General features: G+C 46.6%; 1 protein-coding gene and 1 pseudogene across 1 annotated transcript; both read left to right on the forward strand.

Moving 5' to 3' along the window:
- The window catches only part of LOC143767876 (uncharacterized), a 6,967-nt pseudogene extending 1,125 nt beyond the window's left edge, over window positions 1–5,842 (forward strand).
- Window positions 5,843–92,987: 87,145 nt separating this feature from the next.
- On the forward strand, window positions 92,988–221,480 carry LOC143764754 (serine/threonine-protein kinase SBK2-like). The gene is made up of 3 exons (XM_077250685.1): window positions 92,988–93,158; window positions 133,364–133,566; window positions 220,854–221,480. Exons 1-3 carry the CDS (start codon window positions 92,993–92,995, stop codon window positions 221,397–221,399), a joined length of 915 nt encoding a protein of 304 aa, XP_077106800.1. The 5' UTR covers window positions 92,988–92,992; the 3' UTR covers window positions 221,400–221,480.
- Window positions 221,481–288,358: the final 66,878 nt, after the last annotated feature.

The following is a 288,358-nucleotide window of genomic DNA, read 5'->3' on the forward strand; positions in this document are numbered from 1 at the left end:
AAGGGTAACGTTAACCCTGATGATGATGATGATGATGATGATGGGAAATTGCATGTGTTACCTGACCATGCTTTATCTTGTAATGATGCATCTGATAACCATTTTTTCCCTAGGATTGATGGTGAAAATGTTGTACCTGTGCCAACGGAACCTGATAATGATTTTTCTGTGAAAGTTGATGTGTCCCTAGGTACAGGAGTGCTCAGCCACATCGCTCTGCGGAGTGAGATGGCTGAGGAACCCCTAGCAGGGGCAAGTGTCGGTGCTACAGGAAATGGGGAGATACATGGGAACCGTGAGGAAGGTGATGCCATGCAATTGACCAGTGCCACCGAGGAAGGTAACTGGCCCATAAGTAGCAATGCTCCTGAGGTAATGGGGGTGGATGGGGAGGTAGAACCCATAGCAGCGTCGGCTGATGGGTCTGTAGAAATCCCCGGGGATAAAGCCTACGTAGCTGCTGTCACCCACAGTCAGAGTGCCCGGAACGCAGATAACTGTCTGCCTCCCGGACCCTCCTCAGTCATCAGTGTGACTGAACCAGAGGTGGACCCAGAGCAGGTCCCAGAGGGCTCCCGTGGGGAAGGGACCCTGACATCGCTTCTGGCTTCCCCTAGCCAGGAGTTTCAGGCCGCTCTGCACACAGATGCATGCCTAGAGAGTTTGAGACAACTCGCCGGGACGCCCTTCTCCGAGACTGATAAGGAGAAGGTGTTCTGGGAACGAGGAAGGTTGTACTGGGAGACAGTATCCAGAAAATCGCAAAAGGAGTGGTTGAGGGAAAGACAGCTGGTCGTCCCGCAGCAATTCCGGGGTGAGTTGTTACTGATTGCCCATGAGATCCCGCTAGCTGGACACTTGGGGATCAGCAAAACAAAGGCCCGGCTGTCTCAACACTTCTATTGGCCTAAGATGGGGACAGATGTGTCAAACTACTGCCGCTCCTGTGTCACCTGTCAAAGAGTGGGGAAGGCGGGGCCTGCCCTTAAGGCTCCCCTGATCCCTTTGCCAGTGATAGAGGAGCCTTTCCAGAGGATCGCGGTGGACATTGTGGGCCCGCTGGCCGTCCCCAGCAGCTCTGGAAAGCGATATATCCTTACTGTGGTAGACTACGCTACCCGGTACCCAGAGGCAGTAGCTCTGTCGTCAACTAGGACAGATAAGGTGGCGGATGCCCTGTTGGCTATCTTTTCACGTGTAGGATTTCCCAGGGAGATGCTTACTAATCAAGGGACCCAATTCATGTCTCGCCTAATGGAGGCTCTCTGTAAGAGAATGCAGGTGAAGCACCTGGTATCGAGTGCATATCACCCACAGACCAATGGCTTGTGTGAATGCTTCAATGGTACCCTCAAACAGATGCTACGCATGCTGGTTGAGACACAAGGGCGCGACTGGGAGCGGTACCTCCCACACCTGCTATTCGCTTACCGAGAGGTTCCGCAGGCCTCGACGGGGTTCTCCCCCTTCGAGCTTCTGTATGGCAGGCGAGTCCGGGGACCCCTTGGGTTGGTAAGAGAATCCTGGGAAGAGGAGCCGAACCCTTCTGAAGTGTCCATAGTGGAGTATGTCATGCGCTTCCGTGACAAGATGCAGACCTTGACGCAGTTGGTGCATGACAACATGACGCAGGCTCAGGCTGATCAGAAGCACTGACACGACAAGAACGCCCGGGAGCGGACCTACCACGTGGGTCAAAAGGTGTGGGTGCTGGTCCCCGTACCAACGGATAAGCTTCAGGCAGCTTGGGAGGGCCCGTACGTCGTCCACCAACAGCTCAACCCGGTCACCTACGTGGTCACGCTTGACCACGCTCGGGGTAGGCGAAAGGCCTTTCACGTCAACATGATGAAGGCTCATCACGAACGTGAACCTTTCGTCCTACCGGTCTGCAGCTTACCCAAAGACGGGGAGAAAGACACCCTCCCGGACATGCTGGCCCAAGCCAAGGCCCGTGGGTCCATCGAGGACATGGAGGTAAGCGCCTCGCTAACTGAACCACAGCGGGTGCAGTTGCAAACCACCCTGGAACCCTTCCGGGTCGTGTTTCCCAACCAAGTCAAGTAAAAAAGGCAGCACACTGCAGCGCTAAGACATGCAAACATGAAACATGAAAACTGAACTGCAATACTGCACTAGAAATATGAAAAATGCGAGCATTTAGCGCATAAAAATGGCCAATTGTATGTGTACCTGATAGCCCCTTTACGGCATCTCTTGTATATCAGGTCCTACGCTTGCCTACCTCGCTGAGAATAAACGTCTCCATGTGAATGGGTACCTGTGAAAACCTCTTCCTAGACTCATATTCTCTCTCTCTGTGGAGGGGTACTGGACCTGCTGCGATTAAAACACCTGGGCTAGGAGGCGGAGTGCTCAGTCAGAAGGCTAAATAATATATTTGAAAAAACTGACCGTCACATCCATACATAGACTAAGTGTGAACAGGTGCTGAACCTAGAGTAACCAACTCATATATAGTCAAGTAAAAGAGGCAGCACACTGCAGCGCTAAGACATGCAAACATGAAACATGAAAACTGAACTGCAATACTGCACTAGAAATATGAAAAATGAGAGCGTTTAGCGCATAAAAATGGCCAATTTTATGTGTACCTGATAGCCCCTTTACGGCATCTCTCGTATATCAGGTCCTACGCTTGCCTACCTCTCTGAGAATAAACGTCTCCATGTGAATGGGTACCTGTGAAAACCTCTTCCTAGACTCATATTCTCTCTCTCTGTGGAGGGGTACTGGACCTGCTGCGATTAAAACACCTGGGCTAGGAGGCGGAGTGCTCAGTCAGAAGGCTAAATAATATATTTGAAAAAACTGACCGTCACATCCATACATAGACTAAGTGTGAACAGGTGCTGAACCTAGAGTAACCAACTCATATATAGTCAAGTAAAAGAGGCAGCACACTGCAGCGCTAAGACATGCAAACATGAAACATGAAAACTGAACTGCAATACTGCACTAGAAATATGAAAAATGAGAGCGTTTAGCGCATAAAAATGGCCAATTTTATGTGTACCTGATAGCCCCTTTACGGCATCTCTCGCATATCAGGTCCTACGCTTGCCTACCTCGCTGAGAATAAACGTCTCCAAAAATGTGTTTTCCAACCGACCTGGAAGGACTAAGTTAGCAGTCCATGAGGTGGACACCGGGAATCATGCCCCACTACGGCGAACACCCTATCGAATCTCCGACCAGGTGCAGCAGGTTATGCGCCAGGAGATCGATGAGATGTTACAGCTGGGGGTGATTCGACGGTCAAAGAGCGCGTGGGCCTCACCTGTAGTTCTTGTGCCAAAGAAGGACCGGACCACCCAGTTCTGCGTGGACTAAAGGAGGCTCAACGCCATTACAGCCTCTGACGCGCACCCAATGCCGCGCATCGATGAGCTGCTTGAGAAGTTAGCTGGCGCAAAATACCTGACCATAATGGATCTGAGTCGAGGATACTTGTAGATTCCCCCAAGCCCCGAGGCGCAGGAGAAGTCCGCCTTTATCACACCCTTTGGACTGTACGAGTCCACGGTCATGCCCTTTGGCATGAAGAATGCCCCTGCCACTTTCCAGCGGATGGTCAACCTCCTGCTTCAGGGACTGGAGAAGTACACAGTGGCGTACTTCGATGACATTGCCATCTTCAGTCCCTCCTGGGAGGAACACCTGCAGCATCTCGAGGAGGTGCTCAGGCGAATTCACCAAGCAGGACTGACTATCAAGCCCGGAAAGTGGCAGAAGGGCATGAGGGAGGTCCACTACCTGGGGCACCGGGTAGGCGGAGACACCCTAAAGCCAGAGCCTGAGAAAGTGGGCGCGATTGTGAACTGGCCCACTCCCAGGACAAAGAAACAGGTGATCTCCTTCCTGGGCACTGCAGGGTACTATAGGCGCTTCGTACAGCACTACAGTAGCCTGGCAAAACCTTTGACGGTTCTCACCAGGAAGAAGCTACCCCACATCGTCAACTGGACAGATGGCTGTGAGGGGGCCTTCCAGGCTATGAAAACCGCACTGTGCAACGCCCTTGTGTTGAAAGCAGTCGACAGCAGTCGACCGTTCTTGGTACAGACTAACGCCAGCAAGTTTGGCCTCAGTGCTGTGCTCAGCCAGGTTGACTCGGAGGACCAAAAGCACCCCGTGTTGTACCTGAGTCGGAAACTTTTGCCGAGGGAAGTAGCCTACTCCACCATCGAGAAGGAGTGCCTGGCCATAGTCTGGGCCCTGCAGCGCTTGCAGCCCTACTTGTACGGTCGCACCTTCACTGTGGTGACCGACCACAACCCTCTGCGCTGGCTAAACGCCATGTGTGGAACCAACGGCAGGTTGCTACGCTGGAGCCTTGCCCTTCAGCAATTTGACTTCACCATTGAACACAAAATGGGCAGGGAGCATGGGAATGCAGATGGACTGTCCCGCCAGGGTGAACCTACTGAGGTGCGCATGGAGGCATACCTAAATGTTATGCCTCCGAAGCACACGCCAAAAAAGGGAGGTGTCACGATATTGTATTAAATATCATATAAGTTTAGTTTCTCCTGTTAGCCCAGGCTGTGGGCTAAAACACCCCCCCTTCCCTGTGTTTCTAACTGTCTGTGTAGAAGAGCTTGCCTTGTCAATGTATGGGGGGGAGTTTTATTGAAGAAAGGTATTTACGACCGCTAAACTTAGCTGCATAGACAGTTGTACCAGCTTGAACTGGTAGAGAAGCTTCCAGAATCCATGAAAGTCCTTTGTTCTGTTTTTGTAAGATATTATGCAAACCAATTAAGATAGGAACAGGAAAATGCATATTCTTAATCTCCCTCGGTGGATCTATCTGCCACGGTAAGCACGGGCTTCTAACTCCATCTGGTAAAGAAGTAGGCATTTCTCTGTAATTATGCATCCCAAATAGGACATATTTGATCTCATTAGAATGCCAACACTAATACGAGATGAATGCTGGGTTTGTTATGACTATGACATGTTCTGTAGCAAAGTTATAAGCATTAGACCAATTGAGGTAGAATGTCCTAAGACTGAAGAGATAGGACGGACTGTGGAAGCCAACCCTGGTGGTGATGTCATGGGCTGCGGGTTATAAGTTTCTGGCAGGCTTCCAGCAAGGGGTTGTTAGTTTTTTACCTGAAGAGCCCTGAGCAAGTCCTAATGCACTGGGACGTATGGGAACTCCACTAGCCTGGTTGCCTGCAATGCTCTGAACACATGTAAGTGTTATTTCTCAGTTATTCCCTGTTTTTTTATAATTACCTTGTACATATTTGCAATTGTCTCTTTTGTAACATCCTTGTAAAATAACTTTTTATAAACGCTGCCTAAAAATCATTTATGGAGTATAATATTTAATATACTAGATTCGTTCTCCCTGTTCTAAAACGTACCTTGTCCCCTGAAGGGAATTACACTACTGTGTTGGGTTAGCTTCGGACCCGTTTAATCGAAGCTGGTGGCAGCTTACCGTGTGCAGGCCTTTGGGTGTTGCAGCAACTGCGGCGTTGATAATTATTGTTCCTGTCTGAGCGGTAGTAGTTTATCGCGTTGCTGCAGCGTGCCCAATAGCCAGTACATAGCAGTCAGCCTTTCTGGCGACTAATTACCCTAGGTGCAGTACCTAATCTGACCTGACAGAAAGGGGGCGCCAGAGAGCTGCAAGGTTTAAGTGGAACTGTAAGGGGGATATTCATAGATCCCTGCAGTTCATGGTATATTGAAGAGCAGTGAGATACCTAAAAAAAGCCCCTGCTGTAAACTAAGAGGTCAATAGCTGTTGTGATTCGGTTATTTGGCTCCCCCAGTGGTCGCTTATGGTACTGATGTCTTGTGAGCTTTTCACCTGTTTCTATCAGGATGTGGGAGTTTTCTATTTAGCCTTGCTCCTCAGTCATTCCTATGCCGGCCATCAATGTAACCAAAGTCTTTCTGTTGCATGTACCTGCTCCCAGTCTGCTGACCAGCTAAGTTGGACATTTCTGTCCTTAGTCTATTTTTGTATGTTTTGTCCAGTTTGCAGTTATGTGATTCTCTGCAGCTGGAAGCTCTCGTGGGCTGAAATTACCACTCCGGTGCCATGAGTTGGCACATGAGTTTAAGGTAATTTCAGGATGGTATTTGATAGGGTTTTGTAGCTGACTGCGAAGTCCACTATTGTATCCTCCTGCTATCTAGTTAGTGGGCCTCGCTGTGCTAAATCTGCTTTCATACTACGTTTGTCTTTTCATCTGAACTCACCGTTATTATATGTGGGGGGCTACTATCTCCTGTGGGGGATTTTCCTCTGGAGGCAAGCCAGGACTGTGTTTCATCTACTAGGGGTAGTTAGCTCTCCGGCTGGTGCGAGACGTCTAGCAAAAATGTAGGCACGTTCCCTGGCTACTATTAGTTGTGTGTATAGGTTTAGCATCGCGGTCAGCTCTTGTTTCCATCACCCGAGAGCTTGTCCGTTTTTTCTATGCTTCTGATGTTCCCTTGCCATTGGGAACCATAACAGTATGGCCGGCCCGCATGTTTAATCTATGGGCTGAAGCAGGAGAGAAAAGGAACTGTGTGGAATTTTTTTTTTTTTCTCTGAAGTTGCACTCCAGCTCTAATTGCAGTCTCCTGCTTTCCTCTCCTCTTAACCCCTGAATGGCTCAGATTTTATCTGTTGAAATATGGATCTCCAGAGTCTGGCTACAAATTTGAATAATCTTGCTGCTAAAGTTCAGAATATACAAGATTTTGTTATACATGCTCCTCGGTCTGAACCTAAAATTCCTATACCAGAGTTTTTCTCCGGAGATCGATCTTTTTTTCTGAATTTTAAATACAATTGTAAATTGTTTCTTTCTCTGAGATCTCACTCTGCTGGAGATCCTGCACAGCAGGTTAAAATTGTGATTTCATTATTGCGGGGTGACCCTCAAAATTGGGCATTTTCATTGGCACCAGGGGATCCTGCGTTGCTCAATGTGGATGCGTTTTTTCTGGCCTTAGGGTTACTTTATGAGGAACCTAATTTAGAGATTCAGGCTGAAAAGGCCTTGATAGCCCTCTCTCAGGGGCAAGATGAAGCCGAAATATATTGCCAAAAATTTTGAAAATGGTCTGTGCTTACTCAGTGGAATGAGTGCGCTCTGGCGGCAAATTTCAGAGAAGGGCTCTCTGATGCCGTAAAAGACGTCATGGTGGGTTTTCCTACGCCTACGGGTCTGAATGAGTCCATGACAATGGCTATTCAGATTGATCGGCGTTTACGGGAACGCAAACCTGTGCACCATTTGGCGGTGTCTTCTGAAAAAGCACCAGAGAGTATGCAATGTGATAGTTTTCTGTCCAGAAGCGAACAACAGAATTATAGGCGCAAAAATGGGTTGTGCTTCTATTGTGGGAATTCAACTCATGTTATATCAGCATGCTCTAAACGAACAAACAAAGTTGCTAAATCCTCTGCTATTGGCACTTTGCAGTCCAAGTTTATTTTGTCTGTGACTTTAATTTGTTCGTTATCTTCTATTGTCGCGGACGCTTATGTGGATTCTGGTGCCGCTTTGAGTCTTATGGATTGGTCCTTTGCCAGGCGCTGTGGGTTTGATCTAGAGCCTCTGGAAGTCCCTATACCTTTAAAGGGTATTGATTCTACACCATTGGCTAGTAATAAACCACAATACTGGACACAAGTGTGTCATGGTTCGTTCTCAATGGCAAGAGAACGTAACCAAGCAAAGATAAGAACTAGCTCTTGGAAGATGGGATCTAGAACTGACCATGAGCTAAACCTGCCGCACAACTAAAAGTGACCGGGTAGCGTGCCTACATTTTATCCCTAGACGCCCAGCGCCAGCCGGAGGTCTAACTAATCCTAGCAGAGGAAAATACAGACCTGGCTTACCTCTAGAGAATTTCCCCGAAAGGCAGACAGAAGACCCCCACATATATTGTCGGTGATTTCAGAGGAAATAGACATACGTAGTATGAAGATAGGTTTAGCAAAATCGAGGTCCGCTTACTAGATAGCAGAAAGACAGAAAAGGGAACTTCACGGTCAGCTGAAAACCCTTTCAAAATACCATCCTGAAATTACTTTAAGACTCTATATAATCAACTCATGACACCAGAGTGGCAATTTCAGATCACAAGAGCTTCCAGGCACAGAAATAAACAATAACTGTGAACTGGAACAAAAATGCAAAAACAAACTAAGGACAAGAGTCCAACTTAGCTGGTAGTTGTCTAGTAGCAGGAACATGCAACAGAAAGGCTTCTGATTACATAGATGGCCGGCATAGAAAAGACTGAGGAGCAAGGCTAAATAGGAAAACTCCCACATCCTGATGGAAACAGGTGAACATAGGAGATGATGCATACAAGTTCAGTTCCACCAGTGACCACCGGGGGAGCCCGGAATCCAATTTCACAACAGTACCCCCCCCTCAAGGAGGGGGCACCGAACCCTCACAAGAACCACCAGGGCGATCAGGATGAGCCCTATGAAAGGCACGGACCAAATCGGAGGCATGAACATCAGAGGCAGTCACCCAAGAATTATCCTCCTGACCGTATCCCTTCCACTTGACCAGATACTGAAGTTTCCGTCTGGAAACACGGGAGTCCAAGATCTTTTCCACAACGTACTCCAACTCACCCTCAACCAACACCGGAGCAGGAGGCTCAACGGAAGGCACAACCGGAACCTCATACCTGCGCAATAATGACCGATGGAAAACATTATGAATAGAAAAAGATGCAGGGAGGTCCAAACGGAAGGACATAGGGTTAAGAATCTCCAATATCTTGTATGGACCGATGAACCGAGGCTTAAACTTAGGAGAAGAAACCCTCATAGGGACAAAACGAGAAGACAACCACACCAAGTCCCCAACACAAAGCCGAGGACCAACACGACGACGGCGGTTGGCAAAATGTTGAGTCTTCTCCTGGGACAACTTCAAATTGTCCACCACCTGCCCCCAAATCTGATGCAACCTCTCCACCACAGCATCCACTCCAGGACAATCCGAAGACTCCACCTGACCGGAAGAAAAGCGAGGATGAAACCCCGAATTACAGAAGAACGGAGAAACCAAGGTGGCAGAACTAGCCCGATTATTGAGGGCAAACTCCGCCAACGGCAAAAAGGCAACCCAGTCATCCTGATCCGCAGACACAAAACACCTCAAATAAGTCTCCAGGGTCTGATTAGTCCGCTCGGTCTGGCCATTAGTCTGAGGATGGAAAGCAGACGAAAAAGACAAATCTATGCCCATCCTGGCACAGAATGCCCGCCAAAATCTAGACACGAATTGGGTTCCCCTGTCAGAAACGATATTCTCTGGAATACCATGCAAGCGAACCACATTTTGAAAAAACAGAGGAACCAACTCAGAAGAGGAAGGCAATTTAGGCAAGGGAACCAAATGGACCATCTTAGAGAAACGGTCACACACCACCCAGATGACAGACATCTTCTGAGAAACAGGAAGATCAGAAATAAAATCCATCGAGATGTGAGTCCAAGGCCTATTCGGGATAGGCAAGGGCAACAACAATCCACTAGCCCGAGAACAACAAGGCTTGGCCCGAGCACAAACATCACAAGACTGCACAAAACCTTGCACATCTCGTGACAGGGAAGGCCACCAGAAGGACCTTGCCACCAAATCCCTGGTACCAAAGATTCCAGGATGACCTGCCAACGCAGAAGAATGAACCTCAGAGATGACTTTACTGGTCCAGTCATCAGGAACAAACAGTCTACCAGGCGGGCAACGATCAGGTCTATCCGCCTGAAATTCCTGCAAGGCCCGTCGCGGGTCTGGAGAAACGGCAGATAATATAACTCCATCCTTAAGAATACCTGTAGGTTCAGAATTACCAGGGGAATCAGGCTCAAAACTCCTAGAAAGGGCATCCGCCTTCACATTTTTAGAACCCGGCAGATATGAAACCACAAAATTAAACCGAGAGAAAAATAACGACCAGCGCGCCTGTCTAGGATTCAGGCGCCTGGCAGACTCAAGATAAATCAAGTTCTTGTGGTCGGTCAATACTACCACCTGATGTCTAGCCCCCTCAAGCCAATGACGCCACTCCTCAAAAGCCCACTTCATGGCTAAAAGCTCCCAATTACCAATATCATAATTTCGCTCGGCGGGCGAAAATTTATGAGAAAAGAAGGCACAAGGTCTCATCACGGAACAGTCGGAACTTTTCTGCGACAACACAGCCCCAGCTCCGATTTCAGAAGCGTCGACCTCAACCTGAAAAGGAAGAGCAACATCAGGCTGACGCAACACAGGGGCGGAAGAAAAGCGGCGCTTAAGCTCCCGAAAGGCCTCCACAGCAGCAGGGGACCAATCAGCAACATCAGCACCCTTCTTAGTCAAATCAGTCAATGGTCTAGCAACATCAGAAAAACCAGCAATAAATCGACGATAAAAATTAGCAAAGCCCAAAAATTTCTGAAGACTCTTAAGAGAAGAGGGCTGCGTCCAATCACAAATAGCCTGAACCTTGACAGGATCCATCTCAATGGAAGAGGGGGAAAAAATGTACCCCAAAAAGGAAATCTTTTGAACCCCAAAAACGCACTTAGAACCCTTCACACATAAGGAATTAGACCGCAAAACCTGAAAAACCCTCCTGACCTGTTGGACATGAGAGTCCCAGTCGTCCGAAAAAATCAAAATATCATCTAGATACACAATCATAAATTTATCCAAATAATCACGGAAAATGTCATGCATAAAGGACTGAAAGACTGAAGGGGCATTTGAAAGACCAAAAGGCATTACTAAATACTCAAAGTGGCCCTCGGGCGTATTAAATGCGGTTTTCCACTCATCCCCCTGCTTAATACGCACTAAATTATACGCCCCACGTAGATCAATCTTAGAGAACCACTTGGCCCCCTTTATACGAGCAAACAAATCAGTCAGCAGTGGCAACGGATACTGATATTTAACCGTGATCTTATTCAAAAGCCGATAATCAATACACGGCCTCAAAGAGCCATCTTTTTTTGATACAAAGAAAAAACCGGCTCCTAAGGGAGATGACGAAGGACGAATATGTCCCTTTTCCAAGGACTCCTTAATATATTCGCGCATAGCAGCATGTTCAGGCACAGACAGATTAAATAAACGACCCTTAGGGAATCTACTACCCGGAATCAAATCTATGGTACAATCGCAATCTCGGTGCGGAGGTAGTGAACCAAGCTTAGGCTCTTCAAAAACGTCACGATAATTAGACAAGAATTCAGGAATCTCAGAGGGAATAGATGACGAAATGGAAACCATAGGTACGTCCCCATGAATCCCCCGACATCCCCAGCTCAACACAGACATTGCTTTCCAGTCGAGGACTGGGTTATGAGACTGCAGCCATGGCAATCCCAGCACCAAAACATCATGTAGATTATACAGCACCAGGAAGCGAATATTCTCCTGGTGATCCGGATTAATACGCATAGTTACTTGTGTCCAGTATTGTGGTTTATTACTAGCCAATGGGGTGGAGTCAATACCCTTCAGAGGTATAGGAACTTCCAGAGGCTCTAAATCATACCCACAGCGCTTGGCAAAGGACCAATCCATAAGACTCAAGGCGGCGCCAGAGTCGACATAGGCGTCCGTGGTAATCGACGATAAAGAACAAATCAGGGTCACAGATAGAATAAATTTAGACTGTAAAGTGCCAATTGAAACAGATTTATCAAGCTTCTTTGTACGCTTAGAGCATGCTGATATAACATGAGTTGAATCACCACAACAGAAGCACAACCCATTCTTTCGTCTAAAATTCTGCCGTTCGCTTCTGGACAGAATTCTATCACATTGCATATTCTCTGGCACCTTCTCAGTAGACACCGCCAAATGGTGCACAGGTTTGCGCTCCCGCAGATGCCGATCAATCTAAATAGCCATTGTCATGGACTCATTCAGACCTGCAGGCACAGGGAACCCCACCATAACATCTTTAATGGCATCAGAGAGACCCTCTCTGAAATTCGCCGCCAGGGCGCACTCATTCCACTGAGTAAGTACAGACCATTTACGAAATTTTTGGCAGTATATTTCAGCTTCATCTTGCCCCTGAGATAGAGCCATCAAGGCTTTTTCAGCCTGAATCTCTAACTGAGGTTCCTCATAAAGCAACCCCAAGGCCAGAAAAAACGCATCCACATTGAGCAACGCAGGATCCCCTGGTGCCAATGCAAATGCCCAATCCTGAGGGTCGCCCCGGAGCAAGGAAATTACAATCCTGACCTGCTGTGCAGGATCTCCAGCAGAGCGAGATCTCAGAGACAAAAACAATTTACAATTATGTCTGAAATTCTGAAAGCGAGATCTATCCCCAGAAAAATATTCAGGCAAAGGATTTCTAGGTTCAGATATAGGAGCATGAATAACAAAATCCTGTAAACTTTGAACCTTCGTGGCGAGATTATTCAAACCTGTAGCTAAACTTTGAGGATCCATTTCAATCAGGTGAACTCAGAGCCATTCAAGGATTAGAAGGAGAGAGAGAGAGGAAGGCTGCAATATAGGCAGAGCTGCAAGTGATTCAACTGAGAGCACACTCAAAACAGAGGGGAAAAAAAAAAAAAAAAAAAAAATTCTGCAGGCTTCTTTTTCTCTCCTTTCTTTTGCCCATTATTTTAATCCTTGGCCGGCCATTCTGTCATGGTTCGTTCTCAATGGCAAGAGAACGTAACCAAGCAAAGATAAGAACTAGCTCTTGGAAGATGGGATCTAGAACTGACCATGAGCTAAACCTGCCGCACAACTAAAAGTGGCCGGGTAGCGTGCCTACGTTTTATCCCTAGACGCCCAGCGCCAGCCAGAGGTCTAACTAATCCTAGCAGAGGAAAATACAGACCTGGCTTACCTCTAGAGAATTTCCCCGAAAGGCAGACAGAAGACCCCCACATATATTGTCGGTGATTTCAGAGGAAATAGACATACGTAGTATGAAGATAGGTTTAGCAAAATCGAGGTCCGCTTACTAGATAGCAGAAAGACAGAAAAGGGAACTTCACGGTCAGCTGAAAACCCTTTCAAAATACCATCCTGAAATTACTTTAAGACTCTATAATCAACTCATGACACCAGAGTGGCAATTTCAGATCACAAGAGCTTCCAGGCACAGAAATAAACAATAACTGTGAACTGGAACAAAAATGCAAAAACAAACTAAGGACAAGAGTCCAACTTAGCTGGTAGTTGTCTAGTAGCAGGAACATGCAACAGAAAGGCTTCTGATTACATAGATGGCCGGCATAGAAAAGACTGAGGAGCAAGGCTAAATAGGAAAACTCCCACATCCTGATGGAAACAGGTGAACATAGGAGATGATGCATACAAGTTCAGTTCCACCAGTGACCACCGGGGGAGCCCGGAATCCAATTTCACAACACAAGTGACTATGCGTATGACTCCAGACCATCAGGAGGTGATTCGCTTCCTTGTGTTGTTTAATCTACATGATGTATTAGTGCTGGGATTGCCATGGTTGCAAACCCATAATCCAGTCCTTGACTGGAAAACAATGTCTGTACTAAGCTGGGGATGTCAGGGAAATCATGGGGGCGCACCTTTGGTTTCCATTGCCTCATCTATTCCCTCTGAGATCCCGGCTTTTTTGTCTGATTATTGTGATGTTTTTGAGGAGTCTACTCTTAATTCTCTTCCCCCTCACAGAGATTGTGATTGCGCCATAGATTTGATTCCTGGCAGTAAATTTCCTAAGGGTCGTTTATTCAATCTGTCTGTACCTGAACATGCTGCTATGCGAGAGTATATTAGGGAGTCCTTGGAAAAAGGACATATTCGTCCTTCTTCGTCTCCTTTAGGAGCAGGGTTCTTTTTTGTAGCCAAAAGAGATGGTTCTTTGAGACCTTGTATTGATTATAGACTCTTAAATAAGATCACAGTCAAATATCAGTATCCTTTGCCATTGCTGACAGATTTATTTGCTCACATTAAGGGAGCTAAGTGGTTCTCTAAGATTGATCTTCGTGGTGCGTATAATTTGGTGCGAATTAAGCAGGGGGATGAGTGGAAAACTGCATTTAATACGCCCGAGGGCCATTTTGAGTATTTGGTAATGCCTTTTGGTTTGTCAAATGCCCCTTCGGTCTTTCAGTCCTTTATGCACAATATTTTCCGTGAATATCTGGATAAATTCATGGTTGTGTATCTGGATGACGTTTTGATTTTTTCGGATGACTGGGAGTCTCATGTTCAACAGGTTAGGAAGGTTTTTCAGGTTTTGCGGACCAATTCTCTGTTTGTAAAGGGTTCAAAGTGTGTATTTGGGGTTCAGAAGATTTCTTTTCTGGGGTACATTTTTTCCCCTTCTTCTATTGAGATGGATCCTGTTAAGGTTCGGGCAATTTGTGACTGGACGCAGCCGACTTCTCTTAAGAGCCTTCAGAAATTTTTGGGCTTTGCTAATTTTTATCGTCGAATCATAACTGGTTTTTCTAGCGTGGTCAAGCCTTTGACTGATTTGACTAAAAAAGGTGCTGATGTTGCCGATTGGTCTCCTGCTGCTCTGGAGGCCTTTCGAGAGCTTAAGCGCCGCTTTTCTTCTGCCCCTGTGTTGCGCCAGCCTGATGTTTCACTTCCTTTTCAGGTGGAAGTTGATGCTTCCGAGATTGGAGCGGGGGCAGTTTTGTCACAGAAAAGTTCAGATGGTTCAGTGATGAGACCTTGTGCGTTCTTTTCTCGAAAATTTTCGCCCGCCGAGCGAAACTATGATGTTGGTAATCGGGAGCTTTTGGCGATGAAATGGGCATTCGAGGAGTGGCGTCATTGGCTTGAGGGTGCTAGACATCAGGTGGTGGTCTTGACTGATCACAAGAATTTGATTTATCTTGAGTCGGCCAGACGTCTGAATCCTAGACAGGCGCGCTGGTCGTTGTTTTTCTCTCGGTTTAATTTTGTGGTCTCGTATCTGCCAGGTTCTAAAAATGTGAAGGCAGATGCCCTTTCTAGGAGTTTTGAACCTGATTTCCCTGGTGATTCTGAACCTACGGGTATCCTTAGGGATGGGGTGATATTGTCTGCTGTCTCCCCTGACCTGCGACGTGCTTTACAAGAGTTTCAGGCGGATCGGCCTGATCGTTGTCCGCCTGGTAGATTGTTTGTGCCGGATGAGTGGACCAGTAGAGTCATCTCGGAAGTTCATTCTTCTGCGTTGGCAGGTCATCCGGGAATTTTTGGTACCAGGGATTTGGTGGCTAGGTCCTTCTGGTGGCCTTCCCTGTCTCGGGACGTGCGTACTTTTGTGCAGTCTTGTGATGTTTGTGCTCGGGCCAAGCCTTGTTGTTCTCAGGCTAGTGGATTGTTGTTGTCCTTGCCTATTCCTAAGAGGCCTTGGACACACATCTCTATGGATTTTATTTCTGATCTCCCTGTTTCTCAGAAAATGTCTGTCATCTGGGTGGTGTGTGACCGTTTTTCTAAGATGGTTCATTTGGTACCTTTGCCCAAGTTGCCTTCCTCATCTGAGTTGGTGCCTCTGTTTTTTCAGAATGTGGTTCGGTTGCATGGTATCCCGGAGAATATAGTTTCTGACAGGGGATCTCTGTTTGTGTCCAGATTTTGGCGGGCGTTTTGTGCCAGGATGGGCATTGATTTGTCTTTTTCGTCTGCATTTCATCCTCAGACGAATGGCCAGACGGAGCGTACTAATCAGACCTTGGAGACTTATTTGAGGTGTTTTGTGTCTGCTGATCAGGATGACTGGGTCACCTTTTTGCCGTTGGCAGAGTTTGCCCTTAATAATCGGGCCAGTTCTGCCACTTTGGTTTCCCCTTTCTTTTGCAATTCGGGGTTCCATCCTCGTTTTTCATCTGGTCAGGTGGAATCTTCGGATTGTCCTGGAGTGGATACTATGGTGGACAGGTTGCATCGTATTTGGGGTCAGGTGGTGGACAATTTAAAGTTTCCCAGGAGAGGACTCAGCATTTTGCTAATCACCATCGTCGTGTTGGTCCTCGTCTTCGTGTTGGGGACTTGGTGTCTTCCCATTTTGTCCCTATGAGGGTCTCTTCTCCTAAGTTTAAACCTCAGTTCATCGGTCCTTATAGGATTTTGGAAATTCTTAACCCTGTGTCTTTTCGTTTGGACCTCCGAGCATCCTTTGCTATCCATAATGTTTTCCATCAGTCGTTATTGCGGAGGTATGAGGTACCAGTTGTGCCTTCTGTTGAGCCTCCTGCTCCTGTGCTGGTTGAGGGTGAATTGGAGTACGTGGTGGAGAAAATCTTGGACTCCCGTGTTTCCAGACGGAGACTTCAATATCTGGTTAAGTGGAAGAGCTACGGTCAGGAGGATAATTCTTGGGTTTCAGCTTCAGATGTTCATGCCTCTGATTTGGTCCGTGCCTTTCATAGGGCTCATCCAGATCGCCCTGGTGGTTCTTGTGAGGGTTTGGTGCCCCCTCCTTAAGGGGGGGTACTGTTGTGATTCGGTTATTTGGCTCCCCCAGTGGTCGCTTATGGTACTGATGTCTTGTGAGCTTTTCACCTGTTTCTATCAGGATGTGGGAGTTTTCTATTTAGCCTTGCTCCTCAGTCATTCCTATGCCGGCCATGAATGTAACCAGAGTCTTTCTGTTGCATGTACCTGCTCCCAGTCTGCTGACCAGCTAAGTTGGACATTTCTGTCCTTAGTCTATTTTTGTATGTTTTGTCCAGTTTGCAGTTATGTGATTCTCTGCAGCTGGAAGCTCTCGTGGGCTGAAATTACCACTCCGGTGCCATGAGTTGGCACATGAGTTTAAGGTAATTTCAGGATGGTATTTGATAGGGTTTTGTAGCTGACTGCGAAGTCCACTATTGTATCCTCCTGCTATCTAGTTAGTGGGCCTCGCTGTGCTAAATCTGCTTTCATACTACGTTTGTCTTTTCATCTGAACTCACCGTTATTATATGTGGGGGGCTACTATCTCCTGTGGGGGATTTTCCTCTGGAGGCAAGCCAGGACTGTGTTTCATCTACTAGGGGTAGTTAGCTCTCCGGCTGGTGCGAGACGTCTAGCAAAAATGTAGGCACGTTCCCTGGCTACTATTAGTTGTGTGTATAGGTTTAGCATCGCGGTCAGCTCTAGTTTCCATCACCCGAGAGCTTGTCCGTTTTTTCTATGCTTCTGATGTTCCCTTGCCATTGGGAACCATAACAAATAGCCTTGTGTGTGTTTTTTTATCACATTGCTAACAGTGGAGGGATAACTAAGATAAGCCCCCTGTGCACGTACGGGAGACGGTCATGGTGTGAATCGTGACAAATTTGTGTCAGCGGTCAGGAATCCTGACACCTTCGTATTGTCGAAGTCGGATGGCAGGATGGTATACGGTTCCGCTTCCCAGTGGTCATCAAGCTTGTGTAGTCTCCTCTTCCGTTTGAGGACTTGCTCACTGGGTGACAAGGGAATCGCAGGAGCATGCTGGTTGCAGTCTCTTTCTTGTTTCTGTCTGGCTTGAGCGAGACTCCTTTCCACACACTCCTGTACTTTGCGGTACTTTTGTTGCCTCTCTGTATCCCAATCCGCATCTGGCGAGATATCTTCGGGGGTCAGGACCCCATGTCCAGATCAACCGGTAACTTGCTAGACCTTTCTCGCATCAGGTACGCTGGAGTGCAGTTGGTGGAATTCACCGGGATGTGGTTGTACATATCTACCAGGTCCGGCAACTTTGTGGGCCACAAGTTCCGTTCCTCCACAGGTAAGGTCTTCAGTAGTGTTGAGCATTCCGATACCGCAAGTATCGGGTATCGGCCGATACTTGCGGGTATCGGAATTCCGATACCGAGATCCGATACTTTTGTGGTATCGGGTATCGGTATCGAAACAACATAAATGTGTAAAAGAAAGAATTAAAATAAAAAATATTGCTATACTCACCTCTCCGACGCAGCCTGGACCTTACCGAGGGAACCAGCAGCGTTCTTTGCTTAAAATGTGCGCATTTACTGCCTTCCGTGATGTCACGGCTTGTGATTGGTCGCGTGCCGCCCATGTGGCTGCTACGCGACCAATCACAGCAAGCCGTGATGTAATTTTCAGGTCCTGAATGCCTAATTCTAGGCATTCAGGATTTGAAAATTGCGTTACGGCTTGTGATTGGTCGCGTCGCGGTCACATGGGCGACGCGACCAATCACAAGCCGTGACGTCACTGGAGGCAGGAAACGCGCGCATTTTAAAATTACGTCACGGCTTGTGATTGGTTGCGTGCCGCCCATGTGACCGCGACGCGACCAATCACAAGCCGTAACGTAATTTTCAAATCCTGAATGCAGAATTAGGCATTCAGGACCTGAAATTACGTCACGGCTTGCTGTGATTGGTCGCGTCGCGGTCACATGGGCGGCACGCAACCAATCACAAGCCGTGACGTAATTTTAAAATGCGCGCGTTTCCTGCCTCCTGTGACGTCATGGCTTGTGATTGGTCGCGTCGCCCATGTGACCGCGACGCGACCAATCACAAGCCGTAACGTAATTTTCAAATCCTGAATGCCTAGAATTAGGCATTCAGGACCTGAAAATTACGTCACGGCTTGCTGTGATTGGTCGCGTCGCGGCCACATGGGCGGCACGCGACCAATCACAAGCCGTGACGTCACGGAAGGCAGTAAACGCGTGCATTTTAAGCAAAGAACGCTGCCGGTTCCCTCAGTAAGGTCCAGGCTGCGTCGGAGAGGTGAGTATAGCAATATTTTTTATTTTAATTCTTTCTTTTACACATTAATATGGATCCCAGGGCCTGAAGGAGAGTTTCCTCTCCTTCAGACCCTGGGAACCATCAGGGATACCGTCCGATACTTGAGTCCCATTGACTTGTATTGGTATCGGGTATCGGTATCGGATTAGATCCGATACTTTGCCGGTATCGGCCGATACTTTCTGATACCGATACTTTCAAGTATCGGACGGTATCGCTCAACACTAGTCTTCAGTAAGTCGATCACCACCTGGTTCATCTTCTCACACATCCCGTTGGTTTGTGGATGGTACGGTGTGGTTCTGATCTTACATACATAGTTACATACATAGTTATTAAGGTTGAAGGAAGACTGTAAGTCCATCTAGTTCAACCCATAGCCTAACCTAACATGCCCTAACATGTTGATCCAGAGGAAGGCAAAAAAAACCCATGTGGCAAAGAGTAACTCCACCATGGGGAAAAAAAATTCCTTCCCAACTCCACATACGGCAATCAGACTAGTTCCCTGGATCAACGCCTTATCAAGGAATCTAGTGTATATACCCTGTAACATTATACTTTTCCAGAAAGGCATCCAGTCCCCTCTTAAATATAATTAATGAATCACTCATTACAACATCATACGGCAGAGAGTTCCATAGTCTCACTGCTCTTACAGTAAAGAATCCGCGTCTGTTATTATGCTTAAACCTTCTTTCCTCCAGACGTAGAGGATGCCCCCTTGTCCCTGTCTCATGTCTATGATTAAAAAGATCATCAGAAAGGTCTTTGTACTGTCCCCTCGTATATTTATACATTAAAATAAGATCACCCCTTAGTCTTCGTTTTTCCAAACTAAATAGCCCCAAGTGTAATAACCTATCTTGGTATTGCAGACCCCCCAGTCCTCTAATAACCTTGGTCGCTCTTCTCTGCACCCTGTTGTGAATCCGCTTTTTGGGCTCCCCTGGTGGTTGCTGGTGGTACTGGTGACTTGTGTGTGCTTTGCTTTCTCAGTTCACCTGCTCCCATCAGTGTTTGGGAGTTTCCTATTTAGCCTTGCTCTCCAGTCATTTCCTTGCCGGTCATCATTGTAACCAGAGCCTTTGGGTTGCATGTTCCTGCTTCTAGTCTGCTGATCAGCTAAGTGGACTCTTAGTCCTTTTTGTTTTGTATTTTTGTCCAGTTTACAGTTTTGTCATTTTCTGTTGCTGGAAGCTCTTGCGGGCTGAAATTGCCACTCCTGTGTCATGAGTTGACACAGGAGTCTTAAAGTAATTTCAGGATGGTTTGTTGAAAGGGTTTTCAGTTGACCGTGAAGTCCTCTTTTGTATCCTTCTGCTATCTAGTAAGTGGACCTCTCTTTGCTAAATCTACTTTCATCCTGTGTACGTCTTTTTCCTCGGAACTCACCGTTAATATATGTGGGGGGCTGCTATCATCTTTGGGGAATTTCACTAGAGGTAAGCCAGGTCTGTTCCCTCCTCTACCAGGCGTAGTTAGTTCTCCGGCTGGCGCGTGGCATCTAGGAATTCGTAGGTATGCTCCCTGGCTACTATTAGTTGTGTGGTAGATTTAGCTCATGGTCAGCTCTAGTTTCCATCACCCGAGAGCTCGTTTGTTATTTTTATGTTTCTGACGTTCCCTTGCCATTGGGAACCATGACAGTATGACCGGCCTATGTTAAAGTTATTGGCAGAAGAAAGGAGAGAAAAAGGAAGCCTGTAGATTTTTTTTTTTTTTCCTCCACTATGTTTGCTCCATAGTTGGATCAGTAGTATTCCGCTCTAATCACAGCCTTGCCTTTCTCTCCTTCTAATCCTTGAATGGCTCTGATTTCACCTGTTTAAAGATGGACCCTCAGAGTTTGGCTGCAGGTTTAAATAATCTTGCTACGAAGGTTCAAAATTTACAAGATTTTGTTATACATACTCCTATTTCTGAACCTAAAATTCCCACACCAGAGGTGTTTTCCGGAGATAGGTCTCGGTTTCTGAATTTCAAATATAATTGTAAATTATTCCTTTCTCTCAGACCTCACTCCTCTGGAGATCCTGTCCAGCAGGTTAGGATTGTAATTTCTTTGCTGCGAGGTGACCCTCAAAATTGGGCATTTTCATTGACACCAGGGGATCCTGCGTTGCTCAATGTGGATGCGTTTTTTCTGGCTTTAGGGTTGCTTTATGAGGAACCTAATTTGGAGATTCAAGCTGAAAAAGCTTTGATAGCCCTATCTCAAGGGCAAGATGAAGCTGAGATATACTGCCAAAAATTTCGTAAATGGTCTGTGCTTACTCAGTGGAATGAGTGCGCCCTAGCGGCTAATTTCAGAGAGGGCCTTTCTGATGCCGTTAAGGATGTTATGGTCGGGTTCCCTGCGCCTACAGGTCTGAATGAGTCCATGACAATGGCTATTCAGATTGATCGGCGTTTGCGGGAGCGCAAATCCGTGCACCATTTGGCGGTATCTTCTGAAGAGACGCCAGAGAAAATGCAATGTGACAGAATTCTGTCCAGAAGCGAGCGGCAGAATTATAGGCGTAAAAATGGGTTGTGCTTCTATTGTGGTGATTCTGCTCATGTTATATCAGCATGCTCTAAACGTACTAGGAAGGTTGACAAGTCTATTTCAATTGGCACTTTACAGTCCAAATTTATTTTGTCTGTAACCTTGATTTGTTCATTATCAGTTATTACCGTGGATGCCTATGTGGACTCTGGCGCCGCTCTGAGTCTTATGGATTGGTCCTTTGCCAGGCGCTGTGGGTTTGATTTAGAGCCTCTGGAAGTCCCTATGCCTCTGAAGGGTATTGATTCTACACCTTTGGCTTGTAACAAACCACAATTCTGGACGCAAGTGACTATGCGTATGACTCCTGACCATCAGGAGGTGATTCGCTTCCTTGTGTTGTACAATTTGCATGATGTTTTGGTGCTTGGATTACCATGGTTACAATCTCATAACCTAGTCCTTGACTGGAAAACAATGTCCGTGTTAAGCTGGGGATGTTGGGGGGCTCATGGGGATTTACCTTTGGTTTCTATTTCGTCATCTTTTCCCTCTGAGATTCCGGCATTTTTGTCTGATTATCGTGATTTTTTCGAAGAGCCTAAAATTGGTGCACTCCCTCCCCACAGAGATTGTGATTGCGCCATAGATCTGATTCCTGGCAGTAAATTTCCAAAGGGTCGTTTGTTTAACCTATCTGTACCTGAACATGCTGCAATGCGAGAGTATATTAAGGAGTCCCTGGAAAAGGGACATATTCGTCCTTCGTCATCACCTTTAGGAGCCGGTTTTTTCTTTGTCTCTAAAAAGGATGGCTCTCTGAGGCCTTGTATTGATTATCGACTCCTGAATAAAATTACAGTCAAATATCAGTATCCGTTGCCTTTGCTGACTGATTTGTTTGCTCGCATAAGGGGGGCTAAGTGGTTCTCTAAGATTGATCTTCGTGGGGCGTATAATTTGGTGCGAATTAAGCAGGGGGATGAGTGGAAAACCGCATTTAATATGCCTGAGGGCCATTTTGAGTATTTAGTGATGCCTTTCGGCCTTTCTAATGCACCTTCAGTCTTTCAGTCCTTAATGCATGATATTTTCCGTGAATATTTGGATAAATTTATGATTGTGTATTTGGACGATATTTTGATTTTTTCTGATGACTGGGAGTCTCATGTTCAACAGGTCAGGAGGGTTTTTCAGGTTTTGCGGGAGAATTCTTTGTGTGTAAAGGGTTCAAAGTGTGTTTTTGGGGTTCAAAAGATTTCCTTTTTGGGGTACATTTTTTCCCCTTCTTCTATTGAGATGGACCCTGTCAAGGTTCGGGCCATTTGTGATTGGACGCAGCCTACTTCTCTGAAGAGTCTTCAGAAATTCTTGGGCTTTGCTAATTTTTATCGTCGATTTATAACTGGTTTTTCTGGCGTTGCTAAACCTCTGACGGATTTGACTAAAAAGGGTGCTGATGTTGCCAATTGGTCCCCTGCTGCTGTGGAGGCCTTTCGGGAGCTTAAGCGCCGCTTTTTGTCCGCCCCTGTGTTGCGCCAGCCTGATGTTTCTCTTCCCTTTCAGGTTGAGGTCGATGCTTCCGAGATCGGAGCGGGGGCGGTTTTGTCGCAGAAAAGTTCCGACTGCTCAGTGATGAGACCTTGTGCGTTCTTTTCTCGAAAATTTTCGGCCGCCGAGCGAAACTATGATGTTGGTAATCGGGAGCTTTTGGCCATGAAGTGGGCATTTGAGGAGTGGCGTCATTGGCTTGAGGGTGCCAGACATCAGGTGGTAGTTTTGACTGATCACAAGAATCTGATCTATTTAGAGTCTGCCAGGCGCCTGAATCCTAGACAGGCACGATGGTCGTTGTTTTTTTCTCGGTTTAATTTTGTGGTCTCGTACTTACCGGGTTCTAGGAATGTGAAGGCAGATGCTCTTTCTAGGAGTTTTGAGCCTGACTCTCCTGGGGATTCTGAACCTGCTGGTGTCCTTAAGGATGGGGTTGCTTTGTCTGCTGTCTCCCCAGATCTGCGACGTACTTTGCAAGAATTTCAGGAGGATAGACCTGATCGTTGTCCGCCTGGTAGACTGTTTGTTCCTGATGATTGGACCAGTAGAGTCATCTCGGAAGTTCATTCTTCTTCGCTGGCAGGTCATCCGGGTATTTTTGGTACCAGAGATTTGGTGGCTAGATCCTTCTGGTGGCCTTCCCTGTCTCGAGATGTGCGTGTTTTTGTGCAGTCTTGTGATGTGTGTGCTCGGGCCAAGCCTTGTTGTTCTAGGGCTAGTGGGTTATTGTTGCCCTTGCCTATTCCGAAGAGGCCTTGGAAACACATCTCTATGGACTTTATTTCTGATCTCCCTGTTTCTCAGAAAATGTCTGTCATCTGGGTGGTGTGTGACCGTTTTTCTAAAATGGTCCATTTGGTACCATTGCCTAAGTTGCCTTCCTCATCTGAGTTGGTCCCTCTATTTTTTCAAAATGTGGTTCGCTTGCATGGTATTCCGGAAAACATCGTTTCTGACAGGGGAACCCAGTTCGTGTCTAGATTTTGGCGGGCATTCTGTGCCAGGTTGGGCATTGATTTGTCTTTTTCGTCTGCATTCCATCCTCAGACTAATGGCCAGACGGAGCGAACTAATCAAACTTTGGAGACTTATTTGAGGTGTTTTGTGTCTGCGGATCAGGGTGACTGGGTTGCCTTTTTGCCGTTGGCAGAGTTTGCTCTTAATAATTGGACTAGTTCTGCCACTTTGGTTTCCCCTTTCTTTTGCAATTCAGGGTTTCATCCGCGTTTTTCATCTGGTCAGGTGGAATCTTCGGATTGTCCTGGAGTGGATGCGGTGGTGGATCGGTTGCATCGGATTTGGGGACAAGTGGTGGACAATTTGAAGTTGTCCCAGGAGAGGACTCAGCAATTTGCTAACCGCCGTCGTCGTGTTGGGCCTTGCCTTCGTGTTGGGGACTTGGTGTGGTTGTCTTCCCGTTTTGTCCCTATGAGGGTTTCTTCTCCTAAATTTAAGCCTCGGTTCATCGGTCCTTATAGGATTTTGGAGATTCTTAACCCTGTGTCCTTTCGTTTGGACCTCCCGGCATCTTTCGCTATCCATAATGTATTCCATCGGTCGTTGTTGCGGAGATATGAGGTACCGGTGGTTCCTTTTACTGAACCTCCTGCTCCTGTGCTGGTGGAGGGTGAATTGGAGTACGTTGTTGAGAAGATCTTGGACTCCCGTATTTTCAGACGGAGACTTCAATATCTGGTTAAATGGAAGGGCTATGGTCAGGAAGATAATTCTTGGGTAACTGCCTCTGATGTTCATGCCTCAGATTTGGTTCGTGCCTTTCATAGGGCTCATCCAGATCACCCTGGCGGTTCTCGTGAGGGTTCAGTGCCCCCTCCTTAAGGGGGGGGTACTGTTGTGCATCCGCTTTTTGGGCTCCCCTGGTGGTTGCTGGTGGTACTGGTGACTTGTGTGTGCTTTGCTTTCTCAGTTCACCTGCTCCCATCAGTGTTTGGGAGTTTCCTATTTAGCCTTGCTCTCCAGTCATTTCCTTGCCGGTCATCATTGTAACCAGAGCCTTTGGGTTGCATGTTCCTGCTTCTAGTCTGCTGATCAGCTAAGTGGACTCTTAGTCCTTTTTGTTTTGTATTTTTGTCCAGTTTACAGTTTTGTCATTTTCTGTTGCTGGAAGCTCTTGCGGGCTGAAATTGCCACTCCTGTGTCATGAGTTGACACAGGAGTCTTAAAGTAATTTCAGGATGGTTTGTTGAAAGGGTTTTCAGTTGACCGTGAAGTCCTCTTTTGTATCCTTCTGCTATCTAGTAAGTGGACCTCTCTTTGCTAAATCTACTTTCATCCTGTGTATGTCTTTTTCCTCTGAACTCACCGTTAATATATGTGGGGGGCTGCTATCATCTTTGGGGAATTTCACTAGAGGTAAGCCAGGTCTGTTCCCTCCTCTACCAGGCGTAGTTAGTTCTCCGGCTGGCGCATGGCATCTAGGAATTCGTAGGTATGCTCCCTGGCTACTATTAGTTGTGTGGTAGATTTAGCTCACGGTCAGCTCTAGTTTCCATCACCCGAGAGCTCGTTTGTTATTTTTATGTTTCTGACATTCCCTTGCCATTGGAAACCATGACAGCACCCGCTCCAGTTCAGCTATGTCTTTCTTATACACCGGAGACCAGAACTGTGCACAGTATTCTAAGTGTGGTCGAACTAGTGACTTGTATAGAGGTAAAATTATGTTCTCCTCATGAGCATCTATGCCTCTTTTAATACATCCCATTATTTTATTTGCCTTTGTAGCAGCTGCCTGACACTGGCCACTGAATATGAGTTTGTCATCCACCCATACACCCAGGTCTTTTTCATTGACGGTTTTGCCCAGAGTTTTAGAATTAAGCACATAGTTATACATCTTATTACTTCTACCCAAGTGCATGACCTTACATTTATCCCCATTAAAGCTCATTTGCCATTTATCAGCCCAAGCTTCTAGTTTACATAAATCATCCTGTAATATAAAATTGTCCTCCCCTGTATTGATTACCCTGCAGAGTTTAGTGTCATCTGCAAATATTGAAATTCTACTCTGAATGCCCCCTACAAGGTCATTAATAAATATGTTAAAAAGAAGAGGACCCAATACTGACCCCTGTGGTACCCCACTGCTAACCGCGACCCAGTCCGAGTGTGCTCCATTAATAACCACCCTTTGTTTCCTATCCCTGAGCCAGCTCTCAACCCACTTACACATATTTTCCCCTATCCCCATTACTCTCATTTTATGTAACAACCTTTTGTGTGGCACCGTATCAAAAGCTTTGGAAAAGTCCATATACACTACGTCCACTGGGTTCCCTTGGTCCAGTCCGGAACTTACCTCTTCATAGAAGCTGATCAAATTAGTCTGACATGAACGGTCCCTAGTAAACCCGTGCTGATACTGGGTCATGAGGTTATTCCTCTTCAGATACTCCAGCATAGCATCCCTTAGAATGCCCTCCAGGATTTTACCCACAGTAGAGGTTAAGCTTACTGGCCTATAATTACCGAGTTCAGTTTTTGCCCCTTTTTTGAATATTGGCACCACATTTGCTATACGCCAGTCCTGTGGTACAGACCCTGTTATTATGGAGTCTTTAATGATTAAAAATAATGGTCTATCAATGACTGTACTTAGTTCCTGCAGTACTCGGGGGTGTATCCCATCCGGGCCCGGAGATTTGTCAATTTTAGTGATTTTTAGACGCCGCCGTACTTCCTGCTGGGTTAAGCAGGTGACATTTAATGGGGAATTTTTATCACCAGTCATTTTGTCTGCCATGGGATTTTCTTTTGTAAATACTGATGAAAAAAAGTCATTTAGCATATTGGCTTTTTCCTCATCCTCATCCACCATTTCACCCAGACTATTTTTAAGGGGGCCAACACTGTCATTTTTTAGTTTCTTACTATTTATATAGTTAAAGAATATTTTGGGATTATTTTTACTCTCTCTGGCAATGAGTCTCTCTGTCTCAATCTTTGCTGCCTTGATTTGCTTTTTACAGAATTTATTTAATTTTCTGTATTTATTTAATGCCTCCTCACTACCTACTTCCTTTAATTCTCTAAATGCTTTCTTTTTGTCCATTATTGCGCCCCTTACAGCTCTATTTAGCCATATTGGTTTCCTCCTATTTCTAGTATGTTTATTCCCATACGGTATATACTGTGCACAGGTCCTATCCAGGATGCTAATAAACGTCTCCCATTTTCTTTGTGTATTTTTGTGTCTCAGGATATCGTCCCAGTTAATTGCACCAAGATCCTCTCTCATCCGTTGGAAATTTGCCCTCCTGAAGTTTAGTGTCCTTGTCACCCCCCTACTACCCATCTTATTAAAGGTTACATGAAAACTTATTATTTTGTGATCACTATTCCCCAAGTGACCCCCAACCCTTATATTTGATATGCGGTCTGGCCTGTTGGTTAATATTAGGTCTAGCAGTGCCCCCCTCCTTGTTGGGTCCTGAACCAGTTGTGAAAGGTAATTGTCTCTCATAGTTGTCAAAAAACGATTACCTTTGCTGGAACTGCAGGTTTCTGTCCCCCAATCTATTTCAGGGTAGTTGAAGTCCCCCATAATAATGACTTCTCCTTGAGTCGCAGCTTCATCTATTTGCTTTACGAGGATATTCTCCATTGCTTCCATTATTTTTGGAGATTTATAACAAACCCCTATCAGTAATTTATTTTTTTTTCTATCTCTGCTTATCTCCACCCACAGGGACTCTACATTTTCATTAAATTCACCTATATTATCACGCAGGATGGGTTTTAAGGAAGATTTTACATATAGACACACCCCTCCCCCTCGCTTATCTGTACGGTCATTTCTGAACAAGCTATAGCCCTGCAAGTTAACAGCCCAGTCATGGTTCTCATTCAGCCACGTCTCAGATATCCCCACCATGTCATAATTATGCTCCAACAACATTAGTTCTAATTCGTCCATTTTGTTGGCGAGGCTTCTGGCATTAGTATACATGCACTTGATGTTACTCTCTGTACCTCTATTCTTTCTTAAATTACTAACTGTTCTAACCCCACCCCCCATGCCACCGCCACCCCCAACTTCCTTATTTGTGCCCAGGTCTCTATCTGCACCATCTTCCCCTCCTATAAAATGAATACCCTCCCCCCCAATCCCTAGTTTAAACACTCCTCCAACCTTCTAACCAATCTTCTTACACTTGTACAAATTGCAGAACTCCTGGAACACGTCCGTTTCAAATGCTGGCCCCTGATCGTTTAGTACCTTCTCTGGGTACCCGTGGGGTATACAGAAGTACTGCTGGAAGGTTTTGGCAGCTGTCCTAGCCGTTAGATCTTTGACCTGCACGACTACCAGGAATCTGGAGTAGTGGTCCACGATTGTGAGAGCGTAGATATAACCTGACCGGCTAGGTGTTAGTTTCACGTGATCTAGCGTGACCAGCTCGAGTGGCCGTTTGGTGAGGATGGGCTGCAAGGGAGCCCGTTGGCTGTCACGATCCTTTCTGCGCAGGCTACATGGGCCACACTCTCGACACCACTTCTCGATGGCTTTCTTCATGCCAATCCAGTAGAACCTCCCACAGAGTAGCCTCTCTAGCTTCCTCCATCTGAAGTGTCCTGCCCCATTGTGGTACGCTCCCAGGACCATTGGCACATCTTGTCTTGGGACCACAATCTGCCATGCCAATTCATGAGTGCTTGGGTCGATGCTTCTCTGGCACAGTTTACCATCGTCAATAAACAGTTTGCCCCTCTCCTTCCACAGCTGTAATGACTCTTGTGGATCATCCGGGCCGGGATGCAAACCTGCCTGCGTCAGGAGCTCTTTCACCCGACGGACCGCAGGGTCACCATCCTGGTTCTCTGCCCACCCGTGATGGGGCAGGGGATTCAACGGGGCACCCTGCTTATTCTTGCGCCTGTTCTCCACCTGATGGGAGCACTGGGTGGCCTTGGGGCGATGGAAAGCGGGCAGCTCTACCTCTTCAAATGCTTCTGGATCTTCCTCCATTTCGGGCAAGTGGAGCATTCGGGAGAATGCATCGGCATTCGCATTCTTGTGCCCTGCCCGGTACTTGATGGTGAAGTCGTAATTGGACAACCGGGCCATCCACCGCTGCTCCAAGGCACCGAGTTTCGCTGTGTCCAAATGCGTTAGCGGATTATTATCCATGAAGATGGTGAATTTTGCTGAGGCCAGGTAGTGCTTGAACCTCTCCGTCATGGCCCAGACGACGGCAAGGAACTCCAGCTTAAAGGAACTGTAGTTGTCAGGGTTCCTTTCAGTGGGGCGAAGCTTCCTACTGGCGTAAGCGATTACTCTTTCCTTGCCTTTCTGGACCTGGGACAGCACGGCTCCCAGCCCCACGTTGCTGGCGTCCGTATACAATACAAATGGTTGGTCATATTCAGGGTAGGCCAGTACCTCTTCTCCCGTCAGCGCCGACTTTAAGCAGGTGAACGATTCTTCCAGTCCATCGTTCCAATCAAATGGGGTATTCTTACCCTTGGGTTTCTTGGATTGGCCCACCAACAGGTCTTGCAATGGCGCGGCCTTCTTGGTGAAGTCCTTGATAAACCAACCTAAGGAACTGCCGGACTTCATGAAGGTTACCGGGCGTCGGCCAGTCCTTGATTACCGGGACCTTGTCGGGGTCGGGGGCCACTCCTTCAGCACTCACCACATGGCCCAGGTACTGCACTTTTGGTTTTAGCAGATGGCATTTGGACGGTTTCACCTTTAAGCCAAAGTTGGACAGAGCTTCAAACACCTCGGCCAGGTGCTTCAAATGGTCTTCATAGGTCTTAGAGAAGACAAAGACGTCGTCCAGATATAGCAGCACGGTTTCAAAGTTCTTGTGTCCCAGACAGCACTCCATCATCCTCTGGAACGTTCCCGGGGCATTACACAATCCGAACGGCATGTAGTTGAATTCACAGAGACCCATCGGTGTCATGAAGGCCGTCTTTTCCTTGTCCGCCTCTGCCACGGGAACCTGCCAGTACCCACTAGTGAGATCCAAGGTAGAGAAGTAGTTAGCAGATTTTAAAGCAGCCAAGGACTCCTCTATCCTGGGCAGGGGGTATGCATCCTTATGTGTAATACGGTTTAGTTGCCTATAGTCCACACACATCCTCATGGTGCCATCTTTCTTCCTAACGAGGACTAAGGGAGCTGCCCAGGGGCTACAACTGTCTCTCACTACCCCAGCCTCCTTCATCTCTCGCAACATGTCCTGGGCACACTGATAATGAGCTGGGGGTACAGGACGGTATCTTTCTTTTATGGGGGGGTGATCTCCTGTGGGGATATGATGTTGAATCCCTTTTACCTGCCCGAAATCTAGGGAGTGCTTGCTGAATACCCGCTCATACTCATGAACCACCCTGTAGGCTCCCTGTGTCTGGTGAGATGGTATAGAATCAGTGCCCACATCTAGTTCCCGACACCAGTCTTTCAATTGCCCCTCAGGGCCGTTGTCCTCCGCCGGATTGGATGGGACCAAGGGCCCGGGTGCCTGTATTACACTATTATTAACAGTAAACAGCTTGGCAAGGGTGACATATTTGGTTAGGTGGACCTCTTCCTCCCCGCAGTTAAGAACACGCACTGGCACCCTTCCCTTGTGGACGTCAACCACCCCTCTGGCTGTCAGGAGAGTAGGCCTATTATCTGAATACACAGGTTCTACCAGGGCCTGATAGTCTTTACCCCTGAGAAATATGGCTGCCCGACACCATATTAACATTTCACTCCTGGGGGGGTATTGCAATGGGGTTTGAATCACTCACTGTGACCCGGCCAATCTCACCACCAGTCAACTCCACCTGCTGTCTCTGCATCAGAGCTCTGATTTCTTTCTGCAAGGCACGTTGTTCACTGTAGCCAGCTGTTTCTGCTACCTGCTGCAACAAGACAATAACTTCTGCAAGACAATTTTCTATGACATTAGTACCAATGGTCATCATGGGGTTACATTCACGTCGGTCAATATCAACAATGACAATTCCTTGGGCCTCCAATTCTACCTGCTCCACCTTGATGGTGACCTCTTTATACCCCACTTGTGGCAATGACTGACCATTACTAGCTATTATGGTGAAATCATCATCGGGGCCACGGGTAATGTCGGTGTCCTCCCAATAACGTCTATAAAGTATTTAAGGCATAGTCGTCACCTGGGAACCGGTATCCAGCAAAGCGTTCATGGGGATACCGTCGATCACGATGGGAAGAACTGGCTGCCCTCCGATGTATTTCGCTCTCCAACTTTGCGGGCCTGACCGTCCTACTCCTGGGGGTTGGCCCTCTGCCCTAGGGGTTGCTCGTTTAAATGACAGTACCTTGCAAGGTGGCCCACCTGGTGGCAGCGGTGGCAGATAGGTCGTCCGTCCCGATGAAAATGATCGTCATCTCTGCGTCTGGTCGACGGAACGCTCCTCTGCCGCTGCCAGGGGACATCCTTCGGTCTGGAAGCCAGCTGGATCTTCTCCTTGGGGGCCTCCTGCAGGGATTGGATGGTCCGGGCTAGGGCAGCAACGCTCTTGGTCAGCTCCTGCATATGGAGGCGCAGTCCTGCAGGGGAGTCATCCTCCAGGATCTGGGCATCGGCCTCAGCGGACACGGGCGTGTCTGGTGCCACCTCCTGGAGGTACGTGAGGGCTTGACGCCTGGGAAGTACGGCACGACTGGGCTGTCGCTATAGTAGCGCCTGGATGGCTTTATCTTTGATCTGCGCAAAAGTCAGGTCTGGATTCTGCATGGCCAGGAAGTGCAGTTGGGCCCTTTGGTGACTGCACAGGAGCCCCTCGATGAACTGCTCTTTCAGGAGTTTATCTTCATTTTGCATGCTGTTTGGGTCACTCTGCTTGATGGCCCACAGTGCCTCCTGGAGATTAAGGGCATAGTCCTGTAAGCTATCCTGCAGCCTCTGCTTGAACCCATAGAACGTTAATTTAATTTCCGTAGCGGTGCGGGTGTCAAAGGTGGCTTTAAGCTTTGCAAAGACCTGCGGCGCAGTTCTCTTATCTGCGGCGGGCCAGGACTTCACTTCCCTCAGAGCAGCTCCAAAGAGTTGGCCGGTTATCATATGAACTTTCTGAGGCTCTGTCAAGGGATAAAACTCGAGCAGGCTACAAATCCCTTCTTTAAAGTCAGTTAATGTATGGGATTCTCCAGAGTAACGCGGGAGCTAGGCTGCTCCTGGTAGGTATGACATGGAGAAGGGCATTATGGCTGCCGTAGTCGCGGCGGTATCCGGCGAGCTGATGAGGGCGGCAAGCTCTGCGGCATCCGGCGGTGATACAAGGCATGCGGCTGCGTCTACTGCGGGGCCTGGAAGTACTCCCGAGTCTGCGGCTGCGGCCGACGCCTCCGCTCCTCCTGGATCAGACATGGCCGTTCCTCCCCCCTGCTAACCTGCCGGAGGTCAGGGTTCCTCTTCCGGAGTTGGCACCTCACTGCGTCTCCTCGCTCCACGCTCTTTTCGGCCGACTCCGCCCACGAAGCTATGGCTGATTTTGGCGGGCACTTTTGGCGGCAAGCGACAATACACAGTCTTTGCAATAAGTCACAGTTCAAGCACAATTCAGACACAGTTCCAAGGCACACATGACCTGATTCTTCAGTCTTAAGTAGATCCTGTTCGTGACGCCAAGTTGGAGCGCCCCCAGATGCAGGGCCGGGGGGTACTCGGTACCGGGCCTCTCTGTCTCGGTCCTGGGGTTGTCACAGTGGCAAGACCCGGTCCGTGACCCTGCTAAGGGGCGTCCAATAAAAGGGGTGATGATGGTGCATGGTGCAAGGCGCGAAGAATAACGAGGACACAGGGTTGCAGTCTCTTTACCTCTTTACTGAAGGCTTCGAAATCCGCAATCCAGACCACTGCTAACAGGGCTGGCTGTGACCGGCCGGTCCGAAGGCACATCCAGAGTTCCCTTTGCAGGTGGAAATCAGTGCCTACCTACTAGCACCTGTGTGTTGTAGTACTTCCCTGCTGAGCACCACGGGATAGTCCTCACAACTGTTGTGTCTGTTTCTGATGTTCTTTCTCTCTCTGTCCCCCAGATGATATGGCTAGGACGCACCCGTATGACGGGGTAGGCCTGGAGTTATTTTATGGGGACTCTAGAGACACCCCTCTCCCACAATTGCCTCTGGTGTCTTCGTTGGGTGTAAAAGGGTGAGACAACCAACCTGAAGTTAACTGTCCTGCCGTAGTTCGAAGTAATGCGTAGAGTCTGTTACTTCCTCGGTGCTCCGGCCACCGGCTATGCGCCTCAGTAGGATGTTGCCACGATCTTAAGGCACGACTCCTACTGGTTCTATTCTTCTTTGTGCTGTGATCTCGCTTCTCACTTCTCCACAATAAACCTCGCTTCGTGTCCTTTCTAAGAAGCCTGCCGCTATATCATTCAAGCACGGCTCCGTAATGATCTGTCCTTTTCGCTAGGCCACGGTCAGGATCCCACCCCTGACAGGTCATCTCCCGAACTCTCCCGGGCTGCTTTCTCCCTAACTTCCTGTCCAACCCCCAGTTTTACCAGAGCGTGAGGAGTGGCCTACTAGACAGAACCACTCCCCCTGGTGGCCGGAGTGTGAAGTGTAGTGTGTGTGTGATACCTCGTCAGGTGAACTCCTTTAGTTCAATCAGACGTAACATCACCCCCCCTAGCGGCAGAGCGACATTACTGCAACGACCAGGACTCTGGGGCGCTGCACCTCCATAGACACTTGCCCCATATAATGCTCCACAAACGTTGATTATGGCCCCATAAGATACTCCATACAGACATTTGCCCCATATAATGGTCCACAAACGTTGATTATGGCCCCATAAGATGCTCCATACAGACATTTGCCCCATATAATGCTGCAGAAACATTGATTATGGCCCCATAAGATGCTCCATAAATATATTTGCCCCATATAGTGCTGCAGAAACGTTGATTATGCCCCATAAGATGCTCCATAAAGATATTTGCGCCATAAAGTACTACACAAATGTTGATTATGCCCCATAAGATGCTCCATAAATATATTTGAATCATATAATGCTGCAGAAATGTTGATTATGCCCTATGAGATGCTCCATACAGACACTTGCCCAATTTGCTGTTGCGATAAAAAAAAAAAAAAAATCACATACTCACCTCTCCGTCGCTCGGGCCCCCGGCACTTTCAATATTCACCTGACTTCGTTCCGGCGCTGCTCCATTTTCAGCGTCTTCTGCACTGACGTTCAGGCAGAGGGCGCACACTAACCACGTCACCGTGCCCTCTGACCTGAGCGTCACATGTTGTGAATTCTGCTTTTGGGCTCCCTCCGGTGGTTGTAGGTGGTAATGCAGTTGTCCCTGAGTTGCAGTCGTGGTCAGGTGTATCTGCTGATTGCAGTTCTGACTGGGGTATTTAGGCGTGCAGGATTCATTAGTCCTTGCCAGTTGTCCATGGTTGTTGGGAGGTTTTGTGTTATGACCTGGTGGTTAAGAAGCAACATGGGACAAGCTCTGAGGAGGTGGTATCTGTACTGACCGCAGTTCCTAATCCTAACACCAACACTAGAAGTAGCCGTGGGATGTTCCTGTCACTCCCTAGACACCTCGTCACAGCCTGAGAACTAACTACCCCTAAAGATGGAAATAGAAAGCTATCTTGCCTCAGAGAAAACCCCCAAAGGAAAGATAGCCCCCCACAAATATTGACTGTGAGTGGAGAGGGAAATGACATACACAGAATGAAAACAGGATTTAGCAAAGGAGGCCAAAACTACCTAGAAAGACAGAACAGAAAAGGATACTGTGCGGTCAGTATTAAAAGCTAAAAAATCCACGCAGAGTTTACAAAAATAATCTCCACACCGACTCACGGTGTGGAGGGCAAATCTGCTTCCTCAGAGCTTCCAGCTAGATTGAATATATCATACTGAAAAGCTGGACAAGAAAAAACATAACATGAGCTGAGCGATTAAGCCCACAGCAAGTGGACAACAAAAGAAAAAGCAAGGACTTATCTTTGCTGAAATGGACAGGCAATCAGGGAAATCCAAGGAGAGATCTGAATCCAACCAAGAATCATTGACAGCTGGCACTGGCTGAAGACCAGAGCCAGGTTAAATAGCAGAGCCAGGAGAGACGATCAGTGGAAGCAGCTGCTAATGCTAAACCCAAGGAGCAGCAGTTCCACTCAAAACCACCAGAGGGAGCCCAAGGGCAGGATACTCAAAAGTGCCATTTACAACCACCGGAGGGAGCCCAAGAACGGAATTCACAACAGTTTTGGTCCTGGATTGGTTCCTTCTGCCTTCTGCCAAATCAGCAAAGATAAGTGTCTGGTTTTGTTTCTGTGGCACACATGCTGTGTGCTTAATAATTCTGTTCTATTCAGTGTTTTTTTGTCCAGCTTAGATTGTGTCAGTATTTTCTCAGTCTTGTTGGATTCTCTGGAGTGGCAGATATACATTCCATGTCTTTAGTTAGATTGTGGAACTTTTTTTATTATCTGCTGTGGATATTTTTGGAAGGGTTTTAATACTGACCGCTTACTATTCTGTCCTATCTTTCCCTATTTAGCTAGAGTGGCCTTTTTTGCTGAATCCTGTTTTCTGCCTGCATGTGTCTTTCCTCTCCTACTCACAGTCAATATTCGTGGGGGGCTGCCTATCCTTTGGGGTTCTGCTCTGAGGCAAGGTAGTATTCCTATTTCCATCTATAGGGGTATTTAGTCCTCCGGCTGTGTCGAGGTGTCTAGGGTTTGTTAGGCACACCCCACGGCTACTTCTAGTTGCGGTGTTAGTTCAGGTTTTGCGGTCAGTACAGTTTCCACCTACTCTAGAGAAAGTTCATGCGGCTCCAAAGTCACCGGATCATAACAGTACAACTGGCCTACTATGAGTTAAATGCATCTCAGAAGAAGGGAAGAAAGGTGTTGAGTTATTTTTTTTTCTGCAGTTTGCTTTGCCTTTTCTTCCCTCTTTTTCTCTGGGTGGCTAAGGAGTCTTGTGTTAGCATGGATGTTCAGGAATTAGCTTCTCGTGTAGACCAGCTTGCTGCTAGGGTACAGGGAATTTCTGATTATATTGTTCAGACTCCTGTTTTAGAGCCCAAGATTCCTACTCCTGATTTGTTTTTTGGTGACAGGTCCAAATTTTTGAGTTTTAAAAACAACTGTAAACTGTTTTTTGCTTTGAGACCTCGATCCTCTGGGGATTCTATTCAGCAGGTTAAAATCGTCATTTCCCTGCTGCGTGGTGATCCACAGGATTGGGCATTTTCCCTGGAATCTGGGAATCCGGCTTTGCTTAATGTAGATTCCTTTTTTCAGGCTTTAGGACTATTATATGATGAATAGTGTTGAGCGATACCTTCCGATATCGGAAAGTATCGGTATCGGAAAGTATCGGCAGATACCGTCAAAGTATCGGATCTAATCCGATACCGATACCCGATCCCAATGCAAGTCAATGGGACGAAAATATCGGAATTAAAATAAACCCTTTCTTAACTTGTTGGTTCATTCTACATGAAGGAAAACAACTATGAATAATGTAGGATGTATTGGGGGACGTGGCGGAGACATTAAAGGCACAGAGGTTTAGCCCAATCTAATAGAATAGTAGGATTTTGTTTTGTTTTTTATGACGTTCGGCGTTAGAAAGATTTTGACTATGTTAATTTTTTTTTATTTTGTCAGATATTGATGTTTCACTACTTCCACGCCCTTCACCTTCTTTTTTACTTCTCCCACACCTTCTTCTTCATTATCCTCATCATCAGCTTCTTTGACATCAACTTCTTCACCCTATTCATCTTCTTCTTCATCTTCTACCGATTATTTTTTTTGTTACATTGTTCATATTCTTTTTATTTTACTATTATCTTCTTCATATTCAACTTCATCATATTCTTATTTGTGACAGGCATTCCCGTAGTTGTTATCTATAAAAGTTTGAAGATTACACCTTCCGTTCTGCCTGTCACAAAACAGTTACATTTGTCCGCGTTCAGTTTGGCCTGCATCATCAGGCTTTATCCAGGGGCACCACGAGGAGGAACAGACTCACCCCCATACACTGCTTAGTCTTCTTCTGCTTATAATTTAGATAATATCTTTTGCTCTGATATTTAGTCTTATGCTTAATGTTCTTCTGCTCTTTGTTCTGCAGCCTCTTGTTCTTCTGCTTCCAGGTCGTCGTCGTCTCCAGGGTCGTTGTCTCCGGGGTTGTCGTCATCGGGGTGGTCTTCAGGGTCATCGTCTCCAGGGTCGTCGTCATCTCAGCGGTTGTCGTCTCTGGTGTCGTCGTCATCTTAGGGGTGGTGTTCCGGGTCGTCGTCTTTAGGGTCTTGAACTTGGAAATGTAGCAGAAGGTACAAGTAGGCTGAGAAAATGCCGAGAAACAGCTGATGGAACTGGAACTCGGATGGCTACCCGAAGGTCCAAGAGCCAATGGAACTACCGAGGACCAGCTGACGTTACTGGAACCCGGGTACTAAGCAGGAGGTACCCGTGCTGAAAGCACTACCAAGGACCACCTGACGTTGGTGGAACTCAGATACCCAGAGGGAGGCACCTAAGCCAAAGGCTCTGCCCGGAACCAGATGACGGTGCTGGAACCAGGATGGGGAGCAGAAGGTACAAGAGCAAAAGACACTGCCGAGAACCAGCTGACGGTACTGGAACCCGGATGGGTAGCCGAAGGTCCAAGAGCCAATGGAACTACCGAGGACCAGCTGACGTTACTGGAACCCGGTTACTAAGCAGGAGGTACCCGTGCTGAAAGCACTACCAAGGACCACCTGACGTTGGTGGAACTCAGATACCCAGAGGGAGGCACCTAAGCCAAAGGCTCTGCCCGGAACCAGCTGACGGTGCTGGAACCAGGATGGGGAGCAGAAGGTACAAGAGCAAAAGACACTGCCGAGAACCAGCTGACGGTACTGGAACCCGGATGGGTAGCCGAAGGTCCAAGAGCCAATGGAACTACCGAGGACAAGCTGACGTTACTGGAACCCGGTTACTAAGCAGGAGGTACCCGTGCTGAAAGCACTACCAAGGACCACCTGACGTTGGTGGAACTCAGATACCCAGAGGGAGGCACCTAAGCCAAAGGCTCTGCCCGGAACCAGCTGACGGTGCTGGAACCAGGATGGGGACCTATTCAGGCTTGTCTTCCTGGAGCCCCAACTAGCGGTGTTGGAGCAAAGGGTCAGCAGGGGGAGCAGAGTGTAGGCCGAAGCCTGCACTGGCGGCAGCTTTGGGTCTGTTGTGTCTGCGTGGCTGTTGCAGGACACGTTGCCGGCTACACAGCAGGGGAACAGCTGGCGGTGCGGAACCCCACTGACACATTGGCTGGTGTTTTTCTCTGTGCAGCTAGCAGTACCGGGCCCCAACTGGCGGTGTTAGAGCCCAGGCTCTGCAGGGGGAGCAGAGTGTAGGCCGAAGCCTAATTGAACCAATTTTAAAGGTAACCTTTAACCCCCCCTCAGGTGTTACAAAGTAGAAGAGCCACAGCTAATGCAGCAGTAGTGCTGCACAAGTCAAAGGTTGCTCTTTTAATTTTTCTCCTTGCACACACTGAATGAAACACGTATAACATTTAGCCCTTTATACAGTCAAACTGTGTTGGAGGCGAGAGTTCCCTTCGTAATGAGATGCAGCACAGATGTCAAGAATCCCACCTTGGTGCTGGGCGCAGCCTCCTGAGCGTTGTTATTTGCTGTACAGGAGTCTGCGCTGTCGTTTTATCCCTTGGCCTTGCGCTGTTAGCGCTGCCCATCTTCTGGCATCATTTAATGTCGGCCGTTGCGGTTTGCGATGACCATGAATCCCAGCCCCGCAGTGTCTTGACATAGTTAAAACACTGCGGGGCTGGGATTCATGGCCTGGCGCAGTACATATGTTGGCCTCTCACACTCGGGTCCTTACACCCGCTTCAGACTGTGCGGCGTCAGCTGATCCCTTATCGCATGCCACGGCCATGAAGCCGCACAGTCTGAGGAAGGCGGAAGGAGATGAGGGACAGGCGAACATATGCACTGCTCATGCCCATCAATCACACCCTCGCAGTCAAAATAAATAAGACACCGAGGGGCGTTGTGTCGGGCAGGGCGGCTGCAGAGGCGCAGGCAGCCAAACAATGATGCCAGAAGACGGGCAGCGCTACCAAGGGGGTTGCAGCGTGTCATTACAAAGGAAAGTCACACCTCCTGGACGGTTAAATGGTCACAGAGGACACATTTTAGACGTGTTCAGTTCCACATGTGCGAGGAGAATAAGTTTATGAGCCACCTTGCACACATGCAGCATTACTGCTGTACAAGGTGGCTGTAAAACATACAAACACCTGGGGGAGGGGGGACAGGTTCCCTTCAATTTCAGTTCTTGTGTCTTCGTGGCTGTTGCAGGACACGTTGCCGGCTACACAGCAGGGGAACAGCTGGCGGTGCTGAACCCCACTGACACATTGGCGGGTGTTTTTCTCTGTGCAGCTAGCAGTACCGGGCCCCAACTGGCGGTGTTAGAGCCCAGGGTCAGCAGGAGGAGAGGGAGCAGAGTGTAGGCCGAAGCCTGCACTGGCGGCAGCTTTGTGTCTGCGTGGCTGTTGCAGGACACGTTGCCGGCTACACAGCAGGGGAACAGCTGGCGGTGCTGAACCCCACTGACACATTGGCGGGTGTTTTTCTCTGTGCAGCCAGCACTTCCGGACAGCAACTAGCGTTGTTGGAGCCCGGGCTCTGCAGGTGGAGCAGAGTGTAGGCCGCAGCCTGCACTGGAGCAAGTTGAAAGGGAACCTTTAACCCCCCCCCCCCAGGCGTTTGTAGCTGAAAGAGCCATCTTGTACAGCACTAATGCTGGAAAAGTTAAACTTAGCTCTTTTAATTATGGTCCTTGCACATGCTGAACGTAACACTTTTGAAATGTGTCCCCTCACACGGTTAAACCGTCCGGTCGGTGGAACTTTCCTTTGTCATGTGACGCAGCACAGCCGTCATTCTTACCCCCTTGGCGCCGTGCGCCTCCTCCTCAGCGTTGTTTGAATCTGTCCCGGACTCTGCGCTGTTATGTTATCCCTTGGCCAGGCACACTTAGCGCTGCCCGTCTTCTGACATCATTTGGTGTCAGGCTGGCTGCGCCTGTGTGGCCGCGCTGGCCGAGAGCCCTCCTCGCAGTGTCATCTAATGTAATCCCACGGCGGCCTGGGATCCGTGGCCATGCGCAGTGCATATCCTCGCCTCTCACTCCCCTCCCTACGGCTTCTTCAGACTGTGCGGCGTCACGGCCGTGGCATGCTATTAGGGATCACCTGACAGCGCACAGTCTGAAGAAGGCGTAGGGAGATGAGTGAGAGGCGGAGGTTCAGATATGCACTGCGCATGTCCATGGATCTCAGGCCCCCAGTGGGATTAAATCAGAAGACAATGCGAGGCGGGCTCTCGGCCAGCGCGGCCGCACAGGCGCAGCCAGCCTGACACCAAATTATGTCAGAAGATGGGCAGCGCTAAGTGTGCCTGGCCAAGGGATAACATAACAGCGCAGGCTCCGGGACGGAATCAAACAACGCTGAGGAGCCGGGGCACGGCGCCAAGGGGGTAGGAATGACAGCTGTGCTGCATCATATTACGAAGGAAAGTCCCACCTCCGGGACAGTTTTACAGTATCAGTGGACACATTTTATAAGTGTTAAGTTCTGCGTGTGCAAGGAGCTAAACAAAAATAGCTACCTTTTCCTTGTGCAGCATTACTGCTGCACAAGGTGGCTCTTTCAGTAACAAACGCCTTGGGGGGGGGGACAGGTTCCCTTACATTTCAGTTTTTGTGTCAGCGTGGCGGTCGCAGGACACATTGCCGGCTACACAGCTGGGGATCAGCTGACGTTACTGAAACCCAATAACACTGGGTCGTATGTTTTGACTGTGCAGACGGCACTTCTGAGCCTCAACTGGCGGTGTTGGAGCCCAGGAATTTAAGTTCAGGTATTAGAAAGATGAACACAATAGGAGACCTGGATAACGTAGACAGTCACCTAATTATTTAATCAGGAAGAGGAGTGGCAAATTCCTGCGAGATCCAGGCCTTGTTCATTTTCAGGAAAGTAAGCCGGTCAACGTTATCGGAGGATAGTCGCATGCGACGGTCAGTTAGTACACCACCTGCAGCAGTAAAGACGCGTTCCGATAATACACTAGCCGCAGGGCAAGCCAGCACCTCCAATGCATACTGGCTTAGCTCTGGCCATGTATCCAGCTTTGAGACCCAAAACTTGAAAGGTGAAGAGCCGTCTGGGAGTACAGCAAGAGGGCAAGACATGTAGTCTGTCACCATCTGACGGAACCGTTGCCTCCTGCTGACTGGAGCCATCTGTGATGGTGTAGACTTTTGTGGTGGGCACAGAAAACTGTGCCACAGTTGGTCCATACTGGTCTTGCCTTGGGCAGAGGCACTGCTTCTGCTCCCTCTTTGTGCAGAGCCTCCACCACTGCCTGGACGCACTGAGCTGCTTTGTAATGCACTAGCAGCACTTCTCTCAGTTGGAATGGAGAAGATGATGGAATTCACCAGTGTGTCTTGGTACTCCCGCATTTTTCGCTCCCGGTTCAACGGTGTGATGAGGCTTTCTACGTTGTCCCGGTAGCGAGGATCGATATGTTGAGAATGTGGGCGATGCGGCGGTCGTTTCTCAGGCACTGCAGCATGTAATCCACCATGTGCTGCAGACTGCCAACTGCCCAAGAAACGCTGTCCCCTGCTGGAGGCGTGATCTCTGCCCGCTCGTCATCACCCCACCCTCGCTGTACACACTGAGTACTGGACAATTGTGTAACTCCCTCCTCTGGACGGATGTCTTCCTCCTCCATTGACTCCTCCTCATCCTCCTCACAAACTGTCCCCTGCCTACGCGTTTGTGAGGAACCACGTGGCACTGACTGTCCAGAAGATGATGGAAATGGTGAATCCTCATCCTCCACCTCTTCCACAACATCATCCCTTAGCGCTTGCAGTGATTTTTCAAGCAGGCAGATAAGGGGGACAGTCATGCTGACTAGTGCATCATCTGCACTCGCCATCCGCGTGGAATAATCAAAGGGACGCAAAACCTGGCAGACGTCATTCATAGTGGCCCACTCTGTGGTTGTGAAGTCTGTACGGCGCGGAGTGCGACTTCTTTGCGCCTGATGCAGCTGGTACTCCATTACAGCTTGCTGCTGCTCACACAACCGCTCCAACATATGTAACGTGGAATTCCACCTGGTAGGTAGTGTTATGATTCCAATGGCAGGGAATCTCAAAGATTACAGCAAAGTCTGCAAACATAAGTACCAGCTCAATAGGGAAGTGGTAACTAGGCTGACCATATACCTGATCCTAGCACAAACACTAACAATAGCCGGGGAACGTGCCTACGTTGATCCTAGATGTCTCGCACCAGCCGGAGAACTAACTAACCCTATCAGGGAAAATAAGACCTCTCTTGCCTCCAGAGAAAAGACCCCAAAGTAATACAAGCCCCCAACAAATAATAACGGTGAGGTAAGAAGAAAAGACAAACGTAAGAATGAACTAGATTTTAGCAAAGAGAGGCCCACTGACTAATAGCAGAATATAGTTAGATGACTTATATGGTCAGCAAAAAACCCTGCAAAATATCCACGCTGAATATCCAAGAACCCCAAAACCGACTAACTGTGTGGGGGGAGAATATCAGCCCCCTAGAGCTTCCAGCGATATCAGGAATCACATTTTGTACAAGCTGGACAAAAATATAATCAATGCAAATGATCAAAAATAAGAAAGCAGGACTTAGCTTATCTTGCAAAGAACCAGGACCTGAAGACAGGAGCAAACAGAAAGGAACTGATTACAACGATGCCAGGCACTGGACTGAGAATCCAGGAAGATTAAATAGCAACACCCCAGGCCTAACGATGCAGGTGAGTACCAACCTGGGAAAGGACAATCCAAGTGCCAAACCACTAGTGACCACAAGAGGGAGCCAAGAAGTATAGTTCACAACAGTACCCCTACTTTAAGGAGGGGTCACCGAATTCTCACCAAGACCACCAGGGCGATCAGGATGAGCAGCGTGGAAGGCACGAACCAAATCGGCCACATGAACATCCGAGGCGACCACCCAGGAATTATCCTCCTGACCATAGCCCTTCCATTTGACCAAATACTGAAGCCTCCGTCTAGAGAGACGAGAATCCAAGATCTTCTCCACCACGTACTCCAACTCGCCCTCAACCAACACTGGAGCAGGAGGCTCAACAGCAGGAACCACAGGCACAACGTACCGCCGCAACAAAGACCTATGGAACACGTTGTGAATGGCAAACGACACAGGAAGATCCAAACGAAAAGAAACCGGGTTAAGAACTTCCAAAATTTTATAAGGACCAATAAAGCGAGGCTTAAACTTAGGAGAGGAAACCTTCAGAGGGACATACCGAGAAGACAACCAAACCAATTCCCCCACACGAAGTCGGGGGCCCACACCGCGGCGGCAGTTGGCAAAATCCTGAGCCTTCTCCTGTGACAACTTCAAGTTGTCCACCACATGATTCCAAATCCGCTGCAACCTATCCACCACAGAATCCACCCCAGGACAGTCAGAAGACTCAACATGACCCGAGGAGAAACGAGGATGAAAACCAGAGTTGCAGAAGAATGGCGAAACCAAGGTAGCGGAACTAGCCCGATTATTAAGGGCAAACTCAGCCAATGGCAAGAAGGTCACCCAATCATCCTGGTCCGCAGAAACAAAACATCTCAAATAAGCCTCCAGTGTCTGATTAGTTCGCTCCGTTTGACCATTAGTCTGAGGATGGAAGGCAGATGAAAACGACAAATCAATGCCCATTTTAGCACAAAAAGATCGCCAGAATCTAGACACAAACTGGGATCCTCTGTCGGACACGATATTCTCCGGAATGCAGTGTAAACGAACCACATTCTGAAAAAAACAAAGGAACCAGATCGGAAGAGGAAGGCAACTTAGGCAAGGGTACCAAATGGACCATCTTGGAAAAACGATCACACACCACCCAGATGACAGACATTCCTTGAGACACCGGAAGATCAGAAATGAAATCCATGGAAATGTGTGTCCAAGGCCTCTTCGGGACGGGCAAGGGCAAAAGCAACCCGCTAGCACGAGAACAACAAGGCTTAGCCCAAGCACAAGTCCCACAGGACTGCACAAATGACCGCATATCCCGTGACAAGGAAGGCCACCAAAAGGACCTAGCCACCAAATCTCGGGTACCAAAAATTCCCGGATGTCCTGCCAACACCGAGGAATGAACCTCGGAAATGACTCTGCTGGTCCATTTATCAGGAACAAACAGTCTGTCGGGTGGACACGAGTCAGGTCTACCAGCCTGAAATCTCTGCAACACACGCCGCAAATCAGGAGATATGGCCGACACGATTACTCCCTCTTTAAGAATACCAGCTGGCTCCGAGACTCCAGGAGAGTCAGGCACAAAGCTCCTAGAGAGAGCATCAGCCTTAACATTCTTTGAACCAGGCAGGTACGAGACCACAAAGTCAAAACGAGAGAAAAACAATGACCAAAGAGCCTGTCTAGGATTCAGGCGCTTAGCAGACTCGAGATACATCAGATTTTTGTGATCAGTCAAGACCACCACACGATGCTTAGCACCCTCGAGCCAATGACGCCACTCCTCAAATGCCCACTTCATGGCCAACAACTCCCGATTACCAACATCATAGTTCCGCTCAGCAGGCGAAAACTTCCTAGAGAAAAAGGCACATGGTCTCATCACAGAACAACTAGAGCCTCTCTGCGACAAAACAGCCCCAGCACCGATCTCAGAAGCATCCACTTCAACCTGAAAGGGAAGTGAGACATCAGGCTGGCACAAAGCAGGCGCCGAAGTAAACCGGCGCTTCAGCTCCTGGAAGGCCTCCACGGCCGCAGGAGCCCAATTAGCCACATCAGAACCTTTCTTGGTCATATCCGTCAAAGGTTTAACAACGCTAGAAAAATTAGCGATAAAGCGACGGTAGAAATTAGCAAACCCCAAGAACTTCTGAAGACTCTTAACAGACGTGGGCTGAGTCCAATCATGAATAGCTCGGACCTTGACTGGGTCCATCTCCACAGCAGAAGGGGAGAAAATAAACCCCAAAAAGGAAACCTTCTACACTCCAAAGAGACACTTTGAGCCCTTCACAAACAAAGCATTATCACGTAAAACCTGAAACACCATCCTGACCTGCTTTACATGAGAATCCCAATCATCCGAGAAAACTAGAATATCATCCAGATACACAATCAAAAATTTATCCAGATACTTCCGGAAGATATCATGCATAAAGGACTGAAACACTGAAGGGGCATTAGAGAGCCCAAAGGGCATCACCAAGTATTCAAAATGACCTTCGGGCGTATTGAATGCAGTTTTCCATTCATCTCCCTGCCTAATGCGCACAAGGTTGTACGCACCACGAAGATCTATCTTGGTGAACCACTTGGCACCCTTAATCCGAGCAAACAAGTCTGACAATAGTGGCAAAGGATACTGAAACTTAACAGTGATTTTATTCAGAAGCCGATAGTCTATACAAGGTCTCAAAGACCCGTCTTTCTTGGCCACAAAAAAGAATCCCGCACCAAGAGGGGAAGAGGATGGACGAATATGCCCCTTCTCCAAAGACTCCTTGACATAAGAACGCATCGCGGCATGCTCGGGTACAGACAAATTAAATAATCGTCCCTTAGGAAATTTACTGCCAGGAATCAAATCTATAGCGCAGTCACAGTCCCTATGAGGAGGAAGAGCACTGGACCTGGACTCACTGAATACATCCTGATAGTCACACAAATACTCAGGAACTTCTGAAGGAGTAGAAGTAGCAATAGACACCGGCGGAGAATCGTAATGAATTCCCTGACAACCCCAACTTGACACAGACATAGCTTTCCAATCCAAAACAGGATTATGGGTCTGTAACCATGGCAGACCTAAAACGACCAAATCATTCATTTTATGCAGAACAAGAAAACGAATCACCTCCCGTTGTTCAGGAGTCATGCACATGGTCACTTGTGTCCAATACTGCGGTTTATTTTCCGCCAGTGGCGTAGCATCAATTCCTCTGAGAGGAATCGGAACTTTTAAAGGCTCCAGGACAAAACCGCAGCGCTTGGCAAAGGACAAGTCCATAAGACTCAGGGCAGCACCTGAATCCACAAATGCCATAACAGGGTAGGAAGACAATGAACAAATTAAAGTCACAGACAAAATAAATTTAGGCTGCAAATTACCAATGGTGACAGGACTGACAACCTTGGTTAGGCGTTTAGAGCATGCTGATATAACATGTGTAGAATCACCACAGTAAAAACACAGCCCATTCTGACGTCTATGATTTTGTCGTTCGGTTCTAGTCAGGATTCTATCACATTGCATTGAGACAGGTGTCTGTTCAGACAACACCGCCAGAGGTTTAGCGGATTTGCGCTCCCGCAAACGCCGATCAATCTGAATAGCCAGCGCCATAGAATCATTCAGACTTGTAGGAATTGTAAAACCCACCATCACATTCTTAATGGCTTCAGAAAGGCCATTTCTGAAATTTGCGGCCAGAGCACATTCATTCCATCGAGTAAGCACGGACCATTTCCAAAATTTTTGGCAGTACACCTCAGCTTCATCCTGGCCCTGAGAGATGGCCAGTAGAGCTTTTTCTGCCTGAATTTCAAGATTAGGCTCCCCATAAAGCAATCCGAGCGCCAGAAAAAACGCATCAACATCCGCCAATGCCGGATCTCCTGGCGCTAACGAGAAAGCCCAATCCTGAGGGTCGCCACGCAAGAAGGAGATAACAATTTTAACTTGCTGAGCTGAATCTCCAGACGAACGAGGTTTCAAAGATAGAAACAATTTACAATTATTCCTAAAATTCCTAAATTTAAATCGATCTCCAGAGAACAGCTCAGGAATGGGTATCTTAGGCTCTGACATAGGACTGCTAACAACAAAATCCTGAATGCCCTGCACACGTGCAGCAAGCTGATCCACACTAGTAATCAAGGTCTGAACATTCATGTCTGCAGCAAAGCTTCAAGCCACTCAGAGATAAAGGGGAAGAAGAAAAAAAAAAAAAAAAACTCAGAACTTCTTTTCTTTTAATCCCACTTCAGCAATGCATTAACTATTTATTGGCCTGGCATACTGTTATGATTCCAATGGCAGGGAATCTCAAAGATTACAGCAAAGTCTGCAAACATAAGTAACAGCTCAATAGGGAAGTGGTAACTAGGCTGACCATATACCTGATCCTAGCACAAACACTAACAATAGCCGGGGAACGTGCCTACGTTGATCCTAGACGTCTCGCGCCAGCCGGAGAACTAACTAACCCTATCAGGGAAAATAAGACCTCTCTTGCCTCCAGAGAAAAGACCCCAAAGTAATACAAGCCCCCAACAAATAATAACGGTGAGGTAAGAAGAAAAGACAAACGTAAGAATGAACTAGATTTTAGCAAAGAGAGGCCCACTGACTAATAGCAGAATATAGTAAGATGACTTATATGGTCAGCAAAAAACCCTGCAAAATATCCACGCTGAATATCCAAGAACCCCCAAACCGACTAACGGTGTGGGGGGAGAATATCAGCCCCCTAGAGCTTCCAGCGATATCAGGAATCACATTTTGTACAAGCTGGACAAAAATATAAACAATGCAAATGATCAAAAATAAGAAAGCAGGACTTAGCTTATCTTGCAAAGAACCAGGACCTGAAGACAGGAGCAAACAGAAAGGAACTGATTACAATGATGCCAGGCACTGGACTGAGAATCCAGGAAGATTAAATAGCAACACCCCAGGCCTAACGATGCAGGTGAGTACCAACCTGGGAAAGGACAATCCAAGTGCCAAACCACTAGTGACCACAAGAGGGAGCCAAGAAGTATAGTTCACAACAAGGTAGGTCACATATGATGCGATGTTCCGGCAGGTGGTGTCGGCGCTGCAGAGCCGCAATGCGCGCTTTTGCCGTGCTGGAACGCCGCAAGTGAGCACACTCTAGGCGGACCTTGTGCAGCAGCGCATCAAGATCCGGATAGTCCCTCAAAAAACTCTGCACGACCAAATTGAGCACATGTGCCAGACATGGGATGTGAGTGAGGTTGCCGAGGCCCAGAGCTGCCACCAGATTTCGGCCATTATCACACACTACCATGCCTGGCTGGAGATTCGCTGGCACAAACCACACATCGCTCTCCTGCTTGATGGCATTCCAGAGCTCCTGCACTGTGTGGCTTCGATTCCCCAAAGAAATTAATTTCAAGACGGCCTGTTGACGTTTGGCCACGGCTGTGCTCATGTCGTTCGGAACAGGTAAACGTTCATCACGGGTCCATGTGGAGGTGGACTGTGACGGCTCCTGCAGCGATGATTCTGAGGAACTGGTGTAAGAGGAGGAGTCAATGCGTACAGAATGGATTCCTGCAATCCTTGGAGTGGGCAGCACACGTCCTGCGCCACTCGCACGATCTGTACCCGGCTCAACGACATTAACCCAATGGGCAGTGAGGGAAAGGTATCGCCCCTGTCCATGTTGACTGGTCCACGCATCAGTGGTGAGGTGGACCTTGCTACTGACAGCGTTCAGTAGCGCGTGTTTTATGTGTCCCTCCACATGCTTGTGCAGGGCAGGGACAGCTTGCCTGCTGAAGTAAAAGCGGCTGGGCACATTGTACTGTGGGACTGCCAATGACATCAAGTCATGGAAGCTGTCAGTCTCCACCAGCCTGAATGACAGCATTTCCAGTGACAGAAGTTTGGCAATGCCTGCAGTCAGAGCCTGTGCTCGTGGGTGGTTTGACGAGAAAGGCCGCCTTTTCTCCCATGCCTGTACTACCGATGGCTGTAGACTGGGCTGGGAGTGTGTGGATGACTGGGAAAGTGGTGCTGCGGGTGGAATTACAGCGGGTCTCTGGACAACAGGGCCAGAGGTTCTTCCACGGCGATCCTGGGAGGAAGCCGAACCAGCTGCGTGTGAGCTGGAGGAAGAGGCAACACGAGCTGAAGAGGTGGTAGCTGCCGCTGTTGGTTGGCCTAGCTCTTCAGTGTGTTTTTCTAACTCCGCCGCGTGCCTGGTGCGCACATGTTTCCACATGTTGGAGGTATTGAGGTTGCTGACATTTCAACCTCTTTTGACTTTGTGATGACACACCTTGCATTTGACATAGCAAATGTCATCTGCAACTGTGTCAAAAAAGGACCAGGCACTGCAAGTCTTGGGAGCGCCCTTTTTGGCTTTTGGAAGAGACATGCTCCTAACGGGTGCCAAAGCGGAGGCTGCAGGATCCGCAGTCTTCCCCCTCCCTCTCCCTCTTTGGGCCGTACGGGGAATCTCTTCCTCAGAGCTGCTCCCACCACCTTCCTGTCCCTCACGCCAAGATGGGTCAAGGACATCATCATCTACACTACCCTCTGCCCCCAACTGCTCCTCCTGGGTAGTCTCAGCAGCAGAGCACGCACCAGAAAGTGGCACCTGAGTGTCATCAGTAGTGTTGAGCATTCCGATGCTGCAAGTATCGGGTATCGGCCGATACTTGCTGTATCGGAATTCCGATACCGGGATTCCGATACTCTTGTGGTATCGGGTATCGGAACAACATTAATGTTAAAATGTGTAAAATAGAGAATTAAAATAAAAAATATCGCTATACTCACCTGTCCGACGCAGCCGGGACCTCAGCGCAGGAACCGGCAGCGTTGTTTGTTTAAAATTCCCGCTTTTACATGGTTACGCGAAGTCCCGGCTTGTGATTGGTCAGGGCGGCCATGTTGCCGGGCCGCGGACCAATCACAGCAAGCCGTGACGAAAATACGTCACGGCTTGCTGTGATTGGTCCGCGTCCCGGCAACATGGCCGCCATAAACCAATCACAAGCCGTGACGTCACGGGAGGCTGGAAACGCGCTCATTTTAAAAAGGGCGCGTGTCCAGCCTCCCGTGACGTCACGGCTTGTGATTGGTTGCGTCGCGGTCAACCAATCACAAGCCGGGAGGCTGGACACGCGCCCATTTCAAAATGAGCGCGTCCAGCCTCCCGGCTTGTGATTGGTTGATCGCGGCGCAACCAATCACAAGCCGTGACGTCACGGGAGGCTGGACACGCGCCCATTTCAAAATGAGCGCGTCCAGCCTCCCGGCTTGTGATTGGTTGATCGCGGCGCAACCAATCACAAGCCGTGACGTCACGGGAGGCTGGACACGCGCCCATTTTAAAATGAGCGCGTGTCCAGCCTCCCGTGACGTCCCGGCTTGTGATAGGTCAGGGCGGCCATATTGCCGGGACGCGGACCAATCACAGCAAGCCGTGACGTAATTTCGTCACGGCTTGCTGTGATTGGTCCGCGTCCCGGCAACATGGCCGACCTGACCAATCACAAGCCGGGAATTCACGTAACCAAGTAATAGCGCGATTTTTAAACAAACAACGCTGCCGGTTCCCTCGCTGAAGTCCCGGCTGCGTCGGACAGGTGAGTATAGCGATATTTTTTATTTTAATTCTTTCTTTTACACATTTATATGGTTCCCAGGGCCTGAAGGAGAGTTTCCTCTCCTTCAGACCCTGGGAACCATCAGGGATACCGTCCGATACATGAGTCCCATTGACTTGTATTGGTATCGGGTATCGGTATCGGATTGGATTCCGATACTGTGACGGTATCGGCCGATACTTTCCGATACCGATACTTTCAAGTATCGGACGGTATCGCTCAACACTAGTCATCAGCGGATGCGGCCTGCGATGTGGTGACCGGAGGCACTGTCCCACCCGCCTCTTCAGAGGAAGAGAGAAAAAGAGGTTGGGCATCACTGCACCCTGCCTCTTCTTCCATTTCTCCAATGCTGCTTGGCTGGCCCCCTGTTTCCAAGCCAAGAGATGATTCAGAGAACAGAAGTGAAGACGGCTCCTGTCATGGGATCTCTGTCTGCCTGGGCAATTTGGCAGGTGGTGAAGAGACAGATGGCTGCTCTCCAGTGCTCTGTGTCTGAGAGGATGTGGCACTAATTGAAGTCATGCATTAGCTGCCATCCATCCGACAACGGCTTCAATTTGTTCTTCACGCAGCAGCGGTGTACGGTGGTCTGTGACAAAGCTGTGCATGAACGACTGTTCCCTGGTGAAAGTGGGTGCTGATGAGTCACCGGTGCCCGCAGCAGGCACAGAATCCCCATGTCCTCTCCCTGCTCCGCGCCCACACCCACGTGCCTTACTCACTGCCTTCTTCATCTTGGTTGACTGATAAAGATAAGCAGAAAAGTACTAACGGCTTTGTGTGCTTATTCCTGAAGAGCTCCTAACAGGTATAAGAAACACTAATTTTCTAAAGTGTGGACTAGACTTTAATATGAGCTAATGTGGCCTACACAAATGTAAAGTGGTGTCACTGGTGTGTTTGGTGAACTTTATTATTTATTTATTTTTTGGGGGCTGAACTGACAACAGAGAGAGCTGCAGTCACACGAGACCGTGCAGACAGCCGTAAACGGCGCTGCAAGGCCCAAAAACCCTCCTCTATGTTATCCTATGTAGTGTTTTTCCACAAGTTAGCTGGAGACGGGTGGAAAGACACTAATAGGAATTTTTTGAAAAAATGTGCAGCAGCCTGCACTACTTAAAACAAAAGGAAAATTGATTTTACGGTATGACGCAGTGAAGAACCCTGAGCTGGAGACAACCAGGCTATGGCTGCTCACAGACTACAGGGCGAGCTGCAGTCACACGAAGACCGTGCAGACAGCCGTAAACGGCGCTGCAAGGCCCAAAAACCCTCCTCTACGTTATCCTATGTAGTGTTTTTCCACAAGTTAGCTGGAGACGGGTGGAAAGACACTAATAGGAATTTTTTAAAAAAATGTGCAGCAGCCTGCACTACTTAAAACAAAAGGAAAATTGATTTTACGGTATGATGCAGTGAAGAACCCTGAGCTGGAGACAACCAGGCTATGGCTGCTCACAGACTACAGGGCGAGCTGCAGTCACACGGAGACCACGCAGACAGCCGTAAACGGCGCTGCAAAGCCCAAAAACCCTCCTCTACGTTATCCTATGTAGTGTTTTTCCACAAGTTAGCTGGAGACGGGTGGAAAGTCACTAATAGGAATTATTCGAAAAAATGTGCAGCAGCCTGCACTACTTCAAAAAAAACAAAAACAAAAAAACAAAGAACAGTATGAGGCAATGAACCACCCTCCCTGAACTGAATACAACCAGCTATGGATGGCCTATGGCTGCACTCAGACTAGAGAGTGGGCTGCACTCACACACACACACACAGAGACCTTGCAGATCGCTGTGAAAACAGCGCTGCAAGGCAAAAGCAAGGTGATTAGCAGGTGAACACAGCAGTTGCTAAATTATCCTTGGAAAAGAATAATTAAGCAAATCGCTATCTCAAAACTGGCCCCCAGTCAGCAAACAGCGTCCTGTCACTAACTGAATTCACAGCAGAGTGAGCGCAAAATGGCGCCAGCGACTTTTAAACTGCATCATGACATCATTTCAGCAGCCAATCACAGCCTTGCCAGTAGTTTCATGCCCTCCATGCTAAACAGGATGTGCCCACACTTGGAATCATTCTCATTGGCTGATTTCGTTCAAATTTGTGCAGTTTGAATCCTGGGAACTTCCGATTCCGGTATCCGATACGCGGCAAGTATCGGATCTCGGTATCGGAATTCCGATACCGCTAAGTATCGGCCGATACCCGATACTTGCGGTATCGGAATGCTCAACACTAATGATGAACCTAATTCTGTGGATCAAGCGGAGAAGACCTTGTTGGCCCTATCTCAGGGTCAAGAGGCGGCAGAATTGTATTGTCAGAAATTTAGAAAATGGTCTGTGTTGACTAAATGGAATGATGATGCTTTGGCTGCAATTTTCAGAAAGGGTCTTTCTGAATCCGTTAAAGATGTTATGGTGGGGTTTCCCACGCCCGTCAGTCTGAGTGATTCTATGTCTTTGGCCATTCAGATTGATCGGCGCTTGCGGGAGCGCAGAACTGTGCTCGCTGTGGCGTTGTCCTCAGAGCAGAGTCCTGAGCCAATGCAGTGTGATAGGATTCTGTCTAGGACAGAACGACAAGGACTCAGACGTCAGAATAGGTTGTGTTATTATTGTGGCGACGCTTCTCATGTCATTTCAGTCTGCCCTAAATGGACAAAGAGGATCGCTAGTTCATTTACCATCAGTACTGTACAACCTAAATTTCTCTTATCGGTGTCCCTGATCTGCTCATTGTCATCATTTTCTGTCTTGGCATTTGTGGATTCAGGCGCCGCTTTGAACTTAATGGACCTTAAGTTTGCCAGGCGTTGTGGTTTCCCCTTGCAGCCCTTGCAGAACCTTATTCCTTTAAGGGGCATTGATGCTACACCTTTGGCTAAAAATAAGCCCCAGTTTTGGACACAGGTCACCATGCGCATGGCGCCAGCCCATCAGGAAGATTGTCGATTTCTGGTATTGCATAATTTACATGATGCTATCGTGTTGGGTTTTCCGTGGTTGCAGGTACATAATCCTGTGTTGGATTGGAAGTCTATGTCTGTGACTAGTTGGGGTTGCCAGGGGGTTCATAATGATGTTCCTTTAATGTCTATCTCCTCTTCTTCCTCTTCCGAAATTCCAGAGTTTTTATCTGATTTTCAGGATGTATTCGATGAGCCCAAGTCCAGTTCTCTTCCACCGCACAGGGACTGTGATTGTGCTATTGATTTGATTTCAGGCTGTAAGTTTCCTAAGGGCCGACTCTTCAACCTGTCTGTGCCTGAACATACCGTATGTGGAGTTATGTTAAGGAGTCTTTGGAGAAAGGGCATATTCGGCCATCTTCTTCACCAATGGGAGCGGGATTTTTTTTTGTTGCTAAGAAGGATGGCTCCTTGAGACCCTGTATTGATTATCACCTCTTGAATAAGATCACGGTCAAGTTTCAATACCCTTTACCTTTGCTTTCCGATTTGTTTGCTAGGATTAAGGGGGCTAGTTGGTTTACGAAGATTGGCCTTCGGGGGGCGTATAATCTTGTTCGTATTAAGCAGGGTGATGAATGGAAAACTGCGTTCAATACGCCCGAAGGCCATTTTGAATACCTTGTGATGCCGTTCGGGCTCACTAATGCTCCATCTGTTTTTCAATCTTTCATGCATGATATCTTCCGGACTTATATTGATAAATTCTTGATTGTATATTTGGACGATATTTTGATTTTTTCTGATGATTGGGAGTCTCATGTGGAACAGGTCAGGATGGTATTTCAGATCCTTCGTGACAATGCTTTGTTTGTGAAGGGGTCTAAGTGTCTCTTTGGGGTGCAGAAGGTTTCTTTTTTGGGTTTTATTTTTTCTCCTTCATCTATTGAGATGGATCCGGTTAAGGTTCAGGCCATTCATGATTGGTAGGGTTGAGCGAAACGGGTCGACCATTTTCAGAAGTCGCCGACTTTTGGCAAAGTCGGGTTTCATGAAACCCGACCCGACCCCTGTGTGGGGTCGGCCACGAGGTCGGCGATCTTCTGAATCTGGTATCGGGATTCCGATACCGAGTTCCGATATGTTTGCGATATCGGAAATCGGTATCAGAATCCACATTTAAGTGTAAAATAAAGAATTAAAATAAAAAATATTGATATGCTCACCTCTCCGACGCAGCCTGGACATCGCCACTGGTAACCGGCATCTTCCGTTCCTAAAAATGGCGCTTGAAAGACCTTTCGAATGCTTCACGGCTTGTGATTGGTCGCGGCGGCCCACGTGACCGCTGAGCGACCAATCACAAGCCGGTGACGTAATTCTCAGGTCCTGTTCTGGTTCTCAGGTACATGAGAATTACTTCACGGCTTGTGATTGGTCGCTGAGCGGTCACGTGGGCCGCCGCGACCAATCACAAAGCCGTGACGTCATCGGAAGGTCCTTCATGCGTTCATTCTTAAGAAGGAAGGCTGCCGGAAAGAAGCCGAGGGTGAGTATATTCCTATTAGGTATATACTCACCCTCGTACGTGCCCTGCTTCTTTCCGGCAGCCTTCCTTCTTAAGAATGAACGCGTGAAGGACCTTCCGATGACGTCACGGCTTTGTGATTGGTCGCGGCGGCCCACGTGACCGCTCAGCGACCAATCACAAGCCGTGAAGTAATTCTCATGTACCTGAGAACCAGAACAGGACCTGAGAATTACGTCACTGGCTTGTGATTGGTCGCTCAGTGGTCACGTGGGCCGCCACGACCAATCACAAGCCGTGAAGCATTCGAAAGGTCTTTCAAGCGCCATTTTTAGGAACGTAAGATGCCGGTTACTACCAGGGTGCGTCAGAGGGTGAGTATATCAATTTTTTTTATTTTAATTCTTTATTTTACACGTAAATATGGATCCCAGGGCCTGAAGGAGAGTTTCCTCTCCTTCAGACCCTGGGAACCATAGTATCCCATTGCACTGCATTGGGTTTCGCGTTTCGGCCGACCCCGACTTTTTTATAGGATCGGCCGATTTCACTCGACCCGACTTTTGAGAAAGTCGGGTTTTGTGAAACCCGACCCGATCCTATAAAAATAAAAGTCGTTCAACCCTAATGATTGGATTCAACCCACGTCCGTAAAGAGCCTTCAGAAATTTTGGGGTTTTGCTAATTTTTATCGCCGTTTCATTGCTATCTTTTCCAGCGTGGTTAAACCCTTGACCGATTTGACGAAAAAAGGCGCTGATGTGGCGAATTGGTCCTCTGCGGCTGTTTCTGCCTTTCAGGAGCTTAAACGTCGATTTAATTCTGCTCCGGTGTTGCGCCAACCGGATGTTTCCCTTCCGTTTCAGGTTGAGATTGACGCTTTTGAGATTGGCGCAGGGGCCGTTTTGTCCCAGAGGGATCATGTTGGTTCCTTGACGAAACCGTGTGCATTCTTTTCCCATAAATTTTCGCAAGCTGAACGCAATTATGATGTCGGCAATTGGGAGTTGTTGGCTATGAAGTGGGCATTTGAGGAGTGGCGACATTGGCTTGAGGGAGCTAAGCACCGTATTGTGGTCTTGACCGATCATAAGAATTTGATTTACCTCGAGTCTGCCAAGTGGCTGAATCCTAGACAGGCTCGATGGTCCTTGTTTTTTTCCCGTTTTGATTTTGTGGTCTCGTATCTTCCGGGTTCCAAGAATATTAAGGCTGATGCCCGTTCTAGGAGTTTTTTGCCTGATTCTCCTGAGGTCCTTGAACCGGTTGGCATTCTGAAAGAAGGGGTGGTTCTTTCTGCTATTTCCCCTGATTTACGACGGGTTCTTCAGGAATTTCAGGCTGACAGACCTGATCGTTGTCCAGTGGGGAAACTGTTTGTTCCTGACAGATGGACTAGTAGAGTGATTTCTGAGGTTCACTGTTCTGTGTTGGCTGGTCATCCTGCTATTTTTGGTACCAGAGACTTGGTTGGTAGGTCCTTTTGGTGGCCTTCTTTATCACGTGATGTGCGTTCTTTTGTGCAGTCCTGTGGGACTTGTGCGCGGGCCAAGCCTTGTTGTTCCCGTGCTAGTGGGTTGCTTTTGCCATTGCCGGTCCCTGAGAGGCCCTGGACGCATATTTCTATGGATTTTATTTCTGATCTTCTGGTTTCCCAGAGGATGTCGGTTATCTGGGTTGTTTGTGACCGGTTTTCTAAGATGGTTCATTTGGTGCCTTTGCCTAAATTGCCTTCCTCTTCAGATTTAGTTTCGTTGTTTTTTCAGCATGTGGTTCGTTTGCATGGTATTCCGGAGAATATTGTGTCTGACAGAGGTTCCCAGTTTGTTTCTAGGTTTTGGCGGGCTTTTTGTGCTAGGCTGAGCATTGATTTATCTTTTTCCTCTGCATTTCATCCTCAGACAAATGGCCAAACCGAGCGAACTAATCAGACCTTGGAGACTTATTTGAGATGCTTTGTGTCTGCTGATCAGGATGATTGGGTGGCCTTTTTGCCATTGGCCGAGTTTGCCCTTAGTAATCGGGCTAGTTCGGCTACTTTGGTTTCGCCTTTTTTTTGCAATTTTGGTTTTCATCCTCGTTTTTCTTCTGGGCAGGTTGAGCCTTCTGACTGTCCTGGTGTGGATTCGGTGGTTGACAGGTTGCAGCAGATTTGGGGTCATGAGGTGGACAATTTGGTGTTGTCTCAGGAGGAGGCTCAACGTTTTGCTAACCGTCGTCGGTGTGTTGGTTCCCGGCTTCAGGTTGGGGATCTGGTCTGGTTGTCTTCCCGTCGTGTTCCTATGAAGGTTTCTTCTCCTAAGTTTAAGCCTCGGTTTATTGGTCCTTATAGGATTTCTGGGATTATTAATCCGGTGTCTTTTCGATTGGCGCTTCCGGCCTCTTTTGCTATCCATAATGTCTTTCATAGATCTTTATTGCGGAAATATGTGGTACCCGTTGTTCCCTCTGTTGATCCTCCGGCCCCTGTGTTGGTTGATGGGGAGTTGGAGTATGTGGTTGAGAAGATTTTGGATTCTCGTTTTTCGAGGCAGAGGCTTCAGTATCTTGTCAAATGGAAGGGTTATGGCCAGGAGGATAATTCTTGGGTTTTTGCCTCTGATGTCCATGCTGCTGATTTGGTTCATGCTTTTCATCTGGCTCGTCCTGATCGGCCTGGGGGCTCTGGTGAGGGTTCGGTGACCCCTCCTCAAGGGGGGGGTACTGTTGTGAATTCTGCTTTTGGGATCCCTCCGGTGGTTGTAGGTGGTAATGCAGTTGTCCCTGAGTTGCAGTCCTGGTCAGGTGTATGTGCTGATTGCAGTTCTGACTGGGGTATTTAGGCATGCAGGATTCATTAGTCCTTGCCAGTTGTCCATGGTTGTTGGGAGGTTTTGGTCCTGGTTTGGTTCCTTCTGCCTTCTGCCAAATCAGCAAAGATAAATGTCTGGTTTTGTTTCTGTGGCACACATGCTGTGTGCTTAATAATTCTGTGCTATTCAGTGTTTTTTTTGTCCAGCTTAGATTGTGTCAGTATTTTCTCAGTCTTGTTGGATTCCCTGGAGTGGCAGATATACATTCCATGTCTTTAGTTAGATTGTGGAACTTTTTTTATTATCTGCTGTGGATATTTTTGGAAGGGTTTTAATACTGACCGCTTAGTATTCTGTCATATCTTTCCCTATTTAGCTAGAGTGGCCTCTTTTGCTGAATCCTGTTTTCTGCCTGCATGTGTCTTTCCTCTCCTACTCACAGTCAATATTCGTGGGGGGCTGCCTATCCTTTGGGGTTTTGCTCTGAGGCAAGGTAGTATTCCTATTTCCTTCTATAGGGGTATTTAGTCCTCCGGCTGTGTCGAGGTGTCTAGGGTGTGTTAGGCACACCCCACGGCTACTTCTAGTTGCGGTGTTAGTTCAGGTTTTGCAGTCAGTACAGTTTCCACCTACTCCAGAGAAAGTTCATGCGGCTCCAAAGTCACCGGATCATAACAGTCACAGCAGAAGACGCTGAAGATGGAGCGGCGCCGGAACGAGGAGAGGTGAATATCGCATAGCGCTGCGCTCCCCTCCCTGTTATACTCACCTGCTCCTGGCGTGCTGCAGTTCCTGTTTTCCCGGCGCTGCAGCTTCTTCCTGTATTGAGCGGTCATGGTTACCGCTCATTACAGTAATGAATATACGGGCGGCTCCACCCCTATGGGAGGCAGAGTCGCATATTCATTACTGTAATGAGCGGTATAATGTGACCGCTCAGTACAGGAAGAAGCTGCGGTGTTGGGGAACCAGAGACCTGCAGGGACCGTGCCAGGAGTAGGTGAATATCTCAGTGTGGGGGTGGCAGAATCCCGCCGCCAAGGAGCTTTCTTGGACTGCCGCATCATCAGGCGGCCCACTAGCGCCCCCCTGTCGGCTGCGCCCGGGGCACATGCCCGGCTGCCCCCCCTGGATACGCCACTGCCCTTATATACAAGACCAAACGTGCTGGGATTGGCTGCACCCTGAAAAATAAAGTGCACAAAGTACATAAAACAAACTCAAACAGGAAACCAGACGTACAGTAAAAAGTCCATGGTCAGGGTTCGGTAACGGACACTAGGAGTCTAGTACGGATCTCGAACTTTACCATTTGGGTTCTCTCATCCCTATTCGCCTTCAAACTGTCACTCAACTAGCTGCCTCATTGTCCTGTATCTCCAAACTATTATACTCCCCCATACACTACCACAGAGAGCACTTGCTCAGTGAGCAGCAAACTGTTTTTTTTATATTGTAAACGGATCTCAGTGTATCCAGCTGCTCACGTAGATCCAGTACATGGGCTTCCATATGTCCAACATGCATATATCTTGCACAGCACTATACACCCCGACACGGCTGTACAATGATTTCACATATACGACAAGAGGTATACTGGGTGGTAGGGTTGAGCAAAACAGGTCGTTCATTTTCAAGTCGCCGACTTTTGGCAAAGTCGGCGTCTCATGAAACCGAGCCGATCCCAGCATTGCATCGGCCATGCGGTACGCGACTTTCACACCAAAGTCGCGTTTCAATGACGCGAAAAGCGCCATTTCTCAGCCAATGAAGGTGAACGCAGAGTGTGGGCAGCGTGATGACATAGGTCCTGGTCCCCACCATCTAAGAGAAGGGCATTGCAGTGATTGGCTTGCTGTCTGCGGCGTCACAGGGGCTATAAAGGGGCGTTCCCGCCGACCGCCATCTCACTGCTGCTGATCTAAGCTTAGGGAGAGGTTGCTGCCGCTTCGTCAGAAGCAGGGATAGCGTTAGGCAGGGTCCATTAACCACCAAACCGCTTGTGCTGTAGTGATTTCCACTGTCCAACACCACCTTCGGTGTGCAGGGACAGTGGAAGCTACATTTTTTTTTTTTCTCAGCGCTGTAGCTCATTGTGCTGCCCTAGAAGGCTCCCTGATAGCTGCATTGCTGTGTGTACGCCACTGTGCAAACCAACTGCTTTTTTCAAAGCACAAATCCTCTTGTTCCTTCCTTTCTGCACAGCTATCTTTTTTGTTTGTCCACACTTTTTATTTAATTTGTGCATCAGTCCACTCCTTATTGCTGCCTGCCATACCTGGCTGAGATTACTGCAGGGAGATAGTAATTGTAGGACAGTCCCTGTTTTTTTTTTTTTTTTGTGGGAGATTAAGATTGGCATTTCTGCTAGAGTGCCATCCCTGTGTGTGCCATCTCTCACTCAGTGGGCCATAGAAAGCCTATTTATTTTTTTGCTTGATTTGGGTTCTAAAATCTACCTGAAAAAAAATCACTACATCAATCAGTGGGAGAAAAATATTGGCCTCAGGGCTTGTGTGCCACTCCTGACTCCTGTGTGTGCCATCTCTCACTCAGTGGGCCATAAAAAGCCTATTTATTTTTTTGCTTGATTTGGGTTCTAAAACCTACCTGAAAAAAAATCACTACATCAATCAGTGGGAGAAAAATATTGGCCTCAGGGCTTGTGTGCCACTCCTGACTCCTGTGTGTGCCATCTCTCACTCAGTGGGCCATAGAAAGCCTTTTTTTATTATTATTTGGTTTCTAAATTGTCCCTGAAAAAATCATTTTATCTTATTTGGTTTCTAAAGTCTCCCTGAAAAAAAAAAAATAAATAAAACAGTGGGAGATTAATATTGCCCTTTCTGCTTGTGTGCCAGTCTTGACTCCTGGGTGTGCCGTCTCTCTCTCTCAAATTGTGGGCCATAGAAAGCCTATTTATTTTTTTGCTTGATTTGCGTTCTAAAATCTACCTGAAAAAAAATCACTACATCAATCAGTGGGAGAAAAATATTGGCCTCAGGGCTTGTGTGCCACTCCTGACTCCTGTGTGTGCCATCTCTCATTCAGTGGGCCATAGAAAGCCTATTTATTTTTTTGCTTGATTTGGGTTCAAAAATCTACCTGAAAAAAAATCACTACATCAATCAGTGGGAGAAAAATATTGGCCTCAGGGCTTGTGTGCCACTCCTGACTCCTGTGTGTGCCATCTCTCACTCAGTGGGCCATAGAAAGCCTATTTTTTTTTTTGCTTGATTTGGGTTCTAAAATCTACCTGAAAAAAAATCACTGCATCAATCAGTGGGAGAAAAATATTGCCCTCAGGGCTTGTGTGCCACTCCTGACTCCTGTGTGTGCCATCTCTCACTCAGTGGGCCATAGAAAGCCTATTTATTTTTTTGCTTGATTTGGGTTCTAAAATCTACCTGAAAAAAAATCACTACATCAATCAGTGGGAGAAAAATATTGGCCTCAGGGCTTGTGTGCCACTCCTGACTCCTGTGTGTGCCATCTCTCACTCAGTGGGCCATAGAAAGCCTTTTTTTATTATTATTTGGTTTCTAAATTGTCCCTGAAAAAATCATTTTATCTTATTTTGTTTCTAAAGTCTCCCTGAAAAAAAAAAAAAAATAGGTGGGAGATTAATATTGACATTTGTGCTTGAGTGACAGTCCTGCGTGTGTGGCATCTCTGTGATTTGGTGCCACATAAAACAGAGTGTGTAACATTGTGCCTGATTTTCCTTGTGGTCTCACCAACCTGTTAAGGGATATTAAAATCATACTGAAGTTATAGCTCACCGTGTAAGTTGTTTGACAGCAACAAATAAAGTTACTTTGGTTAGGTTTTTAAAACAATGAGGAAGTCTGGTGCAAGAGGTCGTGGCCGTGGGCGTTCATTGTCAGCTGGTAATGATGGTAGTGGTAGTGGAGCATCAGGTGGTCGTGGGGATAAAAATATTCCACCTAAGTCTGGAGCTGTGGAGCCAGTTTCGTCGTCTGGCTACACAAGGCCTTGAACGCTCTCTTTTCTGGGAGTAGGAAAACCGCTTTTAAAGCCGGAGCAGCAACAGCAAGTTTTGGCTTACCTTGCAGACTCAGCCTCTAGCTCTTTTGCCTCCTCTTCTGAAACTGGTAAATGTAAAAGCAGCGCATCGTTTGTGGATGTTCACGGTCAGGGACAAGTCGCTTCCTTGTCCTCTTCAGCAAAAACTACAACAAGAGAGAAGGATGCAGCAGGCGACACAACGGGTTACTCCATGGAGCTCTTTACACATACCGTCCCTGGCTTAGAAAGTGAAACACTTAACAGGCCATGCCCATTACAAGTAGATTCTGACATGGAGTGCACTGATGCACAGCCACAGCCAGAGTACTATGCTGCTCCTTTGACTCAGACCACAACATTGCCCTCTCAGGGTACTGATCCACAATCAGACCCTGATGAGACTATGTTGCCCCGCCACGAACGCTATACCACCGACCGACACGGTGACACAGATGAAGTTGCACACGAGCTCGAAGAGGAGGTAATAGATGACCCAGTTGTTGACCCCGATTGGCAGCCATTGGGGGAACAGGGTGCAGGTGGCAGTAGTTCAGAAGCGGAGGTGGAGGAGGGGCCGCAGCAGGCATCAACATCGCAACAGGTTCCATCTGCCGGGCCCGTATCTGGCCCAAAACGCGTGTCAAAGCCAAAACCTGTTGGAGGACAGCATGGCCATCCGGTTAAAGCTCAGTCTGCAATCCCTGAAAAGGGATCCGATGCTAGGAAGAGTGCAGTCTGGCATTTTTTTAAACAACATCCAATTGATCAGCGCAAAGTCATCTGTCAAAAATGTTCAACTAGCCTAAGCAGAGGTCAGAATCTGAAAAGTCTCAATACTAGTTGCATGCATAGACAGTTAACCACCATGCATTTTCAAGCCTGGACAAACTACCAAACGTCCCTTAAGGTTGTAGCACCCTCGGCCAATGAAGCTAGTCAGCAACGCAACATCCCTTCCGTCACTGTAAGGCCACCATTTTCCGCACCACCGGCAGTATCTGTGCAGGTTTCTTTGCCAGCCAAAAGCAGTCAGGGTCAGGGAATCACCAGTTTTGTAGGAGGAAATATTGCATCTAGGGCACCGGCGGAAACAATACCGTCTCCAACCGTCTCTCAGTCTGCCATGTCCACCGGCACACCCGAAAGTTCCACGATCTCCAGCTCCCCAGTCCAGCTCACCCTACATGAGACTCTGGTTAGAAAAAGGAAGTACTTATCCTCTCATCCGCGTACACAGGGTTTTAACGCCTACATAGCTAGACTAATCTCGTTAGAGATGATGCCCTACCGGTTAGTTGAAAGCGAAGCTTTCAAAGCCCTGATGGAGTACGCTGAACCACGATACGAGCTACCCAGTCGACACTTTTTTTCCAGAAAAGCCATCCCAGCCCTGCACCAGCATGTTAAACAGCGCATCGTCCATGCACTCAGGCAATCTGTGAGTACAAAGGTGCACCTGACTACAGATGCATGGACCAGTAGGCATGGCCAGGGACGTTATGTGTTCATCACGGCACACTGGGTGAATGTGGTGGATGCAGGGTCCACAGGGGACATCAATTTCGGGACAGTTGTGCCTAGCCCACGGTCTAGGAAACAGTTGGCTGTAGGCGTTCGCACCCCCTCCTCCTCCTCCTCGTCCTCCTGCAGAAGCTACAGCTCTTCCACAGACCGCAGTCGGCCAACCACTCCATCGGCAGATGACACTGTTGCACACCAGTTGTCCCATTATGGGCCAGCTACTGGCAAGCATCAGCAGGCTGTATTGGCTATGAAGTGTTTGGGCGACAACAGAGACACCGCGGAAGTTCTGTCCGAGTTCTTGCAACAAGAAACGCAGTCGTGGCTGGGCACAGTAGATCTTGAGGCAGGCAAGGTAGTGAGTGATAACGGAAGGAATTTCATGGCTGCCATCTCCCTTTCCCAACTGAAACACATTCCTTGCCTGGCTCACACCTTAAACCTGGTGGTGAAGTGCTTATTGAAAACTTATCCTGGTTTCTCCGACCTGCTCCTCAAAGTGCGTGGACTTTGCTCACATATCCGACGTTCGCCTGTACACTCCAGCCATATGCAGACCTATCAGCGGTTTTTGAACCTTCCCCAGCATCGCCTAATCATAGACGTTGCAACAAAGTGGAACTCAACACTGCACATGCTTCAGAGACTGTGCCAACAGAGGCGGGCTGTTATGTTTTTGTGGGAGGATACACATACACTGGCAGGCAGTAGGATGGCAGACATGGAGTTGTCAGGTGTGCAGTGGTCGAAGATACAAGACATGTGTCAAGTCCTTCAGTGTTTTGAGGAATGCACACGGCTGGTTAGTGCAGACAACACCATAATAAGCATGAGCATCCCCCTAATGTGTCTGCTGATGCAAAGTTTGACGCACATAAAGGATCAGGCATCTGCACCAGAGGAAGAGGAAAGCCTTGATGACAGTCAGCCATTGTCTGGTCAGAGCAGTGTACAGGACGAGGTAGCAGGCGAAGAGGAGGTGGAGGACGAGGAGGATGATGGGGATGAGTATATTTTTAATGCGGAAGCTTTCCCGGGGGCACTGGAAATTGGTTGCGTGGCAAGGCCGGGTTCTGGTTTTTGAGGGACACAAGTGACGTAGATTTGCCTGAAACTGCCCCTCAACCAATCACAACCGGAGATTTGACAACTGGAACTTTGGCCCACATGGCGGATTATGCCTTACGTATCCTAAAAAGGGACACACGCATTACGAAAATGATGAACGATGACGATTACTGGTTGGCCTGCCTCCTTGATCCACGCTATAAAGGCAAATTGCAAAATATTATGCCACATGAGAACTTGGAACTAATATTAGCAACCAAACAATCAACTCTTGTTGACCGTTTGCTTCAGGCATTCCCAGCACACAGCGCACGTGATCGTTCTCACATGAGCTCCAGGGGGCAGCAGACTAGGAGTGTTAAGGGTGCACACATCAGAAGTGGTGTTGGACAGAGGGGTTTTCTGACCAGGTTGTGGAGTGATTTTGCTATGACCGCAAACAGGACAGGTACTGCTGCATCAATTGAAAGTGACAGGAGACAACATTTGTCCAGTATGGTTACTAACTATTTTTCATCCCTTATCGATGTTCTCCCTCAACCGTCATTCCCATTTGATTACTGGGCATCAAAATTAGACACCTGGCCAGAATGGGCAGAATATGCATTGCAGGAGCTTGCTTGCCCGGCAGCAAGTGTCCTATCAGAAAGAGTATTCAGTGCTGCAGGTTCAATATTAACTGAAAAAAGGACTCGTCTGGCTACCCAAAATGTTGATGATCTAACATTCATTAAAATGAACCACAACTGGATTTCGAAATCTTTTGCCCCACCTTGCCCGGCCGACACCTAGCTTTCCTATGAAAAGCTCTTGCCTGTGGACTACTGTGAATTACTTTTCTAATGTCTAATTTGCTGCAGCTGATTGTCCAGCATACAACATGTTTACACCTCCCTAAATGGCCAAACTCCCCACACGGGGCAGTGGTATCGCGACTTGGTACAAGCACCCGTGAGACTGCTGTTTGTCTGAAGAGGTGGGTGTGCTCGCTTTTGGTCGACGGCATTGCTACTGGGTCCCTCATAGTACAATAAAGTGTCTCTGGCGGTGGTGGTGCGCACCCAACGTCAGACACACTGTTGTAACATGAGGGGCCCTGGGCCTGTACCGCCGGCCACAAGAGAGTTCACCCACCCCCAGGTCAAACATTGCTCTACCACTTCCACAGTTATCTCTCACACTTCCACCAATGTTTAGTCTATGCGCTGACATCCTTCCATACCTGCCACTGACAATACCATTGTGTTGACATGTATGATGGTACTTAACATAGTCAGGGGCAGTGTCCTCTATTTACCACAGTAAATACTTTGCGCTAAATTAGTAGGTCTGAAACAACGCAGAGGATCCCACCCCTGAACCTAATGATTGCACCCTTTAGTGTTTTTGTTTTGTTTTAATGCGAGACATTCACATTTATTTGTTGTTTTTGACTACTAACTGGCAGACACTCATTACAATCGGCCTCCACTGACCAGACCACTGCTGCCCGTGTACCCCTGGAACCAATTATAAAGTGCCTACAGCCAGCCCATTTTATTATGTCAGGCCTTCGAAGCCTGTCTGCGGTCCCTCCTTCCACTAGGCCTCCACTGACCAGACCAGTGCTTCCCGTGTACCCCTGGAACCTATTTTACAGTGCCTACAGCCAGCCCATTTTATTATGTTAGGCCTTCGAAGCCTGTCTGCGGTCCCTCCTTCCACTAGGCCTCCACTGACCAGACCACTGCTTCCCGTGTACCCCTGGAACCAATTATAAAGTGCCTACAGCCAGCCCATTTTATTATGTTAGGCCTTCGAAGCCTGTCTGCGGTCCCTCCTTCCACTAGGCCTCCACTGACCAGACCACTGCTGCCCGTGTACCCCTGGAACCTATTTTACAGTGCCTACAGCCAGCCCATTTTATTATGTTAGGCCTTCGAAGCCTGTCTGCGGTCCCTCCTTCCACTAGGCCTCCACTGACCAGACCACTGCTGCCCGTGTACCCCTGGAACCTATTTTACTGTGCATAGAGCCTATTTTTTTATTTTATTTAATATTAATAAAGCCATGATTGACTATGCTGTACCACGCTATGAGCTACCCAGTTGACAATTCTTTTGCGAGAAAAGCCATCCCACCCCTCCACCAGCATGTTAAAGACCGCATTGTCCTTGCATTCTGTCAATCTGTGAGTCCAAAGGTACACCTGACAACAGACACATGGACCTGTAGGCATGGCCACGGAAGGTTACGTGTCCTTTGTGGCGCAATGGGTTAATGTATTGGATGCATGGTCCACACAGGGGACAGCCTGGTAAGTCTGTCTGCAGTCCCTAATTCAAGTTGTCCTCAAATGAATAAATCTGAGCTTCAACCTTCTGGCTCTCATTAATCTTTTTTTTTTTTTTTTTTTTAAATTGGTGTTTAGGGCCTACTAACGGTGGCTGCCTCTGCCTGGTGTTTGTCCTCAACTGAATACAGCTGAGCTTCTACCTTCTGGCTCTCATTAAGTGCTGTGTTTTTAAAAATTGGTGGTTAGGGCCTACTAACGGTGTCTGCCCCTCCCTGGTGTTGTCCTCAACTGAATACAGCTGAGCTTCTACCTTCTGGCTTTCGGCCTATAGTATCAGATATTAAACTGCATTTGGCCTTCAACTTTGGTTACGGCCTACTAACGGTGTCTGCCCCTCCCTGGTGTTGCCCTCAACTGAATACAGCTGAGCTTCAACCTTCTGGCTCTCATTAAGTGCTGTGTTTTTAAAAATTGGTGGTTAGGGCCTACTAACGGTGTCTGCCCCTGCCTGGTGTTTGTCCTCAGCTGAATACAGCTGAGCTTCTACCTTCTGGCTCTTATTAAGCTTTTTTTTTTTTTTTTTTTTTAATTGCTGGATGGGGCCTAATTCCTCTGTTTGCTGCTCCATGGTGTTTGTCCTCAACTGAATACAGATGAGTTTCTACCTTTTGGCTTTTGGCCTATAGTATCAGATATTAAACTGCATTTGCCCTTCAACTTTGGTTACGGCCTACTAACAGTGTCTGCCCCTCCCTGGTGTTGCCCTCAACTGAATACAGCTGAGCTTCTACCTTCTGGCTTTCGGCCTATAGTATCAGATATTAAACTGCATTTGGCCTACTAGTGTGGTTGGGCCCTTGAAACAGTGTCTGCTGCTCTTGGGTTTGCTACTCCACTGAACAAAGCAATGCCGCCTGTTTAGTCCTGTTACCAATTTTGAACTGCATTTAGCCTACTTTATTCTTTGGCCCTATATCTGTTTCCTCCTCATCCTGCCCATTGCCCAGCCACTGCTAGATGAGTCTGCTGGTACATTGACCTAGACCACTACATTCCCCTTGCACTCTACACAGCCAGAATCTGACCCTGCTGAAAGTAAGGTTCCCCTTCCCGCATGTTATACCACCTTACACAGTGACAAAGAGGAAGGTGCAGATGAAAGTGCAGGTTCCTTCATCAGGTGGGGGGGGGCATACTCGTTGGCGACGTCACTGGCACAGGGCCCCTCAGAGTACGCCAAAGTGTCGCTGCTGGTGGGAGGCGCCCCCGCCATGCAAACACACCGCCATACTTTGAGGGGCCCTGTGCCAATGCGAACGAGTGGGCCCCCCCTGCTTGCTCAGGATCACAGCACTTGCAACGTTGAAATACTTCCCTCTCCCTGCTCCACCGCCGTGACGTAAGTCCGCGTTTCCTGGGCCCACGAAAAACTTGAGCCAGCCCTACTCCCCCCACAACTTTTGCCAAATGACCCCCAATTTCCTATGCCCAACTATTATTATAAAGTTAATTAAGATTGACAAGCTTCAGAAACAAGAATGGATGTTTTTGGCATTAAAATGGGCACTGTAGGTGTTTTCCTGGCCTCCACTCACTGCCGACTATGCTTCCCCATTGACTTGCATTGGGTTTCGTGTTTCGGTCGATCCCCGACTTTTAGCGATAATCGGCCGACTGCACTCGACTCGACTCTGGACAAAGTCGGGTTTCACAAAACCCGACTCGATCTTAAAAAAATTAAAGTCGCTCAACCCTACTGGGTGGTATTGTCAATAATGGAGGACATATTGCTAATGAAAAGTGCAACAAAATGTATTATATGCACTTACAATCAATGAATTAATGCAAGTCCCTCTGTTCTAATGTCACTGAGTCCAAAATCACTTAATCTCAAGTTATTTAAGAGAAAATTTATCACCAGGTTTTTGCCACCTAATCTGAGAGTTGCATAATTTGGAGACAGTAACCCTGATTCCATTGATGTGTAATTCACTCGGCTGCTTGCTGCATTTTTAATAAAATCACTGTTTTATCAGCATGAGATTATCACAAGAGAACTAGTAAACCTGCTGCATTTAGTCTTTCATATTCATGAGCTCTATATATCCCTGCCTGAATCACTGAGTGTCAGCTTTCTGCCTCTGAACACTGTACATACAAAGTTGTCTATCAGTGGTGTGAGTGAGGTTATACAGAGCTCAGCATTCAGATAACTGGTAGATTTACAGCAGAGAGAAGCGTGATTTTATTAAAACTACAAAAAGCAACTCAGTAGATGATACATTGCTAGAATCAATGTCTCTGCTCTACATCATGCTGATCTGAGATCGGGTAGCAAGCGAATGGTCATTCAATTGCTTTTTCAGATATTTTGTGGCATACTTTCTTGTCCATAGCAATAATATAGCCTGCTGCTCACCGCACTGTTTGCAGATAAATTAAACAAAATTGAACCGTATATAAATAGGTAGTGACTAGTGTTGAGCGATACCGTCCGATACTTGAAAGTATCGGTATCGGATAGTATCGGCCGATACCCGAAAAGTATCGGATATCGCCGATACCGATACCCAATACCAATACAAGTCAATGGGACGCCAAGTATCGGAAGGTATCCTGATGGTTCCCAGGGTCTGAAGGAGAGGAAACTCTCCTTCAGGCCCTGCGATCCATATTAATGTGTAAAATAAAGAATTAAAATAAAAAATATTGATATACTCACCTCTCCGGAGGCCCCTGCACCTTACCGCTGTTAACCGGCAGCCTGCTTTGCTTAAAATGAGCGCGTTTAGGGCCTTCCATGACGTCACGGCTTCTGATTGGTCGCGTGCCGCTCATGTGACCGCCACGCGACCAATCACAAGCCGCGACATCATTCTCAGGCCCTAAACTCCTCATTCTAGGAATTTAGGACCTGAGAATGACGTCGCGGCTTGTGATTGGTCGCGTGGCGGTCATATGAGCGGCACGCGACCAATCAGAAGCCGTGACGTCATGGAAGGCCCTAAACACGCTCATTTTAAGCAAAGGAGGCTGCCGGTTAACAGCGGTAAGGTGCAGGGGCCTCCGGAGAGGTGAGTATATCAATATTTTTTATTTTAATTCTTTATTTTACACATTAATGTGGATCCGATACCGATTCCCGATACCACAAAAGTATCGGAACTCGGTATCGGAATTCCGATACCGCAAGTATCGGCCGATACCCGATACTTGCGGTATCGGAATGCTCAACACTAGTAGTGACGCTTGTATACATAAACTGAACTAGCTGTGAATAAGACATCAAACACAGTGGTCAAAAGTGAAACACTAAAGGACCTCATGTGGCTGGAGTGTGTCAGCAGTTCCTGCAAGATGAAGGTATTGAAGCTATGGACATAGATAGAAGATAAGCTGGTAATTCATCTGCAGTGTTCTGTAAAATCACTGCAGGAGCCGACAGGATAGAAGAGATGGATTACATACAGTAAATAGAAATAGAATAGGTAGATATACAGATGTCAGTGACAAATACAATTAGTACTGTGTGTGCAGCTTACTGTACATGTATTTAATTAATAAAAGATTATTTTTAGGAAAAAAATGGCGTGGGCTCATGCACAATTTTTGTAACCAGCAGAGGGAAAGCCGACGGCTGGAGGCAGATGTTTATAGCCTGGGAAGCGGGTAATACCCATAGAGCTTCCCAGGCTATTAATATCAGCTCACATCATATAATTAGTCTTTACTGGCTATTAAAATGGGGAACTCTAAAAAAAATTACATAGGGTCCCACTATAATTAGTAACCAGCAAAGGCTATGCAGACAGCTGCGTGCTGGTATTAATAGCCTAAGAAGGGGCCATGGATACTGGCCCCCCCAGCTAAAAACAGCAGCTCTCAGCTGTCCCAGAAAAGGTGCATCAATAAGATGTGCCAATTCTGGCACTTAGCCTTGCTCTTCCCACTTGCACTGTAGCATGGCAAGTGGGGTGATAGGTGAGGGGGTTGATCTCATCTTTGTATTGTCAGGTGCCATCAAGCCCAGAGTTAGTAATGGAGAGGTGTCAGTAAAACACCCCCATTGCTAACCCCATAGTCACATTGTAAGAAAACACAGACACCTTGAAAAAATTATTTAATTGAAAGAATGACACAGACGCCTTTAATATTCTTAATTTAACTATACTTATGACCTTGCCCATTCCCCCGATGCCCTCATCATCTGCAAAAGAGGTAAAAAACAAACAATAGTATTCCTCACCTTTCCACAGAGAGGATTTTAATCCATTTGTCCCACAACGGGTCCAGCTCTGCTACATGATGCGTCCATACAGCCTGTCATCCAGTCGATACTGTGCACCGTGTGCTCAGTGTCTCCCTGTGAACTGCTATTCCTTGTTTGAGGGCACTGCATGCTTGAGAAAGTTCTCCTGCTCATGGTGCAGGCTGACAGGTCCTGTGAGTTCACAGCCAATTAAATCACTTCACCTTTCTGACATCAGTGCGGTCGCCGTGGGAATACTAGAAAATACGCAGCGGTCCCGAAAAATTATTTCTTTGGCGTACTAATGGAAACGAGATGACTGATGAAAATTATATATTTCCCACACTACTAAAAAAACACATACCCACTCAGTAAAAATATTCCTTTGGACTAGAAATGGCAACGAGATGTATTTATTTCCCAAACTACTATAAAACACACGCCGGTTTAGGAAAATTATTTATTTGGATCATCAATGGTAATGAGACGGCTGTTGCCAATTGTTTATTTGCAACAGTACTATAAAACACACAGCGGTCCTGAAAAAAATATTTTTTTTGCCAATAAATAACACTGAGATGGCTGATGCCAATTGTTTATTTGCAAGACTACTACAAAACAGGCAGCAGTACTGAAAAATTATTTATTTGGCCTATATATGGCAACGAGATGGCTGATGCTAATTAGTTATATTAGTTAGTTATGTTAGTTAGTTATTATATGCACCTACTGCCAGGCGGCCACTACCTGTCTGGGAATTGGTACAGCTATGTCTGGAGGCATGCACTGTATGCCTCCCTACACGGACAGGCTTGGTGCGACTAACATGGGCAAGGTTTTGATTGATGTCTCAAAGTCTGTTCCTAAGCATGTTGCTTACTCAAGGGGCCGACTTCTGGAGCTGCGCAGGCTAATGCCTTCTCCTGCAGTGGGTAGACTACGTGTCCCGTGTGAGGTAAGGTGACTTTTCAGAGGCTGCAGAGCGGGCAAAAAACTTAAGGCAAGGCGAAGACGGTTTAAACCTGTAGTTCCGTCCATCATCATGGGGAATGTTCAATCACTGGGAAATAAGTCGGATGAACTGCTGGCATTAATACAGACCCAGAGGGATTACAAAGAATGCAGTTTGATGTGTTTTACTGAAACATGGTTACGTGGCGAGATCCCTGACTCAAGTGTCTCAGTACCAGGATTTCACATGGTCCAGGTGGATAGAGACACCATGAAGAGCGGCAAAAAAAAGGGCGGTGGAGTTATACTCTACATAAACAATGGATGGTGCAATCATGGGCATGTGACAGTAAGGGAGCGCCATTGTTGTCCTAACACTGAATTGCTAGCTGTTGGCCTCAGACCTTACTATATTCCTAGAGAATTCTCGCTTGTTATTGCAATAGTGTTGTACATACCACCAACTGCAAATCATGAGGCTGCAGGTGAAGTGCTGTCAGGAGTCATTGCTCGGCTCCAGTTGAAACACCCCAACTCGCTTACTGTAATCTCTGGGGATTTTAATCGGGCTAAAATTTCTACTGCCTTACCTAAATTCTATCAATTTGTTAAATGTACAACACGTGACAAAATTATTTTAGACTTAGGGTACTGTCACACAGTACCATTTTGATCGCTACGACGGCACGATCTGTGACGTCGCAGCGATCGTATGATTATCACTCCAGCGTCGTAGACTGCGGTCACACGTTGCAATCACGGCGCTGGAGCGATGCCGAAGTCCCCGGGTAACCAGGGTAAACATCGGGTAACTAAGCGCAGGGCCGCGCTTAGTAACCCGATGTTTACCCTGGTTACCAGCGTAAACGTAAAAAAAACAAACAGTACATACTCACATACCGGTGTCTGTCCTCCAGCGTCTCAGCTTCTCTGCACTGTGTAAGCACAGCAGCCGGAAAGCAGAGCACTGACGTCAGACGTCACCGCTGTGCTCGCTTTCTGGCTGGCCGGCGCTCACAAGTGCAGAGAATCTGAGATGCCGGAGGACAGACACCGGAATGTGAGTATGTACTGTTTGTTTTTTTTACGTTTACGCTGGTAACCACGGTAAACATCGGGTTACTAAGCGCGGCCCCGCGCTTAGTTACCCGATGTTTACCCTGGTTACAAGCGAACACATCGCTGGATTGCTGTCACACACAACGATCCAGCGATGTCAGCGGGTGATCAAGCGACGAAAGAAAGTTCCATACGATCTGCTACGACGTACGATTCTCAGCAGGATCCCTGATCGCTGCTGCGTGTCAGACACTGCGATATCGTAACGATATCGCTAGAACGTCACGAATCGTACCGTCGTAGCGATCAAAATGGCACTGTGTGACGGTACCCTTACTCTATGCGAATGTCAAGAATGCTTATTCATCGTCTACCCTGCCGCCCTTGGGGAAGTCTGATCACAATCTTATACTATTGTCACCAGTCTACCAACCTTTTGTTAGTAAACAGCCTGCTACGATTAAATCTGTTAGCATGTGGAGTCCAAGAAATGAACAGGCTTTACAGGATTGCTTTCATCTTACAGACTGGGATGTGTTGCTTGGGACAATGGACTAGTATACAAATGTTAATGAAGTGGTTGGTAGAGTGACTGACTACATTAACTTCTGCACTGATATGTTGGTGCCGGCTAAAAAGATTAGGTGATTTGCAAATAACAAGCCATGGATAACAAAGGAATTGAAGCATTTGCTCAACAGGAAAAAAAGGCATTTAAATTAGGTGACAAAGAGGAAATTAAAATGATACAGCATGAATTGAAGCATAAAATAAAGGAGGCCCAGGAAGCCTTCAGAATTAAACTGGAAAATAAACTGTCCCACAATAATACCAGAGAGGTTTGGTCAGGAATTAAATTACTGACTGGGCTTAAGGTGAGGTCTGAACATGGGGGAGGAAAACTGGACAAGGCTAATGAGATGAACGAGTATTTCAATAGGTTTAGCAGTACATGTGTACTGCCAACTGTTAGTGGATGGGAATTGGGTGCAAATTCTGCAACATCGATAGTGGAGGATGAGCAGACTAACTTTAGAGTATCCGAAAATGATGTGAGGAGGCAGTTTAAGTCACTTAACATTGGTAAAGCTGCAGGACCTGATGGACTCAGTCCACGTGTCCTTAAAGTGTGTGCAGACCAGCTGTGTACTGTCTTTACACTCCTATTTAATGGAAGTCTACAAACAAAGAGGGTGCCTGTGTTATGGAAAACTTCCTGTCTGGTGCTGGTACCCAAGACTTCTTCTCCTGCAACCCTAAATGACTATCGTCCTGTAGCCTTAACATCTCACGCTATGATGGCCTTGGAAAGATTAATGCTTGCTCACTTAAGACCAAGGGTCAATGCTTTTATTGATCCCCTACAGTTTGCTTACCGACATAGATTGGCGGTGGATGATGCTATTCTTTCTCTGTTACATAGTGTACATTCATTTATGGAGATTGACGGAACCATGGTGCGAGCGATGTTCTTCGATTTCTCGAGTGCATTTAACTCCCTGCAGCCACTTTTACTACACAAAAAGATGACTGATATGAAGGTTGAGGAGGGGATGAGAAATTGGATAACTGACTACCTATCTGATTGGCCACAGTTTGTACAGATGGGAGCAGTTGTGTCAAGCAGATTATTGAGCAGTGTAGGTGCCCCCCAGGGAACGGTGCTTGCGCCCTTTCTGTTCACACTGTATATGTCATGTCGGATGCTGTTCAGACCAGGTCGTTCGACAGACAGCGGTAATTCCGCTTTTGACCACTATGTGCTCATTGGCGTCGGCTAGATTTTATCTAGCTGGTCCGGGGTTAATTTACCTGATGCTCGGATTGGAAGCTGGGCCATGCCCATTGCCTTTAAATAGTTCTCCTGAACATTGGGCATCGCCGATTATAGCTTCTGTCTTGTGCGTTGTTATCTCGGTCTGGAGTGGTGAGCTAGTAGTTGGAGTATCGTTGCTGGTGGTGTATTTCCCTTTGTCTTATTTACTCCTTCCTATATTTGTATTTATTTTGCCCTGCGCATTTATAGTGTATTCCTGAGTGACTGCGGCGTGGTGTACATTTTCCGTTATCCTTGTCTGTTCTAACTGTGGGCATTGGTGTATGATCTTTTCACTGGGTGGTGGGCGGTGGTTTCAGCCTAGGGTTGAAACAGGAGACAGGGTGAGGGTCGAGGCCTAGACATGCACACCATCAGTGTAAACTCTAGGTAGAGGGTCAGTCAGGATTTCCCTAGTCTGAGGGAAATTGCAGGGGCCCGGGTTATTAGCTCTTGCCCACCTAGTCTCCCCGTGACATTATAATCGGCCTTTAAAACAAAAAAAAAAAAAAAAGGGGTTTCCTTTTTTTTGTTTTGTCATGGATCCCATGACTTCCATAACCTGCCAGTTGGAGGCGCTGTCCCTACAGGTCACTGAGTTGAGAGGGGCAGTGCAGCAACAGGGACTAGCAGTATCTAATGTGCAAGCTGGAGCGACAGGTAGAGTTGCTGAGCCTAAGTTTCCTTTGCCTAAAAAATTTGCTGGGGAACGCAGTAAATTTGTTTCTTTTCGTGAAGCTTGCAAACTATATTTCCGTATGCGCCCGATCTCCTCAGGTAATGAGGCGCAGCTTATGGGCCTGGTGTTGTCATTGTTAAGCGGGGATCCCCAAGCATGGGCGTTTTCTTTGCCATCTGATTCTGCTGCATTTGACTCTGTGGAGAGTTTTTTTCCTTTCTTGGAAATATTTACGATGAGCCAGACAGAATGGCTCTAGCAGAATCTAAGATACGCACTATTCGCCAGGGGGAGCGAGTTGCAGAGGATTACTGTTCTGAATTTCGTCGCTGGGCGATCGATACAGAGTGGAATGATCCAGCGCTGCGGAGTCAGCTTATTCATGGGGTTTCTGGAAGGGTTAAAAAAGCCCTTCTGATGTACGAGACTCCTACTTCTCTAGATTCCGCTATGAGTCTGGTTGTCCGCATTGATCGCCGTTTGCATCAGGGGGAGCATGAGACACCACGTATGGAAGAGGGTTTAGGTTCACGTGTGGTTGCTTCAGGTGAGCCCACGGAGCCTATGCAAATCGCAGGGGTGTCACATGTGAAGCGTCAAGCCCCTGAGCTCAGGAAGCAGGGAGCCTGTTTTTACTGTGGTAAGACTGGTCATTTTATTAACATCTGTCCTCTACTGTCTAAGAAAAACGCAACGGCAGAAAACTTCTAAGCTCAGAGGGTGTGGAGGAGACCAATCTGAGCTTATGTATATCCTCCATGGTGGTTTCTCAATGCATGCTCCCTGCTAAGGTTATAATCGCTGGCAGTGAGCTGCCAATTACTGTGTTTGTCGATAGTGGTTCAGCCACAAATCTCATTGATGAGGAGTTTGCGCGCACAGCAGGTTTTAGGATTGAAAAACTGCCTCATCCTATCCGCGTGGTCACCATCAATGCTGCTCCTCTCTCACAGGGGGAGATTACTGAATTTGTGGCTGAGGTGAAACTCCACATTGGGGTTCTACATTCCAAGCAGGTTACATGTAAGGTGCTCAGGAATCTTCCTGCTCAGGTGGTTTTGGGTTTTCCATGGTTGTCTATGCACAACCCGGTAATTGACTGGAAAACTCAGGACATAATTCAGTGGAGCGAATTCTGCCAGGAGAATTGCCTGGCCACATGTGTGTCTGCTGTGACTACAAGCGTTCCGGAGTCACTTCTGGATTTTGTGGATGTGTTCTCTGAGAAGGGTTGTTCAGAGTTGCCGCCACATCGCCCCTATGACTGTACTATCAGATTTAAACCAGGGGCCAAATTGCCTAAAGCAAGGATGTTTAACATCTCCGGTCCGGAGAGACAAGCATTAAAGGATTACATTGCTGAAAGTTTGAGTAAAGGGCACATCAGGCCTTCATCCTCGCCTGTGGCAGCAGGGTTCTTCTTCGTGAAGAAGAAAGATGGCGGATTACGCCCGTGTTTGGATTTCAGGGAATTGAACCAGATTACGGTTCGTGATCCATACCCTATGCCACTAATACCAGATTTGTTCAACCAGGTGGCAGGTGCTAAGTGGTTTACCAAGCTTGACCTCAGGGGGGCGTACAACCTCATAAGAGTCCGTCAAGGTGATGAGTGGAAGACAACTTTTAATACCCCTGAGGGTCATTTTGAAAATTTGGTGATGCCATTTGGGTTGACTAACGCACCTGCAGTGTTCCAACATTTCATTAATGATGTGTTTTCGCATGTTTTGGGGAAATTCGTTATCGTGTACCTAGATGACATTCTCATATATTCTTGCGACCGTGATACTCATTTAGATCATGTCAGGCAGGTGTTACAGCTTCTCAGAGAGAATAAGCTGTATGCTAAACTTGAGAAATGTGTATTTTCTGTTCAAGAGTTGCCTTTCTTGGGTTATATTGTGTCTGCTTCTGGTTTTAAAATGGACGCCGCTAAGGTGCAAGTGGTGCTGCATTGGGAACGGCCTGATAACCTGAAAGCACTTCAGCGGTTCCTTGGGTTTTCTAACTACTATAGGAAATTTATCAAGGATTTTTCCATCATTGCTAAACCGCTAACTGACATGACTAAAAAGGGTACCAATTTCTCCGTTTGGCCTGAGGCTGCTGTGCGCGCATTTGAATTTCTTAAGAACAGTTTTGTTTCAGCCCCCATTCTTGTGCAGCCAGACGTATCAAAACCTTTTGTTGTGGAAGACGATGCGTCTGAGGTTGGTGTGGGGGTGGTACTATCACAAGGCTCATCTTTGAGTGATTAGCGTCCATGCGCCTATTTCTCTAAGAAACTGTCGTCCGCCGAACGTAACTACGATATCGGCAACAGGGAGTTGTTGGCAATCAAGTTGGCCTTTGAGGAATGGCGACACTTCTTGGAGGGGTCGGTACATCAGGTTACTGTTATTACCGATCATAAGAATCTGCTGTATTTGGAGTCAGCCAAGCGTCTGTCCCCCAGGCAGGCTCGCTGGGCATTGTTTTTCACGTGGTTCAATTTTGTTGTCACTTACAGACCGGGGTATAAAAACACTAAGGCGGATGCTCGGTCCAGGTGTTTTCTGGACGGAGAACCTCGGGAGGATCCAGTACCCATCCTCCAAAAGGGTGTTGTGGTTTCGGCTCTCACTACCGAGGTTGAGGCTGAGATTGCCTAGGCTCAGGAGGAGGTATCATCTGAGCTTTCCATCAACAAATCTTTTGTACCGCTTCATCTCCGCTTAAAAGTTTTGGCGGAGCATCATGATGCTGTCCTGGCCGGCCACCCAGGGGTTAGAGGTACCTTGGAGTTGGTGTCACGTCGGTTTTGGTGGCCCAAGATCCGACAGGACGTGGTCTCATACGTGTCAGCTTGTACCACGTGCGCTAGGGCTAAGACGCCCCGCTCCCGTCCTGTTGGCACACTACTTCCTCTTGAGGTACCTAGTAAGCCATGGACGGAAATCTCCATGGATTTCATCACTGATTTGCCCTCCTTAGCTGGGAACACGGTCATCTTGGTGATTGTTGATCGGTTTTCAAAAATGTCGCACTTTGTGTCTTTGCCTTCGTTGCCTAACGCTAAGACTCTGGCTCAGGTATTTGTGCAGGAGGTGGTCAGACTTCATGGGGTTCCATCTGACATCGTGTCTGATAGGGGTACTCAGTTTGTGGCAAAATTTTGGAAAGCATTTTGCTCACGGCTGGGGATCCAGTTGTCTCATTCTTCGGCGTTCCATCCTCAGTCAAATGGTCAGACTGAGCGTATGAACGAAAATTTGGAACAGTACCTACGCTGCTTTGTCTCTGATAACCAGGAGGAGTGGTCTACCTTCCTTTGACTGAGTTTGCCATCAATAATCACCGCCAGGAGTCGTCTGGGGAGTCTCCGTTTTTTTGTGTTTACGGGCTACATCCTCAATTTTGTACTTTGAGTCAGAGGGGCTCTTCTGGCGTTCCGGAGGAGGACCAGTTAGGAGCATAATTGTCATCAGTCTGGAGGAGAGTTAAACAGCGCCTGTTGAGTGTGGGTGCTAGGTACAAACGTGTGGCTGACAGTAGGCGTGTGCCAGGTCCGGACCTAAGTGTGGATGACTGAGTGTGGTTATCCACAAAAAACATAAGACTCAAAATACCATCCCTTAAATTGGGTCCACGGTTTATTGGTCCATTTAGGGTCACCGCCGTCATTAACCCAGTAGCGTACCAATTGGAGCTTCCTACGGTGTATAAGATACACAACGTGTTCCACAGGTCTCTTTTAAAGAAGGTGGTGGGTTCTGTGGACGCGGCGTCTATGCCACCTCCAGTCTTGGTGGATGGTAATTTGGAATTTGAAGTCTCCAAGGTGGTTGACTCTCGTGTAGTGCGCCGCACTTTACAGTACTTGGTACACTGGCGTGGTTATGGGCCTGAGGAGAGGTCCTGGGTACCAGCCTCGGACATTCATGCGGATCGGCTGGTCAAGTTTTTTCACCGTCGCCATCCGGACAAGCCGGGTCCTATAAGCCGTGAGGGCCCTGGGGTCCCTCGTAGAAGGCAGGGTACTGTCATGTCGGATGCTGTTCAGACCAGGTCGTTCGACAGACAGCGGTAATTCCGCTTTTGACCACTATGTGCTCATTGGCGTCGGCTAGATTTTATCTAGCTGGTCTGGGGTTAATTTACCTGATGCTCGGATTGGAAGCTGGGCCATGCCCATTGCCTTTAAATAGTTCTCCTGAACATTGGGCGTCGCCGATTATAGCTTCTGTCTTGTGCGTTGTTATCTCGGTCTGGAGTGGTGAGCTAGTAGTTGGAGTATCGTTGCTGGTGGTGTATTTCCCTTTGTCTTATTTACTCCTTCCTATATTTGTATTTATTTTGCCCTGCGCATTTATAGATAGTGTATTCCTGAGTGACTGCGGCGTGGTGTATATTTTCCGTTATCCTTGTCTGTTCTAACTGTGGGTATTGGTGTATGATCTTTTCACTGGGTGGTGTATGGTGGTTTCAGCCTAGGGTTGAACCAGGAGACAGGGCGAGAGTCGAGGCCTAGACATGCACACCATCAGTGTAAACTCTAGGTAGAGGGTCAGTCAGGATTTCCCTAGTCTGAGGGAAATTGCAGGGGCCCGGGTTATTAGCTCTTGCCCACCTAGTCTCCCCGTGACAGTATACTTCAGACTTTCAGTATAAATCTGATCTTTACCACCTTCAAAAATTTTCGGATGACTCCGTGGTTGTGGGATGTATTAGGGGAGATCAGGGGGATGAGGAATACAGAAGGGTGGTGTCGAATTTCGTGGATTGGTGCAATCGTAACTATCTACAACTAAATGTTAAGAAAACTAAGGAGTTGGTGGCCAACTATAGCAGGATAAAGATGGAATGCTTACCGATCACTATTGCTGGGCAGGAGGTAGAGCAGGTGGAGAGTTAAAATATTTTGGGGTCCATTTGGATAGCAAACTGGACTGAAGATGCCACTCAGAGTTTGTCTACAAGAAGGGGATGAGCAGATTGTATTTCCTAAGGAAACTGAGGTCTTTTAATGTGTGCAACTAAATGTTAGAAATGTTCTACCAGTCTGTAGTGGCAAGTGCCATCTTTTTCGCAATCATATGCTGGGGTAGTAGTGTGCGGGCCTCTGATGCTAATAAGCTGAATAAGATTATCAAGAAGGCAAGTTCTGCTGTTGGCTGCAATCTGGACTCTTTTGAGGAGGTAGTGGAGAGAAGAACTCTTAAAAAGTGTATGGCAATCATGAACAATAATGCACATCCATTATATGAGCTATTCATGAGACAGAAGAGCACCTTCAGTAACCGGCTAATACTTCTGAGGTGTAAGAAGGAAAAATATAAGAAATCTTTTGTGCCAACTGCCATGGGAATGTACAACAATAACATTAGGGTTAAATCATCAAGGTGAATGTCTATTTTATTTCTCTACATTTCAGTTCACTCGTTGTGTATGTCCTATTCTAATGTATAATGTATAATGTTCTTCTGTCAACTACACTGTCATGTCAATTAAGTAATTCATTTTATGATTTTTATGATTTACCATAAGTTGTGCTGCTGTGATACCATAATTTCCCACGGGATCAATAAAGTGTATCGTATCGTATCGTATCATATTTCCCAACCTACTTAAAAAACACACCGGTCCAGAAAAATTATTTATTTGCCTATATATGGCAACGAAATGGCTGATGCCAATTATTTATTTCCCAGACTAGTAAAAAAACACACACCAGTTTAGGAAAATTATTTATTTGGTCTAGAAATAGCAACGACATGGCTGCTGTCAAATTATTTATTTAAAAATATAGCTGAAAAAGGGTCAGCACCGCTTAGGCTCCTTTCACACTAGCGTCATGCACTGCACGTCGCAATGCGACGTGCCGACGCAATGACGCTAGCGTTGAAAGCGCCGCACAATGGGGTCAGCGGATGTAGTTTTTCAACGCATCCGCTGCCCCATTGTGAGGTTCGGGGAGGAGGGGGCGGAGTTCCGGCCGCACATGCGCCGTCGGAAATGGCGGACACATCGCACAAAAAAAGTTACATGTAGCTTTTTTTGTGCCGACGGTCCGCCAAAACACGACACATCCGTCGCACGACGGATGCGACGTGTGGCAATCCGTCACAATGCGTCGCTAATGCAAGTCAATGGAGAAAAAACGCATCCTGCAAGCACTTTTGCAGGATGCGTTTTTTTCTCCAAAACGACGCATTGCGACGGAGGCCAAACGACGCTAGTGTGAAAGTAGCCTTAGCTGCCCAGGTCTCTGAACAAATGCACTTCAGTATGCAGCCAACCCATGTAGCAAAGATGTTGGCAACACAGGTACAAAATACTAAATAGACAGCCACTCACAACCTACCAGATCATTGAGGGGATGACTGCTTAGTATACATTTGCACAATAGAGGTCTGTATAGGGCGCTGTTCACATGTAGGTAATGCATAGTGTCTGGTTCACAGCCTATAGCACTCTCTCAATGCATCCCGTATGAACACCCTTATACAGAGGTGTATCTAGCCTTTCCTGCACCCGGGGCAAAGGATCAGTTTGGCGCCCCCCCCCCCCCCAAACCTCCCCCATTTAAACCTTAACTCTATTGAAACTGTATGACCAAGCCAAGGTACATTCCTGAATCCCCATAATGTTAAAACAGATACCAATAAAAGTAAAATTAATTGAGACATCAATAGGTTAAGTGTTTTTGAATATCCATATTGAATCAGGAGCCCCATATAATCCTGCATAAAGGTTAATAATGGCCCCATAAGTTCCTCCATAGACACTTGCCCCATATAATGCTCCACAAACGTTGATTATGGCCCCATAAGATACTCCATACAGACATTTGCCCCATATAATGCGCCACAAACGTTGATTATGGCCCCATAAGATGCTCCATAAATATATTTGCCCCATAGAGTGCTGCAGAAATGTTGATTATGCCCCATAAGATGCTCCATAAAGATATTTGCGGCATATAGTGCTGCACAAATGTTGATTATGCCCCCATAAGATGCTCCATAAATATATTTGCTTCACATAATGCTGCAGAAACGTTGATTATGCCCCATAAGATGCTCCATACAGACACTTGCCCCATTTGCTGTTGCGATAAAAATAAAAAAATCACATACTCACCTCTCCATCGCTCGGGCCCCCGGCACTTTCAATATTCACCTGACTGTGTTCCGGCGCTGCTCCATTTTCAGCGTCTTCTGCACTGACGTTCAGGCAGAGGGCGCGCACTAACCACGTCACCGCGCCCTCTGACCTGAGTGTCACAGCAGAAGACGCTGAAGATGGAACGAGGAGAGGTGAATATCGCGTAGCGCTGCGCTCCCCTCCCCGTTATACTCACCTGCTCCTGGCGTGCTGCAGTTCCTGTTTTCCCGGCGCTGCAGCTTCTTCCTGTATTGAGCGGTCACCGTTACCGCTCATTACAGTAATGAATATACGGCTCCACCCCTATGGGAGGCAGAGCCGCATATTCATTACTGTAATGAGCAGTATAATGTGACCGCTCAGTACAGGAAGAAGCTGCGGTGTTGGGGAACCAGAGACCTGCAGGGACCGTGCCAGGAGTAGGTGAGTACCCCAGTGTGGAGGCGGCAGAATGCCGCCGTCGCCGAGGAGCTTTTTTGGACCGCCGCATCATCAGGCGGCCCGCTGGCGCCCCCCTGTCGGCTGCGCCCGGGGCACATGCCCAGCTGCCCCCCCTTGGATATGCCACTGCCCTTATATACAAGACCAAACGTGCTGGGCTTGGCTGCACCCTGAAAAATAAAGTGCACAAAATACATAAAACAAACTCAAACAGGAAACCAGACGTACAGTAAAAAGTCCATGGTCAGGGTTCGGTAACGGACACTAGGAGTCTAGTACGGATCTCGAACTTTACCATTTGGGTTCTCTCATCCCTATTCGCCTTCAAACTGTCACTCAACTAGCTGCCTCATTGTCCTGTATCTCCAAACTATTATACTCCCCCATACACTACCACAGAGAGCACTTGCTCAGTGAGCAGCAAACTGTTTTTTTTATATTGTAAATTGATCTCAGTGTATCCAGCTGCTCACGTAGATCCAGTACATGGGCTTCCAAATGTCCAACATGCATATATCTTGCACAGCACTATACACCCCGACACAACTGTACAATGATTTCACATATGCAACAAGAGGTATACTGGGTGGTATTGTCAATAATGGAGCACATATTGCTAATGAAAAGTGCAACAAAATGTATTATATACACTTACAATGAATGAATTAATGCAAGTCCCTCTGTTCTAATGTCACTGAGTCAAAAATCACTTAATCTCAAGTTATTTAAGAGAGAATTTGTCACCAGGTTTTTGCCACCTCAAATTGAGAGTTGCATAATTTGGAGACAGTAACCCTGATTCCATTGATATGTATTTCACTCATCTGCTTGCTGCATTTTTAATAAAATCACTGTTTTATCAGCATGAGATTATCACAAGAGAACTGGTAAACCTGCTGCATTTAGTCTTTCATATTCATGAGCTCTGTATATCCCTGCCTGCATCACTGAGTGTCAGCTTTCTGCCTCTGAACACTGTACATAGAAAGCTGCCTATCAGTGGTGTGAGTGAGGTTATACAGAGCTCAGCATTCAGATAACTGGTAGATTTACAGCAGAGAGAAACGTGATTTTATTAAAACTACAAAAAGCAACTCAGTAGATGATACATTGCTAGAATCAATGTCTCTGCGCTACATCATGCTGATCTGAGATGGGGTAGCAAGCAAATGGTCATTCAATTGCTTTTTCAGAAATTTTGTGGCATACTTTCTTGTCCATAGCAATAATATAACCTGCTGCTCACCGCACTTTGCAGATAAATTAAACAAAATTGAACCGTATATAAATTGGTAGTGACTAGTGTTGAGCATTCCAATACTGCAAATATCGGGTATCGGCCGATATTCGCTGTATCGGAATTCCGATACCGAGTTCCGATATTTTTGTGATATCGGAAATCGGAATTGGAAGTTCCTATAAGTTTCCAGGCGTGTGCGGTGCGTATGGTTCCCAGGGTCTGGAGGAGAGGAGACTCTCCTTCAGGCCCTGGGATCCATATTCATGTAAAAAATAAAGAATAAAAATAAAAAATATGGATATACTCACCCCTCCAACGGCCTCTCAGCGGTGCAACCGGCAGCCTCCGTTCCTAAGAATGCAGTGAGTGTAGGACCTGCGATGACGTTGAAGGTCCTTCACTCACTGCATTCTTAGGAATGGAGGCAGACGCTTGCTCCGGTGAGAGCCAGGGTCCGTCGGAGGGGAGAGTATATCCATATTTTTTATTTTTATTCTTTATTTTTTACATGAATATGGATCCCAGGGCCTGAAGAAGAGTTTCCTCTCCTTCAGACCCTGGGAACCATCCAGGATAGCTTCCGATATTTGTGTTCCATTGACTTGCATTGGTATCGGGTATCGGTATCCGATATTTTTTGTATATCGGCTGATCCAATCCGATACCGATACTTTTGAATATCAGAAGGTATCGCTCAACACTAGTAGTGACGCTTGTATACATAAACTGAACTAGCTGCGAATAAGACATCAAACACAGTGGTCAAAAGTGAAACACTAAAGGACCTCATGTGGCTGGAGTGTGTCAGCAGTTCCTGCAAGATGAAGGTATTTAAGCTATGGACTGGCCCGCTCCAGTTCCCCAGACCTGAATCTGATTTAACACATCTGGGACATCATGTGTCACACCATCCACCAACGTCACGTTGCACCACAGACTGTCCAGGAGTTGGCAGATGCTTTAGTCCAGGTCTGGGAGGAGATCCCTCAGGAGACCATCAAGAGCATGCCCAGGCATTGTAGGAAGGTCATACAGGCACGTGGAAGGCACACACACTACTGAGCATCATTTCCTTGTCTTGAAGCATTTCCACTGAAGTTGAATCAGCCTGTAACTTCATTTTCCACTTTGATTTTGAGCATCATTCCAACTCCAAACCTCCGTGGGATATTAGTTGTGATTAACGTTGATCATCTTTAGGTTTGATTGTTCTCAACACTTTCCACTATGTAATGAATAAAGATTTACAACAGGAATATTTCATTCAGTGATAACTAGGATGTGGGATTTTAGTGTTCCCTTTATTTTTTTGAGCAGTGTATTTGCGCTATTGTTCGAATTACAAAGAAAGGAATGAAACTGATAAAAGAAAAAGCTTAATTATACATGTCTCGAATCCACACCTCTGCCACCAATAGGTCACAGATTCACACCGTAACCGTCACCCCTACGTCACGGATCGGGGTGACTTTAGGCCAACAGACGGCTATCACATGTGCAGGGGGGCTTATCTTAGTTATCCCTTCACTGCTACAATGTGATGAAAAAACACACACAAGGTTATTGACCTCTTAGTTTACAGCAGGGGCTTATTTTAGTTATCCCACTGCTCTTCAATATACCACGAACTGCAGGGATTTATGTATATCCCACTTACAGTTCCAATTGAAACCTGCAGCTCTCTGGGGCCCCCCTTACCCTCAGGTCAGATTAGGTACTGCACCTAGGATAATTAGTCGCCAGAAAGGCTGCCTGCTATGTACTGGCTATTGGGCACGCTGCGGCGAGGCGATTTAACTACTCCCGCTCAGGCAGGAACAATAATTATCAATGTCGCCGTCGCTACGACTCCCAAAGGCACAGTGCACGGAATTGCTGCCACCAGCTTCGATTAAACGGGTCCGAAGCTAACCCAAAACAGTAGCGTAATTCCCTTCAGAAGACTTAGGGTAAGTTTTAGAACAGGAAGAACGAACTAGTATTAAATATTATACTCCATAAAGTTTAGGCAGTGTTTATCGAAAAATATTACAAGGATGTTACAAAATGAGACAATTGAAAATATGTACAAAGGTAATTATAAAACAAACAGGGAGTAAATGAGAAATAACACTTACATGTGTTCAGCTCATTTGAGTGGGCAGAGTTCCCAAATGTCCCAATTCATCGGGGTTCTGGAATAAGACCAGGCTCACACAGACTCCAGCAGACAGACAGACTCTAGGCTGGGGTGAGGGTAGAAACTTATAAAGTGTAGCTCGGTGACATCACCAAAAGGGCTGGCTTATCCAGACCCTCCTCTCTCTTCAGTCTTAGTAAATTCAACCTAAATTTGTCTAATGCCTATAACTCCGCTCCAGAGCATGTCAGAATCATAACACACCCAGCCTTCATCTCGTATTAACGTTGGCATTCTAATGAGATCAAATATGTCCTATTTGTGATGCATAATTACAGAGAAATCCCTATTTTTTACCTGATGGAGTTAGAAGCTCATGCTTACAGTGATGGATAGATGCATCAATGGAGATTCACAAACTGGATGTAGTATTTTTTTAGCTTAAATGGTTGGCCCAATATAATATGACAAAGAGCCTCATGGATTCTAGAGACTTCTAATCCAGTTCTAGCTGGAGGAAAGTTTGAGCCTACCCAAGCGATCGTAAAAATTCTTTTGGGAGGGGCATGCATAGTGAGTTGCTCAAATTCCTGAGTTTACAGCCAGAGCAATAAAAGCTCTTCCACCCCCATTGAAAAGAAAAGCTTCACACACATTGACAAGGCAAGCTCTTGCCTGAGTGAAAGGGAAGGGTTTTTTTTTTTCCCCACAGCCTGGGCTACAAGAGAAACTAAACTTATATGATATTTCATACAATATCGTGACACCTCCCCCTTTTGGTGTGCGCTACAGAGGCATAAACTCTCGGTATGCCTCCATGCGCACCTCAGTAGGTTCACCCTGGCAGGACAGCCCATCTGCATTCCCATGCTCCCTGCCCGTTTTGTGTTCAATGGTGAAGTCAAACTGCTGAAGGGCAAGGCTCCAGCGTAGCAACCTGCTGTTGGATCCACACATGGCGTTTAGCCAGCACAGAGGGTTGTGGTCAGTCACCACGGTGAAGATGCAACCATACAAGTAGGGCTGCAAGCACTGCAGGGCCCAGACTAAGGCCAGGCACTCCTTCTCAATGGTGGAGTAGGCCACCTTCCTCATCAAAAGTTTCCAGCTCAGGTACAACACGGGGTGCTCTTGGTCCTCCGAGTCAACCTGGCTGATTACAGCACCGAGGCCAAACTCACTGATGTCAGTCTGTACCAAGAACGGTCAACTGCTGTTGACTGCTTTCAACACAGGGGCATTGCACAGTGCGGTTTTCAACACCATGAAGGCCCCCTCACAGCCATCGGTCCAGTTGATGATGTGGGGTAGCTTCTTCCTGGTGAGGTCCATCAAAGGTTTTGCCAGGCTACTATAGTGCTGTGCCCAGGAAGGACATCACCTGTTTCTTGGTCCTGGGAGTGGGCCAGTTCACGATCGCGCCCACTTTCTCAGGCTCTGGCTTTAGGGTGCCTCTGCCTACCCGGTGACCCAGGTAGTGGACCTACCTCATGCCCATCTGGCACTTTCTGGGCATGATAGTCAGTCCTGTTTGGTGAATTCGCCTGAGAACCTCCTCGAGATGCTGCAGGTGTTCCTTCCAGGAGGGACTGAAGATGGCAATGTCATCAAAGCACACCACTGCGTACTTCTCCAGTCCCTGAAGCAGGAGGTTGACCATCCGCTGGAAAGTGGCAGGGGCATTCTTCATGCCGAAGTGCATGACCGTGGACTCGTACAGTTCACAGAGTGTGATAAAGGCGGACTTCTCCTGCGCCTCGGGGCTCAGGGGAATCTGCCAGTATCCTCGACTCAGATCCATTATTGTCAGGTATTTTGCGCCAGCTAACTTCTCAAGCAGCTCCTCGATGCGCAGCATTGAGTGCGCGTCGGAGGCTGTAATGGCGTTGAGCCCCCTGTAGTCAATGCAGAACCAGGTGAGAACTACGGGTGAGGCCCACAAGCTCTTTGACCATCGAATCACCCCCAGCTGTAACATCTCATCAATCTCCTGGCGCATAACCTGCTGCACCTGGTCAGAGATTTGATAGGGTGTTCGCCGTAGTGGGGCATGATTCCCGGTGTCCACCTCGTGGACTGCTAACTCAGTCCTTCCAGGCCAGTTGGAGAACACGACCCGGAAGGGTTCCAGTGTGGTTTGCAACTGCAACCGCTGTGGTTCAGTTAGCGAGGCGCTTACCTCCACGTCCTCGATGAACCCACCGGCCTTGGTTTGGGCCAGCATGTCCAGCTAGCGGGATCTCATGGGCAATCCGTAACAACTCACCCCGGAATTGCTGCGGGACGACCAGCTGTCTTTCCCTCAACCACTCTTTTTGCGATTTTCCGGGTACTGTCTCCCGTTACAATGTTCCTCGTTCCCAGAACACACTCTCCTTATCAGTCTCGGAGATGAGCGTCTCGGTGAGTTGTCTCATTCTCTCTAGGCTCGCATCTGTGTGCAGAGCGGCCTGAAACTCCTGGCTAGGGGAAGCCAGAAGCGACGTCAGGGTCCCTTCCCCACGGGAACCCTCTGGGACCTGCTCTGAGTCCACCTCTGGTTCAGTCACAGTGATGACTGAGGAGGGTCCGGAAGGCAGACAGTTATCCGCGTTCCGGGCACTCTGATTGTGGGTGACAGCAGCTATGTAGGCTGTCTCCCCGGGGATTTCTACAGACCCATCAGCCGACGCTGCGATGGGCTCTACCTCCCTATTTGCTGTAGCACCGACACTTGCCCCTGCTAGGGGTTCCCCAGCCATCTCACTCCACAGAGCGACATGGCTGAGCACTCCTGTATCTGTGGACACATCAACTTGCACAAAAAAATCATTATCAGGTTCAGTTGGCACAGGTATAACATTTTCACCATCAATCCTAGGGAAAAAATAGTTATCAGATGCATCATTACAAGATAAAGCATGGTCAGGTAACACATGCGATTTCCCATCATCATCATCATCAGGGTTAATGTTACCCTATTATCAGATTGGGGAGGGATGTCAGGGACGTAGTATGCAACCATCCTCCCCAAATCAGTCCCCAACAAAACATCAGTGGGCAAATTATCAGACAGCCCCACTTCCTTTACCCCGCTCCCGGCACCCCAATCAATAAAATCCCGGGCCATTGGCAAGGGACAGTTGATGCCCCCAATCCCAGTGGCAGTTAGGGTTTTCCCCGGAATGATTTCTTCAGGGGCCGCCAGTTCGGGTCGGATGAGGGTTCGTTCAGCCCCGGTGTCTTTGAGGCCTGTAGCAACATGGCCTCCCACGGTGACGTGCTGTACGTTGTCACACCCCCTCCCAGCCACTCCACCCACCAAAAGAACTGCTGCATTAGGCCTGGGGGCCTTGGATGGGGGTTTCTTCGGCTTGTATGGACAGTAGCGACTGATATCACCAGTCCGGTTGCAGAAGTAACACTGGCGGGGTTCGGTGGTAGGTCTGATGCTGTTGGCTACGGGAACAGGACCTCTGGTGTGTTGGCTGGCAGGGGTACTGGCGTTGGTTGTAGGCTTACCCCATCTCCAGCTGGTGGTGACTGACTTCCACACTTCCGATCTACGGTTGGCCTCATAGGCATCGGCAATTTGCGCTGCTTTCATCACGTCTTTGGCCTCTCTGTCCATCACGAACTGTCGCACCTCAGCTGGACAAAGATGTAAGAACTGGTCTTTGATCATCAGGTCTCGCAGCTGTGCAAAGGTGGTCACTGACAGTCTTGGGTCCACTGGTCAAAGTGGGTCCCCAGTCCATGCGCCACATCGCCGTAGCTGTCATGTGGGCCACGGTGGAGGTTCTGGAACTTTCTACGGTAAACCTCAGGTACGTGGCTATGAGGGCCTGCTTGATGGCCTCATAGTCACCATCTCGTTCTTGAGAGAGGGCAGCAAACGCCTCCAGAGCTTTGCCTCTCAGCCCTGGCATCAGGTATCGGGCCCATTCATCTGTACTGTCTGCAGGCTTTCTCAAATGCCCGCAGAAAAGTGTCCAAGTCTCCATCCTTTTCCATAACAAGAAAGTGGTCGGGCCGGGGCTTCGGTATCTGAGCGCTGCTGGGCTCACGGCTGGACTGGGACGACCCCTGCATTTGCAGTCGGGCTAACTGCAGCTGGTACTCTCGCTCTGCTTGCCGCTCGGCTCGGGCCTCTCGCTCGGCTCGCTGGGCCTGGGCTTCCTACCGGTATTGCTGAATCAGCTGCTGACGTCCCTCATGGTCGTCAGTGGGGAATTCTTCCAAGGCCGCTGCAGGTGGGGGTCCAATTTGCCCTGGTTGCTAATCGGGCCAGCATTCAGTGGTTGGACCTCTGCTGCAGCACCATGTTCACTTGTGCTGGCTTCTGCGGCCTCTGGGCTTTGTGGCCTGGCTTGGCCTGCTTCAAATTGCACCAGTTCAGCGACCATTTGAGTCTTGGACTTGCCCTGGGGGTTCAGGCCATGGTACGTGCATATCCCAGCAAGAGCTTCCTTCTTCTGCTGGGCATACCAGGCTTCTCCTTTCGCAGCCATGGTTGCCAAATAAAAGATAGGATAGAAAAACGAAGAGAAAGGGAGGGGATAATTACCAGTACACAATTGTCTCAGGACTAATAAACACTGAGTTAGTTTTCCAAACTTATTTGCGCAGAGTCCTCGCAAGAACTTTCTGCAAGTTTTTAGTGAGAGGAATGATTGCTCAAACCAAGTCACTAATGCTCTAATATCCCACCTCCTTGCCACCAATTTGTCACGATTCCACACCTCTGCCACCAATAGGTCACAGATTCACACCATGACCGTCACCCCTACGTCACGGATCGGGGTGACTTTAAGCCAACAGATGGCTATCACATGTGCAGGGGGTATTATCTTAGTTATCCCTTCACTGCTACAATGTGATGAAAAAACACACACAAGGTTATTGACCTCTTAGTTTACAGCAGGGGCTTATTTTAGTTATCCCACTGCTCTTCAATATACCACGAACTGCAGGGATTTATGTATATCCCACTTACAGTTCCACTTGAAACCTGCAGCTCTCTGGTGCCCCCCTTACCCTCAGGTCAGATTAGGTACTGCACCTAGGATAATTAGTTGCCAGAAAGGCTGCCTGCTATGTACTGGCTATTGGGCATGCTGCGACGAGGCAATTTAACTACTCCCGCTCAGGCAGGAACAATAATTATCAATGTCGCCGTCGCTACAACGACTCCCAAAGGCACAGTGCACGGTATTGCTGCCACCAGCTTCGATTAAACGGGTCCAAAGCTAACCCAAAACAGTAGCGTAATTCCCTTCAGAAGACTTAGGGTAAGTTTTAGAACAGGAAGAACGAACTAGTATTAAATATTATACTCCATAAAGTTTAGGCAGTGTTTATCGAAAAATATTACAAGGATGTTACAAAATGAGACAATTGAAAATATGTACAAAGGTAATTATAAAACAAACAGGGAGTAAATGAGAAATAACACTTACATGTGTTCAGATCACTTGAGGCAACCAGGCTAGTGGGCGGTGTTCCCAAATGTCCCAATTCATCGGGGTTCTGGAATAAGACCAGGCTCACACAGACTCCAGCAGACAGACAGACTCTAGGCTGGGGTGAGGGTAGAAACTTATAAAGTGTAGCTCGGTGACATCACCAAAAGGGCTGGCTTATCCAGACCCTCCTCTCTCTTCAGTCTTAGTAAATTCAACCTAAATTTGTCTAATGCCTATAACTCCGCTCCAGAGCATGTCAGAATCATAACACACCCAGCCTTCATCTCGTATTAACGTTGGCATTCTAATGAGATCAAATATGTCCTATTTGTGATGCATAATTACAGAGAAATCCCTATTTTTTACCTGATGGAGTTAGAAGCTCATGCTTACAGTGATGGATAGATGCGTCGATGGAGATTCACAAACTGGATGTAGTATTTTTCTAGCTTACAATAATATGACAAAGAGCCTCATGGATTCTAGAGACTTCTAATCCAGTTCTAGCTGGAGGAAAGTTTGAGCCTACCCAAGCGATTCTTTTGGGAGGGGCATGCAGAGTGAGTTGCTCAAAGTCCTGAGTTTACAGCCAGAGCAATAAAAGCTCTTCCACCCCCATTGAAAAGAAAAGCTTCACACACATTGACAAGGCAAGCTCTTGCCTGAGTGAAAGGGAATGGGGTTTTTTTAGCCCACAGCCTGGGCTAACAAGAGAAACCAAACTTATATGATATTTCATACAATATCGTGACAATACAAAACCCAAATGGAGTTCAGTTTGTTTGGTCAATGATCACATTAGTATTTGGATTTACAGATTACTCAACCAGTTGTTAATTTGATTAATGGTGTGATCACTTTGCCATACACCCTTTAGGTATAAGTAAGGCACTAGGTAACTGGAGTTCCAGAGGATTCACAGTAGTCCTCGTAAGTTGTGTGCGGTTCAGCTCACGAGATGAAAATAAAGTCAAACATAGTATCCATAATATCCATACATTACCGGAGGGTTAACCTTAACCGTGTATCACTGTAGAAATGACAGGGGAATATGAAGATCTCTGCAGTCTAATAGTCCATGTAGTCTCCTGGATGCTTCTTTAGGAGGGGTCATACTAAAATCCACAAAAATGGAGCGCTGTCCCAGCCATTGCTACTCGTCCGGCAATCCACAGATAGAAGCTCAGCACAAACAGGACCTATGAGACGTAGATTCTGAAGGCACCAATAATCCAACGCATTTCAGAAATCAGGTGGTTTCCTTCATCACAGTCCTTGACCATAACGCGTTGGATTTATGTGCTATTTTATGGGCAGTATATGAGAAGAAAATGAGTTGTAGTACTAAGTTTTTCTGGGTTGCATACTAAATAATCTTTAGCATGATTTCATTTTTTTAGATCTGAAGACATGAACTCAAACATTGGAATGGTAGCAGATAATTTGCTAGAGGAGATGATGGAAATCACCGCTCAAAACCTCATTACAATAAAGGTAGATGACCATTACAAGTTCATCAAACAACTGGGAAAAGGAAAATATGGTCAAGTAACTTTGGTTATCCATCGTCAAAAAGGTAAAAAAACAAACCAAAAAGAAATCCCACTGTCTAGTGGAACTGTACAGTATACACAGTTGTATATTACAGCTTAATGAGTAACTAAATGTATTTTAAATTTAATTATTTACCAGTCTTTGCAAAGTTATCACCTTATTTCGCTTCCTTTTCTTCCTAACTCCATGGTGAAAGGGCTGTGTCAGGCTGTGGTCACATGCATAGGGTCTTTCTGCGGCATTAAACCAGCGCAGCTCGTGTCCTTTATTGCAGTTGCCCTGCACAATCTTTTTATCTTGTGTGGGGTGATAGGAAATAACATACAAGAAAAGAAAAATAATATATGCACAAACTAAGGGATCACCTAGCATTCACAATTTTTATTAGAGAGCAAAAAGACGAAAAAATCTTAAAAACACTTAAAAAACGTCTGAACAATTGGACTACCAAAGTTGATCCATAATATAAAATACAATGACAACAATCCATATGTTAACAATATATGACCAATTGATATGATAATCAATAATATAATATCATAATATTAAACATATATTAGAACAGAATATCAAAGAATTTACTGTGCATAAAATAAATGCACTGAGCTTCCAAGAATACATGCTGTCAGCGCAATGAGAGCAAGAAAAAGTGTGTTAAATGAAAAAAGAAAAAGCAGTGATAGCCAACCACTAAATTAGGTATCACAATAACAACACATTTCCAAGGAATAATGTCAGAGTTTGGACAGTTACTAATAGAAAGAGTTCAAACCCATATGCAAGGGAGCGGCTGGAAAGGAGATATGATATTCTTACATCATGCATATATTTATTAAAATATCAAAAAACTGCAAATTTCATAATTTCAAACTTTAAATTTGTATTCCCTTAAATCAGACAGTTACATCTCACAAATTAATTTATAAATAACATTTAACATATGTTATGTTTACATCTGCAGAATTTTTTAAACATATTCTTTTTGTTAGGATATTAGAGGGGTTAAAACTTTAGCATCAGTTTACAAAACCTGATTCCCTTCAATTGCTATACAGGAATTAATGCAAAGTGGAATGAAATAAAAAAACATTTTAATTTTATTTCGGAACACAAATTTGGCTGAAAGAGACAGACGTCACTTCTGTTTGTCTATGTGTCCAATTGGGATATCCCTATACAGAAGTATCAGATAAAGACAATTAGGGTATTTTCTTTCCATTGGCCCTTGTTTGTATTTATACCTTCTTTGGCCAGTACCCATCCACCCCTGGACGAAGCATTTCATTTCGAAACACGCGTCGGGTGTGGTAGGTTCCCAGGAGTACTCCATAGGTAACTATGCATATAATCGCTTGTATATATGCTTGTATTATGATTTAACTATTATATATTGTTCAGCGTCTATATGTGTCCTCAGTGTATACTGTAGTTACATAATCTTTTGTACTTATAGATTTTTTGCTATGTTAGTTATTTGTTCATATGGATGTATATATTGCTTATTTGGGTAACTTCCTGGGTTGCCCACTGTGTTTACCTGTGCTTGTGGTGTTTTGGCCCACTTTTTAATAGTTGTATTTTATTGATTCTAATAAAGATTATGGTTAGTTTTACTGGCCTTGTGTGACATTTGGTTCTTCTAGGTTATTTATAATTGTTGACTTCATGGCCTTTATTGGTGGATATGCTTAGATGTTTCCATATATATACAGTATATATATATATATATATATATATATATATATATATATATATATATATATATATATATATATATATATGTGTCATTGGCACACATATATATATCTTTATATTTCACTAGATGGTGGCCCGATTCTAACGCATCGGGTATTCTAGAATATGTATAGTAGTATATAGCACAGCCCACGTAGTATATAGCACAGCCCACGTAGTATATAGCACAGCCCACGTAGTATATAACACAGAGACGTATGTAACTCAGGCCACGTAGTATGGCAGCTTTCTGGAGACCGTCCCCGGCCCATACGTCCATGAGAGGAGCAGATGTACGGTCGTTGGTGAGATAGGTGAAGGCACCATCTCCGGCAATGCAGGAGCAGCACACGGCCCGCGCATAACAATAACAGGACACGAGTGTAGATGACGGAGAGGCCGAGGGCCCGGCCAGGAGTGTGGCTCAAACGGAGCGCCCTGCAGGACTCCACAGTGCCGGCACATGGGCTGGCTCCGAAGAGCTGTTCACGTGTGGGGTGATAGTCCACCCTTCCTGTTGTCCGGCACGGAGGCCGTTGCTGGCGGAGGACATCTTGGCTGCTCCAGGGAGTGTGCGGAGCCCCGGGCACAGGTCAGATGATGGCAGCCGCTGTGATCTCCCCGTTGTATTTCCATGTCCCTCATTGTGAGCGCTTGCTGCTTCCTCTCCTTTATAACCTCATGCACCATGTGCGTGTCAAGTGTTAGCAGTGAAGCACGCAGGGGGCACTGATGGGGGGGAGTAGTGAGGGGCCAATTCGCACCACTTGTTAGCGGTGACAGGAGGGGAGTATGCGGGCACCAGGCACTGACTGCAGGGGAGTAGGGTGGGACTAATCGGACTGTGGCCATCGCTGATTGGTTGCGGCAGCCATGACAGGCAGATGGCGAGACCAATCAGTGATGCAGGATTTCCATTACGGAAGTTGCAGACAGAAAGATGGAAGTACCCCTTAGACAATTATATATAGATAGAGAGATAGATAGTTAGATTTATAGACGTCAGTGTCTAATACTGTTAGTAGTATGTGTATGTAAAATTTGGGACCTGTATGTATTTAATAAAAGAATATATTCACTGAAAAAACTGGCATGGGCTCCTGGGCAATTTTCTGCGCCAGAGAGGGAAAGCCAGTGACTGAGGTCAGATATTAATAGCCTAGAAAGGGACCATGGTTATTGGCCCCCCTGGCTAAAAACATCTTCCCACAGCTACCCCAGAAAAGGCGCATTTGTAAGATGCGTCAATTCTGGCACTGAGCCTCTCTCTTCCCACTGCCCTGTAGCGGGGGCATATGGGGTAATAAAGGGTTAATGTCACCTTTGTATTGCAAGGTAACAGTAAGTCCATTAGCAGTGGAGAGGTGTCAATAAGACACCTATCCATTACTAATCCTAAAGTTTGTAAAGGGTTAAATAAACACACACACACATGCAGAATAAAGCATTTTAATTAAATGAAAGACCACATAGTTTTGCCATCTTTATTCTTCTGCCATTCCAAACAATGCCCTCAATCTCCTGTAATAAATGAAAAAATAAAAAAACAACATTATTCTACGAATAAGAAAAGATGCAGCAGCACTCACCGATCCCTGAAGTAGTGTGGTTCCTTTATTCAATCATAATAAAAAAGCCTTACATGGCTCGGGGGTGTGCAAGACAAAGAAGTGTGCAGGTACCGACGACGGCCGTTTCGCGCTCGATGCAGCGCTTCCACTGGTCAGTACGTCTTAGGCGATCAGCCGCGATCACCGCCAGGTGTCCGCTGATTATCACAGCTGACATCCATCACTATGTGACAGGGGCAGTCATGGACTGCTCCCGGCACATTAACCCCCGGAACACTGCGATCAAACATGATCGCAGCGTTCCGGCAGCATAGGGAAGCATCGCGCAGGGAGGGGGCTCCCTGCATGCATCCCTGTGACCCTCGGAACAACGCGATGTGATCGCATTGTTCAGAGGAACTCCTACGTCCTCCTCCCTTCAGGCCCCTGATCCAAAATGGCCGCGGGGCTCCTTCCGGGTCCTGCAGGGCGGTGGCTTGCAAGTGCCTGCACAGAGCAGGCACCGGCAAGCCTGCAGCGCTGCCTGTCAGATCGCTGATCTAACACAGTGCTGTGCAAAGTGTCAGATCAGCGATCTGACACTATAACATGATGTCCCACACTGGGACAAAGTAAAAAAGTAAAAAACAAAAATTTACATGTGTAAAAAAAAAAATTCCTAAATAATGAAAAAAATATATATATATTGTTCCAAAAAGTACATTTATTTTTCTAAATAACAAAACAAACAATAAAATTATACATATTTAGTATCGCCGCGTCTGTAATGACCCGACCTATAAAACTGTTCCACTAGTTAACAACTTCTGTGAACAGCGTAAAATAAAAAGAGGCAAAAAACAACGCTTTATTATCATACCGCCAAAAAAAAAGGTGGAATAACACGTGATCAAAAAGACAGCTATAAAGAACCATGGTACCGCTGAAAACGTCATATTGTCCCGCAAAACAGGAGCTGCCATACAGCATTATCAGTTAAAAAATAAAAAAAGTTATAGTCCTCAGAATAAAGCGATGCAAAAATAATTATTTTTACATAATATAGTTTTTATCGTATAAAAGCGCCAAAACATAAGAAAATATATAAATGAGGTATCGCTGCAATCATACTGATGCGAAGAATAAAACTGCTTTATCAATTTTATCAAACGTGGAATGGTATAAATGCCCCCCCCCCCCAAAATAAATTTATGAATAGCTGGTTTTTGGTCATTCTGCCCCACAAAAATCTGAATAAAAAGCGATCCAAAAATGTCATGTGCCCGAAAATGGTACCAATAAAAACGTCAACTCGTCCCACAAAAAACAAGACCTCACATGACTCTGTGGACCAAAATATGGAAAAATTATAGCTCTCAAAATGTGGAGAACCAAAAACTATTTGTTTGCAATAAAAAGCGTCTTATAGTGTGTGACAGCTGCCAATCATAAAAATCTGCTAAAAAAACCTGCTATAAAACTAAATCAAACCCCCCTTCATCACCCCCTTAGTTAGGGAAAAATAATAAAATATTTTTTTTTATTTATTTCCATTTTACCATTAGGGTTAGGGTTAGGGTTGAGGCTCAAGTTAGGGTTAGGGTTGGGGCTAAAGTTAGGGTTAGGGTTGGGGCTAAAGTTAGGGTTAGGATTGGGGCTAAAGATAGGGTTAGGGCTACAGTTAGGGTTAGGGTTGGGACTAAAGTTAGGGTTAGGACTAAAGTTATGGTTGGGGCTAAAGTTAGGGTTAGGATTGGGGCTAAAGCTAGGGTTAGGGTTGGGGCTAAAGTTAGGGTTAGGGTTGGGGCTAAAGTTAGGGTTACGTCTAAAGTTAGGGTTTGGATTACATTAACGGTTGGGATTAGGGTTGGCATTAGGGTTAGGTGTGTGTCAGGGTAAGGGGTCTGGTTAGGGTTGTGGTTGGGATTAGGGTTAGGTGTGTGTTGGAGTTAGGGGTGTGGTTAGAGTTGGGATTAGGGTTAGGGGTGTGTTGGGGTTAGGGGTGTGCTTAGGCAGGGCCGGACTGTCCATCTGGCAATTCTTATGCCAGAAGGGCCTGTCTAGTCATGGGCTGCCTTGTCTGCTAGGTTGTTAGCAGAATCTGTGTTCTCAAGACACCCATACTGTTAAGAGTCGTGATGTAGCACAAAGTCGCTCACTCAGTCACTTACCCCAGCATGCCATGGGTATCAATAGAAATATTGGTCTTGTAGTAAATCTTGCTTTCCTCCATCCAGGGTAATGTTAGTAATATATTTCTATCTGGGTCTTGGGGACAAGGACGGCATGGACCTATGTTATTTCAAATTCCAGGGCTGAATTACAGCCCCAGTCCATACCTGTGGTTACGTTTATGGTTAGGGTTGGGATTAGGGTTAGGAGTGTGATTGGGTTAGGGTTTCAGTTAGAATTGGGGGGTTTCCACTGTTCAGGTACATCAGGGGCTCTCCAAACGCGACATGGCGTCCGATCTAAATTCCAGCCAATTCTGTGTTTAAAAAGTAAAACAGTGATCCTTTCCTTCTGAGCTCTCCCGTGCGCCAAAACAGGGGTTTACCAAAACAAACAGGGTATCAGCGTACTCAGAACAAACTGGACAACAACTTTTGTGGTCTGACTTCTCTGGATACCCATGGGAAAATAAAAATTTGGGGGGCTAAAAAATCATTTTTGAGGGAAAAAAATGTTGTTGTTTTTTTATTTTCACGGCTCTGTGTTATAAACTGTAGTAAAACACTTGGGGGTTAAAAGTTCTCACAACACATCTAGATAAGTTCCTTGGGGGTCTAGTTTCCAATATGGGGTCATTTGTGGGGGTTTCTACTGTTTAGGTACATCAGGGGCTCTGCAAACGCAATGTGACGCCTGCAGACCATTCCATCTGTCTGCATTCCAAATGGCTCTCCTTCCCTTCCGAGCTCTGCCATGCGCCTAAACGGTGGTTCCCCCACATATGGGGTATCAGCGTACTCAGAACAAATTGGACAACATTTTTGTGGGTTCAATTTCTCCTGTTACCCTTGGGAAAATACAAAACTGGGGGCTAAAATATATTTTTTGTGTAAAAAAAATAATTTTATTTTCACGGCTCTGCGTTATAAACTGTAGTGAAACACTTGGGGGTTGAAAGTTCTCACAACACATCTAGATAAGTTCCTTGGGGGTTCTAGTTTCCAATATGCGGTCAATTGTGGGGGTTTCTACTGTTTAGGTACATCGGAGGCTCTGCAAACGCAATGTGACCCCTGCAGACCATTCCATTTAAGTTTGCATTCCAAAAGGCGCTCCTTCCTTTACAAGCTCTGCCATGCGCCGAAACAATGGTTTCCCCCCACATATAGGGTATCAGCGTACTCAGGACAAATAGCACAACAACTTTTGGGGTCAAATTTCTCCTGTTACCCTTGGGAAAATACAAAACTGGGGCTAAAAAATAATTTTGTGGAAAAAAAATAATTTTTATTTTTACGGCTCTGCGTTATAAACTGTAGTGAAACACTTGGGGGTTCAAAGTTCTCACAACACATCTAGATAAGTTCCTTAGGGGGTTTTCTTTCCAAAATAGTGTCACTTGTGGGGGTTTCAATGTTTAGGCACATCAGGGGCTCTCCAAACTCGACTAAGCGTCCCATCTCAATTCCAGTCAATTTTGCATTGAAAAGTAAAATGGCGCTCCGTCCCTACCGAGCTCTGCCATGCACCCAAACAGTGGTTTACCCCCACATATGGGGTATCAGCATACTCAGGACAAATTGCAAAACAACTTTTGAGTTCCAATTTCTTCTGTTACCCTTGGGGAAAAAAATTGGGGGCGAAAAGATCATTTTTGTGAAAAAATATGATTTTTTTATTTTTACAGCTCTACATTATATACTTCTGTGAAGCACTTGGTGGGTCAAAGTGCTCACCACACATCTAGATAAATTCCTTAGGGGTCTACTTTCCAAAATGGTGTCACTTGTAGGGGGGATTCAATGTTTAGGCACATCAGGGGCTCTCCAAACGCAACATGGCGTCCTATCTCAATGGGGCTCTCCAAACGCAACATGGCGTCCTATCTCAATTCCAGTCAATTTTGCATTGAAAAGTCAAATGGCGCTCCTTCCCTTCCGAGCTCTGCCATGCGCTCAAACAGTGGTTTACCCCCACATACGGGGTATCAGCTTGCTCAAAACAAATTGTACAACAACTTTTGGGGTACAATTTCTCCTGTTCCCCTTGGTAAAATAAAACAAATTGGAGCCGAAGTAAATTTTTTGAGAAAAAGAGTTAAATGTTAATTTTTTTTAAACATTCCAAAAATTCCTGTGAAATACCTGAAGGGTTAATAAACTCTTTCAATGTAGTTTTGAGCACCTTGAGGGGTGCAGTTTTCAGAATGGTATCACACTTTGGCATTTTCTATCATATAGACCCCTCAAAGTGACTTCAAATGAGATATGGTCCCTAAAAAAAAATGGTGTTGTAAAATTGCTGGTCAACTTTTAACCCTTTTAACTCCCTAACCAAAAAAAATGTTGGTTCTAAAATTGTGCTGATATAAAGTAGACTTGTGGGAAATTTTACTTATTAAGTAGTTTGTGTGACATATCTCTGTGATTTAAGGGCATAAAAATTGAAAGTTGGAAAATTGCACAATTTTCAAAATTTTTGCCAAATTTCCGTTTTTTTCACAAATAAGCAAAGGTAATATCAAAGAAATTTGAAATTTTACCACTATCATGAAGTACCATATGTCAAGAGAAAACAATGTCATAATCATCAGGATCCATTGAAGCGTTCCAGAGTTATAACCTCATAAAGGGACCGTGGTCAGAATTGTAAAAATTGGCCCGGTCATTAACGTGCAAACCGCCCTTGGGGGTTAAGGTTGTTAAAGTTTAGGGATATTTCAGTTTTTCAATTTCTGTTTTTTGCTCCCCTTTTTCTCAGAGCCATAATTTTTTAACATTTTTTAGGCAATATGTCCATGTGAGGGCAACATTGGTTTTAACATATCGTGTACTAGAAAACGGGAAAATAATTCTAAGTGTGGTGAAATTGCAAAAAATGTGCAATTCCACAATTGTTTTTTTTTACCATGTTCAGTAAATGCAAAAATTGACCCTACATTATAATTCTCCAGGTCATTACGAGTTCATAGACACCAAACATGTAAAAGTTCTTTTTTATTTAAATGGTGAAAATAAATTCCAAAATGTGTTAAAAAAGGCACCATTTTCCGAGACCTGTAATGTCTCCATTTTTCGTGATCTGTGGCTCGGTGAGGGCTTATTTTTTGCGCACCGAGCTGACTTTTTGATTGATACCAACTTGGTGTAGATAAGATTTTTTTGAACACCCATTATTGCAGTTTATTGCAATGTAGCGGCAACAAAAAAACTTAATTCTGGCTTTTTTACATTTTTTTCTTTTTTTATTTTTTTTATTTTGAATGGGGCGAAAGGGGGTTGATTTGAACTTTTATATTTTTTTATTTTTTTATATTTTTAAAAACATTTTTTTTTTACTTTTTGCATGCTTCAATAGACTCAATGGGATGCTAGAAGCTGCATTACTTCGATCGTCTCTGCTACTCACAGTCGATGAGCAGAAATGCTTATAGTAATCTGGTAATGACAACCATAGAGATCTGCTGAAGACATCTGGTTGTCATGGGAACCCATCAGTGACCCATGATCATGTGACGGGGTCACCAATGGACCAATGGGCAAGATTAGTGACGTGCTTTTGGTAAGCTCGAGTTAAATGCCGCTGTCAGAAATTGGCAGTGGCATTTAACTAGTTAACTAGTTAACAGCCGTGGGTGGATCGCGATTCTAGCTGCGGATGTTGCGGGCACATATCAGCTGTACAGATCAGCTGTCATGTCCCCGGAAAGGTGCGGGTTCCGGCAAGGTGCCCGGAAAGGTGCGGGCTCACTGCTGGAGCCAGGGGGGAGCCCGACATGGGCGTGTTATTACTCCCAACATCGGAAAGGGGATAAAGAGACATCCTTGATTATAAATGCCTACTATCTGCTGTATATAGTTCATATCAAGTTATTCTTCAGTAAAAAGAAGTTTATTTTTTAATGGTGGACTCCTTTTGTGAACTGGTTAAAATCTTATCCTGGCAAACCAGCGTCATCGGGTACATGTGGCTTGCACATATGTACTGACCCTATGACACCAGTCCACACACCCAGCCATGACCCCCACTTTCATGTATATTGCCGGGGCACAGGAGACTATTGCCTCACAACAGAGCTTCCGTCCCACTCCCCGTTAGAAACCTCCAACTTAATATTAATATAAATCAGGAGTCCTAGACCCCACCACCCCATTCTACTTGATCTAACCACAGTGCTGCCCTGTCCTAGAGATCAATTCTGCAAGAGTCACTTCTCTACTGACAACTCCTTGGTGTTGTTTTCCTCACAGACATTTGCTATCCTTGATTGCATCAAATGGGGAAAAAAGCAATGATCTTATTAGTAATTCAGACCTGGCTTACCTTCAATAAATACTATAATCTCCTGTCAGCTTTAGTGATCTGTCCATATATTGACCGTCAATAAAAAGCTGGAATGAAAGTAAGGGTATGTGCACACGTTGCGGATTTCTTGCAGAAAATTCCTGAAGAAAACCGGAAATTTTCTGCAAGAAATCCGCTTTTTTTTTTTTGCGTTTTTTTTCCGTTTTTTTCGCGTTTTTTTAGCATTCTGCAAGCGTAATTAGCTTGCAGAATGCTAAAGTTTTCCCTGCGATCTGTAGCATCGCTTGGAAAACTGACTGACAAGTTGGTCACACTTGTCAAACATAGCGTTTGACAAGTGTGACCAACTTGTTACTATAGATGCTGCCTATGCAGCATCTATAGTAAAAGATAGAATGTTTAAAAATAATAAAAAAAATAAAAAAATGCTTATACTCACCCAGACATCTCACCGGCGTCCGTTCCGTATAGCTGGTCTGTGCGCACAGGACCTCCCGTGACGTCACGGTCACGTGAGCGGTCACATGACCGCTCACGACCAATCACAGGACAGTGACGTCATTCGGCGAGGTCCTTCAGCGCACACCAGGTACAGAAACCGAACGGCAGCGTGCGAGGAGGCGGCAAGACATCGAGGGTGAGTATAGGACTGTTTATTATTTTATTTCTTATTTTTTGACCACTTATATGGTGCCCAGTGCGTGGAGGAGAGTCTCCTCTCCTCCACCCTGGGTACCAACCGCATATAATCTGCTTACTTCCCGCATGGTGTGCACAGCCCCGTGCGGGAAGTAAGCAGATCAATGGACCCCTAGGTGTGCGGAATCCCTGCAATTCCGCATTTTTAATGAACATGTTGCTTTTTTTTCCGCTATGCGATTTTTTCGCGGAAAAAATCGCAACATTTGCACCAAAAATGCGGAATACCCTGTAAATAATAGGAGGCTTATGTAAGCGTTTTTTTTCGCGTTTTTATCACGTTTTTATAGCAAAAAAACGCGAAAAAAACGCTAACAATCCTGAACGTGTGCACATGGCCTAAAAGCGCAATAGGGTCTTATCTGGGTATTAAGAGATACCAACGCAGAATGGGGAGGACAAGAACAATAGCAAACAATTAATAAAATGACAGTACTAAACAGTCACTAGGTATGTGACCTTGCAATCAAGTGAGCCTGAATAGAACTCAACTTGTTAGGAGGCTAAGCAAAGATTGTGCCAACTTTCCATTCATAGTTGTACACGGGATATAATCCTACGATATACCTGGCCCTATTTTATTTCATGAACACAATCAATAGGTATATAATATTGCATGTATGTTTAGACAATTCCCTACTAGGCACATGTATTATTATGTGCTGTTTTACCTTAAAAAGTTGGGCTGAGGGATTTTGTCAATTGGCACCCATGTTCAATATATTTACCTCAAGGCCGATGTAGTTTAGTTATCCCAAATTGCCTCCTAATTAAATGCCAATATATTTTTAGTTACTGTCAAGCAATCTAGCAGCATATCGAAAGAGGCTCATAAATCATAGCTGAAACCGCCAATATAAATCCATCAGAAAAATGGGACCATGCTACCTCATAATTAATTGTGAGCATCACCTATGGTTATTTATTGTGCGATCACTATGCCCGTTATACAATGGATCATTTCTCAAAGCGCAGACACATATAGTGCAACATGATGTTAATAAGTCCACTGATGTGGACAGATCTCACCACCACCACTTGGTATCAGATTTCTCAGACAGGATAAGATGGAATCAAAGCCTCTGCTCAGGATGGCGTCTCCTGACGCGTTTCATCCTCACGGAATCATCAGGGGAGTATGGTGACCTGCATCTGCCGTTTTACAGGTCTTCCCCGTTTTGTGGTATTTGAAGATTAAGCCGAGCGGTGCATCAGGAGAGGCTCTTCCCCCGGCATGTGACGTGCCTACCGGTTGTGAAACATACTTCCGGTATTCAGGGAGTGCACTACCGGCTTCATGAAACGCAACTCACTGCTACAATGGAACGCAAGCGTTTCCATGGGAGGAACAAGTGCACCTCGACAGATCTATAGCTTCTCATGCCCCATACCTAAATTGCAGATCGTATACCATACAATGGTCAGTGTCAAACCGTGTGGATCAGTTCCAATTAGTGCCGCTCATACATTGATGGATGTCTGGAAATCCATAAAAAACATTCATTCTTGAGCAAGGCAACTAAAAATATAAGACAGACACAATTTTTTGCAGCGCTGTCTTATACACCATTTTAGAATGATTCAGCCTTTTCTCAGCACATTATGATAACACCAATATGGGTAGCCAGAGACGTAGTATACCTAATTGTTACCAAACACCTCAGATAATGGAATGGAGAGTGGACAAATTCAAATAGAATACCGGACTAAACAAATATGGAAAAATGAAGGAATATATACATATGTCACATATATCCCATTGGGGATAAAGATGTGACTCCTAAAAAAGAGAATAATATATACGGAACACCACATACCCTGGTATGACAGATTGGAAGAGAGTGAGCATATTGTGCCCTATATTATCAACCTACACTCCTTATACCCTACCTATCGTGGAGGTTAGCACCCTAAAGGAAACCTGCGCATGTGGCGCCCCCACTCAACGCAGACTGTCCTAAAATATCTGTCTCTACAAATCCCTAAGATATGCACAGAAAAGTCAGAAATTATAACGATCTGTTCTAAGGGCGAGGAAAAAAGTGGAGCACCAGGGATGTTTATACTGAGGTTATTTTACATGCTGGGGGGGAGTTTTATCAGTGTTTTATCAGTGTGCCTGATGAAGGCTAGTTCTCAGATAAGCACTGGAGACCTGCCTATCGCGGGGGTTGGCACCCTAGAGTCCTGCGCAACAGGCGCCCCCACTCCACGGCGGCTGTCCCTACCTAAAGTCTCTAATACTTGAAGAATGGTATATTTGACTGTTATACTACAAGAAACAACTATAGAGCTGAAGCTCATTCATCCCCAAAGGTTGGACAGTTCAAAGATTAAATATCCATCTACACTCCTTTTGAAGTATCTGTTTATCCCAATCCCCTCCTCTTATTGGTGGCAATATCTTATCAATCCCCACAAATATGATCTTTTTGGGATTACCTAGGTGAAAGTGGTCCATATGGGTTGCAACTGGGGTTTCTCTTTTATTAAGTTTGTCTCGAAGGTGCTCCCCAACTCTCTTATGAAATTCATTTTGTTTTCCCCACATACTCCAAACTGCATTCACATGTGGCTTTATAAACGACACCTTTAGTGCGACAATTGATGAAATGACGGATGGAGTAGGTGGTGCCCGTAACATTGCTGATGAAGTTTTTGGTAGATGTAATAGAGGCACAAGCTTTACAGCTGCCACATTTGAAACAACCCTTAGTTTGGTTCATCACCAAACTGGGTCTAGTTTCTGGGTGATAATGGCTGTGAACGAGTCTGTCACCCAGAGATCTCCCTTTCTTGTAAGTAGTCTGTGGAAATGGTAAAATATGGTTTTTTTTGGACCATATATGCTAAAAATTTACTTGACTGATTTCCCAATTCCAAATATGTCTGTTTAGAGAAAAAGAGTTTTATCTGGGCTTTCTCCTTTAAATGCGTCAGGTATTCCCTTCCCTTACCCAGCCATCCACACAGTGAAGTATCAGAGGGGTTATTGATATATTCAGCTTCCAACAGTCTACATTCCTCAGCCAGTCTCTGCTCCCTAATACAGGACTCTCTTTTAATACATGAGATTGTAGATTTGACACATCTCCCCAAATATGCTTTAAGAGTATCTCATACTATCAATTTATCAGAAAAGTCAGCATGATTTGTGATAAATATTTCTAATTGGTCAACTATTCTATCTTACTCTCCTATGAGGGACAGCCAAAATGGGTGTATGCGAAATATCTTGGGTCTGTTGGGGCCGTCTAAGTGAAGACATATCACGAATGGAGTATAGCCTGATACCGCCCTAGGAAGATACTCAATTGCATGCAGGTCAGACAATACAGCGTTGTTTCCAAATGCATGGTCAATTCTGGATAGACAACGAACAGCTGGCCTATAACAGGAAAATTCCTTCTTAAGAGGATGTTGCTGTCTCCACAAATCAATCCACCCCATTTCCTTTATGAAAGCCTCCAGTATAGTAGTGTCTTGATTACTAGGCCTCAAGTTTGCAGCACTCAATGTATCCAAATAGATGTTAAGAACCATATTGAAATCACCCATGCATATCATTTTAGCATCAGGATATTGCGATACAAAAATCGCAGCTTGATGAAGTACCTCTATCTTAGCTGGCGGTGGATTATAGATATTAAGTAATACATAAGGCATCATATCTATAAATGCATAAATAAAAATAAATCTACCCTCCGGGTCTCTTCGCTATGAACAGTTAATTGAATTAGGCTATCTGATGAAAAGCAGACATGGGTAATGTACACAGAGTCATTAACAAGTAGCTGTCAATCATTTGGGCCAGCAGATGTGTCTGTGTATGCTTCCACTTGCACAAAGGTGTAAAATGCAACATTGTCAGTGCTTTTACCTTGAGCAGCTGTTCTGTCTTAACTTCATAATCAGAGCAAGATAAAAAATATTTTAAGGTTTTTTGTATTATAATTATTAGTGTTGAGCATTCCGATACCGCAAGTATCGGGTATCGGCCGATATTTGCGGTATCGGAATTCCGATACCGAGTTCCGATATTTTTGCGATATCGGGAATCGGGATCGGGATGCATATTCATGTGTAAAATAAAGAATAAAAATAAAAAATAGGGATATACTCACCCTCGGACGCGCCCTGGTTGTAACCGCTGCAACTGGCAGCCTCCGTTCCTTAGAATGAGCGAGTGAAGGACCTGCGATGACGTTGCGGTCTTGTGATTGGTCGCGTAACCGCTCACGTGACCGCGACGTCATCGAAGGTCCTTCACTCGCTCATTCTTAGAAACGGAGGCTGCCGGTTGCAGCGGTTACAACCAGGGCGTGTCCGAGGGTGAGTATATCCCTATTTTTTATTTTTATTCTTTATTTTACACATGAATATGGATCCCAGGGCCTGAAGGAGAGTTCCCTCTCCTTCAGACCCTGGGAACCATCCAGGATCACTTCTATTTGTGTCCCATTGACTTGTATTGGTATCGGGTATCGGTATCGGCGATATCCGATATTTTTCGGATATCGGCCGATACAATCCATACCGATACTTTCAAATATCGGAAGGTATCGCTCAACACTAATAATTATACTTTACAGAACACATAGCCATGATCTGGGCGCTTATACGCATCTGTGGGTAAAATTGCAAAAGATTTTGTAGCTGGCAAACCACAGGAGTGCAATATCTCCCTGAATCATGGATATTTCATATTCATGTGTGGAATGTATAGAATGCTTAAAGGTTGTCAGTAAGATGACGGCCTTATTATTTCTCTACAATGTTCTTGGGGGAATATATGACTCGCAGCAAAAATGAGCGCTAAGGATGGATAGGAATTGAATGTAATCAGCCAGCCCCTTATACTTCAGCTGAAGGAGGAGCGATGAGGTCTGGTAAGACCCTTTATAATATTTCATCTAATGAATATCCGGCCATGAGAATCAACTAGTATTGCAGATCTGTCCCTATTTCCTACAAAGTTCTCCTCCACCAGATCCTCTCATGAATCAAATTTGTAAGACGTATCTGTATCTTATCCCTATTATTTTATGCTGTTTTTGCCTTTATGTACCATATGTGTTTTTATTATTTCAACTTTATTAAACTTTCTAAGCTCTATACTCTTTTTGTATGTTAAATCTAAAATAGTGAATACATGTCTCCAATTTGCCAATTTAAACATTCTCATTGTTGGGGTTGTCTTACTGTAGCCTCTCCAGTGCAAATGTGGACACTTTCATTTACACCAAAGCAGATAAAATTATTTCACAATCACTATGCTTCACATCACAAGTTTACATCAGACATTTTCCAAAAGTCAGATTTTTCTGAATGGGAAGTATTTCGATAACTGGAAGGGACAGTTGATATTTATTTACTGTATATAAATATATATATATTTACTGTCTGCAGCTATTGGAAAAAGTGGCCATGTTTCATGTGTAAACAAACTAATACACGTAAATTAACCAACATCCATTTACCAAAAATATAACTTGGCAATACACAGAGGCAAAAAAGCGAAGAATAAAATCTATATTTTATTAATATCCATAGGTTAAAAAACATACATAAACAAAACAAGGGAGTTTTTAGACAGAAATGACCGGTGGCAGCAAAAATGTGATAATTAAAGATACTGGGAATAAATAAATTCATATAAGATATATCAAATAAATCAACATATGTATATATAAATATTACAAGCAGCCTTAGCCCCCTTTCCTTAAAGAGTAATATGCACAATGCAGACAGTCCAATTGGGGCCGATAAAATAAGGCTTAGTATAATAACCATAAAGCTATGAAGCTGTACAAAAAGGCTTACATGGTGTTTCTATAAATAGATGCTGCTGTATATGTGGACACTATTGGTTAAAGTGCATAGTGCTGTGCAAATATAAATCCTATCCAGACATTAGCAGCAGAACACTCAATAAAATAAGCCTACAGCAAAAATATCCCAGTAAGGTGTAGGTAATTACTTACTATGCATAACCACCGGAGACCCCGACAGCGCCGTTTCGCCTCACAGGCTTCCTCAAATGGGGGCGTATATGTGCGCTACATTCTGACCGGTTTTTAAATGCTCCCGGTGCACGTGTCCTAACAGCTGATAAGAGTATCAGTATTACCCGCTTCTTGTTGCGCATGCGTAGTTTCACGGGATGTCCTCCTGTGTAAATAGTGACTTCCCGTGCCGCACACTTAGAACGCAGGCGTACAACGCCTGCATTCAATATGGGGCAGAGTAAGAAGTCACGGAGTTACCCCAAACCGCGCATGCGCTAGCCGGGAACTGATATGTATGAAAAGGCAGCTAGACTGTGGGAAACACGAAAAGGAACACGAAAAAGAACGGATCCTCTCATTAGGTGGGATATCAGGAACTGTATCACTAATTGTGCTGTATAATAAATAAAGTGTCAATATAAGTGAAATAGAATGCATGAAGTGTACAAACAACTTATAATAAAATTACAATAAATACTACCATAGAATTAGAATACAGTGTATATAAACTAAACAATAAATAATTGTTACACCAATAATAAAAATTATGACAATAATCTAATAGAATAAACTATATAAATATAATAAATATATAGAAACACCATCAAATGAATATACAATCTTTTATACAGAACGGATCTTTTTTTAGGTGGTCTATGGTCTCCTCTGGCATATGAATGATTTCTCCTTTGAAATTAACGCCTTTTTGATGACACCAATTTTAGAACATCTTCAGGAGCTTCACGGAATATTTTTTCAGAATTAATAATTAATATAATTATGGGACTACTTTATGGCACTATTTAGTATATTTTGAGCAACTTGACATATTGTTGTCCATATATAAAATTTTCACTTGTATATTCATTTGATGGTGTTTCTATATATTTATTATATTTATATAGTTTATTCTATTAGATTATTGTCATAATTTTTATTATTGGTGTAACAATTATTTATTGTTTAGTTTATATACACTGTATTCTAATTCTATGGTAGTATTTATTGTAATTTTATTATAAGTTGTTTGTACACTTCATGCATTCTATTTCACTTATATTGACACTTTATTTATTATACAGCACAATTAGTGATACAGTTCCTGATATCCCACCTAATGAGAGGATCCGTTCTTTTTTGTGTTCCTTTTCGTGTTTCCCGCAGTCTAGCTGCCTTTTCATACATATCAGTTCCCGGCTAGCGCATGCGCGGTTTGGGGTAACTCCGTGACTTCTTACTCCGCCCCATATTGAATGCAGGCGTTGTACGCCTGCGTTCTAAGTGTGCGGCACGGGAAGTCACTATTTACACAGGAGGACATCCCGTGAAACTACGCATGCGCAACAAGAAGCGGGTAATACTGATACTCTTATCAGCTGTTAGGACACGTGCACCGGGAGCATTTAAAAACCGGTCAGAATGTAGCGCACATATACGCCCCCATTTGAGGAAGCCTGTGAGGCGAAACGGCGCTGTCGGGGTCTCCGGTGGTTATGCATAGTAAGTAATTACCTACACCTTACTGGGATATTTTTGCTGTAGGCTTATTTTATTGAGTGTTCTGCTGCTAATGTCTGGATAGGATTTATATTTGCACAGCACTATGCACTTTAACCAATAGTGTCCACATATACAGCAGCATCTATTTATAGAAACACCATGTAAGCCTTTTTGTACAGCTTCATAGCTTTATGGTTATTATACTAAGCCTTATTTTATCGGCCCCAATTGGACTGTCTGCATTGTGCATATTACTCTTTAAGGAAAGGGGGCTAAGGCTGCTTGTAATATTTATATATACATATGTTGATTTATTTGATATATCTTATATGAATTTATTTATTCCCAGTATCTTTAATTATCACATTTTTGCTGCCACCGGTCATTTCTGTCTAAAAACTCCCTTGTTTTGTTTATGTATGTTTTTTAACCTATGGATATTAATAAAATATAGATTTTACTCTTCGCTTTTTTGCCTCTGTGTATTGCCAAGTTATATTTTTGGTAAATGGATGTTTGTTATTCTAGTTAAGAGGTGGGCACTTTATGATTAGACCCATTTTTGGTAATGTACGTAAATTAACCAGTATTGACAAAGGGGCTATGAACTTTAAAATAAAGGATTTTATGACCTGCTCCACAACAGGAGTAATATATACTATTAAGTGTCCATGTAAGAAATTATATGTGGGGCATACAAAAAGATCTCTAAAGGTTAGAATTAATGAGCATATCCGCAACATCAAGAAAGGATTTACAGGCCACCCCCTTTCAAAACACTTTATTGATATGCATGGTGGATCAGTTCAAGCCATGGAAATCTCTGGCATTGAAGTCATTCATCCACAATGGAGAGGTGGGAACCACATAAAATCTATGTCTAGGACTGAGAGCAAATGGATCTTCCTATTAGATACGTTGATCCCCAGAGGTCTTAATAGTGAGGTCAAATTGTTTGGCTTCTATTGAGAATCAGGATCTCTGAGGATATATAAGGGCCTTGGAGCAGGGCAAGGACCAGCCCTGAGGAAGGAAACCGTCGTTTCCAAAACGCTTTGGCTTTTTGGTCCTTACCGTGATCCGTAGCCATTTCCCAGTCACGTGCGCGGTCACCTGTTTCACTACGTCACACAGGTCCTAGACGCTTTGCCTTCACTATTCGCATCTTGCGGCATCGCCGACCCAGGACGTGGTATTTCCGCCCCTCTCTGGAGTTCACATACGGAGACGCTGCCACCGGCCAGGGCAGCCCTCCGGTAATGTGTCTCTGAAGATTTTCCTTACATAGTTACATCTAATATATAATTGCCTAGAATACTACTTCCTGTAATTTGTGCCAACTTCCGTGGCTTTGTCCGGAGCTAATGTCCGGAGCTAATGTCCGGAGCTAATGTCCGGAGATTAATTGCCTAGAATACTACTTCCTGCAATTTGTGCCAACTTCCGTGGCTTTGTCCGGAGCTAATGTCCGGAGCTAATGTCCAAAGCTAATGTCCGGAGCTAATGTCCGGAGCTAATGTCCGGAGATAAGTGACGTCACCAGTGTCCTACACCCAGGCAGAGCACAGGGGCCCCAGGCAGCATATGGGGCCCCAGGCAGAGCACAGTGGCCCCAGGCAGAGCACAGGGGCCCCAGGAAGCATATGGGGCCCCAGGCAGAGCACAGTGGTGCCAGGTAGAGCACAGGGGCCCCAGGCAGCCTATGGGGCCCCAGGCAGAGCACAGGGGCCCCAGGCAGCATATGGGGCCCCAGGCAGAGCACAGTGGCCCCAGGCAGAGCACAGGGGCCCCAGGCAGAACATGGGGCCCCAGGCAGAGCACATGGGCCCCAGGCAGAGTACAGGGGCCCCAGGCAGCATATGGGGCTCCAGGCAGAGCACAGGGGCCCCAGGCAGCATATGGGGCCCCAGGCAGAGCACAGTGGCCCCAGGCAGAGCACAGGGGCCCCAGGCAGCATATGGGGCCCCAGGCAGAGCACAGTGGTCCCAGGCAGAGCACAGGGGCCCCAGGCAGCCTATGGGGCCCCAGGCAGAGCACAGTGGCCCCAGGCGGAACATGGGGCCCCAGGCAGAGCACAGGGGCCCCAGGCAGAGCACAGGGGCCCCAGGCAGCATATGGGGCCCCAGGCAGAGCACAGGGGCCCCACGCAGCATATGGGGCCCCAGGCAGAGCACAGTGGCCCCAGGCAGAGCACAGGGGCCCCAGGCAGAACATGGGGCCCCAGGCAGAGCACAGGGGCCCCAGGCAGAGCACAGGGGCCCCAGGCAGAGCACAGGGGCCCCAGGCAGCATATGGGGCCCCAGGCAGAGCACAGGGGCCCCAGGCAGCATATGGGGCCCCAGGCAGAGCACAGTGACCCCAGGCAGAGCACAGTGGCCCCAGGCAGAGCACAGTGGTCCCAGGTAGAGCACAGGGGCCCCAGGCAGAGCACAGGGGCCCCAGGCAGCATATGGGGCCCCAGGCAGAGCACAGGGGCCCCAGGCAGCATATGGGGCCCCAGGCAGAGCACAGTGGCCCCAGGCAGAGCACAGGGGCCCCAGGCAGCATATGGGGCCCCAGGCAGAGCACAGTGGTCCCAGGCAGAGCACAGGGGCCCCAGGCAGCCAATGGGGCCCCAGGCAGAGCACAGTGGCCCCAGGCAGAACATGGGGCCCCAGGCAGAGCACAGGGGCCCCAGGCAGAGCACAGGGGCCCCAGGCAGCATATGGGGCCCCAGGCAGAGCACAGGGGCCCCATGCAGCATATGGGGCCCCAGGCAGAGAACAGTGGCCCCAGGCAGAGCACAGGGGCCCCAGGCAGAACATGGGGCCCCTGGCAGAGCACAGGGGCCCCAGGCAGAGCACAGGGGCCCCAGGCAGCATATGGGGCCCCAGGCAGAGCACAGGGGCCCCAGGCAGCATATGGGGCCCCAGGCAGTGCACAGTGGCCCCAGGCAGAGCACAGGGGCCCCAGGCAGCATATGGGGCCCCAGGCAGAGCACAGTGGTCCCAGGCAGAGCACAGGGGCCCCAGGCAGCATATGGGGCCCCAGGCAGAGCACAGGGGCCCCAGGCAGCATATGGGGCCCCAGGCAGAGCACAGTGGCCCCAGGCAGAGCACAGGGGCCCCAGGCAGCATATGGGGCCCCAGGCAGAGCACAGTGGTCCCAGGCAGAGCACAGGGGCCCCAGGCAGCCTATGGGGCCCCAGGCAGAGCACAGTGGCCCCAGTCAGAACATGGGGCCCAAGGCAGAGCACAGGGGCCCCAGGCAGAGCACAGGGGCCCCAGGCGGCATATGGGGCCCCAGGCAGAGCACAGGGGCCCCAGGCAGCATATGGGGCCCCAGGCAGAGCACAGTGGCCCCAGGCAGAGCACAGGGGCCCCAGGCAGCATATGGGGCCCCAGGCAGAGCACAGTGGTCCCAGGCAGAGCACAGGGGCCCCAGGCAGCATATGGGGCCCCAGGCAGAGCACAGGGGCCCCAGGCAGCATATGGGGCCCCAGGCAGAGCACAGTGGCCCCAGGCAGAGCACAGGGGCCCCAGGCAGCATATGGGGCCCCAGGCAGAGCACAGTGGTCCCAGGCAGAGCACAGGGGCCCCAGGCAGCCTATGGGGCCCCAGGCAGAGCACAGTGGCCCCAGTCAAAACATGGGGCCCAAGGCAGAGCACAGGGGCCCCAGGCAGAGCACAGGGGCCCCAGGCAGCATATGGGGCCCCAGACAGAGCACAGTGGCCCCAGGCAGAGCACAGGGGCCCCAGGCAGAACATGGGGCCCCAGGCAGAGCACAGGGGCCCCAGGCAGAGCACAGGGGCCCCAGGCAGCATATGGGGCCCCAGGCAGAGCACAGTGGTCCCAGGCAGAGCACAGGGGCCCCAAGCAGCCTATGGGGCCCCAGGCAGAGCACAGTGGCCCCAGGCAGAACATGGGGCCCCAGGCAGAGCACAGGGGCCCCAGGCAGAGCACAGGGGCCCCAGGGAGCCTATGGGGCCTCAGGCAGAGCACAGGGGCCCCAGGCAGCATATGAGGCCCCAGGCAGAGCACAGTGGCCCCAGGCAGAGCACAGGGGCCCCAGGCAGAACATGGGGCCCAAGGCAGAGCACAGGGGCCCCAGGCAGAGCACAGGGGCCCCAGGCAGCATATGGGACCCCAGGCAGAGCACAGGGGCCCCTGACAGCATATGGGGCCCCAGGCAGAGCACAGTGGCCCCAGGCAGAGCACAGGGGCCCCAGGCAACATATGGGGCCCCAGGCAGAGCACAGTGGTCCCAGGCAGAGCACAGGGGCCCCAGGCAGCCTATGGGGCCCCAGGCAGAGCACAGTGGCCCCAGGCAGAACATGGGGCCCCAGGCAGAGCACAGGGGCCCCAGGCAGAGCACAGGGGCCCCAGGCAGCATATGGGGCCCCAGGCAGAGCACAGGGGCCCCAGGCAGCATATGGGGCCCCAGGCAGAGCACAGTGGCCCCAGGCAGAGCACAGGGGCCCCAGGCAGCATATGGGGCCCCAGGCAGAGCACAGTGGTCCCAGGCAGAGCACAGGGGCCCCAGGCAGCCTATGGGGCCCCAGGCAGAGCACAGGGGCCCCAGGCAGAACATGGGGCCCCAGGCAGAGCACAGGGGCCCCAGGCAGAGCACAGGGGCCCCAGGCAGCATATGGGGCCCCAGGCAGAGCACAGGGGCCCCAGGCAGCATATGGGGCCCCAGGCAGAGCACAGTGGCCCCAGGCAGAGCACAGGGGCCCCAGGCAGAACATGGGGCCCCAGGCAGAGCACAGGGGCCCCAGGCAGAGCACAGGGGCCCCAGGCAGCATATGGGGCCCCAGGCAGAGCACAGGGGCCCCAGGCAGCATATGGGGCCCCAGGCAGAGCACAGGGGCCCCAGGCAGCATATGGGGCCCCAGGCAGAGCACAGTGGCCCCAGGCAGCCTATGGGGCCCCAGGCAGAGCACAGGGGCCCCAGGCAGCATATGGGGCCCCAGGCAGAGCAACGTGGCCCCAGGCAGAGCACAGGGGCCCCAGGCAGCATATGGGGCCCCAGGCAGAGCACAGTGGTCCCAGGCAGAGCACAGGGGCCCCAGGCAGCCTATGGGGCCCCAGGCAGAGCACAGTGGCCCCAGGCAGAACATGGGGCCCCAGGCAGAGCACAGGGGCCCCAGGCAGAGCACAGGGGCCCCAGGCAGCATATGGGGCCCCAGGCAGAGCACAGGGGCCCCAGGCAGCATATGGGGCCCCAGGCAGAGCACAGTGGCCCCAGGCAGAGCACAGGGGCCCCAGGCAGAACATGGGGCCCCAGGCAGAGCACAGGGGCCCCAGGCAGAGCACAGGGGCACCAGGCAGCATATGGGGCCCCAGGCAGAGCACAGTGGTCCCAGGCAGAGCACAGGGGCCCCAGGCAGCATATGGGGCCCCAGGCAGAGCACAGGGGCCCCAGGCAGCATATGGGGCCCCAGGCAGAGCACAGTGGCCCCAGGCAGAGCACAGGGGCCCCAAGCAGCATATGGGGCCCCAGGTAGAGCACAGTGGTCCCAGGCAGAGCACAGGGGCCCCAGGCAGCCTATGGGGCCCCAGGCAGAACACAGTGGCCCCAGGCAGAACATGGGGCCCCAGGCAGAGCACAGGGGCCCCAGGCAGAGCACAGGGGCCCCAGGCAGCATATGGTGCCCCAGGCAGAGCACAGGGGCCCCAGGCAGCATATGGGGCCCCAGGCAGAGCACAGTGGCCCCAGGCAGAGCACAGTGGTCCCAGGCAGAGCACAGGGGCCCCAGGCAGCCTATGGGGCCCCAGGCAGAGCACAGTGGCCCCAGGCAGAACATGGGGCCCCAGGCAGAGCACAGGGGCCCCAGGCAGAGCACAGGGGCCCCAGGCAGCATATAGGGCCCCAGAGAGAGCACAGGGGCCCCAGGCAGCATATGGGGCCCCAGGCAGAGCACAGTGGCCCCAGGCAGAGCACAGGGGCCCCAGGCAGCATATGGGGCCCCAGGCAGAGCACAGTGGTCCCAGGCAGAGCACAGGGGCCCCAGACAGCATATGGGGCCCCAGGCAGAGCACAGGGGCCCCAGGCAGCATATGGGGCCCCAGGCAGAGCACAGTGGCCCCAGGCAGAGCACAGGGGCCCCATGCAGCATATGGGGCCCCAGGCAGAGCACAGTGGTCCCAGGCAGAGCACAGGGACCCGAGGCAGCCTATGGGGCCCCAGGCAGAGCACAGTGGCCCCAGGCAGAACATGGGGCCCCAGGCAGAGCACAGGGGCCCCAGGCAGAGCACAGGGGCCCCAGGCAGCATATGGGGCCCCAGGCAGAGCACAGTGGTCCCAGGCAGAGCACAGGGGCCCCAGGCAGCCTATGGGGCCCCAGGCAGAGCACAGTGGCCCCAGGCAGAGCACAGGGGCCCCAGGCAGCATATGGGGCCCCAGGCAGAGCACAGGGGCCCCAGGCAGCATATGGGGCCCCAGGCAGAGCACAGTGGCCCCAGGCAGAGCACAGGGGCCCCAGGCAGCATATGGGGCCCCAGGCAGAGCACAGTGGTCCCAGGCAGAGCACAGGGGCCCCAGGCAGCCTATGGGGCCCCAGGCAGAGCACAGGGGCCCCAGGCAGAACATGGGGCCCCAGGCAGAGCACAGGGGCCCCAGGCAGAGCACAGGGGCCCCAGGCAGCATATGGGGCCCCAGGCAGAGCACAGGGGCCCCAGGCAGCATATGGGGCCCCAGGCAGAGCACAGTGGCCCCAGGCAGAGCACAGGGGCCCCAGGCAGAACATGGGGCCCCAGGCAGAGCACAGGGGCCCCAGGCAGAGCACAGGGGCCCCAGGCAGCATATGGGGCCCCAGGCAGAGCACAGGGGCCCCAGGCAGCATATGGGGCCCCAGGCAGAGCACAGGGGCCCCAGGCAGCATATGGGGCCCCAGGCAGAGCACAGTGGCCCCAGGCAGCCTATGGGGCCCCAGGCAGAGCACAGGGGCCCCAGGCAGCATATGGGGCCCCAGGCAGAGCAACGTGGCCCCAGGCAGAGCACAGGGGCCCCAGGCAGCATATGGGGCCCCAGGCAGAGCACAGTGGTCCCAGGCAGAGCACAGGGGCCCCAGGCAGCCTATGGGGCCCCAGGCAGAGCACAGTGGCCCCAGGCAGAACATGGGGCCCCAGGCAGAGCACAGGGGCCCCAGGCAGAGCACAGGGGCCCCAGGCAGCATATGGGGCCCCAGGCAGAGCACAGGGGCCCCAGGCAGCATATGGGGCCCCAGGCAGAGCACAGTGGCCCCAGGCAGAGCACAGGGGCCCCAGGCAGAACATGGGGCCCCAGGCAGAGCACAGGGGCCCCAGGCAGAGCACAGGGGCACCAGGCAGCATATGGGGCCCCAGGCAGAGCACAGTGGTCCCAGGCAGAGCACAGGGGCCCCAGGCAGCATATGGGGCCCCAGGCAGAGCACAGGGGCCCCAGGCAGCATATGGGGCCCCAGGCAGAGCACAGTGGCCCCAGGCAGAGCACAGGGGCCCCAAGCAGCATATGGGGCCCCAGGTAGAGCACAGTGGTCCCAGGCAGAGCACAGGGGCCCCAGGCAGCCTATGGGGCCCCAGGCAGAACACAGTGGCCCCAGGCAGAACATGGGGCCCCAGGCAGAGCACAGGGGCCCCAGGCAGAGCACAGGGGCCCCAGGCAGCATATGGTGCCCCAGGCAGAGCACAGGGGCCCCAGGCAGCATATGGGGCCCCAGGCAGAGCACAGTGGCCCCAGGCAGAGCACAGTGGTCCCAGGCAGAGCACATGGGCCCCAGGCAGCCTATGGGGCCCCAGGCAGAGCACAGTGGCCCCAGGCAGAACATGGGGCCCCAGGCAGAGCACAGGGGCCCCAGGCAGAGCACAGGGGCCCCAGGTAGCATATAGGGCCCCAGAGAGAGCACAGGGGCCCCAGGCAGCATATGGGGCCCCAGGCAGAGCACAGTGGCCCCAGGCAGAGCACAGGGGCCCCAGGCAGCATATGGGGCCCCAGGCAGAGCACAGTGGTCCCAGGCAGAGCACAGGGGCCCCAGACAGCATATGGGGCCCCAGGCAGAGCACAGGGGCCCCAGGCAGCATATGGGGCCCCAGGCAGAGCACAGTGGCCCCAGGCAGAGCACAGGGGCCCCATGCAGCATATGGGGCCCCAGGCAGAGCACAGTGGTCCCAGGCAGAGCACAGGGACCCGAGGCAGCCTATGGGGCCCCAGGCAGAGCACAGTGGCCCCAGGCAGAACATGGGGCCCCAGGCAGAGCACAGGGGCCCCAGGCAGAGCACAGGGGCCCCAGGCAGCATATGGGGCCCCAGGCAGAGCACAGTGGTCCCAGGCAGAGCACAGGGGCCCCAGGCAGCCTATGGGGCCCCAGGCAGAGCACAGTGGCCCCAGGCAGAGCACAGGGGCCCCAGGCAGCATATGGGGCCCCAGGCAGAGCACAGTGGTCCCAGGCAGAGCACAGGGGCCCCATGCAGCCTATGGGGCCCCCGGCAGAGCACAGTGGCCCCAGGCAGAACATGGGGCCCCAGGCAGAGCACAGGGGCCCCAGGCAGAGCACAGGGGCCCCAGGCAGCATATGGGGCCCCAGGCAGAGCACAGTGGTCCCAGGTAGAGCACAGGGGCCCAAGGCAGCCTATAGGGCCCCAGGCAGAGCACAGGGGCCCCAGGCAGCCTATGGGGCCCCAGGCAGAGCACAGGGGCCCCAGGCAGCATATGGGGCCCCAGGCAGAGCACAGTGGCCCCAGGCAGAGCACAGGGGCCCCAGGCAGAACATGGGGCCCCAGGCAAAGCACAAGGGCCCCAGGCAGAGCACAGGGGCCCCAGGCAGCATATGGGGCCCCAGGCAGAGCACAGGGGCCCCAGGCAGCATATGGGGCCCCAGGCAGAGCACAGCGATATTTTGGACCACTGTGCGGTGTTTCAGACCCCCTGTGTGATGTCTGGGGCACTGTTCTTAAGTATATTAAAGATTAAAGTAACGTATATTAAAGTATATTATAGATCAAATTTGACACGTTTATGAGCACCATTGAGTGATATACTCAAGAATGACATAATTTTTCAACATTTTATGGTTTCAAACTGTAAACACTCAGAGTTTTTTTTACTTCAACCAGAAAACCTTAACGGTTCCTAAAAAACTTGACTGTTCAGGATATGATAAAAGTCATAGTATTCTGAATCTTTAACTTATAAAGATACCTTTACATGGGGTGATTATTGGTTCCAGAGAGGCTTTCGGCCGATAATCGTACACATGGCTGGTGACAGGACAATACAATATAAACGTTCAAAGGTAAACACTGATAACATTAAAATCTAATATATAATTGCCTAGAATACTACTTCCGGCAATTTGTGCCAACTTCCGTGCGTTTGTCCGGAGATAATGTCCGGAGATAAGTGACGTCACCAGCGTCCTACACCCGCTCAGGGTGGACAAAGATATATGCCTTCGTAGTGCGCGGCACTTTTCTGATTGGTTGCTGCCTGCCGCGAGCGACCAATCAGAAATGTGCCGTACTGTGACACACTCCGCCCGCCATTTTGGTGTGATTTTTGAATTTTTACCTCACAGCAAGTTTCTACTGCGTGGAGGCGGTCCCAGTGACGTCGCTCTTCAAGCTCCTGCCGAATTTCGTCAAAAAAATGATAATATCATTTACCAAAACTATATATATTTAGTTGTGAAGTGGTTCAGTGACATTTTCACACCAATTTTGAACTTTTGTTTGGTGTTTTCTCCATATACTGCCTATTATTCACTGACTGTTATACTGAGAGACTGCCGTTTATTAACCTCTTCTTTGCCACACTGGGTATATTGCTCTATTATTTGCCACATAAGGACATTGTCCATTATTGCCCAGCAATTTCTCTGCAATATAAACTGCCTATTTATTAATATCTGTATTCCTGCAAAGAACTATTGCCTATTATTAACTGGCTATTTTCCTACTACCTGACACTGCCTCTTATTAACCTGTTGTTTGCCACCACCACGCTTAAAGCTGTTTAGCTTAGCCAACATGAGCTCTATTAGTAAGAATACTAATGACACAGAGCCCAAAGCTGCTGATGGCGCACGTAAGATTAGGTCTGATATAAAGTATACTAATAATGCAGAGCAAAAAGACGCCGATGCCGCACGTAAGCGTAAACAGCGTGCTAACAAGAGTACAGAGGATAGATGCAAGCGCCTGGACACTGTTAAGTATAGTAATGACACAGAGTGTAAAGCTGCTGATGGCGCACGTAAGATCAGGTCTGATATAAAGTATGGTAATGATGCAGAGCGAAAAGCCGCCGATGCCACACGTAAGCGTAAACAGTGTGTTAACAAGAGTACAGAGGATAGATGCAAGCGCCTGGATACTGCTAAGTATACTAATGACACAGAGTCCAAAGCTGCTGATGGCGCACGTAAGATCAGGTCTGATATAAAGTATGGTAATGATGCAGAGCGAAAAGCCGCCGATGCTGCACGTAAGCGCAAACAGCGTGCTAACAAGAGTACAGAGGAGAGATGCAAGCGCCTGGACACTGTTAAGTATACTAATGACACAGAGCCCAAAGCTGCTGATGGCGCACGTAACATCAGGTCTGATAATAAGTATACCAATGACGCAGAGCGAAAAGCCGCCGATGCTGCACGTAAGCGTAAACAGCGTGCTAACAAGAGTACAGAGGATAGATGCAAGCGCCTGGACACTGTTAAGTATACTAATGACACAGAGCCCAAAGCTGCTGATGGCGCACGTAACATCAGGTCTGATAATAAGTATACCAATGACGCACAGCGAAAAGACACCGATACTGCACGTAAGCGCAAACAGCGTGCTAACAAGAGTACAGAGGATAGATGCAAGCGCCTGGACACTGTTAAGTATACTAATGACACAGAGCCCAAAGCTGCTGATGGCGCACGTAACATCAGGTCTGATAATAAGTATACCAATGACGCAGAGCGAAAAGCTGCCGATGCCGCACGTAAGCGCAAACAGCATGCTAACGAGACTACAGAGGACAGACAGAAGCGCCTGGACACTGTTAATGCTGCTTGCAATAAACGCATTACTAATGAGTCTTTTGAGGACAAAACTAATCGATTAAGTAATAAAGCTGCTGCTGCACGCTCTCAATGTTGCAAACACAATATTTCCACGTCCTCAGTCATAGATTCTGCCCACAATACAGCTTCTTTGTCTCCATTCATAGAATGTGTGCAGCCTGAAGCTCCTTTAACCGTTGGTAAATCTGCACGTAAGCGCAAACACTGTCCTACTTACACTCCAAATGATAAACGCCGTCGCCTGTACACCGTTAAGTCTGCTTATAAGACATGCTTCACACCTGACTCTTCTAAGGCAACAAACAAACCATTACCAAATGCAGCTGGTGCACGCCGTGAACGGCGCAAAAAAAACGCTTGCACCTCCATATTAATAAACCCTGACCACGATACACCTTCCAACTCCTCAGTGATTGAATCTGTGGACAGTGAAGATCCTCTACCAGGTCCACGCTTTATATATGTTGGCTTAAAGAAACATTCCAATGCTCCGTTACCACAACCTGTACCTCAACATCCTACAGGTTTTACTAATGATGACAGTACCATAGTAGAACACTCCTGTGGTCCTATGAACTATTTATGTGAACATTGTCAAGCATTACATTTTAATGCTGAGATACCAGCAGATAAAAATTTTACTCTGTGTTGTCACAAGAGTAAAGTGCATATACCTATACCCCAATATCCCGAGGTCTTTAAACGATTGCTGACAGGGGAGAGTGAGTTCAGTAAGAATCTCATGGAAAATATTCGTAGTATTAACAGCTCATTTGCTTTCGCCTCCATGGGTGCCAATATATCCCCTCCACCTGGACATGGCCCTTACTGTTTTCGTATACATGGACAAATATATCATCGTACTGGAACCCTACATCCCAGTGATGATCAAGTTCCAGCTTATGCCCAACTGTATATTTTGGATACCGCTACCGCGAATGAACAACGTTTAAACTGTGAACAAAATCAAAAATGTCATCCCACTTTGATGAGTATAATTGCTCTTCAGTTAGACAATGTGAATCCCTTTGTTGCTGCCTACAAAATGTTACGAGATGTGGAACATGAAGAACATCTTAAAGCTGAAGCTAATGGCACTCTCATGCCAAATATCATCATGGCCCTTAAACAAGATCGGAATCAAGACCCTCGCCGATATAATAATCCAACTGTCAATGAAGTTGCTGTCATATTTGAAAATGACAATGGAGAGCCACCATTTAATCGTGATATTTTAATACATTTACAACCGGACCCCAAAAATCATTTGGCGCCAAGAACACAACAGGTCAGCATTCTACACAGTAATTTAGATGCTTTACTCTATCCTTTATTTTTCCCTTAGGGTACTGTCACACAGTACCATTTTGATCGCTACGACGGTACGATTCGTGACGTTCTAGCGATATCGTTACGATATCGCAGTGTCTGACACGCAGCAGCGATCAGGGATCCTGCTGAGAATCGTACGTCGTAGCAGATCGTGTGGAACTTTCTTTCGCTTGATCACCCGCTGACATCGCTGGATCGTTGTGTGTGACAGCGATCCAGCGATGTGTTCGCTTGTAACCAGGGTAAACATCGGGTAACTAAGCGCAGGGCCGCGCTTAGTAACCCGATGTTTACCGTGGTTACCAGCGTAAAAGTAAAAAAAAACAAACAGTACATACTCACATTCCGGTGTCTGTCCCCGGCGTCTCAGCTTCTCTCCACTGTGTGAGCGTCTGCCAGCCGGAAAGCGAGCACAGCGGTGACGTCTGACGTCACCGCTGTGCTTGCCGGCTATGGCGCTTACACAGTGGAGAGAAGCAGAACGCCGGGGACAGACACCAGAATGTAAGTATGTACTGTTTTTTTTTTTTTACTTTTACGCTGGTAACCACGGTAAACATCGGGTTACTAAGCGCGGCCCTGCGCTTAGTTACCCGATGTTTACCCTGGTTACCGGGGACTTCGGCATCGCTCCAGCGCCGTGATTGCAACGTGTGACAGCAGTCTACGACGCTGGAGCGATAATCATACGATCGCTGCGACGTCACGGATCGTGCCGTCGTAGCGATCAAAATGGTACTGTGTGACAGTACCCTAACGGAGACCAGGGCTGGCATGATGGCCTCAAGCAACAAGGGCAAAGTCCACGCAGAGTTACACAACTGCAATATTACTGCTATGTGCTGTCTGTAATCAGTTTAATCCACTCCTGAATGGTGGCAAACTCACTCAGCAGTACTTAGTGGATGCTTATGTGAAAATCGAGGCAAATCGCCTAAATTATATCCGTCAACACCAAAAGGATTTGAAAGTAGAGGATTATTGAGTACTCCAGGAACATCTCCAGAAAAAATCCATTGAGAAGGGCATCCCCATTGGAAAAACGGTAATTTTACCATCTTCGTTTGAAGGCAGTCCCAGGAATATGCAGCAGCGGTACCAGGATGCCATGGCTATTGTGACTAAATATGGTCGTCCTAATCTATTCATCACCATGACCTGTAATCCGAAATGGAATGAGATTACTGAGAATTTGGAACCTTGGCAGCGTGTGGAACATAGACCTGATTTGGTGGCACGTGTTTTCAAAATAAAACTGGAAGCACTCTTAAAAGACATTAACAACGGATTATTTGGGAAAGTTTGCGCTATGGTTCATGTAATTGAATTTCAAAAACGTGGCCTTCCACACGCTCACATTTTGATTATTCTGGACAGCAACTCCAAATTAAGGACTGAGGAGGACATAGACAATACAGTGTGGGCTGAAATTCCCAATCCTACCCACTACCCTCAGCTCCATAAAATTGTTCTCCAACATATGATTCATGGTCCGTGTGGAGAACACAACCCAAATTCTCCCTGTATGGATCTGGGGAAGTGTACAAAAGGTTTCCCTAAAGATTTGCAACCAAGAACCATCATAGCTAAGGACGCCTATCCTACTTATCGCAGACACTTTGGCCCATCTTTTCAACACCATTCTAACATGATTGACAATTCGTGGGTGGTTCCATATAATCCGTTCCTGCTATTAAAATACAAGTGCCATATAAATGTCGAAGTTTGTGGTTCCATTCAGGCTGTGAAATATTTATTTAAATACGTCTACAAAGGACATGATAAAGCCAATCTTGAAATCTGCCAGACTAACATCCAACATGATGAAACACACCAATTCATGGATTCAAGATATGTCAGTGCACCAAAGGCAGCTTGGCGAATATTCTCATATCCAATGCATAAACAATCTCATAGCATCATTCGCCTTGCTGTACATCTACCGCATTCTCAGCCACTCTATTTTCATGAGGATGACTCTATTGGAAACATCAAACAAAAGCTCCATCAAAATTCTACACTTATGGCCTACTTCAAGCTTAATCAGAACGACCATCATGCTCATATTTATTTATACCGTGAAATTCCCGAAAACTATGTTTGGAAAGAAGGTTCTTGGGAAGTTAGAAAGCGAGCAGGTGGTTCTGTGATTGGACGAATGTATACTGTCAGTGTGAAAGACCAAGAACGCTACTATTTAAGATTGTTATTGTTACATATCAAAGGTGCAACCAGTTTTGACAGCATAAAAACTGTACACGGAGTCACACATGAAACCTTCAAAGATGCGGCATTAGCTCTTGGCTTACTATTTGATGATAGTCTGTGGAGAAATACATTACTTGATGCCAGTATTCTCAACATGCCAGCACAGCTACGTGACATGTTTGCCTACATTTGTATTTTTGGTCCTCCAGCTAAACCTCGGGACTTATGGGATGAATTTAAGGAACACTTTGTAGAAGACTACTGCTATGCATATCACTCCGACACTCTGGAGTGTGTCAATTGTGAAGGCTATGCTATGACAGATGTCCAACATGTTCTTAAAGCTCATGGCAAAACTTATACTGATTTTAATTTGCCACGTCCAGTCAAGAAACAACACCTCCTCCCACAGTATGATAAAGATTATGAGTTATCAGCAGCTGCTGAAATGAAAGCTACTCTAAATGAGGACCAACTTTTTGCTTTTGATGCTATCACTCAAGCTTTAGAAGACACTAATTCTACAGCAAAGTGTTTTTTCCTTGATGGTCCTGGTGGCAGCGGAAAAACGTACCTATATCATCTACTCCTACATCAGCTAAGAGGACAAGGAGACATTGTGTCACCTGCTGCCACTACCGGAATTGCCGCCAACTTGCTACAAGGTGGACGAACCATTCATTCTCTTTATGGGATTCCAATTCCTGTGAATGAAACATCTGTTTCCAGGATTAAGAATGATACCGATGCAGCAAAAGATTTGCACAGCACTAAACTTTTTATTATTGATGAGTGCACAATGCTATCCAAATATGCATTGCATGTCATTGATAGAGTTTTACGTGATGTCATGACAAGAAATGTAGCTCACAAAGAAAAAACACCGTTTGGAGGTAAAGTGATTGTTTTTGGAGGCGACTTTAGACAATGTCTTCCTGTCATCCCTCATGGGACAAGAACTGATGTTGTAGAGAGCTGTATAAAATATTCACAACACTGGCAAAATTTTAATCGCCTGCCACTTATTAACAACATGCGCTCCATTGATCCTCACTACAGCAGTTGGTTGCTTCAACTGGGAAATGGTGAACTATCTAATGAACATAACCTTGGAGATTATGTAATTGAAATTCCTCCAGACATGGTATGCACTGGCTCTTTAATAATTGAAATTTTTGGAGATAATCTTTGTATTGATGTGAATGACACCGAAAGCATAAATACAGCTGCATCTCATGCAATTTTATGTCCAAAAAATGAGGACGTTGAGAAAGTCGATTCCCAAGTCATGGATTTATTGATAGGTGACTATACTGAATATATCAGTGATGATTCCATCGATCCTGATGAAGCTGATGACCTCGATCAATACCCACTTGAGTTTTTGAATTCACTAACACCAACTGGAATGCCTTCACATCGGCTGAAACTTAAAATTTGCACCATTGTCATGTTATTACGTAATCTGAACACGAAGAAAGGTCTCTGCAATGGTACGTGGCTCATTGTCACTGCCTTACATGCCAATATCATACTGGCTAAAGTAATTAGTGGGTCAGCAGCAGGAAATGTGGTATTCATTCCACGAATTGATTTGTGTCCATCAGAGACTGGATTACCTTTTAAATTAAGACGGAGACAATTTCCCATCAAGCCCGCATTTGCAATGACCATAAATAAATCTCAAGGCCAGACCTTCCATCGAGTTGGCATTTATCTACCAGAACCTGCTTTTGCCCATGGTCAATTGTATGTTGCTTTTTCCAGGGTGAAGCAATGTTGCAATGTGAGGGTTAAAGTGGTTAATACACCACTTCAAGGACAATTATTGGCTGATAGTACTAAAGTCTTCACACGTAATATCTACAAAAATATTTTAGTTTAAAGTTACTTTTCATTTTTTTCATTATTCAGTTTTTCTAATAACATAGACAGCAATAGGCAAATTCTATGTATAGAGATAAGGAAAAAAAACAAAAACAAAAAAAAATTAGTGTAGCCATAGACATATAGATTTTAAGTACTTATGTAGGAAATACGTATATAACATACATACTCATTAGCATATAGGGTTAATAACTCTATATCATATCTACATAAATTTAGAAATATGATATATCAATACATATTTTTATAGGTAAGTAGAACACACATTAAGTACAAGATGTAAGATGTGTATCATCCAAATGCCTGTATTTGGTGATAGGAACCTGTATTTGAAGCTCCAGCAGTATAGCTGCTGAGAGATTTCATTTTGTTTTTAAAAAGGGTGAGGTTTTTGTGAACAGGTAAGAGACGGGTGGGATGGCTGTTCACACACATCTCTATCTCCAGGTGTGTTCTGTACATAGAAATAGATATATAGATAGGTACATATTTAGATAGATAGGGAAAGAATAGAGATTTTGCTTTCACATCAACATTTTTCTGCTATTTGGAGAATTTATGGTGGAAAAAAGGCTATTTCTGCACTTCCTGCCTAAGGGCTGACCCACGCCACTCTTGCTGTAAGTTGCATGCAATGTATACGGAATTTGTACTTCACTTGCGGCAGGTGCGGCACATGTGGTTTCTGCAGTTTTCGCCACAAAATCTCCACTTACCAGTGTTTTTGTTGTGGTTGCATTTAATGCAATTGTCGAAGCCGCGTTTGCCGCATTTACTGCAAGTTAACTCCAAGCTTCATCTACATTGCATGGCACTTGCTGAAAGTGTGTTGTAGGTCAGGTCTTTTGTGCCAAGTGTGGAAGTTGTATTGTTTTTAACATTACTTCTGCAAATATCAGAAACATGCAGATGTGAAAGAGGTTTGAGTATTAAGAAATAGGAATCAGTTAGTTAGGACCCATCAGTTCAAAGGCTACCATGACGTGGTTGATGGGCATGCTTATATTAGCCCATCGGTGTACTATGAACGTTGATTTCTTAAATTTTACACTTCTGTAAAAATAAACACAAAAAATTTGGATACACAAAAAGGCTTTCATTTCTGTTGTACTTATTAGAATTATTTAAAATGAAGGCTTAGCTAAGCCCAAGAGATGATTAAAAACGTTTCATACCAACCCATCAGATGTAAAATTACTGTAAAAATACCTGATGGGCACACAAGTATGCGCCAGTATGGGTACTAAGAGCTTTTCCACATAATAATGAAATATTTTAAAATGTCATAGAACATACCAATATACATAGTTATTGATACATATTATTTATTATTTACATTATTGTTCTTAAGCAAAGAACCGTTGTTGTGGCATTTGCCACAACACGCAAAGTTGTTGTCTGATGTCTTTCATCCCTCCCCTCATAAGCAAGTTCATGGATCCTGTGTAACTGTACCTTAAATAACAAGAATTGTCAAGAGCTGGTGAGTGCAGCCATTTTTTGTTCTTTCTTACTATTATTTATTAATTGTATTATTCTTACATTTGAATAAATAAAGTATATATGGATTCTAGACTCCCGATTCTTTAGAATCGGGCTGCCATCTAGTAGTTACATAGTTATTAAGGTTGAAGGAAGACTTTAAGTCCATCTAGTTCAACCCATAGCCTAGCATGCCCTAACATGTTGATCCAGGGGAAGGCAAAAAAAACCCATGTGGTAAGAGTAAGCTCCAACATGGGGAAAAAAATTCCTTCCCGACCCCACATACGGCAATCAGACTAGTTCCCTGGATCAACGCCTTATCAAGGAATCTAATATATATACCCTGTAATATTAAACTTTTCCAGAAAGGTATCCAGTCCCCTCTTAAATTGAAGCAATGAGTCACTCATTACAACATCATACGGCAGAGAGTTCCATAGTCTCACTGCTCTTACAGTAAAGAATCCGCGTCTGTTATTATGCTTAAACCTTTTTTCCTCCAGACGTAGAGGATGCCCCCTTGTCCCTGTCACCGGTCTATGATTAAAAAGATCAGCAGAAAGGTCTTTGTACTGACCCCTCATATATTTATACATTAACATAAGATCACCCCTTAGTCTTCGTTTTTCCAAACTAAATAGCCCCAAGTGTAATAACCTATCTTGGTATGGCAGACCCCCCAGTCCTCTAATAACCTTGGTTGCTCTTCTCTGCACCCGCTCCAGTTCAGCTATGTCTTTCTTATACACCGGAGACCAGAACTGTGCACAGTATTCTAAGTGTGGTCGCACTAGTGACTTGTATAGAGGTAAAATTATGTTCTCCTCATGAGCATCTATGCCTCTTTTAATGCATCCCATTATTTTATTTGCCTTTGTAGCAGCTGCCTGACACTGGCCACTGAATATGAGTTTGTCATCTACCCATACACCCAGGTCTTTTTCATTGACGGTTTTGCCCAGAGTTTTAGAATTAAGCACATAGTTATACATCTTATTACTTCTACCCAAGTGCATGACCTTACATTTATCCCCATTAAAGCTCATTTGCCATTTATCAGCCCAAGCTTCTAGTTTACATAAATCAGCCTGTAATATAAAATTGTCCTCCCCTGTATTGATTACCCTGCAGAGTTTAGTGTCATCTGCAAATATTGAAATTCTACTCTGAATGCCCCCTACAAGGTCATTAATAAATATGTTAAAAAGAGGGCCCAATACTGACCCCTGTGGTACCCCCACTACTAACCGTGACCCAGTCCGAGTGTGCTCCATTAATAACCACCCTTTGTTTCCTATCCCTGAGCCAACTCTCAACCCACTTGCACATATTTTCCCCTATCCCCATTATTCTCATTTTATGTATCAACCTTTTGTGTGGCACCGTATCAAAAGCTTTTGAAAAGTCCATATACACTACATCTACTGGGTTCCCTTGGTCCAGACCGGAACTTACCTCTTCATAGAAGCTGATCAAATTAGTCTGACATGATCGGTCCCTAGTAAACCCGTGCTGATACTGGGTCATGAGGTTATTCCTCTTCAGATACTCCAGTATAGCATCCCTTAGAATGCCCTCCAGGATTTTACCCACAGTAGAGGTTAAACTTACTGGCTTATAATTTCCGAGTTCAGTTTTTGTCCCCTTTTTGAATATTGGCACCACATTTGCTATACGCCAGTCCTGTGATACAGACCCTGTTATTATGGACTCTTTAAAGATTAAAAATAATGGTCTATCAATGATTGTACTTAATTCCTGCAGTACTCGGGGGTGTATCCCATCCAGGCCCGGAGATTTGTCAATTTTTGTGATTTTTAGACGCCTGATACAGTATTCCGGCAAACATCCTGGAGACTTTTTATCTACATCCTTAAAGGTACCGATTATCCTCATATGAACTGACTTTGTGCACCTAGAACTTTTATTATTCAAGTTTTTAGTACCACAGACAAAGCGGTAGGCTGTAGTATTTATATTATACACCTATGGATATTGTCCATAACGATATTTTATATGCTTATTTGGCAAAATCTGTTTTCTTACAGTGACTTTTCTAGATATACACAGGATATACCAGCGCAAATTTTTTTACACTTTTTACATTATTTATTTTTTACAATCTGGTGGTGATTGTTATATTCGCTGCAGGTTATTTACATCTTTTATCACCAGCGCCACTTTCATCTATTTTTATGTTTCATGAGACATATAAAGCATTACTGCTGAGGACCACTAGCCAGGTCGTTGTGCTGGAGGGCTGATTATATTTATGTGAAATTATTTAAAATCAGAGGTGATTGTATGAGTCATGTATTCAAATTCCCTGTTGGCGCAGATTTTCCTGGGAACTTTGATTTGCAGATAAGTTACTCTGCAAATTGAATGTCCTTTATTATACGATTTTGTTTGTCCAAACCAAAGAGAATAGTAAATGTAAGATATAAAAAAATAGAAAGAAATACTTGTACTAACCTTTCTGGGCCATCCATTCTTCTCGATCACCTGGTCCTCTTCGCATCTCCTGATCAGCGCTGCGAGTGCTGAATTCATGCCTCTTCATGCTAGGTCAAGACTTCCAGCTCTAATGATGCCTGGCCGGTTCTGGGCAAGTGTGTGTAAGGTCACGATGTCGTAACCAAAAAAGCCCTAGGCGCACTATAAAGGTGTACACAAAATAGTATTGGGTGCAAGTGAGTGATAAATCAAATGAATAATGAGAGAAAAAGCATCACTCCAATATGCACACCACCTACACAAAAATAAGAGACATGATAATAAATCATATATGAAAAAACAAGATTTTTATTGACACACAACACACAATATAAAACATAATTAAAATTAGCAAAGAGCCTTATCCATACACAATCATATAATTCTGAGTATAAGAGTGAATACTAGTGTTGAGCATTCCGATCCCGCAAGTATCGGGTATCGGCCGATACTTGCCGTATCGGAATTCCGATACCGAGATCCGATACTTTTGTTGTATCTGGAATCGATATCGGGACCATATTAATGTGTAAAATAAAGAATTAAAATAAAAAATATTGATATACTCACCTTTTCGACGCAGCCTGGACATCACCGCTGGTAACCGGCAGCCTGCTTTGCTTAAAATGAGCGCGTTCAGTACCTTCCATGATGTCACGGCTTCTGATTGGTCGCGTGCCGCTCATGTGACCGCCACGCGACCAATCACAAGCCGCGACGTCATCCCTCAGGTCCTAAATTCCCTTCTAGGATGACATCACGGCTTCTGATTGGTCGCGTGGCGGTCACATGAGCGGCACGTGACCAATCAGAAGCTGTGACATCATGGAAGGTACTGAACGCGCTCATTTTAAGCAAAGCAGGCTGCCGGTTACCAGCGGTGATGTCCAGGCTGCGTCGGAGAGGTGAGTATATCAATATTTTTTATTTTAATTCTTTATTTTACACATTAATATGGTTCCCAGGGCCTGAAGGAGAGTTTCCTCTCCTTCAGACCCTGGGAACCATCAGGGATACCTTCCAATACTTGAGTCCCATTGACTTGTATTGCTATCGGGTATCGGTATCGGATTAGATCCGATACTTTGCCGGTATCGGCCGATACTTTCCGATACCGATACTTTCAAGTATCGGACAGTATCGCTCAACACTAGTGAATACCCAACAAACTAGTGTGATAAGGACTACCTGAATGCAGGCCTGTGCAGCTATAGGCAAAAGGGGTTAATAGAAGCAAGCCAGAAAACAGTCCTTCAGGCTAGCAATATAAAACCCCCTAGCAACCATGATAGTAACACACTGGGCAATATAACGAGCCAATTTATATGATTGTGTATGGATAAGGCTCTTGGCTATTTTTAATTATGTTTTATATTGTGTGTTGTGTGTCAATAAAAATCTTGTTTTTTCATATATGATTTATTATCATGTCTTTTATTTTTGTGTAGGTGGTGTGCATATTTGGAGTGATGCTTTTCTCTCATTATTCATAAGGTCACGATGTCATGTTGTGCACCGTGAACTTGTATGCCAATATGCAGAGTACCAGGGTTCAGCGCTTTCAGTGGTGATAAGAAGATAAAAGGAGGATGGGTGACAGTGTGAGGGGAAGGGCTAGAGATGTGAGCAGTAAGGTGAGTATAAGTAAGTGTTTTTTTTATATCTATATACGGAAGCGAATTACAAAGTTTATAATATTTGAGCGCAGTATATTCAATATATTCATCTCTATTTAAAGGGTACTTATCTTAATTTATTTGAATTAATTTTAATATGATATATGAAACAAAATTATGTATCAAATATTTCTTTTTTTTTTTTAAGGAACACCAATGGCTCTAAAACTTCTATCAAAGACTTTTACCAAGCGGCAAAACTTTCTCTATGAATACTGTGTGGCTTTGTCCCTTTCATCTCACCCAAATATCATTGGGATGTTTGGCATTGCATTTGAATCTTCTGACCACTATGGTTTCTTGTATGAAGTTGCTCTGCATCAAGACCTTATCTCCATTATAAAGCCAACAGTAAGACATTTTTTTTAATAGTGTTAATTGTGTGCCAGCATTATGTAGTATCTGGATATAATAAATTGGCTTTATTTGGTGCAGATTTTGCCACCACAGATGTGCTGTGGATTATTCCTCATTATCGCCATTTAAGGCACAGATTCCTTCTATATTTTATAATTGAAGATTCATAAAAGGTCAACCAGAATCAGGGCCGTATTTATAATTCATACTGTCCTAAGCACAAAGCCTGATAAAACTCTTATTTATGACACATTTATAATAATAAACACAGGGACTAAATATTACCATACTGTGAGTGGACAATGTGGCTGTACTGTTACTAAGTAAACCTCCATACTGTAACTAATTAAACCACCATACATCACTGGACGACACCATTGAACTGTTGTTGAAAGAAAATTACAAAAGGGGCGTGGCTTAGGCTCAGGTGATGTAGGTTGCAAAAAGTGTGAGGTACTGAGGTAAAACTTCAAACTCTACATATACTGCGACTATTACGAATTGTTTTCCTATTTTATTACAAATTGATTTATTAAGGACATTTTAGAGCACATTATGAGATGTTTTTTGCCTTAGGCCGGCATCACACTGGCGTATTGCATCCGATGCGAGATCATCGGATGCGATATGCTAATGACACTCGGCTCCTGCTCGCAGCAGAGCAGGAGCCGAGTGTCATGCGTCTGTGCTCTGATTCTCTCGCACAGGGAGGATCGGAGCACAGCTGCGGAGCAGGCGGAGAAATGAATTTCTCCATCTCCTTCATTGCTGAGGTCCGCTTATAACTCACAGCACTCGGATAATATCCGAGTGGTGTGCGCTGTCTCACTCGCACCCATAGGCTTATATGGGTGCGAGTGAGCCGAGAGTTTTCCTCGGTCCGAGACAATCGCAGCATGCTGCGATTGTCTCGGACCGAAGAAACCGGCCGACAAAACGTCAGCTGGTGGGAGCTGCCCCATAGCTGAACATTGGTCCGAGTGCAATGCGATTTTTTATCGCATTGCACTCGGCCGTTTAAAATGCCAGTGTGACGCCGGCCTTAATCGGATAATCTTAGGATTAGATATCCTGTTTCAAAGTTGACAGGTTATTAAGATTGAGTCTTCAGGTGTCTTGGCCCTGTATAAGAGTGATATCCTGAGGTAAATAAATTCTACAGATACATTTATAAATAATTTTTTTATAGATTTGTTAAGACAATTTCAGGGCACATTTTAAGACATTTTTTGTCTTAATCGGATAATCCTGAGATTGTTTACCTCATCTGGAAGCCGACAGGTAATTAAGACTGTGCCATTGATCCTCTCAGCTTTGCATGGGTCTCCGTTACAATTCCTATTGGTCTGCAGTCTGCTCATATACTTTACGGGCCTGTGCACACGATGCAGATTTAGTGCAGATCTGCAGCGTTTTTTTCTGCTTCAGAAACGCTGCAGATCTGCACTGTGATTTACAGTACAATGTAAATCACTGTGAAAAAAAAAGCTGTGCACATGGTGCAGAAAAATCCACGCAGAAACGCTGCAGATTTCAAAGAAGTGCATGTTGCTTCTTTTGTGCAGTTCTGCAGCGTTTTTGCACCACTCCATGATAAAAATCCACACTGGTAAAATCTGCACAATAACTGCACAAAAACTGCACAAAATCTGCAACAAAAATGCACAAAAACTGCAGAAAATCTGCACCTGCGGATTCTGCCAGGAGATGCAGATTTAGTGCAGAAAATTCTGCACCACATTTCCTACGTGTGCACATACAAGTTCATCATAGATACAGGGGCGGATTAACAGAGGGTCAATATGGGCGGTAGCCCAGGGCCCAGTGGCTTGGGGGGGCCCTGGGCCACCGCAGATTGACCCTCTGATAATCCGCCTGAGTGTGACTGAATGCCGGCATTTATGTGCCCCGCGGCCCCGCCCCCCGGACCCGGTGGGCAGAGAGAGGGGGTCCGCATCGGGCCCCTTCTCATCTGCTCACCGGGCCCCTTCCGGCGCTGCGGCGCTTTCCTATTGAGGTGCGGGCGCTCGCCCGCACCTCAATAGTTAACAACAGCCGCCAGCCAGCCAATTGGAGGCTGGCAGCTGAAGTCGGCCGCAGCTCACACGTCGCCGGCGTCTGACGTCATTGTCAGTCGCCGGCGAGTGTGCGCTGCTGGAGGGAGCTCGCCGCATGGAGCGCACAGGTCAGGTGAGGAGACTGTTTTGTTTTTTTATAAGCTAACGGTGGACTGTGGACACATTGGGGCAATGCTGGAGACACTGGGGCAGATTGCTGGAGACACTGGGGCAGATTGCTGGAGACACTGGGGGCTGGGGCAGATTGCTGGAGACACTGGGGCAGATTGCTGGAGACACTGGGGCAGATAGCTGGAGACACTGGGGGCAATGCTGGAGACACTGGGGCAGATTGCTGTAGACACTGGGACAGATTGCTGGAGACAGTGGGGCAGATTGCTGGAGACACTGGGGCAGATTGCTGGAGACACTGGGGGCAATGCTTGAGACACTGGGGCAGATTGCTGGAGACACTGAGGCAGATTGCTGGAGACACTGGGGCAGATTGCTGGATACACTGAGGCAGATTGCTGGAGACACTGGGGCAGATTGCTGGAGACACTGGGGCAGATTGCTGGAGACACTGGGGCAGATTGCTGGAGACACTGGGGCAGATTGCTGGAGACACTGGGGGCAATGCTGGACACACTGGGGCAATGTGTGGAGACACTGGGGCAATGCTGGACACACTGTGGGCAATGCTGCACAATTAAACACACTGGGACAGATTGCTGGACACACTGGGGCAGATTGCTGGACACACTGGGGGCAATGCTGGACACACTGGGGCAGATTGCTGGACACACTGGGGGTAATATGCTGGACACACTGGGGCAGATTGCTGGACACACTGGTGGTAATATGCTGGACACACTGGGGCAATATGCTGGACATACTGGGGCAGATTGTTGAACACACTATCTGGGGGCAATATGCTGGAGTCAGACACTGGGGCAGATTGCTGGAGACACTGTCTGGGGCAATGCTGGACACACTGGGGCAGATTGCTGGTTACTGGGGCAATATGCTGGACATACTGGGGCAGATTGCTTTACACACTGGGGGTAATATGCTGGACACACTGGGGCAGATTGCTGGACACACTGGGGGCAGGACTGGAGGCATGGGCAGAATGTAGAGACGGGGCAGAATGAAAGACATGGGGCAGGATTGGATCATGGGGCAGGAGAATACGATGGAGACAGATGGGGCAGGATGGGGAGATCACATGGGGTAGAATGGATACTCATGAGGGCAGGATGGGAGAACATATGGCAGGAGCCAGGAATGAGACACACGGGGCCAGGGTGGGGAATATTATTACCATAGGGGCTAATTAAGGGATATTATTACTGCAGTGATGTATTTATTTTATTTTTTGAGTATACTGTTTTAAATGGGGGGGCGGTCCTGTTACTGTGCAGAGTGACTCTATATCACCTTTTTTTCTCCATGTGTAATGTAGAAGTTGTGAAAAATTAAGTAATGTGTTCTGCAAGCAGAGCTTGAGATAACTGTGTTATTTCCTGCAGAAATGAGTCCTGGCTGGATGAAGTGACGGCGGTCTGTGCTGGATGAAAGATGAAGGACTTCACCTAGAGACGTCATTGGTGAGTCAGTGTTACCTATACACTGACACTATACACTATACTATATACAGAGGTCCTGTGTACAATGTCACCAGTGATCACTGTATTACCTATACACTATATACAGAGCTCCTGTGTATAATGTCACCAGTGATCTCTGTATTACCTCTACACAGACACTGCATACTAAGTATAGATCTCCTGTGAATACTGGCACTTATGGTGATGGTATTGTGTTTTGTTTTTTTTATTATTACTGATCAGTATTGTAGTATTCAGTCACTATGTGGTGGTAATATGTGGTCTGGAAATGGTGTTGTGGTATTTGTCCCTTGAATGTGCTATTTGGTCACCAAGTGGTGGTAATATGTGGTCTTGACATGGTGCAGTGGTATTTGTTCCTTGTATGTGATATTATTCGATCACTGTGTTTGTAATTTGTGGTCTGGTCATGGAGCGGTGGTATTTGTTCCTTGTATGTGATATTATTGGTCAAAATATACCTAAATTATATTGCAGATTTTAACAAATATTTAATAGGTTACAGTAGAGTAGGGCCCGGCCATTTTTCTGGAATAATCTAGTTCGGGTATAATATGACCCCCCCCCCCCGTCACATGACGACCCGCCCCCCCGTCACATGATATCCCCACCCCCCCGTCACATGACCCCCCGTCACATGACCTGGGGGGCCCACAGTGTCTGAACAGCCCGGGGCCCTGGCTACCCTTAATCCACCCCTGCATAGATACCTTATCATCAGAGTGACTGAGGAAACAAGGATGCAGCTGGAGTACTTCACCGGGACCACAGATGCCTTTTGATGCGACCCGGCTGATAATGGAGATCAGCGAGGACAACAGCTTCTTCTTTCATAAACGACAGAGTGGATCTTCCCTAGAGCCGACCCTCATAGACTGGAGGACCATCGATCTCTTCTGACCCCTTGGACGACGAGCACAACATCAATAGAGTCTGTCACAGTCCTGACCTCCAACCTGCTTGTAACTGCTCCCTGGCATTTTCTTCTTGCTCAGTGACATCATCACTGATAGTGGACATTTTGTGACGAGGTTGGAGGGAATTGCAGGGGGAAACCTAACACCTTGCTCATACCTCCCAACTTCTGAAGATGGGAAAGAGGGGCAAATTTTAGGCCATGCCTCTGACCACACCCATTCATAATTAGTCACACCCATATCCACGTCCCAACCACACCCATTTAGCACTGCTGATCACACTGTTTCATATACAATAATAAAAAAAAATATGGCCACACAGTGCTCCATACCGTATAATGGCCACACATGATGCTCAATACTGTATAATGGCCACACATGATGCTCAATACTGTATAATGGCCACACAGTGCTCCATACTGTATAATGGTTGCACATGATGCTCCATATTGTATAATGACCGCACATGATGCTCCATACTGTATAATGGCTGCACATGATGCTCCATACTGTATAATGGCCACACATGATGCCCCATACTGTATAATGACCGTACATGATGCTCCATACTGTATAATGGCTGCACATGATGCTCCATACTGTATAATGACCGCACATGATGCTCCATACTGTATAATGGCCCCACATGATGCCCCATACTATATAATGACCGCACATGATGCTCCATACTGTATAATGACTGCACATGATGCTCCATATTGTATAATGACCGCACATGATGCTCCATGCTGTATAATGACCACACATGATGCTCCATACTGTATAATGACCGCACATAATGCTCCATACTGTATAGTGACCGCACATGATGCTCCATATTGTATAATGACCGCACATGATGCTCCATACTGTATAATGGCCACACATGATGCTCCATACTGTATAACAACCACACATGATGCTCAATACTGTATAATGGCCACACACAGTTCTCCATACTGTATAATGATCCCACATGATGCTCAATACTGTATAATGACCCCCTCTCCTGTATGCATGGCTTATCTCCCTCCCAACCCATATACATGGCTCATATCCCCCCTCCTGTATGCATGGCTCATATCCCCCCCCTGTATGCATGGCTCATATTCCCCCCTGTATGCATGGCTCATATTCCCCCCCTGTATGCATGGCTCATATTCCCCCCTGTATGCATGGCTCATATTCCCCCCCTGTATGCATGGCTCATATTCCCCCCCCCTGTATGCATGGCTCATATTCCCACATGTATGTGCAGCGCCCCAGAGTCCTGGTCGTTGCAGTACTGATGCTCTGCCACTAAGGGGAGTGATGGTACATCTGATGGCACTAAAGGAGTTCACCTGACCAGGTATCACAGTCACACATTTCACTTCACACTCTGGCCACCAGGGGGAGCAAAGGGTTCTATGTATTAGGCCACTCCTCACACTCTGGTAAAACTGGGGGCTGGATAGGAAGTTAGGGAGAAGCTGACTGGGTTTTGCCCAGGTAACATCTAGTGAGAGGAGAGCGTTGCTTGGGAAGATCCAGGGGGGTCCCTGTCAGGGGTGGGATCCTGGCAGAGGCCTAGCGAAAAGGACAGATCGTTACGGAGCCACGCCTGCACTTCATTGCGGCGGCATCTTAAGAAAGGACACGAAGCGAAGTATATTGTGGAGAAGTGAGAAACAAGATCACAGCACAAAGGCGATAGAACCAGTAGGAGTCGTGCCCCGAGATCGGCAACATTCTACTGAGGCGCGTAGCCGGTGGCCGGAACGCCGAGGAAGTATCGGGCTCTACGCATTACTTCAAACCAACGGCAGGGCAGTTAATTTTAGGTTGACTGCCTCACCTAAATCACCTAATGAAGACAACGGAGGCAATTGTGGGAGAGGGGCGTCTCTAGGGTCCCTATAAAATAACTCCAGGCCTACCCCGTCATACGGGTGCGTCCTATCCATATCATCTGGGGGACGGAGAGAAAGAACAGAAACACACACGACAGTTGTGAGGACTATCCCGTGGTGCTCAGCAGGGAAGTACTACAACACCCAGGCGCTAGTAGGTAGGCACTGATTTCCACCTGCAAAGGGAACTCTGGATGTGCCTTCGGACCGGCCGGTCTCAGCCAGCCCTGTTAACAGTGCTCTGGATTGCGGATGCCAAAGCCTTCAGTAAAGAGGTAAAGAAACTGCAATCCTGTGTCCTCGCTATTTACTGCGACCTACACCACCACCTACAGCTTTCATTGGGCGCCCCTTAGCAGGACCACAGACCGGGTCGGGCCACCGTGACATCCTCAGAACCGAGAGACCCGGTACCGAGTACCCCGCCGTCCTGCGTCTGGGGGCCGCTCCATATGCATGGCTCATATTCCCCCCCTGTATGCATGGCTCATATTCCCCCTGTATGCATGGCTCATATTCCCCCGTGTATGCATGGCTCATATTCCCCCCCCTGTATGCATGGCTCATATTCCCCCCCTGAATGCATGGCTCATATTCCCCCCCTCAAATGCATGGCTCATATCCCCCCACCCCCTGAATGCATGGCTCATATTCCCCCCTGAATGCATGGCTTATCTCTCCACCCCCTCGCCCCCACCCCCGCTCCCGCTTCCATCTTGCATGGCATGCCGGCTTATGTCCTCCTTCATCCCCCCGTCCCCCCGTGCCACACTGCACAGCCGCACCGACATCCCTCTCGCTCTGTCCCAACTCCCGGCGCAGCCCTGGCTTCTTCCTGCGTGAGCGGTCACGTGATACCGCTCATTAAGGTCATGAATATGCGCATATTCATGACCTTAATGAGCGGTACCACGTGACCGCTCATTCTGGATGAGCTGTGTACGCCGAGACCAGGCATCGCTGGAGCAAGGTGAGTATCGTCTTCAAGGAGGGTGGGTGGGAGGGGGGTTTTGCGGGCGGGCAGGTGGACGGGTGGACGGGGGGGCGTGGGGGGGGTTGTTCAGTCAATACGTGACCCAGGACTTTTCTTAACACAGGGGCGTGGCTTAACACAAGGGGGCGTGTCGGTTTGCTTCTCCTGCTGTCTGCGGGATCAGAGCGTCCCGTGCGGGACTGCGGGGCAAAGCATCAAATCCGGGACAGTCCCGCACAATGAGGGACAGTTGGGAGCTATGCTTGCTGCTGCCTTACTGAATGGGAGATCATTTTGGAATACTATTGTCTCCTGTGCAGTGGAGAGTAGTGAGAGAGTGTGACAATATTAGTATTAGTTAATATAGGTTTATTTAGTATATTACACTGCATATCGCGGCTGATAACAGCGAGTAGCAGATTATTAGGCGGATTCTTTTTGATTTCTTGTACACCTAACAATTTCTCTCTTGACCATTGATGTTGTTATATCATTAAGGGTGTGAGATAATAGGTTTAAAGATTATACAGATAGAATTTGTTATTTATTATAAATATCGCAGCTAATAACAGCAAGTAGTTGGTTAATAGCGCGATTATTTTTGAACTCTAATGTGACTCCCAGTTTCTCTCCATTCTCCAGTTTATCTTTAGCCCCTTACAGTTGATAAAGCTTTGAAGGAGACCCTCTTATATTATATTGAACTATAATTTTTTCTTTCTTTTAACCCCTTAATGGACGCCGATACGCCTTTTAACGGCGGCAGTTAAGGGTACTTAAATCATAGCGCCATTAATTAACGGCGCTGTGTAAAAAGTGAATAGCGCCCCCCAGAGTTGGATTTTCTCTGGGGTCTCGGTTGCCGGGGGTAGCCGAGACCCCAGAGAACATGATTCGGGGTTTTTTTACCAACCCCCGAGTTGTGATCGCCGGTAATCAACCGTTTACCGGCGATCGCAAAAAAAAAAAAAAAACGCGATCTCCCTTTTAATTTTTGCTATATTCACCTGCTCCCCGTTCCACCGCCGCTGTGTCTTCCCGTCCTCTGCACTGACATTCAGGCAGCACCAATCGTGCCCTCTGACCTGAGCGTCACTGCAGAGGACGCGGGAGACGCAGCAGCGCCGACGGTGGAATGGGGAGCAGGTGAATATCACACACTGAGTTATACTCACCTGCTCCTGGCGCAGTCCCTGCATGTCTGTTCCCTGGCGCCAGCAACTTCTTTCTGTAGTGAGCGGTCACATGGTACCGCACATTACAGTAATGAATATGCGGCTCCACCCCTATGGGAGTGGGGTCCATATTCATTACTGTAATGAGTGGTACCATGTGACCACTCACTAGAGGAACAAGCTGCCGCTGCCGGGAAAAGATGTGCAGGGACCGCGCCAGGAGCAGGTCAGTATTATTACACAGCTCCGCTCCCCCTCCCTTGCCAACCCCTGGGTATGACTCGAGTATAGGCCGAGGGAGTTACTTTCAGCCCAAAAAAGTGGGCTGAAAATCTCGGTTTATACTAAAGTATTTACGGTACTTTTGAAATGTTTGGTAAAAAACTAAATGAACATGAAAGCAGATTAAACATTGTTGAAGAAAAAATGGATGAAACCGTTAACAAAACCCATGAAATGGAGGCAGAATTGTATCAACTTAAAGAAATGGCAGATTTAGAGGACAGAAATTGAAGGAATAATGTCAAAATCAGGGGTATTGCGGAGGACATTACTCCAAACAATCTGTCAGACCATGTGAAACAGATCTTTAAGAAAGCGATCCCCACTCTCACTGATTCAAAGTTGATCATCGATAGGGTCCATAGATTACCCCGGCCTACACACATCCCTCCAGACATACCAAGGGATACGATCATGCGTATCCACTTTTACAACACAAAGGAAAAGATATTGCAATTTCTGAAAGATGAGAAGCAATTCCCAAAACCATACAATAATTTAAAAGTATATGCAGACCTTTCTAAAGAAACTATAGAGGCTAGGAAAAAATTCAGGGAAACCACCTCTTCCCTTAGGGACAAGGGAATTTCATACAGGTGGGGCTTCCCCCTGAAACTCCTCATTTCTTACAGAGGAAAAACAATCCCTATATTTACCCCCGGGGAGGGCCTGGATTTCATCGAATCATTAGGGGACAAGGCTCACTCAAAAAAAAATCCCTCCATCATATACTATTCGTTGACAGAAGAATATAAATACGCATAGCATTCATGCCTATCTTTAAGAGGTTATTTTAACCCCTTAACGACCGCCGATACGCCTTTTAACGGCGGCCGCTAAGGGTACTTAAACCACAGCGCCGTTAATTAACGGCGCTGTGGAAAAAGTGAATAGCGCCCCCCAGAGTCGGATTTTCTCCGGGGTCTCGGTTGCCGAGGGTAGCCGAGACCCCCGAGAACATGATTCGGGGGTTTTTTACCGACCCCCGAGTTGCGATCGCCGGTAATTAACCGTTTACCGGCGGTCGCAACAAAAAAAAAAAAAACGCGATGTGCCGTTTAATTTCTCTGTCCTCCGATGTGATCGCACATCGGAGGACAGAGAAATAGGGTCCCCGATGGCCTCCTGTAGCCCCCCAATACTCACCTAGCTCCCCCGGTGCTCCTCGTGTCTCCCCATGGGCGCCGCCATCTTTTTTCCGGGAAAAAATGGCGGGCGCACGCGCAGTACGCCCGCCGCCCGGCACCCGGAAGATCTTTGGGGTCTCGGCTGCCGGGGGTAGCCGAGACCCCAAAGAACATGATCGGGGTCGGTTTGCACCGACCCCTGTTTTGCGATCGCCGGTAATTAACAGTTTACCGGCGACCGCAAAAAAAAAAAAAAAAAAAAAAAAAAAAAGCGATCTGTCATTCTCTGTCCTCTGATGTGATCGCACATCAGAGGACAGAGAAATAGGGGGATCCAGGGACCCTAACATACTCACCCGGTGTCCCTGGATCCTCTTCTGTCTTCTCCTGCCGGCCGGCTTTTTCCTTATGGCGGGCGCATGCGCAGTGCGCCCGCCATCTGCTGCCATCTGCCGGCCGACAGGAGAAAGAGAGAGTTGGGGCTAAAATTAGGGTTAGGGTTAGGGTTAGGGTTAGAGTTAGGGTTAGGGTTAGGGTTAGGGTTAGAGTTAGGGTTAGGGTTAGAGTCAGAGTTAGGGTTAGGGTTAGGGTTAGGGTTAGAGTTAGGGTTAGGGTTAGAGTTAGGGTTAGGGTTAGAGTTAGGGTTAGGGTTAGAGTCAGAGTTAGGGTTAGGGTTAGGGTTAGAGTTAGGGTTAGAGTTAGGGCTAAATTTAGGGTTAGGGTTAGGCTACTTTCAACACTAGCGTTTTTTGGCTTCCGTCGCAATGCGTCGTTGGAGAAAAAACGCATCCTGCAAAAGTGCTTGCAGGATGCGTTTTTCTCCATTGGCTTGCATTAGCGACGCATTGCGACGGATTGCCACATGTCGCATCCGTCGTGCGACGGATGCGTCGTGCTTTGGCGGACCGTCGGCACAAAAAAAGCTACATGTAACTTTTTTGTGCGACGTGTCCGCCATTTCCGACCGCGCATGCGCGGCCGGAACTCCGCCCCCGCCTCCCTGCACCTCACAATGGGGCAGCGGATGCGTTGAAAAAACAGCATCCACTGCACCCATTGTGTGGCGCTTACAACGCTAGCGTCAGTACGTCGGGCCGACACACTGCGATGGGCCGAGTACGACGCTAGTGTGAAAGTAGCCTTAGGCTTCTTTCACACTTGCGTCGGTACGGGGCGGTCGCAATGCGTCGGCCCGACGTACCGACGCACGTTGTGAAAATTGTGGACAACGTGGGCAGCGGATGCAGCTTTTCAACGCATCCGCTGCCCAGTCTATGTCCTGGGGAGGAGGGGGCAGAGTTACGGCCACGCATGCGCGGAAATGGCGGACGCGACGTACAAAAAAAAGGTTACATTGAACTTTTTTGTGACGACGGGGCTAAAGTTATGGTTAGGGTTGGGGCTAAAGTTAGGGTTAGGGTTGGGATTAGGGTTTGGATTAGGGTTGGGATTAGGGTTAGGGGTGTGTTGGATTTAGGGTTTTGATTAGGGTTATGGTTAGGGTTGAGATTAGGGCTGTTTTGGGGTTAGGGTTGTGATTAGGATTATGGATCGGGTTAAGATTAGGGTTAGGGGTGTGTTGGAGTTAGGGTTGGAGTTATAATTTGGGGGTTTCCACTGTTTAGGTACATCAGGGGGTCTCCAAACACGACAGCCAATTTTGCGCTAAAAAATCAAATGGTGCTCCCTCCCTTCTGAGCTCTGCCGTGCGCCCAAACAGTGGTTTACCCCCACATATGGGGCATCAGCGTACTCGGGATAAATTAGAGAACAACTTTTGGGGTCCAATTTCTCCTGTTACCCTTGTGAAAATAAAAACTTGGGGGCTAAAAATCTTTTTTGTGGGAAAAAAAAAATATTTTTTTATTTTCACTACTCTGCATTATAAACTTCTGTGAAGCACTTGAGCATTCAAAGTTCTCACCACATATCTAGATAAGTTCCTTAGGGGGTCTAGTTTCCAAAATTTGGTCACTTGTGGGGGGTTTCTACTGTTTAGGTACATCAGGGGCTCTGCAAACGCAACATAACACCCACAGACAATTCTATCAAAGTCTGAATTCCAAAATGGCGCTCCTTCTCTTCCGAGCTCTGCCGTGTGCCAAAACAGTGGTTTACCCCCACATATGGGGTACCAGCATACTCAGGACAAATTGGAGAACAAATATTGGCATCCAATTTCTCTTGTTACCCTTGTGAAAATAAAAACTTGGGGGCTAAAAAATCGTTTTTGTGGAAATAAAAAATATTTTCTATTTTCACTACTCTGCATTATAAACTTCTGTGAAGCACTTGGGCATTCAAAGTTCTCACCACATATCTAGATAAGTTCCATGGGGGGTCTAGTTTTCAAAATGGGGTCACTTGTGGGGGGTTTCTACTGTTTAGGTACATCAGTGGCTCTGCAAACGCAACATAACGCCCGCAGACCATTCTATCAAAGCCTGCATTTCAAAATGGCGCTCCTTCCCTTCCAAGCTTTGCCATGCGCCTAAACAGTGGTTTACCCCCACATATTGGGTACCAGCATACTCAGGACAAATTGTACAACAACTCTTGGGGTCCAATTTCTCTTGTTACCCTTGTGAAAATAAAAATTTGGGGGCTAAAAAAATCTTTTTTGTGGGAAAAAAAAATATTTTTTATTTTCACTACTCTGCATTATAAACTTCTGTGAAGCACTTGGGCATTCAAAGTTCTCACCACATATCTAGATAAGTTCCTTGGGGGGTCTATTTTCCAAAATGGGGTCACTTGTTGGGGGTTTCTACTGTTTAGGTACATTAGGGGTCTGCAAACGCAACATAACGCCCGCAGACAATTCTATCAAAGTCTGCATTCCAAAATGGCGCTCCTTCCCTTCCAAGCTTTGCCGTGCGCCTAAACAGTGGTTTACCCCCACATATTGGGTACCAGCATACTCAGGACAAATTGGACAACAACTCTTTGGGTCCAATTTCTCTTGTTACCCTTGTGAAAATAAAAATTTGGAGGCAAAAAGATCATTTTTGTAGAAAAAATGTGATTTTTTTATTTTCACGGCTCTACGTTATAAACTTCTGTGAAGCACCTGGGGGTTTAAAGTGCTCACCACACATCTAGATAAGTTCCTTAACGGGTCTAGTTTCCAAAATGGTGTCATTTGTGGGGGTCTCCACTGTTTAGGCACATCAGCGGCTCTCCAAACGTGACATGGCGTCCGATCTCAATTCCAGCCAATTCTACATTGAAAAAGTAAAACGACACTCCTTCTCTTCCAAGCTCTGCGGTGTGCCCAAACAGTGGTTTACACCCACATATGGGGTATCGACGTACTCAGGAGAAATTGCACAACAACTTTTGTGGTCTAATTTCTCCTGTTACCCTTGTGAAAATAAAAATTTGGGGGCAAAAAGATCATTTTTGTAGAAAAAATGCGATTTTTTATTTTCACGGCTCTACATTATAAACTTCTGTGAAGCACTTGGGGGTTCAAAGTGCTCACCACACATCTAGATAAGTTCCTTAAGGGGTCTAGTTTCCAAAATGGTATCACTTGTGGGGGGTTTCCACTGTTTAGGCACATCAGGGGCTCTCCAAACGCGACATGGCATCCGATCTCAATTCCAGCCAATTCTGCATTGAAAAAGTCAAACGGTGCTCCTTCACTTCCAAGCTCTGCGGTGCGCCCAAACAGTGGTTTACCTCCACATATGGGGTATCGACGTACTCAGGAGAAATTGAACAACAACTTTTGTGGTCTAATTTCTCCTGTTACCCTTGTGAAAATAAGAATTTGTGGGCGAAAAAATCATTTTTGTGAAAACAAATGCGATTTTTTATTTTCACGGCTCTACGTTATAAACTTCTGTGAAGCACTTGGGGGTTCAAAGTGCTCACCACACATCTAGATAAGTTCCTTAAGGGGTCTACTTTCCAAAATGGTGTCACTTGTGGGGGGTTTCCACTGTTTAGGCACATCAGGGGCTCTCCAAACACGACATGGCGTCTGATCTCAATTCCAGCCAATTCTGCATTGAAACAGTCAAACGGTGCTCCTTCACTTCCAAGCTCTGCGGTGCGCCCAAACAGTGGTTTACCTCCACATATGGGGTATCGGCGTACTCGGGAAAAATTGCACAACAAAATTTGTGGTTAAATTTCTGTTTTTACACTTGTGAAAATTAAAAAAAATTGTTCTGAAGTAAAATGTTTGCAAAAAAAAGTTAAATGTTCATTTTTTTCTTCCACATTGATTCAGTTCCTGTGAAGTACGTAAAGGGTTAATAAACTTCTTGAAAGTGGTTTTGAGCAGCTTGAGAGGTGCAGTTTTTAGAATGGTGTCACACTTGGTTATTTTCTATCATATAGACCCCTCAAAATGACTTCAAAGGTGATGTGGTCCCTAAAAAAAACATGGTGTTGTAAAAATGAGAAATTGCTGGTCAACTTTTAACCCTTATAACTCCCTAACAAAAAAAAAAATTGTTTCCAAAATTGTGCTGATGTAAAGTAGACATGTGGGAAATGTTATTTATTAACTATTTTTTTGTGACATATCACTCTGATTTAAGGGCATAAAAATACAAAGTTTGAAAATTGCAAAATTTTAAAAATTTTCGCCATATTTCCATTTTTTTCATAAATAATCGCAAGTAATATCGAATAAATGTTACCACTAACTTGAAGTACAATATGTCACGAAAAAACAATCTCAGAATCAGCTGGATCCGATAAAGCGTTCCAGAGTTATAACCTCTTAAAGTGACACTGGTCAGAATTGTGAAAATTGGCTCGGTCATTAAGTACCAAATTGGCTCTGTCACTAAGGGGTTAATACCTTACGTTTACTTAAGATGTGTTATAATATAACACTCTGTATCTATATGTTTACACTGCAAGAGGTTGTACCTAGAGCCTCTCTTGCACGAACTTTCCCCAAGAAAAGGAAGAAGAAGAAGAACTGACAAGTTGGTGAGACTCCCTTCTTCCAGAGGACTCTAATTAGTACTGTTTAGTAGTATTTATTTATTGTTTGACTGATTAGCTGATATCAAGTTTTAAAACCTTTAAAGTCTTTCAGTGTTTAATAAACAGGTTCTCTTTTTTTTTGAGCAGCACAAGCACACACCTATTTTGTTTCACCCCAAAATAGTCATGAGTGTTAAAATACTATCGTACAATGTCAGAGGTCTAAACAGCCCACTGAAAAGATTTTCATTATGGAAAGAAATCGCTCACTCTCATGCAGATCTCATATGCATACAAGAGTCTAAATTCAAAAAGGATAGCCACCCAGTATTTTCCCACAAGAACTTCCCTAATATATATATAAATCGGTTAACACAAAGAAAAAAGCCGGAGTCATCACAATTATTAAAAATAGTTTATAATTTGAATTCATTGAGGAGCGTAAAGTCGAAAAGGGAGATTCCATATTCTAGTTTGTGTCCTGAATAATCAGACATGCACAATTGTCAACACTTATGCCCCGAACAATGGCCAATTAAATGTTTTAAATAAACTCGAGAAAAAAGTGGCTTCAACTAAAAAAGAGGATTTAATTTGGATGGGTGACTTTAACATAGTCCCGGATGGTCACATGGACTCCTCCTCATCAAGTAGGTCCCGGTCAATCACTTTAAAGGGAACCTGTCACCACGTTTTTGGAAGATGGGATAAAAATAGCGTTAAATAGGGGCAGAGGTGGGCATTACATTAGTGTGTTTGTTATGCGTTTATTACCCACCTAAGTTGCCGAAATAACTTTGCAAAGTCTCCGTTTTCGCCTGTCAATCAGGCTGGTCAGGTCACATGGGCGTGGTGTCTTCACCCAGATTTGGCGTAGTTTTCCGTTGGTGGCGTAGTGGTGTGCGCATGCCCAAAGTCCGGAATCCTCTTCCAGGGGATTTAAAATAGCGCGGTGTTCGTTATTGCATTGGTGATCGGTGGGCGCGGCCATCTTCCTTTGGCCGCGCGTGCGCAGAAGCGGCGCTCTGCTGGCCGCGGCTTCAGGAAAATGGCCGCGGGATGCCGCGCGTGCGCAGATGGATATCGCGGCGGCCATTTTCCTGAAGCCGCGGCCAGCAGAGCGCCGCTTCTGCGCACGCGCGGCCAAAGGAAGATGGCCGCGCCCACCGATCACCAATGCAATAACGAACACCGCGCTATTTTAAATCCCCTGGAAGAGGATTCCGGACTTTGGGCATGCGCACACCACTACGCCACCAACGGAAAACTACGCCAAATCTGGGGGAAGACAACGCCCATGCGACCTGACCAGCCTGATTGACAGGCGAAAACGGAGACTTTGCAAAGTTATTTCGGCAACTTAGGTGGGTAATAAACGCATAACACACACACTAATGTAACGCCCACCTCTGCCCCTATTTAACGCTATTTTTATCCCATCTTCCAAAAACGTGGTGACAGGTTCCCTTTAAATAAGTGGCTGTATTAAAAAATAATTGTTTGACATCTATTGATATATAATCACCTCCTCAATAGAATACACCCACTTCTCCGACCGTCACCAAACAGCTTCAAGAATCTATTTGATGTTAACAGATGTCTTTTTTTTATCAAAATTCCAATAAATAACAATTGAAAAAAAACTATTTCAGACCGTTCACTGGTTTCAGCTGATCTTCTACTAGGTCCTCCCAGAAATAAAAATTTGCTATGGAAATTCAATTCCAATAGCCTACATAATCCCACCAACCAAGATAAAATTAAATTTGCTTTAAAAAACTATTTTAATGAAAACAATGTTGGAAACGTGGACCCATTTACCTTATGGTGTGCCTGCAAAGCAGTAGTTAGGGGAATTATCATCCAAATTCCATCCAATGAAAATAGAGTTAGAAGATCTAGAATCATAGATCTTCAAACCAAACTTAAAAATAAGGAAAATTAACAACTTTCTCATATGTCCCCATCTGAAAAGATTCAAATGGAATTATTAAGTTTAAGACAAGATCTGAAAACAGTTATTTTTTCTTCCCACTATTCGGTCATTAAAAAATCAAAGTTCAAACAATATACTTCATTGAACAAATCAACTCGTTACATGATGAGCCGAATTAAAAAAATAAGGCAAGCTAATAGAATTAATAAAATCATGTCCCCTAAAGGAACCTGTCAGGAATCCACACTGCTGCCACCAGTTTGTCACAATTCACACCGAAGACTGTCACCCCTACGTCACGGATCGGGGTGACTTTAGGCCAACAGACGGCTATCACATGTGCAGGGGGCTTATCTTAGTTATCCCTCCACTGCTACAATGTGATGAAAAAAAACACACACAAGGTTATTGACCTCTTAGTTTACAGCAGGGGCTTATTTTAGGTATCCCACTGCTCTATAATATACCACGAACTGCAGGGATTTATGCTTACAGTTCCACTTGAAACTTGCAGCCCTCTGGCGCCCCCCTTACTCTCAGGTCAGACTAGGTGCTGCACCTAGGGTAATTAGTCGCCAGAAAGGCTGCCTGCTATGTACTGGCTATTGGGCACGCTGCAGCAAGGCAATATAAATACTCCCACTCAGGCAGGAACAATAATTATCAATGCCGCAGTCGCTACAATGGCACCCAAAGGCCCGCACACGGGATGCTGCCACCAGCTTCGATTAAACGGGTCCAAAGCTAACCCAAAACAGTAGCGTAATTCCCTTCAGAAGGCTTAAGGTACATTTTAGAACAGGAAGAACGAACTAGAAATTTATATATTTTACTCCGAAAGTTTAAGGCATTGTTTACAAAAAAGGCATATAAAGATGTTACAATATGAGACAATTGAAAATGAAAAAGGTAATTATAAAAATAACAGGGATTAAATGAGAAAGGTAAAACTCACATGTTCTCAGTTATTCAGGCAAAACCATGCTGGCAGGCAGACCCCAGATGTCACAGTGCATAGTACAGCTCCTCAGGCAAAAAACTGCTGACTCTTGGGCTGGGTTGAGAGTAGAGACTTATATAGTCTAGCCCCGGGGCATCACTAAGGGCTGGTTAATTATATGCACTGAGGTCAGAGATCTTTATGTTCTGAGACTCTGGAGACAAAGACATTCCTGACTGAGAAGGAGGGACCACAGGTGGCTTTTCAGGATTGGTCACCTGCAGTTTAAAGCCACACCCTGCTCACACACTAGCTTCAAATTACCCAGTGTCTGCCATGTGTTTTTGGGACCATGGTCAGAAGTGCAAAAATCCATCAGCTATGGTTTTTACATTATCGTGACATATATTTTCCTCACACCTCCCCCTTCTGGTGTGCGCTACGGAGGCAGGACCTCTCGGTGCTCCTTCATGCGCACCTCAGCAGGTTCACCCTTGCGGGAAAGTATATCTGCATTTCCATGCTCCCTGCCCATTTTGTGTTCAATGGTGAAGTCAAACTGCTGAAGGGCAAGGCTCCAGCGTAGCAACCTGCCGTTGGTTCCACACATGGCATTTAGCCAGAGCAGAGGATTGTGGTCAGTCACTACCATGAAGGCATGGCCGTACAAGTAGAGCTGCAAGCGCTGCAGGGCCCAGACTATGGCCAGGCACTCCTTCTCAATGGTGGAGTAGGCCACTTCCCTCGGCAAATGTTTCTGGCTCAGGTACAACACGGGGTGCTCTTGGTCCTCCGAGTCAACCTGGCTGAGCACAGCACCGAGGCAAAACTCGCTGGCGTCAGTCTGTACCAAGAACGGTCGATTGCTGTCGACTGCTTTCAATACAGGGGCGTTGCACAGTGCTGTTTTCAACGCTTGGAAGGCCCCCTCACAGCCATCGGTCCAGTTGACGATGTGCGGTAGCTTCTTCCTGGTGAGGTCCGTCAAAGGTTTTGCCAGGCTACTATAGTGCTGTACAAAGCACCTATAGTACCCTGCAGTGCCCAGGAAGGACATCACCTGTTTCTTGATCCTGGGAGTGGGCCAGTCCACGATAGCTCCCACTTTCTCAGGCTCTGGCTTTAGGGTGCCTCCGCCTACCTGGTGCCCCAGGTAGTGGACCTCCCTCATGCCCATCTGGCACTTTCCCGAATTGATAGTCAGTCCTGCTTGGTGAATTCGCCTGAGCACCTCCTCGAGATGCTGCAGGTGTTCCTTCCATGAGGGACTGAAGATGGCAATGTCATCCAAGTATGCCACGACATACTCCTCCAGTCCCTGAAGCAGGAGGTTGACCATCCGCTGGAAAGTGGCAGGGGCATTCTTCATGCCGAAGGGCATGACCGTGGACTCGTACAGTCCAAAGGGTGTGATAAAGGCAGACTTCTCCTGCGCCTTGGGGCTCAGGGGAATCTGCCAGTATCCTCGACTCAGATCCATTATTGCCAGGTATTTTGCGCCAGCTAACTTCTCAAGCAGCTCCTCGATTCGCGTCAGCTATGGTTTTTACATTATCGTGACATACATTTTCCTCACAGAACGTTATTATCCCACTCACAGGACATAGCGAATACATTCGTGGAATTCTAGCATGAATTATATAACTTAAAACTTCAACCTACACTTCCCCAGCCTAAGAAATCTGACATTGAGAATTTCCTGTCAACTATTGATCTACCCAATTAACTTGGAACAATCTAGAGACCTTAACATCCTGTTACCACTAAAGAGATTGAGGATACCATTCAGTAGTTAAAATAATTTTAATCACCTGGCCCCGATGGATATGGAAATGAATACTATAAATCATTTAATAAATTTCTATCTCCCCAACTTTCCCAAATATTTAACAGAGCATCTACTTCTGGTTCATTTCCCGAAGAGATACTGGAAACCACAATCATCTTAATCCCCAAACCAAAATCAGACCCAACCAAAGTTACCATTTATAGACCTATCTCACTTATTAATTCTGACCTGAAAACTTATTCAAAAATATTATCTAACAGATTGAAGGATCTTCTACCAAGCCTAACAGATAGAGACCAAATCGGATTTGTCAAAGAAGGTCAAGCAACGGATGGGACTAGAAGATTAATTAATACCATTAAACTAACCCAATCTTCAAAAACCCCAACAGTTATTATTACTTTGGATGCCGAGAAGGCTTTTGATCGTTTAAATTGGGACTATCTAAAATCTTCTCTTAGTAAACTTTGTTTTTTTGGAAAATTTCATTTCAACAATCATGGCTCTATATACTAAACCAAAAGCTAGAATTTATTTGAATAATTATTCCTCAAATGAATTTCAAATCTCTAACGGGACCAGTCAGGGATGCCTCCTCTCACCCCTTCTTTTCATTTTAGCAATTGAACCCCTGGCACAACTCAGACAGAACAATGCTATAAAAGGAATCAAAACTCCATCCCGCGAATTCAAAAACAGCATCTTTGCTGATGACATGATTTTAACTTTAACTAATCCCCAGGATTCGCTTAAACAATTACAAACCACTCTTAAGCTTTTCTGGGAAGCCTCTTATTTTAAAATCAATGAGAGAAAATAAAAAATATTACATTTCCACTTGAATGATTCCCAAATTAAAGAAATTAGTAGCATCTTAGACCTATGTTGGACAGACAACGAGATTGAGTATCTGGGTGTCACTATCTCTAGGAACATCAATTCTTTGATGTCTACCAATCTGAAGTTATTATCCGACACGATATCCAGTGACCTTTCATATCGGGATCTGTCTTGGTGGGGAAGGATTTTAGTAATTAAAACTTTTATCCTCCCCCCAATTTTTATTTTTAGGACTCTCCCCCTTAAAATCTCTACTTCATATATTACCAGTATCCAGCCAACAATCAATTTGTACAGTACAGACCAAAAGTTTGGAGACACCTTCTCATTTAAAGATTTTTCTGTATTTTCATGACTATGAAAATTGTAAATTCACACTGAAGGCATCAAAACTGAATTAACACATGTGGAATTATATACTTAACAAAAAAGTGTGAAACAACTGAAAATATGTCTTATATTCTAGGATCTTCAAAGTAGCCACCTTTTGCTTTGATGACTGCTTTGCACACTCTTGGCATTCTCTTGATGAGCTTCAATAGGTAGTCACCAGAAATGGTTTTCACTTCACAGGTATGCCCTGTCAGGTTTAATAAGTGGAATTTCTTGTCTTATAAATGGGTTTTGGATCATCAGTTGTGTTGAGCAGAAGTTTGGTGGATACAAAGCTGATAGTCCTATTGAATAGACTGTTAGAATTTGTATTATGGCAAGAAAAAAGCAGCTAAGTAAAGAAAAATGAGTGACCATCATTATTTTAAGAAATGAAGGTCAGTCAGTCTGAAAAATTGGGAAAACGTTGAAAGTGTCCCCAAGTGCAGTTGCAAAAACCATCAAGCGCTACAAAGAAACTGGCTCACATGAGGACCGCCCCAGGAAAGGAAGACCAAGAGTCACCTCTGCTTCTGAGGATAAGTTTATCCGAGTCACCAGCCTCAGAAATCACAGGTTAACAGCAGCTCAGATTAGAGACCAGGTCAATGCCACACAGAGTTCTAGCAGCAGACACATCTCTACAACAACTGTTAAGAGGAGACTTTGTGCAGCAGGCCTTCATGGTAAAACAGCTGCTAGGAAACCACTGCTAAGGACAAGCAACAAGCAGAAGAGACTTTTTTCGGCTAAAGAACACAAGGAATGGACATTAGACAAGTCCAACTTGAGATCTTTGGTTCCAACCACCGTGTGTTAGGGGTCGAGTTCCCGTCTCTGCACAGGGGGAATCTCGGGCCATCTCCGCTGCGGTCTCTCATTCTTCTCCTGCCGCAGTGGAGTCTGCTCAGTGGAGACGTCGGTCCCAGCATCTTGCTCAGTCTGACTCTGTACAGAGAGTTGCTGCTGCTTTTCCTGCTTCTGCCATTGAAGTCAGTGCTGGGCAGCAGCGAGCAGACACTTCTGGGACTAAGTCCTGCTTTTCTCGTTCTGAGCATGCCCAGAGTAAGACCTTTCAGTGGAGATCGAGAGACACATGATCAGACACTGCAGCTAAGGTCCTGTAGGTGCTCACGCTCTGTGGCAGACTCTCATTGGTCCTTCTTGGTAGGTCCTGTACGTGCTGCAACTATTTAAGGCTCGCATGGCCGCACGGCCATGCGCTAGTATTGCTTTCATTTATGTACTTTGCGCCAGTGTGGTCTTTTATGAGTGTGTTCAGGGACCCGGCTGAAATAAGCCCCTAGAATGCTGGCACCTCCGGCGAGGAGTTTCGTGTGCATGCAAGACCACTGGCTGTTCTTGTTTAGACAGTTAGCCTGTGCCTCTGTGGTGTCTAACAAGGTGCAGAGCTTTGAGTTCACGGCTGCTCTGTGAAGTAACAGAGTTAGCTAACACTGCCATTAGTTCCGCTATTTGCTAGCAGCAGGTTCTCCTGCACGGTGGACCCCGGGCTGCGAACACATCTATACTAATAAAATATATTCATTCATTAGGTGCGTTCCACTAGCCCTAACGTAACATAATACTAGCGCCAGGGTCTGGCTAGTAAATGGCGGACATACAGCAATCTTTGCGGAATATCCAGCAGCTGGAGGGTAGGTTGGCGGCTCTAGAGAGCTCAATCTCAGCTGTGGATATTTCCGCAGTTGCTGTACAGGCTGCTAGCGTGGCTGCAGCAACCTTGTCCACTACCACCCCTATTCCGACATTTTCGCGCCTCCCGCTCCCAGAAAAAATTTCTGGAGAAAGCAGATCTTGTAGGGGATTCGTGAGTCAGTGCTCTATTCCCCTTGAGCTTCTGGCTGCACATTTTCCCACAGAGTGGGCTAAGGTGGGATTTATTGTGTCCCTCTTGTCGGACAGGGCGTTGGAATGGGCTACGCCACTGTGGGAGCGTGGCGATCATGTGGTGCAGAGTGCTCCGTTGTTTCTGAGCACTCTGAAACAGGTCTTCCTGGGACCTCAAGTCACCCATGATACGGCGCTCCAACTGCTGGCATTAACTTAGGGTGAGTCCTTGGTCACCCAATTTGCCATCCGTTTCCAAACTTTAGCCTCAGAGCTGGAGTGGTCGGGTAAAGCCCTTATCCCCATATTTTGGAGGGGGCTGGCTGATCACGTTAAGGACGCTCTGGCCACTAGGGAGATTCCAGCCACACTGGAGGAGTTAATATCTGTCTCTACCCATATTGACCTCCGTTGTTACGAGCGGAGGTTAGAGCGAGCCCAGTGTAGGCAGAGGTTTCGGCTGGCTCCTACCTTCCCCAGACCTCTGGAATCTCCAGTCCTGGTTCCTGAGTCACAAGAGGCCAGGGAGGTGTCACCAGCGGATTCTAAGACCCGGACCGCTTGGGCATCCAAGGTCTGTCATGTTTGCCAGCAGTCTGGACATTTTGCCACCAGATGTTCCCAGCGGTCGAGGAGACATCAGCCTCTAGTGGTAGTCGGTGGAGGTACTCTAGATACGGCGACGTTTGCCTCAAAATTGTCCTATAAGGGGACAATTATTATTGGCTCATCTTCCCACTCAGTAGAGCTCTGCGTGGATTCTGGGGCAGAGGGCAATTTCATGTCTTCCGCCTTTGCCCAACATCACGCAATGCCTCTGGTTATGCTAGCGCAACCAGTTACGGTACGAGTGGTGAATGGGTCGACACTGCCTTCACAGATAACTCACCAGACCATTCCTTTTTCTCTGTCCATGTCGCCATCCCATCAGGAGACAGTATCTCTGCTCGTCATACCTGAGGGTATTGATTAGGTCCTGTTGGGGATACCTTGGTTACGGTACCACTCTCCACATATCGAGTGGTCTTCAGGCAGAATTTTGGGATGGGGTGAGTCTTGTGAAGGTAGGTGTCAAAGGGAGTGTATTCAGGTTGCTACTACAAAGGTACCCGCAGATCTATCCTCTCTCCCCAAGCAATACTGGTCTCATGCGGACGTGTTCTCCAAAAATGCGGCGGAGACCCTTCCACCTCACCGCCCCTATGACTGTCCTATTGATCTCTTGCTTGGTGCTGAGCCTCCCTGGGGTCGAGTTTATCCGTTATCTCTCCCGGAGATGGAGGCTGTTATGATCCGGTGACCTAGGAGCCGCATGAGACTTTCTCTGGAGTAGGTGGTACCTGTACTGACCGCAAACCCTAAACTGACACCACAACTAGAAGTAGCCGTGGGGTGTACCTAACACGTCCTAGACACCTCGACACAGCCGGAGGACTAAATACCCCTATAGATGGAAATGGGAATTCTATCTTGCCTTAGAGCAGAACCCCAAAGGATAGGCAGCCCCCCACAAATATTGACTGTGAGTATAAGAGGAAAGACACACGCAGGCAGAAAACAGGATTTAGCAAAAGAGGCACTTCTAGCTAAATAGAAAAGGATAGGACAGAATTCTAAGCGGTCAGTATTAAAACCCTAAAAATATCCACAGCAGATAATACAAATATTCTACATCTAACTAAAGACATAGAATGTATATCTGCATCTCCAGAGAATCCAGCATGACTGAAAAATCCAAACAAAGTCTAAGCTGGACAAAAACACAATGAATTGCACTGAATTGTAAAGCACCCTGCAAGTGTGCTGCAGAGACAAAAAAACAGACACTTATCTTAGCTGAATTGGCAGCAGGGCATGAGGAGCCAGACAGAGATGCAATCCATCCAAGAACAATGGACAAGAGCAGAATTCACAACAGTACACCCCCCCTTGAAGAGGGGACACCGAACCCTCACCAGAGCCCCCAGGCTGATCAGGACGAGCCAGATGAAAGGCACGGACCAAATCAGCAGCATGGACATCAGAGGCAAAAACCCAAGAATTATCCTCCTGGCCATAACCCTTCCATTTGACAAGGTACTGAAGCTTCCGCCTCGAAAAACGAGAATCCAAAATCTTCTCAACCACATACTCCAACTCCCCATCAACCAACACAGGGGCAGGAGGATCAACAGAGGGAACAACGGGCACCACATATTTTCACAATAAAGATCTATGGAAAACATTATGGATGGCAAAAGTGGCCGGAAGGGCCAAACGAAAAGACACCGGATTGATAATCTCAGAAATCCTATAAGGACCAATAAACCGAGGCTTAAACTTAGAGGAAGAAACCTTCATAGGAACATGACGGGAGGACAACCAGACCAAATCCCCAACCCGAAGCCGGGAACCAACACACCGACGACGGTTAGCAAAACGCTGAGCCTCCTCCTGAGACAACACCAAATTGTCCACCACATGAGCCCAAATCTGCTGCAACCTGTCAACCACAGAATCCACACCAGGACAATCAGAAGGCTCAACCTGCCCCGAAGAAAAACGAGGATGAAAACCAAAATTACAAAAGAAGGGCAAAACCAAGGTAGCCAAACTAGCCCGATTATTAAGGGCAAACTCGGCCAATGGCAAGAAAGCCACCCAATCATCCTGATCAGCAGACACAAAGCATCTCAAATAAGTTTCCAAAGTCTGATTAGTTTGTTTGGTCTGGCCATTTGTCTAAAGATGAAATGCGGAGGAAAAAGACAAATCAATGCCCAGCCTAGCACAAAAGGCCCGCCAAAACCTAGAAACAAACTGGGAACCTCTGTCGGACACAATATTCTCTGGAATACCATGCAAACAAACCACATGCTGAAAAAACAATGGAAACCAAATCAGAAGAGGAAGGCAATTTAGGCAAAGGCACCAAATGAACCATCTTAGAGAACCGGTCACAAACCATCCAGATAACCGACATCCTCTGGGAAACAGGAAGATCTGAAATAAAATCCATAGAAATATGCGTCCAGGGCCTCTCAAGGACCGGCAAAGGCAAAAGCAACCCACTAGCACGGGAACAACAAGGCTTGGCCCGCGCACAAGTCCCACAGGACTGCACAAAAGAACGCACATCACGCGACAAAGAAGGCCACCAAAAGGACCTACCAACCAAATCTCTGGTACCAAAAATACCAGGATGGCCAGCCAACACAGAACAATGAACCTCAGAAATCACTCTACTAGTCCATCTATCAGGAACAAACAGTTTCCCCACTGGACAGCGGTCAGGTTTGTCAGTCTGAAATTCCTGAAGAACCCGTCGTAAATCAGGGGAAATGGCAGAAAGGACCTCCCCTTCCTTCAGATTGCCGACCGGTTCAAGGACCTCAGGAGAATCAGGCAAAAAACTCCTAGAGAGGGCATCAGCCTTAATATTCTTAGAACCCGAAAGAAACGAGACCACTAAATCAAAACGGGAGAAAAACAGGGACCATCGAGCCTGTCTAGGATTCAGCCGTTTGGCAGACTCGAGGTAAATCAGATTTTTATGATCGGTCAAGACCACAATATGGTGCTTGGCTCCCTCAAGCCAATGTCGCCATTCCTCAAATTCCCACTTCATAGCCAACAACTCCCGATTGCCGACATCATAATTGCGTTCAGCAGGCGAAAACTTACGGGAAAAGAAGGCACATGGTTTCATCAAGGAACCATCAGAATTCCTCTGAGACAAAACGGCCCCTGCCCCAATCTCAGAAGCATCAACCTCAACCTGAAACGGAAGAGAAACATCCGGCTGACGCAACACCGGGGCAGAAGTAAATCGGCGTTTAAGCTCCTGAAAGGCAGAGACAGCCGCAGAGGACCAATTCGTCACATCAGCGCCTTTCTTCGTCAAATCGGTCAGGGGTTTAACCACACTGGAGAAGTTAGCAATGAAACGGCGATAAAAATTAGAAAAGCCCAAGAATTTCTGAAGGCTCTTCACGGATGTGGGCCGAATCCAATCATGAATGGCCTGAACCTTAACCGGATCCATCTCTATAGATGAGGGAGAAAAAATGAAGCCCAAAAAAGAAACCTTCTGCACTCCAAAGAGACACTTAGACCCCTTCACAAACAAAGCATTATCACGAAGGATCTGAAATACCATCCTGACCTGTTTCACATGAGACTCCCAATCATCGGAAAAAATTAAAATGTCATCCAAATATACAATCATGAATTTATCAAGATAATTCCGGAAGATATCATGCATGAAGGACTGAAAAACAGATGGAGCATTAGAGAGCCCGAATGGCATCACAAGGTATTCAAAATGGCCTTCGGGCGTATTAAACGCAGTTTTCCATTCATCACCCTGCTTAATACGAACAAGATTATATGCCCCCCGAAGGTCAATCTTAGTAAACCAACTAGCCCCCTTAATCCTAGCAAACAAATCGGAAAGCAAAGGCAAAGGGTATTGAAACTTGACCGTGATCTTATTCAAGAGGCGATAATCAATACAGGGTCTCAAGGAGCCATCCTTCTTAGCAACAAAAAAAAATCCTGCTCCCAACGGTGAAGAAGATGGCCGAATATGCCCTTTCTCCAAAGACTCCTTAACACAACTCCGCATGGCGGTATGTTCAGGCACAGACAGGTTGAAAAGTCGGCCCTTAGAAAACTTACAGCCTGGAATCAAGTCAATAGCACAATCACAGTCCCTATGCGGTGGAAGGGAACTGGACTTGGGCTCATCGAATACATCCTGAAAATCAGACAAAAACTCTGAAATTTCAGAAGAGGAGGAAGAGGAGATTGACATCAAAAGAACATCATTATGAACCCCCTGACAACCCCAACTAGTCACAGACATAGACTTCCAATCCAACACCGGATTATATACCTGCAACCATGGAAAACCCAGCACAATAGCATCATGCAAATTATGCAACACCAGAAAACGACAATCTTCCTGATGGGCTGGCGCCATGCACATGGTCACCTGTGTCCAAAACTGGGGTTTATTTTTTGCCAAAGGTGTAGCATCAATGCCCCTTAAAGGAATAGGGTTCTGCAAAGACTGCAAATGGAAACCACAACGCCTGGCAAATTCAAAGTCCATTAAGTTCAAAGCGGCGCCTGAATCCACAAACGCCATGACAGAAAATGATGACAATGAGCAGATCAAGGTCACAGATAACAGAAATTTAGGTTGTACAGTACTAATGGTAACTGAACTAGCGATTCTCTTTGTACGCTTAGGGCAGACTGAAATGACATGTGAAGCATCGCCACAATAAAAACACAACCTATTCTGACATCTGAATCCTTGTTGTTCCGTTCTAGACAGAATCCTATCACACTGCATAGGCTCAGGCATCTGCTCTGAGGACAATGCCACAGCGCGCACAGTTCTGCGCTCCCGCAAGCGCCGATCAATCTGAATGGCCAGAGACATAGAATCACTCAGACTAACAGGCGTGGGAAACCCCACCATAACTTCTTTAACAGATTCAGAAAGACCCTTTCTGAAAATTGCCGCCAAAGCATCCTCATTCCATTTAGTCAGCACAGACCATTTTCTAAATTTCTGACAATACAATTCTGCCGCTTCTTTACCCTGAGACAGGGCCAACAAGGTCTTCTCCGCTTGATCCACAGAATTTGGTTCATCATATAATAATCCTAGAGCCTGAAAAAAGGCATCTACATTAAGCAAGGCCAGATTCCCAGATTCCAGGGAAAATGCCCAATCCTGAGGATCGCCACACAGCAGGGAGATGACAATTTTAACCTGCTGAATGGGATCACCAGAGGAACGAGGTTTCAGAGCAAAAAACAGTTTACAGTTGTTTTTAAAACTCAAAAATTTGGACCGGTCCCCAAATAACAAATCAGGAGTAGGAATCCTAGGCTCTAAAACCGGAGTCTGAACAATATAATCAGAAATACCCTGTACCCTAGCAGCAAGCTGGTCTACACGAGAAGCTAATCTCTGAACATCCATGCTAGCACAAGACTCCTCAGTCACCCAGAGGAAAAGAGGGAAGGAAAGACAAAACAGGCTACAGAAAAAAAATGGCTCAACACCTTTCTTCCCTTCTTCTGAGATGCATTTAACTCATTGTTGGCCAGTTGTACTGTTATGATCCGGTGACCTAGGAGCCACATGAGACTTTCTCTGGAGTAGGTGGTACCTGTACTGACCGCAAATCCTAAACTGACACCGCAACTAGAAGTAGCCGTGGGGTGTACCTAACATGTCCTAGACACCTCAACACAGCCGGAGGACTAAATACCCCTATAGATGGAAATGGGAATTCTATCTTGCCTCAGAGCAGAACCCAAAAGGATAGGCAGCCCCCCACAAATATTGACTGTGAGTATAAGAGGAAAGACACACGCAGGCAGAAAACAGGATTTAGCAAAAGAGGCACTTCTAGCTAAATAGAAAAGGATAGGACAGAATTCTAAGTGGTCAGTATTAAAACCCTAAAAATATCCACAGCAGATAATACAAATATTCTACATCTAACTAAAGACATAGAATGTATATCTGCATCTCCAGAGAATCCAGCATGACTGAAAAATCCAAACAAAGTCTAAGCTGGACAAAAACACAATGAATTGCACTGAATTGTAAAGCACCCTGCAAGTGTGCTGCAGAGACAAAAAAACAGACACTTATCTTAGCTGAATTGACAGCAGGGCATGAGGAGCCAGACAGAGATGCAATCCATCCAAGAACAATGGACAACTGGCAAGGACAAATGGATCCTGCACACCTAAATACCTAGTAGAGCTGCAATCAGCAGAAACACTTGCCCTGGATTACAACCCAGAGACAACTGCACTACCACCAACAACCACCGGAGGGAGCCCAAGAGCAGAATTCACAACAGGAGGCTATGTCTCAGTACATCCAAGAGAATCTGGCAAGAGGGTTCATCAGGAAGTCAGTGTCGCCTGCTGCGGCTGGGTTCTTCTTTGTTAAGAAGAAGAATGAGGAACTGCGTCCATGTATAGACTACAGGGGTCTTAACGCCATCACCGTTAAGAACAAATACCCATTACCCCTGATATCTGAGCTTTTTGATAGGCTACGGGGGGCAAGGGTATTTACAAAATTAGATCTGCGGGGTGCTTACAACCTGATTCGCATCCGTGAGGGGGATGAATGGAAGACGGCATTTAACACCAAGGATGGGCACTATGAGTATCTGGTGATGCCCTTCGGGCTCTGTAATGCCCCAGCTGTTTTCCAAGACTTTGTGAACGACATCTTTCGAGATATGCTCACCACCTAGGTCGTAGTCTCTCTGGATGATATTCTCATCTACTCTCCAGATATCAACTCCCATCTGAGAGATGTTCGCAAATTCTTTGACCTCTTACGGACAAACTCCCTCTACGCCAAGTTGGAGAAGTGTGTGTTTGAGCAGGAGTCCTTGCCATTTATTGGTTATATCATCTCTGCCCAGGGTTTGGCTATGGATCCTGCCAAGCTACAGGCTGTGATGGACTGGCAGGAACCCCATTCTCTTAAAGCGGTGCAGCGCTTTATGGGGTTCATTAACTACTATCGACAGTTCATTCCACACTTCTCAACGTTGGTAGCTCCCTTGGTTGCCCTTACCAAGAAGGGAGCAAATCCCAAATTGTGGTCTGAGGAGGTCTCCAAGGCCTTTAATTCCATAAAGTGTAGTATATCGTGGCACAGCTGAGACGGTGCACAAAGAGGGTTCCCAAACCCAAAGGTATATAAAATAAACTTTGGCACTCAACTTGCAATTATATGAAATTTTTAATGGCAGCCACTTGTACAAACGTTTCGGTCAGAGATTTTGACCTTCTTCAGTGTACTGCAGTAATATTAAACAATAAAGCAAATATAAATGACAGAAACAGAAAATCAAAAAATCATAAAACAACAAGGATAACAGAATATAAGGAGACTAGTATATATTGTGCATATATAGTGATGGATGGGAAAAGGGATGGGGATAGTACAAAGGGATACAGAGAAGCACTCATACCTTGGTCCCTAAGACACTATTATTGTGTGGCTGGACGTCAGGATAAAGTCCTGTATATGGATCCTAAGATAGAAAGTATGTCCATTGAGCTGGGTACAATTAATAGAGGTCATGATCAGATGTTGAACTGAGGACTAACCCATGTATCCGTGTGGATGGGGATACGGTGGTGAAGGACGGTGTCTAGAACCGTGCCGTAAACCGTCTGGAAAGTAGAATGGATCTAATGGAATAAACAGATAGTGCGTTCGTATATATGGACTAAAATTGTCCAGAAGTAACAGTGATATTAGCCCATAATAGTTATAGTACATACCCTATGTGAGAGTGAACCACAGTGTTCACACTGGAATGTGGATCCAAGAATGGACCGAGCTTTAAGAGTCCCTTTATCTATAAGGGGAGAAGTGTCCAGATTAAATGAATGATAGGGCTTCAAAAGGGCAGAGGCGCTGACAGTGGTGATAGGTCTTACCGGGTGCAGGCAGAGGAAGCCCTATCATTCATTTAATCTGGACACTTCTCCCCTTATAGATAAAGGGACTCTTAAAGCTCGGTCCATTCTTGGATCCACATTCCAGTGTGAACACTGTTTTGAGGATAGGTCCTGGGAGCCTGCTGAGCGCATTTGGGCTCCGCAGCTCATTGCTGCCTTCGAGCGTAGCGAGGCCCAAGGAGGGGGTGTAATGTTAGGGGTCGAGTTCCCGTATCTGCACAGGGGGAATCTTGGGCCATCTCCGCTGCGGTCTCTCATTCTTCTCCTGCCGCAGTGGAGTCTGCTCAGCGGAGACGTCGGTCCCAGCGTCTTGCTCAGTCTGACTCTGTACAGAGAGTTGCTGCTGCTTTTCCTGCTTCTGCCATTGAAGTCAGTGCTGGGCAGCAGTGAGCAGACGCTTCTGGGACTAAGTCCTGCTTTTCTCGTTCTGAGCATGCCCAGAGTAAGATCTCTCAGTGGAGATCGAGGGTCACATGATCAGACACTGTAGCTAAGGTCCTTTAGGTGCTCACGCTCTGTGGCAGCCTCTCATTGGTCCTTCTTGGTAGGTCCTGTACGTGCTGCAACTATTTAAGGCTCGCATGGCCGCACGGCCATGCTCTAGTATTGCTTTCATTTATGTACTTTGCGCCAGTGTGGTCTTTTATGAGTGTGTTCAGGGACCCAACTGAAATAAGCCCCTAGAATGCTGGCACCTCCGGCGAGGAGTTTGTATGCTTGTGTGTTCAGGGACCTGGCAAAAATAAGCCCCTAGAATGCTGGCACCTCCGGCGAGGAGTTTCATGTGCATGCAAGACCATTGACTGTTCTTGTTTAGACAGTTAGCCTGTGCCTCTGTGGTGTCTAACAGGGCGCAGTGCTTTGAGTTCACGGCTGCTCTGTGAAGTAACAGGGTTAGCTAACACCGCCATTAGTTCCGCTATTTGCTAGCAGCAGGTTCTCCTGCACAGTGGACCCCGGGCTGCGAACGCATCTATCCTAATAAAATATATACATTCATTAGGTGCGTTCCGCTAGCTCTAACGTAACACCGTGTCTTTGTGCGACGCAGAAAAGGTGAACGGATGGACTCTACATGCCTGGTTCCCACCATGAAGCATGGAGGAGGAGGTGTGATGGTGTGGGGGTGCCTTGCTGGTGACACTGTTGGGGATTTATTCAAAATTGAAGGCATATTGAACCAGCATGGCTACCACAGCATCTTGCAGCGGCATGCTATTCCATCCGGTTTGCGTTTAGTTGGACCATCATTTATTTTTCAACAGGACAATGACCCCAAACACACCTCCAGGCTGTGCAAGGGCTATTTGACCAAGAAGGAGAGTGATGGGGTGCTACGCCAGATGACCTGACCTCCACAGTCACCAGACCTGAACCCAATCGAGATGGTTTGGGTGAACTGGACAGCAGAGTGAAGGCAAAAGGGCCAACAAGTGCTAAGCATCTCTGGGAACTCCTTCAAGATTGTTGGAAGACCATTTCCGGTGACTACCTCTTGAAGCTCATCAAGAGAATGCCAAGAGTGTGCAAAGCAGTCATCAAAGCAAAAGGTGGCTACTTTGAAGAACCTAGAATATAAGACATATTTTCAGTTTTTTCGTTAAGTATATAATTTCACATGTGTTAATTCATAGTGTTGATGCCTTCAGTGTGAATTTACAATTTTCATAGTCATGAAAATACAGAAAAATCTTTAAATGAGAAGGTGTGTCCAAACTTTTGGTCTTCACTGTATATATGGAATAAGAAAAAAGCAAGGACTCCCACTAAAACTCTATATAGGAGCAAGGCCTTTGGGGGAATGGATCTACCTAATATATCCGCCTTTTTTTTGGCAAATCTTATAAGACAAAGCATTTACTGGGTTCCCAATGATGAAACACCGGCATGGCTTGATTAGAATGCAAATTAAACAACTACAGACCTCCGAGGGAGCTGCTCTTTAAAAACCTACTCAATGAAAACCTCAGCACCCACAACCACCCCATTTTTGCGGCCACTTTAATTGCATGGAAGAAACTTTCCACAAAAAAATAGGTACCAAAAAAATAAAATTGCTACTAAATTCCCCAATATCCCTAGCTATAACAGTCCAAAACGTTACACCCAATCCTCTCTAGTTGGATCATAATATTAAAAAGATTAAAGATATACACGACGGGGAAAAATTTGCCACTTTTAGTAACTTAAGGAAAGATTTTAAACTCCCTTCGTCAGCATTTACACATTACATAATTCTCAAGGACCAGATTCAGAATTTTTTACTCAGCAAACCATTACTCTCGGAAAAACCACTAACTTCTTAAACAACATTAAGCATAAGATCTTCTGGAGTAATCAAAGCATATATAAGTGGTTCAATGGGGACACAGAAATGACTAAATCTTCCTATATGGTTAAGTGGGACGAAGAATTAAACATCACTCATCTCCCTGAACAATGGGAAAACTCTATCTTTTATTCATACAAATCAAATATTTCTTTGAGTTACATGAATCTTATTTTAAGATTCTAACAAGATGGTATTACACTCCAGCTCGTCTGTCACACATTAATCCAGACAATTCACCCCTGTGCTGGAGAGGTTGTGGTCGCTATGGGAGCCTTTTACATATGTTTTGGCAATGCCCCAAAATCAAATCCCTATGGGCTCAGGCCTTTAAATTGATAAATAGAATTCATGGTGGTAAAGTCACAATTACTCCACAAATGGCTCTTTTGTCGTTGGGGATGGAAAACGTAAACCCTTCACTGAGACCTATTACAATCCACATCTTTTTTGGTCATCAAAAATGCAATAGCCTTCCAATGGAAGAACCCTAGCCCACCCACTTTTTCTAATATTGTTGACAAAATTAATTTGCATAGATCTTATGAGTATAGGTTTGCAATTGTTCGTGACTATTTTGATAAATATGTTAAGAAATGGGAGAAATGGTTGGAAATTTATCCAGAATCAGTGAATTAATGGAATGGTGTGTGCTAGCTCAATTTAAACTCAAATGTATTAAAATTGAGTGTTAATATGTATATGTTAAATAGAACCTGCTAGGATTTTTTAGTCCTCTCTGTTGTTCCCTTATCCTACCCTGACACCCTTCATCCCTGTCCCTCCCCTCTTTTTTTTTCCTCCCCCTTCCCTTAATATGTATGTTAATATTCAATAAAAAATATTGGAAATGAAAAAAAATTACAGAAATATCAAAACACCACATAATTTTGGTGAATATTACCACCAAACTGAAATTGAATACAGTGGTCAAATATTAAATAAGCACTGTAGCGTAGCGGTGTCCACACTGTACAGTGATGAGGCAGGGACTTAGGAAAGCTCAAAGTAAACGTAGGTTTAATGTCCAAAACACATAATTTTTCATTTGCAAAAAGTTAGACAACCCGCTGTATAACACTTTGTTATTTGGTTGGGTTGAAATTAAGCTGTAGAGGCATGATCCATAGGCCACAAAAAAATTCTTCTGTTCCTAGTGTTATACAGTAGGGGACCTGACTTCAAAGTACTTTGTAGCATCTAGTGTGTTATAGAGGCCTGATACATATGCCACAAAAATTCTTCCGTTCTTAGCGTTATACAGTAGGGGACCTGACTTTAAAATACTTTGAAGCATCTAGTGTGTTATAAAGGCCTGATACAGAGGTCATAAAAATTATTCCGTTATTAATGTCATACATAACATAGTAACATAGTTTTTAAGGTTGAAGGAAGACTTTAAGTCCATCTAGTTCAACCCATACCTAACCTAACATGCCCTAACATGTTGATCCAGAGGAAAGAAAAAAAACCATGTGGCAAACAGTAAGTGGAGTGCCCACCAGGGCCTAGGGGTACTCGGTACCGGGTCCGGTCATCAATAAAGGCAGGGGTGGATTAAGGGTAGCCAGGGCCCCGGGCTGTTCAGACACTGTGGGCCCCCCCGGTCATGTGACGGGGGTCATGTGATACCCGAACCAGATTATTCTGGAAAAATGGCCGGGCCCTACTCTACTGTAACCTATTAAATATTTGTTAAAATCTGCAATACAATTTAGGTATATTTTGACCAATAATATCACATACAAGGAACAAATACCACCGCGCCATGACCAAACCACAAATTACAACCACAGTGATCGAATAATATCACATACAAGGAACAAATACCACCGCACCATGTCAAGACCACATATTACCACCACTTGGTGACCAAATAGCACATTCAAGGGACAAATACCACAACACCATTTCCAGACCACATATTACCACCACATAGTGACTGAATACTACAATACTGATTAGTAATAAAAAAAACAAAAAAAAAAAAAAACAATACTATCACCATAAGTGCCAGTATTCACAGGAGATCTGTACTTAGTATGCAGTGTCTGTGTAGAGGTAATACAGAGATCACTGGTGACATTATACACAGGAGCTCTGTATATAATGTATAGGTAATACAGTGATCACTGGTGACATTGTACACAGGACCTCTGTATATAGTATACAGTGTATAGTGTCAGTGTATAGGTAACACTGACTCACCAGTGACGTCTCTAGGTGAAGTCCTCCATCTTTCATCCAGCACAGACCGCCATCATTTCTTCCAGCCAGGACTCATTTCTGCAGGAAATAACACAGTTATCTCGAGCTCTGCTTGCAGAACACATTACTTAATTTTTCACAACTTCTACATTACACCACATGGAGAAAAAAAGGTGATATAGTGTCACTCTGCACAGGAACAGGACCGCCCCCCCGCCCATTTAAAACAGTATACTCAATAAATAAAATAAATACATCACTGCAGTAATAATATCCCTTAATTAGCCCCTATGGTAATAATATTCCCCACCCTGGCCCCGTGTGTCTCATTCCTGTCTCCAGCCATATGTTCTCCCATTCTGCACTCATGAGTATCCATTCTACACCATATGATCTCCCCATCCTGCCCCATCTGTCTCCATCGTATCCATCCTGCCCCATGATCCAATCCTGCCCCATGTCTTTCATTCTACCCCGTGTCTCCAATCATGCCCCGTGTCTACATTCTGCCCATGCCTCCAGTCCTGCCCCCAGTGTGTCCAGCAATCTGCCCCAGTGTGTCCAGCAATCTGCCCCAGTATGTCCAGCATATTGCCCCAGTGTCCAGCAATCTGCCCCAGTGTGTCCAGCATTGCCCCCAGACAGTGTGTCCAGCAGTCTGCCTCAGTGTGTCCAGCATATTACCACCAGTGGGTCCAGCAATCTGCCCCAGTATGTCCGGCATTGCCCCAGTATGTCCAGCATTGCCCCAGTGTGTCCAGCATATTACCACCAGTGTGTCCAGCAATCTGCCCCAGTATGTCCAATTGTCCAGCATTGCCCACAGTGTGTCCAGCATTGCCCCAGTGTCTCCACACATTGCCCCAGTGTCTCCAGCATTGCCCCAGTGTCTCCAGCATTGCCCCCAGTGTGTTCAACAATATGCCCCAGTATGTCCAGCATATTGCCCCAGAGTATCCAGCATTGCCCCCAGTGTGTAAAGCAATCTGCCCCAGTGTCTCCAGCATTGCCCCAGTGTCTCCAGCATTGCCCCAGTGTTTCCAGCATTGCCCCCAGTGTGTCCAGCAATGTGCCCCAGTGTGTCCTCCAGCATTGCCCCAGTGTGTCCAGCAATCTGCCCCAGTGTCTCCAGCAATCTGCCCCAGTGTCGCCAGCATTGCCCCAGTGTCTCCATCAATCTGCCCCAGTGTGTCCTCCAGCATTGCCCCAGTGTCTCCAGCAATCTGCCCGTGTCTCCAGCATTGCCCCAGTGTCTCCAGCATTGCCCCAGTGTCTCCAGCAATCTGCCCCAGTGTCTCCAGCAATCTGCCCCAGTGTCTCCAGCAATCTGCCCCCAGTGTCTCCAGCAATCTGCCCCCAGTGTCTCCAGCAATCTGCCCCCAGTGTCTCCAGCAATCTGCCCCAGTATCTCCAGCATTTCCCCCAGTGTGTCCAGCAATCTCCCCCAGTGTCTCCAGCATTACCCCATTGTCTCCAGCAATCTGCCCCAGTGTCTCCAGCATTGCCCGTGTCTCCAGCAATCTGCCCCAGTGTCTCCAGCATTGCCCCAGTGTCTCCAGCAATCTGCCCCAGTGTCTCCAGCATTGCCCCAGTGTCTGCAGCAATCTACCCCAGTGTCTCCAGCATTGCCCCAGTGTCTCCAGCATTGCCCCAGTGTGTCCAGCAATCTGCCCCAGTGTCTCCAGCATTGCCACAGTGTCTCCAGCATTGCCCCAGTGTCTCCAGCAATCTGCCCCAGTGTCTCCAGCATTGAACCAGTGTCTCCAGCAATCTGCCCCAGTGTCTCCAGCATTGCTCCCAGTGTCCAGCAATCTGCCCCAGTGTCTCCAGCATTGCCCCAGTGTCTCCAGCATTGCCCCCAGTGTCCAGAAATCTGCCCCAGTGTCTCCAGCATTGACCCAGTGTCTCCAGCATTGCCCCCAGTGTCTCCAGCATTTCCCCAGTGTCTCCAGCAATCTGCCCCAGTGTCTCCAGCATTGCCCCAGTGTCTGCAGCAATCTGCCCCAGTGTCTCCAGCATTGCCCCAGTGTCTCCAGCATTGCCCCAGTGTCTCCAGAAATCTGCCCCAGTGTCTCCAGCATTGCCCCAGTGTCTCCAGCAATCTGCCCCAGTGTCTCCAGCATTGCCCCCAGTGTCCAGCAATCTGCCCCAGTGACTCCAGAATTGCCCCAGTGTCTCCAGCATTGCCCCCAGTGTCCAGCAATCTGCCCCAGTGTCACCAGCATTGCCCCAGTGTATCCAGCATTGCCCCCAGTGTCTCCAGCATTGCCCCAGTGTGTCCAGCAATCTGCCCCAGTGTCTCCAGCATTACCCCCAGTGTCCAGCAATCTGCCCCAGTGTCTCCAGCATTGCCCCCAGTGTCCAGCAATCTGCCCCAATGTCTCCAGCATTGCCTCAGTGTCTCCAGCATTGCCCCCAGTGCCTCCAGCATTGCCCCCAGTGTCTCCAGCATTGCCCCCAGTGTCATCAGCATTGCCGTTCGCAAAAAAAAAGAGTTCTCCTCACCTGACCGGCGCTCCAGCGGCGAGCAGCTCCCTCCAGCAGCGCACACTCGCCGGCGACTGACAATGACGTCAGACGCTGGCGACGTGTGTGCTGCGGCCGACTTCAGCTGCCAGCCTCCAATTGGCTGGCGGCTGTTGTTAACTATTGGCGCGCGCCCGCACGTCAATAGGAAACTGCCGCAGCGCCGGAAGGGGCCCGGTGAGCAGATGAGAAGGGGCCCAATGCGGGCCCCCCCTCTCTGCCCACCGGGTCCGGGGGCACATAAATGCCGGCGGCGGCGGGCATTCACAGTACTCGGGCGGTCAATCTGTGTGGTAGCCCAGGGCCCCCCCACACCACTGGGCCCTGGGCTACCGCCCATATTGACCCTCTGATAATTCGCCCCTGATTAAAGGGGTGGTCATGGTGGTAGTGACCTGGTCTGTGGCCCTGGGTGTCCAAGTAAAAGGAAAGGTCTTTAAAGGGGGTTATTTGAAATAAAGTTTGTTCGTGATGCCACCTGTGGTATTCGGTCAGGGATGATCGATGCTGCTAAAAGGGGTCTACTAGGGTGATGTTATGGCAGCAGGGATGGTAGGGCTTACCCCAGTGAAGCTGGGTCTCCAGAGCTCCCGGTGTATTTGGCAGAGATAGTGTGGTGCCAGAAATAATCAGATGACACAAGGTTGCAGTCTCTTTACCTTTTTACTGGTGATTCACGGCCACATTCAAGGGTGCCGGTGACAGGTGTTGGTGAGGCCCACTCAGCCTGGAAGGGATTATGGATCCCATTTACAGGTGAGGTTGTAAGCCTTCCTTCTTTGCTGTAAGGCGAGTGCCTTGCTGCCTAAGGCTCCACACAAGATTCTCTTTTTCCCTGTCCTAAGACAGTACCCGCATGGTAGACATCGCGAGACTTTTCACAGGTGTCTATAAGATGTATCCGGGCTCTGTATGTTGTTGTACCTTGGGGTGTGGCTGCGGATAGACAGCCTAGAATCTTCTGCCCTCCGGTTCTGCTATTGGACATACAGTTACACACAGCCTCGGGCTCCCGGTTCCTGCGCTTCAGCATGGAAGGAGCTCAGTCGCAGCTCCCTTCCAGCTCCTTAATTCTCCTGCGCTTTTTCCCTATGGCACGTTCTACAGATGCAACGCTGTCTGTTTCTCCTCTCTGGCCTGGAGCTGCAGCCCCACGTGGCTGCATGGCCCCAGCTCCTTTGCTCACTCCTCTCACTCCATCTTACTGTCTGACACAAAACTCCAGATTTCCTTCCCCTCTGGTCTCTCTGGACCAACTCCCTAACTCCTCCTCCAAGCCAGAATATATATAGGAAGCTCCCCAGAAACCGGGTCTAGAGCTCCCCCTTCTGGCTTGGAATCAGAACATGTTGCATGTATGTACCACCTGTTAAAGTGATCCTCCTCACTTCCAGGCATGGCATCACCCTCCCCAAAAGAAAGGCAACACCACTGTAACAACAGGCTTCCTGGGGTGTTATACTCCCCCCATTAAATCCAGTACTCCCGGACTGGGAAAAGAATTAAAAACAATAACAGGTTGGAAATGTAATATTTTTGGAAATGCATTTCAACAGGTTAAACAGGTACAAAACTTTTTCTTCCCTTTATGGGAGGCTCTTTTCTTAAACGTTGCAAAACAAAATTTACATAAGTGTAAACATTTTAAGCTTATCAAAAGTGCAAATATTTTAATGACATAGTGTCCTTGTGCACCAACTGCAATGATGCAGGGGACCCGTTCTAAACCCCCAACGTAGGAACTGTGCGGGCTGCAAGGCATAAACATCTGGACCTTGTCTTTGGCCACTTTGGTTCTACTAATGCTGCTGGCACGTGGTGAAGCCAATAAGGGGCACCTTAAGATGTGCCAACTATTTACAATGGAAAGTTTCAGGTTATTCACTGTTCATTACCTTACTGTCCTTTAAATTTTAATAAACATTAATAAACATTTCTTACCAGTAACTAACTATTAATTCGCTGAATCCTCATTTACTTATTTCCTGTTCCAGGGCAGATCCTCAGGTTTGCGACCTACTGATTGGGAATAGTTGTTTTCAGATGTCACAACAGGTGACTCAAATGAAGACAGTCCAGCAACTGGGGTCTGTGTAGCCTGGGTTTGTACTTTAGTTTTGGTTGCTACATCTGAATCAGCACTCTCTCCTGTGCATTTTTTTTACGTCTAGGGTGTACCACCCCCTTTTACCCTTGTGCCCGGTAAATGTCACTTGATCTCCAGCGTAAAGGTCACGATACAGGTATCCCTTTAAGAGGTGTGACTCAACGTCCCGGCAGTTCACAAAGAGTTCCGAGTACTCTCCAGAATCCCTGATAAATCCCCAGCCCTTGTTCAGATTAAAAGAGACCACAATGCCCTGCCTCAGCGGACCCCGTTCAGCAGGTCTAACTTCGGGTCTGGGCCTTGGCCAGCATGTTGCGCTCCTCGATAGCCTCCCACCAGGCCCTGCGCCCCCCGCCCTTCCGACTCTAACTTCAGCAGCTGCGGCCAGCAGTAGTCCTCCTTTCTTACAGTTTTTACATGGTTGGCCCCTGCCTGGGCCTCTTCTGGAAACCCCATTAAGCCTGTCTTTGGATGCTTCCAGTGTATTGCTTCCTCCTTTCTGCATGCCCCCAAGGACAAGGGTTCGGGTATCAGCGGGTCTGTCAGTACACCCCCCAGGTCTGCCATGCGGTCCCAGGTTACTGCTGTAACTACCTGGCCAGGTGTTAGGGTTGGCGGGGGCTCTAAAGGTCCCACCAGGGACTACTCCACTACCGGGGCAGTGTCCATACCAGCTCCTCCAGTGCCGGTCTCCTTCTCCACCTCTACTGGGGCTGTGAGTGCTGTGGCAAGGTCTGGTGCTACACAGTCATCACTCTTTTCAGCAAGGACTCCTTCCATGTGGTCACCACTGCCATCTGGGTCTGCAGGAGTTGTCAGGCCAGCTCCTCCATGTCTGCACCTAGGAGCTCCGGATCCAATACTTTTATCTGGTCTGGTTCATCTGGCCAACTGGGGAAGTCCACTCCTTTGTCAGCAGGTTCTGGTGGCTCTCCACTGCTGTCCACCATAGTTTTTATTGGGTAACGTTCAGCCATCTCTGCTGCACGCTTTCCCGCATCTTCCTCCTTCTCTCCCTTTCGTGGGCGGTCCTTGCTTCCTTCTTCCACCAGCCATCTCTGGAGGTGGATCCGTCCTCCTGACGGACATATTCTTTTCACATTAAAGTCTCTACAGTGAGCGAGTCCAGCTTTTGCACCCATCCTCGGGCTCCACCCGTGACAGCACATCTTCTCCGTTCCTTACCCGCCTCATGGTGCAACAATGGCAGCCATTAAACGATCTAACACAGTCCATGTCGCACAGGAACCGAGTTATTGGGTCAGTCCATCCTGATCGTGACGCCAAGTATGGAGCGCCCACCAGGGCCTAGGGGTACTCGGTCCGGTCATCATTAAGGCCTTCATGACCCGGGGTATTTTAATTTTTCGTTCCTCTCCTTCCCAGAGCCATAACTTTTTTATTTTTCTGTCAATATGGCCATGTGAGGGCTTATTTCTTGCAGGACGAGCTGTGCTTTTGAACAACATAATTGGTTTTAGCATGTCATGTACTAGGAAACTGGAAAAAAATTCCAAGTGCACTGAAATTGCAAAAAAAGTGCAATCCCACACTTGTTTTTTGTTTGGCTTTTTTGCTAGGTTCACTAAATTCTGCAGGTCATTTGATTCTCCAGGTCATTACGAGTTCATAGACACCAAACACGTCTAAGTTATTTTTTATCTAAGTGGTGAAAAAAATTCCAAACTTTGGTTAAAAAAAAAATTGGTGCCATTTTCCGATACCCATAGCGTCTCCATTTTTCGTGATCTGCAGTCGTGTGAGGGCTTATTTTTTGCGTGTTGAGCTAATGTTTTTAATGATTCCATTTAGGTGCAAATACAATCTTTTAATCGCCCGTTATTACATTTTAATGCAATGTCGCGGTGACCAAAAAACCATAATTTTGGAATTTCACATTTTTCTCTCGCTACGCCGTTTAGCGATCAGGTTAATCCTTTTTTTTATTGATAGAACGGGCGATTCTGAACGTGGAGATACCAAATATGTGTATGTTTGATTTTTTTATCATTTTATTTTGAGTGGGGCGAAAGGGGTGTGATTTAACCCCTTCACCACCAAGGGTGGTTTGCACGTTAATGACCGGGCCAATTTTTACAATTCTGACCACTGTCCCTTTATGAGGTTATAACTCTGGAACGCTTCAACGGATCTTGGCGTGTTTTCTCGTGACATATTGTACTTCATGATAGTGGTAAAATTTGTTCGATATAACTTGCATTTATTTGTGAAAAAAATGAATATTTGGCGAAAATTTTGAAAATTTCGCAATTTTCCAACTTTTAATTTTTATGCCCTTAAATCACAGACATATGTCACGCAAAATACTTAATAAGTAACATTTCCCACATGTCTACTTTACATCAGCACAATTTTGGAACCAAAATTTTTTTTTGTGACGGAGTTATAAGGGTTAAAAGTTGACCAGCAATTTCTCATTTTTACAACACCATTTTTTTTTAGGGACCACATCTCATTTGAAGTCATTTTGAGGGGTCTATATGATAGAAAATACCCAAGTGTGACACCATTCTAAAAACTGCACCCCTCAAGGTACTCAAAACCACTTTCAAGAAGTTTATTAACCCTTCAGGTGTTTCACAGGAATTTTTGGAATGTTTAAATAAAAATTAACATTTAACTTTTTTTCACACAAAATTTATTTCAGATCCAATTTGTTTTATTTTACCAAGGGTAACAGGAGAAAATAGACCCCAAAATTTGTTGTACAATTTGTCCTGAGTACGCTGATACCCCATATGTGGGGGTGATCCACTGTTTGGGCGCATGGCAGAGCTCGGAAGGAAAGGAGCGCCATTTGACTTTTCAATGCAAAATTGACTGGAATTGAGATGGGACGCCAAGTTGCATTTGGAGAGCCCCTGATGTGCCTAAACATTGAAACCCCCCACAAGTGACACCATTTTGGAAAGTAGACCCCCTAAGGAACTTATCTAGATGTGTGGTGAGCACTTTGACCCAACAAGTGCTTCACAGAAGTTTATAATGCAGAGCGGTAAAAATAAAAAATCATATTTTTTCACAAAAATGATCTTTTCGCCCCCAATTTTTTATTTTCCCAAGGGTAAGAGAAGAAATTGGACCTCAAAAATTGTTGTGCAATTTGTCCTGAGTACGCTGATACCCCATATGTGGGTGTAAACCATTGTTTGGGCGCAGGGCAGAGCTCGGAAGGGAAGGAGCGCCATTTGACTTTTCAATGCAAAATTGACTGGAATTGAGATGGGACGCCATGTTGCATTTGGAGAGCCCCTGATGTGCCTAAACATTGAAACCCCCCACAAGTGACACCATTTTGGAAAGTAGACCCCCTAAGGAACTTATCTAGATGTGTCGTGAGCACTTTGACCCAACAAGTGCTTCACAGAAGTTTATAATGCAGAGCCGTAAAAATAAAAAATCATATTTTTTCACAAAAATGATCTTTTCGCCCCCATTTTTTTATTTCCCCAAGGGTAAGAGAAGAAATTAGACCACAAAAGTTGTTGTGCAATTTGTCCTGAGTACGACGATACCCCATATGTGGGGGTAAACCACTGTTTGGGCGCATAGCAGAGCTCGGAAGGGAAGGAGCGCTATTTTACTTTTCAATGCAAAATTGACTGGAATTAAGATGGGATGCCATGTTGCGTTTGCAGAGCGCCTGATGTGCCTAAACATTGAAACCCCCCACAAGTGACACCATTTTGGAAAGTAGACCCCCTAAGGAACTTATCTAGATGTGTGGTGAGCACTTTGACCCAACAAGTGCTTCACAGAAGTTTATAATGCAGAGCCGTAAAAATAAAAAATCATATTTTTTCACAAAAATGATCTTTTCGCCCCCATTTTTTTATTTCCCCAAGGGTAAGAGAAGAAATTAGACCACAAAAGTTGTTGTGCAATTTGTCCTGAGTACGCTGATACCCCATATGTGGGGGTAAACCACTGTTTGGGCGCATAGCAGAGCTCGGAAGGGAAGGAGCGCTATTTTACTTTTCAATGCAAAATTGACTGGAATTAAGATGGGATGCCATGTTGCGTTTGCAGAGCGCCTGATGTGCCTAAACATTGAAACCCCCCACAAGTGACACCATTTTGGAAAGTAGACCCCCTAAGGAACTTATCTAGATGTGTGGTGAGCACTTTGACCCAACAAGTGCTTCACAGAAGTTTATAATGCAGAGCCGTAAAAATAAAAATTCCTTTTTTTTTCACAAAAATGATTTTTTAGCCCCCAGTTTTGTATTTTCACAAGGGTATCAGGATAAATTGGACCTCAAAAGTTGTTGTCCAATTTGTCCTGAGTATGCTGATACCCCATATGTGGGGGGGAACCACTGTTTGGGCGCATGACAGAGCTCAGAAGGGAAGGAGCGCCATTTGGAATGCAGACTTAAATGGATTGGTCTGCAGGCGTCACGTTGCATTTGCAGAGCCCCTGATGTACCCAAACAGTACAAACCCCCCACAAGTGACCCCATATTGGAAACTATACCCCCCAATGAACTTATCTAGATGTGTTGTGAGAACTTTGAACCCCCAAGTGTTTCACTACAGTTTATAACGCAGAGCCGTGAAAATAAAAATTCTTTTTTTTTTCACAAAAATGATTTTTTAGCCCCCAGTTTTGTATTTTTACAAGGGTATCAGGATAAATTGGACCCCAAAGGTTGTTGTCCAATTTGTCCTGAGTATGCTGATACCCCATATGTGGGGGGAAACCACTGTTTGGGCGCATGACAGAGCTCGGAAGGGAAGGAGCGCCATTTGGAATGCAGACTTAAATGGATTGGTCTGCAGGCGTCACGTTGCATTTGCAGAGCCCCTGATGTACCCAAACAGTAAAAAAACCCCACAAGTGACCCCATATCGGAAACTAGACCCCCCAAGGAACTTATCTAGATGTGTTGTGAGAACTTTGAACCCCCAAGTGTTTCACTACAGTTTACAACGCAGAGCCATGAAAATAAAAAATCTTTTTTTTTCCCACAAAACTTATTTTTTGGCCCCCAGTTTTGTATTTTTCCAAGGGTAGCAGGAGAAATTGGACCCCAAATGTTGTTGTACAATTTGTCCTGAGTATGCTGATACCCCATATGTGGGGGTAAACCACTGTTTGGGCGCATGGGAGGGCTCGGAAAGGAAGGAGCGCCATTTGGAATGCAGACTTAGATGGAATGGTCTGCAGGCGTCACATTGCGTTTGCAGAGCCCCTAATGTACCTAAACAGTAGAAACCCCCCAAAAGTGACACCATGTTGGAAAGTAGACCCCCTAAGGAACTTATCTAGATGTGTGGTGAGCACTTTGACCCACCAAGGGCTTCACAGAAGTTTATAATGCAGAGCCATAAAAATAAAACAAAAAATTTTTCCCACAAAAATTATTTTTTAGCCCCCAGTTTTGTATTTTCCCGAGGGTAACAGGAGAAATTGGACCCCAAATGTTGTTGTCCAATTTGTCCTGAGTGCGCTGATACCCCATATGTGGGGGGGAACCACCGTTTGGATGCATGGAAGGGCTCGGAAGTGAAGGAGCGCCATTTGGAATGCAGACTTAGATGGAATGGTCTGCAGGCGTCACATTGCGTTTGCAGAGCCCCTAATGTATCTAAACAGTAGAAACCCCCCACAAGTGACACCATGTTGGAAAGGAGACCGCCTAAGGAACTTATCTAGATGTGTGGTGAGCGCTTTGACCCACCAAGGGCTTCACAGAAGTTTATAATGCAGAGCCGTAAAAATAAAACTAAAAATTTTTCCCACATAAAATATTTTTCAGCCCCCGGTTTTGTATTTTCCCGAGGGTAACAGGAGAAATTAGACCCCAAAAGTTGTTGTCCAATTTGTCCTGAGTGCGCTGATACCCCATATGTGGGGGGAACCACCGTTTGGATGCATGGGAGGGCTCGGAAGGGAAGGAGCGCCATTTGGAATGCAGACTTAGATGGAATGGTCTGCAGGCGTCACATTGCGTTTGCAGAGCCCCTAATGTATCTAAACAGTAGAAACCCCCCACAAGTGACACCATGTTGGAAAGTAGACCGCCTAAGGAACTTATCTAGATGTGTGGTGAGCGCTTTGACCCACCAAGGGCTTCACAGAAGTTTATAATGCAGAGCCGTAAAAATAAAACTAAAAATTTTTCCCACATAAAATATTTTTCAGCCCCTGGTTTTGTATTTTCCCGAGGGTAACAGGAGAAATTAGACCCCAAAAGTTGTTGTCCAATTTGTCCTGAGTGCGCTGATACCCCATATGTGGGGGGAACCACCATTTGGATGCATGGGAGGGCTCGGAAGGGAAGGAGCGCCATTTGGAATGCAGACTTAGATGGAATGGTCTGCAGGCGTCACATTGCGTTTGCAGAGCCCCTAATGTACCTAAACAGTAGAAACCCCCCACAAGTGACCCCATATTGGAAACTAGACCTCCCAAGGAACTTATCTAGATGTGTTGTAAGAACTTTGAACCCCCAAGTGTTTCACTACAGTTTATAACGCAGAGCCGTGAAAATAAAAAATCTTTGTTTTTCCCACAAAAATTATTTTTTAGCCCCCAGTTTTGTATTTTCCCAGGGGTAACAGGAGAAATTGGACCCCAATGGTTGTTGTCCTATTTGTCCTGAGTACGCTGATACCCCATATGTTGGGGTAAACCCCTGTTTGGGCACACGGGAGAGCTCGGAAGGGAAGGAGCACTGTTTTACTTTTTCAACGCAGAATTGGCTGGAATTGAGATCGGACGCCATGTCGCGTTTGGAGAGCCCCTGATGTGCCGAAACAGTGGAAACCCCCCAATTATAACTGAAACCCTAATCCAAACACACCCCTAACCCTAATCCCAACAGTAACCCTAACCACACCTCTAACCCTGACACACCCCTAACCCTAATCCCAACCCTATTCCCAACCGTAAATGTAATCCAAACCCTAACCCTAACTTTAGCCCCAACCCTAACTGTAGCCTTAACCCTAGCCCCAACCCTAGCCCTAAACCTAATGGGAAAATGGAAATAAATACATTTTTTTTATTTTTCCTTAACAAAGGGGGTGATGAAGGGGGGTTTGATTTACTTTTATAGCGGGTTTTTTAGCGGATTTTTATGATTGGCAGCCGTCACACACTGAAAGACGCTTTTTATTGCAAAAAATATTTTTTGCGTTACCACATTTTGAGAGCTATAAATTTTCCATATTTTGGTCCACAGTCATGTGAGGTCTTGTTTTTTGCGGGACGAGTTGACGTTTTTATTGGTAACATTTTTGGGCACGTCACATTTTTTGATCGCTTTTTATTCCGATTTTTGTGAGGCAGAATGACCAAAAACCAGCTATTCATGAATTTCTTTTGGGGGAGGCGTTTATACCGTTCCGCGTTTGGTAAAATTGATAAAGCAGTTTTATTCTTCGGGTCAGTACGATTACAGCGATACCTCATTTATCTCATTTTTTTATGTTTTGGTGCTTTTATACGATAAAAACTATTTTATTGAAAAAATAATTATTTTTGCATCGCTTTATTCTCAGGACTATAACTTTTTTATTTTTTTGCTGATCATGCTGTATGGTGGCTCGTTATTTGCGGGACAAGATGACGCTTTCAGCGGTACCATGGTAATTTATATCTGTCTTTTTGATCGCGTGTTATTCCACTTTTTGTTCGGCGGTATGGTAATAAAGCGTTGTTTTTTGCCTCGTTTTTTTTTTTTTTTTCTTACGGTGTTCACTGAAGGGGTTAACTAGTGGGCCAGTTTTATAGGTCGGGTCGTTACGGACGCGGTGATACTAAATATGTGTACTTTTATTGTTTTATTTTTTATATTTAGATAAAGAAATGTATTTATGGGAATAATATTTTTTTTTTTCATTATTTTGGAATATTTTTTTTTATTTTTTTTTACACATTTGGAAATTTTTTTTTTTACTTTTTTACTTTGCCCCAGGGGGGGACAATACAGATCGGTGATCTGTCAGTTTGCATAGCACTCTGACAGATCACCGATCTGAGAGAAGTGCAGGCTGCTTCACAGTGCCTGCTCTGAGCAGGCTTCTGTGAAGCCACCTCCCTCCCTGCAGGACCCGGATCCGCGGCCATCTTGGATCCGGGTCTGGAGCAGGCAGGGAGGGAGGTAAGACCCTCGCAGCAACGCGATCACATCGCGTTGCTGCGGGGGGCTCAGGGAAGCCCGCAGGGAGCCCCCTCCCTGCGCGATGCTTCCCTGCACCGCCGGCACATCGCGATCATGTTTGATCGCGGTGTGTCGGGGGTTAATGTGCCGGGGGCAGTCCGTGACCGCTCCTGGCACATAGTGCCGGATGTCAGCTGCGATATGCAGCCGACACCCGGCCGCGATCGGCCGCGCTCCCCCCGTGAGCGCGGCCGATCGCGTATGACGTACTATCCCGTCGGCGGTCATGGGGGCCCACCCCACCTCGACGGGATAGTACGTCAAATGTCGGGAAGGGGTTAAACTTTTATTTTTTTTATTTTTTTTTCATATTTTTCAAAACATTTTTTTCACTTTTGCCATGCTTCAATAGCCTCCATGGGAGGCTAGAAGCTGGCACAACTCGATCGCCTCTGCTACATAGGAGCGAAGCTCAGATCGCTCCTATGTAGTAGATTTACTGCATTGCTATGGGCGCCAACCACAGGGTGGAGCTCATAGCAATCCAGCATCAACAACCATAGAGATCTCAAGGAGACCTCTGTTTGTTATGCCGACGCATCGCTGACCCCCGATCATGTGACGGGGGTCAGCGATGCACTCATTTCCGGCCCGATGGCGGAAGTTAAATGCCACTGTCAGCGTTTGACAGCAGCATTTAACTATTTAATAGCGACGGGTGAATCACAATTCCACCCGCCGCTATTGCGGGCACATTTCAGCTGTTCAAAACAGCTGACATGTCCCGGCTTTGAGGGGGGCTCACCGCCGGAGCCCGCATCAAAGCAGGGGATCTGACCTCAGATGTACTATCCCATCCGAGGTCAGAAAGGTGTTAAAGAGGTGGTCAGGTGGCATCGACCAGGTCCATGGCCCTGGGCATCCAAGTTAAAGGATAGGTCTTTAAAGGGGATTATTTGAAATAAAGTTTGTTCGTGACGCCACCTGTGGTATTCGGTCAGGGATGACCGATGCTGCTAAAAGGGGTCCACTGGGGTTATGTTATGGCAGCAGGGATGGTAGGGCTTTCTACAGGTGAAGCTGGGTTCCCAGGGCTCCCGGTATATTTGGCAGAGATAGTGTGGTGCCAGAAATAATCAGATGAAACAAGGTTGCAGTCTCTTTACCTTTTTACTGGTGATTCACGGCCACGGTCCAGGGTACCGGTAACAGGTGTTGGTGAGGCCCAGTTGGCCTGGAAGCGATTATGGATTCCCTTTTTCAGGTGAGGTTGTAAGCCTTTCTTCTTGCGCTGTAAGGCGAGTCCCTTGCTTCCTAAGGCTCCACACAAGGTTCTCTCATTCCCTGTCCTAAGACAGTACCCGCATGGTAGGCAACGTGAGCCTTTATACAGGTGTCTCTAAGATGACAGCGGGCTTTGTATGTTGTTGTACCTTCAGGTGTGAGTGCGGACAGACAACCTAGAATCTTCTGCATTCCGGTTCTGCTATGGAACCTACAGTTCCACACAGCCTCGGGCTCCCGATGCCTGGTTACTGCGCTTCAGCATGGAAGGAGCTCAGTCGCAGCTCCCTTCCAGCTCCTTAATTCTCCTGTTCTTCTTCCCTCTGGCACGTTCTACAGATGCAACGCTGTCTGCTTCTCCTCTCTGGCCTGGAGCTGCAGCACCATGTGGCTGCATGGCCCCTGCTCCTCTGCTCACTCTCCTCTCACTCCAACTTACTGTCTGACACAGAGCTCCAGACTTCCTTCCCCTCTGGTCTCTCTGGACCAACTCCTTAACCTCTCATCCAAACAAGAATATACACTGCTCAAAAAAATAAAGGGAACACTAAAATCCCACATCTTAGATATCACCAAATTAAATATTCCTTTTGTAAATCTTTATTCATTACAGAGTGGAATTTGTTGAGAACAATAAAACCTAAAAATGATCAACGTAAATCACAACTAATATCCCACGGAGGTCTGGAGTTGGAATGATGCTCAAAATCAAAGTGGAAAATGAAGTTATAGGCTGATCCAACTTCAGTGAAAATGCCTCAAGACAAGGAAATGATGCTCAGTAGTGTGTGTGGCCTCCATGTGCCTGCATTACCTCCCTACAATGCCTGGGCATGCTTCTGATGAAGCGGCGGATGGTCTCCTGAGGGATCTCCTCCCAGACCTGGACTAAAGCATCCTCCAACTCCTGGACAGTCTGTGGTGCAATGTAACGTTGGTGGATGGTGTGAGACATGATGTCCCAGATGTGTTCAATTGGATTCAGGTATGGGGAATGGGCGGGCCAGACCAAAGCTTCAATGCATTCATCTTGCAGGAACTGCTGACGCACTCCAGCCACATGAGGTCTTGCATTGTCCTGCAATAGGAGGAACCAACGCCCAACCGCACCAGCATATGGTCTCACAATGGGTCTGAGGATCTCATCTCGGTACCTAATGGCAGTCAGGCTACCTCTGGTGAGCACATGGAGGGCTATGCAGCCCTCCTAAGAAATGCCACCCCACACCATTACTGACCCACTGCCAAATCGGTCATGCTGAAGGATGTTGCAGGCAGCAGATTGCTCTCCACGGCGTCTCCAGTCTCTGTCACGTCTGTCACATTTGCTCAGTGTGAACTTGCTTCCATCTGTGAACAGCACAGGGGGCGCCAGTGGCGAATTTGCCATTCCTGGTGTTCTGTGACAAATGCCAAGCGTCCTGCACTGTGTTGGGCTGTGAGCACAACCCCCATCTGTGGACATCGGGCACTCAGACCATCCTCATGGAGTCGGTTTCTAACCATTTTTGCAGACACATTCACATTTGTGGCCTGCTGGAGGTAATTTTGCAGGGCTCTGGTAGTGCTCCTCCTGTTCCTCCTTGCACAAAGGCTGAGGTAGCGGTTCTGCTGCTGGGTTGTTGCCCTAATATGGCCCCCTCAATGTCTCCTGGTGTACTGGCCTGTCTCCTGGTAGCGCCTCCAGCCTCTGGACACTACGCTGACAGACACAGAAAACCTTCTTGCCACAGCTCGCAATGATGTGCCATCCTGGATGAGCTGCACTACCTGAGCCACTTGTGTACGATGTAGAATCCGTCACATGCTACCACGAGTGTGAAAGCACAACGAACATTCAAAAGTGACTAAAACATCAGCCAGAAAGCATTGGTACTGAGATGTGGTCTGTGGTCCCCACCTGCAGAACCACTCCTTTATTGAGTGTGTCTTGATAATTGCCAATAATTTCCATCTGGTGTCTATTCCTTTTGCACAAGAGCATGTGAAATTGATTGTTAAACAGTGCTGCTTCCTAAGTGGACAGTTTTATTTCACAGACGTTTGATTTACTTGGAGTTATATTCTGTTGTTTAAGTGTTCCCTTTATTTTTTTGAGCAGTGTATATATATATCTATATGTATCTATCTATCTATCTATAGTATATATATAGCATAGGAAGTAAGGAAATTAGTAAGAACTATAAGAAATCCTCCTATGATAGAAACAACATCACCATAACAGAACAAATACCTACAAAGTTCCAAGACTGCTGCAAGTCACTAAAGAAGTCCAACCACACCTGACGGGCATTTCGCAGGCAAGATTTTGTCCTCCCCTGTTTTTCAGACTTTACACTTCGTGCAGAGGCTTTACCAGTCTTGGAGTTCCACTCCTTCCAAATGGGAAAAAAAACTGTTTTCTGAGGCCCTCCTTTACATGTCTTCAAGGGGGTATTGCATTCCCTCCTAATTTTTGGAAGCCTTTGCACTTAGTTCAAAGGCTCTATAAGTCTACGAGCCCCTCTACCAAGCAATTTTAACAGAATGTGTATGAGGCCCTAATTTAAGTCTAATACAGGGTGTATCGGAGCCCCTCTTCCTTCTAATGTTTGACAGTTCTTGCACTTGCACTTAATGCATGAGTCCCACTACCTAACAATTTTAACAGAATGTGTATGAGGCCCTTCTTTATATCTAATACAGGGTGTATCGGGTTTCTCTTCTCATTTTTGGCAGTTCTTAATGAAATGGAAAACTTCTGCATTTTTAAAAGAAGCAGAATGTCAATTCTTTCAGTGTTTTTTGCAACATGTTTTCACATTGAAAGCAATGAGAAGGTGCAACAATGCAGCAAAAAATGCTACGTATGAACAGAGCCTAAGGCCGGCGTCACACTAGAGAGTTTTACGAACATATGAGAGGCGCAAAAACAACGCATTGCACACGGACCAATGATTCTCTATGGGGCAGCTCCTATCTGCCGTATATTTCGCAGCCGTATTTTACGGGCGTAGAAAATGGCAACATGCTGCGTTTGTCAGCATACTGAGCAAAAAATCTGCGAATAAAAGTCTATGAGTGTGAGAAAAATATGGATTGCACATGGAACATCAGTGTGAGTTGCGTAAAATATGCCAGACTTCTCCAGGTGACAGGAAATGTGCCAAGCCCTCAATCATGAAGCTTAGACATGCTAATTAGCTTAAAAAGCCAGACAGACATCCCGGAAGTCTGCCGCACGCCTCCACGGAGTCTCAAACAGCCTGGCATACATCATTAACGTGGATATGCTTTTGATTCTGGTCCAAGAGAGGCCAGAAATTTGGGACCACCGGGATGCCAATTACTCCAACCGGGCCAAAAAAGAGGCTGCTTGGAGGAGCATTTGTGGGATCCTTTTCCCTGATTATGAGCAGCAGCCACGTGAGGGCCAGAGGCAAATAAGTAAGTACACTCATGTTTCTCAATTAATTAATATTGTAAACTGCAGTAATTACAGTATTTTTACACTATTATTATTTTTAGTATTCTTATTATTTATGTATATAGCACCATTAATTTCATGGTGCTGGACATGAGAAAGGGGTTACGTACAGAGTTATAGATGTCGCTTACAAGCTAATTTACAATGACAGACTGGTACAGAGGGGAAAGGACCCTGTCCTTGTGTACTTACATTCTATGAGGTTCCCCTTTTATTGTATTGTGCTATTTGTGTGTTTAATTTTATTACTGAAGATATTTAGTAAGAAATGCAGCTTAACATGGCAGATTAAAATCTGTTAAATCACTGACACCTTGTGTTACCACTGTGCACAATTGCCTTATACATTATTTTTTTCTCTGTCACTGCAGTGGAAGATGTTATGAGACGTTGGTGCAGCATTCGGGACCAGTACCGAAGAGAAAGGCAGCAGCGGGCCAGAAGTGGGTCATCTGCTCCGTCAAAATGGAAATACATACAGTGGGGCAAAAAAGTATTTAGTCAGTCAGCAATAGTGCAAGTTCCACCACTTAAAAAGATGAGAGGCGTCTGTAATTTACATCATAGGTAGACCTCAACTATGGGAGACAAACTGAGACAAAAAAATCTAGAAAATCACATTGTCTGTTTTTTTAGCATTTTATTTGCATATTATGGTGGAAAATAAGTATTTGGTCAGAAACAAAATTTCATCTCAATACTTTGTAATATATCCTTTGTTGGCAATGACAGAGGTCAAACGTTTTCTGTAAGTCTTCACAAGGTTGCCACACACTGTTGTTGGTATGTTGGCCCATTCCTCCATGCAGATCTCCTCTAGAGCAGTGATGTTTTTGGCTTTTCGCTTGGCAACACGGACTTTCAACTCCCTCCAAAGGTTTTCTATAGGGTTGAGATCTGGAGACTGGCTAGGCCACTCCAGGACCTTGAAATGCTTCTTACGAAGCCACTCCTTCGTTGCCCTGGCGGTGTGTTTTGGATCATTGTCATGTTGAAAGACCCAGCCACGTTTCATCTTCAATGCCCTTGCTGATGGAAGGAGGTTTCCACTCAAAATCTCACGATACATGGCCCCATTCATTCTTTCATGTACCCGGATCAGTCGTCCAGGCCCCTTTGCAGAGAAACAGCCCCAAAGCATGATGTTTCCACCACCATGCTTTACAGCAGGTATGGTGTTTGATGGATGCAACTCAGTATTCTTTTTCCTCCAAACACAACAAGTTGTGTTTCTACCAAACAGTTCCAGTTTGGCTTCATCAGATAATAGGACATTCTCCCAAAACTCCTCTGGATCATCCAAATGCTCTCTAGCAAACTTCAGACGGGCCCGGACATGTACTGGCTTAAGCAGTGGGACATGTCTGGCACTGCAGGATCTGAGTCCATGGTGGCGTAGTGTGTTACTTATGGTAGGCCTTGTTACATTGGTCCCAGCTTTCTGCAGTTCATTCACTAGGTCCCCCCGCGTGGTTCTGGGATTTTTGCTCACCGTTCTTGTGATCATTCTGACCCCACGGGGTGGTATTTTGCTTGGAGCCCCAGATCGAGGGAGATTATCAGTGGTCTTGAATGTCTTCCATTTTCTAATTATTGCTCCCACTGTTGATTTCTTCACTCCAAGCTGGTTGGCTATTGCAGATTCAGTCTTCCCAGCCTGGTGCAGGGCTACAATTTTGTTTCTGGTGTCCTTTGACAGCTCTTTGGTCTTCACCATAGTGGAGTTTGGAGTCAGACTGTTTGAGGGTGTGCACAGGTGTCTTTTTATACTGATAACAAGTTTAAACAGGTGCCATTACTACAGGTAATGAGTGGAGGAAAGAGGAGACTCTTACAGAAGAAGTTACAGGTCTGTGAGAGCCAGAAATCTTGATTGTTTGTTTCTGACCAAATACTTATTTTCCACCATAATATGCAAATAAAATGCTAAAAAAACAGACAATGTGATTTTCTGGATTTTTTTGTCTCAGTTTGTCTCCCATAGTTGAGGTCTACCTAAGATGTAAATTACAGACGCCTCTCATCTTTTTAAGTGGTGGAACTTGCACTATTGCTGACTGACTAAATACTTTTTTGCCCCCCTGTATATTTTGACCAGCTGTCCTTTCTGGATCCCAGTATGGATCTCAGACCGTAAGTACAAACCTCCCACCACATTACACATATGTTTGGAATGCTCATAGATGATTTTTTCAACTTAGTTTTTACATTTTCATAACAGAACGCAATCCAACCTCACTGAGAGGGAGACAACAGGGTCTGAATCCGTCCCAATGATAGATCCTGTTGGGGAAGGAGAAGAGGTGGCTGGCCCATCTACGGCTCCTTCCATATGTATCCCTCCGGATCCATCTTTGGCTGCCCCTCATGTTCCACAACCACCTGGGCCAGATGCTGCAGCCCCACCCACAGATGCACCAGCTTCAGTGATGCCCAAAGATCCTGCCCACAGCAGCAGCCCCACTGTGACTCTGGAGACCTCACCACAGCCTACTGTGACCTCATGTTATGGCCACAGAAGGAGAGAGATAATTGAAAGTTGAATGAATGTGGACATTGGTGTGTTAAATTATCTGGCCAGGGCTGCTCAGGATGAGGGTGAGGAGGCATTTTTGCGTAGCCTGGCCCGGTATCTCCGTCCCCTACCCCGTGAGGTGAGGCTACGTGTGAAAGGGTGCTTTCTAATCCTTCTTGATGCATGCACCCCCCCAAATAGCCCTTATGAGTTGTCTGAGTACATTGTGAGGTGGCAGCTGTCACCAAGTAATCTCATGCGTGTGCAAACAACTCAACAAGTGCATGCTCAAGAGGGATCTGTAGCACCTCCTCGTGTGCCTACACCTCAATCCTTTCCCCACCAAAACCCACCAATGCCTACACCTTACCAAATGGCATCCTACCAGCAACCTTACCAATATGGCCACTTGTCTAAACCCAGTGTTGGAGGCTGGTCCCAACCTGGGTTTGGATGACATGGCCATAATGGTGGTGGTTATGAGTCACGTGACTTGTACTATCCTCATGAGGCCCATAGTATCAACCTTTATTGCCAGTACTCAACTGGGCAATCTGAGCATGGCCAGATTTTGGAGCAGGCCCAACAGAGATTACACCAACAGGGTGAAGGACAATTGGCCCAACAAAGGAAACAAGAGCAGCAACCCGAACTGCCACCATCACCTACACCTCTTATCGGAATCTTTAAAAATGTATGTTTTTCTGGTTGCAAATTTTGTGGGATATTCACAAATTGTTAATCTGCTGTGATAGTAATGTTTGTTTTGTTCTTTAAGTTTGTTCGGCCAAGTTTAAATGACCACAAAAGCCATATGATGGCAATATGGTCTTTGTTCTGTCTCCGCCATCTACCGTATATACTCGAGTATAAGCCGAGATTTTCAGCCCAAATTTTTGGGCTGAAAGTGCCCCCTCGGCTTATACTCGAGTCATGATCGGTGGTGGGGTCGGCGGGTGAGCACTGTCATATACTTACCTAGTCCCGGCGATCCTGGCGCTCCCCCTGCCTGTTACACGGTCTCCGGGTGCAGCAGCCTCTTCCCCTGAGCGGTCACGTGGGACCGCTCATTAGAGAAATGAATAGGCTGCTCCACCCCCCATAGGGGCGGAGCCGCATAATTCATTTCTCTAATCAGCGGTGCCGGTGACCGCTGACAGAGGAAGAGGCTGCGGCACCGAAGACAGGCAGGGGAAGGAGCGGGACGCCGGGAGCAGGTAAGTATCGCATATTCACCTATCCTGGTTCCACACGCCGGGCGTCGCGCCATCTTCCCGGCGTCTCTCTCTCCGCTCTGACTGTTCAGGCAGAGGGCGCGATGACGCATATAGTGTGCGCGCCGCCCTCTGCCTGATCAGTCAGTGCAGGGAGACGCCGGGAAGATGGCGCCGAGGAGCTGCAAGACAGGTGAGTATGTGTTTTATTTTTTTTTATTGCAGCAGCAGCTATGGGGCAATAATGGACGGTGCAGAGCACTGTATGGTACAGCTATGGGGCAGAGCACTGTATGGTACAGCTATGGGGCAGAGCACTGTATGGTACAGCTATGGGGCAGAGCACTATATGGCACAGCTATGGGGCAGAGCACTATATGGCACAGCTATGGGGCAGAGCACTATATGGCACAGCTATGGGGCAGAGCACTATATGGCACAGCTATGGGGCAGAGCACTATATGGCACAGCTATGGGGCAGAGCACTGTATGGTACAGCTATGGGGCAGAGCACTGTATGGTACAGCTATGGGGCAGAGCACTATATGGCACAGCTATGGGGCAGAGCACTATATGGCACAGCTATGGGGCAGAGCACTATATGGCACAGCTATGGGGCAGAGCACTATATGGCACAGCTATGGGGCAGAGCACTATATGGCACAGCTATGGGGCAGAGCACTATATGGCACAGCTATGGGGCAGAGCACTATATGGCACAGCTATGGGGCAGAGCACTATATGGCACAGCTATGGGGCAGAGCACTATATGGCACAGCTATGGGGCAGAGCACTATATGGCACAGCTGTGGGGCAGAGCACTATATGGCACAGCTGTGGGGCAGAGCACTATATGGCACAGCTATGGGGCAGAGCACTATATGGCACAGCAATGGGGCAGAGCACTATATGGCACAGCTATGGGGCAACGGTGCAGAGCACTATATGGCACAGCTATGGGGCAATGGTGCAGAGCATTATATATGTGGCACAGCTATGGGGCAACGGTGCAGAGCATTGTATATATGGCACAGCTTTATGTGGAGCATCTATGGGGCCATAATGAACGGTGCAGAGCATTATATGTGGCACAGCTTTATGTGGAGCATCTATGGGGCCATAATGAACGGTATGGAGCATCTATTTTTAATTTTGAAATTCACCGGTACCTGCTGCATTTTTCCCCCTAGGCTTATACTCGAGTCAATAAGTTTTCCCAGTTTTTTGTGGCAAAATTAGGGGGGTCGGCTTATACTCGGGTCGGCTTATACTCGAGTATATACGGTAATTTGTTACCTCTGATTATCTGTTTGCATAATTTGCTGTTTTCTCAGTAGCCAGTATACAGGAACTGATATATTCATACCTTTATTTGTCTGTAGTGTTTTGGCTCCCTCTAGCGGTCAGAGTCATGTTCACAGTTCTATTTTCTGTTTTTTCTATTTTCCATGTCTGATTCTCCTCCCTCTTTGCAATGCATTATGGTAGCTCAGCCTCCATCTCCCTCCATTTTCTTTCACTTCCTTCAGTCTGCTTTCAAGGAAAGATGCTTTCACTTCATCCCCCTTGCTATTGCATTGCTGGTATGTCTTTATGCTTTCTGTAGCTAATTTCTGTAATATTAGCCTAGGTTAGTCAGTTATACTCCTAATTCAGTTACTAGCCTTGTAAATGTTCATGCATAATGTACATTATGTGTAGTATGTATTTCTGCTATACCATGCACTGATTGTATGTACAGTATATGATTGTTTACAGTTTCACTGCGTCAATATACTACTACGTTCAATAAAAGCAAAGACTCAACCATAGTCTCCTTATTGGACTCCAGTATAGCGGTTTAGCTGCCTGTACAGCTACATATGAGCCTGCCTCATTTAGTGAGGACAGAACAGTGAAACGGCACCCATCCAACTAGTGGAATTCAAGTCACCCACTACACAGAGACTAAATACAGCTACAGCAATCTCTGCACAGCCAAGCACTTTTCCAAGACACCATGTCTCATAAATCACACAGGACAAGATCTGTTACTTCCGTCTCCTCAAAGACAACATCCATCAGCAGCATGGTCGCCCTTGCCCGCGCAAATGCTGAAGCCGCCAAAATGCGAGCGAGCTTTGCTGACCAAGAGATGCAACTTAAGTTAGACATGGATGCCGCCTTAGAAAGCCTAGCAGCAAAGAGGGAAGCTTCCGCAGCCCTCGCCAAAGCAGAATCACTAGAAGCCCACAAAACCCCAAGCTGCATAGCCGAAGCAGTATGTCGAGTCTGGAGTTTCCACTGCAAGACTCACCACAACGCACATCTCAGTATGTTAATGAACTTCCTGATCCAAACTATAACCCTGAACCAGTACCAAAACAAGAATATGACGTCTCCAGCGAAGTGAACAAGATTCGTCATGAGGCTCAGCTCCAGGACAGAAACGAACTCGCAAACATGAGGCAAAACAACTCTGCTAATGACTACCTTGCCTCTCACCAGGTAACCAACGTGGATCACACTGCTGACACACTGTATGTCAGACCGAAGCAATACGACACCGGCTGGCGCCACCCTGAGGACACTAACAGGTATGAACGCACCTCACATCACTATCAGGGCGACCCATCACCAGTTTAATCTGCTGACAACCGGTTCACTACAGAATTTGCCAAGTTCTTCACACGACGTGAACTGATTGCCAAGGGACTCATGAAATTCACTGACCAAGCTGAAGGTTACAGAGCTTGGAAAGCTTCCTTCCAAAATGTCACTAGAGACTTGGGGCTACAACACAGGGAAGAGATTGACCTGTTAGTCAATTACCTGGGAGAAGAGTCAGTCAAACACGCAGTAAGGATCAGAGACATTAATATAAACCGCCCTGAGACTGGCCTCAAAGAGATCTGGAAGAGACTGGATGAGTGTTATGGCTCAGCAGAGGTAATAGAAAGAGCCTTGTTCAAAACAATCGATGACTTCCCTAAAATATCTAACAAAGGTCTCCAGAAACTTGGAGAACTAAGCGACCTGCTAATGGAAGTCCAAGTTGACAAATATGAAGACGACCTACAGGGACTTGCATTCCTCGACACAGCCAGAGGTGTTAACCCTATAGTCCAAAAGTTGCCCTACAATCTACAGGAGATGTGGCTCACACATGGTTCCACGTACAAATACAAACACAAACACAGTGTTCCATTCCCTCCCTTCTCCATTTTTGTAGACTTTATACACCAACAAGCGAGAATTAGAAATGATCCCAGCTTTGACTTTGCAATACCATATGCCACACCGTCACCACCTCCAAATCCACACAGAACATCTGTGGCAGTACACAAGACTTATGTTTCTTCTCCAGGTTCTAATTACAGGTCTGCTGGCTGCTCCCAATCAGAGACAAAGGTGCAGGACCCTGACAAGCAGTGCCCACTTCATCAGAAGCCTCATCCTCTCTTGAAATGCAGAGCCTTCAGAGGAAAATCTATGCCAGTTTGCAGAAGCTTCCTGAAAGAAAACGGTATCTGCTACAAGTGCTGCTCGTCCACAACTCATCTCACCAAGGATTGCAAGGTCAGTGTAAAATGCACAGAATGTGGCACCACAGACCAGAACACTGCTCTACACCCTGGCCCAGCTCCATGGAGTACACAAAACACGCCAACTGACAGTGAGCATGGCGGGGAGGAAAGGAACACTGATACAGCTATGCCAGAGATCATTTCACAATGTACAGAAGTCTGAAAAGGGACAATAGACAGTAGGTCCTGTTCAAAAATATGCCTCGTCAGAGTGTACCCAAAAGGCCATAGAGACCAAGCTGTAAGACTGTATGCTATCTTGGATGATCAAAGTAATCGATCCTTGGCTAGATCAACATTCTTTGACCTATTCAACATCAAAGGGCCAAGCACTCCCTACTCATTAAAGACGTGTGCAAGTACTATGACAACAGCAGGCAGGAAAGCTACTGACTACCAAATCGAGTCCTTAGATGGACAATTCTGCCTACTACTACCTATGATCATCGAATGTAACCAGATCCCAGACAACAGATCTGAAATTTTACGCCAGATGTAGCAATCCACCACGCTCACTTGAAACAAATAGCACACCTTATACCGGAACTCGACCATCAGGCCCAGATAATTCTGCTGTTGGGGAGAGATATCCTGCAGGTTCATAAAGTGAGACATCATATCAATGGACTCCACAATGCTCCCTATGCCCAAAAGCTAGACCTAGGATGGGTCATAATTGGCAACGTATGCTTGAGACGCATGCACGCCCCATCTTCTGTGACAAGCATGCTAACAAATGCATTGGAGAAAGGACGACCATCTCTGTTTCAACCTTGTAACAATGAGTTCAATGTCAGGGAACTGCCACACAGCATCCAACTGCCCAACCATTTAATAGACTTTACTCCTGACAGCAGTATAGTGTCGCGAAGCTATGAGGATCAGTTAGGGTGCACAGTCTTCCAGAGAACTAAGCAGGACAACCAAGTGGCAATGTCAGTAGAGGACAAGTTGTTCCTAGAGATAATGGACAAAGGACTTGTTAAAGATGGGACCAACAGCTGGGTCGCACCTCTTCCCTTCAAAACCAACAGACCACGTCTACCGAACAACAGAAATCAGGCATTACAACTTTTATCCTCTCTCAAACATAATCTACAAAAGAAACCAGAGATGAAAGATCACTTTTTCTCCTTCATGTCAAAGTTTTTCGAAAACTGTCACGCAGAACTAGCTCCCACTCTCAAAGACTCTGAAGAATGCTGGTTCCTACCCATGTTTGGAGTATATCACCCTAAGAAACCAGGCCAGATTAGAGTCATGTTCGATTCCAGTGCTAAGTTTAATGATGTCTCCCTGAATGACGTTCTACTGACAGGATCAGACCTCAATAACAAACTGCTGGGAGTACTTATGCGCTTCCGTAAGGATTCCATTGCCTTCATCCCTTGTGAGAGAGAGACAGGAATTTCCTAAGATTCTTCTGGTACAGAGACAATGATCCTACTAAAGAAGTCACAGAGTATCGCATGAGAGTGCACATCCCCACCATCCTGTAGAATGTAAGCCCACAAGGGCAAGGTCCTCTCCCCTCTATATCAGTCTTTGTTAGTTTGCTTACTGTATGTGATATCTGTAATTTGTATGTAACCCCTTCTCATGTACAGCACCATGGAATCAATGGTGCTATATAAATAAATAATAATAATCTTTGGCAACAGTCCTTCACCTGCAGTCACCATTTACGGACTCAAAAATTCGGATCAGGAAGGAGAAGCAGAATACGGAGCAGATGTCAGACAATTCATAGAAAAAGACTTTTATGTCGATGACTGTCTGAAAGCCATGCCTTCAAATGAGAATGCCATCAGTCTTCTCAGGGGAGCCCAGGACATGCTGGGCACAGCAAAAATGTAAAGGTTGGCATCTTTGTAAAAATACCTATGTTACTTCCGACTCAGAATTCTCTAGAAATCACATCATCCTCACTGTTCAAAGAGAAACCTACTTTGCAGAAATCCAATGTCTTATTACCAAAGCTCCAATACCAGTGCGCAGCGTATTGAGAAAACTCGACTCATTCATCGACAACAGCGGCCTGCTGAGAGTAGGAGGCCGACTCAAAAAAGCTGAAATGAAGTTTGTGGAGAAATTCCCTCTTATACTTCCCGCCATTCTCGGAAAATGTCATGTTGCCTACCTAATCGTACAACACTACCACAATCTGGTCAAGCACCAATGAAGACTATTTACAGAAGGAGCCATCAGAACTGCTGGCTTGTGGATTGTCAGTGCAAAGAAACTCATCAGTAGTGTCATCTACAAATGTATTACCTGTTGTAAGCTTCATGGTTCGACTCAAACCCAAAAGATGGCTGACCTACCAGCAGATAGATTCAGCCCAGACCCTCCTCTTACCAGCGTTGGTCTTGATGTGTTTGGGCCTTGGTCAGTTGTTACACGTCGTACGAGAGGCGGCCAAGCCAATAGTAAACGTTGGGCAGCCATGTTCACTTGCATGTCAATCAGATCCATCCACATAGAGGTCATCGAGTCCCTTGATACGTCAAGCTTCATCAATGCTTTAAGACGTTTTGTTGCCATCCGTGGTCCTATCAAGCACATACGTTCAGACAGAGGTACTAACTTTGTCGGTGCAGCAAAGGAATTAGGAATATCTTCAAATCTAGACTATAAGATTCTCGAGAGGTTCCTCAGTGACCAAAGTTGCACATGGTCATTCAACCCACCTCACTCTTTGCATATGGGAGGATCTTGGGAATGAATGATTGGTCTAGTATGGAGAATTCTTGACTCCACTCTTCTTCAAGAAGGAACAGCGAGACTTATGCAGCACCCCAGAGTTCTGGTCGTTGCAGTAATGTCATTCTTCCACCAGGGGGAGTGATATTACGTCTGAAGGCAATAAAGGAAATCTCCTCACCAGGTAAACACCATGCATGCAACATGTTCACACTCCAGACCAAAAGGGGGAGCTCTAGCCTGTTTAAGGTGAACTCCCCTATATAACATCCTGATCTGGAGGGAAAAGGGGTTCAGAGTGCAGTTCCTGTCAGGGAGTCCTGGAGCCTGAAGTGCTGCAACTCCTGGAAGAGAACACTAAAGTGAGCATATTGCAGCGAGTGTGCAGGAAAGCAGAGCACAGGAGAGGAATATCAGAGGGAGACCAGGCAGGAGCAGGCTGCTTCCTTCTGAGGCGCATAATCCGGTAGCCAGAATACAGAGGGAGCAATCGTCTCCAAGCCTTGCTTTAGAGACTGGCAGGACAGATAATTCCACGTTACCTGCCCGACCTATACCCAGGAGGCACGGTGGCAACTTGTGGGGACTGGGGCGTGCTAGAGTCCCTGTAAAAAGCCTCATGCCATCAGTCATATGGGTTTGTCTTATCCATTCCATCACGGGGACAGAGAGAAAGAAATAACATCTAGAACATCTACAACACTTGTGAGGACCTTACCGAGAAGCACAGCAGGGAGGTACTACAACACACAGGCGCTAGAGAAAGGCTACTGATTTCCACCTGGATAAGGGGACTCTGGATTTGCCTTCAGACCGGCTGGACTCTGCTTGCCCTGTGATCTGGTGCTCTGGACTGTGGATGCTGAAGCCTTCAGTAAAGGTATAGAGACTGCACCCTTGTGTCCTCGTTATTCACTGTGCTTTACATCATCCACCATCACCATCTACACTTCCGGGAAGCCCTGGGGAAACACTTCACCTGTGGGAAGGTATACCATCTAGCTTCCATCACATCACCCCAGTGGACCCGTAAGCAGCATAGGTCACCCTGACCGAATAGCACAGGTGGCGTCACGAACATTATCCCTTTAAAGACTTTATCCCTTTTATTGGATGCCCCTCAAAGGGCCACAGACCGGGTCAGGCCACCGTGACATCCCCTGAACTGAAGGATCCGGTTCCGAGTACCCCATTGCCCTTACGTGGGGGCGCTCCAAATCTTGGCATCACAAACAGGATCTACTTAAGCCTGAAAAGCGGGTCATGTGTGCCTAAGAACTGTGCCAGAACTGTATTTGAACTGTGATTTGCTAAAAGACTGTGTATTGCCATTTGCCGCCAAAATCCGCCATTGCCGTGCCGTGTGGAGCGCGAGGGGAGGAGCCATACCATCGTGGGTGGAGCCAGCCGAAAAAAGCGTGAAGCAGGAAGACGGGTGCCGTACTGCTGCCTGGAAAGCCAGAAGTGGAGATGCCGTGCAGCAGAGCCGCCAGGAGAGACGCTGCAAAGTGCCGATTTCGGAGAGGAGCCCTGACTTCCACCAGGTTAGCAGAGGGGAGGAACGACCATGTCCGACCCGGGAGGTGAAGTAGCGGCGGTCGCAGCCGCAGACCTAGTAGCACCCCAGGCCTTGCAGCTGATGTGCCCGCAGGCCCCGAGATAGGTGCAGCCGCAGAGCCCACCGCTTCTATTAGCCAGCCGGGCACCGCCTCAACTACAGCGGCCATCATGCCCTTCTCCATGCCATACATACCTGAAGCATCCTGGCTCCCGCAATAATCCGGGGAATTGCATACGTTAGCTGACTTTAAAGAGAGACTCTGCAGCCTGCTTGAGTTTTATCCCCTGACAGAGCCTCAGAAGGTTCACATGGTAACGGGCCAACTGTTTGGAGCGGCTCTGAGAGAGGTGAAGTCCTGGCCTGCTGCGGATAAAGGCACTGTGCAGCAGGTCTTTGCAAAGCTTAAAACCACCTTTGACACCCGCACCCTTACAGAAATCAAATTGAAGTTTTATGGGTGCAAGCAGAGAGCGCAGGATAGCCTACGGGACTATGCCCTTAATCTCCAGGAAGCACTGCGGGCAATCAAGCAGGTTGACCCAAACGGTGCGCCAGGTGAAGACAAACTCTTAAAGGATCGGATCATTGAGGGACTCCTGTGCAACAACCAAAGGGCCCAACTGCACCTCCTGGCCATGCAGAATCCTGATCTGGCCTTTGCGCAATTCAAAGACAAGGCCATCCAGGTGCTACAGCAATGACAGCCCAGCCATGTAGTTCCCCCTAGGTGTCCAACCCTCACGTACCACCAGGAGGTGGCGCCCTCTCCTCAAGTCTCAGCTGAGGCCGATGCCCAGATCCTCGAAGATGATTCCCCCGCAGGACTACGCCTCCAGCTACAGGACCTGACCAAGAACGTTGCTGCATTATCCCGGACCGTGAAGTCCCTACAGGAGGCCCCCAAGGAGAAGATCAAACTGGCTTCAAGACCGGAGGATGTTTCCTGGCGATGACAGAAGAGGAACCCGCCGACCAGAGGCAGAGACGACGATCGCTATCATCAGGATGGATGACCCATCTGCCGCCACAGCAATCAGGCAGGCCACATTGCAAGGTACTGTCATTTAAACAAGCCACCCCTGGGGAAGAGGGCCCAACCCCCAGGAGTAAAGGACAACCAGGCCCAAACAACTGGCAAGCAAAGTACATTGGAGGACGACCTGTTCTCCCCATTGTGATCGACGGTATCCACATGAACGCTCTGATGGACACCGGTTCTCAGGTGACAACTATGCCTTACATCCTTTACAAACGTTATTGGGAAGACACCGACATTACTCGTGGCCCTGATGATGATTTTACCATAGTAGCCAGTAACGGTCAGCCATTGCCACAAGTGGGGTACAAAGAGGTCACCATTAAAGTGGGGCAGGTAGAATTGAAGGCCCATGGAATTGTAATTGTTGATATTGACCGACGTGAATGTAACCCCATGATGACCATTGGTACTAATGTCATAGAAAATTGTCTTGCAGAGGTTATTGTCTTGTTACAGCAGGTGGCAGAAACAGCTGGTTCCAGTGAGCAACGTGTCCTGCAGAAAGAAATCAAAGCTTTAGTGCAGAGACAGCAGGTAGAACTATCTGGTGGAGAAATTGGCCGTGCCACAGTGAGTGATTCAATCCCTATTGCAATACCCCCTAGGAGTGAAATGTTAATATGGTGTCAGGCAGCAATAGGCCTCAGAGATAAAGACTATCAGGCCCTGGTAGAACCTGTGTATTCAGACAGCAGGCCCACAATCCTGACAGCCAGAGGGGTGGTTGAAGTCCGCAAGGGGAGGGTCCCAGTGCGTGTCCTTAACTGTGGAGAGGAAGAGGTCCACCTAGCCAAATATGCCACACTTGCTAAACTGTTTGCTGTTGATAATAATGTGATACAGGCAACAGAACCCTTAGTCCCGTCCAACCAGGCGGAGGACAATGGCTCTGCAGGACAAATGGAAGATTGGTGTCAGAAATTACATGTGGGCACTGACTCCACACCATCACACCAAAAACAAGGGGCTTACAGGGTGGTCCATGAGTATGAGAGAGTATTCAGCAAGCACCCGCTAGATGTTGGGCAGGTAAAAGGGATTCAACATCATATCCCCATGGGAAATCATCCGCCCATTAAAGAGAGATACCGTCCTGTACCTCCAGCTCACTATCAGTGTGCCAAAGACATGTTGCGAGAGATGAAGGAGGCTAGGGTAGTTAGAGACAGTTGTAGCCCCTGGGCAGCTCCATTAGTCCTTGTCAGGGAGAAGGATGGCACGATGAGGATGTGTGTTGATTATAGGCAGATAAACCGCATTGCACATAAAGATGCATACCCTTTGCCCAGGATAGAAGAGTCCTTGGCTGCTTTAAAATCTGCTAACTTCTTCTCTACCTTGGATCTCATCAGTGGGTACTGGCAGGTTCCCATAGCAGAGGCAGACAAGGAAAAGACGGCCTTCACCACACCGATGGGTCTCTGTGAATTCAACTACATGCCGTTCGGACTGTGCAATGCCCCAGGAACGTTTCAGAGGATGATGGAGTGCTATCTTGGACACAAGAACTTTTAAACCGTATTGCTGTATCTGGACGATGTCATTGTCTTCTCCAAGACTTATGAGGACCATCTGGAGCACCTGGCTGAGGTGTTCAAAGCTCTGTCCAACTTTGGCCTAAAGGTAAAACCATCTAAATGCCATCTGTTAAAGCCCAAAGTGCAATACCTGGGCCATGTAGTGAGTGCCGAAGGAGTGGCCCCAGACCCTGACAAGGTCACTGTGATCAGAGACTAGCCGAAGCCCAGCAACCTCCATGAAGTCTGGCAGTTCCTCGGGTTGGTAGGCTACTACAGGAGGTTTATTAAAGACTTCACAAAGAAAGCCGCACCACTACAAGACCTGTTAGTGGGCCAATCCAAGAAAACCAAGGGTAAGAATACCCCATTTGACTGGAACGACGGACTGGAGAGATCCTTCACTTGTTTGAAGTTGGTTCTGATGGGAGAAGAGGTACTGGCTTACCTTGAATATGACCAACCGTTTGTGCTGTATACGGATGCCAGGAACATGGGACTGGGAGCCGTGTTGTCCCAGGTCCAGAAAGGCAAAGAGAGGGTAATTGCTTACGCCAGCAGGAAACTTCGTCCCACTGAAAGGAACCCTGACAACTACAGTTCCTTTAACCTGGAGTTCCTCGCCATCATCTGGGCAATGACGGAGAGATTTAAGCATTACCTGGCCTCAGCAAAATTCACTGTCTTCACGGACAACAATCCACTGACACTTGGACACAGCAAAACTCGGTGCCTTAGAGCAGCGGTGGATGGCCCGGTTGTCCAACTATGATTTCACCATCAAGTACCGGGCAGGGCACAAGAATGCGAATGCCGATGCATTGTCCAGGATGCCCAACTTGCCGGAAACGGGAGAAGACTCAGAAACACTCGAAGAAATAGAGTTGCCAGCTTTCCATCGCCCCAAGGCCACTCAGTATTCCCATCATGTGAGGAACAGGTGCAAGAACAAGCAGGACGCCACACTGGATTCCCTGCCCCACCATGGATGGGCAGAGACCCAGGACAGTGACCCCGCAGTCCGTCGGGTGAAAGAGCTCCTGATGCAGGCAGGTTCACACCCTGGCCCAGATGATCCACAAGAGATGCAACAACTGTGGAAGGGGAAAGGCAAACTGTTTATCTACGATCGTAAGCTGTGCCGAAGAAGCATCGACCCACGCACTCATGAGTTGGTATGGCAGATAGTAGTCCCAAGACAAGATGCGCCAATGGTTCTGGAAGCGTACCACGATGGAGCAGGACACTTCGGATGGAGGAAGTTGGAGAGTCTACTTCGTGGAAGGTTCTACTGGGTTGCCATGAAGAAAACCATCGAAAAGTGGTGCCGAGAGTGTGGCCCATGTAGCCTACACAGGAAGGACCGTGACAGCCAGAGGGCTCCTTTACAGCCCATAGTCATCAAACAACCACTTAAATTGGTCGTGCTAGATCATGTGAAGCTAACACTAAGCCGATCCGGCTATGTGTACGCTCTGACCATTGTAGACCACTACTCCAGATTCCTGGTGGTTGTATCTGTCAAAGATTTGATGGCAAGAACAGCAGCCAAGGCCTTTCAACGGTACTTTTGCAGACCACACGGATACCCAGAGAAGGTCCTTCTGATCAAGGTCCAGCCTTTGAAACATAGGTGTTACAAGAGTTCTGCAATTTATACGGATGCAAAAAGATCAGAACAACACCGTATCACCCACAAACTAACGAAATGTGTGAAAAGATGAACCAAGTGGTAATCGACTTACTGAAGACCTTGCCTGTGAAAGAAAGGAACTTATGGCCAGAAAAGTTGCAAGACTTGGTAGATCTGTACAACCACATTCCAGTGAATTCCCCCAACTGTACTCCAGCATATCTGATGAGAGGAAGATCCAGCAAACTACCTGTTGATCTGGATATGGGAGTTCTAACCCCGGAAAATCCATCATCTGATGCAGATTGGGATACAGAGAGACAGGAAAAGTACCGTCAAGTACAAGAGTGTGTTGAAAGAAGTCTATCTCAAGCCAGACAAAACCAAGAGAGAGACTACAACCAACGTGCTCCTGCAATTCCCTTGTCACCAGGTGAACAAGTGTTAAAGCGCAAAAGAAGAATGAACAAACTTGATGATCAATGGGAAGCAGAAGCATATACCATCTTGCCATCCAGCTTTGACAATACTAAAGTCTGTCTTATCAGCAAAGATGGAGGAGAAACTTCGATGGCAGTTTCCAGAGATAATCTCAAGAAATGCCCTGATAAATTGAGGAACAGAGAGACCGATCCAGGAACATCTCCACCTATAGAAGAGAAGATGATACACACTGTTCTTGGAGATTTTCCCAAGTCTTGGACTCACATAAATCAGGCCATAGTGATACCTGTCTTAACGTTTCATCAGCTGGAAACGCCAGAACAAAATGCGACTCAGAATCATCCAGAACCTGAAGAGACTCCGCACCAACAGGTTCAAGCAGCAGTTGTCACCCCAGCAGTGGAACCAGAGACTCCACCCTCTGCTATCGGTGAAACTGTTAGACCTATGGTGAATCTGAGACCACGCAGATGCTTACCTAGTATACCTACACATAGTACATGCACTAGTGGGTCCATTCCAGTATCAACAGACACAGTAGCTCAGGAACTACGCAGGTCTACACGTAGCACCAAGAGTCAAATCCCAGCTCATTACAAGGATTAAAAGTGTTAATAATTGCTGTTATATGTTTGAATTGTTTGCTTAGATTTGTTACAGGTTTAAAAATGGACTGTAACAATTATAGTGGAACACTCAGGAATCTCTTGGCTTGAGACAAATAAGCAACAGAACCAAATATAGTGATAAGTCTGTATTTTTCAAACAAACACTGGTGCAAAGTGTGAACAAGTTCAAACACAGCAAATAAGGTGAAATCAGGATAAGTTCCTTGCAGCTTGGCTGCAGGCAGAGTCAATATTCAAATGCACAAACGTGGGTGCAGCATGTGCTCAACAGTTCTAATGGACGGCAAACTGGGTCCTTCTTAGGAATAGTTATTTGCAGCTTTGCTGCAGGCAAAGTCTTATGGGCGTAGCATCTTCTGGGGAAATGCAGACAATAAGACACAGTTCAAACCAGGGCTGGTAGTATTAGCAAAGAGTCCAGAAGCAGTGCAGAGCTTCAAGTCCAAAACAGTCACATAAACCAGCAGTGGAAATCAAGCAAGCTTAGCTGTAGCAGGATGAGCTTACATGTCCAGCAGGTAGGAGAAGAATGCAGAGAAATGCAGGAGAACCTCTGAGAGATGAGAAGGTTAGCTGAATAGGCGGAGCCGGAGTATCTGGAGAGGGGAAGTCTCTTGCAGCACTAACCAAGGATTCAGGCAGAATACACAAGCAAGGAGAATGAAGCAAGCCAGGCTTATAAAGACAGGGAAGTCAGATCACATGAGAAGATTTGAGACAGCAGATGCCATCTTGGAAAATGGCAACAAAGATAAACAAGGAATCCAGAGTCCTTACATGGACATTGCGGTAATGGACAATGCTTACCCAAAGACTTTCTTTGTAAATAGTTTTGGCACCTCCAAGGTGCACCCTGGTTCTGCCCACTTTGCCAATGTGGGTAGAGCCTTTCTTTGCTACATCTGTCTAAGGACCTTACAGATGACCTTTTACAAACTTGTTTTGCAACGTTCAAGTGTCCTCACCTCCCATAAAGGGAAGCCAAAGTTTTGTAATTGTTCAAGTGTTTTTCAAAATTTTGCATGTCTTTTGCTAACCTGTAATTGTTGTTTTCTTTTCCCAGTCCAGGAGTACTGGATTTAACGGGGGGGGAGTGCAGCGCCCCAGAGTTCTGGTCGTTGCAGTAATGTCATTCTTCCACCAGGGGGAGTGATATTACGTCTGAAGGCAATAAAGGAAATATTACCAGGTAAACACCATGCATGCAAAATGTTCACACTCCAGACCAGAAGGGGGAGCTCTAGCCTGTTTAAGATGAACTCCCCTATATAACATCATGATCTGGAGGGAAAAGGGGTTCAGAGTGCAGTTCCTGTCAGGGAGACAGAGGGACAGGATGGAGTCCTGGAGCCTGAAGTGCTGCAACCCCTGGAAGAGAACACTAAAGTGAGCATATTGCAGAGAGTGTGCAGGAAAGCAGAGCACAGGAGAGGAATATCAGAAGGAGACCAGCCAGGAGTAGGCTGCTTCCTTCTAAGGCGCATAATCCGGTAGCCAGAATACCGAGGGAGCAATCGTCTCCAAGCCTTGCTTCAGAGACTGTCAGGACAGATAATTCCATGTTACCTGCCCGACCTATACCCAGGAGGCACGGTGGCAACTTGTGGGGGCTGGGGCGTGCTAGTGCCCCTGTAGAAAGCCTCAGGCCATCAGTCATACGGGTTTGTCCTATCCCTTCCATCAGGGGGACAGAGAGAAAGAAATAACATCTAGAACATCTACAACACTTGTGAGGACCTTACTGAGAAGCACAGCAGGGAGGTACTACACACAGGCGCTAGAGGAAGGCTACTGATTTCCACCTGGATAAGGGGACTCTGGATTTGCCTTCAGACCGGCTGGACTCTGCTTGCCCTGTGATCTGGTGCTCTGGACTGTGGATGCTGAAGCCTTCAGTAAAGGTATAGAGACTGCACCCTTGTGTCCTCATTATTCACTGCACCTTACATCATCCACCATCACCATCTATACTTCTGGGAAGCCCTGGGGATACACTTCACCTGTGGGAAGGTATACCATCTAGCTTCCATCACATCACCCCAGCAGACCCCTAAGCAGCGTCGGTCACCCTGACCGAATACCACAGGTGGCGTCATGAACATTATCCCTTTAAAGACTCTATCCCTTTTATTGGACGCCCCTCAAAGGGCCACGGACCGGGTCAGGCCACCGTGACATCCCCTGAACTGAAGGACCCGGTTCCGAGTACCCCATTACCCTTATGTGGGGGCACTCCACTTACCCACGAAAGCCTAATGACCTTCATGGCAGAAGCTGCAGCTATAATCAATGCAAGACCCTTGGTTCCAGTTCCTATCGACCCTGAGGAGCCCTTGTTATTGACTCCAGTTACTCTCCTTACCCAGAAAACGGGACTGTCCAATGCCCCTCCAGGAGGATTCAACGCTAAGGACCTCTACAAGTGCCAATGGAGACAGGTACAAAGTCTTGCAAATACTTTCTGGGACAGGTGGCGCAAACAATATTTGTCTACCCTGCAGCCATGGACGAAGTGGCAATTTACTAAGCCTAATCTGAGCATAGGTGACCTTGTCCTTGTGAAAGACTGTCAAATTTACCGGAACCAGTGGCCACTTAGTCTAGTTACCGCAACATTCCTGATCAAGGATGGCAACGTTGAACCAAGGATGACCAAAGGGAATGAACCTAAGTCATTTTTCAGACTGGTATCTGAATTGGTCCTATTGTTGCCTTCAGAAGAAAGAAGTAGTTACATCCGTTGATGTCAGCCGGGGAGTGTTCTGTCTCCGCCATCTAATTTTTTACCTCTGATGATCTGTTTGCATAATTTGCCGTTTTCTCAGTAGCCAGTATACAGGAACTGATATATTCATACCTTAATTTGTCTGTAGTGTTTTGCTCCCTCTAGCGGTCAGAGTCATGTTCACAATTCTATTTTCTGTTTTTTCTATTTTCCATGTCTGATTCTCCTCCCTCTTTGCAATGCATTATGGTAGTTCAGCCTCCATCTCCCTCCATTTTCTTTCACTTGCTTCAGTCTGTTTTCAATTAAAGATGCTTTCACTTCATCCCCCTTGTCATTGCATTGCCGGTATGTCTTTATGCTTTCTGTAGCTAATTTCTGCTCTAATATTAGCCTAGCTTAGTCAGTTGTACTCCTAGTTTAGTTTCTAGCCTTGTAAATGTTCATGCATAATGTACATCATGTGTAGCATGTATTTCTGCTATATCATGCACTGATTGTATGCATATGATTTTTTACAGTTTCACCGCATCAATATACTACTACGTTCAGTAAAAGCACAGACTCAACCACAGTCTCCTTATTGGACTCCGGTATAGCGGTTTAGCTGCCTATATAGCTACATATGAGCCTGCCTCATTTAGTGAGGACAGAACAGTCTTATAAAAAACAAATTTGGCTTATGCTACAATTTATAAAAAAAAAAAATCAACAAGCCAATTTATGTTTGTTTGACCAATCATTATAACACCATACACAATTCCTAGATTGTTAACTATCTGTAAAATAAGTCAATTCAAAACACATAGTAAAGTAACATAATTTTATCATTGTAGATGTATATATAGATAAAAATTAAAAAATCACAACATAGAGACAGCATTATCTTGCCAGCGAGTAGCACCCTGAGATGAAAGAAAATAATTAATATAAATATCCCGCACTTTGATAACAGGGACAACGTTGAGGAAGGACATGTGGTATAAGGCTACCCACATTGGGCAACATGCCTTCAGCAGTCAGTTGAGGAGCACTCATGTAGTCTTGTGAAGTTATGTAAAACTACACAAGCTTTAATAACTTCATTGACGTTTGCTTCACTCAACTGTATTGCAGACTGGAGGACCCGCCATTTGGCACACAGAATGCCAAAGGCACAGTCCACCAGTCGCCGTGCCCGTGATAGCCGCAAATTGAAGACCTGCCGCCGGTGGTCCAGGTTGCGATGGGGATAAGGCCTCATGACATGCCTTGTCAACTGGAATGCCTCATCTGCCACGAGGACATATGGCACTGCTTCAACATTGGAGCCTGGGAGTTGTCGTGGTGGTGGTAGGTCCAACTGGTTCTCACGCAGCCGACCCATAATGGACGAATTGAAGACTCTAGAGACTCCAATTTGACCATAGGCCCCAATATCTACAATTATAAACCTGTAGTGACTGTCAACTACAGCTAACTGTACTACAGAGAAAAACTGTTCATAATTGTAGAACTGGGACCCTGAGTTCGGCGGCTTACGCACCCGGATATGTTTCCCATCAAGGGCTCCAATGCAGTGGGGGAAATCACAATTGTCCTGAAATCCACCTGCTATCTTCACCCAATCCTCCATTTTGGGCTCAGGCATCACCAGTTCGTGTAGTCTTGCCCACAGTTCTATACACGTATCCCGCACTATGCCGGAAATAGTGGACCTCCCTATTAGAAGTTCAAGATGGAGTCCAGCATATGATAATCCAGTGGACAGGAAGCTGAAAGCACACAAAAAAAACAATTATTACCAATGTAAGAATGCTTGTGAAAAAGCATATTAACCCATTATCTACCAATGTCCTTTTTTTGGGGACGCCTAATCTTTAGCTTCTAGCAACTAGGATTTTATAATTTTTATATTTAGGAACAATTTTTTGTGTTGTGTTTGTAAAGGGAATGTTTTCAAAATAGGAAATCATGTCATTATCCTTTTAAATTGAATATTGGGACTCCCTTTTCTGAAAAATCTGTACTTGTAAAAATTTTAATTTGGCAAGTAATGGGTTAAAAACAAGTAATGTGTGTATCTAAAAAGGCAGGATACCAGTGTACATTCAAAATAAATACATTGGCTACAGAAATTTCATAATAACTAAATTTTTGGTTTTTGAATTTGTTTTAATTTAGCCAGATAATTTTAAACAAATGTAATCAGCAGCTAGGACACAGAAAAATTTTTACTTCCATTACATCCACTACATAAATATCATTAACATACAGTATGTGAGGATGGTGAATACATACCGTAAAGTAAGGAGAAGACGCTCCTCTGCAGATATACATTTCCGCATCCTGGTTTTCTGATACGTAATGCCTGGACGTACTGTCTCCAAAAAAATGTCAAAGGTGGCTATGGTCATGCGACAGTACTGATAGAATTTGTCCGGATGTGTCTGCAGAGACGCATACAGCCTTTGAAAATGCCCTTTAGTGAGGCGTTGCCTCAAAAGTGGATGCACCCACATTCTTCTCCTCCTTCGCGGATCCACTATCACGGAATATGGCTGGCCAAATCCACGTGACAACACCCAGTTAAATAACACCCACTGATTTGGGGTGAAATGCAGCAGGTCACACATGTTGCCAAAGTACCACCAACACACGAACAGAAGCAAAGCACCAAAATAGCCAGATTGGAGGCTGCCACCTGTTGTAGAGGCCTTAAATAGGGTTGCTGATGATGATTTAAATTAATCTCAGGCCTGAAAACCGTTAAATATCCATTTTGGAAGGTTGCGAGAAAAAAACGCATTACGGATGCCATACGGATTACATACGGAGATTTACATGCGCAAAATACGCAGCCACACCTTGCCTACGGATTACATACGGAACACTGTTTAGGGAATATTTCTGCATATTACGCCTGTAAAAAATGGACCGTATTTCCCTACGCTAAGCGTGACGCCTGCCTAAGGCCTGTCCCGCACGTCCAGATAATTCCGGTACCGGAAAAAATCGGTACCGGAGTTATCCGTGTCCGTGTGTCCGTGAGCTCAAGTAGGCCATCCGTGTGGCACACGTGCGGCAGCCGTGTGCCGCCTGGGTACCACACGGACCATGCAGGAGAGACAGCGCTACAGTAAGCGCTGTCCCCCCAGCATGGTGCTGAAGCCACCATTCATCCTTTCTCTCCAGCGCTCGCTGGGGAGAAGGGATGAAAAATCTTTTTTTTGTTTGTTTTTTTGTGTTTAAAATAAACTTTAGGGCATCCTCCCCCTCCCACCCCCTGTGCGCCCAGCCGCCGGCATTAAATTACTCACCCGCCTCCCTCGACGCTTGCTCTCTGCCCCGCAGCTTCTCCTGCACTGAGCGGTCACGTGGTGCCGCCCATTACAGTTGATGAATATGCGGCTCCACCTCCCATAGGGGTGGAGACGCATATTCATTTCTGTAATGGGCGGCCCCACGTGACCGCTCATACAGTAGAAGGTGCGGCCAGGACAGGACACTGCGAGGGAGGCGAGTGAGTATTTTAATAACAGCGGGCGGGCGCACAGGGGGTGGGAGGGGGGTGGGGACATGGCTCTTTATGTTAAACACGCGAAACAAAAAAAAAAGGATTATTCATATCTTCTCTACAGCAAACGCTGCTGCAGAGAAGATATGAATGGCGGCTTCAGCACTATGTGGGGGGACAGCGCTTACTGTAGCGCTGTCTCCTGCACGCCACACGGACTGCACATGGACAACGTCCGTGTGCGGTATGTGTTTTACAAGGACCCATTGACTTTAATGGGTCCGTGTAATACGTGCGCTCCCACGAACACTGACATGTCTCCGTGTTTGGCACACAGAGACACGGTCCGCAAAAAATCAATGACATCTGCACAGATGCATTGATTTCAATGTGTCTACGTGTGTCAGTGGCTCCGGTACGTGAGGAAACTGTCACCTCATGTACCGGAGCCACTGAAGTGTGAAACCGGCCTAAGGGTGAGGTGTTTTTTTTTTTACTGTTTTAACTTTACCTTATGTATATGCACCAGTCCTAGTGTATTCTATGGACAGCATATATACCAGTCCCAGTGTATTCTATGTGATGCATATACACCAGTCTCCATCTTCTATGTGATGTATCTGCAGCAGTCTCAGTGTATCCTATGTCATGTATATATTCCAATCCCTGCATCACCTATGTGATGTGTAAAGCAGTATTGGAGTCTCCTATGTGAAGCATGTTGTGCAGTCTCAGTGTCTCCTAGGTGATCTTTACAGCAGTCTCCATATATCCTATATGATGTATAAAATACATTTTTTTGTGTCTGCTATGTGATGGATACAGCAGACATCACACTGCTTAAATTCTGTAAACGATACATGAGCAGTGATAAAGCTCTCACTTTGAGCAAACCTGCATTGAAATACATATCTGGGTTCAGTACAACTTACTGCTGAGAGCAGTTCTTTACAAAACTTATCATCATGAGTCATGTGTGCTCAAGACCGATACAAATCTGGAAAATCAGTTGCAATTAGCAACATCATCAATATCACCTAACATCACAGCCTCACCAAAGAGGAACAGTTCCAGCAATTACATTAAGTGTGAGTTAATTATATGTTTGATCAAAATAGCAGGATAATTTTCAGTTCATGATTTTGTACAACCCTCAAATGAGGGTATTAATATCCAAATGGTCATTTGTGGCAAAAAAAGATTGCATTAAATCCCTGCATGAAAGTCAATGCACATCCATTAAAACAAATGAAAAAGTGAAGACATCCGTTATATTTCTGCTTTCCTCAGGTGCTTTAGCCACTGCTAACTAAACCATCGCTAAGTGTCAATAGATTAAAAATTGTGGATAACACACTAGAGAAAAATGGTCTGTTTTTGATGGATATAAAAACATAAATGCTGTGTAATGTAGCTTATCATGATGCATTACATATGCAAACTGTAACCAAAGATTCGAATATCCACAATTTTTAATTTATTCTGGTACCCGACTTTGAAGTCATATGGCAGCGGTCCCTTAAAATCCACTTACACCTAAGTTAGTAATTTGTGCAGACCTTCCCCACATAGTCATTTCTATAGACCTTCCCCAGGGTATCCCATACATACGGTGCCAAGATGAACATGTATGTCACGTGGATGGCACAAGTATAATAAACAGCTACGCAACTGCTGGGACCAGAGCTAGCTTCAATCCCAGCAGTTTCAACATTCAGATGGCATGGTAAAAAGAAATCACATCATCTGAGAAACGTCTTCTCCTAGTGGGGCCATTAGTGCTCCTGCAACAAGGCCTAACAATGGGTGTGTAGAGAAAAACAATTTGCATTCACTTACCCACATCCTGAATTGGAATTTCCAGCATAGACCTCAATTTAATCTTAGATGGATAGTAGTGATGAGCCACCTCCCTAGTGTTCGGGTTCGGTTCGGTTCGTCGAACAGGGACATGTTCGACGAACTGTTCGTCGAACGTTCGACGAACACCGTCGAACCCCATTGAAACCAATGGCAGGCGAACACAAACACATACAAACACATGGAAAACACATAGAAAACACCTTAAAAGGTGTCCAAAAGCTGACAAACTGTTCAGAAGACACAACAAACACATGGAAAAGTCATAACTACATATAGTCATGCGAAAAGAAAAGGTGGAGGAGTAAAAGGAGGAGGAGACACAGATATAGGCATGTCATGCCCTTCTAAAATCAAGAAACGCTGGAGTAAAAATCTAAACTCACCCAACACCTTGACAAAAAAAATGAAAAAAGAAATATCTTTAGGTAGAATGGCGGCAGGTCCATTCAGAACACTTTCATTAGAAGACGTAGTGGTAACTCCATTGGGAGTTGTGCCAAAAAATTAACCCAATCCATTTAGACTAATCCACCATTTGTCATATCCAAGGGGCAGGTCAGTAAACGACAACATCGACGCGGAACCAAGTACAGTACTATGTACTGTACCTCCTTTGACGAGGCAATCAGGTGGGTCAAGAAGTTGGTAAGGGCCACCTTAATGGCCAAAACAGACATTGAGGGGGCGTTCCGGTTACTACCTGTGCCTCCAAATAGTGTCCTCCCATTGGGCTGCTTCTGTGAAGGAGCATACTACATAGATCGCTGTTTGCCCATGGGGTGCTCCATATCCTGCTCACTATTTGAGGCATTTAGTTGCTTCCTCGAATGTGTCGTCATGGACATTTGTAAGGCGGCACATATTATCCATTACCTCGATGACTTCTTATGCCTGGGCCCAAAAGATTTGCCACAGTGTGAAAACATGCGGTAGTCCACCTGTGAGAAGGAGAGAGCTGCAGAGAGAGTGGACACCCCAGAGCTGAGGGGTTAGATTGAGAAAAAAAGAAGGCGGTGTAGCTTGCTTCATGGGTGGGGTACTCTGCTGAGTAGCAGAAATTGCTACTAGGCCCAAAAGGATTTCCTGGGCCAGATGCCGTTAAAAATAGTACTTAGGTAAACAGGCGGTGTAGCTTGCTTCATGGATGGGGTACGCTGCTGAGTAGCACTAAATTCTACTAGGCCCAAAAGGATTTCCCGGGCTAGATGCCGTTACAAAATAGTACTTAGGTAAACAGGCGGTGTAGCTTGCTTCATGGGTGAAGTACGCTGCTGAGTAGCACCAAATTCTACTAGGCCCAAAAGTATTTCCTGGGCCAGATGCCGTTAAAAAAATAGTAGTTAGGTAAACAGGCGGTGTAGCTTGCTTCATGGGTGGGGTACTGTGCTGAGTAGCATAAAATACTATTAGGTACAAAACGATTTCCTGGGCTAGATGCAGTTACAAATTAGTAATTAGATCAACAGGCGGTGTAGCTTGCTTCATGGGTGGGGTACGCTGCTGAGTAGCACTAAATTCTACTAGGCCCAAAAGGATTTCCTGGGCTAGATGCCATTACAAAAGAGTAGTTAGGTAAACAGGCAGTGTAGCTTGCTTCATGGGTGGGGTATGCTGCTGAGTAGAACCAAATTCTACTAGGCTCAAAAGGATTTCCAGGGCTAGATGCCATTACAAAATAGTACTTAGGTAAACAGGCAGTGTAGCTTGCTTCATGGGTGGGGTACGCTGCTAAGTAGCACTAATTTCTACTAGGCCCAAAAGGATTTCCTGGGACAGATGCCATTACAAAATAGTAGTTAGGTAAACAGGCGGTGTAGCTCGCTTCATGGGTGGGGTATGCTGCTGAGTAGCACCAAATTCTACTAGGCCCAAAAAGATTTCCAGGGCTAGATGCCGTTACAAAATAGTACTTAGGTAAACAGGCGGTGTAGCCTGCTTCATGGGTGGGGTACACTGCTGAGTAGCACTAAATACTACTAGGCCCAAAAGGATTTCCAGGGCCAGATGCCGTTAAAAATAGTACATAAGTAAATCAACGGTGGTTGACCTGGCCCACTAGGCCGCATTGTAGCACAGTGAGCTTCCCACTGCAACTTATGCCTCATATCCATGTGACGGTTCATGCATGAAGTACTCAAGCTAGTGATTTTTTTACCTCTACTGAGATTTTGTTGACAAATCTTACAGACAACATGAGTTGGGTCATCCTTTGCGAAGTCAAAAATGCCCAGGCTATGGAAGGCTTATCGCCCGTGTGACCTGAAGAGCCACTACGACTTCTGGTCTGAGGCACAGTTAGGGTTGAGGATGCAGTTGTTGATGTGCTTCCAGTACTCCGTCTCTGTCCAGGAAGGCGCACCGTTACCTCATCGTCAGACTCGTCACTAGCATCCTCCTCCATCCTCTGCTGACCTCATGGACTGGCGGACTGGGGGTTGACAGTAAGTGGGGTCTACAACCTCATCATCATCATCCTGTGTGTTCTCACACCCATCGTCCTCAGAGCCAACCTCTTCCTGCCCCGACCTAAAAGTCAAGTTTTCGTTCCAATCAGGTATCTCAGTCTCATCATCATCTTCCTCATTGTCTCCACCAACAGGAGTTACACTTTGGGAACGAGGGTCTACAGTATGCTCAGAACCTTCTTCATCTGGGCCTGGATCTGACTCACAAAGATTCTGGGCATCAGTGCAGATTATTTCCTCGTCTGGATTCACAGAGGCTCTGGAGCAGACCTCTGATTCCCAGGCTATAGTATGCGTAAACAGCTCTACAGACTCAACCATGTGTGTTACCCCATGCTCAGACGGGCAGCTGTAGACTTGGGAGCTGTGAGGAAGCAAGTGCGATTGGGGTGACAACTCTGAGGACTGGAGTAGTTGTGATGTTGAAGTTGACATGGAGGAGAGCCCACTTGAATGAGCACTTGATATCCGTTCAAGCACCTTCTGTTTTTGTGCTTCATCTGGAATTTTTGGCGATGCTCGTAGCGATGGTCGTAAGAAAGGGATCATATCTGATTGTCCACGAAAAGAAGTAGACATCTTACTTTGGCTGGAAGATGGTCTTTCTTCTGCAGATGTTACTGTTGCTTTACCACCTACCCTACGGACACAACCTTTTTTTCCCTTTCCAACACGCCTATTCCCCTTTCCACCAGCAGCAGGCCTTTTGCCACTCATTTTGGTGCTTAACTAATTGGCAACTCTGTATCTGTAAGTTGTTAGCACAAGAAACGAAGGATGAAAACCGAGCACAGCTGAATGGCCAAACTGTGGTACTAGGCCCAAAAGGATTTACTGGGTTAGATACAGCAAAAATTTAGATACACAGGCGGTGTAGCTAGCTTCACAGGCGGGCTACTCTGCTGACGTGCAGACACTGCTCCTAGGCCCAAAACAATTTACTGGGTTAGATGCAGTAAAAATTTAGATACACAAGCGGTGCAGTTAGCTTCACAGGCGGGCTACTCCGCTGACGTGCAGACACTGCTCCTAGGCCCAAAACTGTTAACTGGATTAGATGCAGTGAAAGTAGAGATACACAGTCGGTGTAGTTAGTTTCACAGGCGGGCTAGTCTGCTGACGTGCAGACACTGCTCCTAGGCCCAAAACCCCAAAACTATTAACTGGATTAGATGCAGTAAAAATTGAGATACACAGGCGGTATAGTTTGTTTCACAGGCAGGCTACTCTGCTGACGTGCAGACACTGCTCCTAGGCCCAAACCCCAAAAACTATTTACTGGATTAGATAAAGAGATTGTAACCACAATACGGGGTAGAAATTATAATAATAATAATAATAATAATAATACTAGTGATATATTATGATGACCCCAGTGATAACAATAGAGTGAGTGGGAACCACTCCTACCATGAAAAAAACCAACCACCTAGGGCAAGGATGACAGTCCCAGAGAAAGGAAAACAGAGCAGGGTATATGTATAAATATATGTAAATCTTTATTAGTGGTAATGATACATAAAGTTAAAAAGTGCACATGTTGGATAAAATAATTAAAATTAAATTAACAGACAAAAATAATAGCCAATAGGTCTGCGGTGAACCAAAAGAGATTGAGCAATTGTATAATAATTTATATGTATATGTCTCCCAAATATGTAAAATAATTAAAAAATCTATATGAGAAAGTGAAAAAGTTTTTTTTTTTGTTTTTTTTTTAAATTAAAGAAGTAACCCATAATAGGGTTAAGAGAAAAAGTGCCAATTGTGCAAAAAGTGCAATCATGCAATATAAGTTAGTGTAACACACTCAGAAAAATCCAATCAGGTGCAATGCACACAAAAACAATACAGTGGACAGTATGAAATAAGGAGGACATATACCTTATGGCGTCACCGTATCCAACAAAACGCACCCCGACGCGCGTTTCGGATACACGATCCTTCGTCAGGGGACGAAGGATCGTGTATCCGAAACGCGCGTCGGGATGCGTTTTGTTGGATACGGTGACGCCATAAGGTATATGTCCTCCTTATTTCATACTGTCCACTGTATTGTTTTTGTGTGCATTGCACCTGATTGGATTTTTCTGAGTGTGTTACACTAACTTATATTGCATGATTGCACTTTTTGCACAATTGGCACTTTTTCTCTTAACCCTATTATGGGTTACTTCTTTAATTTAAAAAAAAAAAAAAAAAAAAAACTTTTTCACTTTCTCATATAGATTTTTTAATTATTTTACATATTTGGGAGACATATACATATAAATTATTATACAATTGCTCAATCTCTTTTGGTTCACCGCAGACCTATTGGCTATTATTTTTGTCTGTTAATTTAATTTTAATTATTTTATCCAACATGTGCACTTTTTAACTTTATGTATCATTACCACTAATAAAGATTTACATATATTTATACATATACCCTGCTCTGTTTTCCTTTCTTTGGGACTGTCATCCTTGCCCTAGGTGGTTGGTTTTTTTACTGGATTAGATGCAGTAAAAATTGAGATACACAGGCGGTATAGTTTGTTTCACAGGCGGGCTACTCTGCTGACGTGCAGACACTGCTCCTAGGCCCAAAACTGTTAACTGGATTAGATGCAGTGAAAATAAAGATACACAGGCGGTGTAGTTAGTTTCACAGGCGGGCTACTCGAGTGACGTGCAGACACTGCTCCTAGGCCCAAAACCCCAAAACTATTAACTGGATTAGATGCAGTAAAAATTGAGATACACAGGAGGTATAGTTTGTTTCAAAGGCGGGCTACTCTGCTGACGTGCAGACACTGCTCCTAGGCCCAAAACCCCAAAATGATTTACTAGGTTAGATGCAGTAAAAATTGCGATACACAGGCGATGTAGCTAGCTTCACAGGTGGGCTACTCTGCTGACGTGCAGACACTGCCACTAAGCCCAAAACCCCAAAACGATTTCCTGGGTTAGATGCAGTAAAAATTGAGATACACAGGCGGTGTAGCTAGTTTCACAGACGGGCTACTCTGCTGACGTGCAGACACTGCTACTAAGTCCAAAACCCCAAAACGATTTACTGGGTTAGATGCAGTAAAAATTGAGATACACAGGCAGTGTAGCTAGCTTCACAGGTGGGCTACTCAGATGACTATTGGGCTACTAGCCCAAAAGGATTGGCTGAGCTAGATTACACCAAATGCTGTGACTAACAGTTGCACATCACTGGCTGAGACCTGCCTGGCAAACAGTGCTATGAACTGCTGTAACCTACCCTGAAAAGGGTTGATATTACAACTAGTCCCGACTCCCTAAACCTATCTCTCTGACAATTCGCTCCAAAAAAACACTCTCAGGCCGGCCTCACACTCAGCGTATGTAAATACGGTCCGTTTTTTACGGCCGTAATATGCAGAAAAGTCCCCAAAATAGTGATCCGTATGTCCTCCGTAGGCAGGGTGTGTCAGCGTATTTTGCGCATGGCATCCTCCGTATGTAATCCGTATGGCATCCGTACTGCGATATTTTCTCGCAGGCTTGCAAAACCGACATCTAATGGATTTATGTGCTCAAATGTTCGTTAAAACATATATACAGTATACATATATATATATATATATATATATATATATATATATATATATATATGTCATTGAGACACATATATATATATTCTGTATTTATATTTAATTCAGCGCGATATATGTGAAAAGCCGGTAATTCAATTGCCGGCTTTTCATTTCTCTTTCCCAAACCCGACATGATATGAGACATGGTTTACATACAGTAAACCATCTCATATCCCTTTTTTTTTTGCACATTCCACACTACTAATGTTAGTAGTGTGTATGTGCAAAATTTGGGCGCTGTAGCTGCTAAAATAAAGGGTTAAATGGCGGAAAAAATTGGCGTGGGCTCCCGCGCAATTTTCTCCGCCAGAGTGGTAAAGCCAGTGACTGAGGGCAGATATTAATAGCCTAGAGAGGGTCCATGATTATTGGCCCCCCTGGCTACAAACATCTGCCCTCAGCCACCCCAGAAAAGGCACATCTGGAAGATGCGCCTATTCTGGCACTTGGCCACTCTCTTCCCACTCCCGTGTAGCTGTGGGATATGGGGTAATGAAGGGTTAATGTCACCTTGCTATTGTAAGGTGACATTAAGCCAGATTAACAATGGAGAGGCGTCAATTATGACACCTATCCATTATTAATCCAATAGTACTAAACAGTTAATAAAACACACACACATTATTACAAAGTATTTTAATGAAATAAAGACACATGTTGTTGTAATATTTTATTAGACTCTTAATCCATCTGAAGACCCTTGTCATCTGAAACAAAGTTTAAAAAAACAAACAACAATATTCCATACCTTCCGTCGTTATGTCCCGCGATGTAAATCCATCTGAAGGGGTTAAATCATTTTACAGCCAGGAGCTGTGCTAAAGCACTTGCTCGTGCCTGTAAACCCCGGGTACTGAAAGGAAAGCTGGGTGACCTGTAGTTACCTTGAGTTGCGGTCATGCGCCCTCTGCTGGATGTCCTCATATGAACTCGAGCGTGGGAACTTTTCCAAGGCTCCAGTTCATGAGGACATCCAGCAGAGGGCGCATCACCACAACTCAAGGTAACTACAGATCACCCAGCTTTCCTTTCAGTACCCGGGGTTTACAGGCATGAGCGAGTGCTTTAGCACAGCTCCTGGCTGTAAAATGATTTAACCCCTTCAGATGGATTTATATCGCGGGACATAACAACGGAAGGTATTGAATATTGTTGTTTGTTTTTTTAAACTTTGTTTCAGATGACAAGGGTCTTCAGATGGATTAAGAGTCTAATAAAATATTACAACAACATGTGTCTTTATTTCATTAAAATACTTTGTAATCATGTGTGTGTGTTTTATTAACCATTTAGTACTATTGGATTAATAATGGATACAATAGCAAGGTGACATTAACCCTTCATTACCCCATATCCCACCGCTACACGGGAGTGGGAAGAGAGTGGCCAAGTGCCAGAATAGGCGCATCTTCCAGATGTGCCTTTTCTGGGGTGGCAGGGGGCAGATGTTTGTAGCCAGGGGGGGCCAATAACCATGGACCCTCTCTAGGCTACTAATATCTGCCCTCAGTCACTGGCTTTACCACTCTGGCGGAGAAAATTGCGCGGGAGCCCACGCCAATTTTTTCCGCCATTTAACCCTACATTTTAGCAGCTACAGCGCCCAAATTTTGCACATACACAATACTAACATTAGTAGTGTGGATTATGCAAAAAAAAGGGGGATATGACATGGTTTACTGTATGTAAACCATGTCTCATATCATGTCGGGTTTGGGAAGGAGAAATGAAAAGCCGGCAATTGAATTACCGGCTTTTCTCTCTAACACCGGTGCGTATTTCTCACAGGTCACACTGCTGGTCCGTGTGTAATCTGTATTTTTCTCGCCCCATAGACTTTCATTGGTGATTTTTTTGCGCAATACGGTGACAAACGCAGCATGCTGCGATTTTCTATGGCCGTACAAGACCGTATAATACGGATTAGTAAAATACGGCAGATAGGAGCTGGGACATAGGGAATCATTGGGCCATGTGTTATGCGTATTTTACGGGTGTATTTTCTGCGCTCATACGTCCGTAAAACTCGCTAGTGTGAGGCCGGCCTCAGTCTGTATAGCGCCCACAGCAGCAGCGGTGCCGTCTAACACTAAGCTGCAGCAGTAAGGAAATGGTGGCGACGGGGCAAATGGCTGGTTCTTATAGGGCAAGGACATCTGACATACACAGCCAATGACACATGCCCTTGCTTGTGTGCATCACATGCACATTGCTGTGTGTGTGCGCACTGCTGATAGGCTGAGAGACTGCACCGCCCCTCTGTAAATGCGGGAAAGAAAAAAAAATGGAGATCGGCGTTATTTCAGCACAGATCTGTCACCCGCCCCCCCGCCCACTATACACTGAAACAGTCCATTAACAATTACAAACAGCTGTGCAAATCAAGCTAGGCTTTGGTGAGCGAGCAGTTATCGAACAGAAACTCGAACAGCCGAATTTTAAGCAAATTGTTCGGGTTTGTCGAACGACTCGAACACCTCCCAAAACAGCTCGAATTTGAAATTGGCGAACAGTCCGACTCGAACACCGCTCATCTCTAACGGATAGTTGAAATATCAAAAAATCTTGCGTGTCCAGCATAGGGATTTAAAAACATTTGTTTATTGGGACTTTTCATTAAAGAGTATCCAAAATACTTCACATTAAACAAAGATAGCAGCCAGCACTTGAAATATGTCAGCAATCTGTTTATTGTAAAGCATTGTTCATCTGTTTTATTGAAATCACAATAAACTGATATTTTCATTTCGCTATGCTGAACACACAAATATTTTTCATTATTCTAACAAAGGGTATGTATGCCATGACTAGGAGCATATACAGCAACTCCCCTATAATCCCTCTCTATAAACTAAAATGGATATATTTTCTGAATGGCCATCATATTTTTTTTCCATCTGCAGCATATCCTGCAACCCCTTTAAAATTGCAAAATAGAGAAGCAAGACATGACTATTTTATAGAAATGTTGTAATGTTTTACACTACTTTAATATATTTTACTTTTTATTGCAGGAAGGTGTGCCAGAGCCAGTAGCTAAAGTATGCACCAATCAACTAGTCAGTGCACTTGAGTTCATTCATAGCAGAGGTCTGGTCTACCGAGACGTCAAACCTGAAAATGTTCTTTTGTTTGGTCGTGATTGTCAAAGAATCAAACTAACAGATTTTGGCTTAACTCGACCAAAGGGTACAATGCTTAAACTTGTATCAGGTGTCATCCCCTACACTGCACCAGAATTAAGTAATACTCAAAATGGAGAAGCAGTACCTATAGATTTCACTCTTGATGCATGGGCTTTTGGAGTGCTACTATTTTGTTTGATAACAGGCTATTTTCCTTGGGAAAAAACATTATCATCTGACCCATTTTTTGAAGACTTTATTATATGGCAAGAAACTGGAAGACATGAACAATTAGCTTGGCACTGGAAAAAACTGACATCAGAGGCCAAGGATATGCTCAAGCAGTTAATGGCCTTAAATCCATGTAACAGGAGTCCTGTGAACAAAGCTTTATGGTATATGGACTACCCATGGAGAGTGGACAAATCGAAATAAGGTTGCTTACATCTGTATATATTATATTCATTGACCTTGATGTAGCAATTCTGTCACAATTAAATATATATTAAAGCTATCTGTAAAATGGTGCCTTCTAAATGCATCTTTTTTGTCTTTGAGCAATTGTTGTCTAAGTTAACCTTTATCAGACTCTTGGTTCGATATAGAACAACTTACTTTTTGAAAAGCAGGCTTGTCCTTAAAGGGATTGTGCAGCCCTGGTAAAATTTTCAGAAAGCCCTGCAGCTTGGTGAATCTTAATAGTATACAAAATACTGTACAGTAGTGTAGCTACTGGCAGGGCAGAGGGGACCATCACCCTGGGCTCCGTCACATGAAGGGGCCCACAGGGAGTCATGAGGCAGAACACAGCACAGGAGGAGAGTAGGAAAATGCCTGCTCTCCCTGCCTGATGGAGACTCTGCACGTGTGGTCACACAGTGGCCAGTTGTAGAGTCTCCCTCATGCACTATACGGTGCAGGCTTACTGACCGGATGATCTTCTGTCAGGCTGCAGTTTTATGCATGCTTGGATTGGCTCAGGGCAGGTATGCTGGGTCCTTGAATTTCACTCTGACACTTCCTGGTCCTGCCTCACTGCCTGCACACTTCATCGGTAAGTGGGGATGGAATTTGTAAGATTTATTAAATGAAGGCATGTCATGACCACTGTGGGGTGATGGTGAGAGGATGGGGGTATTGTGCGAGCTGAAGTAAGAGGGGGAAAAGGGCACTGGGGGGTGAATGTGAGAGGATGGGGTATTGTGGGGAGGGGGGACAGGGCACTGGGGGGGTGATAGGATGGGGTATTGTGGGGAGGGGGGACAGGGCACTGTGGGGGCAAGTGTGAGAGAAAGAGGGTATTGTGAGGGCTGAGGTGGGTGAGGGGCGACAGGGTACTGGGGGGCTGATTATTGTTTTGTTAGGAGATTATATGCACTCCATTATATGCTCATGGAGGATAATCCTAAAATATTACGTTTTATTAGACATACAGTGGGTACGGAAAGTATTCAGACCCTGTCACGATAATGTAAAAATGCCATAAGGTGAGTTTAGTTCTAGAAGGTACAATGGCACAGACACCCGCTGCAGATTGCAGATTTCTCTGCCTGTTAACAAGGCTGGAATTCTAAGCCACCCCTCCTTCCTTGGTGCTATATAGAGTAATGTGAGCCCTGTGTGCTAGCAACCCTCACTAGAATCACTGAAGAAGTTTTATGGCTTTTAGCTGCAGCAGACAAGTCATCCTACCCTACTCATTCCCCCTCCCAACTGGTACTGGTTGAAACTGGTATATAGAAACCATAAGCTTCCATTGTTCTATGAAAGTGATATATAGGGGCACCGATCCGGGCTAGAGATATAAGAATTATATATTCCGGATGTCCCTCGATAGATCTATCACTCACTGAAACCGCTAGCAGCTAAACGCAACGAGTGCAAAGTGGGGGTTCCTCCGTAAGTGGTTCAGGAAATTACTCTGTGCTTACACTTAAAAGAATCCCCATGATATGGGGCACATTCTGATCATTCTGATCGTATACAAGATTCATACAGTCATACAGCGAGCTAGGCATAAAAATAGTTTTCATATTTCTAAGTAAAGGGGAGGTTTCAGCCTCTAAGTAATGTCACCACAGGGGGAGGGCCTGGGTTTTGGGCTGTGAGATAACTTAGTGAGACAGCAGTTTCCAGTGTCTTTGTGTCCAGGGTCTAGCTGCTGTACAGATGTGCTATGCATCTAGAGTTGTGTATCCTCCACAGCACACGGCCGGCAATGATGGTGCAATGACATAACGACCTGTAAGTGTTCTTTTCAATTTTAGTCCCTTTTTTATTTGTAATTGTATTGTACACATAATTTGTCTTCTTTATAATACCTTTTTATACTTTGTAAACAATGCCTACTTTTTTTTGGAGTAAAATATACAATTTATTAGCTTGTCTCTCCTTGTTCTATAACGAACTGTCACGTCCTCTGAGGTGAATTTGGGTTTGCTCTGGACCCATTAACAATTAAGAGAATTGGAGCTGGTGACAGCATCCATTGTCCTGTGAAATTGGGCATCTTTGCAGCCACCGGCGGCATTGATAATTATTGTTCCCGCCTGTGTGGGAGTAGTTTTATCGCCCTCGCTGCAGCATGCCCAAAAGCCAGCACATAGCAGGCAGCCTTTCTGGTGAGTAATTACCCTAGGTGCAGCACCTAGTCTGACCTGAGAGTAAGGGGGGCGCCAGAGAGCTGCAAGTTCCAAACCAGAAATGGGAAGTGGGATATAGATAAATCCCCTTCAGAAGGAACCTGGGGCAACCAAACAACCCCAGCTCGTGACAAATTGATGTGATTGGTGGGGATGATGAAGATATCCTCCCCGTGAACCATGACACATTGGTGGGATCTCGGTGGGATTCGTGACAGACCCTTTTACATTTTTCACTCTTTCTTTCATTGCAGCCATTTGGTAAATTCAAAAAAGTTCAATTTTTCTCCTTAATGTACCCCATCTTGACTGAAAAAAAACAGAAATATAGTAATTTTTGCAAATTTATTAAAAAAGAAAAACTGAAATATCCATGGTCATAAGTATTCAGACAATTTGCTCAGACACTCATATTTAAGGCACATGCTATTGTGGGAACCCAAGTCCGTTTGCAACAGTGGCATTGCCTCCCTCACAGGGGGTGATGTCATGCCTGGAAGCAAATAGGGGTCCCCTTACCAGGTAATACCAGCATCCAACACCTTCCTGACTCCAGACCAGAAGGGGAGCTCTAACACGCTGTTTCAGGGGAGCTTCCCTATAAGTATTTCCATTAAAATTTAACCTTTAATAATATAATAAAAACCACCGACCCAGTGGAAAAAGGTATATACCAAAAAATGTGTGACCTAACGATACACTAACCTGCAGATGCCCTACACTAGGCCTAGTTTGCACCTGCCTAGCTGTGGAGGTTGGCACTCTAAAAATGATTTTGGCGCCCCCACTCAACGTGGGCTATCCCTCACTGCCCTATTCCAACCCTTTTGATACAGGTGGGAAAACAATTTAATGATAGTGCAAAGATGAAGAAAGATAGTTATACTAATCCCTGAAATTCATAAACGGGTATCAAAACAGGCAGCAAAAAATTATATATATATAAAATCATCCAATTTCATGATAGAGACTCCATAATCACAGCGATTTGCCACATGATACTTATAATAAATAGAGGGCTCAGATGTACCTCCTTAATGGGTGATCATCATACATTATATTAAGGAGAACATAATATTAATAAAAATACCTCACAATCAGTTTTGTGGATATACTTATATTCCCCACAACAGACCTGCCATATAGACAAGACTTAGCCCAGAGACTATTCAATGCATATGATAACACAGCTAGGAGTATACTCAGCATGAATCAGATGCATACCAACGTGTTTCCCCATCAGTAACACGGTTCAACAGGAGGTATCACAATGTAAATGCCGGATGCCATGATGGATGATGACTAGTGTTGAGCATTCCGATACCGCAAGTATCGGGTATCGGCCGATATTTGTGGTATCGGAATTCCGATACCGAGTTCCGATATTTTCAGTATATCGGATACCGGAATCGGAAGTTCCCATAATTCAGAGCCAGAATTCAGCCAATGAGGAATGTTTAGAAGTGTGGGCACATCCTGTTCTGCATGGTAGGCATGTAAGTACTGGCATGGCTGTGATTGGCTGCTGAAATGATGTCATAATGCACTATAAAAGTCGCCGCCGCCATTTTGGGCTCAGTCTGCTGTGAATTCAGTTAGGGACAGGACGCTGTGTTGTGACTGAGGGCCAGTTTAGAGATAGCGATTTGCTTCATTGTGCTTTACCCAGGCTAATTTAGCAACCGCTGTGTGAGAACCTTGCTTTTGCCTTGCAGTGCTGTTCACAGCTGTCTGCAAGGTCTCTGTGTGTGTGAGTGCAGCTCACTCTGTAGTCTGTCCGCAGCCACAGCCGGTTGTAGTCAGCTCAGAGTGCGTCACTGTCTCATACTGTTCAATCCATTGTCCTTTTTTTGCAATTAGTGCAGCCTGCTGCACATTTTTTCAAATATTTCCTATTGGTGGCTTTCCATCCGTATCCAGCTAGATTGTGGAAAAACACTATATAGGATTACATAGAGGAGCTGTTTTTGGCCTTGCAGCATTGTTTACGGCTGTCTGCACAGTCTCTGTGTGAGTGCACATCGCTCTGTAGTCTGTCCGCAGCCACAGCCGATTGTAGTCAGCTCAGGGTGCGTAACTGCCTCATACCGTTCCATTGTCCTTTTTTGCAATTAGTGTAGCCTGCCGCACATTTTTCCAAATATTTCCTATTAGTGGCTTTCCATCCGTATCCTGCAAAATTTTGAAAAAACACTATATAGGATTACGTAGAGGAGTGTTTTTTGGCCTTGCAGCGCCGTTTACGGCTGTTTGCACGGTCTGTATGTGAGTGCAGCTCGCTCTGTAGTCTGTTCTGTGGAAAAAGCCAAAAGTTTATAAAGTTCATCAAACACTCCACTTTAGAGTTGTGTTGGCCACATTAGCTCATATTAAAGTCTAGTTCACACTTGATCAAATTAGTGTTCCTTATAACTGTTAGCAGCTGTTCAGGAATAAGCACACTAAGCCCTTAGTACTTTTCTGCCTATCTTTATCAGTCTACCAAGATGAAGAAGGCAGGGAGTAAGGCACGTGGGCGTGGGCGTGGAGCATGGAGAGGACGTGGGGATTATGTGCCTGCTGCGGGCACCGGTGAATCATCATCCCCCAGTTCTAGCAGGGAACAGTCCTTCATGCGCAGCTTTGTAGGAGTTCGCTGTGCCCAGCTGCTGCAGGACGAACAAATTGAAGCCATTGTCGGATGGATGACAGCTAACACATCGACTTCAATTAGTGCCACATCCTCTCAGGCACAGAGCACTGAAGAGCACCCATCTGTCTCTTCACCACCTGCCAAATTGCCCAGGCAGTCAGAGAGCCCAGGACAGGAGCCATTTCTGCTTCTGTTCTCTGAATCTCTTGGCTTGCAAAGAGGGGGCCAGCCAAGCAGCATTAAAGAAATGGAAGAAGAAGCAGTATGCCGTGATGCCCAACAGCTTTGTCTCTATGACTCTGAAGAGATGGGTGGGGCAGTGCCTCCGGTCAGCACACCTCAGTACGCATCTGATGATGAGACTCAGGTGCCACTTTCAGGTGTGTACTGTGCTGCCGAGACTACCCAGGAGAAGCAGTTGGTGGAAGAGGGTAGTGTAGATGATGAGGTCCTTGACTCATCATGGCGTGAGGTACAGGAAGGTGGTGGGAGCAGCTCTGAGGAAGAGATTCCCTGAACGGCCCAAAGAGGGAGGGGGAGGGGGAAGACTGCGGAGCCTGTAGCCTCCACTTCGGCACCCGTTAGGAGCATGCCTCTTCCAAAAGCCAAAACGGGCGCTCCCAAGACTTTCAGTGCCTGGTCCTTTTTTGACACAGTTGCAGATGACATTTGCTTTGTCAAATGCAAGGTGTGTGATCAGAAAGTCAAAAGAGGGAAAAATGTCAGCAACCTCAATACCACAAATATGTGGAAACATGTGCGGACCAAGCACGCGGTGGAGTTACAAAAACACACTGAAGACCTAGGCCAACCTACAGCGGCACCTACCATCTCTTCAGCTTGTGTTGTTGCCTCTTTCTCCAGCTCGCACACAGCTGGTTTGGCTTCCTCACAGGATCGCCATGGAAGAACCTCTGGCACTGTTGTCCACAGACCCAGTGTAATTCCACCCACAGCACCACGTTTCCAGTCATCCTCACACTCCCAGCCCAGTCTACAGCCATCGGTAGCACAGGCATGGGAGAAAAGGTGGCCATTCTCAGCAAACCACCCCCGAGCACAGGCTCTGAATGCTGGCATTGCAATACTACTGTCCCTTGAAATGATGTCATTCAGGCTGGTGGAGACTGACAGCTTCCGTAACTTGATGGCATTGGCAGTCCCACAATACAATGTGCCCAGCCGCTTTTATTTCAGCAGGCAAGCCGTCCCTGCCCTGCACAAGCATGTAGAGGGACACCTTATACACGCGCTACTGAACGCCGTCAGAAGCAAGGTACACCTCACCACCGATGCATGGACCAGTCACCATGGACAGGGGTGATACCTTTCCCTCATTGCCCATTGGGTTAATGTTGTTGAGCTGGGTATAGATCGTGCGAGTGGCGCAAGACGTGTTCTGCCAACTCCATGGATTGCAGGAATCCAGTCTGTACACATTGACTCCTCCTCATACCCAAGTTCCTCAGAATCATCGCTGCAGGAGCCGTCACAGTCCACCTCCACATGGACCCGTGAACGTTTACCTGTTACGACCAATATGAGCACAGCTGTGGCCAAACGTCAACAGGCCGTCTTGAAATTATTTTCTTTGGGGAATCGAAGCCACACAGCGCAGGAGCTCTGGAATGCCATCAAGCAGGAGAGCGACGTTTGGTTTGTGCCAGCCAATCTCCAGCCAGGCATGGTAGTGTGTGACAATGGCTGAAATCTGGTGGCAGCTCTGGGCCTAGGTAACCTCACTCACATCCCATGTCTGGCACATGTGCTTAACTTGGTCGTGCAGAGTTTTTTGAGGGACTATCCGGATCTTGATGCACTGCTGCACAAGGTCCGCCTAGAGTGTGCTCATTTGCGGCGTTCCAGCATGGCAAGATCACGCATTGCAGCTCTGCAGCGCCGATTCCGCCTTCTGGAACTTCGCATCATATGTGACCTACCCACCAGGTGGGATTCCACGTTACATATGTTGGAGCGGTTGTGTGAGCAGCAGCAAGCAGTAATGGAGTACCAGCTGCATCAGGCGCAAAGAAGTCATACTGCACGCCGTTCAGACTTCACAACTAGGGTTGAGCGAAACGGGTCGGCAATTTTCAGAAGTCGCCGACTTTTGGCAAAGTCGGGTTTCATGAAACCCGACCCGACCCCTGTGTGGGGTCGGCCATGAAGTCGGCGATCTTCTGAATCTGGAATCGGAATTCCGATACCGATTCCCAATATGTTTAAGATATCGGGAATTGGTATCGGAATTCAGATTTAAGTGTAAAATAAAGAATTAAAATAAAAAATATCGCTATACTTACCCTCTGATGCGCCCTGGTACTAACCGGGAACCTTCCTTCCTTAGAATCAGCCTTCCAGGACCTCGCGGTGACGTCGCGGTGACGTCGCGGTGACGTCGCGGCTTGTGATTGGTGCGCGGCCGCCCATGTGACCGTGACGTCACCGGAGGTCCTGGAAGGGCTGATTCTTAAGAAGGAAGGCTGCCGGAACGACGCAGGGCGTGTCCGAGAGTGAGTATATACCTAATAGGAATATACTCACCCTCGGCTTCGTTCCGGCAGCCTTCCTTCCTAAGAATCAGCCCTTCCAGGACCTCCGGTGACGTCACGGTCACATGGGCGGACGCGCACCAATCACAAGCCGTGTGACGTCGCGGCTTGTGATTGGTGCGCGGCCGCCCATGTGACCGTGACGTCACCGGAGGTCCTGGAAGGGCTGATTCTTAGGAAGGAAGGCTGCCGGAACGACGCAGGGCATGTCCGAGAGTGAGTATATACCTAATAGGAATATACTCACCCTCGGCTTCGTTCCGGCAGCCTTTTTTCCTAAGAATCAACCCTTCCAGGACCTCCGGTGACGTCACGGTCACATGGGCGGCCGCGCACCAATCACAAGCCGCGACGTCACCACGACGTCACCGCGACGTCACCGCGAGGTCCTGGAAGGCTGATTCGAAGGAAGGAAGGTTCCCGGTTAGTACCAGGGCCCGTCAGGGGGTAAGTATAGCGATATTTTTTATTTTATTTCTTTATTTTACACTTAAATATGGATCCCAGGGCCTGAAGGAGAGTTTCCGCTTCTTCAGACCCTGGGAACCATTGGAAACCCAATGCACTGCATTGGGTTTCGAGTTTCGGCCGACCCCGACTTTTTTATAGGATCGGCCGATTTCACTCGACCCGACTTTTGAAAAAGTCGGGTTTCGTGAAACCCGACCCGATCCTATAAAAGTAAAGGTCGCTCAACCCTATTCACAACCACAGAGTGCGCCACTATGAAGGACGTCTGCCAGGTTTTGTGTTCCTTCGATGATTCCACGCGGATGGCGAGTGCAGATGATGCACTAGTCAGCATGACTGTCCCCCTTATCTGCCTGCTTCAACAAACACTGCAAGCGCTAAGGGATGATGTTGTGGAAGAGGTGTAGGATGAGGAGCCACCAATTCCATCTGCTTCTGGACAGTCAGCGCTACGTGGTTCCTCACAAAGGCCTAGGCAGGGGTCACTTTGTGAAGAGGATGTGGAGGAGTCAATGGAGGAGGAAGACATCGGTCCAGAGGAGGGAGTTACACAATTCTCCAATAGTCAGTGTGTAGAGTGAGGGTGGGGTGATGCAGAGCAGTCAGAGATCACGCCTCAAGCAGGAGACAGCGTTTCTTGGCCAGTTGGCAGTCTGCCACACATGGTTGATTACATGCTGCAGTGCCTGAGAAACGACTGCCGCATCGGCCACATTCTCAACACGGCTGATTATTGGGTGCACACCTTCCTAGATCCTCGCTACCGGGACAACTTACAAAGCCTAATAACACCATTGAACCGGGAGTGTAAAATGCAGGAGTACCAAGAATTCCATCATCTTCTTCAGTCAAACCGAGAGCAGTGCTGCTAGTGCTTTACAAAGCAGCTCAGTGTGTCGAGGCAGTGGAGGAAGCTCTGCACAAAGAGGGAGCAGAAGCAGTGCCTCAGCACAAGGCAAGACCAGTATGGCCCAACTGTGGCACAGTTTTGTGTGCCCGCCACAAATGTCTACACCATCACAGGCGGCTCCAGTCAGCAGGAGGCAACGTTTCCGTCAGATGGTGACAGACTACATGTCTTGCCATCTTACTGTACTCCCAGATGGCTCTTCCCCCTTCAAGCTTTGGGTCTCTGAGCTGGATACATGGCCAGAGCTAAGCCAGTATGCATTGGAGGTGCTGGCTTGCCCTGCTGCTAGTGTATTATTGGAATGCGTCTTTAGTGCCGCAGGTGGTGTACTAACAGACCATCGCATGCGACTATCCTCCGATAACATTGACCGGCTTACTTTTCTGAAAATGAAGAAGGCCGGGATCTCGCAGGAATGTGCCACTCCTCTTCCAGATTAAATAATTGGTTGGCTACAGTATCCAGGTCTCCTGTTGCGTTCATGTTTCTACCACCTGAACTGTAATCCCTGGGCTCCAACACCGCCAGTTGATGCTCAGAAGTGCCGTCTCCACAGTCAAAACACATGACACAGTGTTATGGGGTTTTAGTAACGTCAGCTGATCCCCAGCTGTGTATCCGTCAATGTGTCCTGCGACCGCCACGCTGACACAACAACTGCAATTTAAGGGAACCTGCCCCCCCCTCCAGGTGTTTGTTACTGAAAAAGCCACCTTGTGCAGCAGTAATGCTGCACAAGGAAAAGGTAGCTCTTTTACTTTTGCTCCTTGCACACGCTGAACTTAACACTTATAAAATGTGTCCCCTGGTACCGTAAAACCGTCCCGGAGGTGGGACTTTCCTTCATAATGGGACGCAGCACAGCCATGATCCCTACCCCTTGGCACCGTGTGCCGCCTCCTTAGCGTTGTTTGAATCTGTCCCATAGCCTGCGCTGTTATGTTCAACCTTGGCCATGTGCAGTTAGCGCTGCCCATCTTCTGACATCATTTGGTGTCATGCGGACTGGGCCTGTGCGGCCGTGCTGCCCGAGATATCGCCTCGCAGTCTCTTCTGATTATACTGCGGGCCTTGGATCCATGGGCATGCACAGTGCATATCTTCACCTCAGGCTCTCACTCATCTCCCTCCGCCTTCTTCAGACTGTGTGCCTTCAGCTGATCCCTACTAGCATGCTACGGCCGTGACACCGCACAGTCTGAAGAAGTCGAAAGGAGGTGAGTGAGAGGCAAAGATATGCACTGCACATGCCCATGGATCCCAGGCCCACAGTGTGATTACATTAGACGACACTGCGAGGCGGGATCTCGGGCAGCGCGGCCGCACAGGCGCAGCCAGCCTGACAACAAATGATGTCAGAAGACGGGCAGCGCTAACTGCGTATGGCCAAGGTTGAACATAACAGTGCAGGCTCCGGGACAGATTCAAGCAACGCTGAGGAGGCGGCGCACAGCTCCAAGGGGGTAGGAATAACAGCTGTGCTGCATCCCATTACAAAGGAAAGTCCCACCTCCGGGACGGTTTCACTGTATCAGGGGACACATTTTATATGCAAGGAGCATAATTAAAAGAGCCACCTTTTCCTTTTGCAGCATTAGTGCTGCACAAGTTGGCTCTTTCAGCTACAAATGCCTGGGGGGGGTTAAAGGTTACCTTTTAACTTGCTCCAATTAGGCCTCAGCCACTCCTCCTGCTTTCCATGGGCTTCAACACCACCAGTTGCTGCCCGGAAGTCCTGTCTGCACAGTCAACACTTGCTGCCGTGTTATTGGGGTTCAGTAACGCCAGCTGCTCCCAAGCTGTGTTGCGGCAATAACTCTAGCCTGCTCCTCCTGCTATCCCTGTGCTCTTACACCGCCAGTTGGTGCTCGGAAGTGCTGTCTGCACAGTTAACAGTTGCTCCTCTGTTATTGGGGTTCAGTAACGCCAGCTGCTCCCCATCTGTGTTGCGGCAATAACTCTAGCCTGCTCCTCCTGTTATCCCTGTGCTCTTACACCGCCAGTTGGTGCTCGGAAGTGCTGTCTGCACAGTTAACAGTTGCTCCTCTGTTATTGGGGTTCAGTAACGCCAGCTGCTCCCTAGCTGTGCTGCGGCAATAACTCTAGCCTGCTCCTCCTGCTATCCCTGGGCTCTAACACTGCCAGTTGGTGCTCGGAAGTGCTGTCTGCACAGTTAACAGTTGCTCCTCTGTTATTGGGGTTCAGTAACGCCAGCTGCTCCCCTGCTGTGTTGCAGCAATAACTCTAGCCTGCTCCTCCTGCTATCCCTGGGCTCTAACACCGCCAGTTGGTGCCCGGAAGCCGGAAGTGCTGTCTGCACAGTCAACACTTGCTGCCGTGTTATTGGGGTTCAGTAACGCCAGCTGCTCCCCAGCTGTGTTGAGGCAATAACTCTAGCCTGCTCCTCCTGCTATCCCTGGGCTCTAACACCGCCAGTTGGTGCCCGGGAGTGCTGTCTGTACAGTCAACACTTGCTGCCATGTTATTGGGGTTCAGTAACGCCAACTGCTCCCCTGCTGTGTTGCGGCAATAACTCTAGCCTGCTCCTCCTGCTATCCCTGGGCTCTAACACCACCAGTTGGTGCTCAGAAGTGCTGTCTGCACAGTTAACAGTTGCTCCTCTGTTATTGGGGTTCAGTAACTCCAGCTGCTCCCCTGCTGTGTTGCGGCAATAACTCTAGCCTGCTCCTCCTGCTATCCCTGGGCTCTAACACCGCCAGTTGGTGCCCGGAAGCCGGAAGTGCTGTCTGAACAGTTAACACTTTCTGCCGTGTTATTGGGGTTCAGTAACGCCAGCTGCTCCCCAGCTGTGTTGCGGCAATAACTCTAACCTTCTCCTCCTGCTATCCATGGGCTCTAACACCAGTTGGTGCTTGGAAGTGCTGTCTGCACAGTTAACAGTTGCTCCTCTGTTATTGGGGTTCAGTAACGCCAACTGCTCCCCTGCTGTGTTGCGGCAATAACTCTAGCCTGCTCCTCCTGCTATCCCTGGGCTCTAACACTGCCAGTTGGTGCCCGGGAGTGCGGTCTGTACAGTCAACACTTGCTGCCGTGTTATTGGGGTTCAGTATGGCCAACTGCTCCCCTGCTGTGTTGCGGCAATAACTCTAGCCTGCTCCTCCTGCTATCCCTGGGCTCTAACACCGCCAGTTGGTGCTCAGAAGTGCTGTCTGCACAGTTAACAGTTGCTCCTCTGTTATTGGGGTTCAGTAACGCCAGCTGCTCCCCAGCTGTGTTGCGGCAATAACTCTAGCCTGCTCCTCCTGCTATCCCTGGGCTCTAACACCGCCAGTTGGTGCTCGGAAGTGCTGTCTGCACAGTTAACAGTTGCTCCTCTGTTATTGGGGTTCAGTAAAGCCAGCTTCTCCCCAGCTGTGTTGCGGCAATAACTGTAGCCTGCTCCTCCTGCTTTCCCTGGGCTTCAACACCGCCAGTTGATGCTCAGAAGTGAACTTAACACTTATAAAATGTGTCCCCTGGTACTGTAAATCCGTCCCGGAGGTGGGACTTTCCTTCGTAATGGGACACAGCACAGCCGTCATCCCTAGCCCCTTGGCACCGTGCGCCGCCTCCTTAGCGTTGTTTGAATCTGTTCTGGAGCTTGCGCTATTATGTTATCCCTTGGCCATGCGCAGTTAGCGCTGCCTGTCTTATGACATCATTTGCTGTCAGGCTGACTGCACCTGTGCGGCCGCGCTGCCCGAGATCCCTACCCGTGGTGTCTTCTGATTTATTCACACTTCGGGGCTGGGATTCATGGGCATGCGCTGTGCATATCTTCGCCTCTCACTCATCTCGCTCTGCCTTCTTCAGACTGTGCGGCGTCAGCTGATCCCTAATCGCCATTGTTATTGGATGTTACTGAACCCCAATAACACGGCAGCAAGTGTTCACTGTGCAGACAGCACTTCCTAGCAGCAACTGGCGATGTTGGAGCCCAGGGATTACAGGAGAAACAGAGTGTAGGCCAAGGCCTAATTGAAGCAAGTTTCAAGTCTGTAGTAGTGTGAGTGTGGAGGTAGCAGGAGCAATTGCCAGATACACAGCTGGGGATCAGCTGACGTTACTGAACCCCAATAACACGGCAGCAAGTATTCACTGTGCAGACAGCACTTCCGAGCAGCAACTGGCGGTGTTGGAGCCCAGGGATTACAGGAGAAACTAAGTGTAGGCCGAGGCCTAATTGGAGCAAGTTTCAAATCTGTAGTAGTGTAAGTGTGGAGGTAGCAGGAGCAATTGCTGGATACACAGCTGGGGATCAGTTGACATTGCTGAACCCCAATAACACGGCAGCAAGTGTTCACTGTGCAGACAGCACTTCCGAGCAGCAACTGGCGGTGTTGGAGACCAGGGTCAATCAGAGTGTAGGCCGAGGCCTAATTGGAGCAAGTTTAATATCTGATGTGAACGTGGAGGGAGCATTTGCCAGACAAACAGCAGGGGAGCAGCTGACATTACTGAACCCCACTAGCATAGGAGCTAGTGTTTTTCTCTGTGCAGACAGCACTTCCGGGCAGCAACTGGCGGTGTTGGAGCCCATGGTCAATCACCCTGTAGGCCGAGGCCTAATTGGAGCAAGTTTAATATCTGATGTGAATGTGGAGGGATCAGGAGCAATTGCCGGACACACAGCAGGGGAGCAGCTGACGTTACTGAACCCCACTAACACAGGAGCTAGTGTTTTTCTCTGTGCAGACGGCACTTCCGGGCAGCAACTGGTGGTGTTGGAGCCCAGGGTCAATCAGGGTGTAGGCCGAGGCCTAATTGGAGCAAGTTTAATATCTGATGTGAATGTGGAGGGAGCAGGAGCAATTGCCGGACACACAGCAGGGGAGCAGCTGACGTTACTGAACCCCACTAACACAGGAGCTAGTGTTTTTCTCTGTGCAGATGGCACTTCCGGGCAGCAACTGGCGGTGTTGGAGCCCAGGGTCAATCAGGGTGTAGGACGAGGACTAAGTGGAGCAAGTTTAATATCTAATGTGAATGTGGAGGGAGCAGGAGCAATTGCCGGACACACATAGCAGGGGAGCAGCTGACGTTACTGAACCCCAATAACACTGGGTAATGTGTTGACTGTGCAGACGGCACTTCTGAGCAGCAACTGGCAGTGTTGGAGCCCAGGGATTGCAGTTCAGGTGGTAGAAACATGAACACAACAGGAGACCTGGATACTGTTGCCAACCAATTATTTAATCTGGAAGAGGAGTGGCACATTCCTGCGAGATCCAGGCCTTGTTCATTTTCAGAAAAGTAAGCTGTCAACGTTATCGAAGGATAGACGCATGTGACGGTCTGTTAGTATACCACCTGCGGCACTAAAGAAGCGTTCCGATAATACACTAGCAGCAGGGCAAGCCAGCACCTCCAATGCATACTGGGTAAGCTCTGGCCATGTATCCAGCTTAGAGACCCAAAACTTGAAGGGGAAGAGCCATCTGGGAGTACACTGAGAGGGCAAAACATGTAGTCTGTCACCATCTGACGGAAACATTGCCTCCTGCTGACTGGATTCGTTTGTGATGGTGTAGACATTTGTGGCGGGCACACAAAACTTTGCCACAGTTGGGCCATACTGGTCTTGCCTTGTGCTGAAGCACTGCTTCTGCTCCCTCTTTGTGCAGAGCTTCCTCCACTGCCTCGACGCACTGAGCTGCCTTGTAAAGCACTAGCAGCACTGCTCTCGGTTGGACTGGAGAAGATGATGGAATTCACCAGTGTGTCTTGGTACTCCCGCATTTTACGCTCCCGGTTCAATAGTGTTGAGGCTTTGTAAGTTGTCCCAGTAGCAAGGATCTAGGAGGGTGTACACTCAATAATCAGCCGTGTTGAGAATGTGGGAGATGCGGTGGTCGTTTCTCAGGCACTGCAACATAAAATCAACCATGTGCTGCAGACTGCCAACTGGCCAAGAAACGCTGTCCCCTGCTTGAGGCTTGATCTCTCCCTGCTCTGCATCACCCCACCCTCGCTCTACATACTGACTACTGGAGTATTGTGTAACTCCCTCCTCTGGACAGATGTCTTCCTCCTCCATTGACTCCTCCTCATTCTCCTCACAAAGTGTCACCTGCCTAGGCCTTTGTGAGGAACCACGTTGCTCAGACTGTCGAGAAGCAGATGGCATTTGTGACTCCTCATCCTCCACCTCTTCCACAACCTCATCACTTGGCGTTTGCAGTGTTTTTTGAAGCAGGCTGATAAGGGGGATAGTCATGCTGACTAGTGCATCATCAGCACGCCATCCGTGTAGAATCATCAAAGGCACGCAAAACCTGGCAGATGTCCTTCATAGTGGCCCACTCAGTGGTTGTGAAGTCTGAACGGCGCACAGTGCGACTTCTTTGTGCCTGATGCAGCTCGTACTCCATTACTGCTGCCTGCTGCTCACAGAACCGCTCCAACATATGTAACGTTGAATTCCACCTGGTGGGTAGGTCACATATGATATGATGTTTCGGAAGGCGGAATCGGCGCTTCAGAGCTGCAATGCGCGATCTTGCCATGCTGGAACGCCGCAAGTGAGCACACTCTAGGCAGACCTTGTGCAGCAGTGCATTCGGATAGTCCCTCAAAAAACTCTGCATGACCAAGTTGAGCACATGTGCTAGACATGGGATGTGAGTGAGGTTGCCTAGGCCCAGAGCTGTCACCAGATTTCGGCCATTGTCACTGTCACGGATTTACACCATGACCGTCACCCCTACGTCACGGATCGGGGTGACCTTAGGCCAATAGACCGCTATCACATGTGCAGGGGGCTTATCTTAGTCATCTCTCCACTGCTACACTGTGATGAAAACACACACAAGGCTATTGGCCTATCAGTTTACAGCAGGGGCTTATTTTAGTTATCCCACTGCTCTACAATATACTACGAACTGCAGGGATTTATGTATATACCGCTTTACAGTTCCACTTGAGAACTTGCAGCTCTCTGGTGCCCCCCTTACTCTCAGGTCAGATTGGTACTGCACCTAGGGTAATTTGTCATCAGAAAGGCTGCCTGCTTTGTACTGGCTATTGGGCATGCTGCAGCGAGGCGATATAACTATTCCCACTCAGGCAGGAACAATAATTATCAATGTCGCCATCACTACGACTCCCAAACACACAGAACAAGGTATGCTGCCACCAGCTTCAATTAAACGGGTCCGAAGCTAACCCAAAACAGTAGCGTAATTCCCTTCAGAAGACTTAGGGTACGTTTTAGAGCAGGAAGAATGAAAACTAGTAATTTAAATATTTACTCCGAAAGAAGGCAGTGTTTATCAAAATTTTACAAGGATGTTACAATAAGAGACAATTGAAAATATGTACAAGGCAATTATAAAATAAAATGGAATAAAGAAGAAAGGTAAAACTCACATGTTCTCAGTTCATGTCAGGCAAAACCATGCTGGCAGGCACAGCCCATATGTCCCAGTGCATAGTACAGCTCCTCAGACAAAAACTGAAGGCTGGGGGGAAGAGTTGAGACTTATATACTGCAGCCTCGGGACATCACTGAAGGGCTGGTTAATGATATTCACTGAGGTCAGAGATATTTACATTCTTAGACCCTGGAGACAAAAGAAATTCCTGACTGAGAAGGGAGGGACAACAGATGGCTTTGCAGGACTGGTCACCAGCAGTTTAAAGCCACACCCTGCTCACCACTAGCTACAAGTTACCCAGTGTCTGCCATAGGGCTGGTTTGTTGTATTCAGGGGGAGAGAGAGGGGATTTACAGCTGCCATGTGCTTTCAGGACCATGGTCAGATGTGCAAAAATCCCTCTGCTATGGGTGTTGCATTATCGTGACAGTCACACACTACCATGCCTGGCTGGAGATTCGCTGGCACAAACCACACGTCGCTCTCCTGATTGATGGCATTCCAGAGCTCCTGCACTGTGTGGCTTCGATTCCCCAAAGAAATTAATTTCAATATGGCCTGTTGACATTTGGCCACAGCTGTGCTCATATCGGTCATAACAGGTAAACGTTCACGGGTCCATGTGGAGGTGGACTGTGACGGCTCCTGCAGCGCTGATTCAGAGGAACTGGAGTATGAGGAGAAGTCAATGTGTACAGACTGGATTCCTGCAATCCTTGGAGTTGGCAGAACACGTACAGCACCACTCCTAAGATCTGTACCCGGCTCCACAACATTTACCCAATGGGCAGTGAAGGAAAGGTATCGTCCCTGTCCATGGTGACTGGTCCACGCATCGGTGGTGAGGTGGACCTTGCTACTAACGGCGTTTAGTAGCGCATGTTTAATGTTTCCCTCCACATGCTTTTGCAGGGCAGGGACGGCTTGCCTGCTGAAATTAAAGCGGCTGGGTATGTTGTATTGTGGGACTGCCAATGCCATCAAGTTACGGAAGCTGTCAGTCTCCACCAGCATTCCAAGGGACAGTAGTTTTGCAATGCCAGCATTCAGAGCCTGTGCTCGGGGGTGGTTTGCCGAGAATGGCCGCCTTTTCTCCCATGCCTGTGCTACCGATGGCTGTAGACTGGGCTGGGAATGTGAGGATGACAGGGAACGTGGTGCTGTTGGTGGAATTACACTGGGTCTCTGTACAACAGTGCCAGAGGTTCTTCCATGGTGATCCTGTGAGGAAGCCGAACCAGCTGTTTGTGAGCTGGAGGAAGAGGCAACAACACAAGCTGAAGAGGTGGTAGGTGCCGCTGTAGGTTGTCCTAGGTCTTCAGTGTGTTTTTGTAACTCCACCACGTGCTTGGTCTGCACATGTTTCCACATATTTGTGGTATTCAGGTTGCTGACACTTTTCCCTCTTTTGACTTTCTGATTACACAGCTTGCATTTGACAAAGCAAATGTCATCTGCAACTGTGTCAAAAAAGGACCAGGCACTGCAAGTCTTGGGAGTGCCCGTTTTAGCTTTTGGAAGAGGCATGCTCCTAATGGGTGCCGAAGTGGAGGCTACAGGCAACGCAGTTTTCCCCCTCCCTCTCTCTCCTTTTTGGGCCGTTAGGGGAATCTCTTTCTGAGAGTTGCTCCCACCACCTTCCTGTACCTCACGCCATGATGGGTCAAGGACCTTATCATATACACTACCCTCTTCCAACAACTGCTTCTCCTAGGTAGTCTCGGCAGCACATTACGCACCAGAAAGTGGCACCTGAGTCTCATCATCATCAGATGCGTACTGAGGTGTGCTGACCGGAGGCACCGGCACACCCGCCTCTTCATATTCAGAGAGACAAAGCAGTTGGGCATCACTGCATACTGGCTCTTCTTCCATTCCTCAAATGCTGCTTGGCTGGCCCCCTGTTGTGAATTCTGCTCTTGGGCTCCCTCCGGTGGTTATAAGTGGTAGCGCTGCTGTCTGTCATTCACAGCAGTCATCAGGTGTGTCCACTTCGGCTGTTTAGTCTTGCTTCACCCTTTGGTCAGTGCCAGTTGTCCATTGTTCCTGGAGGATTCACATCCTTTCCTGGTCTCTCCTGCTTGCTGTGCTTTTCATCAAAGATAAGTTCTGGCTTTGCTTTTTGCTGTCCACATGCTGTGGGCTTAATAGTTCAGTTCATTTTCATGTTTGTTTTATCCAGCTTGGTCTGTGCAAGGAATTGTTCAGCCATGCTGGTATCTCTGGAGATGCAGATATACCCTCCATATCTTTAGTTAGATGTGGAGTTTTTGTATTTTTCTGTGGTGGATATTTTCTAGTATTTTAATACTGACCGCATAGTACTCTGTTCTTTCCTTTCTATCTAGCTAGTACGGCCTCCTTTGCTAAATCCTGATTTCAGTCTGCGTATGTTATTTTCCTCTCCTCTCACAGTCAATATTTGTGGGGGGCTGTCTATCCTTTGGGGGTTTTCTCTGAGGCAAGATAGTTTTCCCTTTTCTTATCTCTAGGGGTATTTAGATCTCCGGCTGTGACGAGGTGTCTAGGGAGTGTTAGGTACATCCCACGGCTGCTTCTAGTTGCGGTGTTAAGTTCAGGGTCTGCGGTCAGTACAGGCACCACCTTCTCCAGAGTGTTCCCCATGCTGCTCCTAGGCCACCATATCACAACAGCCCCCTCTTTCCAAGCCAAGAGATTCAGAGAACAGAAGTAGAGATGGCTCCTGTACAGGGTTCTCTGACTGCCTGGGCAATTTGGCAGGTGGTGAAGAGACAGATGGGTGCTCTTCAGTGCTCTGTGCCTGAGAGGATGTGGCACTAATTGAAGTCGATGCGTTAGCTGCCATCCATCCGACAAAGGCTTCAATTTGTTACTCCCGCAGCAGTGGGGTACGGTGAGCTCCTACAAAGCTGCGCATGAAGGACTGTTCCCTGCTAAAACTGGGGGATGATGACGGGTCACCGGTGACAGCAGCAAGCACAGAATCCCCACGTCCTCTCCCTGCAGAAACTCCATGCCCACGACCATGTGCCTTACAACCTGCCTTCATCATCTTGTTAGACTGATAAAGATAGGCAGAAAAGTACTAAGGGCTTAGTGTGCTTATTCCTGAACAGCTGCTAACAGGTATAAGAAACACTAATTTTATAAAGTGTGGACTAGACTTTAATATGAACTAATGTGGCCTACACAACTGTAAAGTGGAGTGTTTGGTGAACTTTATTAACTTTTGTTTTTTTTTAGCAGAACAGGCTACAGCGTGAGCTGCACTCACACAGAGACCTTGCAGACAGCCGTCAACGGCGCAGCAAGGCCAAAACAGCTCCTCTATGTAATCCTATATAGTGGTTTTCCAAAATCTAGCAGGATACGGATGGAAACCCACTAATAGAATAAATCAGAAAAAATGTGCAACAGGCAGCACTAATTCAAAAAGGGACAATGGAACGGTATGAGGCAGTGATGCATGCTGAGCTGACTACAACCAGATGTGGCAGCAGAACAGGCTACAGCGTGAGCTGCACTCACACACAGACCTTGCAGACAGCCGTGAACGGCGCTGCAAGGCCAAAAACAGCTCCTCTATGTAATCCTGTATAGTGTTTTTCCACAATCTAGCAGGATACGGATGGAAACCCACTAATAGGATAAATCAGAAAAAATGTGCAACAGGCAGCACTAATTCAAAAAAGGACAATGGAACGGTATGAGGCAGTGACGCACGCTGATCTGACTACAACTAGCTGTGGCAGCAGAACAGGCTACAGCGTAAGCTGCACTCACACACAGACCTTCCAGACAGCCGTGAACTGCGCTGCAAGGCCAAAAACAGCTCCTCTATGTAATCCTATATAGTGGTTTTCCACAATCTAGCAGGATACCGATGGAAAAACACTAACAGGATAAATCAGAAAAAATGTGCATCAGGCAGCACTAATTCAAAAAAGGTTAAAGGAACGGTATGAGGCAGTGAATCACGCTGAGCTGACTACAACCAGCTGTGGCGGTAGAACAGGCTACAGCGTGAGCTGCACTTACACACAGACCTTGCAAACAGCCGTGAACGGCACTGCAAGGCCAAAAACAGCTCCTCTATGTAATCCTATATAGAGTTTTCCCACAATCTAGCAGGATACGGATGGAAACCCACTAATAGGATAAATCAGAAAAAATGTGCAACATTCAGCACTAATTCAAAAAAGGACGATGGAACAGTATGAGGCAGTGATGCATGCTGAGCTGACTGCAACCAGCTGTGGCGGCAGAACAGGCTACAGCGTGAGCTGCACTCACACATAAACCTTCCAGACAGCCGTGAACGGCGCTGCAAGGCCGAAAACAGCTCCTCTATGTAATCCTATGTAGTGTTTTTCCACAATCTAGCAGGATACGGCTGGAAACCTACTAATACAATAAATTTAAAAAAATGTGCAACAGGCAGCTCTAATTTAAAAAAAGATAATAGAACGGTATGAGGCAGTCACGTACGCTGAGCTGACTACAACCAGCTGTGGTGGCAGAATAGGCTACAGTGTGAGCTGCACTCACACACAGACCTTGCAGACAGCCATGAACGGCGCTGCAAGGCCAAAAACAGCTCCTCTACGTAATCCTATATAGTGTTTTTCCACAATCTAGCAGGATACGGATGGAAACCCACTAATAGGATAAATCAGAAAAAATGTGCAACAGACAGCTCTAATTCAAAAAAGGACAATGGAACAGTATGAGGCAGTGACGCACGCTGATCTGACTACAACCAGCTGTGGCAGCAGAACAGGCTACAGCGTAAGCTGCACTCACACACAGACCTTCCAGACAGCCGTGAACTGCGCTGCAAGGCCAAAAACAGCTCCTCTATGTAATCCTATATAGTGGTTTTCCACAATCTAGCAGGATACGGATGGAAACCCACTAATAGGATAAATCAGAAAAAATGTGCAACAGGCAGCTCTAATTCAAAAAAGGTTAAAGGAACGGTATGAGGCAGTGAATCACGCTGAGCTGACTACAACCAGCTGTGGCGGTAGAACAGGCTACAGCGTGAGCTGCACTTACACACAGACCTTGCAAACAGCCGTGAACGGCACTGCAAGGCCAAAAACAGCTCCTCTATGTAATCCTACATAGAGTTTTTCCACAATCTAGCAGGATACGGATGGAAACCTACTAATAGAATAAATAAAAAAAAATGTGCAACAGGCAGCTCTAATTCAAAAAAGGTTAAAGGAACGGTATGAGGCAGTGAATCACGCTGAGCTGACTACAACCAGCTGTGGTGGCAGAACAGGCTAAAGCGTGAGCTGCACTCACACACAGATCTTGCAAACAGCCGTGAACGGCACTGCAAGGCCAAAAACAGCTCCTCTATGTAATCCTATATAGTGTTTTTCCACAATCTGGCAGGATACGGATGGAAACCCTCTAATAGAATAAATCAGAAAAAATGTGCAACAGGAAGCACTAATTTAAAAAATGACAATGGAGCGAACGGTATGAGGCAGTGACGCACGATGAGCTGACTACAACCAGCTGTTGCAGCTGAAAAGCCTACAGCGTGAGCTGCACTCACACACAGACCTTGCAGACCACCCTGAACGGCACTGCAAGGCCAAAAACAGCTCCTCTATGTAATCCTATATAGTGTTTTTCCACAATCTAGCATGATACGGATGGAAACCCACTAATAGGATAAATCAGAAAAAATGTGCAACAGGCAGCACTAATTCAAAAAAGGACAATGGAACGGTATGAGGCAGTGACGCACGCTGAGCTGACTGCAACCAGCTGTGGTGGCAGAACAGGCTACAGCGTGAGCTGCACTCACACACAGACCTTGTAGACAGCCATGAACGGCACTGCAAGGCCCAAAACAGCTCCTCTATGTAGTCCTATATAGTGTTTTTCCACAATCTATTAGGATACGGATGGAAACCCACTAATAGGATAAATCAGAAAAATGTGCAACAGGCAGCACTAATTTAAAAAAGAACAATAGAACGGTATGAGGTAGTGATGCAAGCTGAGCTGACTACAACCAGCTATGGCGGCAGAACAGGCTACAGCATGAGCCGCACTCACACACAGACCTTGCAGACAGCCGTGAACGGCACTGCAAGGTCAAAAACAGCTCCTCTATGTAATCCTATATAGTGGTTTTCCACAATCTAGCAGGATACAGATGGAAACCCACTAATAGGATAAATCAGAAAAAATGTGCAACAGGCAGCACTAATTCAAAAAAGTACAATGGAACGGTATGAGGCAGTGATGCACGCTGAGCTGACTACAACCAGCAGTGGCGGCAGAACAGGCTAAAGCGTGAGTTGCACTCACACATAGACCTTGCAGACAGCCATGAACGGTACTGCAAGGCCAAAAACAGCTCCTCTATGTAATCCTATATAGTGTTTTTCCACAATCTAGCAGTATACAGATGGAAACCCAATAATAGGATAAATCAGAAAAAATGTGCAACAGGCAGCACTAATTCAAAAAAGGACAATGGAACGGTATGAGGCAGTGACGCACGCTGAGCTGTCTGCAACCATCTGTGGCGGCAGAACAGGCTACAGCGTGAGCTGCACTCACACACAGACCTTGCATACAGCCGTGAACTGCGCTGCAAGGCCAAAAACAGCTCCTCTATGTAATCCTATATAGCGTTTAGAGTCTAGAGTCGGAGCTCTTTTGGAATTCTCTGACACTCTGACCAGTTCAGCAAAGATAATTCCTTGCTTGTCCTTTTGCAGTCCACTTGTTGTGGACTTATTGTTCAGCACATTGTATGTTTTTTCTCTTTAGTCCAGCTTATCAGTATGTATCTGTTCAGCTAAGCTGGAAGCTCTGGGCAGCAGATTTTGCCCTCCACACCTTTAGTCAGGTGTGGAGATTTTTACATTCTCTGCGGTGGACTTTTTCTAGTTTTTATTACTGACCGCACAGTGTTCTGTCCTGTACTATCTATCTAGCTAGAAGTGGCCTCCTTTGCTACATCTTGTTTCATTCTACGTATGTCATTTCCCTCTCCACTCACAGTCATTATTTGTGGGAGGCTGTACTATCCTTTGGGGATTTTCTCTGAGGCAAGATTGCTTTCCTGTTTCTACCTTTAGGGGTAGTTAGCTCTCAGGCTGTGACGAGGTGTCTAGGGAGTGACAGGAACATCCCACGGCTACTTCTAGTGTTGTGTTAAGATCAGGAACTGCGGTCAGTATAGTTACCACCTGCTAAGAGCTCATCGCATGTCACTCCTAAATCACCAGTCCATAACAGTGCAACTGGCCAAAGATGAGTTAAATGCATCTCAAAAGAAGGGGAAAAAAAAAGAGTTCTGAGCCATTTTTTTTTGTCTTTAGTCTGTTTTGTCTTTTTTCTTCCTCTTAATCTCTGGGTGGTTCAGGATTTTGGCGCGGGCATGGTGTTCAGGGTTTGTTTTCTCGTGTGGATCAGCTTGCTGCAAGAGTACAGAGCATCCAAGATTATGTTGTTCAGACTCCGGCTTTAGAGCCTAGAATTCCTACTCCAGATTTGTTTTGTGGGGATAGATCTAAGTTTTTGAACTTTAAAAATAACTGCAAATTGTTTTTTGCTCTGAAACCCCGTTCCTCTGGTGATCCCATTCAGCAAGTTAAAATAGTCATTTCTTTGCTGCATGGTGACCCTCAGGACTGGGCATTCTCCCTTGAGTCAGGGGATCCGGCATTGCTTAATGTAGATGCATTTTTTCAATCGCTCGGATTATTGTATGATGAACCTAACTTTGTGGATCATGCAGAAAAAACCTTGTTGGCCCTGTGTCAGGGTCAGGAAGCGGCAGAATTATACTGCCAGAAATTTAGAAAATGGTCTGTGCTCACTAAATGGAATGAGGATGCTCTGGCAGCAATTTTCAGAAAGGGTCTTTCTGAAGCCCTTAAAGATGTTATGGTGGGGTTCCCCACGCCTGTTGGTTTGAGCGAATCTATGTCTCTAGCCATACAGATTGATCGGCGCCTGCGCGAGCGCAAAGTGGTGCACCATATGGCAGTGTCCTCTGAGTCCTGAGCCTATGCAATGTGATAGGATTTTGACTAGAGCAGAACAGCGGGAATAGAGACGTCAGAATGGGCTGTGTTTTTACTGTGGTGATTTTGCTCATGCTATTTCTGATTGCCCTAAGCATATTAAGAGGGTTGCTAGATCTGTTACCATCAGTACTGTACAGCCTAAATTTCTCCTGTCTGTGACCCTGATTTGCTCATTGTCATCCTTTTCTGTCATGGCATTTGTGGATTCTGGCGCTGCCCTGAACTTAATGGACGTAGAATTCGCCAGGCGCTGTGGTTTTTCTTTGCAGCCTTTGCAGAGCCCTATTCCTTTGAGGGGTGTTGATGCTACACCGTTGGCCAAAAATAAACCTCAGTATTGGACTCAGCTGACTATGTGCATGGCTCCAGCACATCAGGAAGATTGCCATTTTCTGGTGTTGCATAATTTACATGATGTTCTTGTACTGGGTTTTCCATGGTTACAAGTACACAATCCAGTGCTGGATTGGAAATCTATGTCTGTGACTAGTTGGGGTTGTCAAGGGGTACATAGTGACGTTCCTTTGATGTCAATTTCCTCTTCCCCCTCTTCTGATGTTCCTGAATTTTTGTCAGATTTCCAGGATGTATTTGATGAGCCCAAGTCCAGTTCCCTTCCTCCACATAGGGACTGTGATTGTGCTATTGACTTGATTCCTGGCTGTAAGTTCCCTAAGGGCCGACTTTTCAATCTGTCTGTGCCAGAGCATGCCGCCATGCGGAGTTATGTTAAGGAGTCTTTGGAGAAGGGGCATATTCGGCCGTCTTCGTCACCATTGGGAGCGGGATTCTTCTTTGTTGCCAAGAAGGATGGCTCCTTGAGACCCTGTATTGATTATCGCCTTCTTAATAAGATCACGGTCAAATTCCAATACCCTTTACCTTTGCTTTCTGATTTGTTTGCTCGGATTAAGGGGGCTAGTTGGTTTACCAAGATTGACCTTCGAGGGGCATATAATCTTGTTCGTATTAAACAGGGTGATGAATGGAAAACTGCATTTAATACGCCCGAAGGCCATTTTGAATACCTTGTGATGCCTTTCGGGCTTTCTAATGCTCCTTCTGTATTTCAGTCCTTCATGCATGATATTTTCCGCAATTATCTTGATAAATTCTTGATTGTGTATTTGGATGATATTTTGATTTTTTCCGATGATTGGGAGTCTCATGTGAAGCAGGTCAGGATGGTATTCCAGATCCTTCATGATAATGCCTTATTTGTGAAGGGGTCTAAGTGCCTATTTGGAGTTCAGAAGGTCTCTTTTTTGGGGTTTATTTTTTCTCCTTCGTCTATAGAATGGATCCTGTTAAGGTCCAAGCCATTCATGACTGGATTCAACCCACATCTGTGAAGAGCCTTCAGAAATTTTTGGGCTTTGCTAATTTTTATCGCCGTTTCATTGCCAACTTTTCCAGCGTGGTTAAGCCCCTGACCGATTTGATGAAGAAAGGCGCTGATGTGATGAATTGGTCCTCTGTGGCTGTTGAGGCCTTTCAGGAGCTTAAACGCCGATTTACTTCTGCCCCTGTGTTGCGTCAGCCGGATGTTTCTCTTCCTTTTCAGGTTGAGGTTGACGCTTCTGAGATTGGGGCAGGGGCCGTTTTGTCACAGAGGAATTCTGATGGTTCCTTGATGAAACCGTGTGCCTTCTTTTCCCGAAAGTTTTCGCCTGCAGAACGCAATCGGGAATTGTTGGCTATGAAGTGGGCATTTGAGGAGTGGCGACATTGGCTTGAGGTAGCCAAGCACCGTGTTGTGGTCTTGACCGATCATAGGAATCTGATTTACCACGAGTCGGCCAAGCGGCTGAACCCTAGACAGGCTCGATGGTCCTTGTTTTTCTCCCGTTTCGATTTTGTGGTCTCATATCTTCCGGGATCTAAGAATGTTAAAGCGGATGCCCTCTCTAGGAGTTTTTTGCCTGATTCTCCTGGAGTCCTTGAGCCGGTTGGCATTCTTAGGGAAGGGGTGATTCTTTCTGCCATCTCCCCTGATTTGCGGCGGGTGCTTCAGGAATTTCAGGCTGATAAGCCTGACCGCTGTCCTATGGGGAATCTTTTTTTTCCTGACAGATGGACAAGTAAGGTAATTTCTGAGATCCATTGTTCGGTGTTGGCCGGTCATCCTGGGATTTTTGGTACCAGAGATTTGGTTGCTAGGTCCTTTTGGTGGCCTTCCTTGTCGCGGGATGTGCGTTCTTTTGTGCAGTCTGGTGGGACTTGTGCCCGGGCTAAGCCTTGCTGTTCCCACGCTAGTGGGTTGCTTTCGCCTTTGCCTGTCACTGAGAGGCCCTGGACGCATATTTCCATGGATTTTATTTCGGATATTCCTGTGTCCCAGAAGATGTCTGTTATCTGGGTGGTTTGTGACTGGTTCTCTAAGATGGTCCATTTGGTACCTTTGCCTAAATTGCCTTCCTCCTCTGATTTGGTTCCATTGTTTTTTCAGCATGTGGTTCTTTTGCATGGCATTCCGGAGAATATTGTGTCTGACAGAGGTTCCCAGTTTGTTTCTAGGTTTTGGTGGGCCTTTTGTGCTAGGATGGGCATTCATTTGTCTTTTTCTTCGGCGTTCCATCCTCAGACAAATGGCCAAACTGAGCGAACTAACCAAACCTTGGAAACCTATTTGAGATGCTTTGTGTCTGCTGATCAGGATCATTGGGTGGCTTTCTTGCCGTTGGCCGAGTTTGCCCTTAATAATCGGGCCAGTTCGGCTACTTTGGTTTCGCCTTGCTTTTGTAATTTTGGTTTCCATCCTCGTTTTTCTTCACGGCAGGTTGAGCCTTCTGATTGTCCTGGTGTGGTTTCTGTGATGGAGAGGTTACAGCAGATTTGGACTCATGTGGTAGACAATTTGACGTTGTCTCAGGAAAAGGCTCAACAATTTGCTAACCGCCGTCGGTGTGTTGGTCCTCGGCTTCGGGTGGGGGATTTAGTCTGGTTATCTTCTCGTCATGTTCCTATGAAGGTTTCTTCCCCTAAGTTCAAGCCTCGGTTTATTGGTCCTTATAAGATTTCTGAGATTATCAATCCAGTGTCTTTTCGTTTGGCCCTTCCAGCCTCTTTTGCCATCCACAATGTTTTCCACAGATCTTTGTTGCGGAGATATGTGGTACCCGTTGTTCCCTCTGTTGATCCTCCTGCCCCGGTGTTGGTTGAGGGGGAGTTGGAATATGTGGTTGAGAAAATTTTGGATTCTCGTTTTTCGAGGCGGAGGCTTCAGTAACTTGTCAAGTGGAAGGGTTATGGCCAGGAGGATAATTCTTGGGTTGTTGCCTCCGATGTCCATGCCGCCGATTTGGTTCGTGCTTTTCATTTGGCTCGTCCTGATCGGCCTGGGGGCTCTGGTGAGGGTTCGGTGACCCCTCCTCAAGGGGGGGTACTGTTGTGATTTCCGCTCTTGGGCTTCCTCCGGTGGTTGTAAGTGGCACTTTTGTGAGTTCTGCTCTTGGGCTCCCTCCGGTGGTTTTGAGTGGAATGGCTGCTTCTTGGATTTAGCATCAGCAGCTGCTTCCACTGATCGTCTTTCTGGCTCGGCTATTTTAGTCTGGCCTTATCCCTCAGTCAATGCCAGTTGCCAATTGTTCCTGCCTGGAGTCACAGCTCTTTTGGAATTCTCTGACACTCTGACCAGTTCAGCAAAGATAAGTCCTTGCTTGTCCTTTTGCAGTCCACTTGTTGTGGACTTATTGTTCAGCATATTGTATGTTTTTTCTCTTTAGTCCAGCTTATCAGTATGTATCTGTTCAGCTAAGCTGGAAGCTCTGGGCAGCAGATTTGGCCTTCCACACCTTTATTCAGGTGTGGAGATTTTTACATTCTCTGCGGTGGACTTTTTCTAGTTTTTATTACTGACCGCACAGTGTTCTGTTCTGTTCTATCTATCTAGCTAGAAGTGGCCTCCTTTGCTACATCTTGTTTCATTCTACGTATGTCTTTCCCTCTCCACTCACAGTCATTATTTGTGGGGGGCTGTACTATCCTTTGGGGATTTTCTCTGAGGCAAGATAGCTTTCCTGTTTCTACCTTTAGGGGTAGTTAGGTCTTAGGCTGTGACGAGGTGTCTAGGGAGTGACAGGAACATCCCACGGCTACTTCTACTTTTGTGTTAAGATCAGGAACTGCGGTCAGTATAGTTACCACCTGCTCAGAGCTCATCGCATGTCGCTCCTAAATCACCAGTCCATAACAAACGGCGCTGCAAGGCCAAAAACAGCTCCTCTATGTAATCCTATATAGTGTTTTTCCACAATCTAGCAGGATACGGATGGAAACCCACTAATAGGATAAATTAGAAAAAATGTGCAACAGGCAGCACTAATTCAAAAAAGGACAATGGAACGGTATGAGGCAGTGACGCACGCTGATCTGACTAAAACCAGGTGTGGCGGCAGAACAGGCTGCAGCCTGAGCTGCACTCACACACAGACCTTGCTGACAGGCATGAAAGGCACTGAAAGGCCCAAAACAGCTCCTCTATGTAATCCTATATAGTATTTTTCCACAATCTAGCAGGAAATGGACGGAAACCCACTAATAGGATAAATCAGAAAAAATGTGCAACAGGCACTCTAATTCAAAAAACGACAATGGAGTGAACGGTATGAGGCAGTGACGCACGTTGAGCTGACTACAACCAGCTGTGGCGGCAGAACAGGCTACAGCGTGAGCTGCACTCACAGACCTTGCAGACAGCCGTGAACGGCGCTGCAAGGCCAAAAACAGCTCCTCTATGTAATCCTATATAGTGTTTTTCCACAATGTAGCAGGACACGGCTGGAAACCCACTAATAGGATAAATCAGAAAAAATGTGCAACAGGCAGCTCTAATTCAAAAAAGGTTAAAGGAACGGTATGAGGCAGTGAATCACGCTGAGCTGACTACAACCAGCTGTGGGGGTAGAACAGGCTACAGCGTGAGATGCACTCACACACAGACCTTGCAAACAGCCATGAACGGCACTGCAATGCCAAAAACAGCTCCTCTATGTAATCCTATATATTGTTTTTCCACAATCTAGCAGGATACGGATGGAAACCCACTAATAGGATAAATCAGAAAAAATGTGCAAAATTCAGCACTAATTCAAAAAAGGACAATGGAACGGTATGAGGCAGTGACGCACGCTGAGCTGACTGCAACCAGCTGTGGCGGCAGAACAGTCTACAGCATGAGCTGCACTCACACACAGACCTTCCAGACAGCCGTGAACGGCGCTGCAAGGCCAAAAACAGCTCCTCTATGTAATCCTATATAGTGTTTTTCCACAATCTAGCAGGATACAGATGGAAACCCACTAATAGGATAAATCAGAAAAAATGTGCAACAGACGGCTCTAATTCAAAAAAGGACAATGGAACGGTATGAGGAAGTGACGCACGCTGATCTGACTACAACCAGTTGTGGCAGCAGAACAGGCTACAGCGTGAGCTGCACTCACACACAGACCTTCCAGACAGCAGTGAACTGCGCTGCAAGGCCAAAAACAGCTCCTCTATGTAATCCTATATAGTGTTTTTCCACAATCTAGCAGGATACAGATGGAAACCCATTAATAGGATAAATAAGAAAAAATGTGCAACAGGCAGCACTAATTCAAAAAAGGACAATGGAACGGTATGAGGCAGTGATGCACGCTGAGCTGACTACAACCAGCTGTGGCGGCAGAACACGCTACAGCGTGAGCTGCACTCACACACAGACCTTCCAGGCAGCCGTGAACGGCGCTGCAAGGCCAAAAACAGCTCCTCTATGTAATCCTATATAGTGTTTTTCCACAATCTAGCAGGATACAGATGGAAACCCATTAATAGGATAAATCAGAAAAAATGTGCAACAGGCAGCACTAATTCAAACAAGGACAATGGAACGGTATGAGGCAGTGACGCACGCTGAGCTGACTGCAACCAGCTGTGGCGGCAGAACAGGCTACAGCATGACATGCACTCACACACAGACCTTGCAGACAGCTGTGAACTGCGCTGCAAGGCCAAAAACAGCTCCTCTATGTAATCCTATATAGTGTTTTTCCACAATCTAGCAGGATACAGAGGGAAACCCACTAATAGGATAAATCAGAAAAAATGTGCAACAGGCAGCACTAATTTAAAAAAGGACAATGGACCGGTATGAGGCAGTGACGCATGCTGAGCTGTCTGCAACCATCTGTGGTGGCAGAACAGGCCACAGCGTGAGCTGCACTCACACACAGACCTTGCAGACAGCCGTGAATGGCGCTGCAAGGCCAAAAACATCTCCTCTATGTAATCCTATATAGTGTTTTTCCACAATCTAGCAGGATACGGATGGAAACCCACTAATAGAATAAATCAGAAAAAATGTGCAACATGCAGCTCTAATTCAAAAACGGACAATGGAATGGTATGAGGCAGTGACGCATGCCGAGCTGAATCCAACCAGCTGTGGCGGCAGAACAGGCTACAGTGTGAGCTGCACTCACACACAGACCTTGCAGACAGCCATGAACGGTGCTGCAAGGCCAAAAACAGCTCCTCTATGTAATCCTATATAGTGTTTTTCCACAATCTAGCAGGATACGGATGGAAACCCATTAATACGATAAATCAGAATAAATGTGCAACAGGAAGCACTAATTCAAAAAAGGAGAATGGAACGGTATGAGGCAGTGACGCACGCTGATCTGACTACAACCAGGTGTGATGGCAGAACAGGCTACAGCGTGAGCTGCACTCACACACAGACCTTGCAGACAGGCATGAACGGCACTGCAAGGCCGAAAACAGCTCCTCTATGTAATCCTATGTAGTATTTTTCCACAATCTAGCAGGATACGGATAGAAACCCACTAATAGGATAAATCAGAAAAAATGTGCAATAGGCAGCTCGAATTCAAAAAAGTTTAATGGAACGGTATGAGGCAGTGACGCACGCTGAGCTGACTACAACCAGCTGTGGCTGTAGGACAGGCTACAGCGTGAGCTGCACTCACACACAGACCTTGCAAACAGCTGTGAACGGCGCTGCAAGACCAAAAACAGCTCCTCTATGTAATCCTATATAGTCTTTTTCCACAATCTAGCAGGATACGGATGGAAACCCACTAATAGGATAAATAAGAAAAAATGTGCAGCAGGCAGCACTAATTCAAAAAAGGACAATGAAATGGTATGAGGCAGTGACGCACGCTCAGCTGACTACAACCAGCTGTTGTGGCAGAATAGGCTACAGCGTGAGCTGCACTCACACACAGACCTTCCAGACAGCCGTGAATGGTGCTGCAAGGCCCAAAACAGCTCCTCTATGTAATCCTATATAGTGTTTTTCCACAATCTAGCAGGATATGGATGGAAACCCACTAATAGGATAAATCTGAAAAAATGTGCAACAGGCAGCACTATTTCAAAAAAGGACAATGGAACGGTATGAGGCAGTGACACAGGCTGAGCTGACTGCAAGTAGCTGTGGCGGCATAACAGGCTACAGCGTGAGCTGCACTCACACACAGACCTTGCAGACAGCTGTGAACGGCGCTGCAAGGCCAAAGACAGCTCCTCTATGTAATCCTATATAATATTTTTCCACAATCTAGCAGGATACAGATGGAAACCCACTAATAGGATAAATCAGAAAAAATGTGCAACAGGCAGCACTAATTTAAAAAAGGATAATGGAACGGTATGAGGCAGTGACGCACGCTGAGCTGTCTGCAACCATCTGTGGCGGCAGAACAGGCTACAGCGTGAGCTGCACTCACACACAGACCTTGCAGACAGCCGTGAATGGCGCTGCAAGGCCAAAAACATCTCCTCTATGTAATCCTATATAGTGTTTTTCCACAATCTAGCAGGATACGGATGGAAACCCACTAATAGGATAAATCAGAAAAAATGTGCAACAGGCAGCACTAATTCAAAAAAGTTTAATGGAACGGTATGAGGCAGTGACGCACGCTGAGCTGACTACAACCAGCTGTGGCGGCAGAACAGGCTACAGCGTGAGCCACACTCACACACAGACCTTGCAGACAGCCGTCAACGGCGCTGCAAGGCCAAAAACAGCTCCTCTATGTAATCCTATATAGTGTTTTTCCACAATTTCGCAGGATACGGATGGAAACCCACTAATAGGTTAAAGCAGAAAAAATATGCAACAGGCAGCACTAATTCAAAAAAGGACAATGGAAAGGTATGAGGCAGTGATGCATGCTGAGCTGACTGCAACCAGCTGTGGAGGCAGAACAGGCTACAGCGTGAGCTGCACTCACAAACAGACCTTGCAGACAGCCGTGAACGGCGCTGCAAGGCCAAAAACAGCTCCTCTATGTAATCCTATATAGTGTTTTACCACAATCTAGCAGGATACGGATGGAAACCCACTAATAGGATAAATCAGAAAATATGTGCAACAGGCAGCACCAATTCAAAAAACGACAATGGAGCGAACGGTATGAGGCAGTGACGCACGTTGAGCTGACTACAACCAGCTGTGGCAGCAGAACAGGCTACAGCGTGAGCTGCTCTCACACACAGACCTTGTAGACAGCCATGAACGGCGCTGCAAGGCCAAAAACAGCTCCTCTATATAATCCTATATAGTGTTTTTCCACAACCTAGCAGGATACGGATGGTAACGCACTAATAGCATAAATCAGAAAAAATGTGCAACAGGCAGCACTAATTTAAAAAGGGGCAATGGAACGGTATGAGGCAGTGATGCACGCTGAGCTGACTACAACCAGCTGTGGCGGTAGAACAGACTACAGCGTGAGTTGCACTCACACACAGACCTTGCAGACAGCCACGAACGGCACTGCAAGGCCAAAAACATCTCCTCTATGTAATCCTATATAGTGTTTTTCCACAATCTAGCAGGATACAGAAGGAAACGCACTAATAGGATAAATCAGAAAAAATGTGCAACAGGCAGCACTAATTCAAAAAAGGACAATGGAACAGTATGAGGGTGTGACGCACACTGAGCTGACTGCAACCAGCTGTGGCGGCAGAACAGGCTACAGCGTGAGCTGCACTCACACACAGACCTTGCAGACAGCCGTGAATGGCGCTGCATCGCCAAAAACATCTCCTCTATGTAATCCTATATAGTGTTTTTCCACCATCTAGCAGGATACGGATGGAAACCCACTAATAGGATAAATCAGAAAAAATGTGCAACAGGCAGCACTAATTCAAAAAAGGACAATGGAAAGAACGGTATGAGACAGTGACGCATGCTGAGCTGAATCCAACCAGCTATGGCGGCAGAACAGGCTACAGCGTGAGCTGCACTCACACACAGACCTTCCAGACAGCCGAGAACGGCGCTGCAAGGCCAAAAACAGCTCCTCTATGTAATCCTATATAGTGTTTTACCACAATATAGCAGGATACGGATGGAAACCCACTAATAGGATAAATCAGAAAAAATATGCAACAGGCAGCACTAATTCAAAAAAGGACAATGGAATGGTATGAGGCAGTGACGCACGCTGAGCTGACTGCAACCAGCTGTTTCAGCAGAACAGGCTACAGCGTGAGCTGCAATCACACACAGACCTTCCAAACAGCCGTCAAAGGCGCTGCAAGGCCAAAAACAGCTCCTCTATGTAATCCTATATAGTGTTTTTCCACAATCTAGCAGGATACGGATGGAAACCCACTAATAGGATAAATCAGAAAAAATGTGCAACAGGCAGCACTAATTCAAAAAAGGACAATGGAACGGTATGAGGCAGTGACGCACGCTGAGCTGACTGCAACCAGCTGTTTCGGCAGAACAGGCTACAGCGTGAGCTGCAATCACACACAGACCTTCCAAACAGCCGTCAAAGGCGCTGCAAGGCCAAAAACAGCTCCTCTATGTAATCCTATATAGTGTTTTTCCACAATCTAGCAGGATACGGATGGAAACCCACTAAAAGGATAAATCAGAAAAAATGTGCAACAGGCAGCTCTAATTCAAAAAAGATTAATGGAACGGTATGAGGCAGTGACGCACGCTGGGCTGACTACAACCAGCTGTGGCTGTTGAACAGGGTATAGTGTGAGCTTCACTCACAAACAGACCTTGCAAACAGCTGTGAATGGCGCTGCACGGACAAAAACAGCTTCTCTATGTATTCCTATATAGTGTTTTTCCACAATCTAGCAGGATACGGATGGAAACCCACTAATAGGATAAATCAGAAAAAATGTGCAACAGGCAGCACTAATTCAAAAAAGGACAATGGAACGGTATGAGGCAGTGACGCACTCTGATCTGACTACAACCAGCTGTGGCGGCAGAACAGGCTACAGCGTGAGCTGCACACACACAGACCTTGCAGACAGGCATGAACGGCACTGCAAGGCCCAAAACAGCTCCTCTATGTAATAATATATAGTGTTTTTCCACAATCTAGCAGGATACAGATGGAAACCCACTAAAAGGATAAGTCAGAAAAAATGTGCAACAGGCAGCTCTAATTCAAAAAAGATTAATGGAACGGTATGAGGCAGTGACGCACGCTGAGCTGACTACAACCAGCTGTGGCTGTAGAACAGGCTACAGTGTGAGCTGCACTCACACACAGATCTTGCAAACAGCTGTGAACGGCGCTGCAAGGACAAAAACAGCTCCTCTATGTAATCCTATATAGTGTTTTTCCACAATCTAGCAGGATACGGATGGAAACCCACTAATAGGATAAATCAGAAAAAATGTGCAAAAGGCAGCTCTAATTCAAAAAAGGACAATGGAACGGTATGAGGCAGTGACGCACGCTGATCTGACTACAACCAGCTGTGGCGGCAGAACAGGCTACAGCGTGAGCTGCACTCACACACAGACCTTACAGACAGGCATGGATGGCACTGTAAGGCCCAAAACAGCTTCTCTATGTAATCCTATATAGTTTTTTTCCACAATCTAGCAGGATACGGATGGAAACGCACTAATAGGATATATCAGAAAAAATGTGCAGCAGGCAGAACTAATTCAAAAATGGACAATGAAACGGTATGAGGCAGTGACGCACGCTGAGCTGACTACAACCAGCTGTTGTGGCAGAATAGGCTACAGCGTGAGCTTCACTCACACACAGACCTTCCAGACAGCCATGAATGGCGCTGCAAGGCCAAAAACAGCTCCTCCATGTAATCATATATAGTGTTTTTCCACAATCTAGCAGGATACGGATGGAAACCCACTAATAGGTTGAATAAGGAAAAATGTGAAACAGGCATCACTAATTCAAAAAAGGACAATGGAACGGTATGAGGCAGTGATGCACCCTGAGCTGACTACAACCACGTGTGGCGGCAGAACAGGCTACTGCATGAGCCGCACTCACACACAGACCTTCCAGACAGTCGTGAGCGGCGCTGCAAGGCCAAAAACAGCTCCTCTACGTAATCCTATATAGTGTTTTTCCACAATCTAGCAGGATACGGATGGAAACCCACTAATAGGATAAATCAGAAAAAATGTGCAACAGGCAGCACTAATTCAAAAAAGGACAATGGAACGGTATGAGGCAGTGACTCACGCAGAGCTGACTACAACCAGCTGTGGCGGCTGTTATGATTCCAATGGCAGGGAATCTCAAAGATTACAGCAAAGTCTGCAAACATAAGTACCAGCTCAATAGGGAAGTGGTAACTAGGCTGACCATATACCTGATCCTAGCACAAACACTAACAATAGCCGGGGAACGTGCCTACGTTGATCCTAGACATCTCGCGCCAGCCGGAGAACTAACTAACCCTATCAGGGAAAATAAGACCTCTCTTGCCTCCAGAGAAAAGACCCCAAAGTAATACAAGCCCCCAACAAATAATAACGATGAGGTAAGAAGAAAAGACAAATGTAAGAATTAACTAGATTTTAGCAAAGAGAGGCCCACTGACTAATAGCAGAATATAGTAAGATGACTTATATGGTCAGCAAAAAACCCTGCAAAATATCCACGCTGAATATCCAAGAACCCCCAAACCGACTAACGGTGTGGGGGGAGAATATCAGCCCCCTAGAGCTTCCAGCGATATCAGGAATCACATTTTGTACAAGCTGGACAAAAATATAAACAATGCAAATGATCAAAAATAAGAAAGCAGGACTTAGCTTATCTTGCAAAGAACCAGGACCTGAAGACAGGAGCAAACAGAAAGGAACTGATTACAACGATGCCAGGCACTGGACTGAAAATCCAGGAAGATTAAATAGCAACACCCCAGGCCTAACGAAGCAGGTGAGTACCAACCTGGGAAAGGACAATCCAAGTGCCAAACCACTAGTGACCACAAGAGGGAGCCAAGAAGTATAGTTCACAACAGTACCCCCCCTTTAAGGAGGGGTCACCGAACCCTCACCAAGACCACCAGGGCGATCAGGATGAGCAGCGTGGAAGGCACGAACCAAATTGGCCGCATGAACATCCGAGGCGACCACCCAGGAATTATCCTCCTGACCATAGCCCTTCCATTTGACCAAATACTGAAGCCTCCATCTAGAGAGACGAGAATCCAAGATCTTCTCCACCACGTACTCCAACTCGCCCTCAACCAACACCGGAGCAGGAGGCTCAACAGCAGGAACCACAGGCACAACGTACCGCTGCAACAAAGACCTATGGAACACGTTGTGAATGGCAAACGACACAGGAAGATCCAAACGAATAGAAACCGGGTTAAGAACTTCCAAAATTTTATAAGGACCAATAAAGCGAGGCTTAAACTTAGGAGAGGAAACCTTCAGAGGGACATACCGAGAAGACAACCAAACCAATTCCCCAACACGAAGTCGGGGGCCCACACCGTGGCGGCGGTTGGCAAAATGCTGAGCCTTCTCCTGTGACAACTTCAAGTTGTCCACCACATGATTCCAAATCCGCTGCAACCTATCCACCACAGAATCCACCCCAGGACAGTCAGAAGACTCAACATGACCCGAGGAGAAACGAGGATGAAAACCAGAGTTGCAGAAAGAATGGCAAAACCAAGGTAGCGGAACTAGCCCGATTATTAAGGGCAAACTCAGCCAATGGCAAGAAGGTCACCCAATCATCCTGGTCCGCAAAACATCAACAAAACATCTCAAATAAGCCTCCAGTGTCTGATTAGTTCGCTCCGTTTGACCATTAGTCTGAGGATGGAAGGCAGATGAAAACGACAAATCAATGCCCATTTTAGCACAAAAAGATCGCCAGAATCTGGACACAAACTGGGATCCTCTGTCGGACACGATATTCTCCGGAATGCCGTGTAAACGAACCACATTCTGAAAAAACAAAGGAACCAGATCGGAAGAGGAAGGCAACTTAGGCAAGGGTACCAAATGGACCATCTTGGAAAAACGATCACACACCACCCAGATGACAGACATTCCTTGAGACACTGGAAGATCAGAAATGAAATCCATGGAAATGTGTGTCCAAGGCCTCTTCGGGACGGGCAAGGGCAAAAGCAACCCGCTAGCACGAGAACAACAAGGCTTAGCCCGAGCACAAGTCCCACAGGACTGCACAAATGACCGCACATCCCATGACAAGGAAGGCCACCAAAAGGACCTAGCCACCAAATCTCGGGTACCAAAAATTCCCGGATGTCCTGCCAACACCGAGGAATGAACCTCGGAAATGACTCTGCTGGTCCATTTATCAGGAACAAACAGTCTGTCGGGTGGACACGAGTCAGGTCTACCAGCCTGAAATCTCTGCAACACACGTCGCAAATCAGGAGATATGGCCGACACGATTACTCCCTCTTTAAGAATACCAGCTGGCTCCGAGACTCCAGGAGAGTCAGGCACAAAGCTCCTAGAGAGAGCATCAGCCTTAACATTCTTTGAACCAGGCAGGTACGAGACCTCAAAGTCAAAAAGAGAGAAAAACAATGACCAACGAGCCTGTCTAGCATTCAGGCGCTTAGCAGACTCGAGATACATCAGATTTTTGTGATCAGTCAAGACCACCACACGATGCTTAGCACCCTCGAGCCAATGACGCCACTCCTCAAATGCCCACTTCATGGCCAACAACTCCCGATTACCAACATCATAGTTCCGCTCAGCAGGCGAAAACTTCCTAGAGAAAAAGGCACATGGTCTCATCACAGAACAACCAGAGCCTCTCTGCGACAAAACAGCCCCAGCACCGATCTCAGAAGCATCCACTTCAACCTGAAAGGGAAGTGAGACATCAGGCTGGCACAAAACAGGCGCCGAAGTAAACCGGCGCTTCAGCTCCTGGAAGACCTCCACGGCCGCAGGAGCCCAATTAGCCACATCAGAACCTTTCTTGGTCATATCCGTCAAAGGTTTAACAACGCTAGAAAAATTAGCGATAAAGCGACGGTAGAAATTAGCAAACCCCATGAACTTCTGAAGACTCTTAACAGACGTGGGCTGAGTCCAATCATGAATAGCTCGGACCTTGACTGGGTCCATCTCCACAGCAGAAGGGGAGAAAATAAACCCCAAAAAGGAAACCTTCTGCACTCCAAAGAGACACTTTGAGCCCTTCACAAACAAAGCATTATCACGCAAAACCTGAAACATCATCCTGACCTGCTTTACATGAGAATCCCAATCATCCGAGAAAACTAGAATATCATCCAGATACACAATCAAAAATTTATCCAGATACTTCCGGAAGATATCATGCATAAAGGACTGAAACACTGAAGGGGCATTAGAGAGCCCAAAGGGCATCACCAAGTATTCAAAATGACCTTCGGGCGTATTGAATGCAGTTTTCCATTCATCTCCCTGCCTAATGCGCACAAGGTTGTACGCACCACGAAGATCTATCTTGGTGAACCACTTGGCACCCTTAATCCGAGCAAACAAGTCTGACAATAGTGGCAAAGGATACTGAAACTTAACAGTGATTTTATTCAGAAGCCGATAGTCTATACAAGGTCTCAAAGACCCGTCTTTCTTGGCCACAAAAAAGAATCCCGCACCAAGAGGGGAAGAGGATGGACGAATATGCCCCTTCTCCAAAGACTCCTTGACATAAGAACGCATCGCGGCATGCTCGGGTACAGACAAGTTAAATAATCGTCCCTTAGGAAATTTACTGCCAGGAATCAAATCTATAGCGCAGTCACAGTCCCTATGAGGAGGAAGAGCACTGGACCTGGACTCACTGAATACATCCTGATAGTCACACAAATACTCAGGAACTTCTGAAGGAGTAGAAGTAGCAATAGACACCGGCGGAGAATCGCAATGAATTCCCTGACAACCCCAACTTGACACAGACATAGCTTTCCAATCCAAAACAGGATTATGGGTCTGTAACCATGGCAGACCTAAAACGACCAAATCATTCATTTTATGCAGAACAAGAAAATGAATCACCTCCCGTTGTTCAGGAGTCATGCACATGGTCACTTGTGTCCAATACTGCGGTTTATTTTCCGCCAGTGGCGTAGCATCAATTCCTCTGAGAGGAATCGGAACTTTTAAAGGCTCCAGGACAAAACCGCAGCGCTTGGCAAAGGACAAGTCCATAAGACTCAGGGCAGCACCTGAATCCACAAATGCCATAACAGGGTAGGAAGACAATGAACAAATTAAAGTCACAGACAAAATAAATTTAGGCTGCAAATTACCAATGGTGACAGGACTGACAACCTTGGTTAGGCGTTTAGAGCATGCTGATATAACATGTGTAGAATCACCACAGTAAAAACACAGCCCATTCTGACGTCTATGATTTTGTCGTTCGGTTCTAGTCAGGATTCTATCACATTGCATTGAGACAGGTGTCTGTTCAGACAACACCGCCAGAGGTTTAGCGGATTTGCGCTCCCGCAAACGCCGATCAATCTGAATAGCCAGCGCCATAGAATCATTCAGACTTGTAGGAATTGTAAAACCCACCATCACATTCTTAATGGCTTCAGAAAGGCCATTTCTGAAATTTGCGACCAGAGCACATTCATTCCATCGAGTAAGCACGGACCATTTCCGAAATTTTTGGCAGTACACCTCAGCTTCATCCTGGCCCTGAGAGATGGCCAGTAGAGCTTTTTCTGCCTGAATTTCAAGATTAGGCTCCTCATAAAGCAATCCGAGCGCCAGAAAAAACGCATCAACATCCGCCAATGCCGGATCTCCTGGCGCTAACGAAAAAGCCCAATCCTGAGGGTCGCCACGCAAGAAGGAGATAACAATTTTAACTTGCTGAGCTGAATCTCCAGACGAACGAGGTTTCAAAGATAGAAACAATTTACAATTATTCCTAAAATTCCTAAATTTAAATCGATCTCCAGAGAACAGCTCAGGAATGGGTATCTTAGGCTCTGACATAGAACTGCTAACAACAAAATCCTGAATGCCCTGCACACGTGCAGCAAGCTGATCCACACTAGTAATCAAGGTCTGAACATTCATGTCTGCAGCAAAGCTTCAAGCCACTCAGAGATAAAGGGGAAGAAAAAAAAAAAAAAACTCAGAACTTCTTTTCTTTTAATCCCACTTCAGCAATGCATTAACTATTTATGGCCTGGCATACTGTTATGATTCCAATGACAGGGAATCTCAAAGATTACAGCAAAGTCTGCAAACATAAGTACCAGCTCAATAGGGAAGTGGTAACTAGGCTGACCATATACCTGATCCTAGCACAAACACTAACAATAGCCGGGGAACGTGCCTACGTTGATCCTAGACGTCTCGCGCCAGCCGGAGAACTAACTAACCCTATCAGGGAAAATAAGACCTTTCTTGCCTCCAGAGAAAAGACCCCAAAGTAATACAAGCCCCCAACAAATAATAACGGTGAGGTAAGAAGAAAAGACAAACGTAAGAATTAACTAGATTTTAGCAAAGAGAGGCCCACTGACTAATAGCAGAATATAGTAAGATGACTGAACACCCCAGGCCTAACGAAGCAGGTGAGTACCAACCTGGGAAAGGACAATCCAAGTGCCAAACCACTAGTGACCACAAGAGGGAGCCAAGAAGTATAGTTCACAACAGGTGGCAGAACAGGCTACAGCGTGAGCCGCACTCACACACAGACCTTGAAGGCAGCCGTGAACTGCGCTGCAAGGCCAAAAACAGCTCCTCTATGTAATCCTATATAGTGTTTTTCCACAATCTAGCAGGATATGGATGGAAACCCACTAAAAGGATAAATCAGAAAAAATGTGCAACAGGCAGCACTAATTCAAAACAGGACAATGGAACAGTATGAGGCAGTGACGTACGCTGAGCTGACTACAACCAGCTGTGGTGGCAGAATAGGCTACAGCGTGAGCTGCACTCATACACTAACCTTGTAGACAGCAATGAACGGCACTGCAAGGCCAAAAACAGCTCCTCTATGTAATCCTATATAGTGTTTTTCCACAATCTAGCAGGATACGGATGGAAAACCACTAATAGGATAAATCAAAAAAATGTGCAACAGGCAGCACTAATTCAAAAAAGGACAATGGAACGGAATGAGGCAGTGATGCACGCTGAGCTGACTACAACCAGCTGTGGCGGCCGAACAGGCTACAGCGTGAGCCGCACTCACACACAGACCTTGCAGACAGCCGTGAACTGCGCTGCAAGGTCAAAAACAGCTCCTCTATGTAATCCTATATGGTGTTTTACCACAATCTACCAGGATACGGATGGAAAACCACTAATAGGATAAATCAGAAAAAATGTTCAACAGGCAGCACTAATTCAAACAAGGACAATGGAACAAACGGTATGAGGCAGTGATGCACGCTGAGCTGACTACCACCAGCTGTGGCGGCAGAACAGTCTACAGCGTGAGCTGCAGTCACACACAGACCTTCCAGACAGCCGTGAACGGCGCTGCAAGGCCAAAAACAGCTCCTCTATGTAATCCTATATAGTGTTTTTCCACAATCTAGCAGGATACGGATGGAAACCCACTAATAGGATAAATCAGAAAAAATGTGCAACAGGCAGCACTAATTCAAAAAAGGACAATGGAACGGTATGAGGCTGTGACGCCATCTGAGCTGACTGCAACCAGCTGTTGTGGCAGAATAGGCTACAGCGTGAGCTGCACTCAAACACAGAACTTGCAGACAGCCATGAACGGCTCTACAAGGCCAAAAACAGCTCCTCTATGCAATCCTATATAGTGTTTTTCCACAATCTAGCAGGATACGGATGGAAACCCACTTATAGGATAAATCAGAAAAAATGTGCAACGGGCAGCACTAATTCAAAAAAGGACAATGGAACTGTATGAGGCAGTGACGCACGCTGAGCTGACTGCAACCAGCTGTGGCGGCAGAATAGGCTACAGTGTAAGCTGAACTCACACACAGACCTTGCAGACAGCTGTGAACGGCGCTGCAAGGCCAAAAACACCTCCTCTATGTAATCCTATATAGTGTTTTACCACAATCTAGCAGGATACGGATGGAAACCCACTAATAGGATAAATCAGAAAAAAATGTGCAACAGGCAGCACTAATTTAAAAAAGGATCATGGAACTGTATGAGGCAGTGACGTATGCTGAGCTGACTACAACCAGCTGTGGTGGCAGAATAGGCTACAGCGTGAGCTGCACTCACACACAGACCTTGCAGACAGCCATGAACAGCGCTGCAAGGCCAAAAACAGCTCCTCAAAGTAATCCTATATAGTCTTTTTCCACAATCTAGCAGGATGTGGATGGAAGCCCACTAATAGGATAAATCAGAAAAAATGTGCAACAGGCAGCACTAATTCAAAAAAGGACAATGGAACGTTATGAGGCAGTGACGCACGCTGAGCTGACTATAACCAGCTGTGGTGGCAGAACAGGCTACATCATGAGCTGCACTCACACACAGACCTTCCAGACAGCCGTCATCGGCACTGCAAGGCCAAAAACTGCTCCTCCATGTAATCCTATTTAGTGTTTTTCCACAATCTAGCAGGATACGGATGGAAACCCACTAATAGGATAAATCAGAAAAAATGTGCAACAGGCAGCACTAATTCAAAAAAGGACAATGGAACGGTATTAGGCAGTGACGCACGCTGAGCTGACTATAACCAACTGTAGCGGCAGAACAGGCTACAGCATGAGCTGCACTCACACACAGACCTTCCAGACAGCCGTCATCGGCACTGCAAGGCCAAAAACTGCTCCTCTATGTAATCCTATTTAGTGTTTTTCCACAATCTAGCAGGATACGGATGGAAACCCACTAATAGGATAAATGAGAAAAAATGTGCAACAGGTAGCACTAATTTAAAAAAAGGTAATGGAACTGTATGAGGCAGTGATGTACGCTGAGCTGACTACAACCAGCTGTGGTGGCAGAATAGGCTACAGCGTGAGCTGCACTCACACACAGACCTTGCAGACAGCCATGAACGGCACTGTAAGGCCAAAAACAGCTCCTCTATGTAATCCTATATAGTGTTTTTCCACAATCTAGCAGGATACGGATAGAAACCCACTAATAGGATAAATCAGAAAAAATGTGCAACAGGCAGCACTAATTCAAAAAAGGACAATGGAACGGTATGAGGCAGTGACGCACGCTGAGCTGACTACAACCAGCTGTGGTGGCAGAACAGGCTACAGAGTGAGCTGCACTCACACACAGACCTTGCAGACAGCCGTGAACAGCGCTGCAAGTCAAAAACAAGGTTCTCACACAGCGGTTGCTAAATTAGCCTGGGTAAAGCACAATTAAGCAAATCGCTATCTCAAACTATCCCTCAGTCAGAACAGCAGCGTCCTGTCCCTAACTGAATTCACAGCAGAGTGAACCCAAAATGGTGGCGGCGTCTTTTATAGTGCATCTTGACAGCATTTCAGCAGCCAATCAAGCCATGCCCTTACTTACATGCCTAACATGCATAACAGGATGTGCCCACACTTCTTAGGATTCCTCATTGGCTGAATTAAATCACACTGGCTCTTTGAATTATGGGAACTTCCCATTCCGGTATCCGATATTGAGAAAGTATCGGAACTCAGTATCGGAATTCCGATACCGCGAATATCGTCCGATACCCGATATTTGCAGTATCGGAATGCTCAACACTACTGTCCAGTCTCCCCAGGTCACAAAAAGACTGCTGGCAGACATAAAAAAATTGGTGTATTTGGGAGCAGTGATTCCAATGCCAGAGGCGGAGAAGGGTCTCGGCTACTATTCGAGCCTATTCTCAATCAAGAAACCAGGGGGAGACTATCACACCATGATAAATCTGAAATCACTAAACAGATGGGTTGCATACAAAAAATTCTAAATGGAATCTATTAGATCTACGACTCCACTAATCAAGGAAAATATGGTTATGTCCACGCTAGATGTGAAAGAAGCGTATTATCACGTGCCTGTTCATCCTCACAGCCAGCAATATCTGAGATTTGCGGTGATGGAAGGGGAAAAGTTCAAAATTACCAGTTCTGATGCCTCCCATTTGGTCTTTCCTCGGCATCACGCATATTTACCAAGCTGGTAGCAGAAATTATGGTCTTTCTCAGGGAACAAGGGATATTGATTGTCCAATATCTGGACGACTTCCTGTTGATGGCAGAGTCCCCCCAGCAACTGAGAGCCAGTTTAACATCAACCATCTTATTGTTAAACAACCTAGGGTGGATTATATACTGGGGTAAGTCATGTCTAGTGCCAGGAAGATGTAAGGTCTTCCTAGGAATTATTTTGGACTCCGAGCAACAGATGTCCTTCCTACCAGAGAAGAAACAGGAGGAACTCAGGGACAAGGTCTTAGCCTTCGGAAGGAGATCTCAGGTGTCCAACAGAGAGGCTATGAGGATTCTGGGACTGATGATGGCTTCTATTCCAGGGGTCTGGTGGTGTCAATTCTACTCAAGACAACTGCAACATCAAGTCTTGTCAACCTGGAACAGAAGGACGGATGGGCTAGACAAGAAAGTAAGACTGTTAGCAGTAACAAGAGGGTCTTTAACCTGGTGAACGTCCATGAGCAACCTGAGGAAGGGGATTATGTGGAAACAGTCCCCGTTAGTATTGATAACCATGGACTCAAGCAGCAGAGGCTGGGGGACCCAGGTGCAGGATCAGTACATACAGGGTACCTGGTGGAGTTCAGATCCTCCCAGATCATCCAACCTCCAAGAGCTTCAGGAGGTCTGGAAACACTAAAGCGATGTGGGCCAAGTCTAAAAAACAGACACATCCAGATTCTATCAGACAATGTTACCACAGTGGCCTTCCTCAAGCATCAAGGGGGTCCAAGACACCACCTTTTACAATCGGTAGCATGGAAAATCTTCCTGTGGGCAGAGGAGACGGTGCTATTAGTGACTGCAGGACATCTGAAGGAGTCCCAGAATGTGGTGGCAGATTTTCTCAGCCGAGAAACAATTCAGCAGTCAGAATAGGAGCTGAACTGGGAAGAATACCATCATATAATATGCTGATGGGCTACCCCCCAGTTAGACCTGTTCGCTTCCAGAAAAAAATTTGAAAGCAGAAATTTTTTATCCACTCAGTCCGGGAGACAGAACGACAGGAGTGGATGCCCTATCTCAGGAATGGAACATGGACTTGACATATGCCTTTCCCCCTTTTCCTCTAATCCCAGCAGTGCTGAGGAAGATACGGGAGGATCAAGCCACTGTAATCATGATATTACCATTTTGTCCCAGAAGGAGTTGGTTTCCATAAAAGATCCTATCATCCTTCCAGAAAGGCACAATCTACTGTTCCAGGGACCAGTACACCATCCCAAGGTGAAGCACCTACAGTTGTCTGCCTGGATCCTGAGCGGCAGATATTGAGATCCAGAGGTCTCTCAGATGTGGTCATAACAACTATTCAGAATAGTAGAAAACCGGTAACTTTGGCAATATATACAAAAATATGGAGTAATTTTTGTACGCAATATCCCGAGGTGTCAACAGTACTTTCTAAACCTGATATTCCCAGGATCTTAGAATTCATCCAGGCAGGGTTTGAGAAGAGCCTAAGACCCATTACTCTTAAAGGGCAGATCTCGGCCTTGAGTGTTTTTATGGACTATCCACTGGCGTCCCATCCATGGATTGAACAGTTTGTGAAGGCCACAGGCAGATTAAGTTAAGAATCATAGTTAGGGCTTATGTTCCACCATGGGATTTGAACACTGTCTTAAACGGTCTATGCAAATCACAATATGAAAGGCTTGAGGATTCAGATACTGTATAAAGTCTCTCTCCCTTAAAAATGCATTCCTGGTTGCCATAACAACAGCCAGGCGGATTGGGGAAATACAGGCATTCTCCATAAAAAGCCCATACCTAAGAATCTTAGATGACTGCATTATTCTTAGATTAGACCCTGCATTCCTGCCAAAGATAGCAACATCCTTTCACGTGAGTCAAGAAGTAGTCTTGCATTCATTCTGTCATGATGACCATATAAAAGTCAGGAACAGACTTTTCATTCCCTAGACGTCAGAAGAATAGTCCTTGGAAGCCACAAAGGACTGGCGAGTGGATCCCAATTTGTTTGTACAGTTTTTTGGGAAAAAGACGTCAAAAGTGACACAGGCACGATGGGTCAGATCAGTGATCAGCCTGACCTACACATCTAAAGGGAAGTCTCCTCCAGTCAATATCAGAGCTGACTCCATGAGGGTAGTAGCCACATCTTGGGCAGAGCAAGCAGGTGCCTTGGTGGACAAGATCTGCAGGGCTGCAGCATGGACAAATCTTAATACCTTTTGCAAGCACTATAAACTGGATGTTCTAGCTGGCCAAAAGATGACCTTCGGGAGGAAGATCCTCAAGGCAGTGGTCCCGACCTGTATCCTCTCGCATTCTCCTGATGGTGATGTCAGGAGGGATGTCCTGGAAAGTAGGCATTAGACCTACCGGTAATAGATTTTCCAGGAGTCCATCATGACAGCACCAATTACATTCCCTCCCTTAAAATTCCTATCTAAGGCTCAGTTCACATTAGCGTTCCAGGGCTTTGCGGAGGGCTGCGTACTTCCTCCGTTAAACTCCTCCTACTTCCGCATACTTCTGCATGTGCCTTGCGTACCTATCTTTAACATTGGGTATGCAGGACATGCGGATGTATGCGGATGTGTCATTTTGACGTACCCGCCGTCTGCACAAAACGCAACTTGTTGCATTCCCGTGCGGATGGTGGGCGCGTCAAAACAACGCATCCACATACATCCGCATGTCCTGCATACCCAATGTTAAAGATAGGCATGCAGGACGCCAGCAGAAGTATGCGGAAGCAGGCGGAGTTTAACAGAGGAAGTACACAGCCCTCCGCAAAGCCCCCCCCCCCCCCGAATGCTAATGTGAACTTAGCCTAATATGTGACGGTAACGTATGTAGAAGGAAAATGGAATAAAATAGAGTTGCATCCATCCTGGTGTGGTACTTGGAAAAATCACTGAGGGGTGGTGGAGGGAGGGGCCTTTTTAACCTCTTGTGTGTTCCTGTCCCTATCAAGGATAAGAAGGACAACCTCCTGATGGTGCTGTCATGATGGACTCCTGGAAAACGTAATACCGGTAGGTCTAATGCCTACTTTTCTTCTCTTACAGGTCAGATTGGGGGCTTATATACAGCTGTGAGACAGTGACCAGCATTGTTGTGAATGGCTGGTATGTGTCTCAGAGGAGGAGGTCCTCTGTGCTGTAAGCCTGAAATGTTGCTCTGTAGTTCCACGAGCTTTGTTTAGCTTGTAAGGAGCTGGGCTTACAGGGTTGGCTGGAGAGCTGGGTGGGTCTGGCCAACCCCCTACCTCCCATTACGGGGTGTGTCTCATGCGTTATAATGAGACTGTGGTGTGGTCACATGGTCTCTGTGTTGGAAAGTCCTGCGAGTGGAGACTTCCTGAAAAGCACATGGTAAGACCATGTACCTGCAGAGCCTGTGACGGCTAACTGTGTTGGGGGAGCTATCTTCCTTCTAAGGGTCTGGAACTGTCGGGTGGGACGTTGCAGAGCAAGTCATCATACGGGACAGTGATCCTAGTAAGGCAGCTTCTCTGGAAGTCAGGACTGACAAGGAATCATGGTGTGGAGTGGAGCTCCTGGAAGGTAACCTCAAACAAGGGGGTTGCAAGAAGGCAGAGAGATGTATCTGCTGCATAAACAGACTGGTGTCTTATTATGTTCCGTGGATGTAACGATATGGACTGTACTCTATCTGGTTTATGCTGGATTTAAATAAACCGGATGGTATGACTAAGTGAGAAACCGCTCCTGTGTGCATTAATCCCGTTGCCAAGTGAGTGTCCCCCAACACACTCAGGGAGCGCTATCTCAGACAGCATTATAGAATGATGTATATCAGCCCTGAAAGGTGACGGCCATATCTCTTATCGGCCAAAACTGGTGACAGGTTCACTTTAAGAATATAAAGTAATATTACATGGGTAGGAAAATGAAAGGAAAAGTGTATAGAATACCTTCAGCATGCTAAAGTCAGTCTGTATGAACCCAATCGCCCCAACGCACGTTTCGTTGCTGCTTCATCAGGAAGCGTCATATAATAATAGGTCATACACGTCCCGAGGGGGTGACAGATTCCAGCATTTTTCTTTTTATTTAATCCTGGAGTGGCACCTTAATATCCAAGACCTCTTCCAACTGTCTGATTCTTACCTTCTGGCATTTTAATTTGTTTTCGCAGCCGCTCAGCTCCATATCCTGCAATTTGTGACCTGTCCGCTGCTCCACTGTTTCATGGAGTGGCACAGAGGTCTCTAATCAATGTGAGTCTATGAGAACCTCGTTCTGGCCTCTTTTTTCTCTTTCATAGACTTACGTTGAGCGCTTGTGACAAAGCATCTAACTTCTGGCCTGTCAGAAACTGCGCTCACAAGTCGGGCCTGGAGCAGTGCCAAAAAAAACGGTGAATACACTGGAGGATGACTGGGGAAGGGGACTTGGGCTTAAAGCACCACTCCAGTGGTGAAAAAAAAAAATCCTTGACTGCAGACTGCCAAATTATGACAGGGAGTGCCTGCTGCATGAGCCCTTTGAGACAGTGACTGGCATTATTATAAATGGCTGGTATGTGTCGCAGAGGAGGAGGTCCTCTGCGCTGTAAGCCAAAAATTTTGCTCTGGGACCTATAGTTTTACAACCTTTATTTTTGTTCATAAGGGAGGTTTACAGGGTTAGTCGGAAAGCTGGGTGGGTCTTGCTAATATCACACACCTCCCACCTATGGGGTTGGTTTCAGCTACATAATGTGACTGATTCTTGGTCACATGGTTTGGTTTTGTAAGGTCCCGAGAGACGATAGGCCTGCGTGTTGGACGCTCCTGTGAGTGGATGGACTTCCTGAAGAGCACATGGTGAGGCCATGGATCTGTATGGTTCTGGGTTGGAAGGTCCTGTGAGTGGATGGACTTCCTGAACAGCACAGGGGGACACCATATTCTCACAGCGCCTGTGACGGCAATGCGTTGGGGAAGCTACTGACCTTCTGAGGGTCTGGACTGTTGGGAGTGTCACTGTCCCAAGGCATCTGATGAGACAGTGATCCCAGTGAGGCAGGTTCCCTAAAAGCGAGTGTCCCCCCAACACACACAGTGAGCACTGCACTACATTACCAAATATCACTGGCATTATCAGGCAGTCATGGACCCCACGTTTGCTGTTTGCACATGCCCTCTTGAAAGGTTTGGCTTCTCTCAATAGAAGACAATTGAGAGAAGCCGAAAGAGTCATCACATGACCGCCTGCTCGAATCTGTGATACTGAGGCCATTGTTACTGTACATGTGGGTCTCAGGGGACATTATTAAATGTTAAGTGGGTACTTAAGAAGCATTATTGTTATATGGGCACTCAGAGTATTGTGACCATTAGTGATGAGCGAGCACTAAAATGCTCGGGTGCTCGTTGCTCGGGTCGAGAAATTTGTAATACTCGGGTACTCGGCCAGAACAAGGAGCCCAATGTAAGTCTATGGGAAACCCGAGCATTTTTACCGTGATCCCCCCAGTGGGTCCTTTTAACACTAGAAGTCCCAGAAATTTCGAGCTCCCCCTGAAGTCCTGAAAGAGGGTCGAATGACCCTTAAGGTACCTTCACACTGAACGATATCGCTAGCGATCCGTGACGTTGCAGCGTCCTGGCTAGCGATATCATTGAGTTTGACAGGCAGCAGCGATCAGGATCCTGCTGTGCCATCATTGGTCGGAGCTAGGAGGCCAGCACCTTATTTCGTCGCTGGATCTCCCGTAGACATCGCTGAATCGGTGTGTGTGACACCGATCCAGCGATGTCTTCACTGGTAACCAGGGTAAACATCGGGTTACTAAGTGCAGGGCCGCGCTTAGTAACCCGATGTTTACCCTGGTTACCAGTGTAAACGTAAAAAAAAACAAACACTACATACTCACATTCCGGTGTCTGTCCCCCGGCGCTGTGCTTTCCTGCACTGTCAGCGCCGGCCGGCCGGAAAGCAGAGCACAGCGGTGACGTCACTGCTGTGCTTTCCGGCTGGCGCTTACACAGTGCAGAGAAGCACAGCGCTGGGGACAGACACCGGAATGTAAGTATGTAGTATTTTTTTTTTTTTTACGTTTACGCTGGTAACCAGGGTAAACATCGGGTTACTAAGCGCGGCCCTGCGCTTAGTAACCCGATGTTTACCCTGGTTACCAGGGGACTTCGCATAGTTGGTCGCTGGAGAGCTGTCTGTGTGACAGCTCTCCAGCGACCACACAGCGACGCTGCAGCGATCGGGATCGTTGTCTAGATTGCTGCAGCGTCGCTAAATGTGACGGTACCTTTAGTCCAAACTGACAACTCTGATGGCTCCAATTAGCATCCTTTCATTTGTAAATGTGGCCATTGCCTGAGGAATCTGCAGGGGGCAATTGTGTTTATCCACCTCAACAAAGGTCTTGTAAGAGAGTGTAAACAAAAGAATGTAAGCTGCTCCTGAGTGTGTCTGCCCACCCCCCAGCTGCATTGTTGTGCAGGGGATATGCATAAGGTTGCTAACACCTTAGCAAATTTGCATGCAGCCTTTGTGCTGTGGGGGACAAATAGGTGACTGCTTCACCCATTTTGTTCACAAGAAACAAAATGCAGAGAAGGCTGTCTCTGCAGACTCTGAGCTGTCTTCAGGTTAGATTTTTCAAATTACCTATTTTTATTTCCTGACTATCTTTTTTAGGCTAGGTTCACATTTGAGAGAATTTCAGTTCCCTGCGAATCCAGCATGGAACTTAAAAATTTTCTCAGCCTCTGCATGTTCCCCTCATGTGGGAGAGTGAGGTCCCTAGCAACCCGCTGTGTTTACTGGTTACCAGCTACACAGCGGGCTGCGGGGAGTGCGATTCGCACCCCCGCATCCCCCCTCCCCAGGGAACGCATCTTGAGGAGTTCTTTTGCATTTTTTTCACACTGAAATTTCAGTCCTCTTGTGCGATTTTCACGCAATTTTTTTTCGCTAGTGTGCTTGAGGCCTTAGTCCCAAATGCTTCTGGTCATTACTCACAGCTGTACCTTGTTCTAAAATTTCTAATTCTCTATTTAAAATATATAAAATATGAATCATTGTTTCAGTGCTTTTTTGCTCAAATAAAACTAATCTAAATACAATATGTATAGTCTTTATATTATCAAATACAATAAACTGAATAGAACTAACTAGAAACTAAATGGCTAAACTCAATGGAAAACAACAACCTCCTTTGGTGGGACAGTAATGGCCTTAATTACAGAACAAAAGACAGTGATTAGAGGATGTTAGCTAAAATCCTTCAGGTCATTCGACCTGTCTCTGGGTTCCAAAGGTAGAAATGACCTCTCTGGGATTTCTAGTGTTAGGCCATGTGCACAAGTTCAGGATTTTTTTGCGTTTTTTTCGCGTTTTTTCGCTATAAAAACGTGATAAAAACGCTTACATATGCCTCCTATTATTTACAGGGTATTCCGCATTTTTTGTGCAAATGTTGCGATTTTTTCCGCGAAAAAATCGCATCGCGGAAAAAAAAGCAACATGTTCATTAAAAATGCGGAATTGCGGGGATTCCGCACACCTAGGAGTCTATTGATCTGCTTACTTCCCGCACGGGGATGTGCACACCATGCGGGAAGTAAGCAGATTATGTGTGGTTGGTACCAGGGTGGAGGAGAGGAGACTCCACGGACTGGGCACCATATAATTGGTCAAAAAAAAAGAATTAAAATAAAAAATAGTCCTATACTCACCCTCTGATGGCCCCCGAAGTGTTCCCGCCTCTCCGGTGCATGCTCTCTCTTCGGTTGCTATAGATGGTGTGGTTCAGGACCTGTGATGACGTCACTGTCTTGTGATTGGTCGCGTGACCGCTCATGTGACTCACGCGACCAATCACAAGCCGCGTCATCACAGGTCCTGAACCACACCGGCATCTATAGGAACGGACGCCGCTGAGGAGATCGTCTGGGTGAGTATAACCATTTTTTATTTTTTTTTATTATTTTTAAACATTCTATCTTTTACTATAGATGCTGCATAAGCAGCATCTATAGTAACAAGTTGGTCACACTTGTCAAACAGTATGTTTGACAAGTGTGACTAACTTGTCAGTCAGTTTTCCAAGCGATGCTACAGATCGCTTGGAAAACTTTAGCATTCTGCAAGCTAATTACACTTGCAGAATGCTAAAAAAACGCGAAAAAAACGCCAAAAAAAAAATGCAGATTTCGTGCAGAAAATTTCTGGTTTTCTTCAGGAAATTTCTGCAAGAAATCCGGACGTGTGCACATACCCTTAAGGCCTAAAAACATCTGACAATGATGAAAACAGTGCTCAAATCACATGGGAACATCATGGGGAATGCCCCTGGAAGCATTTCTGACTCACAGGTCACAGGTTTGATCAATGTTGTCAGAGTCTTATGCCATTTTTACAGGTGCACCAAAAAACATACAAAAACGAAACAGAAATTGATTTTCCTGGGAAATATGTTAATGAACATCCTTTCCAGGGTAATGAATTATATACAAGGCAAAATAATTAAGCCAAAACAAAAATGTTCCTCCACTACTTTGGCTATGTTCACACGTAGCGTTTTGATGCATTTTTCAACTTTAGCATTGTTTTCAACTATTACAAATGCATTCACTGGGAAATGTCATTGTAACATTAAAAACCTTAGCTGGCCATGTGGTGTGTGACACATCATCAGACACATCTTGTTTTATTTATGAAGGATGGACTCTTAAAGCCACAAAGCATATTTAATAGTGGCATCAATATTCTTAAAGGGCCATTATTATACAGTGGGTCTCCTATACTGTTATTGCCTATGCAATAAGTGGATGGTCTGCCAAAAATTAGGACGCACCTCAATACCTCTTTCACAAGACATACAGGAGGGCCTCCTAAAAAAATGTTCCCATTATAAGAAAGTTAGTTTCCCATACTGTTTGCCTATGCACTGAATGCAATGCCTGTCTTGAACCAAAGTAACACACACCCCAATAAGCCTTTGAGCCCACATACTGGATGGCCACATGAAACCAAAGTTCCCATTTTTTTCATTTGGTACTGCCATACTGTTAGCCTATGCATTGCATGCAAGGCCTGCCCTGCACCAAAGTAACACGCACCCCAATAAGTCTTGGAAGAGATGTAGAGGTGGGCCTCCTGAAAACAATGTTCCCATTACACAGGTCTGCGACTAAAAAGCTGTTTGATTATTTTAATCTAATTTCCATGTATTTTGGTGTGCTGAAAACGAAAAAAATATTGAAAAAAATCCTGGACGTCAGGATTTGCCACAAAATGCAAAAATTCTCTTCAAATTTGGTATACCCTTGTTTTCTGTGTCCATGGGACAGTCGAGACCGACAAAATCACTGGACAAAGAAGAATTGGCAGCCGAGGGTGCTCACAGTTGGTGAAAAAAATGTCCTCCGAGAAACTTTGGTTCCTCCCCATAAAGTTCTTCTTCCACCTCTCCACATAAAATTGGGATTGATGAAGCAATTCGTAAAATCACTTCCAAAAGATGGAGAATGCTTCAAATAGTTTTCAGGCTTCTCGGAGGCAAAATTGAAGGAAGGTGTGTTCGTCGGACCAGACATTAGAAGGCTTATAGCTGATCAAGAGTTTATCAATACCATGATGCATCCTCAAAAAGAAGGGTGGTTTGCATTTAAAGAGGTCGTAGAGAAATTTTTAGGCAATAACAAAGACCCTGACTACAAAAAAATCGTCTGATGAATGCTGAAAGCATTTCAAGCTTTAGGTTGCCTGATGAGTTTGAAAGTGCATTTCCTCCATTCCCACCTTGACAACTTTCCTGAAAATTTGGGAGCTGTGAGTGAAGAGCAAGGTGAACGATTCTACCAGGACATTAAAGAGATGGAAAGAAGATACCAGGGAAGATGGAGCATTACAATGATGGCAGACTACTGTAGGATGCTTCAGAGAGACATTCCAGATGCTACTCACCAGCGCAAATGTACCATGAAAAGCCTCACAGGGAAGAAGAATCGATTTTAGTGTGTTAGAGAGTTCATTGCAGATATAAAATGATTTTCATGAAACATTTGTAATAAAAAATTAATTTTATGAGTCTATTTTCATTTATTTTGAGGTATTGTCTTATTTAACATAGTTACTTAAATTGTCAGAAAACGTGATGTCCTATGACAAAATAGAGGTCATTTTCGGATTCAGCGCATTTAAAAACATAAAGATTACGTGGAATAACCAAAACAGCTCTTGAAAAAATTTTTTTTGCAAACCTGTGTTATTAGGAAGTGGGTCTCCCATAGTGTTTGCCTATGCAGTGAATGCAAGGTGTCACGGGGCAGTAAAGGGAAAACAGGAGATGAGGAATCTGGGCCCTGAACTGCCCGACAGGCTAGGGGGAGCTCTGTCTTTCCTTAACTTAGGGGTACCCTTGAAGGTACGGAAGCCCAAGTCACCGACCTGTCACTATCTCCTGTTAAACCCTGAGCTAAACCCCCAACCCCCACCCCAGGAGATCAACAAAGTAAACGGCACCACAAAGCAAATAAACAGGATGACACAATATGAGAGTGAGGGGAACACAATACCAAAATGGGAATGCACAAACAACAAAGGAACAAGGTAACAAAAACTCAGCACTTAGCTTGTGCACACCCATGCTAAACTCTACCCCACAGAAAGTACAGCAACTGAGCTCCAAACACCAGATTTGGCTGACACCAGGAAGCTGCTCCTGCTAGGTTGGTCTCCAGAAAGGACCTGTATCATCAACAGTCAGCTGATGCACCTGGTGACCTTTTAAAGGATATGGGCGTGGTCACCAGCAACACTAGCTGACCCAGCAACACTGCAGTAACACCAGGTTGCCAGGGGCGGAAAAACTGCATTTAACCCTATTGTTTGTCGATATTTATATTCCATTACTTTTCACGTAGCTTTAGTGGGTGGGATTATGCAGCCTCTTAATCTCCAGAGATATGACTGCTGCCGTGGTCTTCGTTAAAATGGCCGCCGGGGGTGCGCATGCCCCCTGCCGCCCGGAGTGCTCGTCGCCAGATGCAGCTGTCTCTAACAGCAGGGTGTGCGTCATATGACGTCAATTGGCGGACTTCCGCCTTACGCCCGCCCTGCTGTGACGGCTCCAGCGGCGACGCGACCCGGGCGCCACCACGCATGCGCCAATTCCCCGGCTCCATTTCCTGTTTTATGTGTAGTTAAACAGCATGAGACTGGCTATCTGTGTACCCCACTGAGAAAGCGAATACGCGAAATGCGCGTCTGGGGGCACCAAGCAAGGAGGGGGCACCTTATTTATATGACTGCAATGGGTAAGCATGATCGTGTACCTGCCATATTTAATGCATTGTACTAGTGCTATTTTTTCTAAGTGGATACCGGCTGGTCCCTGTATGTGTGATCATGGTCTCACCACTGTTGCCAAATTAAAAGGGATATATATTCCTTTGTTCCCCCGACTATGCTTGGTTCTTGTCATGTCTCCTTCCTGTTGTCCCTTTTGTAGTGCATAACGCACATGATATGTTTATGTACATATTGATATTATGTCATTTCTATAACAAATAAAGACTTTATATATTTTTTATGAATATGTGGTTTTGGACATTGTTGCTCCGTTTTTTGGTATCAAATTTAACCCTGGTGGCCTGAAAGGTAAAAAAAACTTTAATGTGTGTGGAACTAGAGCTGTCAGAAATCCAAAAATGGATCGTGACACAAGGCCTGCAAAAAATTAGGAGGCACTCCAATGCCCCGTGAAAGAGATGTGGAGGAGGGCCTAATAAAAAAATGTTCCTATTATAAAGGAGCGGGTCTAAGTGTATGGGCTGACAAACATTTCCCAATCTGAGGTACACCTTTTTTTTTATTTAATTAGTTACAGGCATCATAAACACCCATGCCAAAAAAGAGAGTGACTGTTGCATCATGGAATACGTTCACCCTCGTGTTCTAGTGGTGGTGTCTGAAGAGACATGGAGGATGTCCTCCTAAGAATCTATTCCCAATTTAAAAGAGAGGGTCTTCTATATTTGGAATGCCCATACACTAACTGTATGGGATGACAAACATTTCCCCCTGGGGGGAACACATTTTTTTTAGTATTTTTTACGTGCATCACAAACACCCTTGCCAAAAAATAGAGTGACTGTTGCATTACGGAATACGTTAACCCTCGTGCTCTAGTGGTATTGGATAGAGTTGAGCGACTTTTACTTTTTTAGGATCGAGTCGGGTTTCGCAAAACCTGACTTTCCCAAAAGTCGGGTCGGGTGAAATTGGCCGATTATTGCGAAAAATCGGGGGCCGACCGAAACACGAAACCCAATGCAAGTCAATGGGGAATCCAAGTCGGGAGTGAGTGGAGGACAGGAAAACACCTACAGTGCACATTTTAATGCCAAAAACATAAATTCTTGTTACTTAAGCTTGTCAATCTTAATTTACCTTATAATAATAGTTAGGCATTGAAAATTGGGGGTCATTTGGCTAAAGTTGTGGGGGGGGGGGAAGGGCTGGCTCAAGTTTTTCGTGGGCCCAGGAAACGCGGACTACATCACGGTGGTGGAGCAGGGAGAGGTAAGTATTTCAACTTTGCAAGTGCTGTGATCCTGAGCAAGCAGGGGGGAGCCACTCGTTCGCATTGGCACTGGCAGAGGGCCCCTCAAAGTACGGCAGTGTGTTTGATGGCGGGGCGCCTCCCACCGGCAGAGACACTTTTGCGTACTATGAGGGGCCTGCCAGATGAAAGATGTTGCGATGTTGATGCCTGCTGCGGATCATCCTCCTCTGCTTCAGAGCTACTGCCAGCCGCACCCTGTTCCCCCAATGGCTGCCAATCTGGGTCAACAACTGGGTCATCTATCACCTCCTCTTCAATGTGAAAGGTGCTATAGCGTTCGGGACAGGGCACCATAGTCTCATCAGGGTCAGATTCTGGCTCAGTACACTGCGAGGGCAATGTAGTGATCTGAGTCAATGGAACAGCATAATAATCTAGCTGTGGCTGTGCATCTGTGCACTCCATGTCCGATTCATCTTGTAATCGGCTGTTAACTATTTCCCTTTCTAACCCTGGCACGGTATGTGTAAAGAGCTCCATGGAGTAAACTGTAGTGTCGCCTGCCGCATCCTTCACTTTTGCTTTGGGTGAAGGACACAAGGAAGCGTCTTGTTCCTGCCTGAGAGCATCCACTGATGACTCGCTGCCTTAATATATCAAACTTTCTGAAGAGGAGGCGAAAGAGCTAGAGGCTGAGTCAGCAATGAAAGCCAAAACTGGTTCCTGCTGCTCCGGCTTTAAAAGCGGTTTTCCTATTCCCAGATTAGGGAGCCTTCGAGGCCTTGTGTAGCCAGATGCTGACGCTGTCTGAACAACTCAAGCCTTAGGTGCTATTTTGCTTTTCCCACTACCACCAGATGCTCCACCACCACCACCACCATCATTACCAGCTGGCAATGACCGCCCACGGCCTCTTCCACCAGACTTCCTCATTTTTGGGAAAGTGTAACCAAACTAACAACCATTATATGGTACTGTAAAACAAGGTAGAAGGTGTATATAAAATCTAAATCTCGTTTTTTTGGGGGGGAGACAGCACCCAAACGCAGGCACTGTGTATTACACTACACTATGTAAGTGGCAGAAAGTGGCTGGCAGATATACGACAAACAGAACTGATGCAGATCCACTTAGTGGCAATTTAAATCTCCCTTTTTTGGGGGTGACACTGCACCCAAACTCAGGCCCAGTGTATTACACTACACAATGTAAGTGGCAGAACGTGGCTGGCAGATATACGACAAACAGAACTGACGTATATCCACTTAGTGGCAATTTAAATCTCCCTTTTTTGGGTGGGAGACTGCTGCAACAATCAGGCCCAGTGTATTACACTACACAATGTAAGTGGCAGAAAGTGGCTGGCAGATATACGACAAACAGAAATGATGCAGCTCCACTTAGTGGCAATTTAAATCTCCCTTTTTTGGGTGGGAGACTGCTGCAACAATCAGGCCCAGTGTATTACACTACACAATGTAAGTGGCAGAAAGTGGCTGGCAGATATACGACAAACAGAACTGACGCAGATCCACTTAGTGGCAATTTAAATCTCCCTTTTTGGGGGGTGGCAATGCACCCAAACTCAGGCCCAGTGTATTACACTACACAATGTAAGTGGCAGAAAGTGGCTGGCAGATATACGACAAACAGAACTGACGCAGATCCACTTAGTGGCAATTTAAATCTCCCTTTTTGGGGGGTGGCAATGCACCCAAACTCAGGCCCAGTGTATTACACTACACAATGTAAGTGGCAGAAAGTGGCTGGCAGATATACGACAAACAGAACTGACGCAGATTCACTTAGTGGCAATTCCCTTTTTTGGGTGGGAGACTGCTGCAACAATCAGGCCCATGGTAACAACAATAGGTGGATGAAACACACCGCAATTGAGTATAATCCTAAATAAGATTCTTTATTATAAACAAATAAAAATACATGACAAATATAACAAAATAAGAACAACTGGAAACCAATGAACAGGACACAAAAAGTGACCGGCACATAAAGCCAATAACAAAGACAAGTAAAAATTCAATGCCCCAGCTGAATGAAATATAATCAGACACAAATGTCAATACAAAAGTATTATAGCTTCAGTAATCACATACTCTGAAAAAGTGCATGGTGCCTAAGACATCCCCTGTAACATCAATGTATGCGTTTACCTAGCTTAAGAAGAGGTACATGGTGTCAAATGTAAACAGTGCATGGTGCCTAAGGGTACCGTCACACAGTGCCATTTTGATCGCTACGACGGTACGATTCGTGACGTTCTAGCGATATCGTTACGATATCGCAGTGTCTGACACGCAGCAGCGATCAGGGATCCTGCTGAGAATCGTACGTCATAGCAGATCGTATGGAACTTTCTTTCGTCGCTTGATCACCCGCTGACATCGCTGGATCGTTGTGTGTGACAGCGATCCAGCGATGTGTTCGCTTGTAACCAGGGTAAACATCGGGTAACTAAGCGCGGGGCCGCGCTTAGTAACCCGATGTTTACCGTGGTTACCAGCGTAAACGTAAAAAAAACAAACAGTACATACTCACATTCCGGTGTCTGTCCTCCAGCGTCTCAGCTTCTCTGCACTGTGAGCGCCAGCCAGCCAGAAAGCGAGCACAGCGGTGACGTCGCTCTGCTTTCCGGCTGCTGTGCATAACACAGTGCAGAGAAGCTGAGACGCTGGAGGACAGACACCGGTATGTGAGTATGTACGGTTTGTTTTTTTTACGTTAACGCTGGTAACCAGGGTAAACATCGGGTTACTAAGCGCGGCCCTGCGCTTAGTTACCCGATGTTTACCCTGGTTACCCGGGGACTTCGGCATCGCTCCAGCGCCGTGATTGCAACGTGTGACCGCAGTCTACGACGCTGGAGCGATAATCATACGATCGCTGCGACGTCACAGATCGTGCCGTCGTAGCGATCAAAATGGTACAGTGTGACGGTACCCTAAGGGTACCGTTACACTAAACGATTTACCAACGATCATGACCAGCGATACGACCTGGCCGTGATCGTTGGTAAGTCGTTGTGTGGTCGCTGGAGAGCTGTCACACAGACAGCTCTCCAGCGACCAACGATGCCGAAGTCCCCGGGTAACCAGGGTAAACATCAGGTTACTAAGCGCAGGGCCGCGCTTAGTAACCCGATGTTTACCCTGGTTACCATTGTAAATGTAAAAAAAAAAAACCACTACATACTTACATTCCGATGTCCGTCAGGTCCCTCGCCGTCTGCTTCCCGCCGGCCGTAAGGCAGAGCACAGCGGTGATGTCACCGCTGTGATCTGCTTTTACTTTACGGCCGGCGCTCACAGTCAGTGCGGGAAGCAACCGGCGAGGGACGTGACAGGCACCGGAATGTAAGTATGTAGTGTTTTTTTTTTTTTACATTTACAATGGTAACCAGGGTAAACATCGGGTTACTAAGCGCGGCCCTGCGCTTAGTAACCCGATGTTTACCCTGGTTACAAGCGAACACATCGCTGGATCGGTGTCACACACACCGATCCAGCGATGACAGCGGGTGATCCAGGGACGAAATAAAGTTTCAAACGATCTGCTATGATGTACGATTCTCAGCGGGGTCCCTGATCGCAGTAGCATGTCAGACACAGCGAGATCGTATGTATATCGCTGGAACGTCACGGATCGTGCCGTCGTAGCGACCAAAGTGCCACTGTGAGACGGTACCCTAAGACATTCCCTGTACCATAAATATAACATTTGCCTGGCTATAGAAAAGGTACATAGTGTCAAATATAGAAAGGCTAGAATAAGCCCTAAAAGTGCAAAATCAAGCAGGATATGGAGGCATGATATACTTACAAAGTAATAAAAAGGCCGAGTGCCGGTAACAACTTGGTTCCTGCCGCCCCAACGCACGTTTCGTAGAGACTTCCTCAGGAGGCAATTTACATCTCCCTTTTTTGGATGGGAGACTGCTGCAACAATCAGGCCCAGTGTATTACACTACAGAATGTAAGTGGCAGAACGTGGCTGGAATTCTTATTAAAAAAAAAGGGACTGTACTACAATAACAATCTCCCTACAATGATCTCAGGACAAGTATGGCAGCCAGCAATAAAAAGGACTGCTGCACACAAAAGAAAAATAGAACTGTGCAGAAAGGAGCAACATGATTTTTGCTTTTAAAAAAGCAGTTGGTTTGCACAGTGGCGTACAAACAGCAATGCAGCTATCAGGGAGCCTTATAAGGCAGCCTAATAAGCTACAGAGCTGATGCACAAAAAACTAGCCTCCAATGTCCCTGCAAAGAAAAGGTGGTGTTGGACAGTGGAAATCGCTACAGCAAAAGCGGTTTGGGGGTTAATCTTCCCTCCCTAAGTATATCCCTGCTTCTGAAGAAGCTGCAGCAACCTCTCCCTATGCTCAGATCGGCAGAAGTAAGATGGCGGTCGGCGTGCACGCCCCTTTATAGCCCTTGTGACACCGCTGAAAGCAAGCCAATCACTGTCATGCCCTTCTCTAAGATGGTGGGGACCGAGACCTATGTCATCACGCTGACGACACTCTGCATCCTCCTTCATTGGCTGAGAAATGGCGCTGAAAGCATCATACGAAACGTGACCTTGGCGCGAACATCGCCGACACCATGGCCGATCCCACACTGGGATCGGGTCTGGTTTCATGAAACCCGACTTTGCCGAAAGTCGTCGATTTTTGAAATTCTCCATTCCGTTTCGCTCACCTAGTGGTGGATAATGAGGATGAGGAGAGGGAGGAGGATAACACCAAATAGCCAAAATCAGGAAGCGTATACTCATGTGTGGGTGTGAAGATGTGCATGGGAATACACCTCCCAAAAAAAGACACTGTATTGGAGGTTATGCTTCATTGTTATCATTCGGTTTTGTAGAGAAGTCTGGCCCAATCCAGCCCGTGTTCATTTTTGTAAGAGTCAGGCCGGGGTCACACTCAGCGTAGGGAAATACGGTCCGTTTTTTACAGGCGTAATACGCAGAAATGATCCCAAAACAGTAATCCGTATGTCATCCGTAGGCAAGGTGTGGCTGCGCATTTTACGCATGTCATCCTCCATATGTAATCTGTATGGCATCTGCACTGCGTTTTTTTCTCTCAACCTTGTCATATAATGGATCCATGGGCTCAAATATTCGTGAAAGCATATATACAGTCTATATATATATATGTCAGTGAGACACATACAGTACAGACCAAAAGTTTGGACACACGTTCTCATTTAAAGAGTTTTCTGTATTTTCATGACTATGAAAATTGTACATTCACACTGAAGGCATCAAAACTATGAATTAACACATGTGGAATTATATACTTAACAAAAAAGTGTGAAACAACTGAAATTATGTCTTATATTCTAGGTTCTTCAATGTAGCCACCTTTTGCTTTGATGACTGCCTTGCACACTCTTGGCAATCTCTTTATGAGCTTCAAGAGGTAGTCACCGGGAATGGTCTTCCAACAATCTTGAAGAATTTCCCAGAGGTGCTTTGCACTTGTTGGACCTTTTGCCTTCACTCTGTGGTCCAGCTCACCCCAAACCATCTCGATTGGGTTCAGGTCTGGTGACTGGAGGCTAGGTCATCTGGCGTAGCACCCCATCACTCTACTTCTTGGTCAAATAGCCCTTACACAGCCTGGAGGTGTGTTTGGGGTCATTGTCCTGTTGGAAAATAAATGATGGTCCAACTAAAAGCAAACCGGATGGAATAGCATGCCGCTGCAAGATGCTGTGGTAGTCATGCTGGTTCAGTATGCCTTCAATTTTGAATAAATCCCCAACAGTGTCACCAGAAAAGCACCCCCACACCATCACACCTCCTCCTCCATGCTTCATGGTGGGAACCAGGCATGTAGAATCCATCCGTTCACCTTTTTTGCTTCGCACAAAGATATGGTGGTTGGAACCAAAGATCTCAAATTTGGACTCATCAGACAAAAGCACAGATTTCCACTGGTCTAATGTCCATTTCTTGTGTCTTTAGCCCAAACAAGTCTCTTTTTCTTGTTGCCTGTCCTTAGCAGTGGTTTCCTAGCAGCTATTTTACCATGAAGGCCTGCTGCACAAAGTCTCCTCTTAACAGTTGTTGTAGAGATGTGTCTGCAGCTAGAAATCTGTGTGGCATTGACCTGGTCTCTAATCTGAGCTACTGTTAACCTGCAATTTCTGAGGCTGGTGACTCGAATAAACTTATTCTCAGAAGCAGAGGTGACTCTTGGTCTTCCTATACTGGGGCGGTCCTCATATGAGCCAGTTTCTTTGTAGCGCTTGATGTTTTTTTGCCACTGCACTTTCAAAGTTTGCCCAATTTTTTGGACTGACTGACCTTCATTTCCTAAAGTAATGATGGCCACTCATTTTTCCTTACTTAGCTGCTTTTTTCTTGCCATAATACAAATTCTAACAGTCTACTCAGTAGGACTATCAGCTGTGTATCCACCAGACTTCTGCACAACACAACTGATGGTCCCAACCCCATTTATAAAGCAAGAAATCCCACTTATTAAACCTGACAGGGCACACCTGTGAATTGATAACCATTCCCGGTGACTACCTCTTGAAGCTCATGAAAAGAATGCCAAGAGTGTGCAAAGCAGTCATCAAAGCAAAAGGTGGCTACTTTGAAGAACCTAGAATATAAGACATAATTTCAGTTGTTTCACACTTTTTTGTTAAATATATAATTCCACATGTGTTAATTCATAGTTTTGATGCCTTCAGTTTGAATGTACAATTTTCATAGTCATGAAAATACAGAAAAATCTTTAAATGAGAAGATGTGTCTAAACTTTTGGTCTGTACTGTATATGTATACATTTATATTTCATACAGCGCTAGATAGCATAAAAGCCGGTAATTCAATTGCCAGCTTTCGCTATCTCTTTATCAAACCCGACAGGATATGAGACATGGTTTACATACAGTAAAACATTTCATATCCCTTTTTTTTGCATATTCCTCACTAATAATGTTAGCAGAGTGTGCAAAATTGGGGGGCTCTAGCTGTTAAAATAAAAGGTTAAATAGCGGAAAAAACTGGCATGGGCTCCTGTTATGATCTGGTGGCCTAGGAGCAGCATGAGACGTACTCTGGAGAAGGTGGTACCTGTACTGACCGCAGACCCTGAACTTAACACCGCAACTAGAAGTAGCCGTGGAATGTACCTAACACTCCCTAGACATCTCGACACAGCCGGAGGACTAAATACCCCTAGAGATAGAAAAGGGAAAACTATCTTGCCTCAGAGAAAATCCCCAAAGGATAGACAGCCCCCCACAAATATTGACTGTGAGATGAGAGGGAAATAACATACGCAGACTGAAATCAGGATTTAGCAAAGGAGGCCACTCTAGCTAAATAGAAAGGATAGGACAGAGTACTATGCGGTCAGTATTAAAACACTAGAAAATATCCACCACAGAAAATACAAAATCTCCACATCTAACTAAAGATATGGAGGGTATATCTGCACCTCCAGAGATACCAGCTTGGCTGAACAAATCCTTATGCAGACCAAGCTGGACAAGACAAAACATGGAAAAGAACTGAACAATAAGGCCCACAGCATGTGGACTGCAAAAAACAAAGCCAGAATTTATCTTTGTTGAAATGAACAGCAAAGAAGGAGAGACCAGGCAGGGATGTGAGTCCTCCAGGAACAATGGACAACTGGCACTGACTAAAGGGTCAAGCAAGACTAAATAGCCCAGTCAGAAGTGCAATAAGTGGACACACCTGATGAATGCTGCGATCCAAAGACAGCACTTATAACCACCGGAGGGAGCCCAAGAGCAGAATTCACAACAGGCTCCCACGCAATTTTCTCCGCCAGAGTGGGAAAGCCAGTGACTGAGGGCAGATATTAATAGCCTAGAGAGGGACCATGGTTATTGGCCCCCCCTGGCTAAAAACATCTACCCCCTGCCACCCCAGAAAAGGCACATCTGTAAGATGCGCCTATTCTGGCACTTAGCCTCTCTCTTCCTACTCCCGAGTAGCGGTGGGATATGGGGTAATAAAGGGTTAATGTAACCTGGCTATTTTAAGGTGACATTAAGCCTGGTTAATAATGGAGAGATGTCAATAAGACACCTATCCATTATTAATCCAATAATATTAAAGGGTTAATAATACACACACACATTAAGAATAAAGTATTTTATTGAAAAAAATACACACATGGGGTTGTAAAATCTTGATTGTATACTTAGTCCACTTGAAGATCCTCGTTCTGTAAAAGAACAAAAAAAGCAACAATATCCCATACCTTTCTGGCGCTCAGTTACGTCCCACGCAGTAAATCCATCTGAAGGGGTTAAATAATTTTACAACCAGGAGCCTGCTAATGCAGCTGTAGCTCTTGCTTGTAAAATCTGGGGAATGAATTGAAAGCAGGGGAATGTAGCATCGTAGACTTGCAGTGCTGCGCCACCTGCTGGCATAAACTCATATGAACTCTAGTGTGGGAATTTTTATGAATATTTTCTCATTTTACAAGCAGAGCAACAGCTGCATTAGCAGGCTCCTGGTTGTAAAATTATTTAACCCCTTCAGATGGATTTACAGCGTGGGACGTAACTGAGCGCCAGAAAGGTATGGGATATTGTTGCTTTTTTTGTTCTTTTACAGAACGAGGATCTTCAAGTGGACTAAGTGTACAATAAAGATTTTACAACTCCATGTGTGTATTTTTTCAATAAAATACTTTATTCTTAATGTGTGTGTATTATTAACCCTTTAATATTATTGGATTAATAATGGATAGGTGTCTTATTGACATCTCTCCATTATTAACCAGGCTTAATGTCACCTTACAATAGCAAGGTGACATTAACCTTTTATTACCCCATATTCCACCGCTACTCAGGAGTGGGAAGAGAGAGGCTAAGTGCCAGAATAGGCGCATCTTACAGATGTGCCTCTTCTGGGGTGGCTGGGGACAGATGTTTTTAGCCGGGGGGGCAATAACCATGGTCCCTCTCTAGGCTATTAATATCTGCCCTCAGTCACTGGCTTTTCCACTCTGGCGGAGAAAATGGCGCGGGAGCCCACGCCAGTTTTTTCCGCAATTAACCCTTTATTTTATCAGCTAGAGCCCCCAAATTTTGCACACACACTCTCCTAACATTATTAGTGAGGAATATGCCAAAAAAAGGGATATGAAATGGTTTACCGTATATAAACCATGTCTCATATCCTGTCGGGTTTGATAAGGAGATAGCAAAAGCCGGCAATTGAATTACCGGCTTTTATGCTATCTAGCGCTGTATGAAATATAAATATATATATATATATATATATATATATATATATATATATAAGTTTGAAGAAAAGAAGGCAGCACTCCAAATCCTTTTCAAAGTCGAAAATGTGCAGTTTATTCAAGCCCACATCTTTCTTGTGCGACGTTTCGGCTCGCAATGAGCCTTTCTCAAGGCTTGATGTGGGCTTGAATAAACTGCACATTTTCCACTTTGAAAAGGATTTGGAGTGCTGCCTTCTTTTCTTCAAACTTGTATGCAATTTGGGTTGATGTGTGGACCATCATACCCAGGAGGCCAGGCACCCGCTGGTGAGCATTGTGCTGTTCCATTTTTTTGTCTATATATATATATGTGTGTGTCTCAATGACATATATATATATATATATATATATATATATATATATATATATATATATATATATATAGATGCAAAAAAGGAAAACAGCACAAAAATATAGAAAAAAAGGGCTTTAATGCCTGAACGGCGTGGCAACGTTTCGGATATCTTTATCCTTTTTCAAGCTT

Source organism: Ranitomeya variabilis, chromosome 4, assembly GCF_051348905.1.
Source record: "Ranitomeya variabilis isolate aRanVar5 chromosome 4, aRanVar5.hap1, whole genome shotgun sequence".
NCBI lineage: Eukaryota > Metazoa > Chordata > Amphibia > Anura > Dendrobatidae > Ranitomeya > Ranitomeya variabilis.

Bases quoted from the DNA above. Each gene is read 5' to 3' on its own strand.
- LOC143764754 (XM_077250685.1), top strand. From the start codon at position 92,993: ATGAACTCAAACATTGGAATGGTAGCAGATAATTTGCTAGAGGAGATG. The intron at 93,159-133,363 runs GTAAAAAAACAA...TTTTTTTTTAAG, and splicing joins GGTTATCCATCGTCAAAAAG to GAACACCAATGGCTCTAAAA. The intron at 133,567-220,853 runs GTAAGACATTTT...TTTTTATTGCAG, and splicing joins TCTCCATTATAAAGCCAACA to GAAGGTGTGCCAGAGCCAGT.